Here is a 288,358-nt window from a genome sequence, read left to right as displayed (position 1 = left end):
AAAAAACAAAGCTAAGATTGAGGGACCATAGGCATTCATTTATTTTGGGAAGTGGTTCCTAGGGAACAGGGATGGAGGTCTGGGGGCTTGGGAAGAGAGAACCAGGCAGAAAAGAAAGCCACTACACAGTGCTTTACCAAGCTGGATAGTGTGGGGCCACTGGGGTGCACCCCCCTGGGACTCTGGAAGGCGCCTCAAGGACCCCATGCTGAGTGCCTGAAGGACAGAAGAGAAGACATCAGTCTACCAGCTCCCGCACCACCACCACCACCACCACCACCCCCACCCGCATCCCCCACCCCCACTCCCTGGCCCAGTCTCAAGAGTTACTCATTCTGTGTTCACTCCCGCCCTCCAGGGTTTGTGCCTATGTATATGCAAATACCTGGCACATTTCTGAAGGCATCTGGAGCCTCCAGGTCAGGCAAGGCCAGGGCAGAAAGTGAAATAGGCAGCAAGATACGCTTGGGAAGCGCCAATCTTGAACCTGCTCAAAGGGCGAATCTTGAACCTGCTCAAAGCTGGTGGCCCCAGCAACAGTTGGAATAAAATACGGGCAGACAGGCTGCAAGCTGGGCATAAGAGGGGTCCAGTGAAGGCACAGAATGTCACAGGAAGAGGGACACCTAGCACAGCACCAAGCCTTGGTGAAGGGGATTAGTGCTCTTATAGAAGAGACTTCAGAGAGCTCCCAGCCCCTCCCACCAGGGGGCGATACAATGAGAAGTCTGAAATTCAGAACTGGGCCCTCCCCTGGCCATGCTGGCTCCCTGATCTTAGACTAACAGCCTCTACAACTGTGAGCAATAAATTTCTGTTGTTTATAAGCCACCCAGGTTGTGGTATTTTATCATAGCAGCCCAAGCTGAGACAGGGATGGATGCTGACCTCTGATTTGCTACATTCAAGTCACCACAGGGACACCCAAGAGCAGAGGGCCAAGAGGTTCCTTGGAAGGGGAGTCTGGTTGGTGAAGCTTGATTGTTGGAGTACGGAGAGATAGAACAGGATGTCGAAAGGATATTATGTGTCAGAGTTTCTAGTGATGCCCACAGGCCAAGAACAGGATAGGTACCAAGTCCCCAGCAGAGTGTGAGATCATTTGTGCAGGGCCCATGAGGAAACTGAGAATTCATTACCAGGGTCCTTGAACACCCACCTCCAGCCTACAACAAAGGGATGTAAAGGGAGAGACAAGGTCTTAGGGGACCTTTGGAGAGCTATGGTATTTCTCCTTTCTTTCACTCACAGAGGCAAAGGCTCATGTTTTTCAGCAAGCCAGATGTGGGCCATGTGGGAAGGAGCCCATCTCAAACAATCTTGAAAGGTCCACTGCCCAAGAGAATGGCCTGGAAGAACAAAGTGACCAGCACAGAAGGAAAACCTGGAAACCTAGAGGCTCCACAGAAGGGGCAAAGGGTTATACCTGCTAGAGGAGAAGGCTATGTTCAGGGTTGCTGGTCAGAGGACCCCAGCAGGGATGCACCCAACAAAAGAAGCAGCATCTAAAACTCTGCCAATCCCAGACAGCACCTGTGGCTGAATAGATATCTGAGCCAGTCGAGTACAGCTTTCCTGTCCTGGACTCTTCCTGGAAGCAACTTCCCAGGTCCCTGGGAAGTGGATGTACCAGCCCAATCAAGCCTTCAGATGAACATAGCTCCAGGTGACATCTGACCGTAATCTTGTGGGAGACCCTAAGCCAGAGCCCCCAAATTAGCCACCCCCAAATTCCTGACCCACAGAGACTATGTAGGATAATAAGCACTGTTCTTTTAAGCCACTGAGTTGAGGGTGATTTGTTATAAAACAATAGACAATTAAGACATGACTCTATCCCACAACTACTGATGCAGAACTGGGGAGGGTTCTAGGAATACTTTTTTTTGAAAGATTTTATTTATTTATTCATGAGAGACACACAGAGAGAGACAGAGACACAGGCAGAGGAAGAAGCAGGCTCCATGCAGGGAGCCCGATGTGGGACTCGATCCCGGGTCTCCAAGACCACGCCCCAGACCAAAGGCAGGCACGAAACCACTGAGCCATCCAGGGATCCCTAGGAATACATTTTTAATAAGCTCCCCACATGATCCCTTTTTGGAAGAAAAAAGTTGGAAAAAGAAGACAACTGAGCAGCATCTCTGGGAGCATTGATATTCATCCATGAATTTTACAGTCCTGAAGGTGAAACAGGCGATAAGCACACCACACGCTGTCTTTCTTGTTTGGTTCTTGTTTTTATTGAGATATAATTGACATATAACATTGTTTTACTTCAAAGTGGACATGTTGACCGGATACATTTACAGATTGCAATATGACTACAATCTTTGATAACACCTCTAATACATCACAGAATTATCATTTTTTCATGTGTAGTGAGAACATTGAAGATCTACTCTTAGCAACTTTGAAGTATATAATATAGCATTGTTGACTATAATCATTATTGCTGGACATTAGATCCCAGAACTTATTCAGCCAGTTGCAAGTTGTGTAATTGTAACCGTGGGATCCGCCTTTGTGGATAGTTGTCTGGGGCATCAATTTGTAACAGTCACTGAAACGTTACCAGAGTAGTTTGTACCTAAATAAGCTGACAGCACCGCCAAGTGGACATTTTTAGAGCTCCGCTCATCTGAGTTTTTCTCTGCGCCTGCAGTCACAGGCAGCTAAAGCCCATCACCGTGGGCTGAAATGCTGATTCAGATTATGTTTGCCTCTCTGCTGTGTCGCAGCCTTTGACCACCTAAACCACAAGCCCTTTCAAGGCCCTCCCAAGAAATCTGATCTGGAAGATCAGGTAGGGAAACCAGAATAAATACTACCAACAAGAATGATGTTGCCAAAGTATTTTCAAAATGTTGGATCGGTTACTGCTCGCAGAAATAAATCAGTTTAAAAAAAAAGAAAGAAAGAGGGATTCCTGGGTGGCTCAGTGGTTGAGCATCTGCCTTTAGCTCAGGTCCTGATACTGGGGTCCTGGGATTGAGCCTGTTTCTCCCTCTGCCTGTGTCTCTGCCTCTTTCTCTGGGTCTCTCATGAATAAATAAATAAAATCTTAAAAAATAAAGAAAGAAAGAAAAAAGCATTTGCCATGAAATTTTTATTAACCAAAAATCTGTTTCTCCACAACAGATACTTTTTCATATCCATTCAAAGAAGTATCAAACTATCAACTGTTGGTAGCCCACACATCCCAGTGAGGCTTGTTCGAGCTTCCTGGAAGTAGAAAAGAATGGCTAGACCGTTATAGGAACAGGTGAAAGAAAGCATGTTAGGCTGGAGCATGAGTGAGGGATAAAAAGGATTCAGTATCTAGTTTACTGATTCTCATGTCCATACTGTTTCCTAAAAACCAGAGGCACAAGACCACCCCTAAGTCTTGCCTCACATGATATGAAAGAGACCATGACAGAGCTGAGAGCCTGCAGCCCAGTCATCCTCTCTTGGCCCAAAAGCACTTGCCTTCCTGTACCACTCTGGGTGCCATTTTGTCTCACTTTGGCACAAGACTAAGTTAGAGAATGGCAGGAAGAGCTTGGCAGGTAAGGATTCTGACACTAATTCCATGTGGGTGTTTTCCCCACACCGAGCAATTCTCCGACACCAGCTGGATGTCCTACAATTCAACTCATTCTGATATTATCTACCCAGAGATAGCACCACATCCCACAGGGTAAGGGCTCAGTCCCACAGCACTACCCATGACAACTGGTAATAACAAGCTCAAGTTGTCACCTATGCTTCTTGACCAACCAGCCCTAGACTGGAAGTTCCCAAGCCTCCCTCTTGAGGACTCAAGAGACAGAACTCAAAGACACATTTTACTTGCCAGATTACTGGTTTACTATAAAAGAATATAACTCAGGACCAGCAGAGGGCAAGATATAGGGGAAGGCGAGCTGAGCTTCCAGGTCCTCTTGGAGGGGAGGGCACCACCTTCCCCACATCTCCACCTGTTCTCCAACCCAGAAGCTCTCCAAACCCCATCCTTTTGGGTTTTGTGGAGGTTTCACCATATAGTTATGATTGATTAAATCATTGGTCACTTGCAGTTGATTCAACCTCCAGACCTTCTCCCTTCTCCAGAGCTTCAGCTGGAAGTGGCGTTGAAAGTTCCAACCCTCCAATCACTTGATTGGTTCTCTTGGCAACTGTGCTCAACCTCAGGTGTGGTCCAAAAGTCACTTCATTAATGTAACAAAACACACCTGTCTTGCTCTTATCACCTCAAAAATTCCAAGGGTTTAGGAGCTCTGTGCCAGAAACCAGGACTAAGACCAAATACGAATTTCTATTATAAATCACAATATCACAGCAGGGGATCAAAGCCACCAGGCCATTACAGCAGACACCCACAGGGGTTCACAGCAACCTGTACACTCTAAGGAGGGCTGTGATTTCCTCCTGTTTCAGAGCACTCTGCATATGCAACAAATATATGGCCCTTCCTAGGTACCAGGCACCATGCTGTGTGCTGAGGATATGAAGGTGAGTAAAAAACAAGTGAGGCACCAGGGTGGCCTAGTCAGTTAAGCATCCAACTTGATTTTTGGCTCAGGTCATGATCTCAGGGTTGTGGGATCGAGGGGAGAGGCTGCTTGAAATTTTGTCTCTCCCTCTGCCCCTCTCCCCTGCTCCCACGTGCTCTCTCTCCCTCTCATTCTTTCTAAAGTAAATAAATCTTAAAACAAAACAAAACCAAAAAACCAGGCATACACTGCTGTTCTTGTCTCATGGAGCTTAAAGGCTGATGGGGGACAGACTAATCACCATCACACAAACAAGAGTAAACTACAATTCTGGAAGGGACTATGAAAAGTCCTAATGTGGAATTTGAGCCAGTAGGGGTGCTAGGAATAGCTTTCCCCTGGAAGTGATTCTGTGGAATGAGCGTGAAATAACAGGGGAAGATTCTTGCAAAGACTCTGAAGAGCAGGAAGTCCGGGGACCTGGGCATCTGCCTTGGGCTCAGGTCATGATCCCAGGTCCTGGGATGGAGCCCCCCAACCAGGTCCCTGCTCAGAAGGGAGGCTACTTCTCCCTCTCCCTCTGCTTCTGCCTTCCCCTCATGCTGTCTCTCACTCTGCTCCCTCTCTCTCTCAAATAAATAAAATCTTTAAAAAAAGAACGGGCAAACTTCCTAAACCACGTTTTTTCTTTAGCTAAGAATTAGCTAGAATTCAATGAAGAGCTTAAGATGAGCTTTCCCTTTTATATACTTTTATATATATAGAATTTAGCTCTATACCTTTTTGTAGGGCAACGAATGCTGTATAAAATCTTATCACTGGGGCTCCTGGCTGGTTTAGTCAGTAGAGCCCATGACTCTTGATCTGGGGGGTCTTGAATTCAAGCCCCACATTAGGTGTAGAGCTTACTTTTTTTAAAATATTTTTATTTTTTTAATTTATTTATGATAGTCACAGAGAGAGAGAGAGAGAGGCAGAGACATAGGCAGAGGGAGAAGCAGGCTCCATGCACCGGGAGCCTGATGTGGGATTTGATCCTGGGTCTCCAGGATCGTGCCCTGGGCCAAAGGCAGGCGCCAAACCGCTGCGCCACCCAGGGATCCCTAGAGCTTACTTAAAAAAAAAAAATCTTATCACTTTCCAGGAAGCGAGGACCACAGAGACAAGGCAAAGAGAGAGAAGAAAATGGGACGGGGAGAAAGCCAGAGATCATAGAGGACGGGAGGGGAGCACGTCATGCCCCATCCACTCCCTGACTTTTTCCATCACCCAAGCTTTGGATGAGCTTCTTGTTTACCTGGATCAGCAATTCATGGTGATCCTTGAGGTCAGTCACTTAACCTCCTGGAGGGACCCCCAGTCCAACCAATACCACTGAGGGCAAAACTGAAAGACTGATGGAGAGCTCAGAGTGTAGAATCGTCCTCCCAAGCTCCAGTTCCATCACCCAGAGCTGTGGGCCAGACAAGCGGTTGTCCCTCTCTTTGCCTCAGTTTTCTAATCTGTAAAATGGAAAAACAATCATGACTAATAGGGTTATTCTGAGGCTGAAACAGATGAGGAATGGGCATGGTGCCTGGCATGTAGTAGGCACCATATATTGTCATCATCCCCGCAGATCCAGGAGCGAAGAGCCTGAGTCAGTCAAGGAACCAGCACGCACAGCCGTTATATGTACTTAGCTAGATCACTCCCTAACTGAATAGTGCGGGATACAGTGTTTTGTTTGTTATCATGCAGGAGGCAAGATAGAGAGTAAATAAATGAGGACAAATTATTAACCAACTGATAACAAGAAGAAACAACCATCCTTCTCTGGCAGAGGCAGAGTACAGTGATCAAGATTCAACTCATTTGTATAAACTTAAGTCATCACTCATGACCCAGAAACCCCTCATTATTGCTCCTTTTGGTGTATTTCCTCCCACTTTTCCCCACCTACTTGTATACAATATTTTACTGAATCTAAAACACTGTTGGTTTTAAGTGACACCATTACTTTATGGGCATTAAGAACACTACCAATTAAGCTATGACACATCATCAGTTGTAAGATGCTACTGGTTTCAGCAACAGTGAAATATACAAATACACAGAGTGTCTTCACATTGACAAAATATGTCACAATGTGTTTAGCTGGGGTCACGTGGTATTATATAATAACATATATCATGCATCCTGCCTTTTGCTTGGTATTATACCATGAAAAATTTCTCACATCGGGACGCCTGAGTGGCTCAGCGGTTGAGCATCTGTCTTCAACCCAGGGCATGATCCTGGAGTCCCAGGATCGAGTCCCATATCAGGCTCCCTGCATGGAGGCTGCTTCTCCCTCTGCCTGTGTCTCTGCCTCTCTCTCTCTGTGTCTCTCACGAATAAATAAAATCTTTTAAAAAAATTTCTCATATCACTAAGCATTATTTGAAAACATGATCTTTAATAAGAGCAATAATAATAAATTACATCTGTTATTAGCACAACTAAATGATGCTAAATCTCTGGCTTATTTGTGGGCTGGTATAGTAGGGTGGCTGAGAGCAGACTCTATAGACTGAATGCCTGTTCAAATCCTGGCTCTCACTGCCTCCTAAGTGACTTTGGGCAAGTAGTTCTCCTTCTGGCTCCCACCTCTCACTGTAAAAGGGACATCAGAGTAGGAGTTTCTCATTAGAGTTGTAAAGATCGGTTAATGCTTATTAAGCAGTACCTACACAGTATAGAAAGCGCTCAATAAATGTTAGCAGTAGTGATTAACAATACTCTGCTGTTGGTCTCTTGAGTTGTTTCGAGGATTTCAGCAATTAATGATGCAGGAATTAACATGTTTGATATCATTTTTATCCATGGATGAATGGATAGATAGATAGATATGTAAAAATCCCATAATAATGGGAGCTCCCTAAAGAATAAAAGTTTATGTGCTAGCACTTTCTTTTGGGGTAGATGCAATCTCAGGAAGCAGGAACAAAGAGGAAAGACAGTGAGGCAGGAAAAGAAAAAGAACAAATCCCAGGCAGCACATTCCTGGACTGATCACAGCTTGGTAACAAGTGCAGCTGGCTGCTTGGTCTTGAGAGATGTCTTCAGAGGGGCTGAATAAATTTTATTTTATTACATTTGTTTTTATTTAGGTTCTATTTACCAACATATAGTATAACACCCAGTGCTCATCGGGGCTGAATAAATTATTGCATCTCAGAGAAGTCCTGCTGAGGGAGCAAGAGGCTCCCTCCAGGCTCCTCCCCCACCCCACAACAGGATGGCAACTTGTCCCCTTTAGAGTGATCACCTGGCCCTTCCAGGTCACCACTGGGGAAGTCAAGCCCCTTTAGGTCCCACCAGCCAGTGTGCAAGATGGCATCTCTGGCAGGTGGTGCAAAGGGTAGCAGCAGCAACAGCAGCAGGGGCTAGGCCCAGAACTAGAGGAACCACAAGTTATATAGGGCTGCTCTAGGCATAAAGCTGTGCAAGTGTATCTGGGGAGCGCATAAACCGACACACACACCGAGGGTTATTTTGAAAATCAAATGAGAACATACTCCAAGTTCCTGGCACCCAATAAACAATAAATGATAACTCTTTGTGTTCCTACGTCTCTCTCCAAAAGACTTTAAGTGCTTCTTAAGGCAGATCTCTCTTATTCACCTTTGTAATATGCACAGCATTTTGCAAATCGGAGTGGGTCAGTATATATTTGCCAATTGAGTGCATGTTTTTAACCTGACCCTGAGAAGGTATTTAATAGCTGATTGAACTACTAAATGATGTAGCTCTTAAAAACTAACATGACTGTTTTCCATCATATTTCAACATAAATCAGAAACTAATTTATTTAACTAAAACTTTCTTTTTTTAAGATTTTATTTATTTGAGAGAGAGAGAAAGAGCACATGAGCAGGGGGAGGAGTGGAGGGAGAAGGAGAAGCAGGCTCCCCACTCAGCAGGGAGCCTAATGAAGGACTCAATCCTAGAACCCCAGGATCACAACCTGAGTCGAAGGCAGACGCCCAACCAACTGAGCTACCCAGGTGCCCCTTAACTAATATTTCCTGAGCACTTTGCTCAGTCCCTTTGCATGAATTAATCTGCTTACTCCTTGGAGATTGTTGCCATTATGCTCCCATTTCTCATTCAGTTGAGACACCCAGAGAGATTAAAGGATATGTTCAAGGTTTCTATAGCAAGTAAAAGGAAGCACCCTGTTCAAATGCAGGCATTCTGACTCCAGAGTCCTTATACTTAATCATTAACTCTCTACAGCTTCTGGGCATAGGTCACATTCTGGCTGTAAGTTCCCAAGAAAAGCCACATCTATGTAATGAACAGACTGCAAGGGGCTCCTTTCCAGGGCTCGGCAGCCCTGTGACATGCAGCTCTGACTACTACCAGAAGCTGTGTACACCTTGGGAATGTACTGGCTGACCTCCAAGCTGCTGAGAACCCATCTGGAGGGAGGAGAAGCTTCAGTCGGGAGCGTGGCAGGAAATGAGCACTGGGGACAAGCACTTTCCAGCAAACTCAGGTTAAGGAAAACTGAAAATTCAAGAAGCCAGGCTGCAAATTTTATATATCAGATCAGCCCCCTGGGAAAAGATGTCAGCAACAGAGTCTATGTCTGAGAACAAAGCAGACCTCAAAGCCTGCTAGATTTTTCTAGATTCTGATCAGGAACAAAGTTTAGAAGACTCCAACAAAGTATGTACATTGAGTCAAAGCTGTCTGCACCCCAACTCCTCTCCTCCCCTGCTCTCTTGCCCCCTCTGCTCTCCTGAAACTGGCCAGCAGCATTATGGGTGGCCAGCACAAAGTCCTTCATCTTACCTGCCTTCTCAACAGTGCTTGACAGCACTATCCTTCTCAATATGCTTTCTTCACTTTATTCCTAGGGACACCACATTCTTAGTTTTCCTCCTACCTTGTCGGTTGTTCCTTCTCAGTGTCCCTGGTTGAGTTCCTCTTCTTCTTCTCAACCTCTCAGTTTTAGAGCGATCGGTCCTTGGTCTTCACTACTCTGCACGCACTTAATGGATTGCTAGTGTCATAGTTTGGGCTGCTGTATCAAACCAGCACGGACTGACTGGCTTATAAACAACAGCAATGTATTTCTCACAGTTGTGGAGGTTGGAAGTCTGAGATTGGGGTGCCAGTATGCTCAGGTTTTGGTGAGAGCCCACTTTTGAGTGCAGAACCTTGACTTCTGCACTCAGAATGCTTTTATCCTCACATCTGCAGCAAGCAGAACAGAAAAGCAAGCTCTTTCATGACTCTAAGGGCACTAATTGTGCAGGCTCTACTCTCTGATGACCTCATCTCATCCTAATTATCTCCCAAAGGCCCTACTTCCTAACATCATCACATTGTGAGGGGGAAAGGGAGGAGAGGTAGGCAGGGGTAAGTCTCAAAATACGAATTTGGGGGGAGACACAAATATCTAGTCCATAGCAGCCAGTTACCGGTGTATTGCCTCTGTTCCAAAGTCACATTTCATTGCTTATTCTGCTCTAATGGAGATGAACCTTGGAAGCATTACTCCTGCACAGTTGACATGATGTGAAGTTTGCCAAGTTTGTGAGAGTGCTAGAGGGACCCTGCAAGAGGAAGCAGCTTCTCTTCCCGGTTTTGGCTCATTTCTGTATTGCTCCTGCCTCATGACTACCTTGCACATGCAAGGGACATCCAGCCACACTCTCATGGATGGCTTCCCGTTGAGTTTCAGCAACTCCCAAAGAGCAGAACCCCCAGTGAATTTCAAAGCTATCCCAGTGGGAGTGCTTCCCAACTTCAGTGTACCTGTACCTTGGCAGGACCTTTCCTGCTTCCCCAGTGACCATAGACCAGCACTGGCCAGGAAACCCAGCAAACTTCTGTGCCATCCAATGGGCCTCAACCAAACCTTCTCCAAAGAGGTCTAGATGTCAGCCTTGGGGAGGGGTCTGCCTTCCAAATTCGTCCTTCTTTGAGTACTCCTCCCCTAGTGTAAGGTTCGAAGTTCTCTTTAGCCCTTAATACTTAATCCTTTGCTATTCAATCATTCTTTACCTTAAACTTGCCCTCTTCACAACGTTGTGTGGTTCTTAGCTCCTAGATCATGACCCACATACTCCCTGGGGGATCTTATCCATCTAATCTCATAGCATCAAATGCCAACTCTATGTCCACAACCTCCAGATCTCTCTCTCTCTCTTAAACTCCAGACTCAAGATACATCTACCCACCAATACGTGCACCGGGATATTCATAGAGCAAGTCTGTTTGTCCAAACTACACTCCCAATACCCCCAGCACAGCTTGCCCTATCCGCAGCCTCCTCCCCCACATTTATAAACAACTCGATATCCTCTTCTGCTCACCGTCAAAGACCTTGGGAGTCATCACTGACTCTTCTCTCTTTCTCTCTCACCCTCACATTAAATCTTTAAAATACATGCACTTTGGCATGAAGATTATTTTGAGTTACAAGTAATCAAAACCCAGCAGATTCAGGAAAAGCTCTGCCTCCCCTACAACTGTCTAAATTGGAAATTTAGCCTATAACCGAGATTCCCCTCTACTTAAGGTACTTATCTGCATAATAGGGCAACCTTGTTTTTCCAAAGATCTCCCCCCACCTCTCTGCCAATGAGCTTCTGCCCTCTGTACCCTCAGGCCCCACCCCTCCCCTAAGCTCAGGTAAGTTTCCTGCTGTCTCATTGCCTTTGGAATGTGCTCAGATTCTCTGATTTACGCCCCTTAAATTTGATTTTCTCTTCTTAATCTGTCTCATGTCAATTTGATTGTGTCTTATGGCAAGTCTTCTTCCCAAATGCTTAACATGGCCTTTCTTCAAGAGAGAGAGCTCTCTAGTGTCTCTTCCCCTAAGGACACTGATCATATGGGATCTGGGCACATCCCCCCCCCCCTTTGTTATCTCGTTTAACCTGAATTACGTCTTTAGAGGCCATCTCCATTTACAGCCACTTTGAGGGGTTAGGGCTCCAACACAGGAATTTGGGGGGGGACATACATCCAGTCCATAACAACCACCCCACCTGAAACCGTAAGCCCCTCCCGCCCCAACATCCCTTTACCCTCTAACCTTGCTCTTTTTTTTTTTAGCAGGCTCTACCTTTTTCACATGCTCTAAACATATTCAAGTTCTAGTACACTGTTTAATGTATAGAATGAAACAATGTGGGCAGAGGTCTTTGTCTACTTAGTTCCTGTGTGTCACAGATCAGAGCCTACTATATAGTAGGCACTCAAAAATTACTTGTTTAGGGACACCTGGGTGGTTCAGTGGTTGAGCGTCTGCCTTTGGCTCAGGTCATGATGCTGGGGTTCTGGAATCGAGTCCCCTCCCCTATGTGTGCATGTGCATTTGTATGGGTCATATCTGGAAAGATATATCAAGTTATTTTGTTAATGTTTAAAAAGATTTATTTATTTTAGAGCTGCAGAAGGGCAGAGGTAGAGGGAGAGGGGAACCAGACTCCCCCATTGAGCATGGAGCCTTGACATGGGGCTTGATCCCACAACCCAAGCAGAAACCAAGAGTCAGGTGCCCAACTGACTGAGCCACCCAGGCGGCCCTATCAAATTGTTATAAAGGGCTTTTTCTGGAGAGTTAGGAGAATTAATTCTTGGTAGTTTAAACATTTCTGAACACTTTGTTTTCCTAACCATTAAGTATGTATAATAAAAAAAAAAATTTCCCTCCCCTACAGGGAGCCTGCTTCTTCCTGTCTGTCTCTGCCTCTCATGAATAAATAAGTAAGATCTTTAAAAAAAAAAAAAAATACTTGAGTGAGTAGCTAATGCATGAGAGAACACATCCCCTCTTCCTCACCCCCTTGCTCCTTTTATCCTCTTTGCACATCACTAAGGAAAGCAAAAGAAACATGCTAAATAATCAATCATAAGGTCTAGTTGCCAAGTGGAATGAAATCAGCTCTCCTAAAACTAACTATACCACTAGAAAGCCACTTAACTTACAGGACTGTTTCTTCACCTGAAGAACAGAAATCATCTGTCTTAGGTATCACCAGAACAGACATGCAATGCCGTATGATATGTGTGCTGTCAACAGCCACACTTGTGAGGCAGTTCCAGCTCTACTGCTCTCTGCCTGGGTGTTCTCATACAGGCACCACAACAAAACACCAGAGACTGGGTGACTTGTAAGCTGAAATTTATTGCTCACAGTTCTGGAGGCTGGAAGTCTGAGATCAGGGTGCCAACATGGTTAGGGGTAAGGGCCCTCTTCCAGGTCACAGACTTGGATCTCAGTGCTGGAGGGGCTAGGGAGCTCACAGGAGCCACTTTTATAAGGGCACTACGCTAATCTTATACATAAGGGTCACTGCACACACCCCACACCCACACCCCCCGCCAAAGGTCCACCTCCTAATACTATCACATTGGGCTTTGGGATTTCAACATATAAATTTGGAAGTCAGAGGGGAAGGACACATCCAGACCATAACACTGGGTGACTTTGAACAAATCAGTTCTACCTTCCTAAGCCCCCACTTTCCTGTAAAACTTGGATAATATCCCTTTGACAGTGTCAAGGAACCAGAGTCTCCTGCCCACCCCCCCACCCCACCCCCGCCTTCAAAGGTCCTTCAAGGTGGACTAAGAAGCAAATTGACATGAGACACATGAAAACTATCAAATGTAATAATATACGTGTGGGGAATCCACAAAGACATGGAAATTCCAAAGACAGGCAAAATGAGGTACATAGGTCATCCCGAACTATTTCCCTCCCGAAGGCAGGGGTCCGGGTCTTCGAAGGGAAGGTGCGTCATTCACAGGCAGTAGAAGAGCAGATGTTTGGTAATTAGCTGTTTGTCCTGTCCTATAGACGGGTCACTCAGATAAAGTTCATCTCTGCTAATCACCCTAATTCTGGGAAAGACCCCCCCAATGTAGATTTTCCTTTCCTACATAATTGAGGGAGGGGCATGTTTCTTTTGAGTTCCCGGGGTCTTCACTGCCTTCAGCTCACAGTATTCATCATGCTGAAGTGGCCCATCTCGGGATGGCCTGCCCTTGGCCCCTACAAAGTAGAACGCAAGGATCAGGAAAGTCTCCTCAGTGAAACGCAGAATTGCCAAATGACCGAGCAATCCCACTCTATCCGCAAGAACCGGAAACCAGTACCACCTGAATGCTCACAGCCGCACTATTCAAGGCAGAACCCATCTATAGATCTACCAACGCACCAGTGGATGAGCTACTTGTCATAGACGCAAACAATGGAATACTGTTTGGCCACAAGAGAGAACAAAGTCCCGATGATACTGGAGAGCTTGGTTCTTGTCTCGAAGACAAGAGTGAACAAAGCGATAGAAGTTTATTAAGCAGAGATACAGAGAAAGCTCTCAGAAGTGAGAGGGACCCCACAGGGTTGCCATGGAGGGCTTTTTGGCTGACCCTTTACTGAGAGTCTAGGGAGCCCATGGCCTTAAGATTCTTGCGCAGTCTTGGTTTGAGCAGAGACTATTGATAATACCTTAATGACTTACTTCTTTGTGCTCTGGTGAGTTTCTCTGATTACTTAGTATCAAAGGGAGATATTTTGGAGCTAGGGAGCCAGGTTTATTATTTTCCTGTTTTTCCTAATGTATTTTCTTGGGATGGGTAGGCCTGACTCTGGGCCTTTCCCTTGGGGCCTTTCGGTGTCCTTGGGGTTTATGGGAGCCCAGAGATTTCTGGGAGCCTGACTCTGGGATGTTGGACTTCAAGCCTTCTGAAAGTAAGCTGTTGTTTGGGCCACCTGGTCAGTGGTATTTTATTACAGCAGCCAGAGTTGAGTAAGGCAGAGAGTGAGCGAGGACCTCATGTTAGGAGGTGACATTTAAGCAAATCTTAAAGGAGGTGCAGAAGCTAGCCACTCTTTGGTGGCGGAGTGGAGTCGTGGGGAGAGTGAGGGGCAGCCATAGATGAGATCAGAGACATGACCATGTGGGGCCCAGGTTCCCAAATCTTCTCAGTTCATGGTGCCCTTTTTGTCTTAGTAATTTTTCATGATGCCTTACATCAAAGGAAATACTGAACAAGGTCTTATGAGTTGTTAGATTCTAACAATTCAATAGTCAAGTCTGACAGATGTTGCTGTGTTAAGCTCAGAAATGGAAGCCATCCTCTGTGCCCCTGTGAACATACGGTGCTGTCCTGGGGTGCCTCGGTGGACAGTTTGAAACTGGCAAATGTAGAGTGGTCCATTTTAAGGACTTTGGCTTGGACTTTTGGCAGCCACGGCTTTGACTTTGAGTGAAGAAGTGACAAGGTACATTTTAAAAGATTGCCTTGACTGTTGTGTTGATAATCTTGAAGCTAATTGCAACAATCCAGGCAAGAGATGATATAGCAGCTGGGGGGGAGTGATGGGCGTGGTGAGAAGACAGTTACATAATAGCATGTATTTTCCCTTATCTTTCCCTGCCTAGCCCCATCTGCCCCTAACTCATTCCTACATCACTGACATCGGCTACATGGCTGAGCCTGGAAAACACGCTGAGTGAGAGAAGTCATGCACTAAAATCTGCAGGTTGCCAGATTCCATTTACATGATATATTCAGAATAGGTCATTTCATGGAGATTGAAAGCGGATTCGCAGTTGCCAGGGCCTGGGGGCGTGGGGAATGGGGACTAACTGTTGAGTGGGTCTGGGGTTTAATTTTATATGATTGTATTTTACACTTGATCTTAGCCAAAAGGCCGAGAAGCAATGATGAGTGTGTTTTAGAACTAGACATGGGGATCCCTGGTGGCTCAGCGGTTTGATGCCTGCCTTCGGCCCAGGGCGTGACCCTGGAGTCCCGGGATCAAGTCCCGCATCGGGCTCCCGGCATGGAGCCTGCTTCTCCCTCTGCCTGTGTCTCTGCCTCTCTCAGTCTCTCATGAATAAAAAAAATCTTTAAAAAAAAAAAAAAAAAAAAACTAGACAGCGCTGTGGTGGTGAAAGAGCACTGTGAACACACCAAATGCTATTGAATTTTTCACTTATAAATGCTTCATTTTGTTATTTGAATTTTACCTCTATAAAAATTGTTTTAGGGGCACCTAGGTGGCTCAGTGATTGGAGTGTCTGCCTTCAGCTCAGGTCGTGATCCCAGGGTCCTGGGACCAGGTCCCGCATGGGGCTCCTTGCAGGGAGCCTGCTTCTCCCCCTCTGCCTATGTCTCTGCCTCTCTGTGTCTCTCATCAAAAATATAATCTTAAAAAAAAAAAAATTGTATCTCAGGCTTTGAGTCTGCCCCCTTCCCGTGACTGTGGTACATTAATCTATGACTATGTTTAAGCCACAGTTGATTAGAGAAGACAACACAATAAATTAAGTGTGTTTATTAGGAAGATAAACTCCAAATAATCACAAGTAGTTCTGTTGCACTTTTGGCAACTGCACAGGAAAAGATATCTTCACGGAGTCCACAGGATTTTGCTTATACCACAAAAGTTTTAAGGCAGTTCCATTCGAGGCTGCAAAAACTAGGTCCGTGACATAAACGTAACATTCAATAACTCAGACCCCCAGACATCCCCAATCATCAACAAATCTCTGAACTAGACAACAGGCACTGTCAGGAACAGAGAATCCCTGTCTCAAATGCAATTCGAGATGACAGATACAAGAGGGGCCCATTCAAGACCTCCCAAACTTACACAGCTAACACAGACCAATGGTGCTCTCCGCGGGCCTCCACCCTCACACATTTTTATTTACCATAAACATTTTACACTGTCCGAGGAGAACAAATGCACATGAGGAGAGAGGAAAAACAGGACTCACTATCTCGTACCACAAACAAGATTACAGAAAACACAGGACCGGACACAGTCACACTGAGATACACGACTCTTCTGGCAGGTCCCTAACAGGCACTGAGATGAAGCTTAAAAATATGCGGGGGTAAGCTCCGTCTTCCCCTCCGTGGTTACCACCTGGATTAGGCTTCCTGAACTCGGCCGGTTCTTCCCTGTGATCCAGTCATGGAACGTTCTAGAACAAAGAAGATAAGCTTTATACATTTTCTTTTTCGGTTTTTTTTTTTAAGGTTTTATTTATTTATTCATGAGACACACACACACACAGAGGCAGAGACATGGGCAGAGGGAGAAGCAGGCTCCACGTGGGGAGCCCAGTGTGGGACTTGATCCTAGGACTCCAGTATCACACCCTTAGCCAAAGGCAGACGCTCAACCACCCAGGTGTCCCCTGTGTGTTTTCAAATCTCACAAATGGGGTCATGATTTCTGGAACAAAGGATGGCTGCCCCAGCCACCCTCTGTGGACCTATGGCGTGGCACTAATTCAGACACCTGACCCCAAATGTTCCATCTAGCGTCTAGGTCAGAGATGTTGCTGGAAGTGCTGGCTTTAAAAAAAAACAAACAAACATGTTTTTAAATGCAAAACACAATTCAAACCGTGGCTGGCAGAAAGAACTGTGGGCCTCGTTGAGACCACAAGCTCTGCAGCCACACTGCCCAGCTCAGATCTGGGCTCTGCTATGTGATCTGAGGCACGATACTTACCTCCCCTGCCCCCACGCCTCCAAGTCCTCAAACTTCCCCCACTGACTTGCTGTGAACATTAAATAATAGTTTTAAGTGCTTAAAGTGGTACCTGGCATATAACAAGGCCTACATAAAACTAGTTCCAAACATCAAATAAAAGTCCCTGATATCCCTCAATTTAATTAAAATGGGATGTAACCTCAGGCCAGAAGCACATCTCAAACTTTGCAAACATCTTGCATAACAGCTATCGAACGGCTCACATGCTGGCACTGCAGGGTAAGGTTGTCCCCAGCTCGGTGAGGGCAGGGACTGCACCTTATTTACGTCCCCGCCCCAGGGCCCAGCACAGCACCTGGCCCACAGTGGGTGCTTGGAGAATACGTGCTTACTGGACAGAGGGCTTGGGGAATTGAGATCTAGGCACACACACACACACACACACGAAAGAAATGAGGAAGTTCACTCTTTCATGATCTTCAAATGCCACCCATCTTCACAAACATGGAAATGTGATTTCGGGAACAAAGATAATTTTTGTAGGTCTGTGGCTCTGCACTAATTCAGGCCCGAGAGCCCAGTTATGCGTCTAGATCAGCATCTTACTCCCACAGTGCTCGCTGCTCCTCAGTAGCAGAGACGATGCCATTAACAGGAGTGGAGGCTTACCGAGCACCCGCTGTGTGGGTCAGACACTACGCCAAGCGCTAACACATGTAGTCCCCTTAACAGTTACTACGGACCCATTATATGGACAGGAAAACTGGGGCCTGGAGCAGTTCGACAATGCACTCAGGCTGGTCAGCTCGAGATTCACATCAGCACTCTCACCCCAGCTCCCTGAGATCCACACTGATATGTGTGTGACACACCCTCAGGGGCCTGGTAACCTCCCAGAGCCACCTGGACTGGTTACAGGAGAGAACCTGGCATGGCCCCTGGTCTGTAAAAGGCAGGAACCCAGGCAGGAAGCTGCCCACATTATGGCATGATGTCAATACTCACTCAACCAGGAACTCCAAGGGGGTCCAGGAACTGAAGTCAGCCTCGGGCATGGATTTCCTGTTCATCGGGGTGTCCAGGGTAACCCTGCGGTGCACAGACACAGCCCTGTCATGTGTGCCTCCCCACTGCTGCCCCGACCTCCTCGGCCAGGAAAACACGCCGTGAGTTTCTGGCACCAAGGTGGCCGTGTTTACATGGGGAGACCACATGAGGACAATCGGAGAGGAGCCAGGAAGCCCCACATTACAGAGACCACGTCCAAGCATCATTCAGTGAGGGGCTTTGGGACTCACCCCTCAGGCAGACAGAACCAAACGAAAGAGCCTCTTTAAACACAGTCCTGCCTGTTCTTACCTACAGTCTTTATTAAGTAAACTGATTAGCTGTTTACATCTTTATTCATTCCCTAAAATGCAGCAGACTCTTCTCAGGGCTTTTTAAGGCTAATAAGAATAATATTCCTTTAAATAAGGGGGAAAAGACCGTTTCATCCTTCATTTTTGCGGCAAACATGTTTTCTACAAAATCTTATGAAAAGACAGGATTCAGGCACGTAGGACTCTTCCAAAGAACAGTGAGGCCTGAGGAATAATTCAAAGTAGCTGGCAGAGCAGGTCACAGAAGCTCACAAATGAAAGGGACCCAGAAAGCCCAGGGCCCTCGCAGTCCCAACATGTACTTTATAGAACTGCAGGCAAGGGATGCCGGGAGGCTCAGCAGCTGAGCGTCTGCCTTCGGCCCAGGGCTGATCCCGGGTCACAGGATCGAGTCCCGCATTGGGCTTCCCACAGGGAGCCTGCTTCTCCCTCTGCCTGTATCTCTGCCTCTCTTTCTGTGTCTCTCATGAATAAATAAATAAAATCTTGGGGGAAAAAAAAAAGAACTGCAGGTAAGAGGCAAGCCAGTTGGTGCTAGAATCATTCCAGCAGAAAGGAACCCTACATCCAAAGCAGCTGCCTTGCCTGGGACAGCGGACTAGCGAGGACCTTCCTCCTGGTCACAAGATCATCTCCCAGTGTCCCGTATTGTCCCTCAGACATGTCCCCCCACACACACACACAATAACACACACAAACACTAAATACAATCTCTCTTCCACTGGCCTTATAATGACTTGAAAGAACTACAAATATTAAAATAAAACGTGTAGATTACTTTTAATAAGGAGAGGCAGAGGGACAATGGAGGAAAGGAAAAAAAAAAACAAAACAGAAAGACAGAGTAAAGACAGACAGACAGACCCACCCATCAGCCAATCAGCTACTGTGGACAGCCCGGGATACTCCCAACACCCGAAGAAGTATCTTCAGGGCCTCTGGCAAATTTTAGAAGCCAAGTCCCTGGTGGAAAGCTGCTCCATGTGGACTCCTGGCAGTGGGCAGAGGTGGGTAGCGGACGGGGAGCCCCCACCACCACTTACGGGAGTACGGCGATGGCCGCAGAGCCGGAAGGCATGCCGCTGTTCTTCCCGGCGAGGCTCTGGCAGAGCTGATGAACAGCACCCTTGGCCATGCCGTAGCCGATCATCCCTGCAGAAGGGGGGGAAGACAGGTCAGTGACCAGTGGCCACCACGAGTGTGTCTGCAGAACACTACGCCAGTTGGGGAGGAAGAGAAGGATGGACACCTGCAGAGAGAAGTGAAAGGAACCTAATATTCAAGTGCACTTTTTTTTTTTTTAAGATTTTATTTATTTATTCATGAGGAACACAGAGAGAGAGAGAGGCAGAGACACAGGCAGAGGGAGAAGCAGGCTCCATGCAGGGAACCCGACATGGGATTCGATCCCGGGACTCCAGGATCATGCCCTGGACCAACAGCAGGCGCCAAACCGCTAAGCCACCCAGGGATCCCCTCAAGTGCACTTGTTATTCACCCAGCACTTAGCATTTATCATAAAAACCATAAAGTTGATGTTATTTGTACTGCTGAGGTGCAGACAGGGTGTGTCAGGTGCCCAGACTCATACACAGACTTGCACCAAGGTTAAAGGTCATGCAACTCTCTCAGATGGAAAAATGCTTGTGGGCACGATGGAGCAGTCATCTGGAGTGCAGGCTGCCCGAGTTCAAATCCCAGCTCTTCCACTCACCACTGAAGAGATCCGGGTAAGTTCTCAAAACCTTTCTAACCCCGTTACCCCTACCTGGTAAATGGGGATAATGTACTTACCTGTGGGCTCCTGTCAAGTGAACAGAAGTAACGTGCCCTGGAGTCCCACTCGCTGTTTACCCAATATAGAAGTGGAACAATTATCACCTAAGTACACATGCCACCTACTAACTTTCCTTTCCTGCCGCTGGTCAGTGAATGTTTGCAGACTGAAGCAAGGCAGGCCTTTTACTAGGACAGGTTTCCATTTGTCCCACGGATGGGTGGCATGAACCCAGTCTCTCTCCCCCATAGCACCCAACTGTGGATTCTCATCAACCAACAACAGAGAAGCAAGGTTTAGTCACTGTAAATGCCTCTCCTCCAGATCAGCAGCCTCCTTAGAAAACCCCAGCACTCACGCTGTTCAGAGTATAACAGTCCAGGAGGCACCCAATGTCCAGGGGAGGTGGGGATCATAGCCCCGCTGAGGAACTAATCACTAAGTGTTCCAACAGCAACCCTGGATTGCAAAAAAAGGGTCAAGGTCTCAAAGAGTTATTTAGAAGCACGAGAAGATTTCACCATCTCTGGCTTCTATGTCTAATCGGGGGAAGAAAGCCAACAGGGACACAAAGACCTCTGCATGATTAATTTTTTTTAAGATTTTATTTATTTATTCATAAGACAGAGAGAGAGAAAGAGAGAGAGAGAGAGAGAGAGGCAGAAACACAGGCAGAGGGAGAAGCAGACTCCCTGTGGGGAGCTCTATGCAGGACTCCATTCCAGGATCCCAGGATCACGACCTGAGCCAAAGGCAGACACTCAACCACTGAGCCACCCAGGCGCCCCGAACTCTGCACAATTAAAATAAACCAGTGCACGAATCTTATGCATGCAGCCCCAGGCCCCAACAGACATCCAGGGCCCCCTCCTCATTCCATTCAAATGACACAATGAAGAAAGAAACCAGCAACCACCAACAAGCTACCAGACCCTAACGGTTTAATTCCACAGGATTCTATACAATGTGGGTAAGGAGATCATTTGCAAGATGAAAAAAAAAAAAAAAAAATTCGTGCATTCGTGAAGAAGATAAATACCTTCCTCCCAATTATTAAAAGGATTGGTGTTGTCCCTAAAGACTGATTTCCAAACACAGCACAGATCCCTAAGTGGTAAAAGAGTGGTCACCCTCATTCTGATAGTTAATCCACCAGGAGATAGTCTGTAAATACAAGCTGGGACGTAGGAGAGTGGGGTTTTCTGAGTGCTTTTCTAAGAGAAAACTTTCCAGTTTTGAACAACCTTTCTTGTATCTAAAGGACCACTAAGGCTGTTTGTCATTTACTTTTAGATTATACACAGATTTCCCCGGGTTCCAAATCAAAGTTTAAAGACTCCATGACTCAAATAAATTTAACAACACCTAACTAAGAACTTAGAAATGAATAAGCTTATTGATATATGAAGCAGAAATCGTTGGGCTTTTAAAGTCAGTCTGGAATAAGTAATAAGAAATAATAATAATAAATAGTAATAAATAATTTTCACATTGACTACTGCCCCTATAATATCTTTCTGAGCCATTTATGTCCATTAAGACATTTATAAGTCACAATCACCATATAGAGGAGGTACTTTTTACCCCCCTTTTATAGATGATAAAACTGAGGCCCAGAGAGGTTAAGTAACTTGCCAAATGTCGCATAGTAAGTGGCCAAACCACAACCAAAGACCAACCGGTACGGTTCCAGAACCTGCAGTCTTAACCAGTATCTGAAACTATAAATAAATAAAAAAGATATTTAAAAACCAACATAAAGAGACTGTTCTGTCTTTTAGAAAAATCAGTCGTTTGGTCGTAGGGTTTTCTTTTTTAAATGTCAAGCTATTCACTCATATCTCGACTCACTTTCCAGTGCCCCTGCTGTATGTCACCTTTAAGAAAAATCCAATCTCCACCAAACTAACATCTAACATTTACACAGCTTTAATTACTGCAAGCGCTGTGGACTTGTAAGATCATATGCTCCAAGACATTGAATAAAAATGAGTGACAAGAAATCGTTAATTTGTAAGAGCCTCACACTTCAGTGACTTAGATTAAAATTGAAAAAGGCATTCAAGTTCTCTATCACTTACTAAAAAGGCTACCCCCTCCCAAAAAAAAACCCTCCTCTCCTTTTTTTAAGAGATGAGCTTGCCTAGATAGTAGAGGTAGACACTTTCTGCCCCCCTGTGCTGTAAGCCCCATACCACTCAAGTTTCAGTAGCCTTATCCCAAAGGGAGTGTTATGGGTTGAATTATATATCCAAAAATCATGTGTTGAAGTCCTAACCTGCAGCACCTCAGAAAGTGGTTGTATTTGGAGACAAGGTCTTTAAAAGTGTCATTAAGCTAAAATGAGGTCTTTTGTGGCGGCTCTAATGCAATCTGATGGGTCTCCTTACAAGAGGAGGTCAGGACACAGACACACACTGAGGGGACCCGGGGAGAAGACGCCGCCTGCAAGCCAAGGAGAGAGGCCTCAGAAGACACCAACCCTGCCAGCACCTTCATCTTAGACTTTCCAGCCTCCAGGAACTGTGAGGAAATAAATTTCTATTTAAAGCCCCACCAGGGGCATGGTCCATTGTCACACTGGGTGTAAAAATATAAAAGGAAAGCATCCATCCATGTGATACTGGAGAACAAGCACACCATTTAGAAATGATCAGGGTTTTGGTTCAAAGTAAATTTGCAGGTCACTTATTATATAACAATCAGTCACTTCACCTCTCTAAGTTCTAGTTAGCTCCCCTGTGAACAAAAAAGGTAATACCCAACCACCTTGGGATTAAATGAGAATATACACGAAAGGAAAAGAGTGGCTGTAAGAAGGCTTGGGGCATACTGGGCACTGCATACACATCCATGCCTCAAATGCCTCATAGCTACACTTTGGGGAGGCGTTACTCTCACTTAACAATTAAAGAAACTACAGCAGGATTTGGTCAAAGATATCAAATAATCTGTTCGAAGCCACCCAGCTCAAGTGAGGAATTCGCAGCTAGCTTCTCTTACTCTAACGGCCTCCACCGTTTTCAGAGGCTGGGCTGCTCCCCAGGGACCTACGGAAACAGTGTGATATGATGATGATAAAACTTGTTTATTAACTGATTAAAATCTAGCTCAGCACCACTCCCTGGGTGGATCCCAGATAAATGAAGTGGGTGGGCATGCCAGATCACAGGACCCTGTATCCACCACCAACAGGAAGACAATGCAAGCAGAAGGGTCAGGAGTCCTTCCCCTAAAGAGATCCAGGCCTGAAGGAAGCAAACTCCACCCATCTGTGAAGCATCTTGGAGGGTAAAAGGCTCCCAGGCCCCTCACCTCAGCAGAGTGCCCAGCAGCCCAGTGGGCAAGGGTAAGCGCTCCCATTTCACAATTTTAGTACATGTGCTGCCGAAGCGAGCACTCGCTCCCATTTCACAGACCGGGAAATGAAGGCTTACCAGGAGTCCCATCCAGGGCGGCCTTGGCACCAGCCAAGGTTAGGATGCCTCCTTCCTTGAGGTGCTTGGTGGCCAAGTGGCTGGAGATGGTTGATGTCCACATGCTCTGCTTCCACATCAGGTCACAGTTTTTAAAGAGAGCTGAGCAAAGAAAGAACAACACACGAGCTCAGCATTCGCAGTGAAGAAAGTGGAAGGTGAGCTCTACTCACGGCGTCCAACAAGGAAGCGCAGAGAGCCTCTCCTGCTCTCCTGGTCCCTGACTGCAAGGTCCAGTCCAAACAGAACAGGGCCTGTGGTCAGAGACTTGGGTTCAAATCCAGACCGTGTGATTACCCATGTCTCAGTTCCCTCACCTGTCCGCTGGTAAAATTTTAGCCAGTCAATGAGGACTGTTAACAAATATGCTGGACTGGCTTCACCTCAAAAATCATTCTACCCTATAGAACATCTTAAAGGAAGGGGACGATGAAAGGCATTAGATGTGTAATAAGAAGCTGTACGTCTAAGTCAGGTTTTACCTGTGATAAAAATCTGAGGGCTGAGTACTGCATGGGCATCAAGAGGATTTTTATAGAGCTACATTTTTTATGGCTGGAAGTTTAATACTGGCTTTAAAGGCTCTTTAAAAGAAAACTGATATAACAACCGTTTCACACTTATTTTAACCCTCTGGCCTTGCCTGAGACGTAGCAGGGATTAAGTGGTAACGTATATCACATCACCAGCCAGGCAAGACACCCATAATCTAGAAAGAAAGCCCTCCTGATACAGGAGGAGGGGTCTTCAGGAGGTGATAACCAAGATGCTGACTGCATTTCTTGGCTATAAAGGACTAGACAAAAAAGTATCAATTCTTGTTCCCAAAACACTCAAAAGGCCATCAAGCATGTTTCACCAACCTGATCACCCCACAAATTCCAATTTTACATTTAACTGATTTCACAGAAAATCGATTCCTTTTTTTTTTTTTTTTTTTAAGATTTTATTTATTTATTCATGAGAGACAGAGAGAGGCAAGCAGAGACACAGGCAGAGGGAGAAGCAGGCTCCTTGCAGGGAGCCTGATGTGGGACTCAGTCCTGGGACCCCGGGATCATGACCTGAGCCAAAGGCAGACACTCAACCTCTGAACAACCTAGGTGACCCCAAATCCATTCCTTTTTAAAACAGCTTTGACGGGGGCCTCTGGGACATTCTATGGCAAAAATGCCCCAAACTCACCAAGTTGATCACAGGAAAAAAAAAAAATCTAAATTAACAGACTAAAAATAACAACAGAATGCAATGCACAAACCCTGACTGGAATATTTAGATGGGGTAAAAACAAACAAACAAAAAAAATAATGATACAAGATTTGGAACACATTGAGGAATTTGAATCCAGACTGAATATTATTAGTCTTATAGAATTATTATTAACTTTCTTAGGTATAGAAATGGTATTATTAGAACATAGGAGAATGGGTTTGCTCCCTGAAGATACATGCCGAAGGATGGCCAAATGTCAACATGCTTTCAAATGCTTAATAAAAAATCACACATGCAGGATACACCCACACCAGGAGGCAAGAGAGTGCACGGACGGCAAATGGTAATTACTGAATCTAGATAGAGGGCACGTGGTATTCAAGGAACTGTTCTTCCAACTTCTCTGTGTATTTGGAAATTTTCATAAGAAGAAGTTGAGAAATGGACTCAGCTTTAATACATACTCAATGTTGAATTCTTGTAGGCCCTGAAAGATTAGGGTAGAAACAATGATAATTTCATTCTGCTTCTATGGTTTGTTTTTTTTTAAGATTTTAAAATTTATTTATTCATGAGAGACGGAGAGTCAGAGGGAGAGGGAAAAGCAGGCTCCCCAAAAAGCAGGAAGCCCGACACAAGATTCGATCCCAGGGCCCCTGGATCAGGACCTGAGCCGAAGGCAGATGCTCAACTGATTGAGCTACGCCCTCTGCTTCTATTTTAAACTTCAAACTCAACATCCCCCGTCCCCTAACCCCATTTATGGGGAGTTTTTCCTTCATCTGTCCCATGGGAGGTTAATCCCTACTTCACAGAGCTACTGCAAAGATTCTGGGAGAAATATAGAAAAACATCAGCCCTGGCAAATAGGATGGCCCCAATCTGTGCCAGCTGGACAAAGAGCAGACAAGAATGAATGGTGAATGCAAAAAAGGACTCACACTTGGATTTGGCGTTGCCCCCAGCCCAGCCTCCAGCCACACAAAGGATCGCATCCACCTTCTCTTCGCCCAAGAGCTTTCCGACCTCAGCAGTCACCTTAAACGAAAGAGGGGGAAAGGTGCATAAACCATCAGGTAAACCTAAACAGGTGAACAACACTTTGAAAATGTAGATGCAGGACCAATCTCTAATAAGCATGTCAGATGGTGAACCCCAACTACATTTCAATGTGATTTTAATAAAGCAGTCTAGTGTCTTCTTGTGAACATTCTAAAAGGGTGGGACATAAGCATGCCTGGAATAAAACAACTAATAAAGATGGAGCTGCCTGGATGGCTCAGTCAGTTAGATGTCTGCCTTTGGGTCAGGTCATGATCAATCATAGGGCCCTGGGATCAAGCCCCACATCCTACCTACTCCCTGCTCAGTGAGCCTGCTTCTCCCTCTCCCACTACCCCTTCCCCCACCTGTGTTGTCTCCTTCTCTGTCAAATAAATAAATAAAATCCTTAATAAAAAAAAATGAATAGGGGATCCCTGGGTGGCGCAGTGGTTTGGCGCCTGCCTTTGGCCCAGGGCGCGATCCTGGAGACCCGGGATCGAATCCCACATCGGGCTCCCGGTGCATGGAGCCTGCTTCTCCCTCTGCCTGTGTCTCTGCCTCTCTCTCTCTCTCTCTCTCTCTCTGTGACTATCATGAATAAATTAAAAAATTAAAAAAAAAATAACAGAACCATCCAGGCACCCCGTGGTGGTTCTTAAAAAAAAAAAATAATAAAAAAAAATAAAAAAATAAAAAAAAAAAATAAATAAAAAAAAATGAATAAAGAAAAGTAGGAGAAGGCTTTAAAAAATTCACAGAGCATCGATACCCACAGCTAACCTGCTGGTATATTTCTTTCCAGACTTTCTTCAGGCATCACAGAATCATAACGTGAGATAATCAATTCTCCTCTTGTCCCCTCAATACAAAAATCCCTTTCACTTGCAACCCCAAATCAAAATGCCAATGAGAAATATTTTTAAGACCAATAAAAAAAGTCAACTATACTTCAATTAAAAAAAACACAGTCCATGGTAAAATGTTAGTAAATACTAAGTGCCTGGGTGTTCATTTATCTCTTTACTTCTGTCTGAAATTTTTAAAGTATTGAAAATATATACATGTCCTTCTGTTATAATTTATTAAAACAAAAATCTGGCAAGACAGGCAATTCTGGCCATCGACCACGGCCCTTTCACATTTCTCCAGCATGGCTGAGGTGACTTAACCTGGGACCGTGTATCTTTGCCAGCGACAACATGTTCTGTCCTCTTGCCTTCTCAAGCAATTTCTGAGGCCCCCAATCACTCCCTCAAAGAGAATGCTCTGGCAATGGAAACCAATCTTTCCTTCCTCTCCCTACACCCTATACCTACATCTTTCCTTGTAAGAAATTCTGGAATTCCCCATGGCCTCTATTCATGATCATCGCATCTAATCCTGCCTTACATTTGTTGACCTTTCTCCTATTACCCTGGTTGCCAGGCTGCCCCCATCTCTTGTTCTTAAACCAAGTCCTGTTACCAAGAGGCCAGATCACAGCTGCTGGAAGTTGGATCTCTCCCAACATCCGTATGCACACACAACCCTGTGCATGTTCTACTTTTCAGGGAAGTACAGAGCTTGCAGAAACAAGGCACCTGTTTGACTTGTTTTTTTCACATTTATGCATTTTTAAATTCCTCCTCCTCCAATTTTGTTCTTCTGCCCAATAGTTTTCTAATAGTTTTTCATTAGACTTAATGAATGACTTTCAGGGTGGCCGGGGGGGTTTCAATCAAGACGTGATCTCAAGGTCCTGAGATCAAGCCCCATTAAGGGCTCCATGCTGGGCATGGAGCCTGCCTAAGATTCTCTCTCTCCCTCTTCCCTCCAAAAAAAGATTTAATGTCTTTCTCACATCTTATCTCCTCACTCTCTCTAGTGAATTTCCTGCCTTAGGGGTCAATTTTCCATGTGTTAGGATTGAATTTCCTTTTCTGAAGCCTTAAAAACAAAAAGATGTCATGGTTTGTCCAGAAACTCTTAGTTGGGTGAGTGGGGGGTTAGGGAGCGTTAAAGGTTTTAAAAATCTGAGCTTGTAATAACTAAGGCATCTCTCCATCTTTGTCTTTATAATGCACTATCAAGGGACGCCTGGGTGGCTCAGCAGTTGGGCATTTGTCTTTGGCTCAGGGCGTGATAGGAGTTTGGGATCGAGTCCCACATCAGGGTCCCTGCATGGAACCTGCTTCTCCCTCTGCCTATGTCTCTGTCTCTCATGAATAAATAAATAATCTTTTAAAATAAAATGCACTATCAAGTCAAGTCTCAGATGAGGACAATTTCAAAAATGCACGTGACATCAGAAACTTGCAATTAACAGGAATCGAAGAGACAGTAAACAAAGAAACACTACAGAGAACCACATCCAGAAGGGCTGCCAATACCCAAGCCTGGGTGCTTCCTTGCATTTAGTTTAGCTATTATTGCTTTGTTCACATGGAGCCATGTTGCCCGGAGGCAGCCCATGCTGCCAAGAGGGCAGATATCAAACCCCATTGCCTAGGTTCAAATCCCAGCTCTGACACCTCCCACCTGTTTGACCTTGAGCAAATACCAGAGCCTTTCCCTGCTTCAAATTCCCCATTTCTGAAAGAGAAATCAATCAGAAACTTTGGTCTGTGAATGTTACAGAGATTAAGCAAATCAATGTGAATAAAGCACTCAGAACAGGTGCCTGACACTTAACAACAGGTTGGGTTTTATCATTAAGGCCAACAGGTAATCAACAGGTATAGAAAACACCAGGATCATGTCAAAAAAAGAACAACAAAAATCTATATTCTAGAAGAAGTCAGCTGGCTTTATATATACTAACCTCTGTCAGACTGATGCTTTAGAAAGAGCAAATGAGCAGGACAGTATGCTCAGTTTGGGTTGTTTTTGTTTTTTTAATTTTTAGACTGAACACATGTATACGTTTGGAGAAATGGATTGGAAGGAAATATGAAACATTACTTACATAGTGGGACTAAAAATGATTCCCCCCCCCCTTCTTTTTGCTTTACTGAATTTTCTACATCATACATGCATCATTTTTAAAATCTGAAATATTTGTTAAAACTCCGCTAAGGACCATCAAACATCAGAGTCCCAACAGTGTTCAGATTACTAGAGAAAGCATAATTAAACAAAGAGCAGACCCTGAGCTTATGAAAGTTGTTAATAAATTTCTCTTGACTTTTTTTCTCTTAAAGATTCTTAAATTTATTTTAGAGAGGGAGAGAGAATACTCAAGCAGATTTCCTTGAGGATCCAAGCTGAGCATGGAGTCTAACGAAGGGCTCAATCCCAAGACCCTGAGATCATGACCTGAGCCAAAATCAAGAGTTGGAGGGATGGTCAACCAGCTAAGCTACCCAGGCACCGCAGTAAATCTCTTATTAGAAAATCCATGCTCCCTACTCCACCACCCGCTAGCCTGCTGGGCATGTCGCTTAAGTGTCTGAAACTCAGTCTCCCAAGCCATAAAATGGGACTATCACCACCTGCTCGCCTGCTTCATTGAGTGTTTACAAAAGTATGGCACATGGCACAAAGCATGATGTGGAGATTTCCTTGGAAATGCGGGCTGCAGTGCTGGCAAGAGAACCAGCGTACAGTCCCCCAACCAGCTTGTGGGAATGGCTCTTCCAGAAAGATCAGCCCACTTAAGAGCATCCCTGATATTTATACCAAGACGCCCATCAACAGTGACACTATCATGGGGAGAAAGGGGGTATTTCACAGTTTACTTAATATTTATTTGACTTCTCGTTTTACAATTAGCATATCATTCGATAATTAAAAATAACCTGTTTTGTTAGTATCCATGCTTTGAACCAGGAAGCTCCACCTTTTAGAATGCATCCTAAATAATCAGAGATGGAAACAAAGATGTTCACCACAGGATTCTTGATAATGGTAAAAAAGAAAAACTGCAAAACACGTGCAGGAAGTGGAAACTAAGGAAATTAAAAATCACACGCTGACACACAGGAGTTTTTTTAAGTGGTCTGCAGTATTTAAATTAAGTTTTTAAAAAGCTGACCATAAAATATAAAATACAAGATTATCTCAACTTATAAAACTAAAAACATATAGCATGCATAGAAAAGACAAGAAAATGGGCCAAAATGTGAACATTGAGCTATCTGGAAATGGATTACAAGTAATTTATCTTCTTTTTTGTTTTGTTTTTTCACTTTTTCCAAATTTCCCTCAATGAGCACAAATGGCTTTCACAGAAAATACTAGTTGGAAAAAAAAAAAAAAAGAACACACCACCAGTGGAAACCACTGCCCCTCCTAGGGTCTCCCTACTACAATGCTTGGGTGTGTGTGTGGGGGGGTCTCTTTCTGGAATTACCTGGTCAGCCTGCTCGGTAAATGAGTCTGTCATTTTAACCACCACGCTAGCACTGGCCTCTTCATTCTCCACCACATCAATGCTGGCAACCCACTGGCGTGAAAGAGAAAACAGCTTTGGTCAAGAGACAGTAAGTTGTCATTCCATTAAAGATCCACATCCAGAAATGGGGGCAGTGGAGACAGATAAGAAGCTTAAAAGAAAACCCACTAGAGAAAGGATCTTACTGCTGACCTCTTGGGATCCTTACAGGGACATATGGCTTCAGCCAGCCTACCCCTTACCCAGCCCCAGCCCAGCCCATCTCATCTGCCTCCAAACACCTCACCTTCCTCCTCCACTCTCACCTCTGAAGATAAACCCTGCACTTCTAGAGACCCTTAGACCAGGGGTCTGCAAAAATCTTTGGTGTAAAGGGCCAAATATTCTGCTAGCTTTAGGGTCTGTGTTGCAAAAACTCAGATCTGCTATTGGAACCCCAGAGCAACCACAAACAATACAGATACATGAATCGGTGTGGCTAATATTCCAATAAAACTCCAGAAATGTGAATTTCGTGTAATTTTCACATATCACAAAATAGTATTCTTCTTTTTTTTTTTTTTCTCCCATTTAAAAATGTGAAACCATTCTTAGTTCTTGAGCTATACTGGCAGGCCACGTTCAGCCTTTGGAGGACTAGTTTTCAGACCCCTGCCCTAGAGCACAGAGGGATGGCTTTGGGTCCTCATCCTGCAGTATTGTGGCTTTCTCATGGGGGTTAACAATTAACAAGGCTAGTGTGAAAATTAACTGAAAAAGCTCCTATCACAAGTGACCCCAATTCTTTCTCAGAAAGTTCCCAGGCCCCCAAGGTCCACAGGCCCTGGAGATAAGTATCTCTACCACAAGCTTTTTTTTTACCACACAGATTCCATTCAAGAACACTCACTACTTCCATGTCACCAGCCACAGGGGACACAGACACATACACCAGGTTGTAGCCCCTCCCAGAGCTCCTAGAAATGAAGGGGTAGGGAGGGGAGACAGTCAGAGGTAAGTCAGCTTGCCAGATTTTACCAAGTGCCCCCACCAGGGGAACTCACAGCCCTCATATCTGTAACACATGGATACCAGCAGGATCCGCTATATCCAAGTTTGGAGAAGAGTAAATGAAATTAAGAGTATGTAGGAACACGGTGCCTCGCCCCTGGCCAACACTCCTTACAAGTTCCCCACTGTCACCCCTCAGACCCTGGAAGGCGCCTGTTGAGAGCAGGAAGACGGTGGTGTGCTGAGAATCCCTTAGAAGTCCTATATCAGGTTCTTTTAAAAAAAAAAAATTTATTATTATTTATTTATGATAGTTACAGAGAGAGAGAGAGAGAGAGGCAGAGACTCAGGCAGAGGGAGAAGCAGGCTCCACGCACCGGGAGCCCGATGTGGGATTCGATCCCAGGCCTCCAGGATCGCGCCCTGGGCCAAAGGCAGGCGCCGAACCGCTGCACCACCCAGGGATCCCCCTATATCAGGTTCTGAGCTGGAAGGAAACCCTGGGACCCTGTCTCCCTGGTTCCTGCTGCTACTAACTAAACCCCCGAGACAAAGCTCCCCAGAGCTCCAGCACATTTTGTGCAAGTGACAGCTGCAGCGAGGAGAGACAGGGCGGAGTCTCCACCAGGATCGCAGGGAGGGTCTCGGGCCAGAGGTCAGCGCCACCCCTACTTGCACCCTACAGGGAGCAACACCTGAGGGTGCAAAGTAGTCGAAATAGTCTTCGCAAAACAAGAAGCCACCAGCATTTGCGGGGCTACGCCTTCAAAATACCAGGTCCAGAGTGGACTGAAGGAACCGGGTAATTATGGTAATACTCATGGCTGACATTTAAAGAGTTTTTACCACGAGTCAGGTGCTTTACAACCACACCAGTGATCTCATTCAAGGCGCACAATCCCCTAAGGGGTAAATACTAACGTTATCTCCAGTTTATGGATGAGGAAAGTGAGATTCGAGGGCGATACGCAATAGTGGCCCGCGCCTGGCAGTGAGATCCCAGAGCCGCCTCCTCGTTGTCTCTCCGCGTCTCTCAAGCCCGCTCCTCTCCATCGCGCTCTGGAATTCTCTCCGGGCCTGGCCGAGCCCGAGCGAGCAGCCCCATCCCCCACCGCCTTGCACAGCAAGGGCCCGGCACCTGGGGCGCAGCGTGGGCACACACGCGGAGCCAGGCACGGCAGACCCGTGCATGCAGGCGCGAGCACTCAGGCCGGTGCGCGCACGGCCCCAGCGTGGCCCAGTGCCCTCGCGGCTGCCCGGGCAGGCCCCGATGCTCCCCCGTCCCCAGCGTGCACACCTGCCACCCAACGCCAACGTGCCGCGCGCCCCAGCCGCCGGAGACCCGGCCGAATTACCCAGTTGCGGGCCCGGAACGCCTGCACGCATCGGGAGCCCAGCGCGCCCCTGCCGCCGTACACCAGCACCCGGCGCGCCTCGCCCGCCGCCGCCGCCATCCTGCTGCTCCCGCCCGGCTTGCCGAAAGCCCAACGCCCAGAGCCGGAGCGCGGCGCCCCGGGTCGCCCGGCCCCGCCCACCGGCCCCGCCCCGGCCCCGCCCCGGATCGCCCGGCCCCGCCCCGGCCCCGCCCCCGGCCCCGCCCACCGGCCAAGAGGGATCGCGCGGCCGCCAACCCTGCGCGGGGCCCGCGGCTGCCGCCTAGCGCGCGGTCCCGCCGGACGAGCCCCGCCGCCCTGCAGATGCACGAGCAGAGCCCCGCCCGCCCGCCCGCCCGTGGGTGCCCGGCACCTGGGGCTTGCAGGGAGCGAGCTAAGGGCCCCCGGGGAGGGTGGAGAGCAGGTGTGCGCTCACGATGCTGAGAGTCCGTCGGGCAGACGGCACAAACCACGCATATAGTTTACCTTTAAATAAGGGTGCAAGGGACGCCTGGGTGGCTCAGCGGTTGAGCGTCGGCCTTTAGCTCTGGGCATGATCCCGGGGCGGGGAGGCCTGGGATCAAATCCCCCGTCGGGGGATCCTCTCCCTGAGAGGAGCCTGCTTCTCCCCCTGCCTATGTCTATGCCTCTCTGTGTGTGTGTCTCTCATGAATAAATGAATAAAATCTTTTTCAAGAAAATACATTAAATAAATAAATAAGAGTGCAAGCTCTGAAGCTCGACTCCCTGTTTAATAGCTGTGTGTCCCTACGCAACTTGCTTGGCGGCTCTGTGCCTCAGTCTCCTCTCGGTAAAATGGGAATGCTAATGGTCTGTCCTCCTAGGATTTTGGAAAGGATTTTTCAAAATGATACTAAAAACAGTGTGTGGCTAGTAGTAGGAGTTCAATAGATGCCGATTGAGCATTATTAATGTTATTATTTTTGCCACTACTTCTGTTACATCACTGCACTTCTTAGAGATTGTGAGTTTGGGAGAAAGAAAATGCCAGGCTGTTTTAGTGGGGGCAGCTGGCACCATTTGGTGGGGCTTAACTGTGGGCCTTTAACATTCTTGTCAAATGGAGTCTTATATACAGTCACAGAGGTCCAAGGACACTATTATAAGACCTACATCTTAAACTGTCTCTACCAGACCAAAGGCCTGCTGTCCCACATGTAGTCAAATTTTTGAGAACTCTTGTAATAATTTTCATGGTCTTATTGTTGTTGTTTCAAAAGCACTGATTTGTGAAGTGTTAAACATTTAAAGTATAGTATCCTACAATTTTTGTATCACTGTTTTGGCAATATTATACATGTTTTGTGTCACCCTCCCACCATACAGTGTTGTACAAAGCAGACACACAGATGTTTGCTCAATACACTTGTGCCAGATAAGGCACACAAAAATATGTTCTTAGGGAACAGGATGCAGCCCACAACACAATCTATTATCAGAAGCTTCATTATCAGGAACAGAATTGCTAGAAGACCAGATGAGGAGATTAACACCATTTATTTGGTGCCCTCTGTATGCCATCAATCCCATGACAGATTAGGAAACTGAGCATGAGAGTCTCAAGCACTTGCCCAGAGAAATAGGAATTTTAACCCAGATCTTTAATAGAGCCCTATTTAACCGCACTTCCATTCAGCATTGCCAGAGCTTGTTGGGAATCATTTGTTTCCCATATTTTTCTAAAGTAATTATTCTAAAAATAGTTGCTCAATCTCTAAAATACCAAAAGTTGACATAGGCCCATCATCTGAGGCAGAAATACAATGCAAAGGTATTACACAGGTCCAAAGCAGACTTTCATTACTGTAAGAATAAATAACATTATTGGTCATGTATTAACATGCCAAACCTTTTCAGCCTTTTGTATGCATTCACCTCCAGAAAGACATTTGCTGTTTCAGGATACTGTGATGAAGATGAGCTGTTGTATTTCAAAGACCTGAACTCCGGCCCCGGCCCTGACATCCAGAGTTCTCATGAGAGAGGTCATTAGAATAGTATGTCTCTTGCCTACCAGAAAGGGTTTCTGCTGCATCAGCGGAGAGCAAACATATGGCAAAAGCTCTTTGTACTAAGGAAAGCTCTACACAAGCTTCAGAGACACTCTTGTTTATTTTCATTGTGGAGAGACCACAGAAGTGAACCCCACTATAGGGAAGGAAACTGACATGTTCCTCAGGCTCCTTGCTGCTCTCCAAGTGAGGTTTCTGGAACTCCTGCTGGCTAACAGTGGAAACTCCTGAACCCAGACCTACGTGACCTCCAGACCTCTGTGACCAAATAAAACTTTTACTGTGCCACTTCTGCCAAATTTGACTCCCCAAAACTATTGAGAGTTGCTGTTACCGGTCTCACATGACATTAACTTGACATAATAGATTAAACGTCAAAATCGAAAAGCCACAGTACAAGATAGAAAGTGGAGGGGGGGGGCAGAAAGTAGGGAATATTTCATTCCTAGTAGCTACAGATTAAAAGAAAAAGAAACAAATCTTCAGTATTAGAAGTAAAGCCCCCCCCCCCAAGGTAGGACTATCTGCTAACACAATAGAGAAACGCTTTTCTTTCCCACTTCAGATGACACAAAGTTGGTGATGGGGGAGGATACTGCTGGAGAAGAGGAGTGTTGAGTGTTGGGGTCCAGGCTGCCCTAGCAGCCACAAACTAATGCCTGCTGCAGTTTTACCCATGGCAGATTCACCCAGTGATAAATCCAAGCATCATATAGCCTTGTTTATACATTTCAATTAAAAGCCTTGAGAACAGAGGTCAGAGCATGGTATTAATAACAGTTCTGGTTCTGACAGCAGAACATTTTAGAGAAAGAAATGCCCAGGCACGCAGCCAGGAGCTAGACATTTGACACCATGCATTGTAGGCAGCATTCAAGTGCTAATCATCACATGCTCCTTTTCCTCCTATTGTATGAATTTTTTTGAGAGTAGTTAGTGTCTCTTTATAGTCAGATCTACCTAGTTTTGCCTGCTAATGACTTCCTGGCCATCAAGAGGTCCACGCCAGGGTTATTTAAATACCTGAAACGTGGAACAATTAAACCCTCTGCTGAAACTGTAGCCTAGTGGGAGCTATAGGATTACTTCCTTGGGTAACACACTCCTCTACACTTGAGTCAGGGGAAGGCCGTCTCGGTAGAGACTTCTGGATGTGCTTGTAGTAAACATGGGCTGTGGAGGCAGGCACTGAGGGGGGACCAGGAGGTGCACTCGAGATGCCGAAATGGTGTGTTTGGAAGAGCTGACCCTGGACCAGGCAATTGCAGAGTGTCCAGAGAATGTCAGCGACTCTCGCTGCTGCCTGGAAACCTGCGGGATGACCTGCACCCACTAGAATGCCTGGATGGTTCAAAAAGGCGTGGTATGGGCTGGCATCTTTACTCAGCTTCTCCTCCTTTATCCTGATCATCGTCGCCCTGACAGTGCCCCACTGGCTGAGTGGGAAAATCCTTTGTCAGACTGGAGTGGACCTGGTCAACGCCACCGATCCAGAGCTGGTCAAGTTCATTGGGGATATTTACTATGGGCTCTTCCGAGGATGTAAAGTGCGACAGTGCGGGCTTGGGGGCCGCCAGTCCCAGTTCACGAGTGAGTATACTCAGGGTATGCAAGCTGCTGTAGAACACTTTCCTTCCTTCCTTCCTTCCTTCCTTCTTTCCGTCCTTCCTTCCTTCCTTCCTTCCTTCCTTTTTTTCTTTCTTTCATTTTTTTAATTTACAAGGGTGCTTATGCCTAACTATGGGATTTGACTTCTGCCTCAATCTCAGGCATGATGACATTCCTATTCAGCATCAAGAACTTTTTTTTTTCTGCAGAAGTTTATAGAGACATAAAAAATAGGGATTTGTGTACTTCTGTAGTTTACCTCTCTTTGAAATAACTATTAAAATATTGAGCGCTTACATGTATCAGACATTCTGCTAAATGGTTTACCTGGCTTCTCTCTTTTAAGCCTTATAACAAATTTATGAAGAAGGAATTCTTAACATTCCCATTTTGCAGAGGACTACACTGAGACTTGGAGTGGTTATATTACTTGCCTGAGGTCCCCCAGCCAGGAAACAGCAGACTTCAGACCCATGCCACATGATGGGGCCATTCTCAGCCAGCCCAGCACGCTTCCACTTCTATTTATATAAAAGCTCCAGAGTCTGAGAACAAGCAAAGGGGCTGTTGTGTGCTGGGCTCTGGAGTCAGCCTACTTTCTTTGAAAGACCAAGTTGGAAAAAAAAAGAAAGAAAGAAAGAAAGGAAGGAAGGAAGGAAGGAAGGAAGAAAGAAAGAAAGAAAGAAAGAAAGAAAGAAAGAAAGAAAGAAAGAAAGAAAGAAAGCCCAAGTTGGGTGATCCCTAGAAAGAAAGAAAGAAAGAAAGAAAGAAAGAAAGAAAGAAAGAAAGAAAGAAAGAAAGCCCAAGTTGGGTGATCCCTGGAGGGAAGACCTAGGGCAAGGTACTGGAAGCTCTCCATGAACACGAGCAGGCACGGTCAGTGGCTGACATCCAGTCTTACGTCAGAGCTGCTCTGGGTGTAAACAGAGCAGAAATCCAAGCCCAGCTTATAAGGGATCTTCTGGGAATTAAAAACAAAGCAAAAAAGGCAATATTCTGCAAGTCTTTAGAATCAATTAAATTGCTCGTGAGAACAGTGTCCTCCACAACCATTATTAATCAACATAATGCGATGCAAGGGGACAAGGAATTTTACTCAATCGGTTTCTATATTTCAGAATCATAGTTTTTAGAATCTTCCTCGGGGTTAAGTATCTTATTAAATGCATAAAGACAAAGCTAAAGCCATTGATAAATATAATAATTGGAATTGGCATCCCTTATATATGTGAAGGAAATGTATATTTGTTATGGATAATCAGGGCCAAAAAGCTCTGGGAATATTTATATTTACCCAACAATGAAATTGGACCAGAGATATTGGAAAGATAGCTGTTAAAAACATTACTCACTCACACACACACACACACACACACACACAACAAAAAACACACATAAAGAAGTAAAAATAAAAGACATCAAAAGGAGACCATAGCAACTATACACAGTAGGTGGTTCTGAATTGGGTCTTTTTACTATAAAAGACATCACTTGGTGAGACAGTTGGTGGAACTTGAATAGGGTGTGGGACTAAGTGGCAGTCATGTACCAGCATTAACTCACTGATTTTGGTATTGTGGTTCTGTAAAAGAATCCATCTCTTTTTTTTTTTTAAGATTTTATTTATTTATTCATGAGAGACACAGAGAGAGAGGCAGAGACATAGGCAGAGGGAGAAGGAAGCACCATGCAGGGAGCCTGATGCAGGGGACTTGATCCCAGAATCCTGGGATCACAACCTGAGCCAAAGGCAGACCTTCAACCACTGAGCCACCCAGGTGCCCCAAGAGAATCTCTTTTTGAATGAAATAGACCCTAAAATACTCAGGGATGCAGGGGAAATTTACCTGCAAACAGTTCAGGAGGAAAAAACAAATTCCTTTGTACCATTCTTACAATTTTCTGAAGTTTGGGATTCTTTTAAAACTATACACACACAAATATAATTGGGGGAGAAAAGGCTCAATTTTTAAATATAGTTAATTGAGATTAAAGAACCTTAAGAAGGAAGTTCCAAAGCTTGAACAAGGGAGTGACAGTCAATAGCAGCATGATTCCAGAGACTTTAATAAGTAAGATAATACTTAGTGGATATAATAAAAATAGCCCTTGGTAATTATATATCATGATATATCATGTTACCATGACAACTGCCTTCTTACATTCTAGATTGTTTTTCTGGTATGTTTATTATTTATTATCTGTCTCCACTCCTTTAGTATGTAGTGCCACAAGGGCAAGGATCTTGTTTTATTCATTGATGATCTCAAGCCCCCAAAAGAGTGCATCAGAACACTGGCTCTCAAGAACATTGGTTGAATGAATAACAATAAAGTGCTTTTAAATTAATTTATACTGAATGTTCCCATGCAAGATACCAAACTTGTGACCTGTGCTACACTAATCCTCCTCAGTTCTGCCAATTAGAAAACTAAGGCTCAGAGAGGTTAAACAACTTGCTGAAGGTCACAGAGCCTTGAATGCTGGAGCCAGACCCCAACCCAGGTTAACCTGACCCCAAAGTTCTACTTTTCATCATGTTGCTCCTTCTGGAATTTGTGACTGGCAACTTTCCCAAAGCAAGGCATCATCCTAGTCATCCTTATTGTTTTTCCAGAATTCAGCAAAGGATAAGAGGGAGGTGGTGGATGAATGGGGATTCTCAGGGGTGGAAGGATCCAGGGTGGACAGATCCCATTAAAAATGACTAAGTGGGGATGCCCAGGTAGTTCAGTGGTTGAGTGTCTGCCTTCAACTCAGGGCATGATTGCAGGGTCCTGGGATTGAGTCCCACATAAGGCTCCCTATGGGGATCCTGTGTTTCCCTCTGCCTATGTCTCTGCCTCTCTGTGTGTCATGAATAAATAAATAAAATCTTAAAAAAAAAAAAAGAAAAGAAATGACTAAGTGGTCACTCCAACAAATGGAGGGTGTATTAGTTCCCTAGAGCTCCCATAACAAAGTACTACCATAAATTGGGTGACTTAAACAATAGAAATTTATTCCCACAGTTCTGTAGGCTAGAACTCAAGAAATCAGCAAGTCGACAGAGCCATGCACCTTCTGAAACCTATGGGGAAAGGAGCCTTCCTAGCTTCTTCCAGCTTCTGGTACCCCAGGGGCATTCCCTGGCTTGTGGCACTGTCTCCCAAGGCATCCTCCCTGTGTCTCTTCACATGGTCTTCCCTTTGCAGGTTTCTGTGTGCAAATTTCCCCTTTTATAAAGACACCAAACCACACTGGATTTGAGCCCATCTTAACAACCTCATCTTAACTTGACTTAGCTCTGTAAAGACCCTATTTCCAAATAAGGTCATATTCTGAAGTACTGGAGATTGGGACTTCAACCCGTCTTTTTTTGTGTGTGGGGAATGGTAGCCAGGGCACAATTCAACTGGTATTATAAACTGTGAGGTGGCAGCTAGTAGGTTTAGCATAATTCAGGAATCCCTAAGCATAAGCACTGTTTCTGGAGAAGGAGCTGAAGCAGACACCAGCTTTGCAGTAGAAGAGGGCTCAAGGAGAGGAGATAAAGACTGAGCCCTTCCTCGGCAGCAGCCAATTAAACCCCTGTCATCCCAGCTCACAGAAAGTAAACCACCTTCGTCAGAAGCCAGAGCAATTGAGCACTTTCTGTTTGCCCACTGGAGGAACTCCATAAATGTCCCATTCCCTCCTCTGCTTCCTTCCCAGAGGGATGTACAGAGACAGCACCCAGGGTTCATCTAACCCGATCTGCTCTCTGAAGCACCAGAACCGTGTGAGAATCATAAAGGATGTTTGAATATCAGCTCTGAGGAGGGCAATGTTCAAGACAGTTTTGTTCCCGGCTGCCTCTGGGTGTCCCAAGGGAGGTTATATAAACTTCCATTTGCAGCAACACCTTGGCTGTGATTTTCTTTGAAGACTTTCACTGGAGCTGGGCCAGGCTCCTCCTGTGTTGGCTGGTTTTGCACCACTGCAGGTCAGGGACAGACTTGCACCTATCACAACATTCTCTCGGACAGGGCTGAAAGTTTGAAAAGAAAAAAAAATAACAAAAAACGAGGGCACATCAGGAAAGGAGAGAAGCCTTGCAAATAAAAATCCCTAGGGAAGAAGCTCCAGGTAAAGTTTCTGACACTAACAAGATAACCACCTGAAGATTAATACACATGGAAATACAGAACTAGAAAGAAAGTTAGATTAGAACTAGGATGTAAATGTGGGGCATCTGGAAACTTCAGTGGAAAGGGTTTGTTTTTTTGTTGTTGTTTGTTTGTTTTGTTTGTTTTGTTTTTTTGTTTTTTTTGGAAAGGGTTTTAAAGGGAGAAGAACAAAAATTCTAAATCTCAAGCTTGGGAGACACCAATCTTCTGTGAATACAGGGAGGCAGTTGAGCCAGCAAAGAACCAGGGGAATAAGGGGAACCAGGAAAACTTTGAGTCCCAGCTCCCCAGTGGGGACCAGGAGGGGCTGGTCATCAAATGATGACACCAAATGATGAAGCAGGGAATTCAGACTCACAAGATGGACCCTGATTTGACCACGAGGTGCTCAGTAGAAACCCTGGATTAGCTGCAGAGGAGGGGATAATGCTTGGGTGTTCTTTAGCTTCTGTCAATTTAATTCATGTATAACTACTGAAAACAGTGATCTAAACTCCATATATCATGTGGCATCTGGGACTATAATCCTATATAGAATTCAGAGTCACCTTGCCCAAAGATAAGGGATGTAATGTCCAAGCCTAGGCAGAAATGGGTTTAATAAAATCTATCCAGGGGCACCTGGGTTGGTCAGTGGTTGAGTGTCTGCCTTTGGCTCAGGTTGTGATCCCGGGGTCCTGGGATCGAGTCCCCCATCAGGCTCCCCGCATGGAGCCTGCTTCTCCCTCTGCCTATGTCTCTGCCTCTCTCTGTGTGTCTCTCATGAATAAATAAATAAAACCTTTAAAAAAATAAAAAAATCTACCTTATATCCTTGTCACAAGCAATGAATGAAATAATGATGTAAAGCTTTTGGCTCTTTATGCGACTGTGCTCAGTAAATGTTGATTCCCTCGGTACATACACAGCTATTTCTACTCCATTATACTGATGAGAAAACTGAGACTCTGAGGAATCACTCACTTTTCCTAAGTTAGAGAGAAACAATAGAACAGCAACAGCCACAGCCGCCTTTTTGAGAGTTCAGTCTTTCCCAGGCAATATCTGCCATACTGTATCATTTACTGTTCATAGCTACTATGTGGTGGCCAATATAGAGAAAACAGATACAAATTAATAAGTCACTAAATTATCTGCCACATAAATATGGAAAATTGATATTCTAATAGACTACTGCATACGTGAGTGTCCTTCATACAAGAGGAAAAATGACTACCTTGCCAAGTCATTTTGAGGGATCCAAGATGATGCTCCTAGCTTCCTGTTAATATTCATTAAGTGTTATTATTATTTCTATGCACTTCACTTGATTCACTCAATAATCTGGAACGATGGATAGGGGAGGCAGGATTTAGAGGATCCAATTTTATACTTATGGCAAATGAGCAAAATGGATTTGAAGTCAGATCTTTAAATGCCAGGTCTAGGCTTCACTCTGCTCCACCCTTCTACGCTCTTCGCAGATGTACCTGAAACCTCTTCTACCTCTCTGATTTAATGAAGGCAACTCTGACCCAGATCAAAGCTTTTCAATCGGCCCTCCTTGGCTGACTCTCTTGCCAACCTCCTTTGCTAAAGAGACACTATCTGGGGCTGGCGTCTATTAGCTCACACCAGATCCTAGGGCTTTGAAGTCAATGCAACTTAAATTGCCAGCTGGGATACATTTAGATTTTGCATCCACTGCAAGAAAGAGAGGCTTGTTGGCCAGCTGACCAGTGGCAAATCTGGGGTGCATGAATTCATCTCAGTAAGTCTCCTCCTTTTTGAGAACCCAGCCCTTGCTGCCTTGCCCTCATTCCCCTCTATTAAAGCCTCTGTGTTAAGCAAGCCTGGACTGTAGGAACTTGAGTTCAGCTCTGACACTGAAATATTGGCTGTGTCTTCTCTCCTCCAGTCTTCCCCCACCTGGTGAAGGAACTCAATGCAGGCCTCCACGTGACAATTCTGCTGCTCCTCTTCTTGGCCTTGGCCCTGGCTCTGGTCAGCATGGGCTTTGCCATTCTCAACATGATCCAGGTTCCATATAGGGCAGTCAACGGCCCCGGGGGCATCTGCCTATGGAACGTCCTTGCAGGTAAGGAAGGCCCTCAGGGAGAGAAATCCACATCTACTGCCACCACTAGACTGAGTTCCAAGTAGGTAGGTGCCTACCGCAGCCTTCCCTAGTCTACAAACTTCCTCATGGATATGAGTGTCCTCTTTGCTGAAAGTTGCAGAATTTCTGTCACATTAAAGAGCCAAATTGGTGGTATGAGTGAGTGGCTGAGGACTTATAGCAAAGAGGAGAAGTGGGGTATGAGAAGAAAAGAGAAGGGGGGGGTGGAGGAAGGAAGAGAGGGCACTGTGGGAGGAGAGGAAGAGGTAGAGCACAGCTGTGAGGGTGGGAGGGAACCTTCCAAATAACAGGAGATGAGGCACCTGGCCTCTTTGATCGGCTTCTTTTCATTTAAACCTCACAACCTGGGATGCCTGGGTGGCTCACCAATTGAGCATCTGCCTTCAGCTCAGGTTGATCCCCAGGTCCTGGGATCGAGTCCCACATCAGACTCCCTGGGGAGCCTACTTCTCCCTCTGCCTATGTCTCTGCTTCTCTGTGTCTCTCATGAATAAATAAATAAAATCTTTAAAGGATAAAAAAAAATAAACCTCACAACCTTCAGGTTACCTGGGTGGCTCGGTCAGTTAGGCATCTGTCCTGGTATCAAGCCCCACATCAGGCTCCCAGCTCAATGGGGAGCCTACTTCTCCCTCTACCCCCTGCTTGTGCTCTCTCTCTCTTGCTCACTCTCTCAAATAAAATCTTTTAAAAAAAATTTTTTTTTTTAAATAAAAGCACATTAAAATGTGTGTCACCCCAGCACCTAGCTGGCTCAGTCAATAGAGTGTGTGTGTGTTACTCTTCACCTTGGAGTCTTGAGTTAGAGTCCCACCTTGGGGGTAGAGTTTACCTAAGAAAATAAAAAAACCATTGTGTCCCCCTAAAAATTTTTTCAACCCAAAGCAAGTGTGTTGCCTGTGCTACAGAAATGTCACCTCACATACGGCCAGTACAGTTGTACCAAGGAGCGCACCGAATGAGGGTGATGTTTGGGTTGCAGGTGGAGTCGTGGCCTTGGCCATCACCAGCTTCATGGCCGCCGTGAAATTTCACGACCTGACTGAGCACATCGCCAACTTCCAGGAGAAGCTGTTCCGCTTCGTGGTGGTGGAGGAACAATATGAAGAGTGCTTTTGGATCTGCGTGGCCAGTGCCTCTGCCCACGCTGCCAACTTGGTAGTGGTGGCAATCAGTCAAATTCCACTCCCGGAGATTAAGACCAAAATTGAAGAGGCCACGGTCACGGCTGAGGATATCCTATACTGATGGCCCTCTGCTGCTTACAGCTTTTCCTGAGTCAGTTCTGCAGTGTGAACGGGGACCTCCCTTTGCGTGCAGCCTTAGCAGTCCAGAACGCCCATGTTCTGGAAGGGAAGAAGAAAAAAGTGGAGCGAAGAAGGGCGGTGCCTAGATCAGAAAAGAAAGCTTTCCTGAATTCCTGGCATCCCTGCCCTTTCTTCACACTGACCCCGGAGTTAGAGACCGCTACTTGCCAGCTGTGTGGACACTGGACAATTCACTTAATGTCTGCTTCTCACTCCTCTCATCTTGAAAATGGGAGTAGTAAGACCTCACCAGGTTGTAATGAGGTTGAAATGGGCAATATTGTTGCCAACCTTTGAATGAATATATGTATCTATGATTAGAGAGCACTCAACAAATATAAGGTAATGAACACTCCAATAAATACCTATAGACCCCTGCTCTGTTCCACGTAATATTAGAGGGTTTGTAAAGTGGCATATGGTAACCTCCCTGTCCTCCAGAAACATTTCATCTTTCCACAAGACAGGCATCAGATAGCAAAAATACCACGAAGAATGAAAATACCTGCCTTCTCTTTTTTTCAAGTGGCTACTACATACCAGACACTTCTAAGAGTCCTACATATACTAGGTCCTCGCTATAAATTCTGACTGTTGGTACTACTTTATTTCCACTTTATAGATGAAGAAACTAAAGTATACAGAGATTGGGTAAACCAAAGTTTATACTTGTAACCACTTTGCTAATCTGTTGTTTGATGGTCAAGCAATTGGAATGCAATGTGCTAAATGCTGTAACAGCACATGCATAAATGACGAAAGAAGGAATTTCTTCTCCCAGATGGGATGTGGTATGAAAGACAGTATCCGAGAGTTGACATTTGATCTGAACTTTGAAAGATGAGTAGACTTTTTCCAGTGGTTTGGAGAAGGGCATGTCAGGATGAGTTAATAATGAGGGGGAGGCACAAGGTATGGAATTACAGAGAGCCTGGAAGCATGTGAATACCCAGAGGGATGAGAATGTTCTAATTCACCAGGGAGGTAAACCCAGTTTCTTTGTGTTGGGTTTCCCGTAAATGGTACTGTGATGGTTAATTACATGTGCCAACTTGGCCAGGCCACTGTACCCAGATATTTGGTTCAAATGCTATTCTAAATATTTTTGTGAAGGTATTTTTTGAATGGGATTAACACTTCAATCAGTAAAAGAGAGTAAAAGAGATTGCCCTCCATCTTGTGGGTGGGCCTCAACAATCAGTTGAAAGCCTTAGGAAAAAGAATGACCTCCCTCAAGGGATTGGGAATGCTGCCAGCAAGCTGCCACTGGACTCCGCGTGCAACTGCTAGATCTCCAGCCTGCTGGCCCACCCTGCAGATTTTGGACTTGCCAGTCCCCACAGTCATGTGAGCCAATTCTAAACATAAAAAATTCTTGGGTGGCTCAGATGGTTAAGCATCTGCCTTTGGCTTAGGTCATGATCCCAGGGTCCTGGGACAGAGCCCCATGTTGGGCTTCCCGGCTCAGCTGGGAGCCTGCTTCTCTCTCTCTGCTCCTATTCATGCTCACACTCTCTCTCAAATAAATAAATAAAATCTTTTTTAAGAAAATGGTCTTTCCCTCTGTCTGTCTCTCTTTCTTTGCCACACACAAATATACCCACATACACTTCCCTATTGATTCTATTTGTCTGGAGAACCCTTACTCATACAGGTACAAAATTCCATTACTTCATTTTCCTACAATGCCAGCTGGGGTGAATCCTTTCTCAGGTGTCCTATCTTCATGCCAAGTGAAAGTTGTCTAATCCTCTAAATTAGCTCCATCTAAAATGACACTCGATCTGGACTTACTCTATTTTGCTTAACGCTGAGCTTCCAGAGGTTTCCATGACATCTTTTCTGTTCTAATTGCTCGTGATTCCCTGCTGGGCCCATCTGTCCCTTCCAGCCCTCTCTCCCCATCCCACACATAGCTACAGTAATGTCGAGCAGACGAGCAGACGGATGTCACTCATCAAATATGCAGATGGCACAGGGCTGGAAGGGATAGTGAACATGATGGGAGATGGATCCAAAAGATAGTGACAGAGTGCAGGGCTGTCTTGAAAACAAGTGGAAATGTCAATGTCCTATCAAGTTTAACATAAAATCCTGCTGACCGTTGAAAAATAAATCACACAGAAGACTGGCAACAGTTTATTATATGATAAATATCTGAGAGTCTTGGTACATTTATTCATTCAATGAGTATTGAAATTGATCTAGGAGCTGGGATAGAGCAGAGAACACAGACAAAAAATCCCTGCCCTCCTGAGATTTCATTCCCTGAGTGCCTGTGGGTGATTCACACTGGGACAGCTTGTGATGTGCCTGCAAACGTTAGCCCGGCTACAGCCTTCAACCTGGTCATTGCCACACAGGGGCAGAGTAAATTCACTATTGCCTCTGACAGTGGAATATCATCAAGATGGTAACCTTGACCAAGATGGATGTGTCCCAAGGAGTCAAAGTGCAGGCTTTTGTGAATCTTCCTGGCAACTGAGTCTCCAGAGCTTTCAAGGATTTCAGAATCATCTATAACACCTCAAAAGTTCAAACTGCGACCCATCAGGTAGCAGCTATAATGTTAACAGAGATAATCAGGTTCAGTCTGAAAGGCATCTCTTAGGGCTATTGCTGAAGAAATTCCTATATGGAATTTCGAGAGTTTTGCTGGGGTAAAGAAGCGAAAAGATATCTGGGTCACAGTTCACTTGCATGATCTGATCGCTCAAAGATACAGAGAAAAACATAGCTCCTTTATTTTGACTATAGTTAATCTGGTCATTTTATAAGTAAGGAGAAAATAATAATAATAAACACCCAGTCCAGTTTAACCTAACCTGATCATTTATACCATCTCTCTAGGTCATGTGAGGCCTCTCTGGGATAAAATGGCTAGCTAGTTCCTCAGGTAACCTCACTCTTGAAGGTGGCACTAGGGTTATGGGAGAGAAGATGATTGGGGATTACGGAAAAGGAGGTCAGGTGCACACAGGCTCCCTGGAAGTACCCCCTGGCCTCCTGCTGGTGGGGGGTTGTGCACTGGCTGAGTTCCTTGTGGTCCTGTCCCCCAGGCTGCCGCTTACCCTGCTAGCCAGCCAGGGCTGTCTGAGGCTGGATTAATTTATGATATGTTCTGTCAACTGGCCAGATCCTGGTCCCTGGAAGATTTTTCCTCATCCTATAAGCTTCAGACCCTGAGTAACAACCAAGTCCTTCCCAGCTCACCTGTCTGCTGTCCAAGCTGTCAGCTGTATACAGCCAGGCTCTGCTGCAATCACCCACCTGCCACCTAGGAGCCCACCTGGTGTCAACACAGCATCCTGTCCCATGGGGTCCTGGGGACACCTCTCCATTCCCTGAACTAAGGTGATTAATAGGTTCCTATTTCCTTCCACCAAATTGCAGACTTGAGTGGTTCCCCCTTGCTAATGATGGTCCAAATATGAAATAAATTCCTTTTTTAAAAACTAAGTGAATGATTTTCAAAGTCACCAAAATGGGCTATAAGTATATAATTGGTGTGAAGGTGAAATCTCAGGCCCAGAGCCCATTGAAATGGTTACATTTTTCCCATACCTAGAAAAAAAAATCACCCAAATCACCTCTTGCCTAATGCTTCAAGTCACCCTCCATAGTGGCTGGGAGTCTCGGGGAGTTTGTTTTCCTGCTTTCCCAGCTTTTAGAAGCTACCTGCATTCTTTGGCCCGTGGCTCTTTCCAGCAATGACATCCCTCAAACCTCTGCTTCCATCATACAGGTGGTGCCTCTAATGACTCTGACCCTCATGCTTCCTTCTTAGAAGGATTCTTGTGATTCCATTGGGCCCACCCAACCAATCCAGGGCACCTTTGGGGGACATTTTTCTGCCTACCAGAGTAACGTTACTCCCATCCAGAATTTCTTGTTCTAACAATATTCCTGAAAAAAAGAATAAATAAGGTTTAGATATAAAACAAATGAGCAAAATACTGTGTTATTATTAGTCAACACCATTAGATTGGCATCCTAATTTAGGAAATCCTTGCTGAAAGTGAAGTGCTCACCTACTTCACCTACATGGAGTTCAGGTACGTATACAATATGCGGGGTACACCTTTGGATATCATAGGCAGAAGGAGACTAGGTAAGGCACAGAGAATCTCAAAAGTAAACCATGTTCTCAGGATATGATGCTGGAGAGGGACACAGCCACTCTGAGAAGTTCCTGTGGCGCGTTTTAGATGAATTTCTATATGTGAAAGATTTCTTCTCCCTCTCCCCCTCCTCCTCCTGTTCCCCTCTTCTACCTTCTTCTTTTAATTTTGATTGTTAAACTAGGAGTGGAGTTTCATAAGAAACTATGTAATTATGACACATATACAATTCTTGCCAAATACATTCGGTTTCATGCTCTCCTTTGCTCCTATAATCACATTTGCTTTTCTACTGCAATGTCAACAATTAGTCCCCACTTGACATGAATACCGTTTGATCCCTACTGAGCATTTGCCACATGCCAGGCTTTATGCTGAGTACTCCACATGCATTATCTCATTTTATCCTCACCAGAACCCTGAGAAGTACTTACTCTAATTACCAGTTTTGAAATTGTAGATTGAGTTTTTTCATTTGTAAAATAACCAGCTTGTGTAAGATAATCTCTAATTTTCCTTCCCACTCCAAAATGTTGTGATTTTTAATGCTTTATAATATGTTCATATTTATCACAAATAGAGCACCTACTACATTGCAGGCACTAAAGCTCAGCATTTTCATTTGGGCTATTTGGTAATGTGAGATGAAGATGACATATGTATACATAAAGAATTCAACATTTTGAGGATTCCAACCACCAGTTCAACTGCATATATAAGCATTTCTGTTACCTTCATAGGTCAAGTTCTCAGCTACATAAAACAAATTTATACATGGCATGTGATTATTTGTCTTACTGTTTTTTGTTTTGGAAAAAATAATAAGCAACAATGACAACTTTACAACAACAGTGATTTTTCTTTTGCCATTTGGAGAAGAATAAATAGGATGAAATACATTTTTTTCTTTTGTAATAATTCTCTCAACCCTAAAGATTTTGAAAGATAGGACAAAAAATGTCCATTCTAAGGAAAAGGAGATGCTTATGTGAGGCCAGTGGAACTCCTCGGTACTGCTCAAGAGAATGGTAACCAATCGGTAGGGAAACCCTGTTGTCCCTGCTCACGGTCACCCTGGGCATCTTCAGCTAGAGCAGCCCATGTGAGAAGCAGCTTGCTACATAACCACTATTCATTAATTATATTGTCAGAGTGATTTCTGTCTCCAGAGCAAGTTATTCAAAATTTTACTTTGGTTTTGAAAAGCAATGTTCCTTGTGGTGAGCGGTCAGCAGAGCCATTTTAAAAGCCCAACTTTAGGGGCTCCTGGCTGCTGCAGTCAGTAGAGCATGGGACTCTTGATCTCTGGTTGTGAGTTTGAGACCCATGTTGGGTTACAGTGATTACTAAAATAAATAAATAATTAAATCGCAACTTCAGGGCTTCTACTGTAGTAGATTCTTACAGTGGAAAAAAAATCCTAGGAAATTCATGAATTGATCCCTTTCTCATGCAGATTCTCTACATGCTAACATTTTGCCCCATTTGCTTTATCATATTCTCTCTCTCCTCTCTTCACCTCTTTCTTCTGTGTGGGTGTGTGTGCAAGTGTATGCACATGTGTAGGTGTGTGCATATGGTTGTGCACTATGTGTGTGCACATATGCATGTGTGTGTAGGTATATGTGTGCATAAACTTTGGCTGGTGTGTTTGAGAGTAAGTTGCAGACATCTTAACACCTCTAAATACTTTAGTGTGTATTTCGTTTAAAATTATTTTTTAGGGGTGCCTGGTGGCTCAGTCGGTTGAGCATTTGTCTTCAGCGCAGGTCATGATCCCAGGGTCCTGAGATCGAGCCTCACTCAGCAGGGGGCCTTCTTCTCCCTCTCCTGCTCCCCCTGCTTGTGCTCTCTCTGTCAAATAAATAAATAAAATCTTTTAAAATACATTTTTAAAGGCATTCGCTTATATAATCACAGTACTATGACCAAAATTAGAAAATTAACACTGACACAGTTCTGTTATCTCATCTACAGATCTTTTTTTTTTTTTTTTTTTTTTATGATAGTCACAGAGAGAAAGAGAGGCAGAGACATAGGCAGAGGGCGAAGCAGGCTCCATGCACCGGGAGCCTGATGTGGGATTCGATCCCAGGTCTCCAGGATCGCGCCCTGGGCCAAAGGCAGGCGCCAAACCGCTGCGCCACCCAGGGATCCCTCATCTACAGATCTTATTTCAATTTTGCAAACAGTCGCCCTCATGTCCTTTATAGTTTGTTTTTTGTTTCATTTTGTTTTTAAGATTTTTTTTTATTTTAGGGAGAGAGAGAGAGAGCTGCAGGGAGAGGGAGAGAGAGAATCCTCAAGCAGACTCCCCCCTGAGCACGGAGACCGACATGGGGCTTGATCCCAGGACTCTGAGATCACAACCTGACCTAAAATCAAGGGTCAGTTGCTTAGCTGACTGAGCCAATCAGGCACCTCTGTAGTTTGTTTTCTTTTTAACACCATGCAGAGCCCAGGTTGCATTTAGTATCACATCTCTTTAGTCTCCTTTATTTTTTTTTTTAATTTTTATTTATTTATGATAGTCACAGAGAGAGAGAGAGAGGCAGAGACACAGGCAGAGGGAGAGAAGCAGGCTCCATGCACCGGGAGCCCGACGTGGGACTCGATCCCAGGTCTCCAGGATCGCGCCCTGGGCCAAAGGCAGGCGCCCAACCGCTGCGCCACCCAGGGATCCCTTTAGTCTCCTTTAAACTAGAACAATCCCTCAGTCCTTTTTGTCTTTTATGATCTGGACATATTTTGAAGAGCACAGGACATTTATTTTATAGACTCTCCCTCAGTTTGGGTTTCCTTAGATTTAGCTAAGCATTCTCAGCAGGAATTACCTCTGATGTGATGTTGTGACCATCTCACTACATCCTAGAGAAGGTATTTGGTATCTTTTTGTCCTATTACTGGTGGTATTAACTTTGATCACTTGGAGAGTGATACTGTCAGATTTCTCCACTGTGGTTACTCTCTTTCCCATTCAAAATAATATCTTTTTTGAGACTATGTAAACAGCTTACTTCCCCTCAAATTCTCACCCACTAGTTTTAGCATCTGTTGATGTTACCTGCCTAAATCAGTTGTTATTACGATGGTTACCAAATGGTTCTTTTCCTAATTCCATTATTCCTTCTACATGGATTAGTTAGCATTTTACTGTAAAGTAGAATCTATTTATATATTTATTCACCTATTTTTATCGGTACGGATAGTTTATTATCCATTCCTATTTCATTATTTATTCTGATGCTCAAATTGTCCCAAATATGACCAGTGAGAGTGCCTTCTGGTAACTCCTTTTGATGTATCCACTGAGCATTTCTTTACCTGTGGCACAGCAAGAGTCTAGGGTTATCTTGTGCTTTCCGGGTTCCAGCCCTGAAATCAACATGGCTGTGTTTTGAGGTAGCTACTACCATGGTACCTATTTTATAGCTAAGAAACAAGTGCTCAACAAGTTGGATATGTGGTTACAGGAATCAGAAGTAAAAGAAGTCAATTCCATAACATTTTGCCACCTGACAACCTGCAAGGGAACTGCCATTAAAATAACAACTGTTTGGGGAGGCAGCTTTAAGTTCCACTTGAGATTAGGGACCACTGCTCACACCTACCCTGGAGGGCCAACTAGTATAAGAACTCTCCTTGCCAAGCTCATCCTTGACAAAGCAACAGAGGAAAGAGAGAAGATGGCATTGGCAGACCATATGGCATTGGCTAGAAAACCAAATAAGACGCCATTTTCCTTTGGTGCTTAATTGTCAATCACTCACCGAAAAACTGATTGAACTTAATTTTAAGAGTCTTCGATTTTGAAGTTTATCAGAAACATATTCTCTGGAGTTTTCTTTTAACAAAAATTCATTATCATTGGTGAATGGGATACATCCTTACTGGATTTTCACTATGACTGACCATACATTGTGCATTGTCTGTGGAAAAGATAATGTAATGAATTACATCATAATGTATTAAGACAATTAAGAAAAAAGAAACCTCTTATCCAAGAATCCCAACATTTTAACACCTTCATTAAGCATTAATTTATACACCAGGAATTACAGCCATATAAGTGTACAACTCAAAAAATTAATTAATTTTTATTAATGACTCAATGGTTTTCAGAGTGTTTACAGAGTTGTGCAGCTATGTTCACAATTTTAGAACATTTTCATGGCCCTAAAAGGAGACCAAGTACCCTAGCATTCCTCTCCCTTTCTTCCAGGCCAGTGTAGCCAACCACTAAATCTGTTTCTGTCTTATGGATTTGCTTATTCTAGACATTTCTTATAAACTGATTTACACAATATGCGGTTTTATGACTAGGCTCTTAGACTTATTCTGTTTTCCAGGTTTATCCATGATATAGCAAAATGTCCCAACACCATAACTTTTATATGCTATCATTGTGTCTCTCATCGCAAATAGTGTATAGTGTACTTATTTTCATTCTCCTTTCATCACATAAAAATATCAAGCCTATTTTTTTTATTTCCATGTCGTTTTCTTTTTTATAACTTTCAATGGCTAGCTCAGTATCAAATCTCATGACATCCCCCCTGCTGTGGAAATTTCCAGGTCTGACATTTCAGACAATCCCATCAGATTCTACAATCCCTTACTCATACTATCATTAAAGACAAATCTGTTTACCAAATCTGAGCCAAAGGCTAGCGTATAACAATGATCATTTTAATACTCAATTGTTCCCTCTGCAGCTAAATGAAGGTTTTATCCTAGGGAAACTTGTGACACCATCAAGGGCTGACTAGCCACAGCAGTGACATCCTCTTCCGGGCTTCTCCCCACCAGACATGGAAGTCACTGCCATTGTTCCTCAACTAAGGGCCATTGTGACAAAATGCAAAATATAAACTTTCCAGAACATCTTCATTATAACATTAACACTTTTTTCTCATGCCTGTTTATAAAATGGAATTTGGGGGGCTTTTTACTTTTTAAAAGGGAAATTTTCAAATCAGAGAGACTACTATAATGCAGTCTCCTTTCCTAGCTTCAATAATGATCAATCGCTAATCTTCTTTTATCTGTACCTTCACCTCCACTCTCCCACCTCCAGTGACAAAAACATCTCACTAAAAATACTTTGAGCTATTTACTTGGGTTGCCTTTGTCCTATCCACCCATACATAGGATTATTTTAACTTTATTTTCAATAGATATTTTGGGAAAATTACTAAGTGTCCAGCACTGGGTCCTGGGGGTACAAAGATGAATAGGGCATTGTTTGGGCAGTTTACAGACCAGGAAGGAAAAACACAAACATCCCATTTGATTATAACATGAGGTTGGGGGCTGGACAAAGTCGGTTCCTGACACAGCTTCACGCGGGCAGTGGTAGGATTTGTAAGCAAAATCAATAATAGTAATCACATGCTGGAGTGAGAGTAAAGTTTCCAATAACGTTGCTAGTATGGAAGATCTCACATGATATTATTTTAAAGATTCACCTTTATGATGAGGTTGGGGCTGGCTAAAATGTGAAAGCAGGGCCACTTCTCTGACTGAACCTGTGAGGAGATTTGTTGGCAAAATTCACAACCTAGAAAACCTAGAGCACTGAAAGTCAGTGTGATTCCCCTTCTCTCTCCGCATTGCTACAAATCTCCTGAGGCAAAAAGACATGGGTCCCACAATCATCTGGGCTGGGGATAGAGAAAGGGTAGGTAAAAGAAAACAGAAGTGAGCATCTCCACAAATTAACAGCCTCACAGTTACAAGCCAAAGCTAAAATGTATACAACACAAAAATGCCTGTACAGCCAGCCATAAATGGGAAGAAAGTCGTTTGTCTATAGAAGACTATGTCTATGGGAAGGTTCACACAGGCCACCCAGTCTAGGGCAGCTGACACCTCTCAAAGTACAGGGGACAGCTTGTTGGAGTAGTGAGTTTCTAATGTCAGAGCCAGATCACCATTTCTTTGACAAACTGTACCAATAGTAAGTGATCATGATCTTCCCATATCCATCCCTCATAACACCCCAAGATACACTCATACAAACAAGTTGTTCTGGAAGCCAGAGCCGTGATTGGCCCATAGGAACTAGAAACGTGTCCATTTGCTTGCTATGGGTTTTGAAGAATGGGGAAAAGGTAGGCAGGTGAAGAAAAAGGTCGTGGAATAAGGGTGTGGATATAAACAAAAGCACTGAGGCATGAAACAGCATGGCCCTGTCACCGTGCATCAGTGAGAGTCAAGTGCAGGACAAGAAGCATGAAGAGAAGGAGGCAGATGCAAAATGTAGGGCTGGATGCCAGAGCTCTTCCTTCACCCTGTGAGGGGACATGGACTTGATCAAAGGATTAGAAGCAGAGGAGTTTGCACGATCAGACTCATATTAAAAGATCCCTGTAGATAATAAACTGGAGCAGAAGATGCAGGTGGAAACATGTTGCAAAGTGAAGGGTAGGAGAAGGCAGCCCTCAACCAGTTCAGAAATCTAAAACAGTTGTTATGAATTAAATTGGGACATCCTCAAATTTCTTATATTGCAGTCTCGATCCCCAGGACCTCAAAATATAACTGTATATGGAGATAGATCTTTAAAGCAGTAATTAAGTTAAAATGAGATCATTAGGTTGGGCCCTAATCCAATATGCCTAGTATGCCTCCTTATAAGCAGAGGGGATTAGGACACACATTAGGATCTTGTGAAAGATACCCAGAGAAGACAGCCAAGCCAAGGGGAGAGGCCTCAGAGAGAAACCAACCCTGATGATACCTTGACCTCAGACTTCTAGACTCCAGAACTGTGAGAAATACATTTCTGATGTTTGAGCTCCCCAAAGGCTGTGGTACTTTGTAATGGCAGCTCTAGGGGAGTAATGTGGGGGAGTAACAGCATGTGGAGGAGGGTCAGGAAAACCAATAAGACTTGTCGGTTGCAAGTGGGGACAGAGGAAGGAGAAGGTTCCAGGAGGCCTCCCAGATGTTTCATTTGATGAGGCTACTGATGGTGATAGCATTAACCCTCATAGGAATCCAGGAGAAGGAGCAGTTTGGGATGAGTTACATCTTAGATCCTGTGGGTGGGACAACCGAGTAATGGACAGCCAAAAACTGGATATTGAATCTGAAGCATTTCACAAACACTGGGACAACTGATTCTTTTCCCATTTCTGGGACTGTTTTTGCTGTGTGCTCTTTCCTCGACCAGAAAAAAAGACAAGATATACTAATACTTTCCCTGTATACCTCACAGAGTTGCTAAAGAACCAGATAAAAGTAATCAGTATATACAAACACCCTTTGAAAATGGTATAAAAGCAGTTTCTTAAAGAAAAAGGTATAATTATATCTACCTTCTCCAGGATACTAAAGGATTATTTCAAAACGAGTCCAAGTTCATTGAGGTTCTTCAGAGCAATCTGCCTCAAAATGATGAACTGTTTTCTGGGCATGAACCATTTACCAAATCCTGGATCTGGTTGTAAACTGAGCCCTTTGGTTTGTTATGCTTTCTTTTGTCACTAAGGCTATAACCATAAGGTGGCAATTTGCCACCCTTTGGTTTGTTATGCTTTCTTTTGTCACTAAGGCTATAACCACAAGGTGGCAATTTGCCATTTCCAGAAACTTAACCATCCTGGTTTATAATGCTTAGCGTGGTAAGGGCTGACTTATAACAATTACCTGCATTTCTGTAAGATTTCTTAAGAATAGGAATATTATAAACAGAGATAAGTTGTTTCATTTGAAACAGTGAGTTAAAAAAAAATTAGAGATGTAATGAGCTTCACCTGCCTGTAGATAACTGTTGCTTTGTTAAAACCATGGGCTGGTTTAGCATTGATATTATGTGTTATTGTCATAAAAGCATAGGTTGTAATAATCATAGTCAAAGCAACTCATGGTGTGTAAAAATTTATAAACTGTGACCTGAAGTCAATTTTTTTTTTTTTCTAGATTTTATTTATTTATTTGACAGAGAGAGAGCACAGGCAGGGGGAGTGGCAGGCAGAGAGAGAGGGAGAAGCAGGCTCCCCTTGGAGCAGGGAGCCCAATGAGGGAGCCTGATGAGGGATTCAGTTCTAGTGAGTTAGGGACAAATGGGCTAGCCAGCACTAGGTAGGGGGCCACAGAAGCAGGCTCACAAAAATCCCAAAAATGCTGAGGTGTAAGGAAACCAGAGATAAGGGAACAAGCCAGACTACTCCACCCTAGGTATGGGCTGGGAGGGTATCTTATGACAGTCATCTGTGACCAACAAAGAATAACCAGACCCCAAGAAGCAGTAAGCCATTAAAGATGTTATCACTAGTCCTTACTCAATGGTGATATCAAAAGATAATGCTAAAAGGATTTAGGTTCCCTGGTTAGCTTTCAGTAAAAGGTGTGGGTTGAGAGGGTGTCCTGTAACAGCTACTCATGATCAACAGAGGATAATCAGACCCCAAGAAGAAGTAAGCCATTAAAGATGTTTTCAATAGTCCTTACGCAATGGTGATGTCAATAGGTAATGTTAAAAGGATTTAGGGGATCCCTGGGTGGCACAGCGGTTTGGCGCCTGCCTTTGGCCCAGGGCGCGATCCTGGAGACCCAGGATCGAATCCCACGTCAGGCTCCCGGTGCATGGAGCCTGCTTTTCCCTCTGCCTGTGTCTCTGCCTCTCTCTCTCTCTCTGTATGACTATCATAAATAAATTTAAAAAAATAAAAAATAAATAAAAGGATTTAGGCTCCCTGATTACGCTCTCAATAAAAGACCAATGTTATAAGCCCTCATTGGCAACCCCGTCGGGACCCCTCTCACTTCTGAAAACTTTCTCTATATCTTTGCTTAATAAACTTCTATCAGTTTACTCACTCTCCGTAGTTCGCGAGATTCATTCTTCGCCTCCATGAGACAAGAACCTAACTCTCCCACATCACCAGGATCCTGGGATCATGACCTGAGTGGAAGGCAGATGCTTAACTGCCTGCGCCACCCAGATGTTCTCAAATTACTTTTTTTTAAAATTTTTATTTATTTATACAGAGAGAGAGAGAGACAGAGAGAGAGAGAGAGAGAGAGAGAGAGGCAGAGACATAGGCAGAGGGAGAAGCAGGCTCCAGGCAGGGAGCCCGACGTGGGACTCGATCCCGGGTCTCCAGGATCACACCCCAGGCTGCAGGCGGCGCCAAACCGCTGCGCCACCGGGGCTGCCCTCAAATTACTTTTGAAAACTGAAATGGTATAACTATTTTCACCACCAGGGGGAAGCAATCCGCTGGCAGTAAGGACAAAGGGCATTTTGTGTGTGTGTGTGTGTGTGTGTGTGTGTGTGATGGGGGTGTGATTGTGAGGGGGACAAAGGTCTTCCAATTCAGATTCATTCTATGATTCTAATAGGCTACATTTCAATTTCAAGTTCCAATCAAGTTCCCTTTTTATATTTTACATATACCACTGCTAACTAAGTAGAATGGGAGTCATTCTTCTGGGGCAGGGAAGTTGTCAGGTCATAGAGGACAGAAACTGTTAGAACTTTAGAGGTCTTGCATCTTACCAGTACTCTGTAAAGTTGTAGCCATAAAAGTATGCCTCATTAGTCTTCTGAGGGAACAGATCCTAAAAATAAAGATATTTGGTTAACTGATAACTTATCAAGTATAAAAAAGTAGACAGGGCAACTGTGACAAGTCACTGGGTCAATTTTTTATCCATAAAAATGTACTCTTTAAACGTTATTATCATCGTCATTATACATGCCGAGGAAATTTGGAATACCCAAAATTATGGGAAAGAAGGTAAAAATTAAATCATTATCAATTTTTTGTTTTCTTAAATGGTTAGTTTCCTAAGATACTGTATTTTATTAAGTCGATATCTTAAATCTTTTCTGGAATAAAGAAAACTAGATAGATAGATAGATAGATAGATAGATAGATAGATAGACTCAAGGAACCATCTCACTAGTTTCTGAACCTGGATGATGGTCAAAATTACCTGGTGAACTTTTAAAAACTAAACCAGAATCTATTGTGGGGGAGGGAAGAGAAGAGGGAAGGTAGGTTCCTGAGTGAGTGTGAGTGTGTGTGTGTGTGTGTGTGTGTGTGTGTGTCCCTTGAGTTCCCCAGCTGATAGCTGAGAGCTGGCATTTGGGAATTGCTGATATACTTGAGTTTGTGGGTGGTTCCACAGAAAATATACAGTGCCTGAATGGCTAAGGACTTAAATTTAATTAATCCAAATTGTGGAGACTGAACTGGAATTAAACTTTAAAAAAAATCTTTGAAATATGAAAACTCTGGAAGACATACATCTGACATATTGACAACTCTAGTAAAACATTTTTAAAAAGTCATTGATATTTTATTTGAAAAAGAACTTTATTTGAAATTTCAACGACTGAGAACAGTTTGTCTCTGGAAAGTATATAGAGATGGTCCAAATGCTGAACAAGGGCATGGTGAAAAAACAAATCAAGCACCCCACATACAGCATTCCTCAGGAGTATCACTCATGTTACATGGGAAGATTATTCTCCAAGAAGAAAGAAGATCAAGTTCGGGGATTTTTTTTTTTTAAGATTTTTTTTTTTTTTTTAAGTTATCTCCATCTCCAACATGGGACTTGAACTTACAACCCTGAGATCAAGAGTAGCATGCTCTACCGACTGAGCCAGCCAGGCCCCTCAATTCAGGGAATTATTGGAGGAAAATCCTAGACCTAACCAAGATGATTATGAGATGACAATCAGCCTTTTCTACTCTTAGCTTACAGGTGTAAAAGGATGCAAGGACCTTCTTTAAAAGGCATGTGGCCGGGACACCTGGGTGGCTCAGTGGTTGAGTGTCACGCTCAGGGCGTGATCCTGGAGTCCTGGGATGAGTCCCACATCGGGCTCCCCACAGGGAGCCTGCTTCTCCCTCTGCTTATGTCTCTGCCTCTCTCTGTGGGTGTCTCTTATGAATAAATAAATATATTTTTAAAAAGGCATGTGGCACCAGTTTGAGCATAGATACCTTGAGACCTGGCTCTTATAAACTAGACCCCTTGCTAGGCAGGCTGGATGACTGGGGAGGTATAGAAAAGCCAGTGGCCTCGGGTGAGACTATAGCCAAAAAAGGGGTGATTAGAGCCAGGGATAAATGGGGAACAGAAAGCTCAATGGGCAAAACTAGAAAATAAAGATAAAAAAACCACCATCGGATCCAGACACCACAGAGCCATTGAGGTCTTGGGAGATGTTCAACAGCAGTCGTGATGATTGTCACCAGTTTAGGATATGGCTGGGAGCAGACAGGCTAGAACTCCAAATTTGTTTTCCCAGAGAAAGAATTAGCTGGCTTGAAAGACCTGAATCAGGTATGACAGGGAGAGGATTTTATGATTCCTTAGCAGCCAACACAGCATTCAGGCCAGGAGCTGCTGAGAGCAAAGTCCGATCCTGCATTGTTTGTGTTGGGTTTTGACCTGCCCCACCCGCTATCAGTTCATTGAGCTGGGACCACAGTCTCAGAAACAGCTCCCAGAAATAAGACAGTGTGTCTTAATCAAGCAAGGCTGCTCTTCAGTGGGGCCCATGGACCTGCATCATCAGCATCACCGGAGAGTTTGTTAGAAATGCAGAATCTCAGATCTCACCCCAGAACCACTGAATCAAAAAACGCATTTTTTTACAGGACCCCAAGGCAATTCTATGTACTTGAGGTTAGGTCTTCTGGTAGTGGTCAGTGAACAGACTCAAGAATGAGCAAAGAGGGATGCCTGGGTGGCTCAGTGGTTGAGCTTCTGCCTTCAGCTCAAGGTGTGATCCCAAGGTCCTGGGAACGAGTTCCACTTTGGGCCCCCTGCTTCTCCCTCTGCCTGTGTCTCTGTCTCTCTCTGTGTGTCTCTCACAAATAAATAAATAAAATCTTCAGCTCACGGTGTGATCCCAAGGTCCTGGGAACGAGTTCCACTTTGGGCCCCCTGCTTCTCCCTCTGCCTGTGTCTCTGTCTCTCTCTGTGTGTCTCTCACAAATAAATAAATAAAATCTTCAGCTCAAGGTGTGATCCCAAGGTCCTGGGAACGAGTTCCACTTTGGGCCCCCTGCTTCTCCCTCTGCCTGTGTCTCTGTCTCTCTCTGTGTGTCTCTCACAAATAAATAAATAAAATCTTAAAAAAAAAAAAAAAAAAAAAAGGAATGACCAAAGCAGAATTGTTAGAAGAACCTTCAACCTAAGGGTTCACATGCAAGTGAAGAATTACCTGAATCTATAGACTGATATGATCAGTATACTCCCTAGGTGTAAGAAGAGAATCCACCTCTTTTTTTCTTTTTTAAGGTTATTTATTTTCGAGAAAGAGAGACAGAGTAAAAGCAGGAGCAGAGGGAGAGGAAGAAGCAGACTCCCTGATGAGCAGGGAGCCCACCAGGGAACTCATGACCTGAGCCAAAGGCAAATGCTTAACCATCTGAGCCACCCAGGAGCCCAAGAGTATCTATCACGATCAGGGTCTGAATCCCAACTCTCTGATGGTTTGAAAACACATACTTTGATTTTGTTGCTCTGTAGAGCCTATTTTTTAATCATTTATCATTTATCAGTTCTTATCAAATGCGTAGGCAAAATCCAGTTGTCATAGATGGAATATTCAGAAGAGAAATGACTTGCACAAGGTCTGATAAATCATTGGGTCCCAGAATAGAAAGCCAGGGCTTTCAGAGTGAGGAGTGCCGTGGGAGCCACTTCTCTGAACATCCTCAGTGACTGGAACCATATCCTTGCCCACGCTGAAACAGAGTTGCATCTAGAGAGGCACGCCCGATGCCTGGAGCATAGGCTTAGGAGAGGGAATGATGTGCATTTAGACCTTAGGTGTGCCACTTCCTTGAGGCAGCCCTGATAGATTCCCACATTCTCTGCATTCTGGGACATAAGAAGGCCAACCATGCAAAGACACTAAGGGAATCTCTTGCCCTGCCTCTCAAAAGGGAATGACTCAAAAAATAGATTTATTTCATCCTATCAATTCTACCAATGAATAAATGTATAACTAAGTTTCTCTATCTGGAGATCTCAGTTTAAGAGAGCACACGGAGCTCTAGGAAATTCTTGACTGCATCAGTGGAGAGCACTCTTAGCTGCTCCACGTGTTCGTCCACCTACTTCACATATTCATCCTCCCTGAATGTAATCCGTAGATTCAGCTGGCCTCCGTTTTGCACAGACTGTATTCTACTGGGATTGTTGGGCATTGGTTTTCTAACTCTAGAAGCAGATTCTGTGGAACTCAGAAATATACATTTTCCATAGTTCTTAAATTTCAGACTCACCTAGATATTTTTTTCATGCAAACATTTAACTCACCATCCCAGATTCTGATTCAGAGACTCTAGGGTAAGATTTGGAAATCTGCATTTTTGGGGCGCCTGGGTGGCTTAGTCAGTTAAGCACCCACCCTCAGCTCAGGCCATGATCTCAAGGTCCTGGAATCGAGCCCTAAATTGGGCTCCCTGCTCAGCAGAGAGCCTGCTTCTCCTTCTCACTCACCCTTTGTACTCTCCCTTTCTCTCAAATATATAAATATAAAATCTTAAAAAAAAACAAAACTCTGCATTTTTAAAAAGCAGCTCAGGTGAGACTTACCCACAAGAGCCACAACCACACTTGACTAAACGTGGGTCTGCCTGTTAAGGATCACTTCCTGCTTACACAGGTCACCTCCCAGGGAGTGAAGAGAAATGAATTAGAACAGCCAGAGAGATGCTGGCTTTACAAGCGCTTCTGTTGCACGAGTGATGCCAATGAAATCCAGCTGACCTGGATGGCACAACTTGGAGAAAATTGCCTGGTGAACCTCAGCCAAGGAAAATGCTTCCCTGACACAGATGCCTTGAACTTAAGTCCCTGCCACCAGAAGAGAGAACAGTGACTCACAAGACCACCTCTATTGAATAGGGAAAGGATGGGACTCCAGTAGGGAAAGAATAGAGACCCCAACTAAGCTCTGAGGGTATTTCAGGTATGCAGGCACTGAAACAGAAGAAAACAAACAAACAAAAAGATTGGGAAGAAAAATCAGAGTGCTCTATCCCAATCGCTAGGGTTAAAATGTTTTTCTAATAATTACATTCTGACCACAGAAAATGACCAGACTTCAAAGGAGAAGTTAATCATTAAAGATGTTTCCATAAATCCTTCCTCAACAAAAGACATCCTGATAGTTGTAAGGCCACAAGTTTCCTGGTCGATTCCAAATGAAAGAGTGCCAGTGCCAGGGAAAAGCCTTCACTGGCAAATGTTGAGAGCTTTTTCTGTATCCTTGCTTAATAAAACTCTATTGTGAGACAAGAACCTCACTCTCCCACTTCGATAGGGAAATGGTAAATTTGAGAAAAGCACTTCCTTTAAGATAAATACCTATACAAGGGGATCCCTGGGTGGCGCAGCGGTTTGGCGCCTGCCTTTGGCCCAGGGCGCAATCCTGGAGACCCGGGATTGAATCCCACATCGGGCTCCCGGTGCATGGAGCCTGCTTCTCCCTCCGCCTGTGTCTCTGCCTCTCTCTCTCTCTCTGTGACTATCATAAATAAATAAATAAATAAAAATTTAATAAAAAAAAAAATACCTATACAAGCGCAAATTCCTAACAAGGTAAGGGCAAGCCTAAAATGTTCTCCAGGAATTCTGAATATATCTGTAAACTGTCAAATAAAACACTGGTAGAAGCAGTGAATTGCGTGATTATGCAATTGATACTGTGATCTGGTGTAAGGGTATCATAAAGGTGTCATAATTAAAGGGTGAAGGGGAATACAGGCAAGATCATGTGGTCCTTAGTGATTCAGCCGGAATGCCTCTCAGTTATTATGGAAGGGGTGGGTCACCCGCTGGCATCACACTCCCATAGCCATGTGTGTGCACACATGATTGCCGTGTAATAGGAAATGTGATCCCCAGCAAGTCCAGGGCATCAATGATGGGCACTCTGATGATGGGGGTACACTCAATACTCTGCAGCAAGCTTTCACCTCTTTGAAAACGTGGGGAGCACATAATAATTGTTAACTTTTGTCGTGCCCCTTTAATGTACAAAATTCTACTCCAAGAGTTGTGTCTGTGTCGATTAATTCTCTAAGCAAGGCCTGAAGGTCGGTATACTATTATCCACACCTTACGATAAGGAAAGGGAAACAGGGAAGCACACTGTGAGGAAGCTGCAGACAGTCTGGCCCCAGAGCCTAGTTTTATTGCACCATCTGTCCATAATTGATGGGTGATATTTATTTATTCCAGACACAAATCCTTTGTTGATTACATGTATCACAAATATCTTTTCCCAAGCCATGGTTTGCCTTTTCGCTGTCCTAATGTCTCTTTGTAATAGAAGTTCTTCATTTTAATATAATTGGATTTATCAACTTTCCTTTTTAAAAAAATTTTTTTAAGATTTTTATTTATTCGGAGAAGGACAAACATTATATGGTCTCATTCATTTGGGGAATATAAGTAATAGTGAAAAGGAATAAAGGGGAAGGGAGAAGAAATGGGTAGGAAATATCAGAAAGGGAGACAGAACATGGAAGACTCCTAACTCTGGGAAACGAACTAGGGGTGGTGGAAGGGGAGGAGGGCGGGGGTGACTGGGTGGCGGGCACTGAGGGGGGCACTTGACGGGATGAGCACTGGGTGTTATTCTGTATGGTGGCAAATTGAACACCGATAAAAATAAATTTATTATTAAAAAAGATTTTTATTTATTCATTCATGAGAGATACAGAGAGAGAGGCAGAGACATAGGCAGAGGGAGAGGCAGGCTCCCCATGGGAAGCCCAATTCAGGACTCAATACCAGGACCCCAGGATCATGATCTGAGCTGAAAGCAGAAGTTCAGCCACTGATCCACTCAGGCGTCCCTATCAACTTTCCTTTATTATTCTTGCTTTTTGTACCCTGAGTAAGAAATCTTTGCCCGCTCCAAGTTTATCTGAATAGTCTCCTAGGTTATCTTACACAGATTTTATTGTTTGACCTTTCACATTTACTTGGAAATTATTTTTGTGTTTGTTGTGCAGTAAGGGTCAAAACTCACTTTTTCTCCCAGACACATACCCACTTAGCCCCACTTCATTCATTGAGATCAAAGGGCTTCATTTATGTAAAAGACTGTTGTTTCTCCACTGCTCTGCAGTACCACTTTTATAATAAATCCAGAATTCATATAAGAATGCTAATTCATTTTTTGAATATCAGTTTGGCATAACTAGCGCATAAGACAAATTATATTGGGATAGTTTATTTTATTTTATTTTTTCCTTAAGTAGTCTCCATGCCCAACATGGACCCCAACCTCGGGCTTGAACTCATGACCCCAGTCAAGACCTGAGCTGAGATCAAGAATCAGATGCTTAACCAACTGAGCCATTCAGGCATCCCTATTGGGATACTTTTTAAATATTAGGAGATCTTACTAGAAGTCTGATCACAATACTCTGATCCCACACATAACTGGGCTTCTGTCTCTGGTGGCGAAGGTAAAAGCCCATGCATGTTCCATGGCAGCTATCATTTCTACTCCAGAGCCTCCCAAAGGAGTGTGCAAAGCTCACTGTCTTCTGGACAGCTGAGGGGAGGGCTTAGAAATATATGTGAAGAGCAAAAAAATTAACCCTTTGCTACATAAATCCACTTGTTCAAGCCATAGAGTATGGCCAGTTTTCTTTTTCACCCTAGGATTTTTTTCCTAAACCTTTAAGGAGGGATGCCTGGGTGGTTCAGCAGTTAAGCTCTGCCTTCAGCCCAGGATGTGATCCTGGAGTCCTGGGATTGAGTCCCACATGGGGCTCCCTGAATGGAGCCTGCTTCTCCCTCTGTCTGTCTGTCTGTCTCTCTCTCTCTCATGAATAAATAAATAAAATCTTTTTTAAAAACTTTTAAGAAGTTCATACCTGGGATGCAGCATTAAGGAGAAGCATCTCCCAACCTTGTTTGACCTCAAAGTCCTTTGATCTCAGAGCACTTGCCTTCATTCTCTATTTACTAGTGAGAAGAGAAGCCATTAAGTTCCTGTCACCAAACCTATAAAGCCACCTGTGTCTGACCTCATTCTTTCCTTCCTCATAGTGTGTGCCCATCAGTCAAGGGATGTCCCTTTCTTCCCCTCAAGGGCTTTTGCTTCCTTAGGACTCTGCTCCTCCTGTCCTCACCATGCATCTTGCCCCTTCCTGGTGACTGGCTTCTGGCCTACAACATATAAACCTGCTTTACATCATCCACCTTAAAACAAACAAACAAACAACCATGAGAAATGTAAAATGGTATAGCCCTCTGGAAAACAGTTTGATGGTTTTCCTAAAAACTAAATGTGCATCTATCATACAATTCAGGGGTCACACTCTTGGACATTTATTCCAGCGAAATGATAATTACATCCACACAAAAGCCTGTATACAATATTCATAGCGGCTTTATTTGGAATAGTCAAAAACTGGAAACAACCAACATGTCCTTCCACAGGTGGATGGCTAAAAATATTGTGGAGCATCCATACCATGGAGTACTACTCAGAGTGAAAAAGAAATGAATTACTGGTACCCATAACAGCTTGGGTAGATCTTGAGAGCATACACTGAGTAGGAAAAAACAATCTCAAAAGGTCACATACTCTATGATTCCACTTATATAACACTCTAGAAATGACAAAATAATGCAAAATTTGAGAACAAATTGGTGGTTGCCAAGAGTTAGGGGTTGGGGAGAGGGAACATGAGGGAGATCTTTGTTAATAGTTTGATGAAATAATGTAACATAGAACTATATACACATATACTAATGTCAGTTTTGTGGTTTGGATATTGTCCTGGAGTTATAGAGATGCAGATGTAGATCTGCTCATGTGATAAAATGACTTAAAACTGTATATACACACATACACATATTATACCAATGTCATCTTCCTGGGTTTGGTATTGTACTATAATTCTGTAGATATAGAAGTCACTACTAGGGAAAGGGAAAGGGTAAATGGAACCTCCTGGACTCCCTTTCTGTGAACTGATAATTTTTATCAAAATAAGACATTAGGAAAAAAGGGAAAATACCACAGTCTACCAAACAAAAACATGCCATCTTCCCTAGACCCCACATGCCCCTCTAAGTACAACAATATCTTTCTCTACTTCTTTGCAGCCAAACTTATTCTTCATATCTACTTTTTTTTCTGTACCATTATTTACTTCATTAATTTATTTATCAAATATTTCTTAAAGATTTATTTTATTTATTTATTTATTTATTTATTTATTTATTTATTTATGATAGAGAGAGAGAGAGGCAGAGACACAGGAGGAGGGAGAAGCAGGCTCCATACCAGGAGCCCGACGCGGGACTCGATCCTGGGACTCCATGATAGCGACCTGGGCCAAAGGCAGGCGCTAAACCGCTGAGCCACCCAGGGATACCTCACCAAATATTTTTTAAGTCACTATTATGTCATATGCATTGTTCTAGTTTCCTGGAATACATGAGTGAACAAAATTTCTGCTCTTGTGCAGATTACATCTGAGGGAAGGTAGAGATGACAGGCAATAAAGTAAATAACTAAAACATGCAGTATGTTCAGTGGCAATACATGCCATGAAGAAAAATAAAATAGGAAAAGGAATAGTGCTTGAATGGAAACAAGTGATTTAAATAGGGTGCCAGATAAGGCCTCACTGAAAATTAATATTTGAGCAAAGACCCCAAGGAAGCAAAGGGAGGAGTTTGGCAGAAATCTGGAAGCATCATTTCTGACAAATCAAATGACAATTGCCAAGGCCCTGTGGCAGGAGCCTCCCTGGGTTTTCTAAGACACAGGTAAGGAAGGAGGTAAGTTTTGATAGTAGAAGAGAGACTCTCCACTCCTTGGTGAGTTTTAAATTCAGGAGTGACATGAGCTAACCTACATTTCTACAGAATCTGCTGAGGATGTAATAGACCTTTGCAATTGCTATTGCCAAGATAAACTATAATCTTCACATTATATAATCTGTTGGACTCTTCCCAGTCCTTATTCTTGCTGATTCACCTTTCTGTAACATTTGAGCTTGTTGACCACTCTTGTCTGCTAATCACTTCCTTTATCTGTTACCTCTTGGGCCACTCCTTCTTTGTCTCTTCCTCCGTCTATTCCATAAATATTGGACTTCCTCAAGATTATGTATATGGCCCTCATGTTACCTAAGTACAAATACTCCAGTTGGGCATTCTTATCCTCTCCCCTGGTTTCAGCTGTATCCTGATACTTGCAAAATAGGTATCATTAGCCAGGATGACTCACCTGAGCTCCAGACCTATGCATCCTGCTGCCTATTGCATATTTCCACTTGGATGTCTCCAACTTCAAACTCAACTTGAGTAAAATGGAACTGTTTTTCCAACTACCTCTTTGCTTAACCCTGCCCACCAGGACTGCTTCTACTCCTGGGTCTTCGATCTCAGTTGAAAGCAGGACATCCGCCTTGCTGTTTAAGTTAAAAATCTAGGAGTCACCTTTACATCTTCACTGTCCCTTGCTTTTCAAATCCAGTCCATCACCACATCATCTTGAATCTCCCTTAAGTGCATGATAATTTCCATTTCTCTCCTTTGCTCCCACCACCACATAGTACAAGCCACCATCAGCTCTCCCCGAGCATACAAGTCTTCAACCGCTGGACCCAGCTTACCTGAACAGCTCTATTTTCCCCTCACTGTGTACGCTGCAGCCACATCAACTTCTCAATGCCTTGAGAGACCAGCCACACACTCTTGCCTATTCACAAACCCTTCACACACCTCATCTCTTTTCATTTCCATTTGTCCTACTCGTTGTATAGATCTCAGCTGTAATGTTAATTTCTGAAGGAGAACCTTCCTGCCTCACAAATCAGGTGAGAGCGTCCTCCTCTGTGCTCTTTTCCTTTTCCTATCATAGCCCTCACTCATCACATACCTTTGGCATCACCTCTTTTGGTGGTCTTTTTCCTTCCTGCATGATGTACTGAGTGAAGGCAGATTGGGTTTTTTCTTTATCTTGTATCCCCAGTGCCTACCCCATTACCTGCCATATTGTAAGCTCTGAAAATATGTATTAAATGAATGAATGAAGTAAATAGATAGATCCTGGGGGCTCTTGTAACTCAGGATACTCTTGTCCATCTTATTCACTGCTGTATTCCCTAGCACTTAGAACAGTGCCCCTCACAAGCAGGCATTTAATAAATATTTGCTGAATAAATGAATGAACACACTTAGCAAAGTTCCATGCCAGTGGTCGGAGGAGTAGTAAATTCTTCAGTCTGTTATATTGAGAACTATCTTCTTAATCCTTAATTGGCAGAGCCATCATGAGACAGATTACACAGCAATGAAGAAAATGCACTCAGAAACATGAAATGGTATCTCAATAAATCTTTATACATTATATTCACGCTCCCCCACATAAATGCATCTTCTCCAACTTAGTAGAAAACTAGATTATCTTTCCAAAGGGATTGAATCAGAGGTGTTCCAGAGTTAGGGGGCTCAGATCCAGCAGGGGGGGGGTGCATGTAACTGAAAACAGGGACATTAAATGAAAATCTACAGACTGAATTATATAAGTCAAGACATATTCCACCTGGCATACTCCAAAAAACCTAGCAATCAGGCTATTTAAGGACAGACAAGTTAATTGAAGGATCCTTTATGAGGAATAGGGCAATGGGATGTCCCAATGAAATGACTGGGTCCTCCCTCAGTGACAGCTACTAATTATCAAGGAGGCTCCATTTAGCCTTTTAGTGCTCCACTTGTATATATGATTAGATAGCCAAAGATTATCAGGCATTTGAGGAAATCCACCCACAGGCTCCTGGCTCAGTGGGGAGTCTGCTTCTCCTTCTCCCTCTCCCTCCCCCATGCTTTCTCTCTCTCAAATAAATAAATAAAATCTTTAAAAGGGTGTTTGGGTCGCTCAGGAGGTTAAGCCTCCAACTTTTGGTTTTGGCTCAGGTCATGATCTCATGGGTTGTGGGATCGAGCCTTGTGTCAAGATCCTTGCTCAACTGGGGAATCTGTGTAAAAGATTCTCTCCTTCTGCCCCTCCCCCACCTCTAAAAATAAATAAACTTTAAAAAAAAGATAAATTTGTCAGTAATCTTTGCACATGAGATTCCTTCCAACTGGAATGTGTCTTCTAGGGATATTTTATTAAAAGGTAAATTTCAAAAAAAAAAAAAAAAGGTAAATTTCAAAAAAAAAAAAAAAAGGTAAATTTCAATGTTTCACATACATTACTTTAGAATATTAATTTAGATGTGTACACAATAATCAATTTCCTCAGCACTTACAGTACACTTCGTAATTGCATTGATTTAAACAACACTAACAACCTAGTGTACAAGCTTGTAGCCCTAACTGCTTTTTTGGGTTTTTGCTTTTCTCATGAAGATTCCCATGTAAAAATTAATAAGTGAAATTTGTATGTCTTGCTCCTGTTAATGTGTCACATCAGTTTAATTTTCAGGTCCAGCCAGAAACCTTAAAAGGGTAAAGGAGAAATTTTACTTCTTCTACAGTGTTAAAGATCATGGACAAAGAGGACCTGATCTAACAAGAGCATCAAGAAAGAATTCCTTTGGGAAATGAAATTGGAACTGTGACCTGGGAGATGAGTAGCAATTACTGTGTGAGCAGACTGCTTGTTGCCTAAACAATATCCAGTCTTCCTCTCATTGTTATTAGAACCTAGATTTTCATCCTTGGTAGCAGCCCTTCTTATAGATAAAGATTGCCGATGGGACGGGATGAATTCGACAGAACTCCTTGAGCAGAGAGCTTCCAGAGCATTTTACAAAAAGGGAATGAGAAAGCTGAGGCGCAGGGTGGTGGGGTTGGGGGTGGGGCTTTGTCTTTACCCTTCCTCCAATTTGGAAGGCAGAGATGATGGCTGATGACCTTAAAGATGCAAACTCTTCATTAGCTAGTGGGAGAGGCACTCTCATGTCCTCTGTCTTCCAGCCCCCACTTGACCACAGAAGATATGGGCCTTGGACCTGAACACTTTCTTACCTAGAGATAAAGAATTCACATTGTCTGTACTGGCCTTAATCACCTTGTATGGGAATGTCTTTCCCTGTTTCAGGCTCAGTGTATTTTCCTTTGTTCTTCTGAGACATGTGGGTTAATCAATGGCCCATAAGCCTGCCCCAAGCTTTCAGTATTCCAGACTCCACTGGGGAAGGGGGGGGGATCTGCTACTGAGGCAAGGGAGGGGTGCTAGTAGGCCAGTCACCCTGCGCTGGCTCTCAGGGAAACCCATTGGGCATGGAGGACTAATGCCCACTGCTGAAGCTGACCTTGCTCTGTCTCTTCTCTATGTTAGTAGAGCACTGATCCATCCAGTGCTTGATTGCATTGCATTATTCTCTGACAACTCTGATATGGAGACACGGCAGGCAGAAGTGCTTAGAACCCTACTCTGGATGATAGGCAAACCTATTTGCTTAACACTAAATATGTTAGGGCAGAAAGACAGAAGAAATTTGAGTCGCTGATAACTTTAGGCAGCCACTCTATCAGCCTTTTCTCTCCCACAAGAAGATAAGTCTCTAATTTGTTTAAGCCTCTGTTTAAGAATTTCTTTAAAAATGCACACAAAGCTATGTAACAGTAAGGGCTATGGATGCTTGAAGCCACAGATAGTACTGAATTCTATACACACATTCCTATTAAAAAAGGTTACATCCCTATGATAAAGTTTAATATATAAAAAATTAGGCACGGCAAGAGTTTAGCAACAATAACTACCAATAAAATAGATAATTGTGACAATACACTGTAATGAATGTGTTCTCTCTCAAAATATCTGCTTGTACTGTACTCATCTTTCTTTTTCTTGTGATGATGTGAGATGATAAAATGCTTGCATCACAAGATGAAGTCAGGTGAATGACGTAGGCATCGTGACAGAGTATTGGGTCAGATGTTATGTTAGACGATCTGGTAAGGAGGATCACCTGCTTCCAGACTGCCTTTTGACAGAGGGTAACTGAAACCACAGAAAGCAGAACTGCAGGTAAGGGGGGGCTACAGTACAAGACCCCATGGGTCTCTCAGGTTTGCTGGCTTCCCAGCATTTCTTACACCCTCCCCTTCTGGTTAGGGAATGTCCCACCCTGGGAGTCACACTTCCTTTTAAAGCAGCCAGAAGCTTCACTACCCCAGCAAGTGGGGGAAGGCAGGTGGTCTGACTTTGCCAGTGGTGCCAACCTCAGCAGATTTCAATTCAGAGGAGAGCAACCCGAGGAGGGAGGCCCCTGTGGGATCAGCTCTGCTGGTAGGCTCAAAGCAAATGGAAGAGAGACAGAGCTGGTACCATCTCTTCCTGCTTCCTGCTACCTGGACTATGGAGAGGATGCCTATTCCTCTGTGCAACCATGAAGGAAAGGCCAAAGCATCACTAATCCGCTGAACCAACATTGGGAAAACCTATCACTGGACTTGTTATTATATGAGAAAAACAAACTGCTTTTGCTGAGGCCTCTGTTAGTCAAATGTTCTGCTGCTTGCAGCTAAAATTGTTTCTAGAACAGGGCAAAATTACAAACAAGCAGTGGTAGGTGTTGTCATGGAGATGTGAACGAAGGGCCTCTTTCTGGACAAATATGATGAAATATTCTCTGTCATTTGCTCCTTAATCTTGGGAGCATTTGAAATTCTTGAGCTCTCAATCAGTAGCTAATCTCTGTCTTTCTTTGGCTTTGGTGACATTACACCATTAATGTTATGAAGCTGAGCATGGTGTTCAAAGCCAGAGCTACATACAGGGGTTGTCCAGCCAGCAGGCTCTCAGCACACAAACCTATAATATAAGGGCTCAGGCCAAATTCATGGATGTGTGATCTGTGCGGTTGCATAGGTCCCCACCTTAGTAGGGCCCAACACTTGGCCTAATGATCTGCTATCACCATAGTGTAATTCTTATTTTGTTTGAAGAAGGGGCCCCACATATTCATTCTGTAATGTGTTCTGAAAATTATGTAGCTAGGTCTGGTAAAAGACTCTAACATACTAATTAACCGAATCAGAAATATGGTGCCAACATCCTCAAATTCCTCCCACCTTGATTCTCATACATCTAGTGAAATATAAACTAATTACTTCCTGCCAGAGTGCGTAATACCTTCAAATGAAAAACACTCCTCACAATGCTGTTCTTCACTGTGAATTTTTTTGTAATACAGATGTGTAAGGTTTTATTAAAAAAATTTTATTGACATATAATTAACATACAATGTTATATTAGTTTAAATGTGTATGTTTTGGGGTGCCTGGGTGGCTCAGTGGTTTAGTGTCTACCTTTGGCTCAGGTTGTGATCCCGGGGTCCTGTGATCAAGGCCTGTATCAGGCTCCCTGGAGGGAGCCTGCTTCTCCCTCTGCCTATGTCTCTGCTTCTTTCTCTGTGTCTCTCATGAATAAACAAATAAAATATTAAAAATACATAAATAAATAACTATGTTTGGTTTTTTTAATAGTTTATTTTTTAAAGTCAGCTCCACATCCAATGTGGGGGTAGAACCCACAACCCTGAGATTGAGAGTCACATTCTCTACAGCTGAGCCAGCCAGGCAGTCCCAAATGTGTATTTAAGCAGCAGCAGCAGACCACATCCCCCGCCTTCAGACCAGCCAATTTAACAGCTTCCCCTCTACAGTCACCATCGAAGGAAACCCAATAATGCGATGGCATAGTGATTTGTTTTATTATCCAAATTTTAAACTTTCAGTAAGCTCCCACAAGAATTTGTCCAGTTTAGAAAAGGAAAAAGAAAACCAAAGCAAGCACGAGAACCAGTAAGAAGTGGGAAACACTTCAGCTTGAAACCAGGGTGGGGAAATTGAAAACATATTTTGAGCAAAGGTGTGTCATATTTTCTGGGTGTAGTAGTGAACATTCGACCTCAGCTGTTACAAGAAAGTACAAAATAACAGGGATCTAAACAAAGTAACAGCGGGGATGTTAGCAGTTGAGAAATGATTCACTGGCCTCACAGGGCTGGTGAAACTTCCTGTGTCTTGTGATTTACAGTATTGCTCTCCCAGCTCCTCCACCAAGGCTGCATTCCAGGGCAGAGAAGGGGAGAGAAAGAGGAGGAGGAGGAAGTCTACCTTTTCCAGTTTATAGAAATCTTAAGGTTTTTTTCAAGGAACAACTCTATTGTCTTCCTCCTGCCCCATTGGTTGTTACATTTTATTCCATGTGTTGGTTCTTCTGTGTTCCAATATCTTTGTGTTAAAGGACCTTAGAGCTCAGTCATTGGTCCTTTGCTTTTTTTGTTGTTGTTGTTCCCCTCCCCTCCATCTACCCCCCTCCTTTCCAGGACTTATGGCTCTACATACCATCTTCATGTCAACGACTCTCAAATTTGTATCTCCAACCTGGAACTTTCTCCTGAACTCTTGAACTCAAGCTACTTCCTCCACATCTCCACTTGGATGTCTAATGGAGTCTCACGCTCCCAAATCACTGGCTCCACCCACCACCTTCCTAGTTGATGCTATCCTGCTTTCCATCCTCATTGATGGCAACTTCTTCCTTGTTGTTGCTCGGACTGGGATCATCTTTGACTCCTTTTTCTCACACTCAACTTCCAGTCCATGAAAAAGTTCTGATGGCCCCATTTTAAAAATACATTTGGGGGGCACCTGGGTGGCTCAGTGGTTGAGCGTCTCCTTTGCCTCAGGTCATGATCCCAGGGTCCTGGGATCCAGTCCCACATCAGGCTCACTGCAGGGAGCCTGCTTCTCCCTCTACCTATGTCTCCGCCCCTCTCTGTGTATCTTTCATGAATAAATAAATAAATTAAAAAATATATACTCAGAACCTGACAATTTCTGAACACCTCCACTCCAGCACAGTAGCTGGAGCCACCATCATCTTTGAGCTACATTTTTTTTTAAAGGTGGCTTGAAACTACAGTATTTATTATGCTCACAGATTCTTTGGGGTAATAATGTGGACAGGGTTGGAGGAGGATGGTTTGCCTCTGCTCCTTGACATCTGGGTCATAGCAAGAAGACTCAAAGGCTGTGGCTGGAGTCATGTGAACTCCGTTTTCACACATCTGAAGGTTAATTCTGGCTGTTGCCTCCATGCTTCAGCCCCTCTCCTCTTTTCTATTCCACATGGTCTATGGGCTGTGTTGGACTTCTTCTCAGCAGGGGAGCAGTGTTCAAGCAGCTAATGGTTAGTTCTTTCAACTTGCTAGACAAGTCAGATTATTCACTGGACATCTCTCTTCTCTGTGTTTCATCATTAATGTTTATAGTATTGAGTATTTGTGGTTTATGGAATACAGATTTCATCCTGCAAGGATTGTAGCTTTGGAGTATCCTTCACTCGAGGTTCAAATGTCTGGCTGATTCCATCTTGAGAAGGAGTGAGGAGAAGGAGCTCTCTGTTCTGAGAAGTGAATCAGCAGCATGTGTCATCTAGAAGCTAGCTTGCAGGTTTATTACAAGAGGCTATAACCCAGGAACAGCGAGATGAAAGAGATGCATGGGGCAAGATATGTGGGAAGGGGTGTGGAGCTTCCACGCTCTCTCTGAGTGCACCACTTTCCCTGAATCTCCACCAATCTGGGGGTTCCAACCCTGACTTACAGGACTGCGAAAGCCTAACTGGTCTCTCAGCTTCCACTCTTACTCCTACAGACTGTTCAAAACCCAGAGGTCAGAGTAATACTTTTCAAGTTAGATCATGCATTCCATTCTTGTCAAAATTCTCCAGTGGTTCCCACTGCACTCAGAATAAAAGCCAAAGTCCCCAAAGTGGCCTGTGGGTCCTACATGGTCAGTTCTCCCTGTGCCCATCCATCTGTGATCTCATCTCCTGCTCTCCCTTTCATTTGCTCCACTCCAGCCACACTGCTTCCTTGATACTCCTCAGATATGCCAGCATGCTCTGCCTCAGGGCCTTTGCAATGGCTCTTCTCTCAACCAGGAAAGCACTTTGCTCTGATATCCACACTGCTCATTCCTTCCCTCCTTCAAGGCTGTGCTCAAAGGTCATTTTCTCAATAAGGCCTACTTTGACCATCCCTGTTGAACACTGCATCATGCTCCCCTTCACCGATTGCTCTCAACCAACCTCCTTACTCTGCTCTATCTTTTCCATAACACTTAGCTTCTCACACACTGTATAATTTATATATATGATCACTTCTCACACTCCTTATGTTTATTGTTTCACTCCCCCAACTAGAATATAGATCCTTAAGCAAGGATCTTTCTCTCTTTTATTCATTGATGGATCCCAAGTGCCTAGAACAGTGCCTGGCACTGTTGATGTTTGAATAGATGTTCAAAAAATATTTTTAAATGAACGAATGGATGAAGAAGGGCCAGGCTTTGGAAGTCTCACATGCACACTTCACTTCCATACCCTCCCGTTGGCTGGAACCTAGTCACAGAGCCAGCCATCCTACCAGCAAAAAAGACAGAAAATATAGTTTTAGTTGGATGGTGATGCGCCAGGCTAAAGCTGCCAATATTAGTGAAAAGAGGGAGATCACTGTTATGGGACAATTTATAGACTCTATCTACCACTCTATCTACCACAGGGTGGAAGTTACTTTTATCCTCAGTGACTGCAAGTGGCTAACATTACCCAGTTATGATTTGGCTCGGTGGAGGAGGGGGTATACAAAGTAAAAGAAGATTTGAAGCAAGTTAAAATATCATGCTTTGGTTAATACATGTAGCATCTTCCTAAACTTGCACATAGCTAAAGGTATACCATTTTTATTACTAGAAAATGCTTCTCCCTTTCTCTCACTAAATAAATATTGGTATTTTAAACATGTCAGCTAGAAGTAGTGTTGAATTACTACCCGTTCAGGGTGCCCCAGAAGGTGCTAAATGATTGTTACTCATCGATATAGATACGATTAGGTGTCTTCTTGCTTCTGTGACCACTCCCTACTTTGCCTCCTTCTTGGGTTCTTTCATCTCTCTCCTGACAGAGGAGATGCCACAAGCTCTGTCTTTTTCCTTTGCTCATCTTGCTCCATGATAGCTTCCAAAGGGAAGCAATCGGATTCCTGGCTGTTGAACTCCCCCTGTGAAAGTCTGCGTTATCAGCTAAGTTCTGCTGGACTTATTTCCATCTGCTTTCCCCCTCAATGTCCCACTGTTACATCAGAGTTAAACTCCCCATCATCTTCATCCTCTCTCCCTAAGCAAGAAGAGTGTTTGGGCCCTAAACAGGGTAGTGGAGTATGTCCTCCCACATTCATAAGCGGAGTCTAGCTGATTCTGTCTTTAATTTCCCAAATGAATCATCTAGAAAGTTCCATCAAAAATTCATGCCTCTGGCCAGCTTATGTGCTATGCTATTAAAAGATTATATTCCCCAAAAAAGTTGAAATCATGGTTCTTATATGGACATAAAAATGAATACATATTAAGGATTTTATTTAACTCATGAGGGAAACTGACAGCTGTGATAACTGGCTCAAAAGAGTATTCTAAAAACCCATACATTTATAGATCAGGAATACTGAAATGAATATGTACATGGAGACAAGCTGCTATCAACGAAGATGAGAACTAGGACGCCATCAACTAGAGGACTATGGTTGGAGCAGGTTTGCAAGAAGCGGTCGGGGGTATGAGACTCCCTAGACATTTAAATGGACAAGTAGAGAAAGTGGTTGCACAGGACAGAGAGGGCTGTCAACTGACCTCTATTGGGCAGGACATAACTTGCATGTCTATAAACAAGATTTGCATTACACAACAATTTACAGAGTTGTGAAAGAAGTTCCCTGGAATCCAAATCAGATACCTCAGAAGAGCCTTCTCCAATCTCTCTGGACCATGCATAGGTTCCAGGTGAGCATAACTTTCTCCTACCTACACTGCTCAATCTTTTTGTATCCTTCATGTCAATCTCTATCAATCATACTAAAACATAGCTTTTACTTCTCCCAGTTTCTACAAAGCACTTAATGAGTCCATGTGAACTCCCACATCAATAATAAACTCTTCCAGCCTTTCAAGATCCTCTTTCATCCAGCATCACTTGCATTTATAATCACCTTTCATTCCAGGCGGACTTGATCCCCATATCCCAAGCCAAGCCAAGCCAACACCCTCCCACAAACTCTTCCATATTTTCACATCCTCCTCAATCATCTGTATCCCTCTCATTCTACTGGCTCTTTTCAAGCTTTTTTGTTTTTGCATTATTCTCTAAAGGCCACAAAGGAGACTTATCCCGTTCTTCAGTTATCAAAGCTATATCCACTAGACCTAGATCGTGCTTTCATTCAAACATTTTATAAACACCTTGTGTATATGGCCAGCCACTGTCTACAACTCCAGATGTAGGTCCTGGAAATCAAGAGATAAAAGCCTTGGCTCCCAAGATGCTTGGGGGAAACATACAATGAGCATACACGTAATTGGCTCTTTGACATAAGCTGCTTTGGGAGCAAAAAAAGTGCACATAACCCACATGTGGAATGTTATCAAAGGTTTCCTGGATGACACGCCATCAGACAAAGTCTTAGTCAAGCATAGAAGGAGGTAGAAGGAACTGAAGCATAGACACCTATCGCTCAATGAAATACTATTTTTATCTCTTAAATTCATGATATACTTTACTTCTATATAATTAAGTCCTTGAGGCCAGGGACACTTTTTTTTTTTTAAGATTTATTTGTTTATTTATTAGAGAGAGAGAGACACAGAGGCACAGGCAGAAAGAGAAGCAGGCTCCTCGCAGGGGAGGACCCCGGGTCATGCCCTGAGCCAAAGGCAGACGCTCAACTGCTGAGCCACCCAGGCGTCCAGAGGCCAGGGACACTTAAGTTCTGTTTTACTGCAGCTTCTTCTTTTTTTTTTTTTTTTTTATTTATGATAGAGAGAGAGAGAGAGAGGCAGAGACATAGGCAGAGGGAGAAGCAGGCTCCATGTACCGGGAGCCCGACGTGGGATTCGATCCCAGGTCTCCAGGATCGGGCCCTGGGCCAAAGGCAGGCGCTAAACCGCTGCGCCACCCAGGGATCCCCTTTACTGCAGCTTCTAACAAAGAACTTAGTGAACACTTTGTAAATTTAAGGCTTGATGGATGACTACATCTTACATTCCACAGCAGTCAATAAGGAGCGTTTGGTAAGGACAAAAGTTGTTTGGGGGCTATGAAATTTATTTCTCCTTACCCCATTAAGTATATGAAAACGTAAGTGCTGTGATTCTTGAAGTACACTGCAGTTGATGTATCACCACCACCACTCCCTGCCCTAAGCTAAAATCAAAGATCCAACTAAAATTAGGATCAGACACTGGTGTAACATTAAGGATGGCTTCCTTTGTGCCTTCCTCCCGTGCTTCCCAATGTTCTCAGGGTTGCATTAAACCACGATTTTTTTTTTTAAGATTTTATTTATTCACTGTTGAAAGAGCATGAGAAAGGGAAGGGCAGAGTGGGAGGGGGAGCCACGTATCTGAGCTCAATGCAGAGCAGAGAGGTAGGCCAACCCTTTGACCCAAGATCACGACCTGAGCCGCAATCAAGAGTAGGATCCTTAACCGACTGAGCCACCCACGTGCCCCTAACCATGTATTTTTAAAATAATAACAAATTTAAAATTCTTTTTTAAAAAAGGAAAATTATGTTAAAACATTGAGCACTGGGATCCCTGGGTGGCGCAGCGGTTTGGCGCCTGCCTTTGGCCCAGGGCGCGATCCTGGAGACCCGGGATCGAATCCCACATCGGGCTCCCGGTGCATGGAGCCTGCTTCTCCCTCTGCCTGTGTCTCTCCCTCTCTCTCTCTCTCTCTGTGTGACCATCATAAATAAATAAAAAAATTAAAAAACAAAACAAAAACATTGAGCACTATTCACAAAGCTCCTATTTTCAAAAACAGTATTTGGGCTGTCTTACGTTATTGCACCCCTGGACCAGATGAAAGTTCAAAATAGTTCTAAAAAAGGACGTGGATAAAAATAACTTGGGAGGAGCGTCAATCCTTTGGGGTTAGACCTCTACACTCACACCTCGCATCTCCTAGGTCCCGGGTGTTCCCCGGGGCCCCTCCTCCATCCCCGCCCCTCGTTGTATGACGTAACCGAGACTCCTCCCCTCCCCCGCGCGCCCGCCCTCGACCCCGCCTCCTCGCTCCGGCCTGCAGGGCGCACGCACGCTGGCACGCCCCCCGAGCCTCCATGGCGCACGCGCGTCCGTCCCAGCCCCGCCCAGTCCGGGGGCGCGTGCCTTCGCGCTCCGCCCCCTGGCACCGCCTCCTGCCCCGCACGCGCACGCACGCTCGGTCCCGCCCAAGCTCGTCCTCGTGCGAGTAGGTCCGCGCCAAAAAGCCACGCCCCCGGCGGCCACGCCCCTGACGTCCGCCCGGCACGCTCCCCGGCCCGGCCCCGCCCCCTGGGCGCGCGCGCTGGCCCCGGAAGCCCCGCCCCCAGGCGGCGCCCGTCCCCGCCGAGCGCCACGTGCTCGCAGGGAGGCGGCGCGGGGGCCGAGCCGGGAACATGTTCCTGCTGCCCCTTCCGGCTGCCGGGCGAGTCGTCGTCCGACGTCTGGGCGTGAAGCGGCTCTGGGTTCGGGGTCTCTCCGCAGCAGACATGACGAAGGTGAGAGGCCGTCGCGGAGTCCTGCCCTGGGCGACCGGAGCTTGGGGGCGGGTTGAGGTCACGATGTCCGGGCTCCTGCGCCAGGTTGCAACACCCGGCACAAAAGTCCCTGTCTTGGCGGCGCTGGGCTTCGGCAGGGCGGGTGGCCGGGGCTGCCCATCCCCCGAGCGGGGCGCCGAGGGTCGGCCTTCTTCCCTGCTTTGCTGGGGGGATGCTAGGATCCGAGCTCCCGCTCCGTCCTCATCCCTCGTTTTGTTTAGTTCGCGCTGTGCCCTGGAAAGGGCAGTGTCGGTGTCGTCGCCTCCGTAGCCGGGACGACCCCCGCGCTGGTGAGGTGCAGGTCCTCTAAGGCCCCAGAGGCCGCCGATGTCGGGCTCCGTTCCTCCTCCCGTTCCCCCCCGACGGGGAAACAGGTCCTCAGAGACCAGATTAATTGCCTGAGTTTGTAGAGGAAGAATATGGTTTCTCCAGTGCTTTGCGCAGGGACCCATATCTTCGTGAAATTAAAACGGGAGCGTCTTGCAGGAGGAAAGCCTTTTCCAAGTAGTTGAGCCCCAAAAAATTAAGAAGGTCACTCTTGGGAGGTGGAGAATCTGGAAAGCGGAGTTGTGCGGCGGAAGGAGCACCAGCTTGGGAGTCCTGCTAAGGAGCAGAAAGAAATGCCCCTGGCGAGGAATATTCTAGATAGGGCTTGAGCTCCAGCTTCCAGGTGTCCCGCAGGTGGCAGAGGGACCAGATGCCTTGTCCCCTGTTCTTTCCAGCCCTGTGCAACGTCCGTCACAGGTGACAGCTGGGTCCTATCTCTTCAGTTACCCCCTTTGTTCCACTGAATCCCGGGTACTGGGCACTCTTAGGAAAGTAAGAATCTGGAAAAGTTACTCACACCAAGCCAGCCTTTCTTTCTTTTTTTTTTTTTTTAATGGAGAAGAGAAAGGACACTGCTCCAAGTGCCAGTGTGGTTTTTTTGGGGGGGGGGGGAACAGATGCAGGACTGTCAAGAGAAGGTAATTAGGATTCTTACTCAGTTCGATTGCACATGGGCTAGTAGGTCACACCAGGTTTCTGGCTCTTGGTGGTCTGTGGGAAGAAGAGTATGTGTTCTTTCCACCTCATAGAGTTGCCATAAGGCAGAAAACATTTTAAAGTCAAAAACTGCCACACAAAGACTAATAGTGATTTCTGGGTTGACTTCCTTCTTTCAGTTGTTTGAGGTGTGACAGGGAAGCCAGTAGGTTAAGTGCTCTGCTCCTGCCCCTCCTGCCTCGCTGTGAGGATGCATCCTTCTTCTTGCAGCCCATGAGTTGGCCAGAGTGCTTATTCGTATTGGCAACTGCAGCCATTGGCTTGACTGTGGTAGCATCCCAGGAAACCTGATATTTCCATTTGAAGATTGAGAACTTCCCTCTGCTCTGCTGGGTTCTGTGGCTGGATGTGGGAATTAAGCAGATATAGGACAGATTAATAGGGAAAAGTGTACAAAGTGTATTTGATAATTTTTCATCTTTGAAAAGAAAATGAAGACCCAAAAGCCTTGAAAGTTTATGTACCATTTATTTATTTATTTATTTTAATGGACCTTTTTAAACAGAGAATGAGCAGTTGTGGGGATGTGACAAGACAAAGGGGGTTGGGCTGGGGCAGTAAATTGTGTGACAGTGACTAGGAGGTGTATGGGTGGAATTAATTGGGAGAAGATAAGGGTTACTTTGGTAGGTTTGTTTGTGTAGGTCCATTTTGCTGATGACTCCCAGTCTCTGGGGATAAGAATGTTCTTTTCTCCATACAGGGACAGCATTTTTCTTACAGGAAATTTTTTGCCCGCTTTTAGGTAGCAAGTGGGATGTCAGAGAGCTCTTCTTGCACCTGCTGTTTCTCATGTGCCTTTAGCTCAAAATAATCGATATACCCAAGTGGCATATTTTGGGGTGGCATAGTCTGAATCCCTTTGAGGTCTGATTTGGCTAAAAATGGATTTTTTAAAAAAGATTTTATTTAATCATGAGAGACACCCAGAGAGAGGCAGAGACACAGGCAGAGGGAGAAGCAGGCTCCTTGCAGGGAGCCCAATGCAAAACTTGATCCTGGGATTCCAGGACCACGGATCACGCCCGGGGCCAAAGGCAGCGCTAACCCGCTGAGCCACCAGGGCTGCCCTGGATTTGTTTTCTTAAAACACCGTTCCGCCCTTCTTTCTTTGGAAGTAAAGAAAACCCTTTATGTTGTGATAGCCCTTTCTTGGGGGTGAGGGGGACCATGAAGATGCAGGACAGGTAGTACTTGCAGTCTTGCTTTGGCAGGGATTTGAAACATTTAGACAGGATGTGAGTATAGCTGTTTCTTTTTCAGCTTTGTCCTTGAGGGGAACACAGTTTAGGTAGAATTATTTGCTTCTTCTGAAACATGGGGACTTCCGAGTTCCCCTAAGGGAACTATTCTAATGGTTCTCTTTTTTGTTTGTTTGTTTGTTTGTTTTTTCCCACTTGTTCTTTCTCAGGGTCTTGTTTTAGGAATCTATACCAAAGACAAAGAAGATGATGTGCCACAGTTTACAAACGCAGGAGAGAATTTCAATAAATTGGTGTCTGGAAAGTTGAGAGAAATTTTGAACATGTAAGTATTCACCTGTGGGTTCTAGTTTTTAAAATGCCCTGAAATCAAAAGAGAGGTTTTTTTTTTTTAATGCTTTATTGTTAGGGAGATAAAAATGAAAGGGAAGTTAAGTTGGCCAGTATGTTCCCAGTGGAAGTGAAAGTATTTGTCCCTGGAATGCATTTTGGTATTTTGCCTTTTGGTATGAGTGAGTCTGTAATTCTGGGAAGTCAGGCCACTTCAAATCAGAAACATATTGAGAAAGACTGACCCAAAAAGATCTGGAAAGTGTCAGATTTCCTCAGCCTGCCATCATCCACCCGCCTGCCTTTCCACCAGCCTGTCTGCCTCCTGTAATGTCCCTTCATTTAGGGAAACAGCCTGTCCCTGGACTAGTTCAAAACAGCTTATGGGTACAACTCCTTTCTTGGTGTGTCTTGAGTTTCAGCACCTCAAAGTGAATCACCTGAGGGTAAAGTGTAGTGAGACTATAGATTCTAATTCAGTAAATCTGAGTGGGGCCTGCGATTGGGAGCACTCAGATTAGCTACGATTTAGAGAAGGTACAGAAACATTGAAGTTTCCAACTCCTTCTGAGCTGTAGGACACATTTGGCAGAAGAGTGTCAATAATAGTCACTGCAGGTACATATTATTCAGATTATGGATGACCTATTGAAATGTAGTCTAATAATTCTAGTAATTTTTTTATCCCCGGGTAATAGAATTTGCATCCCTTCTCAATTACCAGTCCTTCACCAGCAGACCGCCTTCTCAAGTGCTGTGATTAATTCATTAATCCAAAAGCCAACCTGTCAGAGTACAGTACAGCCTGGCCTTCTTGACAGATAGCTATCAGCTGCAGCACCAGGGCATCCAGTCCTCTGGCTATAATTATTCTTCACCACCTGCTTTGTTTGGAATTTGCCCATATCCCATCTGTACAGAACCTCCTCCCACCCAACACTACCCCAACAGCATCCAAGCTGAATGCTATGGTTGGGTCAGGCATTATGAAAGATGTGAGATGTGAGATTCAGGGCTGTGCACCTTCATCTGGTACTGAGCCCTGCTCTGTAGCCACACATTACCCATCCATGGCATTGCTCTCTGTAGTTGTTTTCAAATAAGTTTGTACTAAATCTAATGTGGAAGTTTGCTAAATGATAATGGAGCTAGCATTAGAAGTGCCGCATCTGAAAAACCTAACCTGAGAGAATTCTGTATTTTGATAAAAACATAAATGCAGTAAATTCACAGAAGCAGTAGGGTATTTTAGTAACACTGAATGTATGTATATATCACTTCCCAAAGGAGCAGAGACAACTAGTTTTTAAAACAAATACTTCTTCTTATTTTAGATCTGGACCTCCTCTGAAGGCAGGCAAAACCCGAACCTTTTACGGTCTGCATGAGGTATGAGATGAAGATACGGTTTATTTGGCAAAGCCTCAGTGAGCACCTCTTGAGTGCCAAGGACTGTAGCTGCATAGCAGTGCAGAAAATTTTGTATCCGATTATATGTATGCTTTTATCCCTATGTAAAGCCATAAATAGCAACTTAAGGTTGTAAAGTGGCAGTTCACTGTCAAGAAGCACTGCCTCTCAATCTGTATAGGCTTTCTTTGTTCAATTTCTATAGTTGTGGCACTGGCTTACATAGAATTATTTGCAAGATTATCCTCATTCTACCTTTCAAACACAGAAGTGGTAAAATTTTGCCAAGGTACAGGTTAAAAAAAACAAAACAACCCAATTTCACGGTGAGCTTCCTGTGCAGAGGTGAAGGTAGCTGTGTGGGAGTTCATGTACCCTTCCCAGAGAAATGGATGTTTTTTTAAAGACGTGAAGTAGTTAATCTTGTGTGTGTGTGCTGAATAGGACTTCCCCAGTGTGGTGGTGGTTGGCCTTGGCAAAAAGGCAGCTGGAGTCGATGACCAGGAGAACTGGCATGAAGGCAAAGAGAACATCAGAGTCGCGGTTGCAGGTGATTTCCATTTTAAAGTTTAAGGTTAATGGAAAGTCTGTTTTGTTTTTTGTTTGCTTGGGTTTGTGTTTTTTATGGAGAGTCTAGATGATGTTCTCTTTAAGATATCTTTTTCCTTTTGCTTGGTCCTTTTAACTGTCACAACCACCATCACATTCACAGAAAACACCCGACCAAATGCTTAGTTGCACTTACACAGTATGCTTGACCTTACATGGATACAGGAGGTTAGCAGGTGGCATTTTAGTTTCTTTTTTTCTTTTTAAGATTTGTTTATTTATTCATGAGAGACACAGAGTCAGAGACACAGGCAGAGGGATAAGCAGTCTCGCTGCGGGGAGCCCCTATGCAGAACTTGGTCCTGGATCCGGGGATCTCTCTCTCTCACACACACACACACACACACACACACACACACACACACACACACACCAGCCCAAGGCAGACACTCAACCACTGAGCCACCCAGGCGTCACAGAATTTTAGTTTCAATAGTGTCCATAGCTTGTGTTTGGAGGCTTCACGACCATTTACTTCTTCACTCATGCAGTTTGACCTTAGGGCTCTATTTTACCAGAAAGTTATGGTGGGGTTTTTTGTTTTCTTTGTTTTTTTGTTTTGCTTTGTAATACACACTTTGTGTTGCCTGACTTCTAAGAGACGTGGAATCCTTTTATTTACAGTTAGAGGAAATGGATGCAAGGTACGGGGTGCTTGCTTATTACTAGGTATTGAAGGTACCTGCATGTCGCAGTTTGCCACATACACAGTTTACAAGTTGAGTAGATGCCACTGAGTCACTTCAGAGCTGAGCCGCAGGAGGAGACCTTTACCACAGAGACTGTGGTTAAAGATGCTTTGAAAGACATTGCTGAGGCGGTGCTAATTTTGATTGAGCTTTGGCCCCATGGATATCATCTCTGCTTATTAAATCTACTTTCAAAGTTCGTGTTGAGTGATTCGTTCATAACTATTATTTGGGACTTTTTGCTGACCTGATCGTCATAAAATGCTGTTTCTAATGGACTTTACTCAGTCCTTTGGATATCATTTCAGTGTCATCATTTCTCTGCCATTTTTAATCTGGCCAGCTCTTAGTGACTGGGAAGCTGTGTCAGGAAATTCTTGTGTTTCAGAAGTCATACAGTAATAGCAGCCCCTTCTGAAGGCCCACTCTACCAGGAGCTAGACCAGTCCTTTTATCTATGAATATCTCACCCACTACCTGTGAGGTGTGTACACATCTTCACTTTGCAGAAGGAGGCTCAGAAAAGTCAAGTGTCAGCTGGGATTTGAACCCCAGCCTGCAACCATGCCTCTGCCCTCCACTATTGGGTTGCCTCTGACTGACTTCATTTTTCTGGTTTTTCTCTGTCCTTTGAAGCGGGGTGCAGGCAGGTTCAAGATCTGGAACTCTCTTCCGTGGAGGTGGATCCCTGTGGAGATGCACAGGCGGCTGCGGAAGGAGCAGTGCTTGGACTCTATGAGTATGATGACCTGAAGCAGAAGAAGAAGCCAGTCGTGTTGGCGCAGCTCCATGGAAGGTAAAGGAACAAAAGCAAGATCAGGGTTGCATTTCCTGATGTTCAGATAGCAGGGCCTTTGGATATGTGCTGCCTGCTTTTCAGTATGGGCACTGCCGTGTGGTTTGTCTGAGACCTTCCCCATCACCTTAGCCATATTAAGAGTATGGTAACTGTCCCCATGTTCTATTCCTGGCTTCAGTCAGGTACATGTTTCAACCCATGGCTTCCTAGACCTCTCTCTGCTTGCTGGTTATGAGAAAGCCAAACTAAGTTAGCTCTCTGAAGAGGAAGGGAAAGAAGTAACAGTCATGTCCCAGCAAGTTTTGATGCAAATGATTTCCATTTAGCCAGCATCTGCTGGCACTATGTTAAATGCCAGGATGCACAGATGAAGAGCTAAGTGGTCTAGTCCTGTATGGTCTTGCCCTCATTGTAGGGAGACTCATTTTTCAGCAGACTTACTGAGTACCTACTACACTGCAGCCCTATCCTGGGTTCTAGGAGATGAAGTCTCTGCTGTCAGGAATAGGCAGAGTGACCTTTAGGAGATGGTGCTGTGAGGACAGTAGGGGTCTTTCAACCCAGTACTTCACAGCCGTGATGGAGGGGTTTGGAATGAGATCTCTGAGACCAGCTTGGCTTTGAATTCTGGCTCCCCCACTTGCTGGCTGGGTAATCTTGGTGAAATGACCAGAAGTCTCTGTTTTCACTTTCTTCATTCATTCGTTGGAGCTGTGTTTCCAATGTTACAGGGCTTTTTTATGATGATTGAAAGATGCTGTCAAGTACATGGCACATGTTAAATCCCCCATATTTGTGCCACTTCTATGAATTCCTGTTGTGCATAAGAAGAGTCGAGATCATCAAACACATGTTCATTTGTTTTCTTTTAAAGCCTTTCCTTGCCCTTTGGTATGATTATGTTCAGAGCCCTGACCCAGGCAAAAAGAAGGCAGAAGGGCCTTCACTTTCACATAAGGACTATTGCAATATGCTTGCTCTACAGTGAGCACCTGAGGCTGCATCATCCCTGTTGCAGTGAAGGAGGACACAATGGCCTTTGGAAAGATGGCAACCTCTTCCATCAATTTGCATGTTGAGTTAGGGCTTCAGAGACCCATCAGTCTAGCATGTAGAATGTGAAATGCCTACCTCCTCTAGCTCAGTTCAGGCCAGGGCCCTGTTTTCTAGCTCTTTGTACCTGCTGCCCTGAGTCAGAGCAGAGAATGACCAGGTGCCATGTGTCCATTTTCTACTTGGAATCTTCCCCTTTTGTTATTATAGGGTAACAATCCTTCTAGGTGCAACAGAATCTTGAGAAGTTGTCTGATAGTCACCTTGTGCTTTCTTCTACCAGTGGGGACCAGGAGGCCTGGCAGAAGGGCGTCCTCTTTGCTTCTGGGCAAAACTTGGCACGCCACTTGATGGAGACTCCAGCCAATGAGATGACGCCAACCAGATTTGCTAAAATTATCGAGAAGAATCTCAGAAGTGCTAATAGTAAAACAGAAGTCTACATCAGGTAATGCAGGGTGTCATAGACTCAGGATGTTATAGACAAGAGCCTTTGAGATTCTAAAAGTCCAGCTCCCTCAGGGTTCAGATGAATAACTCAAGACCAGGAAGATGAGATGATCTATTTGCAGTCACGGACAAGCTGGGATAAGCTCAATTTGAGGTTCTTTTTATGCCTTTGAGAGAGCACTTTGACTTCACGCTACATGTGTGTATATATATGTGTGTGTGTTCGTAACAGTTTTCTTGAAATATGGTTCACGTAGCATACAATATAAATACCTGCAAAGTGGACAGTTTATTGAATTTTACTATATTCACAGAGTTGTGGCACCATTACCTCAATCAATTTTTTTTTTAAGATTTTATTTATTTATTCTTGAGAGACAGAGAGACAGAGACACAGGCAGAGGGAGAAGCAGACTCCCTTTGGAGAGCCAGATGTGGGACTCGATCCTGGGATCCCAAGGTCATGCCCTGAGCCAAAGGCAGATGCTGAGCCACCCAGGCATCCCTACCTCAATTGATTTTAGAACATTTTCATTGCCCCAAAGAGAAACCTTGTACCCATTAGCAGGCACTTTTCATTTCCATCTCCTCTCTACCTCCAGCCGTCAATTGGTAGACATTTGGTTGTTTCTACCTTTTCGATACCGTGAGTAATGGGGCTTTGAGTGTTAGTGTACATGTTTTTGTGTGAAAATATGTTTTCATGTCTCTTGGGTGTGTAAGGATTAGTTGAACTGTTGGATCAATTGGTAACTCTGTTGAGGAATTTATACATTGTGTTTTGTTTTGGTGAATACTTTCTATCTTTCCTCTTTCTGACACAAGCAAAGAACTCAGCCTGCCTAGGTTGGCATGAAATGAGAATCTCTGCCTTGTAGATTGTCAAATTAGGTACCAGAGTTGGTGTTTCTGGGCAGCCCTAAGTGGTCATCGTTAGCAGTGGGCTGCAGGACATAAAAGCCTGCTGCTCTGGGTGCTGTTACTATCTTGTGATCTCCCCATAACTCTTTAAGCAAATCCCCTACACCAAGTCTGAACATTGGGGGATTTATGATTAAAATGAATCAACAGATATTTGCTTTATTTAAATAATTCTTTACTACCAGTGTTGTATCTCAAGGGAGCTTGCACTTAAAAGACTTCTTTGGTGCTTAATTGTGATTATAGTTCATATTTCTCAGGAAAATCTCTGATTTAGACAGAGTGAATAAAAATGTGTAATCTGTACAAAACACAGGATTTAGAGCTTGATAATATTTTTGGAATGGCTAGCATGTATGTTTAATTTTCAGTCTCTATAAAGGTATCTTGGCAAAAACTGTTCCTTGTTTTTATTTGAGAAGACACTAGAGCTACTTTGTGTCAGCCAACAGTGGCTGTGTGGTTACATGCCAGTGAGGGCACCTTCTGTGTGCCTGGGAATTTGGCATACAAGATGGCTAGTGGTGGTCTTGTCCTCAAAGAAGCGAGGAGCTTATAGAAAGGAATAGACAGGAAAAAGGGATATGCAGAAGATCTTGCAGGAACAGATAGTAGAGAGTTCTCAAAGTGGCAGAAATGCTTGCCAATGGAAATGGTGCCTAAGCAGAGTATGGAAGGTTGCTTAGAAGTTGGCAAATGGAGAGAGTGGGGCGAGGCATTTCAGATGTTGAAGCTTATATACAGAGGCCCATTGGGAAACTGCCAGCGCTTGTGGGCCAGCCAAGGGAAGGTTCAGCCAGAGTTGAGGTGGGTCAGGTGGGCAGGGTAGAGCCTATTAAACTGAGATAGCTGCACCAAACCTGCTCTAGTGTAGATGAATGTAAGTCACAGAAATACAGATTGGATTTCAAGAAGGCCAAGGCTTTCATAAAGGATCAAGTACTGAGTTTGTGATTAAAAATACCCACATTTTATAGCCTTGCTGCTTTAAATTGCTTTTTTCATTGTCATACCTTCTGTTTTTATGTTCTTGCCCCTCTGAGGTGTGGTGGCCATCTCTCCAGGATGAAACCCTAGTTTAATAGTTTTAACAAAGGGGTTGGCAAGTGTAGGAGGAGCACTCCTTGGATGTGGTTGTTTCTGCTCTGCCTTTGGGAGTGTAGGATTTCTCTCGTGGCCCAGTTACTGTGGCCAGAGATCAATACAGAGACCTTTGTGCCCCTAGCCTGCCAGGAATAGCAATATGGCATCTGTTTTCTGGTTGGTACTACAGACTGTTCCCATTAGATCACCCTTGGCAATCCTTTGTTTGTAATTACTAGTTTTCCTGTTTAAAGCAGACATTTCAAGCTGCAGTTGAAACCGTGAGAAATAGTGTGACAGCATTGAGAAGATCAAATTCCAGCAACTATAAAAAAGCAAAGAATTGTGATACTTTAGTGCAGTCATTGGAGTATATCTTTTTGGGTTTTTTTGTTTTTATTGGTTGATTTCTTTGGTCATTTAAAAAAATATAAAAAAATAAAAATAAAGCACTTCACCCCGTAACTGCTTTTAAGCACCCTTTATGGTCCCAGAGCCTTGCTAACTTCATCTTAACATTAAAACGTTAGATGTATATCAGCAGATTAGGGGGATCAAATCAAGCAGTAAGTACTTACTGACTCTCCTGTTACCTGATATTGTACCGTGCACTGTGGGTGAATTCTCTTGGTAATTCTGTAGCTCGTCTTTTGAAAGATGTATCATTGACCTGTTTTATAGATGAGGAAACAGGCTCAGAATCAGGTGGCCCAAGAATATACAGAAAGCAAGTAGTATGTAATAATGGAAGCATTAAACATGTGTATACATTTTAAGAGTTGTATACATGGACAAACTTTTTCTAAGTCACTTAGAAATAGAGATAACCATGCATATTGACTTTTCTCCTTTTCTGTCCTGTAGACCCAAATCCTGGATTGAGGAGCAGGAAATGGGATCATTCCTAAGTGTGGCCAAGGGCTCTGACGAGCCTCCAGTCTTCTTGGAAATTCACTACAGAGGCAGCCCCAATGCAAGCGAAGCACCCCTGGTGTTTGTTGGGAAGGGAATCACTTTTGACAGGTACCTCTTTATGTATCTGTGCTTTGTATTTTGGTGAATGCTTTGTATGTACTTGTTCATATAAAGTTTGCTTCAGAATCATGGTTTTGGTCCAATCTTATGCTACTTTAGATGTATTAAGTTGCCATTTATAAAATGCTTACAGGTGTGAGAGACTCTTTAGAAGGCATTTTACATGTGTTATCCTTGATCTTACTCCTAGGAGTGAGGCAGGTATTTTACAAGTAGAGAAAACATGACGTGGAGAGGTAAAATAATTGCCCAGAGTCCCATAACTCATACCTAGGGTCGGAAGTCAAACTTGGGTCTGTCTTTAAAATGACTTAAGATCTTTCCACAATATACTTTGATTTTCCTCTGTGAATAACAGCGATGCAGCTCTTTGGATCATGCCATCTCTTCTTTGCTTGCTTCCAGTTACTTTCTTTAGCGGATCCGCCTAGCTCTATTAATCTTATTAAATCATAGTATTCCTTAGGATTGGGAACTGTATGGTTATTTCAAGCAAGGAGAAGCTGAAGTGAAGGAGGTGGTATAGGTCCGTATTTCCCACAGGAAACATTGGCTGCTGAATGCTGGTTTCAGGGATGGATTCTAATTAACCATGAGGGTTAAAAAAGATTACTTGACCAAAAACTAGGGTAGATAAAACATGTGAGATTTTTGTTCTGGTTTGTTTTTTTGTTTTTGTTTTTGTTTTTGTTTTGTTTTTAACTACAGGACTTCTCAGGGCACAGAATGTAGCATTTTCTAGATTTTCTTTTGTAGGGAATTTATTTCTCATGGGACTCATGGTCCATGGAAACTACTTTGGAAAATGCTTCTATAGATCTGTAGAATCTGGATGTCTCCAGTACACATGCAAACCTATTCAGCAGCTTTTTGAAACTTGAATGAGTGAAGCCCTCATAGGAGTGCTTCCAGGAGCTATGAGACCCATCCTGGGCAGAGCTGGCTGCCAGAAGAATCTTCCTGTGTCTGCCACCCACAGGTCCACCTTTTCTCCTTCGAAGTATTGGTCTATAGTCCATTAGTAAAAGATTCCAGTTTATATTATTCAAAATATGCATATTGATTCTTAAGTTACATGCATATGCTATTGTACCTAAGTGTCCATTATATAACACTACAGCAAATAAAAATTAGAGAATGAAAAAAAAAAAATTAGAGAATGAAGGTTATGCTGTTTTTAATTACCCTGCTAATTGTGATGATTTTATACTGTCTTGGGCTATTATCTCGATGTAGCATTAATACTTCGTGTCTAGTATATTGTTATTGTAAATCCCTACTTGAATTTGTGCTATGAGAATATTTAGCAAGGAGTCCTGACCTCGTCTTTGGGTTTAAAGAAAGCTTCCTCAAAGGAGTGACAGGCTTAGCTAAAGATGGAAGTGGTAGGAGAAGTTAGTACGGTAGGGAGTTGGGCCTGGAGGCTGCCGGGTGGGAAGGATGAGGGAACTCCTGGTGTTGACAGGGGAGTGGCTGCAACTGAGCATGGTGAGGAAGGAAGGACATAGTCACGGGAGGGCTAAGCAGAGCTGGGTTGTTCTGGGCCCGGTTGCGTTTTGGACTTTGGTCTAAGAACAATTTGAAGTAACTGAAGGGTTTCTCGCCAAGGGAAAGAATGACATGAGTTTTATATATGTAGTGAAATTCATCCTTGAAGTATTCAGTTAGAGGAGTTTTAACAAAAATGCACAGTCCTGCAACAACCACCACTCCTGTGAAAATAGAACATTTCCATCATCCCCGAACAGCTCTTGTATGCACTTTGCCCATGTTCTTTCTCTATGCCTGCCTCAGGCTACCAGTCGTCTTTGGGTTGCTGTATATGAGTGTTTCTGTTCCAGAAAATCATTTTGATTTTTTTGATCTTTTATGTCTCCCTTCTTTATCTCTGCATAATGTCTCTGAAATTTATCTACCTTATTGGCCGCATCAGTAATTGGTTCCTTTTTGTTGTGGAGTTGTATTCCATGATAATGGCAACACCAGAATTTGTTCATCATAACTGCATGCTTTACTTGATAGAAAATGACCGAACTTCTCCAGAGTGGTTGTACCATTTTGTATTCCCCCCATCAGTGTACATGGATCTAGTTGTGGCATATCCTCCCCGGCATCTGATACTGTCATTCTCTGATTCTACCTGTTTCAGGGGACATATGGCAATAGCTTGGAGGTTTAATATTGAGATTTGATTAGTTCTCTAATGACTAATAGTGTTTAACATTTCTCACTGTGCTTATTGGTGTTGGTTTATCTTTAGTGAAGTGTCTGTTCAAATTCTTTGGCCTTTTTTATAGGAATGTTTGTCTTATTGAGTTAGAGTTTTTAAAAAGTATGTTCTAGATATAGATCCTTTGTCAGATGAATGTATTGAAAGCAATTTTTTCCCGTCTGAGGCTTGTTTTTCATTTATTTTATTTTTTTACAAGATTCTTATTTATTTATTCATGAGAGACACAGAGAGAGAGAGAGAGAGAGAGAGGCAGAGACACAGGCGGAGGGAGAAGCAGGCGCCATGCAGGGAGCCTGACGTGGGACTCGATCCCGAGTCTCCAGGGTCAGGCCCTGGGCTGAAGGCCCTGCTAAACCGCTGAGCCACCTGGGCTGCCCGCTCTTCATTTTTTTAAGTGACATCTTTTGAAGAGGAGATTTAACTCTGATGGTGTAATTTATCAATTTTTAATTTTATATTTCATGCTTTTGTTGCTCTGTTTAAAAAGTTACTACCAATGCCAAGGTCTGTGTTTTCTTCTCTAAGTGTTTTAGCATTTAAGGCTACGATCCATTTTGAATTTTTGTGCATGCTGTGGAAAGCATTGTGGTTCTTATTTTTTTCCATATGGATGTCTATTTGTTGCCAAACTGTTTGTTTAAAAGACTACCCTTTCTCCATTGAACTACCTTGCACCATTGCTAAATCAGTTGACCATATAATTGTGGGTCTAACTCTGGGCTCTTTGCCCTTCCCCCAGGACCTTGCAACCAAGTGTCTCATGAGTACAGCTTTGTCTTCAAATGTAGTAATAGGAGTCTCCCAGCTTTGCTCTTCTTTTTCAAAATTACTTTGGCTGCATCCTTTGCATTTACATATCAGTTTTAGAATCCAGTTACGATTTTTTACACATACACACAAAGCCTACCAGGATGCTTGTTGGCGTAGACATTTTTTATTTTGGTAAAAATGGTAGTTGTGTGAGTAATGAAATGAAGGGGGTAGGACTGGTACAGAGAGACCTGAATATAGAGGAGCCGTGGCAAACATCCCATGACATGGTGGTGGCCTCACCAGGTTGGATACGGGAGAAAAGAAATGGATGCATTTGAGAGAGATCTAAGAGGTGAGCAGTGATAACTGGCGCTCCTTGATTGGTGGCTACTCTGAACTGTAGTCCTATGCATGGAGAGTGAGAAAGATGTGAGTAGATGGAATGACCTCATGTACCAGTACACTCCTTTTGCTACCACCCCTGATGGGGTTCTTTCTGGACTTTTTGAATGAAAAGTGGTTCTTTTCTTATTCTGAGCCAGCGGATCATCTTCACTTCTAGATGTAATTGACAGCCGTCTAATTATCAAGTGCTTCCCAAGCGAGTGAGAATTAAGATTTCATCTCCTTAGGGGTGTCGGAAGGAATTGTCCGTCTGTCCCGTGGCTTGAGAGGGATCCCTCCAGTCTTCTGAGGTCATTGGCTTTCCATAATAGTGTGTGAGCCTCAGGTTCAATAAGTTGATCAATTCATAAAATTTCCAGAAAAGACAAATCTGTGTGGGTGTCAGGAGTTAATGAGCAAATACAGGGATGGGATTTGAGCAGCACGGATTCCATGATGTAGTAATGTTGCCACTGATACTGCTTACATTTCATTCAAAAAGAAACAAAATGAGGTAAGACACTCATCTGTATTTTCATAAAGACCGCAATGTCCCCTTTACAAATGTTGAGATTATTCAGATTCTCAGTCTAGAAATTTGAACTTTCTTTGCCAGTTAGATGGTGCCTGCACATATGTATCCTTTCTTAAGAAAGTGATTTGGACCTTCTTTGCACTGACATTGCACATTGTCCATTCTTCCCATAGTGGTGGCATCTCCATCAAGGCTGCTGCAAACATGGACCTCATGAGGGCTGACATGGGAGGAGCTGCCACGATCTGTTCCGCCATCGTGTCTGCAGCCAAGCTGAACCTGCCCATTAACATCGTAGGTGAGGGTGTGCAGGGGGTGTCCTGGAGACTTCTCGAATCCAGTCAGATGGCAGAAGAGACAGCAAACGTGGTTTCCACTAACCTGAAAAGATTAAGAGATGCTTTTCATCAAGCAAAAGCTGTTTAGCTAAGTGTGTGCTTGTCTGAATGAATTGAGTCAAATGTGTTTTGCACTGGTGGACTATAGCTAGAATTGATTTTTTGTACTTTTGCAAAAACTGGTTAGCAGTCAGGGGCACATAATGTTGAGTCTGTGATTTACTCCAGTGAAAAATGCTCAGTAGTCAGGGTGGAAGGACACCACCAGCACATTTAGTGATTGTCTCACAGGGATTGTGGCTAATTAAGTGGCTTGATATACAGAAAATGCCTGGGACAGAAAAAGCATTCAGTGCACAGCAGCTCTTTATGTAGTTTTGGATGCCAAGCACAGTGCTAGGAATCTCCCGTGTTTCAGGGAGCGTGGGGATGGAGGTACTTGGTTTAATGCTTTGCCCAGTGTCACATCCGTTCTGGTATACTAGCTAAAGGTGTACTTGGACTCCAGGTCTGTCTCAGATGTGCCACCCCCCCCCCCCCCCCGCCAGTATCCTTGTCCTGTTTTGCTGAACTTTTTGAAAGTAATAGGCATGACATGTCATCCTTGAATACTTCAGCTTGTGTCCGTCTTGTAAGAACAAGGACATCCTGGGTAATGACAATACCATGATCATTTCCAGGGATTGATTCAGTCACCTAATTCAGACTTTTCAGTTGTCTACAAAAATGTTCATGTTCGCATATACACACATTACTTGTTTTTATTTTTGAAATCTAAGAGCCAATTAAGGACCACACATCGCATGTGGTTGCCACGTCTCTTAATTTTTTTTAGTCTGGAAACTTTTTCTTGTCTTTTTTTTTTTTTCTTTTATGACATCAGTAGTTTTGAAGAGTTCAGGCTTGTTTTGGAATGGTCCACAATTTGGATTTAATTGGTTGTTTCTTCATAATAGAATCAGGTTAGACTCCTTGGTGAGACCACCACCCGAGTGAGGTAGACTTACTGTTGCTGGCGCACATGATGCCAGTGGGGTCATTGGTGCTGCTAAATTTGATCACTTGATTAAGGTGGTGTCTGTGGCATACTTCTGATGGCTACCAGTGGCCTTGGTCTTTTAGGGGGTGAGCTTGGGCCCAGCACATTCCATGTTCCTTTATCTACGCTTTTCTAATAGGTCTGGCCCCTCTCTGTGAAAATATGCCCAGTGGTAAGGCCAACAAGCCTGGGGATGTTGTCAAAGCCAAGAATGGGAAGACTATACAGGTGTGTGAATGCAAAACATAGCCCTCTCTATTCTGGTGATCCTAGAGGAATCCCTGGTAGCCACATAAGCACACTTTGAATGGAAGCAGAGCATGGGCTCCATTTTGGGGGGGGGAGGGCAGTGTCTTTACTACAAGTAGCTTTTCATATAAAGTCAAAGGTATTCTTTATGGGAATTTTATTTATATTTTATTTTTTACAAAGATATTTATTTATTTGAGAGAGGAAGAGAGAGTGTGGGCATGGGCACACAAGTAGGGGGGACTGGCAGGAGAGAGAAGCAGACTCCCCACTGATCAGGGAGCCTGACAACATGGGGCTCAATCCCAGGACCGTGGGACCATGACCTGAGCTGAAGGCAGATGCTCAACTGACTGAACCACCCAGGCACCTCCTTTATGGGAATTTAAAAAATATTTTCCCTATCTAACTGTTCCTCCTATTGCCATACACACACAAATCACCACAAATCTGCAGCAAGGCCTGTAAAGCATGGCAAAGCAGGAAAGGCATGAGCTGTTTTCTAGACATAGACCTGTGCCGTGATTAACTTTTTCCATTTTGGTGTTCAGGTGGAGCACACTATCATGAGTCACGGACTCCATGCTCCAGGAGATGTGGCAGCAGGTCCTCTGCTGGGGCAGCTGTGTGCATGTACCTAGCATCCATAATGCCTGGCTTCTGTTTAAAAGAAAGAACTTAAAAATATATATAGGGGATCCCTTGGTGGCTCAGCGGTTCAGCGCCTCCCCTTTGGCCTGGGGCATGGTCTTGGAGTCCTAGGATCGAGTCCCGTGTCAGCCTCCCAGCATGGAGCCTGCTTCTCCCTCTGCCTGTGTCTCTGCCTCTCTCTCTCTATCATGAATAAATAAATAAAATCTTAAAAAAAATAAGAATAAAAATATATATAGTGGTTCCTGGGTGGCTCAGTCAGTTAAGTGTCTGACTCTTGATCTCTGCTCAGGTCTTGATCTCAGGCTCGTGAATTTAAGCCTCCAATTGGGCTGTGCACTGGGTGTGGAGCCTGCTTTAAAAAACTATATATACCAAGTCACTGAAGTTGCAAGAGTTCTCCTGTCTGGAGAGCCAGGCTGCCACTTCACTGCAATTTTTCCTAAACTCTTTAGCCTCTTTGTTTTCAGAAATCTTGAAATTTCCTTTTTCCTGCTAGACATTTATTGGTACAATGGCCAGACTGTTTCTATTTATTTCTGCTTCCAAAGTCATTTGGTCATAGCTCTGGTACAAGGATTATTAAATTATATTTGCTCTTCAGATTAAACATTCCTGCTATAATTGAAATATAAGAATGTGTTTGGCAGTCTGACAAACATCACAGTAGCTTTTCTCACTTTTAAGTTGAACAGTGTTATATCAAGTTTTGATATTCTTTACTTGTATTATCTTACCCTAACATTTTGGCCCTTCTCTTTGCAGGTTGATAACACTGATGCTGAGGGGAGGCTTATACTGGCCGATGCACTTTGTTATGCGCACACCTTTAACCCCAAGATCATCATCAATGCCGCCACCCTAACAGGTCAGACAGCATGTTTTTCCTGCCTTTGTCTGAAGGAAGCCATATTGTTGGTGTGGAGTGCACATGTTAACTCGAGGCGTGATTTTCCTGAAAGTTGGCTCGCTCCACTTGCATTCAAATATCTTTCACCAAGGGAATTGTTCTGCAGCTGTAAACTGTTTTAAACATAAGGTTTGTTGTTTTAAAACATTCCAGGCTGTAATTCTAAAAAAAGAAGTAACAAGTTGGTTACATCAGCCCAACTAGAGTAACCTCTGAAAATGACATTAAGATATGTTTTGTGATTTGATTGCTATTGGTTTTTTGTTTTTTTTTTTAAGATTTTATTTATCTTTTCATGAGAGAAACAGAGAGAGAGGCAGAGACATAGGTAGAGGGAGAAGCAGGCTCCCTGCAGGGAGCCTGATGTGGGATTCAATCCCGGAACTCTGGGATCACAACTTGAGCCAAAGGCAGATGTTCAACCACTGAGCCACCCAAGTGCCCCTGATTGCTACTTGATACAGAGCTGAAAAGATTAGTGATAAATCCTCAAGTCAGGAGCTGTTTGTATTAATCATAATGTATCTGATGCTTGCTGAGTTTTCTGAACTTTTTGTACTTGATGTTATAAAGAAACAAAAACATTGTGGTGAGTGGGTAGGAAGGTTCTCATTTAACAGAGGCTGTGCAGTGTGAAACTTGAGTGGCAGGGCTGACCAGGTATCTCCTCCTGTTCAGTTATAGTCCTTCAGCCTTGGGCAAGTTACCTGACCCGCTGGAGCATCAGTGCATTTGCCCCACACAGGATTGTGGAGTTTGGGAGGTGTTTTTTAGGAAGCCTCTTTAATCTGGTGCCCGCACATGGCAGACATTGGCTGAAGGAAGGCTAGAGCACCACTGGTTCTGTAGAGTAACGAACTCCTTCCCTGCAGGGTTGACAACAGGCATTGCCTTGCTGTAGGAAGCAAATAGTAGTAGTCTCATCCAACAGTCCTCTTTCCAGGGATTCATTCTGTTTTGGTCTCCGGCTTTTTAAGATTAACAGATCGTTTTTTTATCCATTGGTTTTAATTTTTCCTCTGCCCATGTGAGCCTTTATTTTAGCAGAAATCAGTTTATGTTTTTTCCTTTTGTGTGGCTCTAACAATAGTGCATAGATTTGCTGGGAGTCCTTTTTTTAAGCTAGTATGACAGTACTTTGGTGGTCTTTTGTCTCCTTTTTCGAATTAGCAAACATGAGCTGGAGGGTGGAGGTGTTGAGGCCGGTGTTTGGGGGGCAGTGGTGAAGTGGGTAGTAGTGTATACCCTTTCTGTAAATGAGGAATCACAGCTCCCTCCACTTAACCCCTCACCCTTTTTTTTCTTAGTCTGAGGGTGGGAAGGTTGACCCCAGGTAAGCAAGAGGCAAACTAGGTGAGCCTTTCCACTCAGGGAGTGTAGGCCCGAGTGTTGGCCTAGCTGTGAGTCCCTCTGCATGTTGACTGAGCCCCTTCTGAGTTCCAGTAGTGGTGATCAAAGGGGAGAGTATGAAACATCTTCCAAGAGAGTGGGAGGATGGACAGAGTCTTCAGAGACAGAGGACCTGATTTTAAAACTTGTCCTGCATCTTCACATCATGTGACTTTGGACAAAGCCTCAGTTGTCTCATCTGTAAAAGGGGTAGAGTAGCACCTCGTTGGCAGGAGGTGTTCTTGTGCAGGTGAAGTGAGAGGATACAGGTTCATATCCCTGGCCTGGCAGGCACTAAAAATGTTACGATCCTCGAAAAGGCAGGCCTGTACCAGACAGTAGGGGCCATGGTGTGTTCAGGAGATGGCCATCCACTCATGCTACCTATTTTCATTTTCCTCATGCATGGTTGTGATTAGGACAGAATAGAATGGTGACATCACCTTCCTTGGAGCATTGAGGTTTCTGTGAGACTATGACAATTCTGGTAACTTGATCAGTTAGCATCAATATACAGATCCACATGGGCCTTGGAAAAGAAACAGGAAGTATGCCTCTGCTAATTGGTAATTCTGAAATTGGTGATGGTAGCAGTTGTGTCACTGTATGTAGAAAATAGAACATTTTCTAAAGTATGTAGTGAAATCAGGTTTAGAGCCTTGATCTCGAGTGGAATCATATTAAATATTTACATCTGTCATTTGCTACTGCTTTAGTAGAGCATATCACATTCTTCTTTGAGGAGCATCATGTCTGAGACCTGCTGCTTGAGCTGGGGGATCTGAAGGAGGAGGCATTCCTGGGCAGAGGAGGGAAGGAAGAGCATCCTGGCGGAGGGCACCCTTCACTTTGGGGCGTGTAGGGGCAGCGGTGAATGGGACTGGGAAGAACGTAGTGGGGCTGGAGTGGGCGCACAAGGCCAGCATCCTTAGAGGCACCAGACCCTGGCTTGGCCTTGACGTGTTACTGGGATTTGTCCTGACCCAAGTGTAGCAGGAAGCAATGTGGACAATAAGACATGTTTGTACTGTGACGGGGCCCGTGCTGGCAGGGTGCAGAATGCCCTGGAGAAGGGCCAGAGGTGACTGGCAAGCCAGGTAGGCCAATGAGCAGTATGCTTGGTAACTCTTGAAGATGCAGTGAGTGTGTGTTACGGATGACTGTTACAGTATCTGCAGATGGCTTCAACATAATCTGTGGGGCAGGGAGTGTAGATGAAACACCTGGTAATTGTTAATGCTGGTTAACAGGTATCTGTGCATTTATTATACTATTCTCTATGTGTGTTTGGAAATTTCCACCAGTTTGTGTTTTATGTTTTTTTTTTTCCTAAGGCAGTTATTACAGTAGTTTTGGATGATGGTGGTAGCAGTAGTGGCAGAGAGAAGTGGAAGGTTTGAGAGAGAATTGAGAGGTAGAGTAACAAAACCTGAAGGAACAAATGACCCAAACAGACCTGAGTTGTCATGCAGAATCTTAAGTTTTTACATACGGGTCACTACTTTTTGTTTTTAAATTGTCAACTGTTGGAAATTCCTTATGATTAACCAGCTATCAGTAAAATTTACTGGTGATGTTTTGGGAAGAATGTACAATCCCGTGTCCCGATGGCACAGAGGAATGGGATACTGAAGTGCTACTCCCTTCCCTGGAGAGTCGCCTGATCATGGTGTATGTGTGGCGAATGGGTTATAATCAAGATTAACAAAATGAAATGACAGCTCTAAGCTTTATTTCTTAAATCAGAGATGTGTGCAAATATTTATCTACAAGCATGCAAGCCTAGGGGATCACTCATTGGAGTGTCCTACAACCACCAATCCCAACTTCAAAGAAATGGAAGGATGTGGGAAATTTTGTTTATTGTCAAAATAAAGTTTATAAAACAGTGTATATAATTTTCATTTTTTTAAAAAAAATATTTTATTTATTTATTCATGAGAGAGACAGAGAGAGGCAAAGACACAGGCAGAGGGAGAAGCAGGCTCCATGCACAGAGCCCAATGTGGGATTCAATCCCCGGACTCCAGGATCATACCCTGAACGGAAGGCAGATGCTCAACTGCTGAGCTACCCAGGTGTCCCTATAATTATGTTTTCAAGTATCATTTTCCTTGGGGAAGATGCTAACAAGCAGTGCATGTAAAGCTAAAAGCTACCATGTAAAGCCACAGTTAAAGATTAAGGAGCAATCTGGACATGCCTTGTATTACACAGAACAAGCATGACCTTGTGAAAACTATGGAATTTCCTTCAGCTTCTGTGGTGTTTCCTTTAACGTTCCGTGAGTGACCTAGTACTACTGAATGATAGCGGGGTTTGCTTTTCTCTTTGCATAAATACTGAGCTCCTGTGTGCCAGGCAGTGCGCAAAGCCCTGAGCATATACTTAGGAATCAAACATGATCCCTGCCTCAGAGCTTGCAGCCAGGGCTAGGCGAGTAACAAATGAAACTGCTGGGAGCTGGTCCCAGAACCAGAGAAGGTGGCGCTGAGCCATAGGACCTAATTGCAATTGTTGATCAGTAATGTATGCCCACAAATAACCTGGAAATCTGGATTTTTACCTTGATTTTTAAAAATTTATTAATGAAGAGCATGCCTGGGTGGCTTAATGATTGAGCATCTGCCTTCGGCTCAGGGTGTGATTCCGGGATCCTGGGATTGAGTCCCGCATTGGGTTCCCCGCAGGTAGCCTGCTTCTTCCTCTGCCTCTACCTCTCTGTGTCTCTCAGGAATGAATGAATGAATGAGTAAATAAATAAAATCTTTTTAAAAAATCTATTACTGTAGAAAGAGAAGTCAGCCAATGAGTGCACCTTTGTTGGAGGAGGAAATGAAGATGAAACAAGTCTGATAAAATAATAATACTCTTTTCCAAAAACAAAAGGGCAGATACTTACTGAGATGTGATTAAAGATAATGAGGAACTAGAGATGCCTTAATGTCCCATAGAAAGAAAATTCTGATATCTCTACCCAGTAGACTTTTAGAATCCTTAAAACTACTTTCTACCATTTGTTTCTAAAAGAGGAAGGACACATTCAGATATGAACGGTATGGTCTTAATTATGTTTTTTTAAAAGTTCGTAAAAAATCTGAAAGGAAATGTTAAAAATATATAATGGCTATGCTGAGGATGAGATTATTGGTGATATTTGGTGTTGTTTCCTTTTTTACATTTTCTTAGTTGAAGTTGAATTCTAGTTGAGAAACTAGGAAGACATTAAATATATACAGTAAGGCTTTCCTCAGGTTCACTATTTTTGCAAATGAAGCAGATATTAAAAATCAAATTAAAGGCCAAAGTTTTGGTTTGAGCAGCAGACACACCCATCCTGCCTGTAGAGACTGAACAGTGACCAGAAGGCTTGTGTGTTGCAGGTGCCATGGACATAGCCCTGGGGTCCGGTGCCACTGGGGTCTTCACCAATTCATCCTGGCTGTGGAACAAATTATTTGAGGTACAAATAAGATGTAGAGGCTAATGATCAAATTATCCTAGCCTAGAACAATACTTTTTATGTTTTATTACCCCTGTGATTTTTCTGTCCTAGATTTGCCTTTGAATTGGAAATATGATAATACTCTCTATTCAGTGTGCTTTGGTGTTCTCTATAAATGTCCCCAAATGATAGGTATGATGCCACAGTTCCCCTCTCCTCCTGTGGCTCAGAGTGATGTGAAAGTGACTCAAACACTACAGCCATCATGTAGACTCCCTGAAGTAGAAAAAGATAGGAGGACAGCTTTGTCAAGGAAGGGATGACCTTTAGTCAATGCGTGTTGTGAGTATGTAGGGCTTGTCCTGATCCATTTGTGGGCGGTGATAAGGACACTTCTGGCTGCTGTGCTCTGTGCTTCCTATGCACCCTTTCCTAGCCAGCCTGCTTCCTCCCCCCAGGCCTTCACCCACTGCCTTTGGCTCTCCCTGGTCCACCCTCTCAGCCTTACCTAGCCTGGTTGGAGGCAGCATGCAACTGCAACCTCTCGGTTACATCCCACTCTTGGCTTCTGTGATCATCTCTCTGATTTCCTTCCTCACTGACTGTTTCAGCCTCCTTTCCCAGTTTTTTCCTTTGCCCCTTTGGTGGGTGTTCAGTCCTAAGCCATGTGCTCTCCTTGTCCCCGTCTTTATGGGGAAGCCCAATGGCTTAGGCTAGCACCTCTCTGCTGCTTGCTCCCATCTCTCTCTGGAGCTCCAGACCCTATGTGTCTGCTTGGTAGCTCCCCCGGCACCTCCCTCTTTCAACAAGTAAGGAATAGCTTACTATATGCGCCAGTGAGGGATAAATCCAGAATGTCCTTGAATACATTATTGATGTTGGTTTATGGTCCTAAATTTACTCTACTAGCCCAATCCTTGTGACATTTAGCTCAGTTGTCTCCTTGCAGGGCTGGTGGTCAGGGGCATTCCTCTGGCCTGTCATGTACCCAGTGTCCCTCTTTATCAAGCATCCACAATTCTGTAGTCTTGATTTTTTTTTTTTTTTAATTTAAGCTTCTCTTAAAAAAAAAAAAAAAAAAGTTCCGTGTGCATAAACATTTAAAGACCAGTCAGCAGTCAACAGCAGTCTGTGGTCTGTTTTCCCAGAGGCAGCTACTTTCAACCTGGGGCTGATTCAGCTACTATTTACTCACGTCTCCAAATAACTAGCTTCTGTTGCTGCTTCCTGACTTTTCACTTTTGGGGCTTATCTCTGAGCATAGTCTTTTTTTTTTTTTTTTTTTTTTAATTTTTATGATAGTCACACACAGAGAGAGAGAGAGAGGCAGAGACACAGGCAGAGGGAGAAGCAGGTTCCATGCACCGGGAGCCCGACATGGGACTCGATCCCGGGTCTCCAGGATCGCGCCCTGGGCCAAAGGCAGGCGCCAAACCACTGCGCCACCCAGGGATCCCTGAGCATAGTCTATTAAAATAGTCTGTGCATCTTGTTTCTTCTACTAGCCTCTCGGCCCTCTGATGGCTCAGATATTAAACTTTATATCCCCAACACTTGGTGGTGCTCTGTAAATGAATGTGAATGAGTGTGTATATGATTATGTGACTGAATGAGGTCACCTTGTCATGGGCTTTGGTCTTCAGTGGTACATTTTCAGACATGTGTTTCTTAGCACACTGAGGTGACAGGCATCACAAAGACTTTCCCCATAGTCAATCCCATAAAGTCGAAGTACTGCCAGCTACCAGCTTATTGTAAATTGAGATCCATAAGAACAGATGATTTTGGCAAATGCCGTACAACTCGTTTCTTTTATAATTCTTAAGTAAATCATCTCATTACCTGAAATGATTCTGTACAGAATAGTTCTTTCTGGCATTGAATACATCATTGTTGTGAATTTAACCATAATATAGTTCATGCAGTCTTCCAATTATTGTACCTATTTCTTCTTTAGGCCAGTATTGAAACAGGCGACCGTGTCTGGAGGATGCCTCTCTTTGAACATTATACAAGACAAGTTGTAGATTGCCAACTTGCTGATGTTAATAACATTGGAAAATATAGGTATGTAAAGGAGCTGTGAAAGTACATTTTTACAATCATTGGTTATCAAAATGACCACTTTAAGTCTTATGCCCTTTCACAGAAAGTATAGACCATTTCCTTTTGATAACAGTGCTCATAAGTACTAATTTCTCATGTCTTTAATTTTCAAGGTATTTTCTATCTGGTGTTCAAAATTTTGCATGTTTTCAAATCTAAAGTCAATTTAAACAAATCGTTAAGGAGAAGAGATGAAAAATAGGTCAATTTGTTACCATGAGGAAGAGGAATCTTATCCTTTATTGCCTAAAGCTATGTCTGAAAATAAATACTCTGAAAGTAGTTTTTGGGTTAAGTTCTTAATCTCATAAGCTTGACTTTTGCTCTCTGGTCATAGAAGGTACTTAATGAGAATAGAGGATCTTAATGAAATTTTCAGTGCACATTTACATGAGGTTAAAAAATGGTCTTTATCTTTCTCTTCAGGTCTGCAGGAGCATGTACAGCTGCAGCGTTCCTGAAAGAATTTGTGACTCATCCTAAGTGGGCACATTTAGATATAGCAGGTGTGATGACCAACAAAGATGAAGTTCCATATCTGCGGAAGGGCATGACTGGAAGGCCCACAAGGACCCTGATAGAATTCTTGCTTCAGTTCAGTGAAAACAATGCTTAGTTCAGATGCTCTAAAATTCTTTCATTCTGCCTTAAATGGGCAGTTAAACCTCAAAATATTTTTGAATGAATGGAAAAATATCTTTTAAAGGAAACAAAGAATTACATTTAAAAATGTAGAACAAAAGAGAATTTGATTGCCTTGATTTGTCTTATGTAGAGATTTATAAAGGTAAAGCTAATCTCTTGCTTGGCCAAGATTTTGAAGATATTCTATGAATGACTAAATGTTTAAAAACTACCTAATTAATTTTCAGAGTATATGTTTTTAATTGATGTGCGAAGTCATCTTTTAGCTGTGATGCTAGGAATAAAAGTAAAGGTTACTATGCAGTTGTCAGAAACAATAAATCAACTTTTTGTGCTTTCTGGTGTGGCCCTTGGTATTCTGTATTACTGTAAACCCAGTGACTATTACAGCATAACTTGTTTTTTGGCTGTGTTACGTGATGGTACAGTATTTTCTCAATGTTAATAACCACTTTAGGGCACTCAGTGATGAGTTTATTAGTTGATGAGGTAGGTGCTATTATCCCCATATAAGGAAAAGGACATGTCAACTGTGTCATCAAGCTAGTAATTGGGAGAGCATTAAACACTAGGGGGCCAGAGGTGGCGTTCCTAATTGTTACACTGTTATGCTTCCCATTGGTTCAGTGACTTGACTTGAATGGGTGTGGGATATGTTTTGTGTTAAAGAACAAGACCAATAAGAGGGACTGTTCATAAAGTATTTGCTTACCACCTGGAACTACAGCCACTCAAAATTCTCCTTATGCATATTTAGGACAAAGCTCTCCTTTCCTTTGTATCTAGGTGAATGAATTATCCATGAATAGGATCTATCTTTTTTTTTTTTTTTTAAGGACTGTTGTTGGAGTTTTTTGGAGTTATTTTTAATATTTTATTATTTTTTAAAAGATTTATTTGAGAGAGAGTGCAGGAGGAGGGATGCAGAGGGACAGAGAGAATCTCAATCTCAAGCAGACTTCCTAATGAACACGGAGCCTGACATGGGCTTGATCTCACCACCCTGAGATCATGACCTGAATCGAAATCCAGAATCACAAGCTTAACCAACTGAGCCATCCAGGCACCTCTATTTTTAATATTTTAAAAATTTGACATGTAAGAGGATATTATGAGTTTCAAATGATTTATAGAGAGGGAATGAGGGGATCCCTGGGTGGCGCAGCAGTTTAGTGCCTGCCTTTGGCCCAGGGCGCGATCCTGGAGACCCGGGATCGAATCCCATGTCCAGCTCCCAGTGCATGGAGCCTGCTTCTCCCTCTGCCTCTCTCTCTCTCTCTCCCTCTCTCCCTCTCTCTGACTATCATAAAAAAATAAATAAATAAATAAATAAATAAATAAATAAATAAATAAATAAATAAAAAAGAGAGGGAATGATATGGACATGCATATTTGTGTTGTTTCTCAGAATTAAAGGAAGTCAGGCAGGAATAGTGAGTAAAGAAGTTCCTCTGCGTATCCATGTCCAGAAGCTCCTTTGTCAAAGATGGAGAAGTGGAACCACTGGCTTGTGGAAGGAAACTAGAATTAGATTTCTTCTCAGTGACTCATAAGGTGAAGCAGGGATTTGATACAAAGCTTTCTATCTGGCTTTTTATAAACAGGAACAAGAGAACTCTTGTGTTTACCAGAGTGTGGGATCCAAAGGGCAGGACTTAACCCTGGATTCATGTGCTTATCTAATTTGGCTGAGATGAAATTTAGTTGTTACTGCAGGTGCATTTGGCTGCCAGGTATTACACAAACTCTTGACTCATCTCAGAACCACACTCTGAGGCAGGTGGTAATTCCCATGTCTGTCTATCAGCACTAGGCATGGCTATGGTGAGCACCAAATCCAAAACAGTAGTGGTTTAGAATATGGTAGTATTAAGAGGTAGCTGAAGTAGGTAATCGAAAACTGAAGCAGCCCCATGGTCATCGGAAATCCAGGCTGGGAAATGTGTATCACCACCTAGCTTCAAGGCTCTCTTGCAGTCCCAGTTGGCAATTGGAGTTGAAGACTACATGTGGATGAGAAGTGTCTTTTACTTTTGCAAAAATGTGAAGTGATTCCAACTCTTTTGTTTTTATAAGTTAACATATATTTAAGATATTAATAACATTAACTGGCTTACTTAAAATATATTTTTAGATTGTTTTTAATACCTAGATATTTTACCTATTTTAAGTTTTAATTGAATAAATACACAACCCATACGTGTTTGTAGTACAAAAATGTTTGTAGTACTCAATATTTTAGGAGTGTAAAGGGATCCTAAGACTTAAAAGTTTGAGAACTACTAGAGTCCCCTAGTTCCCTTATGGTGGTGTTTTTGTTCAGTCAACAAATATGCCAGGCAGTTTTGGGTGCTGAGAATACAGGTGAACAAGGCAGGCCCTAATTTCACAGAGCTTGTACTCCCACTCCTGTTGGTGTATTTGTGTCAGGTGACTTTGTCAACGAAGACAGATGAACACGCCATTTCAGATGAACAAGGTAATATGTAAGTGCTATAAAGAAAACTAAACAGGGTGAAGTGGCTGGGAGGGTGGGGCTAATTTAAATTGACACCAGGAAGATTACTTTTGGTTTCTGTTATTTTATTTATTCATCAGAGACACAGGCAGAGGGAGAAGCAGGCTCCCTGTGAGGAACCTGATGTGGGACTCGTTACCAGAACATCACGGCCTGAGCTGAAGGCAGATGCTCAACCACTGAGCCATCCAGGTGCTCCTAAGATCACTTTTGCTCTGAGACCTGATGAGCAAAGGGGAGCCTCTGCTTTTTCTGGCTACTTCTGCCTCCCTGGCTCCAGCCCTACTGGCCTTTCTGTGGTTCCTTAAAGTATGCCAGGCAGGTTCTTCAAGCCCCCCCCCCCCCCGGTCTAGAAAACCTTTCTGGTTAAATTTTCATTCTAGTCAGTCTAGCCCCGATCTCTTTAAGAAAGACTTCAACCGCCCATCTCAAATCCATCACTAGCCATCTCCTTATTGGGCTTCATTTTTCTTCTTAGCACTTACCTCTATGCGGTATTGCTATATATACATTTGTGTGTTTGTCGCTTTCCCACAAAAACAGTAGTAGACTCTACAACAGAGACTCGGGTGATCGTTAAAATCCCGGAATAAACAGAGCCTAGGACATGGAAGGCTCGGTAAATGCAGGTAACTGTAAAAAATATAACGGGGGGAAAAAAAACTTTGCTTCTGGAAAGATAAGTTAGTGCTAAAGGTAAGTTACTGAAAGACCGCATAGTGGCTTTAGTGTAAGCACAAATACCTAAGGCGGGAGGAGCTTTAACACCCTCAGGTGTTTTTCTGCCCCAACCCGCCCCTCCGCACAGAGGATGGAGGAGGACTCTGCCAGTTTGTTCCCGCTCCATCCACGGGGCCTAGATTAGTCACCGGAGCACGGTAAGCGCTCAGTAACTGCGCAGTGACTGGGTGCCTCCCTCCTTCCACCAGCCGCTTACCTGAGCCCAGAGGCCGAGAAGGCTTGGCCGAAGTGAAACCAGCACTCGCAGCTTCCGCGGAGCCCAAAGTCCGCCTGCGGCGCCCGCAGAGTCACGTGACGGGCGGCGTCACGTGAGCCGCGGGCGCCAGCTCCTGCGCAGGCGCAGCCCCCCCCCGCCCCCCCGCCCCCGCCAGCGCGTCGTTCCACAAATGGCGGCTCCGCTGGGAGGCATGTTCTCGGGGCAGCCACCTGGGCACCCGGGGGACTCCAGGGGCCAGGCTTCGCTTCTTCAGGCCGCGCCAGGCCCTCCGAGAGCTTCTAACAGCACCTTGGTGGACGAGTTGGAGTCCTCTTTTGAGGTAAGATGAGATCGGCACGTCTGTTTTCCCAGCCTCCCTTCCTCCCTGAAAGGTAAGCTGCGCCCTGGGCTCTTGTGTCTTTCGGCGATGCCCGCATCGGGCTAACAGATTGGGGGGGGGGGGGCACAGGCTTGGGAACCTGAGTCCCTTGTTTTAGTCTGCACGCTGAGTGCTGGCCGGAGTTGTGCCCGGGTCTGCGGGCGGAGACGTGAAGTTGAGGTTTCCCAAAGCACGTGGACCTGAAGTTTGCCCTTCCCCCAGCTCGGGACCCGTCTGGGTTCGCGGCCGGTTGTTCGGGTTCCCCACCCCGCCCCCGCCCCCTCCGCCCCCTCCGCCTCCCCTCTGGGGGCCCACTCCTGGTCGCTCCCTCTCGCCTTCCTGCGTGTTGAACACTGGCTCATCCCCCACGGGTAACGTCAGCCTGCTGCGCCCTGGGTCCTTTCCACCGGGCTCCAGACCCGGTCGGCCCACTGAAGGATTCCAAGACAAGTCCTTTCTTGCTCTGAAGTAAGGTTTTTGACATGTGAATGACGTTTTTCTTCCGTGTTTGGATCACACAGGCCTGCTTTGCCTCTCTTGTGAGTCAGGACTACGTCAATGGCACGGATCAGGAAGAAATTAGAACTGGTAAGAATTCGCTCTTTGTAGACTGTGTTCGTGCCTTCATTCAGCAAGGTTTCTTTTCTTTTTTTAAAAAATTTTTATGTTTTCATGAAACACGCAGCGAGAGGCAGAGACACAGGCAGAGGGAGAAGCAGGCTCCATGCAGGGAGCCCGATGTGGGACTGGATCCCCGGTCTCCAGGAGCATGACCTGGGCTGAAGGTAGATGCCCAACCGCTGAGCCAGCCGGGCTGCCCTCAGCAAGGTTTCCAGCTGCTGATTTCACACTGGATGCGTTTCAGTTCCATTTGTATCCTAAGAGAACTTTTCCAGGGAGTAAGATTTATGCAGCCTGTCTAGATGCTACTGTTCAGTTTACTAATTGACATGTCACTCATAATGATCCCCTTAAAATGAGTTTTCTCTTTTAGTATAGGACAGTGACAACCAACAGTGCATACTGCTCTTTTATTATTATTATTTTTTTCTTAAAAAAAAAAAAAAAAAAAAGTTCTGGGGATCCTTGGGTGGCTCAGCGGTTTGGCACCTGCCTTTGGCCCAGGGCACGATTCTGGAGTCCCGGGACCCAGCGTGGGGCTCCTGGTGTGGAGCCTGCTTCTCCGTCCTCCTGTGTCCCTGCCTCTCTCTTTTTCTCTCTACATCTATCATAAATAGATAAATAAATCTTTAAAAAAAAAGTTCTGATTATTTTTTGAAGGTGTCACAGAGAAAAGTCCCTTGTGCTTCCCCTACCTGAATTCTTTCCCCAGAGGCAACCAAGGTTTCTGACTTTTTTTTGTACCATATATTACATGTTACATTTTAACTGGAAGTCATGATGCTAATTGCTAAAATCTCTGGGTTTTCGCTCTTCAGAGGAACTCTTTTGTGTTGTTGTAAGGTATCATTCACCTCATAAAAGCACAAATTATGTGCTATTTAATGTTGGTTAATACATGGGGGTTGGGAGTCAATATCACTCCTGCGACCAAAATTAAAATTCCAGATTACATCTATGGAAAGGTGATGTTTTGATATTTTGACTGTTCGTTTATGAGGAAGATACATGTATCCAGTGTTTTTCTTAATATTTTTTTTTATAAGGTGTTGATCAGTGTATCCAGAAATTTCTGGATATTGCAAGACAGACGGAATGTTTTTTCCTACAAAAAAGATTGCAGTTATCTGTCCAGAAACCAGAACAAGTTATCAAAGAGGTAGGAACTCAATTTTCTCCTCATCTTTAAGGAAGAGCACATGTTATCAGGGTTCCCTCTGTGCTTTAAATGAGATACACACCCTTTTCCCATGGGTTACAGTAGGTCTTTATAAAATGAGTATAAACGTTGCTAGTTGTCAGTGTTGAGGACAAGCTGGGCAGGTAGTGGAGCCAGGGAATAGAGGTGGCAAGATGGGCTTCAAATGGAGCAGTTTCATTTGCTGGCTTTTATGGAAGACTTTTTTTACAGAAAAGGTTCTGCTGCTTGAAAAAGGTGGAGAAGCCATTAATGTAGATGACAAGCTCATTTGGGAAGGAAACATCCCTGGCTGCCTTACACACGAGATGGGTTCAAGTTTTGTTCAAGGAATCAAAGATTAAATGTTCTGTTTCAGGTTCCTTGAGACTCAGGATTTCATTTATCTCAGTTGTTTGAAACTGGGGCATTTGGAAATGTGTTGGGGTTGTCACAGTGACTGGGAAGCTTTATTGGCATCTCGTATTTGCGGCCAAAGCCTGCCTCGTGCATTGTGGAAGGGAGAAGAATCATCTTGCCTAAGAAGCCTGGATGCCCCTAATGAGAAGCTCTAAATCGAAATGATTTGTTTTGGTACTTTTTGGAGTAACTATTCCCAATTAACTGTAACCATTCTATTTATTCATTGACATCAGCTGCTGAGAATGTGAAGGGTAAGATGATATTTTTACAGTTTTGTCATGTCAGATCATTTTCTGACTTGAACTCTTGAGTAAGAACATAGGTGTGTTCAGGGCCAGGCCTTAAAAAAGAATTATAATGCCAGTGTTCATTTAAAAAGCCCTGGAAATATGAGATTCTAATATTTCATTCTGAATGCATAGGACAGTGGTCGTGGACTCTTTATAGACTGCTGTTAACGTTTGTTTCAGACTCTCGGTGTTTTGGATTCTGAGCAGTAGCCTTTGGATGGAGAGACTGGGAGCCTGGGGACCAGGATGGGAAAGAGCCTGGTTTTCTTTAGCTGCTTTTTGGTACTTTAGAATATTGGAACATCTGTATTACTTATTAAAAGAAAATGAGAAATAAAAGCCCTCAGTGTTAGGCAGGCATCTTCCATTGGAGGAGTTGCTCTGGGTTGTTTGGGTAGTGGAACCAACCAGGGTAATGGGCGTACAGTGGTTGAATCGATTCTCTTGTTTTGAATTTACTTCTTAGTGCTCTTACCAAATCAGAAACTATTTTCATTTTTCCTGAGTTTGCTCTTACTTCATTGTCTTCGTTTGTAGGATGTCTCAGAACTGAGGAATGAATTACAGCGGAAAGATGCTCTGGTCCAGAAACACTTGACAAAACTGAGGCATTGGCAGCAGGTACTGGAGGACATCAACGTGCAGCACAAAAAGCCAGCTGAAATCCCTCAGGGCTCCTTGGCCTACCTCGAGCAGGCGTCTGCTAATATCCCTGCACCAATGAAGCAAACCTGAGTCAAAGCCGGCCTGAAGGTGATCCAGTGTTGACAAACATCACTTCTTATGGACACATTTTGGAAGAACTCTTTACCAAAGAAAGATGATTTTTGTTTGATGAGCTCACCTAAAATTTTCCGTTTATTTTTATAAGCATTATTTCTTGAGTACTTTATAAAATGCCTCTATAGTTTGGGTTTGGGTAAATCCAGTAAATTTTCTTGTCTTTAGCAAAGTTTAGACTGTTAGTGTGATGCCACTTACAGATTTCCCTTTTGTGTTTCTTTTTTTCTGTTTTTTGTTTTTGTTTTTGTTTTTGTATGACTTAATTGTGTTTCCAATTTTAGATTAGTTTGTGTGATATGATCTGGGAATGAGAGGATGAGGGTTTTAGTTTTAGACCTTTTATGACAATTATCCCTTAGTGGTAGTACAGAGAAATAGGTAAATTTGCATGTTTCAAGACTTTAAATTACCTCAAGAATAGGAATCTAATACAGTGATGTTTGTAATGCATCCAGAGCTCTCAGAATGAGATTTTGTAAATAGATTGAAAGGATTATAATATCCTACGTTAGTGTAGTAATAGTACAGTAGGATCCTTATGTTGATGTTGACTTTTATTTGGGGAAGTTTATATTTTGTGTGGTATTTTTCCCTTTTTGGGGTGTAGGTGTGTAATAAGTAAGAGCAGTGATATGATAAATTTTTACATTCTGCAGGGATGAGTCAATTTAAGGGGACAGACCTTGTTTTTAGCACGACAGTTGAGGCAGGCATTCATGCAGTATGAGAAGTTAAAGTTTGCTATGATCATCTCTTTTTATTTTGAATTTTGTTTGTGTCATTTTTGTTTTTTGTAGCAGAATTTTCCACTAAAGGATGGTCCTTGCTAATAAGTGACATTGATTCCAAAGGACTGGGGCTTCCAGGTGGGGAATGGGCTGTAGGGGGTGACCCTCAGCAAACTCCCCATCCTCAAAAATCATGGGAGCTTCAGTGTTTGGGAAGACATTTTACCCTCTTGTTGGTTACACGGACCAATGAGATTTTCTATTGAGCTGCCCTTAAGAAAAACAGAAGGGCATAGCTCTTGGTGCTCCCTAGATGGGATTTTCCTTTTTCTGTTGTTTACAGTCTCTTATCAGATTACATTTCCTAATGTAAAACAAATGCTCTATTGTTTTCTAAACAGGCAGTACTTCTGCAGCCAGGCATCCTGATTTGTTTTGTTTCCTTCAGCCTTGAAGGCTCCTCCCTATCTAACATTGACATCCATCCATTCATGGTTGTTTGGCCTGGATGCCACCTGGTCCCTGAAGCCTCTGCGAGTCCTCTCTGCTGCACCCCAAGGACATAGGACTTCCTGTCTCTTTGCCAGCCTTGTTTGATTCTCCCGGGGGGGGGGGGGGGGGGGCGTTAGTGATTTGTATCTCTCTGTGCCACTCATGAGACGTAGGCATTGTTCCCCTCTGAATGTACAGTGACCACTTATTTATCTTTTATGCGTAATGCTTATTATTCATTTTTGTTTGTGTGCATGTGTGTAGAGTATAGAGTCTGGGGCCAACCCCCCAGTATAGATTAAACAAAGCTTTTAAAAGTTGTTCTTACTCACATTATATGACATCAAGGTTGTTAACCTGGCCACCTCACACCAATAATTAGAAGCCCTGATTGGCAGCTTTAGATTTCTTGATTAAAAAACCTAAATAAACGGGTTAAGTTTTAGGCAGTCATTCAGTAATAAAGAGGTTCTTACTGAAAAGATTGAGAACTATTCCATTTGGTGCTTAGTGAAAATATTTTGAATTCATGTAAGTACCAATTAATTGCCATTTCTTTATTCAAAAATTTTCTGTCAAATAAATAATAATTTTTCAATCTTACTTGTTTGTAAATATCTTTTTTCTTTTAAAGACCTCTTAATTGTTGATGAACATAGCAAACCCTCTGAGCTGCTGTCTCCTTCAGTGAGATGATAAACTATCAGCTGGGATTTCCCTTACTTTTCCACTCCCAGAGTGACAAACCTCCCCACCCCTTCAGGGCATCCTTTTGATCTTGCTATTTCATCTCCTGAAGTGCCTATCCCGTGTAAGACCAGCCTTTTCACTGGGGTCCTGGGTCCCAGGTAGTTGGGTGGTGGCCATCCCCTACATTGTAGTCTACTGGATCATTCCTGCCAGCTCACAGAGTTTGTCTCTCATCTTCAGCATTCCCCTGGGTGCCCATCTCCCTTCCCCTTGTTCACAGTCTCCAGCGTCTCTCCTTGTCCCTTCTTTCTCTAGGCTGCCCGCCCACCATACCATCACTGTGCTGTGATGGTTACTAGCCACTTTGCTCTTGCAAAATGGAATGGATACTTCATCTTCTTCACTTGGATTCATTCTCTGTTACATCTTTCCTTTTCTACTCAGCTTGTCAACATTGACATTTCTGAGTGGTCCTGGACTCCTGGAGGCTATGGAGGAGTGCTGCTCAGTTCTCCCTTCAAGAGAGTCACTGTGGAGAGGACAGTTACCAGAGCTCCGCCTTCAGGGGTCAGCTTCACACATCCCAGAAAGCCATGCTCTCCTGGCTGTGAACCAAGCACAGTTGGGGTACTTGCACCAGGTCATTTCTGCCCAACATGGGACTCTCCTCGTGAGAGTCTTTGCTCTGGAGCTTCCCTTGGCCTGGCCAAGACTCCTCAGTGTTGTCTTGTTGTCTGAGCCTCTTTCGCCCAAATCTTCCTTGGCCTCCCTTTCACAAGCGTCACCTTACACCCGTAGTCTGAAGGCTCTTCCTGTCTTCTTCTTCCTCTCCCCTTAATGGTACACATGATTTTTCCAGAAAAGGGGGAGAAAAACCTGTCCCTAGTATCCAGACACTGATCCAGCTTTACTAGGCTATGTTATTCTACTGTTGGACATAAACAGTCTCAGTATACCAACCTCAGACAAAGTTGCTCTGAGACCATGTAAATGCAAGACAAAAGCACCTTGTCATTTTGTCTAAGCTCAAAGAAAAAAATAAGGTTACAGCATAACCCATGAAACATCCTCTGGCTAAAATGATGTGTTGTTTTTTTTCTTTTAACCATTTTCAGCTTCATCTTCACTCTAGTCTGCTCCCTACAGTTAAGGTTTTTTTTTTAGGCACTCAGTCAGAATTGCCCGCACTTGTTTATAGCATCCAATCTAGAGTAAGCCCTTGCATCCTTAGACTGTGCTAAGGATGAAATCACCCAGCCAAAGCCAAAATTCTAAAATAGGTTCTAACACCCACTTTCTGAGAAGCCCTGCCATTCTCCATGATAAGCATTCTCCCCTTACTACAACGAGAAATAAACCCAACTTGTTCAACTATAGATGTAAATGGTGGTCTCTGAGCTGGGGGCATTGAAATCCCCAGGTAAATGTCTTAAAACTCTCATTGTGTTTGGGGATATAGCTCCTGGACAACCTGACATGGATATTAGTGGCTATGGTCTGAGAGAGTGGACAGTAGGATGAGATTTGGGGCTTGTCTCATGCACTGTCCAACTGGCAAGGAAGACCCATGATGGTAGTAACCAGTGCCCCAATGGCTGCAGATTCCACCAGTGGTGCCTCAGGGAAACGTTCCAGTGGAAGGAAACCTTGACAGTACAAGGATCAAACATGGGAAAGTAAGAGGGAATATTATACACAAGAACAGTGGAGTTGGCTGGTTATCACTTCACCGTCTTGACTCTCCTTGGAGGAATAATGACAAACTAACAGCACTTAACAAATAGAATAAATCTTTAAAGTAAAAAAAAAAAAATAAATTCCATCCTCAGGGTGACGGTGGAGATTAGTGCTACCAGGATATACGGAGAGCAGTCCATAGCACAGCTCCATTTAATTTCTCAACCTCGCCCTTGCAGAATCCAGATGGATCATGGAGAATGAGTAGAGACCAAATAGCCTCAAGTTCAACTATTGTGTTGGATGTTACATGGATGCTAGCACAGCTAATAAAGGCTCAGGTACATGATATACCACCATTGCTTGTGTGAGTTCATTCTTTTCTACCCTAGTTAAGAAACATTTTATAGCAATCTTCCTTTCCAGTTTTGCTCCAGCAATACGTTAGCCCTATTGCCTGTCACAATAGGGCCTACCAAGATTTATCACCAGATCTTGCTGTTTCTCCCTCCTGACTCAATCCTGAATCAGTTCATTCCTCTTCATCTCCACTTTTCTTCCCAAGCTATCACTGTCGTCTGGACCACTCGCTCTTGAGAGATTGATAGAATCAGATTATGCACACAAAAACTGGAACAATGTCTTATCTATCAAATTGAGTTTCTTCGTCAGTATTATCTAGGGTACAGAGAGGTAGGATTTTATTCCTGTTGGTGAAGGTGTAAACTTGATAGAAACTTCTGGATGGTAATTTTATTACATCAGAATGCTTAAACCTGTATGTTTTGATGCTTTACTCAAGGAGTATGTCCTGAAGAAATAAATGGTTAGAAGCATGCATAGATTTAGTTAACAAAGATGTAATTATTGCAGGGTAAAATCTAGAAATTTAGCCATCTTTCACTCACTTGCAACAACAAGAAAGAAATTAAATAGATGTAGAGTCTCAATACTCAGTCCCTGCAGCAGGTGTCCTGCTGAGTTAAAGGACAGTCATCAGGAGTTGCAGTGTTGGAAGGTTTCGATAAACAGAACTATCTACATGGTTTTAAAAACACAAAATACAAGCATTATCCTACAGTGCTTACCTTAAGCAGGAAACAAGATAACTAAAAAAAAAATGTGATACTAGGGCACCTGGGTGGCTCAGTTAAGCATCTGCCTTTGGCTCAGATCATGACCTCGGGGTCCTGGGATGGAGCCCTGCATCAGGCTCTCTGCTCAGCTGGGAGTATGCTTCTCCTTCTCCTGCTGCCCCTTCTCCCCACTTCTATGTGTGCTCACTCTCAAATCTTTTTAAAAATATGATATTGAAAAATAACATGGCATGTTACATGTCTGGTAACAAGTATTGGTATTTAAGAAATTAAAGGGCCACATGTTTTGTTCAGATAGTGATTTTACCTTTAAATTGTGAGTTGTAATTGCATTTCTCAAATGACATATGGAAGCAGCTACTTTTAAGATGATCTAATTGAGGTTGGTGTGAACTTCCTGTTTCCAAGCTCTGTCTTCATCTAATTTCACTTTTCTTGGGGAAAATACAAGTCACGGCTGTTTTTATTGCCCAGTTTAATTTTATTCAAAGAGCAAAGGTCTGACAGTGCATAGAATAAACAACTATTTATGGCCACCTGTGTGGCCAGCACCAAAGGACTGAGAACATATTTGGCCCAAATTGTATTGAGTCTTGTCCAGTTGCACTCCTCTGTCAGAAGGGCAGACAATTCGGTGTGGACTGACAGGTCAGCACCGTGAATGGCCAGTCCCCATTCCCTTTAATGTGCCAGGCATCCATGCAGTGGGGAAGCAATGCACCATGAGGCAAAGGGCCCAAGCTCAAAGACCATGGGTTCAGTAGATCTTTGACTTCATAGAATACTCTAGAAACCTTGACAAGTGACCAATTTGAAACTACAGTCATTGAAACTGAGGTATGATGGGGCGAGGCTCAGTTATTCACAGGAAAACTCTGGCAGTGGTTAATTCCAAGTCTTGATTGGTATCATTACCCATAATATTTTGCTTAATTCTCGCAAAGCCCCTTTTGAGGTAGGTGTTATCTCCTCTATAGTCTACTTCATGTCCTGGACCTCTGAAGTCAAAGCATTCAATCCACGTATGCCAAGGTCTGCTACAGTCCACTCCTAGTGTTGCCTCATTTGTTTTTTTTAAAATTGGCTTTCATGAGTGTTTCAAAGTTTGTTTTCTTCTTCCTACTGAGGTTGAATGTGCATTTTGGAATAATGTCATTTACATAGAAATACTTTAAATGGAGATGACACTAGCTTTCTAAGGAAAAATGAAACCACTTTTAAAGTAGACCATGGAAATCACAAAGCCTGATTGATATTCCATAAAGCAGAATGAAATCTTACGGACACTAGAAATACAATGTGAAGGTTGTCAGCAACATCAATAACATTTTCCTATGGGTGCCTCTTGATAACATGATTTTTGGGGGGGTTGTGGGGTTTCTTTTTATCTTAATGGCAAGAAATTTTTTAAGCACTGGTGTCACAATGAAATAGGAAATGTTAATGCCAAAATTTGCTTTGACTATTATATATAAATCATATCACAAGCAAGTTATTTGGTTGGTTGGTTGGTTTAGTTCATTCCTTCAATCAGATGCTTTAAAAGAAATGTTTTTCAAATGTCCTCTTTGTGATGGATCCCAAGAATCAGTTTAGAAAGAAAAATACTTGGTAAACCATTCCTGGTGGGCAGAGCCCTGTTTCTGCTGGACTTCTTTGGGTTGGGCTGTTTCACCATCTTGTGTCCTAAAAACAAGTGAACAAACAACTTTGTTAGGTAGTTTTGAAGATTACTCAGCAAATGACTTAATACATCTCTATCTTTTAGGAAAAAAAATCTGCTTCTTTACTCCTTGAAAAACAGTGCAACGTAACTGGCCAACAATTCACAGCTGGAAACAAGTTGTGAAAGATGGGGATGGGGAGGAAAACACCTAATTCCCATTTTGAAAATAAGTCTTCAGTTTTACTTAAGACTAATGAGGCATATCATGTAACCTTATGTCAGGCACAAACAATAAACCTCATAAGAAATAAGGAGTGAAATAGTTAATCATCACAGCCTTACAACGTCTGGCTTCTTTAAAAGCCATCTAATATGTTCTAGCATCTCAGTAAGACTGCGGAATTAGCCTAATAAATTGAAAAGAGGAAAAGTAAGCAATAAAGTACGTTGTATACCTGCCTGAATGGTCTCTATCTGCATTTGTGAAGCTTCATATAAAACTGGGAACCCAGCTTTACACATAGGTGTGTGCTCCTGAGATGAACCCTAGGCCAGAGTCAGGAGTTGGCTCTAGCACTTAAAGAGGGCTGTGCTCAGGGCTCCAGGCAAGCCTAGAAAGTAAAATTTTGCCTCTGAATGGAAGATTAGATAGGAGGGAGAACTAGTAAAGGGAAAACTCACATTCCCAAAAGAGAAACATGTTGCAGGGGTTTCTGGGAAAATAAGATGGTATCTGAGATCATCATGCTGCCTCAGCTACCAAATCCACAGATGAAGAGGTCTTAAAACTTCAAGATGATTCAATAAATCTTGAGAAATAACCTTAATAATAATAGTGGAAATAAACAATGCTTCTGTACCAGGTCCTGTGTTAAGCATGTCTCACAGATTCATTCCTTTAGTCCCAAATCAGTCTGATGAGATAGGTGCTATATTATCTTTGTTTTAGAGGCGAGAAAGTGGAGACCCAGTGAGGTCAAGTAACCTGCCCAACGCCACCTAGCTAAAAACAAGGTCTGAATTTGAATCCAGACCTCAGGGTCAGATGATGAGGGTCCATCTTCTGTGTTACCCACACCGACACGACCAACTAAGTTTAGTGTCCCTTGTCTAATCATCCGTGGGGGGAACAAAAGGCTTTCTGGAATTTGATACCAAGAATAGTACCTCCTCTAAAGAATGACATCCTTCCTCTTACACAGCCTTCCCATTTGGCTGGATTGTAATTTGTCCAAGGCAGGGCTTGTTTTGCCATTCTTTATGTCTGCCTGAATGCTGGGTATTGAAGAGGTGCCAGAAAGGAATCCAAACTCCCCTTCTATTGATGGAAACTGGAAATTCTAGTTTCCCCCTACCTCATGGCAGTTTTCACATCTAGAGACTGGGTGGGTTTGTAAGGCTGGCCACAGCTGGGGCTTGGGTCCAAGCTGGGTGATTTAGTTATCGGAGGGGCACTGATCCTGGAACTCAGATCGCCACTCAGAAAGTTCTTTGCGTAGGAGGCAAGGTTGGGCACACTGACCACTCGGCTGGGGACTTCCTCCATCTTCTTTTTCTGTTTTGTATGAAAAAAAAAGGCCTGTTAGTGCCACCCCAAAGAGGCATTATTGTAAAAGCAAAAAGGCCCACCCAACCAAAACTCTATGGGAGGGGAGGCGATAATTTTATTTATATATTTACATGTTAGTTTTTAAAGCATTTTTTTCTCCAGTCCACTTTATGTTTTAAGAAACGCATATGTTCACAATTTCTTATCTAAAACTGATGGGGATGGATGTGTTTTGTAATTCAAAAAAATTTTTTTAGACTTTAGAAGGCCATATAAAACCCCCAGCTGGAGCTAGGCCCATTGTCCTCAGAAGTGTTACTATTTCTAGAGTGAAACTTAGATATTGCTGCACTGAGAGGCATATATAAAAATTATAAGGGTGACTGGGTGGCTCAGCTGGTTAAGTGTCTGCCTTCAGCTCAGGTCATGATCCCGGGGTCCTGGGGTCAAGCCCCATGGGGGGCTCCCTGCTGAGTGGTGAGTCTGCTTCTCTCCTCTCCCCCTCTTGTGTTCATTCTTCCTCAAACAAATAAAACCCCTAAAAAAATTATAAATGAGCTCACATCAGTTCAGGTTAGGTTAGGTTTACTGTCCTTTGAACTATTAAAAAATATTTTTTAGCACTTTTAGGATTTTGTGATAGATGAGAAATATGGGTGTGAATATTCTCATCATGACCAATTCCAAAAACATATACAGGGAAAAAAAGTTAAGAAGTGAGAGATTCCTGCTCTTTACTCTCCTTCCTGTCCCCCAGATGTAACCATTATTAATAGTGACATGTTTATTCATAGGAAATTTGGAAGATAAAAAACCCATAAAAATTATAAGTACATATAATCTGCCTAGCCAGATATAAATACTGTTTGTTAGTAATTTGGAGTATTTCCTGTGAGTCTTATTTCCAATGGCTATCGCTCTGAATGTATGCCAGCCCACTGACAAATGAGCTCCAGTCACCTTCAGGAAAACGAAACCAGCAAATTGTATAATGCTTGAAACCAGAAAACCAAATTACCTTCATGGAAGGGGTCAGATACCCTGGGTGAGGATTGAAAGAGAAGGATCGATTACGATGCGACATGGCACTGGGGAAGGCTGCATAGTGAAATCTTCTCTCCTCCTGGAAGAACAATACAACTGAGTCCACATGAGCCCAACCATACAGCACTGGGTTTAACCCAAAGGAAGATGGCTGTGTGAGGGCAGGTTACAGAGTGAAGGAGAGTCGGGGAGGGAGGGGGGGTCAGTGGGGATCAAGCTGCCATCCTGAGGCTCTGAGGAAGCACCTTTACTCCTGTGGCCTTTGAGTCCCCAGCTTCTCTTGTATAGGAAAGGGCAAGCTTATGATCCAGGTACTCTTAGCATCTGAAAAGAGTCTACTGCAGAAAGTTAATAATTAAGACAAAGAAAACAAACCCCAGATAACAATCACTATATGGCCAACATTATTTATGTGTGTCATTGTTCACTTTTCTCTTTCCTGCTGTATTATTTTTAAAGCCAATTCCAGTCATTGCATAATTTCATCTATAAAAACATCAATATGTATCTCTAAGAGATAATGACTCTTTAAAAAAAACCCCACACAACCACAATACTTTTGTCATATTTAGCAAACAAGCTGTTCCTTAGTATCTAATTTTCAGCTAGTGGTGAAATGTCCCTGATTGTCCCATCAATGTACTGACAAGAAACAGTGGTTGGGGCAGGGATGGGAATGGGACTGAGATCTGAGAGACATGGCTGCGTGTGTGGAAGGCCGTGAGGCCATGCAGGCCACTCTAAGACTGTGGATTTTACTTGGAAAAGGATGGGAGGCCATGGGAGGTGCTGAACAGAGCCGTGCTGTCATCTGACTATTTTCCTAAGATTGCTGTGGTTGATGTGAAGTCAGCATGTGGGCAATAGTCAAGTGAGTGGGGAGACCAGTGTTTTTCCACTGTGCATCTGATGGGCTTGGACTAAAGTGGTGGAGGCAGAAAAGGGGTTGGGGAGGGGGGTCGGCTGCACTTCTGATGTGGCTGATTATCCCACTGTGGGCTACACCGACAGGAGTGAGTCGAGACCCACTGTCTCCAGGGCTGAATGTAAGCCAGGGGAAGCAGTCCCTGCCAGTTCAGCTGGGGTGATATGCTTCCAACCAGACCCATGAGCACCAAGAGGCTGAGTGATGCCCAAAGCGGTGGAGGAAGTATCAGGGCACAGAGATGTGAGGTGGACAGGCTGTGTGACCAGGCAGGGGTGGGCGGAGGGAGGGGGCATTCCCCCAGAAATGGCCTCAGGCTTTGGTGGCTGTTGGATGCAGAACCAGAAGGAGAAAACTCTTCTCCCTAAGGAGTCCAGGGGGTGGCTCGCTAACTGCAAAGCAGGTAGTCAATTTTGCAAAAGGAAGGTCAATAAACAATGACTGGCTTGACTGATTCTACTAAAATTCAAACAGAAGGCAAGCCGTTTTAGATTTTCCCAATTCCGTAGGTTTAAAAAAATAAACCCACTCAGCATCAGGTAGATGCTGGGGGACTTGAGTGATTTTTTTTTTTTTTTTTTTTTGCTTTATTTTCCTGTATTACTGTTTTGTTTGTTTGTTTGTTTGTTTGTTTTTTTAGATAATAGGCAAAAGGAATCAAGGATCTTTTGGAGGTGGTTTTAGGGTTGTCAGGATTAAAATTGCAGGTACCCAGAGCAGAGCCAGGTGCAGAGTAAATGGCCCTCCGGGAGGACTCTGCAGGGCCCTGAGGTGGCCCTGACAGCCTCACCATGAGCTGCTTGATGATCTCCTCTCTCTCCTTCAGGCGGGTCTGCAGGCGGCCTATGAGCTGAGCATCCTCGGGCCTGGACGCCCCCTTCCCTGGTTTCTCTCCGGAATCTTTGAGTCTGTCGGGAACAGGCATGCAGTTAGCCTCCTTACCACCAGGACCCGCGGTGGGGGCGCTGCTCTGAGCTTAGCCCCGCCAGCCAACCAACCTATTCACGAAGGGGGAAAGCAAGGCCCTGGTAGCTTGGCTGCAGAACTCAGGGTGGAGCCCAGGACCCCAACTCCCAGTCTGACCTTTGCTACTTCCCCAGAGGCTGCGGGGCCAAGGAGCCAAAGGGCTGTGTGTGCTACGCACGCTGCCCTCAGTGAAGCGTCAAGAATCAGGGAGGTGGGGCAGCCCCGGTGGCTCAGTGGTTTAGCGCTGCCTTCAGCCCAGGGCCTGACCCTGGAGACCCCGGATCGAGTCCCACGTCGGGCTCCCTGCATGGAGCCTGCTTCTCCCTCTGCCTGTGTCTCTGCCTCTCCCTCTCTCTCTTTCTCTCTCTCTCTGTTGTTTCTAATGAATAAATAAAAGTCTTAAAAAAATAGGAATCAGGGAGGTCTCCCGAGGGACACAGGCCTCCCCAGAATAATGCGCCCCTCCGCGAGGCATCGCCCTCCCCGGCCGCCGCTGCGCTAATGCTGACGTGCCTATGGCGACACCTGCTGGCCTACAGGGAGCATGGCACGCGCTGGTTCTCAGGCAGAGCAGCCCGGCAGCTGGTACCCCCGCCCTTCACCTTGAAGCCAAGGGCAAGAACTCAAGGCATGGTGGGGAGCCAGAGAGGGTTAGGGCTGCAGATGACCTATTGACTGGAGTTGGTAAGAGGGGACTTTGGCAGGAGATGACTTGGGATCTAATCCCTACCCTGCCTTTTTCTGGCTATGTAGCCTTTCCCTGGGACCGTCGGTTCCCTCTTCTATAAAATGGGCATGAATCAAGTTGTGAGCTTAAATTGAGCAAATACAATTAAAAGCACTTAGCATGGTGCCCCTCATTAAAAAAAATGGGCATGAAACTGGGTAGTTGTGAGGATTCAAGGAGATAATGGAGCCTGGCATGCGGCAAGTGTCCATTAGCCCATAAAACCTTCCCCTCTGGATTTTGGATCATTTGCTTTGTATTGGAGACAGCGGAGAACATTTTTTAAAGAGCACAATCTAAGGGTCAGACAGGCGACATTTAGATTCACTCAGTGCTGCCTGACATTTAGGTAAGTGGTTTCACCTTCCAACTGGTCTCCCTGCTGCTAACTCTGACCCTCCCCGCCCCCCAGTCTTTTCTCCTCTCAGTACCCAGAGACCCCATTAAAAGGTAAATCAGACCAGGTCACTCCTGCTCAAAGCCTTGCAGTGGCTTCCCAGGGTACTCTGAACATATCCAAATTCCTTCCTATTTAGAGCAGGGTCTCCTTCATCCCTCCCAGCTACCCCACCAATCTCAATTCCTACCACTCATCTTCTTACTTATTCCTAGCTGTTCAGTTATGTGAAGTAGGCCCCAGGGCCCTTGGACTTGCTGTTGTAGCTGCTGGGAATGCTCTTCCTCCAGATGGTTCTCTCATTTCCTCACCTGCTTGTGCTTAAGTGTCATCTCCTCAGGGAGGACTTCCTGGCCCACCCTTGCCACTCCCTAGACACCGATCCTGTTTTTCTTCTAGCATTTTCACTACCTGCCATGAAGTTAAATGTTTATTTTCTTCTTTCTTTTCTGCATCCCCATCTAGAATCTGCGAGCTCTATGAGAGCCTAGACTTTGTTTAGCTCCAGGCTGTTACTCCAGAGCCTCAAAGAGTGCAGGGACACAGCAGGCTCTTGATAAACATCTGTTGAATAAATAAATGAATGCATGCACACATATATGAGGGTCCTCGCTTCCTTTATGTGTCTGGGGGAGTAACAATTTCTATGTGAAGGGCAGCTGTGAGGCACATTAGAAGGGGGCAACTGTTCATTAAAAAGAGTAGCCTTGATCTTTCTGATTATTTCCCAGCATGTGGGTCAAACCAAGTCCATAAAGCAGTGATGATTCCTCACAGATTCCCAGTGCTCTGCACAATGAGAATGCAGACTCATAAAGTGATGGGTGACCAACCACCCACGTTTGTCCAGGACAGAAGTGCTTCTTAGAACTCAGGACTTATAGTTTTAAAACTGGGGGAGTCCCAGGCACACTGTGATGAGCTGGTTACCCTAATAAAATGTACATCAACTAGGGGCCTAAGCTGGGCCCTATCCTGGGGCCCAAGGCCTTACTTACTCAGCTTCCAGGGCAGCTAGCCGGGCCTGGAGCCGGGCTTGAGCACTGCTGAAATCTGCCACCATGGCCTGCATCTCCTTCCGATGTTCCTGGCGTAGCTTCTCCACCTCCCGGGCCCGCTGGGCTTGCTGATCCTCCTCCAGCAGCCTGCGGGTAGATGGAAGCAGAGCTAGGCTTGCCCAGGCTCTAGGGACTGAACCTCTTGGGCATTGGGGTTTCTCCACCCTCTGTTGAGTGGCTGGGTGGGGGAGAAAATGTGGGGGAGTGGTTCTGAATGTAAAGTCAGGACCCCGGGAAGAGGTCTCTGAGTTGTGCTGTCCAGGATGAACCCTGCTTGTGGGACCCCTTCTCAGCACCTCCTACCCCTGCATTCCATCTGTAGTTCTAAACTTTCCAGTGAGGGGGGTAAAGAGCTGTGAATTCAGGACTGATAATGAGCTATTCAACGTGGATCAGGCAGTAACAGTAACCACCACGGTTGACCAAGTTAGCCAGGGCCAGGGCTAAATCTTGCTTCCATTTCACTGCATTCCAGGACATTCCTGAGAGGTGGTGGTCTTACCTCCACTTGCAGATGAATGAGGGCATGGTCTTGGGGAAGTTAGCTGACTCCAGGAGCTCACCCAGCTGGTTAAAGAGCACACGGCACTGTTTGAACTACTCCATCGCACTGTCTCCCTAAGGCTGGTTTGGAAGATGCTTTTGGGGGACACCTGCGTGGCTCAGTGGATAGGCATCTGCCTTTGGCCCAGGGTGTGATCCTGGAGACCAGGGATCGTGTCCCACATTGGGCTCCCTGCATGGAGCCTGCTTCTCCCTCTGTCTCTGCCTCTCTCTGTGTGTGTCTCTTGTGAGTGAATAAACACAATTAAAAAAAAAAAAAAATGAAGATGCTTTTGGTATGGTTAGGTCTGATTTCATAAATTCCTGGACTTGTAGGGAAACCGGGTTCCCTCTTTATTCCAGGGCAAATTCTCTGCAGTTTTGAGCCCAGCACACTAGCGCTTTTCACGGGTCTGGAGTAGCACCAGGGAAGTGCTAGCATCAGGGCGTCTTGCCTTTGGGGAGATGGCGAGCGGGTGAGCCTTGGGTCCGAGGCTCCGAGGGTCCGAGGCTCCGAGGCTCCGGCGTGGGGAGGGAGGAGCGAGGCGGCCGCCGGGCCTGGACACCCACCTGCGCTGGTCGCGGAGCTGCAGCGCCTCCTGCTGGTGCTGTTCCACCTCGGCCCGCAGCCGCTGCACCACGTCCCGGAGCTGCGAGTTCTCCTCCCGGACGCCGCGCGCCTCGTCCGCCTCCGGATCCGCGGCGGCCTTCGGGGAGCCGGCCTGGCCCGGGCCGCCCCCCTCCTGGGGAGAGAGGACCCGGGAGGTGTTTTCAGGGCGCCCCAGGCGGCCGCAGCCCGCGCCGGCCTCCTGCTCCCGATGCAGGGCTCACGGCCCATCTCCAGGTCCTCGCGCTTTGGGGGCTGGCCCAGTCTGGCCCTCGGGAAGCTGAGCCAGGGCGTCGGGAGCCGAGGATGTGGCTTCAGTGCGAGCCCGCGAGCGCTCCACCCGCTTCCCGGGCTCCCTTGCTGGTTCTCTACCCAGAGCGCCCTCCCCGCCTGGACGGCACCGCCTGGGGAGAGGCCACCAGCTTCCTCTTCTCGCCCGGACTGGCAGCACCATCTCCCCTCCAGTTTTCCAGTCTGAGGGCACCTGGCACAGTGGCTGGTATCCAGGAGGTGCCAAATAAACGCTTGCTAGATGAAATGACGCTTGAACACCAGGGGTTCAGAGAGAAATTCGAAACTCTATGTCTAAATTAAATGGGGCCGGTGAACCCCCGGGTTAGTGAATGCTGCAGTTTGCAAGGCCCGTCAAACAGTCAAACAGGCCAAAGGTTTCTGCATTTGCTTATTCCACAGGAGGACGGAACAGCTTTGCACAGGGAGCAGCCGGGCGCATGCCTTGTACCTCTTGCTTCCTGGCCTGGGGCTTGCATGTGTGTGAAACCTATGGGCACATGAGCACCTGGAACTCACATACATACAACCTGGAAGAGCTCGGTTAAGGTCGTGTGGGGCCATCCTTGACTAATGGGAGAAAGAGCCTGATGAATCAATACCACCCGCCCTGTCCCTAGCTGGGACAGACAAGAGAATGAGGTCACAGGGCTCCTCGGAAGATCCCAGCAGGTGGGACACTTACCTGCACTGGTGGCCAACTTAAGGCTGCATCCCTCCCTCTATTGGGTGCCTTCCCTCCCCTTGATCACTCCTGCTGCCGGGGGCTCTTCCTCCTTGCTAATACTCCCACATTTCTTCTCTGGGTGGGTTTTCAGCTGAGGCCTTGCTGTTCCTCCCAGAGGGTTCAGGGCTTCCCTCCGATGAGATGAAGGTGAGGGCAGGCACCTGGTGGCCAGGTATCCCCTCATCTACCCAGTAATCCTGGAGTTCTATGCACAGCACTCAGGGAGTTTGTCATCACAGATGTCACAATCCTACATCCCCTCCTGCCCCCTTCCACAGGCATAGGTAGCTCCCACCAATCCAGAACACTTACTGGAATATATTCTGTCTTCCCTCACTAGACTTTACTGACCAGGCTGAGCTCCTTGTGATTCATCATTTAATATTTCTCATTAAACACAAATCGTCTTCAGGTGCTCAGTACCAGCAAAATCTCGAATGACCGTTCCCCATGTCCCCAGGATCTTCAGCAGGGCTGGGACCCCAACTAATCATCGGCATCCATGGACTGCTGTGCCGAGTGTGGAGAGTAGGGGTGGAAATGATATGAGGCAGACATGCCTGGTTCTCAAAAGACTCCTAGCCCACTTGGGAACACCCATGAAGAGCACCCATGATATGACAGCTGTCTCACTGGACCATGCAGTAGATGCCAGCGCCAGCTGAATTATATACTAAGAAGCGCTCTGGTTGCTCAGAGACCTGCCAGGTCACAGGTGAGGAAGGGGGCCCCCTAGAGCTCCCTTCAGCAGTACATACACTAAAATTGGAGGTGAGACGCCTGGCCCAGAGGGTGAGCTGGGAACTGGGGAGGGAGGAAGGCATCCCAAGCAGGGAGTGGACACATAGAAAGGCCCAGAAGCAGGACGGAGAGCCCACGTTTAGAGCAGAGGGGGACATGGCTGCAGATACCAAGTGTGGCCAGTGGGTGAAGGCTTTTCATTGCCGGCCGTTTGGAGGTCATTCTGATAGCAGGAGGGAGTGACTGCAGCCCTTATACAGATGAGTACCTGACACTGTGTGGCACACGGCGGGTGCCTGGGAGACAGGCCTGGGCTGGGAGGAGGTCACTGTGCTGCCTGCCAGGTGGGATATGGCTGCACGGCGGTCTGGGAGGTGTTCTGAGGCACTCTGCGCAGATTTGAAGGAGTAACGCTGACTGGCTGATTCTAGGGCCTATCTGGCAGTGGTACTCTGAAATGCTACTGTGTCTGAATTTAAAATAACATGCGGCGCTTAAAACTTGTGTTTTGCTTTTTGAAATGGGAGTCTGTAGGCCCATCAAGCATCTCCCAAGGGCCCTCCCCATTTCAGAAGGGAATGATGAGCACCCAGAGCCCCTCCTTTATGATTTTCTCCTGGCAGCCTTGACGCCGCTCCAAGAGGGGTTTGGTGTGGGCAGAATGGGGGCGCTGACCTCTGCAGTGACGGCGAGGTCCTCGCTGTCTCCTGGACACTGCGGGACGGCCTGCCGCCTGCCCAAGCCGCCCGCGGCCCTCCGCTCGGCCTGCAGCGCCTCCAGGTCCTTCTGGTGCTCAGAACAGGCAGCCCGCTGCTCCGACAGCTCCTGCCTGAGGGACTCTGGAGAAGGAAGAGCTATTAACTTTTTAAGAGAAGATAATTTTCAAATGCCAGTAAATTTGATACTTTCCTTTTCTGTTAAGGACTTTTGAGACTCTGTAGGTTAGTTATGGCAAATTATTTTTGAAACATTGTTCCAGTGATTCCATAAGCCATAAGATAGCCGGTAGAAGCCTTAGTATAGAGCAAGTGCTCAATATATATTTGTAAAATAAACAAGTGATATTTACAGTGGAAATTAATGATATTGTAAAAGTGTGTCAATTGCAAAAGATTTCCCATAAACTTACGAAGCTTCTTTGAAAGTTATAGTATATTCAGCGCAGTAGAGCTTAGTCATTCTGATGATATGTTGAAAAATTTACTAGGTTATCTTTCCTCCCCACCAGGGTTTTAATATAGTGTTCTCTACAGCCTATTTTCTTTAAAAAAAATCCAAACCCAATTCAATATTTTGAAATCCTTTATCACAAAAATATGTGCAACAAAATCCTTTTGCACTCTAGCATAACTAGAGTGAGTTCATTTATTACCCTTCCCTCTTCTGTCATATATTCTCTTCCCTCTTCCTCCTTTCCCCATTCTTCCTTCCCTCCCTCCCTCCATCCATCCATCCACCCATCCATCCAGCATCCTTTCCACCCATTTACACATCTACCTGCCCATATTTCCATCAGCCCATTTATCCATCCACACGTCCACCTGCCCTTCCACCCTTCTACCCATCCACCTATCCATCCAGCATGTCCAGATCCCCACCCCAGTGTATCAGGTAATCTGATGGACGCTCCCTGCCCCTCATACACTGACCTACACTGCAGGTCAGGTGTGTCTCACACAGACGGTGGAATAGCAGTAGTTGGGACCAGGGATGTCTAATTTAATCGCCCTGTCATGGTAGGTGCTCCCACTCACCCAATACCACCCACAACGCCAACGATTTGCTATCATCATTACAGAGTCCACAGAGCCCCTTCTTCCTGGGACTGTGTTGAGAATCCCAGCAGGTACCCGGGCTCTCTCCTGAATCTTTTGTCCAGGAAAGGACCAGGCTGCTGTGGAGTCAGAGGGCCCAGGCAAGTGGCAGTAGGGACAGCTGTTGCTGGGTGCTGGAATCACCAGGGGTTCCAACCTGATCTGAATCTTGTCTTGTCCCTGAGACACCTGGCACAGCCTGGGTTTTATTTTGTATAATCTGTCTTCTTGAGAGGATGCCAACTTTAGCATTTCCCACCTGGACATTAACTGGGGAATCTATGGGACACTCTCTCTCTCCTGCCTGCTCCCCATGTCACTTCCTCCAGAAATAAGCAGAGCTGACTGACGTGCTGATGTATAGTCAGCAGGACACGCTATCTAATGAAAGCACAACCGAGCAGCAAGTAGATGGTTTTCACTTATGAAGGTAAAGAAAATGCTCTTTCCTAAAATTCTCTTAAGGAGAACCCCAGCTGGGTTTGAAAAAAAAATTAATAAGGCCAATATGGTCTTTAATGCTAGGCATGAAATAAGAAGAGGCATTTGTCTTGCTCTTAAGAGTGAGATGGAAGGGGCGCCTGGGTGGCTCAGTGGTGGAGCGACTGCCTTCAGCTCAGGGCGTGATCCTTCTCTGTGTCTCTCATGAACAAATAAATAAAATATTTTTTTTAAAAAAGTGAGACTGAAGAGAAGAAGGTGAAAATGAGATAAAAAATGATCTGCAGAAACAGAAAGAGGCTTCTAGGGCCAGCCATGCAATGTGAGAATATTCAGTAATGATAACACTGAACATCTGCATAGGATTTACTGCATACCGGGTGGATGTTGTAATTATTCCCATTTTACAGATGAGCAAAGAGGTACAGAGGCACAGAGGTACAGAGCAGTTAAGTAACTTGCCCAAAGTCATGAAACTTATGAGTGTTGGGAGCTGGGCTTCATGCCCAACCAATCCGGCTTAGGAGATCTTTACTGCTGGTAACTTCCAAAATGCTCTGCACGACTTTTTTTCTTTTAATTTATTTATTTTATTTTTTTCTTTTAATTTATTTGAGAGAGAGAGAGAGAGAGATCATGAGCAGGGGGCAGGGGTAGAGGGAGAAGCAGACTCCCCGCTGAGCAGTAAGCCCCAGCGGGACTTGATCCCAGGACCCCAGATCACAGCCCAAGCAGAAGGCAGACACTCAACTGCCTGAGCCACCCAGGGCCTGTGTGACTGGTTTTGGATGTTTCAAGAAGAGGTGAGTTTGGTGCTGAGGATGATGTGGGAACAGGAAAAAGGAGCAGAGGAAAGTGCATGAGCCTGGAGGCCTTAGTCCCCCAAATTTGCAGAAATCTTCAGAATGAAAATGAGAGGTTGAGGCAATCCCAGGAAGTCTCACGGTGGCTCAGAGATCTGGCTTATATCGAATAATAATGATGATAATATAGATGCCTCTGCTTTTTGAAAGTTTGCCTTATACCACTTTGCTTTTCTCTACATTAGAACCTATTTTCATTACCCTAGGGAAATCTGAAGACTTTCATTTTTACATAAAAAAGAGAAAAGGGAAAATATCAGGGTTTTTTGTTTTTTGGTTTCTTGTTTTGTTTTGTTTTGTTTTGTTTTTGCTGGTTTTGCAGCCAGCGGTTCAGAAGCAGTGCCACCCTGGGCAGCAGGCAGCGGGCAGCGAGAGAGACACCCCCCAGGGCCTACCCTCTGGGAAACACATTCAGCATCTGAGGGTGGAGCGCCAGAGCTCTGCACTGTGCCTGGGAATATCTGGGCTTTATCTCCATCACTGTGTGCACCTGTTAGCAAGATATGTCCCATGGTATCAGGAAGGCCTAGGAGAGATGACTTTTGGGGTCTGGGAATGCTCAAAAGTGTTTCATTTAAATTAATGGTAATTGCTTCTTCCCTTTTTGCCATTTTGCCTTATGAAATATTTCATAGGCACGTCCTACTTTTGGATAGCAGAAAACCTGGACTACGGTCTACACTCATCTGGCCCCTGTCATAAGCTAGGCATATTATATTTAATATCCCATCAAATCCACATACCACCCCTATGAGGTAGAGACAATGGTGACTCTGTTTTATGGAAAAGGAAACTGAGATTGACAGTGACCCCACCCCCACCCCAACCCTGGGTTTCCTAGCTAGTTGGTGGCAGAGCCAGGATAGTCACCCTGGCCTGTGTGCCTCCAGACCCAGGGCCCCATCTTGCCCCTGGCCTCCACGTGTGGACCCGGCTGGGGAGCACCTCCCAGGGGTGGCTGCCTGTATACCTAACAGCAGAGCCTGCTGAGCCTCCATCCTCTCCAGCTCCCCCTGGAGCTCTTGCCGGGCCTTTTCTTCCAAGGCCTGGAGCTCTAGCCGGTGTGCCTGGTGCTGGATCTGGAGGCTGTGGCTGGATTCCTTCTTCAAGCGCTCCTCAGTGGCCTGTGGGTGAAAGTGGGTGAAAGTGAGCACAGATGGGAGACCTGTCCCCTCTGCCAAGTTCTTCCTCCAAGGGCCCACTGAGCACTCACCACTTCTTGGGCTACTGAGAATGATCCCTGGCCTGTCTGAGATGACCGTGATGGCTTGGCCACAGTAGCTATTTTGTACTGTGTGAACCAAACCCCAATCCACAGCTGATTAGACCAGAGTGGACACCTGTTCCAAGCTGAGCCAGTCATTGGGAATTTGGTGTTAGGAGGCCATGGAGAGAGAGAGAGAAAATAAAGAGACAGACACTGACGGGTTGGTTCCAGTTTTAACACACTCAGGAGGAATGAGGTGACCATCTTACACCGGCCCCAAGACCAGACAGGTAGAGAGAGCTGACTGTGAGGGCAGCCAAGGGCTGAAGTGCAGAGCAGATCAGAAACAAAAGGAGGAGGGGTTCCTACAGCTTTTTCAGTCTCTGGTCTAGTCTGGTCCTCAGAACTGGCTGCGTCTCTGCCCTTAGGTTCACTTATTCTTACTTCATTTATGACTATTTCATTTGGTCAGCCACTCTTTGACACATTCATTTATTCAAGGTCTCATATCAAACACACAAAGAGTGTGTGAAGCTTTGTGACACAAAGCTGTGTGACACAGCTTCTATGAGCAGCTGTGTCAACTTTAATAGAAATCTGGGCAGCCTGGGTGGCTCAGCGGTTTAAGTGCCTGCCTTTGGCCCAGGGTGTGATCCTGGGGTCCCGGGATCGAGTCCCATGTCAGGCTCCCTGCATGGAGCCTGCTTCTCCCTCTGCCTGTGTCTCTGCCTCTCTCTCTCTCTCTCTATCATGATAAATAAATAAAATCTTTAAAAAAAAAAAAAAAAGAAATCTCTTCACTGCCTAAGCTCGCTAGAGTTGGTTTCTGGGGGGTAGAAGCAATAACGGTCCCTAAGCAGTCCATGTGGGAATCCTTGGAACCTGTGACTCTGTCACTTTATACGGTGAAAGGAGTTTTGCAGGTGTGATTAAGTTAAGGAACCTGAAATGGGCGATTATCCCAAATTATCTGGGTGGGCCCAATGTAGTCACAGAGGTCCTTAGAAGATGGAAGCAGTGGTGGAGGGGAGGGGCACAGGAGTAGGGAAGGTGTTAGGGAAGAGGGAGATGAAGAGGGAGGGATATTTGAAGATGGTACATGCTACACTGTTGATTTAGTTGATGCAGGAAGGGGCCAGGAGCCCAGGAATGGAGGCAGCCTCCAGAAGCCAGAAAAGTCAGGAAAACAGATCCTCCCTTAGAGCTTTTAGAAGGAGCACAGTCCTGCCAACACTTTGATTTTAGGACTTCTGACCTCCAGGACTGTCAGATAATAAATCTGTGACGTCTTCAGCCACCAAGTGTCGGATATTTTGTTATAGCAGCAAGAAGAAACTAATATGGTTTCTGAGGGTTTTTTTGCAACAGAGAGTTCCAGTTAAGACACAGCCCACCTTGGGGCACCTGGGTGGCTCAGTCGGTTAAGCCTCTGACTCTTGATTTAGGCTCAGGTCATAATCTCAGGGTCGTGAGATTGAGCCCCAGGTTGGGCTCAGTGCTTACTATGGAGTGTCCTGCTTAGGATTCTCTCTCTCCTTCTCTGCTGTTGCACTCCCCACTTCCCCCCACAATGTGCACATCCATATTCTCTCAATAAAATAAAAAAATAATAAAAATAAATAAAAAATAAAAAAAGATACAGCCCACCTTTTAGAGGAGGAAATTGGGGCTGGGGGTGATGAACTAGCTTTCCTGAGGTCACACAGGAAAGATGTAGAAAGCAACATCTCCCTCCCCCTTTTATTTATTTTTTTTATTTTTTTAAATTTTTATTTATTTATGATAGTCACAGAGAGAGAGAGAGAGGCAGAGACACAGGCAGAGGGAGAAGCAGGCTCCATGCACCCGGAGCCCAATATGGGACTCAATCCCAGGTCTCCAGGATCACGCCCTGGGCCAAAGGCAGGCGCCAAACTGCTGCGCCACCCAGGGATCCCTCCCTCCCCCCTTTTAAACAGCCAGTTGCAGGGAACTGACCAGACTGAAGACAGGTAAAGGTGGGGGCAGGACTGAACCCCTGGGCAGCAGGGTCCTGGCCCTAAGCCCTCTCCACTCCCACATGAAGCCTCTGGGAACAATGAGAAATGGGGTTTCACCAAAGGCAGGAGGCTCCAGTTGGGGAGCACTGAGCCCCCTGGAGCCCCAGGGAGCCAACTGAATGCAGTGGTGCCTTTAGACGCTTATTTGTGTCTTTGGCTCTGCTACTCCCTAAAAAGGGCAATTGGTTTACTCCTCCCATGGGACACTCAGTCAAAGAGTGTTGGGTTTATTTCATAAGACAGAAGAATCTCCTACTTTTCAGACTCTCCAATATTTCCTCCTCTTGGACCTGCTGCAAGGCTCAGAGAATTCCAGTTGGTGACATTTGTATCTCAAGGAAATGGGAATGAAGAGGTCTGAGCTAAGGTTTACAAAAAATAGTGCGAAAGTCTCTCACTCTGTGATAGGACCCCTCTGTCCGTGGGGCCAGCAGAGGATTCAGAGCAGCACTGCCTGCTTTCTTGCTCAGCAGCCCTTAGGATGATGCCAAGCTTAACACCCGGGGTTTATATCAAACTGGACACTCATCCCTAGTGAATTGCTCCAGTAAACCTATGGGAGGTTTACTCTGCTTGTGTTGTGGTTGGTTTAGAGCCTCCTAAAAGGCCCATTTTTACCCTCTCTACAGAGGCTCTGACACCAATTACAAATTCCTTTTAGGGTATGTGTGTGGGGGGGTTTGGGGTGGGGGAGTTCCCAACACCAACAAGCAATTCTCAGACACCAACTGAGTGTCCTACGATTCAACTCAATTCTGACACTATCTACCTGGAGATAGCATCCCAAGGGTGAGGGCTCATCCCACAAGACTGAGCTCCATTTCAGATGCCAACTGCAAGACTAGGTTGTTGTTACCTGTGCTTCTGACCAACTGGCTATAAATCAGAGGTTCCCATGACCCCCCAATTAATTTGCTAGGGTGGCTCACAGAACTCAGGAAACCCATGTCCTTACTTGGTTATTGATTTATTACAAAGGCTATTAAAGGATACGAATCAATAGCCAGATGAAGAGGTCTGGGATGTCCAAGCATAGGAGCTTTTGTCCCCATGGAATTGGGGTGGGTCACCATTTATGGTGTGTGGATGTGTCCACCCACCTGCAAGCTCTCTGAGCCCTCTCCTTTGGGTTTCTAAGAGGCTTCATTACAAAGACATGATGAATTAAATCACTGACCATTGGTGATTGATTCCATCTCCATCCCCTCTCCACTTCCCAGACCAGAGGTTCGGTTCCCCTGGCAACCAGCCCCCTCCTCCTCAGGTGGGATCCAAGAGCCACCTCATTAACATAATAAAAGATACTTTTGCTGCTCTCAACAGTTAGGAAATTCCAAGACTTTTAGGAGCTCTGTGTCAGAAGTGAGACTAGGACCAAATAATATTTCTTTTTCCAAATCACAGTATCACACTCTCCACACCACATCCTGGGTAAAGCCTCCATGCCCCGTGTTCCCCAACAGTCTCCTGGCTCCGATCCCCTGAACTACAGCAGCCTGTTTGAGCAGTTGCCTTTCCCCACAGAGGTGCACCCCATAACGATAAGAGTGTGTTAATCATCTTGGTGTCTCTGGAGCTCAGCTCCATGGCAGCTGCTCTATAAATAGCTGTAGGATCAATGAATGAGCAGTAACATCAGATCTTCTAAAAATTGAGCTTTTCTATGGACTGGATGTTTATATGTCCCCCCTCTCCCCACACCTCCCCCAAAGTGATATGTTGAAACCTGATCCCCAATGTGATGGTATTTGGAGAGGGGCTTTTGGAGGGGGGTGATTAGGTCATGATGGTGAAGCCCTTGTGAATCAGTGCTCTTATAAAGGAGGTCCTGAAAAGCTCCCCTGCCCCTTCTCCCACATGAGGTTAGAGTGAGGTGGGTGTCTATGAACTAGGAAGTGAGCTCTCCACAGACATCAAAGGGCAGGTGCTTTGGTCTCACACTTCCAGCCTCTGGAACTGTGGGAAATAAATTCCTATGGTTTACAAGCTACGCTGTCCATGGTGTTCTGTTACAGCAGCCTGAATGGACAAAGACAAGCTCTTACTCAGCCACATATGATTCCAAGTACTTTACATGTACTTTTTTTTTTTTTTATGCTCTCAATGGTCCTATTAGCTCTTATTTTATAAATGAGGAATCTGATGCACAAAGCAGCTGAGTGACTGCCTGAGCCCACACCTCATAAGTGGCAGACCCAGGATTTGCCTGTAGGACCTGATGTCCTCACACACCACGTCACTGTTCAACTGCGCAACTGAGGCCAGAAACCAAGCAAACAGCCACCAGAACCGGGAGGAGAAGGCTCTTTCCTCCTAAGGTGAGCCTCCCGCGCCCTCTACCGACAAAACTGAACGTCGTGCTCTCTGCGAAGGAGAAATGCTTCAAGAATCTGGGTCATTATGCCAGGCTGGCACTGAAGAGCGAATTGGGAGCTGCGAGGCAGTAAATTAAGAAGAGCAGGCAAATTTCCTAATAATTCATGTGCTAGTCAATACTTGTATCCAATTCTGACACGTATGGATAGTTTTAACGGAATTTCTCAGAATTGCACCGTGGCTTCTAGCATCCCATATTGCTGCCTGGGAGATGTCAAGGGGACATTCTGATTCAGGTACTTTGTGCCTGGAATCACTTTTCCTCACTTTTCCTCAATCACATTCCTCATTGGCTGCTAGAATTTCTTCTGTTTTCCTGGTGTCCTGAAATTTTAAGATGAGCCTTGGTAGGGGGTCTTTCTCACATAGTTCTATGGATTTCATTATTTCTTTAAAAATACCTTCCCCTCCATTATCTCTTTCTGGAATTCCCAGTTAGGTGTGAGCCTTCCAGGTGTGTCTCTACACCTCTCGTTCCTTCTCCTCTTGCCACCCATTTCACGATCTTTCTATTTTTGCTTTCTGGAAGGTTTCTTCATTTTTTACATTTCAACTCATTATCTGATCTTTAGGATTTCTGCAATCATATATATATATATATATATATATATATATATATATATATATATATTTAACTAAGAGCCCTTCCTTACCTGATTGTCCCTCCTTTACAAGTAGCACATTGTTCTTCTTTCATGGATGCACGTATCACTTTTTAATTCTGAGTGGATCAGTCCTCAACAAAGCTTTTTTTCCTTTTCTGCTGACTCCATTAGCCATTTCTTCTGAGTCTGTTCTTTCTCCCACAACTATCTTGGATCCCAAAACTTCCATGTTAGAGGCTTCCCTAAAAAAAGTTTAGTAATCCTTTGCTGTCCTTTCATATTTCAGATGGAGCACTGAGGGTTACTTGAAGAGGCTCCGTTGGGTGGCAGGCTCCTCTGGAGGGTGACCAGATGGCCATCCAGCAATTTCACTGGAAGCCCACAAATGTGAGAATCCATGGGTCTTTTCTCTTGGTTGGTTTAATTTCCCCAGAGAAGGTTCTCTAGTCTCATACTTAGGGAGGGTCTAAGTTCTACCTGCTTGCCTTCTGGAGCCGAGCAGGAGAATGTGCTGTTGGGGACAGGATCGAGGTGGCAGTGGTTCATCTAATGGCTCAGTATACAGATTTTCACCTGAACCTGTTCTCAAACACAAGCCTCATCCCAGCCTCTGTTTCGGAGTCTCTCTGGTTCAGTTTATCCAGGGATTCCCCCCACCCCCATCTCTTGTCTTTAAATAAGGGAGAGATAATTACTTCCCTGTGCTGGCTGAGCTGGGAATCTGAGGTTCTAGGTGAGTCATATTCCTCATCTCACTCTTGTCTCAATGATAAATGCTACCTCTAGTTCCTGAGCCTTTCTGAGCTTCGCCATGGGAATCAGCTTAATTCTTGTCCTCTCTCTGTAGGCACTTGGGTTCGAGCTTCTCTGCTCTGCAAGGTCACATGCCATTTCCCCATTTCTTTCCTGTCCTCCTTGCTTTATCTGGAATAGGAGTAAGCTTCTGCTTTGCATTTTCATTATTGTTTTCTGGATGGTTTCCAATAGGAAAGAATTTTAAAAAGTGGGTATCAATGTCCTCAGTGTACAGAAGGGGAAATTAAACTTAAGGCTCTAATTCAGTGAGACCCTTTACTAAGCAGCTATCCTGAACTAGGAGGAGAGTCAGTGTCTGAACAAACACAGCGCGCTCCTGGCCCCAAGGAGCTTCCCTTGGTAGATCTGATCATATGAGGAAGTCATTGGTTAGAGCGTGAAGACTGCCATCACTGAGGAAGACAGTGTGTTGTCTGTGACAGTCGTAGTAGTAGCCCCAGCTCCCAAGAGAGCAGGAGCAAAGGCCTTCTGAGAAAGCAGAAGGTAGCAGGTAGATGAAACATGCTCCTGCTGGGTTACACATCATCCTGCACCTGACCACCTCATCCCAACTTTCCAAGCTGCCCTCTCTGTTTTCATCTCCTGGCCGAGTCTGACTCCCCAGCATGCATCATGCACGACATTGCCCAAGTTGTAAAGAAAGTTGTTCTAATGTTATCAAGGTCACGTGAAAATAGGGAGAAACAGGACCAGAAACGCAACAGACCTAACTGTGAATCCTTCCGTGGCCACTTTCTAGCTGTGTGACCCTGAGCAAGTTACTGAATCTCTCTGAGCCCTTTCCCTTATCTGGAAAAAGGGAATGTGGTAACAGTGAGCTAGTAAGATTAACGTGGGGATTGGAGATAATGTACAAAAGGCGCCCTATATAGCGCATAGAGGCGCTCCCATAGCAAGTGTTCAGCAAATAGCGGACTTCATAATGATCACCCTTACCTTGAGTTCTTGATTTTTGGCCTTCTCAAGCATGCGTAGGGCTCGCTGATGGGAGGCCTCGAGCTGGGCTTTCATGGCCTGGTTCTGCTGAATGGTCTCCTGGAGCTCTTGCTGCAGCTTCTCCCTTTCGTGGTCGGAGAGTTGCTTGAGTTCCTGCAGGTCTTCCCTGTAGCTGCTGGCGCACTGCTCCAGAGCCTGCTGCATCTGGGAGACCTGCCAGCCAGGGCAGCCTGCTCTCAGGCTAGGCTCTCTCCACTCCCTCTCCCCTTCCTGTTTTTTTTTTTTTTTTTTTAATAAGTGCTCTGAACATCTCCTCAACCCAGCTGATCCTCCTCTACCTGTGGAAACTCCTAGGGAGAGTGCTGTAACCTTGAAAAACCTGGGAATGGCCAGTCTCCTGGGGGCTTCTCAGCTAGGTGCACGAATGCCAGGTGAGAGGGGCAGGTGGGTTGAGATGCAAACCAGCCAAGAGATACTGAAGAGAGGCCACTAAAGCCTTGCCTGACAACCCCATTTAGTATTACACTCAATCCTCATCACCAGCCTCTCAATCCTTTTTTACCTTGTTCTGTTTTCTTTTTCCTGCAATCCAATCATCCTCTAATATACTATATGTTTTACTTATTTCTTATGTCTAGTATTTTATGGTCTGTTCCCACTTCCTCTGCCATAATATAATATAAGCACTATATCATATAATGCAGTATACTGCAGTATAATATAAAGCGCTATAATATAATGCAGGACTTTTGTTTGATTTGTTCATTAATGTATCCCAAGTATCTAGAAGGGTTCCTGTTGCATTGTAGGTGCTCATGAACCACAGGAGGGACTGAATAAACAAATGAAGAAATAAAAGAATCTCATTTTTCCCTGACCTGGAATGCCCTCCCCAGCATGGACATGCATCAGGCCCTGTATATATTTCCAACATTGTCTGTAAGGATGAGGAGGCATGGTCTCACTCAGCATGAGGGCACCTCCACACCATGGCTGTCCTACCTGGGCTTGCAATCTGGCCTTCTGGCTTTGCCATTCCTCCTGCAGACGCTGGATTTTGGGTGCCTTCTCCTTCAGCAAAGAGTTCAGTGGAGGTTGCAGGTCACCTCCCTCCTTGAGAGGCACTTCAATCCTTTGAAGATAGAGAGGCCAAAATCATAAAAGATTCTGGGCTGGGAATGATATGATCACCCTGGGCTGGGGGAAGGAAGCTCCCATGGCAGGGAGTGGGGTGAGAAATATCTTTCTTAGATTTAAAATAGTAACCTGACATACAGTTCTAAGTGTTATTGCGCTTGGGATACAATCAGGATTCGGCTGGAGCCCAGTGGTTTTAGCGGGTGCTTAATAAATGATGATTGGCTGATAGAATGACTGAGCTTGGAGTCACTTATTGGGGCCCTTGGGAGCTCTGAAAAAGAGGCCTCTATGGTCTAATTTCACAACTCTTCCTGCAGATGAAAAAAGATAATGAAATAAATAACACTTTACTTGAATACAGTTCTTGACACTTTTCAAAGCATGCTCATGCCTTTTACTGGCTGTTCCTGGTCTACACAGGAGGACTGCAAACAGGTCTTTACATATGAAAAATACCCACCATTTGCTTCAACGTGGATGGAACTGGAGGGTATTATGCTGAGTGAAGTAAGTCAATTGGAGAAGGACAAACAGTGTATGTTCTCATTCATTTGGGGAATATAAATAATAGTGAAAGGGAATATAAGGGAAGGGAGAAGAAATGTGTGGGAAATATCAGAAAGGGAGACAGAACATAAAGACTCCTAACTCTGGGAAACGAACTAGGGGTGGTGGAAGGGGAGGAGGGCGGGGGGTGGGGGGGAATGGGTGACGGGCACTGAGGGGGGCACTTGACGGGATGAGCACTGGGTGTTATTCTGTATGTTGGTAAATTGAACACCAATAAAAAATTAATTTATTAAAAAAAAAGAAAAAAGAAAAATAAGATGCTGGTATAAAGCCGCATCTGTATTCCAGGACAGATGCTCACGGATGTCTTTGGAGGAGTCCTTCCCTTACTTAATGCTGAACTTTTGAACCAGCTAAGAAATTCAAATATAACTGGCTGAGATGGGGGTTTTAAGTATTTATTCAATGTAGCATGTAAGAGTATGCCACAGAGTGGGCATCTCCGCAGAGACTGCTGGAATGTAAGTGATGTTTCCTTCCTCCACCAAGGATGCCAGGCCAGGGGACCAGAGGCTAGGGGGTGAGGGCCCAGATCTGTGGAGAAAAGCCATGAGAAGGGCACTCTGGCTTGGCATAGGTGGGGAGGCCCAGCAACTTGGGCACAGGCTAGGGGGTTAAGGAAGAGATAGTCAAAGGGAATCCCTGAAAGGGACGGCAGTGGTTCAGAGCCTGAGCTAGAGCCAGATTCCCCAAGGTCAAACCCAGCCCTACTGCTTACTAGTTATGTGACCTTGGGTGAGGGCTTTAAACTGTCTTGGCCTTAGTCTCCTCAACTATAACATGGGATTAATAATGGTAACTTTGATATGGATTGTTGTAAGGATTAATAAATATCTGATAAATGCTTAAAGCCGTGTCCAGCACATAGTAAGAATTATATAAAGAACTAACCAAAGACTTAGGAAAGAGAGAAGGTTTCTTTCTCTGCATTCCGGTTCTTTTAGGTAATTCTCAAGCTTTTAAGGATGTGTTAAACATACCCATCTTTAGGGAAAAACAGACCTCTCCTAGATCTAAGCAACAGGTCTGAAACAAACCAAGGATTAGGAGACTGCCTGGAGTGATGGACAGAGGAGCAGCCTCCAGCCAGAGTGAGAAGCCACACCGCCGGGTATGATGCGTGGACCAGGTGAGCTGACCCTGATGAACTCGGGAGGAGACTGTACTTCCTCCCAGGGCTCAGCCATTACATTCGAAACGATTTATTGAGAATAAATTTACATATAGTGAAATGCACAGGTCTTAAGTCTACAATCCAATGAGTTTTGATAAATATATACAACTATGAAACCAACACCTCATTTAAAATATAGAACATTTTCATTACCCCAGAACTCCCCCTGCACTTTCTTCTTGCCAATGTCCACCCACAGGCAGCCAATGTTTTGATTTCCATCACCATGGATTATTTTTGCTTGATCTTCAGCATCAATCATACAGAAATCATATGCTCTGTATTCCTCTATGTCTGGTTCTTTCACTCCACACAAGGTCTTCAGGATTTATCCCCATCACTGGGTATGTGAGCACGTCATACTTTTCATGGATGAGTAGTATTTCATTACCTGAATATACCATAATTTGTTTACATGTTGCTGGGCCTCCCTACCTCTGCCAATTTCCTACTGATAGACATGTTGACATTTTTGCATGTTAACATTTCTGGGCTAGTATGAATAAAGCTGCTAGGACTATTCCTGTACAAGTATTTTTGTGGATCTATGTTTCCATTTCTTTTGCTTAAATATCTAGGATGGAAACTGCTGGTAGGTATATGCTTAACTCTTTTTTTTTTTAAGGATTTTTTTTTTTTTCAGAGAGAGAGAGAGCAAGTTTGTGAGAGCAGGGTGGGAGAGGGGTAGGGGGAGAGGGGGAGAGAAACTCAAGCAGACTCCGTGCTGAGCATGGAGCCCAGTGCAGGGCTCGATCTCACGTCCATGAAATCACAACCTGAACTGAAACCAAGAGTCAGACACATAACCAACTGTGCCATCCAGGTGCTCCAGTATATGCTTAACTTTTTAGAAAACCATCAAATTGTTTTCTGAGGTGGTTGCCCCACATCATCTCCCACCAGCAGCGTATGAGAGTTTCAGTTGTTCCACATCATTGCCAACATTTTGTATCTTTAGTCCTTTTAGCTTAAGTCATTCTGGTGGGTGCAAAATTGTATCTCACTGTAATTTTAAGTTGCATTTCCCCGTTGACTCTGATGTGAGGTGCATATTCATGTGCTTATGGGACATTCATTCTTTTATGCAAGTGTCTGTTCAAGCATTTTGTTCATTTAAAAATATATTTGTCTTTTCTATTATTGGTTTATAGGAATTCTTTATATATTCCAGATACAAACTAAATAGCCTCTCCCAGCCTATGACTTACTATTCCACTCCTTTTTTTAAAATTTAGTTTTATTTTTTTTATTCATGAGAGAGGGAGAGAGAGGCAGAGACAGAAGCAGGCTCCATGCAGGAAGCCTGATGGGGGACTTGATCCTGAGACCCCAGGGCCACGCCCTAGGCCGAAGGCAGGCGCTAAACCGCTGAGCCACCCAGGGATCCCGAGTTTTCTTTTTAAAAGAGAAGTATTTAAAGCTATGTATTGTCCTCAGTAGCAATCTCCCCCAAATTCTGATGTATCCTATTATCATTGAATTTGAAATAGTTTCTCATTTCCACTGTGATTTTATATTTTGACGTATGGGTTATTTAGGAGTATTCTGTATACTTTCCAAATATCTGAGGATTTTCTCAATAGCATATTATTCTGGATATCTAAGTTAATTCTTTTGTAATCAGAGAATTCCTTCTGAAAGACAGTATATTTCAGAGTATATTCTAATCCTTAAAATTCATCAAGACTTATTTTGTGGCCCTTCATATTGTCTACATTGATGAATGTTCTATTGTGTCTCAAAAGATCTGTTCTGCATTATTCAGCACATTGTCTGCAAATGTCAGCTTGATTAAGTTAGCTGATTGTGTAACTCAAATCTTCTGTATCTTTGCCACTATTAGGCTAGTTGGCCAAATCCTCATAGAAAGGTGTCACAGGGAGATCCCTGGGTAGCTCAGTGGTTTAGCACCTGCCTTTGGCCCAGGGCACAACCCTGGAGACCCGGGATCGAGTCCCACATCAGGCTCCCTGCATGGAGCCTGCTTCTCCCTCTGCCTGTGTGTGTGTCTCTCTCTCTGTGTATATCATGAACAAATAAATAAAATATTTTAAAAAAAGGTGTCACAATTGCCAATTGTGACTGTGAATTTCTCCCTTCGGTTTTCTCACTCTTCGCTTCATTATTTTTAAAGCTCTGTTGTGAGGTCAAACACATTTAGGGTTGTTGTCTTCCAGATGAACTGACCCATTATAACATATTCCCTTTCATCCCTGGTAATATTCCTTGTTCTGAAGCCTACTTTGACATGAATACAGCCACATCAGCCTCCTTCTGCTTATCATTCGCATGGTAGAGTTCATCCCTTTATCTTCAGACCTATCTGTGCCTGTAACAGTTTACGAGGGCCTCCTGAACAAAATAGCTTAAAATGGGTGGCTTAAAAAACCGAAATGTATTTCCTCACAATTCTGGAGGCTAGTAGTCCAAGATCAAGGTGTCAGAATTGGTTTCTTCTGAAGCTTTTCTTCTTCTAAGGCTCACAGATGGCCACCTTCATGCTGGGTCCTTAAAACAACAATCTTTGTTGTCTGTGTGGGCCCTTCTTTCTTCTTCTTCTTCTTCAAGACTTTATTTATTTATTCATGAGAGACACACAGAGAGAGGCAGAGACATTGGCAGAGGGAGAAGCAGGTTCCCTGTGTGGGACTCGATCCCAGGATCCTGGAATCACCACCTGATCCAAAGGCAGATACTCAACCACTGAGCTACCCAGATGCCCATGGTTTCTTCTTATAAGGACATCAGTCATGTTGTATTAGGGCTGCCCTAATAATAAAACTCTAAAAAGGATTTTAACTTAATTAACTTTTTAAAGGCCCTACCTCTAAATAAGTCACATTCTGAGCCCCTGGGGGTTGGGGTGTGGGGAGGATACAATTGTGTTCACAAGAGTGTCTTTATATTTAAATGTCTCTCTTGTGGACAGCATAGAGCAATGTCTTGCATCTCTGATAATCTCTTTCTTTTAGATGGTATGTTTGATTCATGTACATTGTAATTATTGCACTGGTTGGGCTTAAATTCTTTTTAGTCCACAGAGTTCAGGTATAGCTCACTCTGCCCTCATCCTCAGATAGGCGACCCAGGGGAGGATGTGTCACAAATACTGGCTAGTCAGAGCACTCCATCTTTGTGGCAGAGTGATTGGCTCAGGGATTGACATGTGACCCGAGTTGGGTCCTTAGAGACCTCTTTGAAATGTGTCATATTTTTAGGAAAAAGACTCCCTTTCCTTCTGGAATTGTGAGTTATAAATAGGACAAGGTTTGTGGCTACCAGTGGTAAGCAGTAGTACCAGGATTTAACCTGGAGACTTGACTTCTTAACTGCTGTTCTTCTGGTACCTAATAGGCCCTGAGGCAAAATCTGAAGGATGGGGGAGGAGGCAGGAGCTAGGAGTTCATTCAGCTGTAGGCTGCTTGACACTGCCATTGGTCTAGTTTAGGGATATACACCCTGCTACCCCAAGGCTATGATCTGAATATTTATGCCCCCTCCCCTAATTCATATGTTGAAACCTATTGTTCAAGGTATTAGGAGATGGGGATTTTGGGAGGTGATTAGGTTATGAGGGCAGAGCCCTGGTGATAAGACTAGTGCCCTTATAGCAAGAGGCATAAAAGAGACCTCTCCCCTAACACCTTCTCTCTTCCTGACCTCCCCCAAACCCCCTCGCCACATAAAGACACAGAAAGAAGATGGCCATCTGCAAGCCAGGGCAGAGTTCTCACCAGGAACTGAGCAGATCAGCACCTTGACCTTGGACTTTCCAGCCTCCAGAACTAGGGGAAACAGATTTCTGTTGTTCAGGCCACACCATCTGTGGTATTTTGTTAAAGCAGCCAGAGGTGACTATAAGACATGTGGACACCATATTCTTCTCTGTCCAGTGATAATTTTGGTCATGTGACTTGCTTTGGCCAGTGGAATAAGACTAGAAATGAGAGGATGCAGTTCTGAGTATAGGCTTTAAGAGGTACTGCATATTTTTGGGATCCCTGGGTGGCACAGCGGTTTAGCGCCTGCCTTTGGCCCAGGGCGCGATCCTGGAGACCTGGGATCGAATCCCACGTCAGGCTCCCGGTGCATGGAGCCTGCTTCTCCCTCTGCCTGTGTCTCTGCCTCTCTCTGTGATGACTATCATAAATAAAAATTAAAAAAAAAAGAGGTACCGCATATTTTCATCAGCTCTTTTGAGATTCTTCCCTTTACCATGACAACAACATGCCCTAGATAAGGGCTAATATTTCAGTTTTAGTCCCAGAATGAGAAAGCATGTGGATGAGCCTTGAACTTTACCCATAGTTTGGGGCAGGCAATAACACCGACCCTCAGGCAGGAGCCAAGAATATAGGTAGCTGACCTAGGAGTTAAAAATCACTGAAACTTGGGGATTTTTGTTATAGCAGCAAAAGCTGACTAGTATGGGGGACAGATATGGGGAATTTCTCATCAGTGACAATGCCCCCACCATTCTACCTTAGTTCTAGAAAACTTGGAAGAATAAGGAGCAGAGATTTGGGGACAGGCTAGGTCTGTGTTTTGGGCAGGTTTACTAACCTCTTTTGAGTTTCAGGTTTTTAATCTATAAAATGGCCTCTCCAGGTGGGTGTAACAATGAAATAAGATAAATTGTGTTAAGCCCATAGCTGTACTGAGAACATACAAAACACATCTGTTCCCTTCCTAAATGTGATTCAAGGGGCAGTGGTAAACACTTGAGGACTGAATGAATGAATGAATAAATGAATGAGTCCTTCCAAATCTGAGTCCTCATTCACTGGAGCACTTGCAAGCCTGCATGTCCTCCTGTACCTTTCTTCTTCATCACTGCTGGTTCCTTCTTCAGCTGCTAACTTATCCTGGTACTCTTCTCCTCCGGGCAGGGTCTGAGGCTTATTCAGCTTCAGGCATGGATCCTAAGGCAAAAACAGTCGCAAGATGAGACTAAGTACACTTCCCTGATTCAAGTTGTGGCTCATCAAACCAGAGAGCAGAGGAGAAAGAGCCCCCAGCGATCCACAACTGATGCACAGTCTGCAGGCCCGGCAGGATGAGGCCTGGGATGATTCACTACCTAGTACAGTGCCTGGCTTAGGAGCAGCAACAACTGTTATCCCTGTATCCTGGCCTCCAGTTGGCCAAGCACTTCACACAGCTGATGAAAGTCAAGCACGGAGAGAGTAAGTAACCTGTCCAGGGTCCCACCATCAGTGAGTGGTGGAAATGGAACATGCAATCAGGTGGTCTAACCCTGGGGCTGCTGTGGGGATCAGAGAACATGGCCAGCAACAGCTTGCTAGTCAGTATGAACAACCGCTATTATTATGATGCCCATTTTAAGGTGGCAGCTTGTGACATCTCATTACATAGGATCAGAGAACATGGAACTTGCTGAATGACTCTACATGTTGAGAAACAGGGTGTGGTGGGAGGAGAATGTGGAAACCATGAGTGGACACTGAGGCCTGGGAATGAATCTTCTATGAATTGAATTCGTTCATGCTATCATTCTCCCCTTTCCACAGGGCTAAAAGGCAAAAAAGATGTTTTTCTTTTGATTTGTCTATATGTTACAATAACCACTGTCTATGGAACACATTACAATAAGACAAGCTAGGAATACATGTCCTCATTGGTAAATCTCATTAAATAATAATAAATTGCAGCCTGGGGCTTCCACTAACTAGTTGCATGGCCTTGAGCTAGTCTCTTCCCATTTCTGGCCCAGAACCTCATCAACTGTAAAACAAGGTGTTGGTTACATCTGTGGTTTTCAACTTGTGCTCCAGAGATCTTGGGACTCCCTGGCCCCGCAGCCTTCAGAAGGGGCAGAGCTGAGGCTAAGGGTTTCCCATTCCCTCTCAACCTGGCATGAAATTGCTTTGGTTGCCCTTCCAGGTACCAATGTCTAGTAAAGGTCACCAGTGTCAAGGCCAATCAATGATGACCTCCTTGCTGCCAATGGTCACTCCTTGGGCTTCAGCTAACTGAGCTGTAGGACTAGAAATATCTGGTCACTCCCTCCTGCATGCAGTCCTCTCTATGGGCTGCTTCTTCCTTTGCTAGCTGCTTTTTCTTAGTATCTGCTGCTCAAGCCACCTGCTCTTCTATTCCACACCTTAGTCCTTCAACTACTTTCTCTCACTCCCCAGTGTCTCATCTAGTTCCACGAATACTGACAATAAACAAATTTAATCTATTTCTAGGTTTTACCCTAAAGTATGGACTTGAATATCCAACTGTCCTCCAGATATCACTTGGATGCTTAATAAGCTTCTCAAACTGCAACATGTCCAGATCTGAACTCTTGGTCTCACCCTCCCCAAACAACAAGCATGCACCTGCCTGAGGGCCTTTGCACTGGCCGTTCCACTGCCTGCAAAGCTCTGTCCTGTAATATTTGCATGCCTTGCCCCTCACTTCATTCACCACAACCCAGAGACCTTTTCTGACTTAAATCCTGGGCTTTGTCTACCAGGAACCTATGTTTAAATTCCAGTTTTTCTTATTATTAACAATGTAACTTTGGGACAATTAGGTTGTCACGGGATTAAATACCCCAATAAATATAAAGGCTTTAAAATAGTATTAGCTACCCAGTGAATACTCAAATTAATATTATTAATTTAGATTATTGTTCTCTGATCACCTTCTCTAAACTACCACCCCTTCTCTCTTTCTCCTGCTTTGCTCTATGTCTTCCTCAAAATACAGATCATGGCTAATTACTTGTCTACCTTTTTACTGTTTCCCTCACTGGAAGGTAAGCTGCATGGGGGCAGGGATTCTGCTCTGTTCACCACTGTTGCTCTGGTTCCCAGAAACAGTGTATGGCATATGGAGAGCACTCAGTAAACACTATATGAATAAACCAAAATGAGTCTCTAGGATAGCAGGAGAGCATCTTGTCCCACACTCACTCCACACTCCATTATATACCATGGCCCAGAGACTGAGTGCTTCCCAGCTCTGCTCAGGAGCCCTTTCTGCCTTTATGATTCTTAAATTCCAAGTTCTGCTTGAATCATTTGTGTTGCCTCTAAATGTAGCAGATACCATGTGATGCTTAACTCCTTACTTCCAGAGAAAGGTGGAGGGTGGCACTCAGAAAGCCATTGGCCATCTCTGCCAGCGAGGGCCTATTGTAGGGTGCCCAGAAGTGATGGCCCTTTGGGAAGTAAGGGTTCCTCTGCCTCCTACACCCACCCTATCAAAGTCTTCATCTTCCCTTCTGGAGTGATATGCTCTGGGTCAACTTACTGAGCTAGAACTACCTTTCCCTGGCTGCCTTTCCCTGCCTAATTCTGAGCCATGTGACTTTGCATAAGATCTGGAAGATGGGTGTGAAGAGCTGCCTTTTTCTTTTCATGCTTGGATGCTTGATGCAGGGCACCAGGTGCTGTGGCAGTTCATGCACATCATCACAGATCTGCTGGCTCACCTGGTTGGCCTGGGCTGCATGGGGCTCTCAGCTCCTCAACCTCCATAGGCTTCTCCATTTCCTGACCCCAGGGCATGTTTAGCTCTACGATGAAGGATACTGGATTCTCTTACACGTCACTGAAATCAGCAGAGCTGGAGGCTCATCAGCTTCAGAAACCAATACCATTCAAATTCAGCCTCATTGGTCTTCCCCATTCTACATCTGTCCTTCTTTCCTTCGGACTGCCCACCCAGCTGTAGGCTTACTTTAGGCCTAACACGGGATACAGATGCAAGAGTTGCATATAGAGTGTTAACCTGGCTCCCACAATTATGCCATGTTGTCTCCAAAAATGAATCCCATATTCTTCATTATTTCTAGTAGTCTGTTTCTCTGATCAAACCCTATCTCAGGCACTCTTTCATTTCCAGGTCCTACTTATGTTTCAAAGCCCTACTCACCTGCTACTTTCTCCCTGAAGCCTTCACAATCTCTTCTGTTGCAATTATTACTCTCTGCTCTTGAAGGTCTAATAACAATTTTTTTTTGCTACTGTAATTCGCTCACGAATATTTTTGGTAATATGCCAAATGCCAGGCACTGTTACAGAGACTTACCAATAAATAAAACAAATGAAAGTTTTTCTGCTTTGTATCAGTTATAGGAGTATTCTCTTTCTCCCTTTCTGGGAGGTAAAAGTAATCTCAGATATAATTTTTAAAATGTTATAAATCCTACAGCCAGTAACTGAGAACATGCTGCACAGTCATTTTCCTTTGCCTGAATCCTTTTTCTTTACCGTGTGTAACTGGGTACTAAAATCCAGCTGGTTGACAGGGCCCAGTGAGTCTGGTTCATTGCTGTGCACTTTCAAAAATGATGTCATTGACTAGCTTTTACAGTCTCCATGTGGACCGTAAGCTAAAAGGCCCAACTTTGCCTACCACATTCAGGTATTTGTGGCATTAAAAATATCCTGGATGACTCCAATTCCTATAAAGCCCAGAAACAAATATCACAATCTAAGCAAAACAGCTTTGTGAGACACCTGCTATGAATACATGTTCAGTATAATCCAGAGAAAATTGCACAATGTGGAACAGCAGCCACAATCAAAATAGCATAATATGACAATATAAATACATAATTATTAAAATTAGTCCAAGTTTCAAGAGGGAAATGGAAGAAATATTGGTAAACAGAAAGCAAAAAATATGTTGACAAAAACAATCCTAATGGTATCAGTAATCATGACAAACATGAACTGGCTAAGTTCAACATGTTATCTATCCTGGAAAAAAGAATCATTCCCGAAAACTCTAATAATGAACCTGTAGGCATCTAATAATGAAGCCTGAAAACATGCAAAATGTTCAGAACAATTAAGGAGAAATGGGTAAATTTGTAACTGTATGCGAGAATTTAATAACTACCTATCAGAACTGATATATGAAGTAAACTAAATGAGCTAAGATATAGAAGATTTGAACAACAAGATTAGTGAGCTAAACCTAAGAGGTGAAAAAAAAATGCTAATCAGTGCTAACATTTGTATGGTGCTAAGTGTTGCCAGGCCCTCAGCTTTATGAGCTGAGCAGCATCATCCCATTTTAAAGGTGATGAAACTGAGGCAGGAGAGGATATACAAGCTCCCCAAGATCATACAATGAATATATCACAAAGCTAGAATTCAAATATAGTCAACCCCTGAACAACATAGATTTGAACTGTGAGGGTCCACTTACATATGGATTTTTTTCTCAGTAAATACAGCACAGTATTATAAATGTATTTTCCCTTCCTTATGATTTTCTTAATAACATTTGCTTTTCTCTAGCTTACTTTAAAATATGCATTGACTGGGATGCCTGGGTGGCTCAGCGGTTGAGCATCTGCCTTTGACTTAGGGCATGATCCCGGGGTCCGCGATGGAGTCACACACACATCAGGCTCCTTGCAGGGAGTCTGCTTCCCCCTCTGCCTGTGTCTCTGCCCCTCTCACTCTGTGTCTATCATGAATAAATAAATAAAATCTTAAAAAAAATAAAATATGCATTGACTGTTTATGTTATCGGTAAAGCTTCTTGGTCAACAGTAGGTCATTAGTAGTTAAGTTTTTGGGAAGTCAAAAGTTACATGTGGATTTCTAATTATGCAAGGGAGTTGTACCCCTAACACTAGCATTATCCAAGGGTCAGTCATATACTTAAATGACCAAACTGAGAATATAGGTTTCTTTTCTATCACATAGGGAACATTTAAAAGGACCTCATGGGGCACCTGGGTGGCTTAATCAGTTAAGCTCTGACTTCAGCTCAGGTCATGATCTCAGGGGCCTGGTATCACTCCCTGCCCAGTGGGGAGTCTGCTTGTCCCTCACCCTTTCCCTCTGCTCTCCACCGCTTGTGCTCTCTATCACATAAAGTTAAATTTTTTTAAAAAAAATGACCCCACAAAAGTCTACAAGCAAATCTCACCACAGTTCCAAATGTTGATGCTCTACAGACCAGGTAATCTGATGACAATGCAATAAAATCAGAAAGCAACAAGGAAGTAGATTTTAAAAAGTAAACTCTGAGATACAGCTAAAGACATACACTTAGAGGGAAATTTACAGCTTTCACTGTATTTATTAGAAAACATTCAAGAAGTTAGAAAAAGAATAACCAAAGAAACCCTAAGTAAGTAGAAGGAAAGAGATAAAAAAGACAAAATTAATGACATAGAAAAGAAGAGATCCAAGCAACACATCTGAAAGCTGGCTTTTTGAAAAGACACATGAAGCCTGATCAAGGAAAAAAGAAGAAGAAACTTGAAGCAATATGAATAATGGACAAATATCTCAAGAAAGTTATTATAGAGATGAAAAAGAATTTCAAATGTACTCTGAGACTGTGAAAGGAAATGTACAGGATGTAATTTCTGGGCCACCTTATCAACAGCTGATGTATTTAAAGGCATCCTGGGCAGGAGTCCAGAAACAGGAGAGGGTGGAAAATGCTATAAGAAGCTGATGATGTACCGGGATGACTACACCGGCTCCCAGCTGCCTCACATTTTTCTATTCCCCTATGTTAACTGATGGAGCCTAGAACTCTGTAAGGTGGGCAGGAAAGATATTGCCATCCTTGTGTTACAGGTGAGGATGTGAGATCAGAGAAGTAGTCCAGCTACTTGCCTCAGGTCACCTGATCCCTGGACCCCTGGATTGTCTCACTCCCTGCCATGTGATTCCATGTACCCACAATGGTACTCAGCACTGCCACGTTGGCAAGACCACCAGCTGCCAGCATCAAGCACGTCCTACAAATGTCCAGTGAGAAGTATCTGTGAAACAGGCACTTAAAATCAATCAGAGAGGGACTCCTGGGTGACTCAGCGGTTGAGCATCTGCCTTTGGCTCAGGGTGTGATCCTGATCCCGGGATCGAGTACATCAGGCTACCTGTGGGGAGCCTGCTTCTCCCTCTGCCTATGTCTCTGCCTCTCTATCTGTGTTTCTCATGAATAAATAAATAAAATCTTTTAAAAAATCAACCTGAGAGATAAGAGTTGTTTTCCTAATCATCAGGGACATGAACTCAGTAATCCTTTCTGTCCAATTGCTTTGTTCCATCTCCCAGGCCCAGAGACAGGGGCATCCTGTCCAAAGAAGAAGGTGAGTCCTCCTCTCTCTCTGTAAGTAATTGGAGAAGGACCCGAGTGTTCTAAATCATCCTCCAGTCATGGCTAATGTTTGAAGGGGTTTCTAATCCAATCTTTAACTACTGGGGCTCAAAATGGTACCCTTAACTCCATTCATTCAGTTGTCATGTCACGTATCATTCTGTGTACAAGATGGTGCTAAACATCTGCCACATGCAGTTCCATTAGATGCTGGAAAGGTAAAGATAAGAACACATAGTTCTTGATTTCAGCAAACTTGTGGTTCAGCAGGGGGGACGCACAGACCATAAAAATGTCAAAAATATTTCCCTCCTCTCTCCCCCTACGTAGGTACCTGGCGTTTGATGTCAAAGTCCGTCATTCAAAAGGCCCTAGGGTGCCATCAGAGTATTTCACAAATGGACAAGACCATGGAGATCAACAGTTGACTGAATGAGTGCTTTCAAGCCCACTGATACTCGTGTCCGTGGTGTACTCCTCTCTGACCTTCAAATGGAAAAGAATCTCCATCTGCCGTTTTCCTGGTTATCTGCTTGGGATCTCAATGTCTTCCTCCCAGGAACGACCCTGAGCCACTCCTGGTGTATCCAGGGTTATTGGTCCCCAGTTCACACTCCTGGTTTCCCCCACGAGGCATTTTGCTCCAATTCCACCCAGTGCTCTCTGTCCAGGACCAAAGTGGCCTGGGCATAAGGTGTGCACAGGAAAATAAACAGTCCTGCTTCTCCTCCAACTCTCCATCACAAAAGTCTCCTCCCAACTCCTCCCAAGCAAAAAGCTGTTTATTTTAAACCTGTGTTCACATTAGGTCTTCATCTTTCATCTTCCAGGCAGTTAACCTCTTCTGGATTGTTTCTATTTTAAAGAAACACCCACGCCCAGGAAATCTCCTGGAAGGGAATATTCAAAGTCATCCTGAAGTTCAGTTGACAATCTTTCAAAGTTAGCATTCTGTACATCTTAAAATAGAACACTTAATGCAATGGGGTTTTGCTGAAATGATTACAGGGGACTGTAATAGATACTATAAAGTCGCCTTACATTTACAGGATCTTAAACAGTTTTGAAAAGTGCCTTCATATGCATTCTTCTGTTCATTACCACACGTCTCTGGGTGTGGAGCCAAGTAGGGATTATGGCTGCCACTTTACTAAAGAGAAGCAGTATAGTGTCAAGGTTTGGAGAATGGGCCTCAGTTTCCCTATCTGTAAAATGAGAACAATAATGACACTTGTCTATCAGGGTTGCTGTGGGGCTGTGTAAAGTACTATGATTCTTGGCACACTGTCAGGGCCTTGTCTGTGTTTGCTACTCAGAGTAATAAGGAAACTGATCTCAGTATTTAGACATGGCTGAGGTCCCCAAACGAGTCTGGGGGAAAGCCGGGATAGAACCCGTGTCTTAACCCTCAGACCGGAGCTGTTGTCCACCTTATCCTGTCTTCCCAACTTCAGCAAATCTCAGCCTGATTCTCAGCCAAGAATCTCTCCGCAGAGTAAATCTTTAGGGCAGCCTACCTTGTTCCATGTCAGATAGGATCAGACCCCTCTACTCACACCACACAGAGGGTACACTGCAATTGTTTGAGGGCTTAGGGATTATTTGCCCACTCCCAGGACAGCTGACACCTTTGGCTTCATATGATCCACCAGGTCTGCTACATGGTAACAGCTGCCCAGCACACTGCACAGGACCTCCTGGGAGCCAAGGACACTTCTCAGGCCTGGGAGAGCTTCAGAGTACCCCTCGTTTCTCTTCCTACAGGCCTTGGGGATTTCACCTTGGGGCCTTTCCCTGTGCTCCTTCCCCCTGCCCAGTCCCTTCCTGGCGAAGTCCTCAACTTTCAGTGTCCAGGCAGATGGTAGCAGATGTCACTCCTCTGTGGACCTTCCTGACTCCCCTGAGCAGAAGCCTGCCTCTCCCATATTGGCTGCAAAGAATCTCTCTGCCATTATTACAGTATTTATTGTACCAGCTTATTATTTAAGTAAATACTTTTCCCCCCACTAGAAATGGAATTCTCCAAGGACCCAGCCTGGGGTTTATTTACCCCAGCATCCAGCCCCCATGCCCTGCATAGACACCACATGTAAATATTTGTTGAGGTTAAAAGACTTGAAACATAACGACTGCAAATGACTCTCCTTTTTCTTCTGGAGGGATACAAGCATGAGAGTCTGTGCAAACTTTCCTCCTTTTCTGCCCTAGTTCACTGTGACCCAGGCACCAGAGGAGCCTACCAGAAAAAAGTTTTCCTTCAGAATTACTAAGACTGAAATGGCTTTCTGAAAACCAATGAATAAAACTATGTATCTAAGAGAACCAAAGAGATTTGAAATGAGAGATCAGGACAAAAGGTTCAGCAAAGTCCCCAGCTAACCCTGCCAGGGGACAGAGCCACACCCACACTTGGCAACTGTACAATCTGGGAGTGGAGTGAAAACAGCTCGGCTCTCAACTGATGTTATTATTTATATCTCTCTTGACTCACCACAGTGCTTTGGCAGAAGAGCAAAGGGCCTAAATCAATACTCCTGAGTCATGAACAAACTTAAATTTTATAGCCCCTTGTCAGTCCCTGTGTAGTGCCAGCTATGACTGCACTACAGGGGACCACTCACACATCCTCTACACCAGCCCGAAAAATTCTCTAGGACTTCATATCTCTAGGGCCTAAGCCAAGCTTCAACTCACTTGGCTGGCATATAGTTGGCTTGCCAAAAATATTTGAACTAAATTCCAAATTTTCTCTGATTGGTCATGTTGAGAAAGTTTTATATTGCACTGTGTTGGCCACGTTGTGGGGAAACAGGCACTCACATGTGCTGCCATTGGGTGTGTGCACTGGGACGTCATTGATGGAAGGCAATGTCATGTAACTATCAAAGTTAAAAACGCATGTGCCCCTGGACCCAGAAAATTCTACAATAATGAGTTAGCACCCACCAAGCATTTACACATGCTGGGTACTTTCTGACACTGTACATATATGAATTCATATAATCCTCACAAAAGCCCTCTGACGTAGATGGTATCATTGCCCCAATATTACAGATGAGGAAGATCTAGTAAAGAGCTTTTAAAGGCCCAGGCATCTGGTTTAGGGTGAGCTTGCCTAACCGCTATACTACACTATATCCCTCTACAGAGCTAGCCACTGAAGTACTATCCATAACGGAGAAAACCTACTTAAATATCTATCACAAGGGAAAAGTTAAATACATTACAGTTTTTCTGGACAAGGGGATACTAGGCAGTTTTTCTTTAAAAAAAAAAATGAGGTTGATACGGAATTGTACTGATCTCCAAGCTATGAAAATTTAAGGTAGAAAAAGTAGAGCACAGGAGGGTATGCTACCATTTGTAGAAAAAAATAATATATTCATAATTATGCTTGCCTATGCATGGTATATAGCTCTGAGCAGATACACAAGAGGAGATTAAACAAAACAGACAGGAAACTAGAGAGAGGAGGACTGCTTTCCACTGGGTGCCTTTATATACACTCATGGATTAATGATTTGAAAAGAAAACAATTTAAAAGAACAAACCATACCTGCAAAGCACATAATAGTTGCCTAGGAGAAAGCACAGCACCCGATGTTTAATTCTATTACTAAATGTCCACCCAGTTTTAAAGCTGTTGGTTTATGAATGCTTCTCTCTTCCAGAACCTAGCTCAAAGGCTGGCACCTCCTAGTTATTCCACAAATCACTGTAATCACTGTGGAATGAATAAATGACACACATGCAGAGTTGAATCAAATGGAACTGATGTTCACTGAGGTTCCAAGTGCAGTTCTATGTATGAGGGGTGTGTACAGCTCTTTAGAAACCAGGTTCATGAGAGATGATGTTCTAGACCGAGAAGGGCAGGAGGAGAGCCAAATTTCATGGTGAACCAACCCATGGTTGTCAACATGCACTAGTATTTTGAACTACTTCAGGACTCTTAGCTACAGCAGTGGTTCTCAACTGGAGGCAATTTTGTTCCCAGGAGACATTGGACAACATCTGAGAGACATTGGGGAAATGCTACTGGCATTTGGTGGGTAGTGGCTGGGGACGAGGCAGAGAAATCCTGAGTTGTCATAACAGCTCTGGCGCTTATTCTTCTGCCCTGGAATATACCTAGAACTTCTACATGTGTGTATTCTCCCCTGAAAATACAGCCAATGCACAATCTTCCTGAGCTTATCAACCTTATTTTCACTGGAATCTCATTGCTCAGGAGCCCAGCCAACTCCGTACCATCTTCCTGCCACAGTCACCTTGAGGAGCTGAGAAATACTGGAATATTTGGGGACAATCTTTCCGAGAAATCTCACAGGGTGCTGGTGGAAAGTTCAGCTGTCCCTGGGGCCAGTACTTCCAGAAGAATGCCAGCTCATGAGGCTGGGTCTTGAGAAACTGAGGGAGAATGAAAACACCTGCATATTTCTCAGGCAGACCCCATCAGAAAGGATGCAGTGCCCCAGATCAGGAAGGACCAGCCCCATCGAGGAAGGTGTGTCTGCTCCGCTGGCCTTCACCTGCAGGCATATGTGGGAGTCACGAGGGCTGCCCCAGCGTTCTCCCCCAGGCTGCGTGTCAGAGGGGGAAACACAGGGTGTCCTGGATGCCCGTCCCAACCCCAACACAGAGTTGAGGTCTGTTTTATCTGGGAGGCATCCTGGACATGTGTCGATACTCTCACAAGGAGAGTGGGGGATCAGAGCCACGGAGCCAATGGTTCTGTCCTGTCTTGGCTGCTCATATGCCTGTGACCATGGGGCAAGCCACCCAAATTCTCTGGCCTTCAGTTTCTTCCTCTGTAAAATCAGTGCCTTACAGAGTCATTGCAAAACTACAAAGTAGTTATAGATGGGGGCTGTGGCTAGAACCAACCAAGCCTCATACAAACGCTGTCATTTAAATCCATATCCACCATTTTTGGCTCATTTTTACCCCGGTGAATACGTCGTTAAGTATGGGCTATGCCATGGGGCTGCTGGCAGGACCAGGGCTCAAGCTCTGGAAGTCTGGGGTCAAGGGAGAGAAACTGCGATTCCTATAGACACTCAGGCACATGGATATTGTGAATAAGAGATGGGTGAGGATGAAGCAATGAGATACAGACTCGCTTACGTGTGTCTTCCCGACCGGAGTATGTACTGGGCTGAAAATTCGGGACAGTTATAAAATCAAATTTTACAGGTGGTGGGCTTTTGATGGCTCCTGGTGCAAAGGTTAATAGGGAATGCTGAACCAAGAGAGTCATTCAAGCCAGGACACTCAAATACCAACGTCACGGGAGTTATTTACGTGTTTGACATCATGCAACAAATGTTAAACAAGTGCTTACGTTCTGCACTAAATTGTGGCCCCGGAAAGATATACTCAAGTCCTAGCCCCCAATTCCTATTAATGGGACCTTATTTGTATATAAGCTTTGGTGGATATAATTAGTTGAGATGAAGTCATAGTGGATTCGAGTGGACCCCACGCAAGGGTCCCGGTGTCCGCAGAAGAATGCCATATGAAGACCCAGAGGCACAGACACAGGGCAGAAGGCCACGGGGGGACAGAGGCAGGGCTTGAAGCATCTGCAAACCATAGAACACCCCAGACTGCCAGCAGCCATCAGGAGCTGGTAGACAGGCATGCAGGAGACTCTCCCTCAGAGCCTCCAGAAGGAACCAAGCTTGCTGACACCTTGACTTGGGCCGTCTAGCCTCCAAAACTGTGAGACAACCCATTTCTGTGGTTTAAGCCACCAAGTGTGTGGTAATTCATTATGGGGGCCCCAGGAAAGTAAAACAGCTTATCAGGAGCCGACAAAAGACTGCCAGGAACCAGCTTCCGCCCTGCAGTGGTGTCGCTACAAGGGCAGCCTCATGGGAAGGGCTAGTGTGACAGTAACTGATACCTCAGAAGTGGGGCGAGGCGGCCAGGGGGCATTATTACCAAGCTTCCTGCTGGGCGGAACCCAAGGCCGCCTCTGGGCGAGCACCCTTCTATCTGCCAGGCAAGCTGCTCTCAGACAGGGAGAGAAGATTGCATCTGACAAGCCTTGTTCTTTTTCAAACCACATGGATAATTACTCAGAACTCTATTTTCTTCATGGTTTTTGCAAATGGATTTTGTGGTTTGGTGTTTTGTTTTTTTTCAGGCATTTTGGCAGCCCCAGGGTGGGGGGGCGGGGAATGAAAGAACCCATTAATGCCAGCACGTGTCACTGGGATGATGAAGTGCTGAGAGAAGAGAAATATCCTAATTAAAGCAGAAAAAAAAAAAAAAAAAAGAGGTTACCTGGGTCTCTAAAATGCTGCAATGCTGGCAGTCCAATTCCTGGGGCCTTTCTTTGCCTCTTCCGGGTCGTACCTTATTCTGTTGGATAAATTCTTCCAATCTTAAAACCTAAAATAGAAGAAAAGAAACACTTAGTAATGAGACAAAGTCCCATCTCCTGATAGGGTCATTAATCTGGGAAACCATTCTCCTGGGTGAGTTGGTTCTGGGGACACTGCCCCATTAGACAACTTGTAAAGATGTTTCTGGAAAGGCCATTTCTTTCTTTTTTTTTTTTTTTTAATTTTTATTCATGATAGTCACAGAGAGAGAGAGAGGCAGAGACACAGGCAGAGGGAGAAGCAGGCTCCATGCACCGGGAGCCCGATGTGGGATTCGATCCCGAGTCTCCAGGATCGCGCCCTGGGCCAAAGGCAGGCGCCAAACCACTGCGCCACCCAGGGGTCCCGGAAAGGCCATTTCTAATTGGCTGGTTGCTTCTTCCTAAAAAAGATGAACATGGCAGGTTTATAGTACTCTATACTTCCCTTTAAATTATGTATATAAATACATTCATACAGGAGCTGTAGGGAGGTTTTCATATCATTTCTGGAAGGTCACTCTATTTCTTTTTTTAAAAAGTTAGTTGGTAAGGAATAGCAATAATTTTTAAGAATTACACCAAAGAAAGAGTGGCTAAAAGATGCTATTAAATCATATAGCCCTAATTATGATGATTATTGTTAGCCAATTAATTATATAGAGTATTTGATTAAACAAACTGGCTTCCAGAGTAAAGAAGAATGAGGTGTTCTAACTTAGATGCTGCTAACAAATCTTTGTGGGAGGCACCTGGGTGGCTCAGTGGTTGAATGACTGCCTTTGGCTCAGATTGTGATCCCGAGGTCCTGGGATCCAGTCCTGCATCAGGGTCCCCCATGGGGAGCCTGCTTCTCCCTCTGCCTCAGCCTCTGCCTTCTCTGTGTCTCTCATGAATAAATAAATAAAATCTTTAAAAAAAAATCTTTGTAGGAAACCTAATATTTCTCAGGCCCCATGCCAGGTATGAGAAGGTAAGAGAGTGGGACAGAGCAAGAAGGTAAGAGAAAAAAATAGAGCCCATGCCTCCCAGGAGCTGTCATTTTATGGGGAAGGCAGACACATGGTTATAATCATGGAAACATTCAGAAGACAAAATAATAATAGTATCATTAATGATGTGTTTGCTCTGCCAGGCACAGACCTAAGTATTTTACAGTATAAACTCTTTTAATCCTCACAACTACTACTATGAGACACAAATTACTACAGAGAATTTACAGCAAAATACTCTGCCCAGGGGAGTCTAGGGCAGCTTTTGGGGCAGTGAAGGATGAATAGAAGTCCATCAGTGGAGAGGGTGAGAATGAACATTCCAGGCAGTAGGAACAGCAGGTGCAATGGCAGAGGAAGGTAGGATGTGTGCAAGGACTGAGGAAAGTTCCATGCAGGAGTGGGTGGGAGGAAACAGAGTCCTGGGGGGTAGTGGTGGGAATTAGGGTAGGCCCCAATTATGAAAAACATGGAAATTAAAGATCTGGGGGAAGGAGTAGTGGGGCCTTGAGCAGATTTGGGTTTTAGAAGGCTAGTTCTGGAATTAGCTGGTGCAGGGAGAATGTGGAGGCAGGGAGATACAGGCCAAGGCTCTTGCAAGACCCTAGGGAACATCAGAGAAGAATCAGATTATGAAAATATTTATACTGCATCTTGCTAAGGCTTATGAAATAGTCAAAGGAGTCCTATGCAATTGTTTATGTAACATCTATAAGAGGTAAAGAAAAAGAGCCATCCTGGGGGTCTGATAAAGAGAGGGGGGTACCGAGGCCCTCAGTGGTAGGACCCACAGAACTTAACAACTGACTGGATGAGACAATGGGAAAGGGTGGGGGCTCCAGATGAAGAAGGAGGAGCAGGAGAGGAGGAGGAGTTCAGGGCTGACTCTTCCATTTCTAGCTTTGTTTAGCGGGAGCACAGATGATGTCACCACTAGCATGGTGGGAGAAGTGAAGGATGAAGAGCAGGCCTGAGGTGCTCTGTCAAGGTCAGCCTCTGGGTTGTGCCAGCCACCTGTAGATACTCAGGTCCTAAATGATCTTCGGTCATCAAAGATGCTGCATACTGTGCTTGAGGGAGTATTTGCATAATGATTAAGAGTGGGGACTTCAGAGCCGCGTTATCCCGGTTAGTATCCTGGATAGTAGTATCCCGCTACTCATTACCTGTGTGGCTTTGAGGAAGTTATTTAGCTTCTCTGTGCCTCAGTTTACTCATCTGTAAACCAGGGATAAGAAGAGCACCCACCTTGTACAATGGTAGTGAGGATTAAATGTTAATATATATAAGCAGCTTTAGATAGTACCTTAATAGCAGGCAACAAAATTCACCACTGAAAGGGGTTGTCAGGGGCATTCAGAGAAATAGTCAAGGGCAGGGGACCCCTGTGTCCCATGTCTGAAGCATGACTGGGCTGGTCCCACACACCTATGTGAAGCCTCCCTAAGCTCTGCAGAGCAGCGTAGCCCAGATCTAATGTGAAAATCAGCAGTGCAACTCAACAGGGAGGGAGCAGGAGGGGGAGAGAAATGGGCATCTTTCCTGGGCCACCACCTTGGGCTGAGGTGGAGCAGAAGCCTCTGGAGCACAGACTTTCCACCAGGACCTCTCCTCCAGAGCCCCTGATATACCAAGTCCAAGGCATGGCATGCCCACCTTTTAGAAAAATGATCACTTGTGACATAGAAGAAAAGGTTGGAGGAAAGCATAATGTGTACACGTGTCATTCAGCTGAAGAGATAACATATCATAAATACAGCTGCCACCTCCAAGCTTCGCCCTGATTCACCACCACCCTCTCTCCCTTCTAGAAACAACCACTGGTTCAGAATTTTCTGTCATTCTCCGGCATGTCTCCAGACTGAACTCCATTATGTATTCCTAAGCAATCCATACTGTTTTGCACACGGCTTCTAGATTCTTTATGGTCTTATTTATCTATTCATGGGAGACACACACAGAGAGAGAGGCAGAGACATAGACAGAAGGAGAACCAGGCTCCCACAAGGAGCCCGCTGTGGGACTCCATCCCAGGACCCCAGGATCACACCCTGAGCCAAAGGCAGACGCTCAATGGCTGAGCCACCCAGGCATCCCGGCTTTTAGATTCTTAAAAGCTCCCCCAGGAAGTTGTGATGCTCGGTCAGGGCTGAGGAACCAATTTCATGGGCTCCTGAAGGGATGGTGGACTCAGGACTCATCTGGAAGGTGCGAAGGAGGGCAGGGGAAGCAAGGAAAATGCTTTACAGTTTGGTGTGTGTGGCGGGGGTCTAATTAGGCTCAAGAATGAAACCTGTTTCCAATCCTTCCCATGAGTTCCCTCCATATAATGGTCAATAGGTCTTTTAAACTTTGACCTTGGGTGGTAGGTGGTCTGGACAGGTGAACCCACATGGCAAACTGTGATGTTCAGCTGGCCTACGGGCATTCCTCCCTTGCCTGCCTCCACTGTGCCTCCCCAGACTGGCCTCATGACACAGATGTTACCAATGGGAGGAGGAGTCCGTGGGAGCCCTCTGGGAGGGCTTGTGGTTTCCTGATGAAGTGTGCAGGCCTGGACATCACCGCCCCTCCCTGCTTTCTGGTGTAAATTTGGACCTGACAACAGAGTGATGACAGTCATTTTCCAAGCCTGGGGGAATCTGAGCTGACTTCTCCATTAGATGCAGTGGCACAGGGCCTAGGGCCCACAGTACTTTTAGAAGCTATGACAATATCTGAATTTCTTTTAAAGTCAGAAGGTAAAAATGCAGCTTGGCTATATTAATTTTTATACCAATAAAATATAATTTTAATATTTTTTTCAATAGAGGAAGGAGCCCCATGAAGTCAAAAGCAGCAAATACCCAGGAAAGTGAGGACATAGCCCAGGGGAGAAGAGACTATGGGAATCTCAAATATACTAGGCCTGATATCATCATTTAGCCACAGAATCAGCCCCAGCAGCCTGCTGCCTCCTTCTTTTATGTGAGACCTTAAATGCCTCTTTGTTAAACCTCCATAAATCAGGCTCTCTGATACTCAAAGCTAAATTTATGCCCCTTGAGACAGATTTCTTGTCAGGCTGAAATCCTTTCCTTTCTTCCATGGACGCGGAATGTTTGGAAGTCAGGCCAGTTTTCTGAGATTCCTGGCAACTCAGTTAACCAAGACTCGTAATTCAGAATTTACCTCGAGCAGAGAATTCTGGAGCTTCACATTTAGGGCTGCTTTCTCTTCTTCCAGCTGCTTGATTTCATTTTCTGACTTCTTTTTCACTTCCTCCAACTGTGCTTCTACTTCCTAAATGATGATTAGAAGAGTTATTCATACAAGGTATGAATGCATAGACAGAACATGTACATATTCATACCCTGCCTCATCCCCAAGGGATTCAAAGAAGCTTACAACAAAGATCACAGGATACAAAATTAATATACAGAAATCCATTGCATCTCTACACAGTAATAATAAGGCCTTGGAAAGAGAAATTAAGAAAACAATCCCATTTACAATTGCACCAAAAAGAATAAAATACCTAGGAATAAAGTTTACCAAGGAAGTGAAAGACTTCTACTCTGAAAACTATAAAACATTGAAGAAATTGAAGACAACACAACAAGTGGAAAGATAGTCCACGTTCACAGATCGGAAGAACAAATATTGTTAACATGTTCATACTACCCAAAGTAATCTACACATTTAATGTAATCCCTATCAAAATATCAGTAGCACTTTTCACAAAACTAGAACAAATAATCCTAAAGTTTGTAATTTGTATAGAACCACAAAAGACCCCAAATAGCCAACGTTATTTTGAAAAAGAATAGAACTAGAGGTATCACAATTCCATATTTCAAGATAAACTACAAAGCTGTAGTAATCAAGACAGTATGGTACTGGCACAAAAAGACACATAGATCAGTGAACAGAATAGAAAGCCCAGAAATAAGCCCACAATTATATGCCCAATTAATCCTTGACAAAGGAATCAAGAATATACAACAGGAAAAAGACCGTTTCTTCAACCAGTGGTGTTGGGAAAACTGGACAGCTACATGCAAAAGAATAAAACTAGACCGCTTTTTTATGCCATACAAAAAATAAATTAAAAATGGATTAAATACCTAAATGTAAGACCTGAAGCCATAAACATCCTAGAAGAGAATAAAGGCAGTAATTTCTCTGACATTGACCATAACAAAATTTTTCTAGATTTGCCTCCTAAGGCAAGAGAAAAAAGAAAAGCAAAAATAAACTACTGGGACTACATCAAAATAAAAAGCTTCTGCAAAGGAAATAATCAACAAAACTAAAAGACAATCTACTGAATAGGAGAAGATACTTGCAAATGACATATCCAATGAAGGGTTGGAATCCAAAATAAATAAAGAACAGACAACTCAGAGGGCCAGGCTGGTTCAGTCTGTAGAGTGTGTGACTCTTGATCTTGGGGTTGTAAGTTCGAGTGTCTCAATGAGTGTAGAGATTACTTACAAATAAAATCTTTAAAAAAATAAACATACAACACCAAAAAAGCAAATAATCCATTTAAAAATGGGCAGAAGACATGAACAGATATTTCTCCAAAGAAGACATCCAGATGACCAACAGACACATGAAAAGATGCTCCACACCGCTTATCATCGGGGAAATGCAAATCAAAACCACAATGAGGTATCACCTCATACCTGTCAGAACCTGTCAACAACACAAGAAACAGCAAGTGTTGGCAAGGATATGGAGAAAAATGAACCTCTGTGTACCATTGGTGGGAATGTGGAGTGAAGTCACGATGCAAAACAGCAAGGAGATCCTCAAAACATTAAAAATAGAATTACTATACGATCCAGTAATTAGACTATTGGCTATATACCCAAAGAATACAAAAAACGCTGGTTCAAAGGGATACACGCATCCCTGTGTTTATAGTAACATTATTTAAAATAGCCAAGTTATGGAAACACCCCATGTGTCCATTGACAGATGAATGGATAAAGAAGATATCACACACACACACACACACACACACGCACGCACGCACGCACACAGGAATACTACTCAGCCATAAAAAGAATGAAATCTTGCTATTTGCAGCAATATAGATGGATCTAGAGAGTATAATGTTAAGTGAAATAAGTCCGACTTAGAAAGACAAATACCATATGATTTTACTCACATGTGGAATTTAAGAAACAAAACAAACATACAGAGAAAAAAAGAGACAAATCAAAAAACAGACTCTTAACAACAGGGAACAAACAGATGGTTAGTGAAGGGGAGGTGAGTGGGAAAGAGTGTACTTATCATGATGAGCATTGAGTAATGTAAAGAATTGTTGAATCAGTATATTGTACACCTGAAACTAATATAACACTGTATGTTAACTATATTGAAATTAAATTTTTAAAAAATGATTGATTAATAACTTAAAAAGTCACTGGAATGAGTAAGTCTAGAGTAAGTAGCATTTTATATAAACCATTACTTCATTCTTGGCACTGACTTCTGTATCTCAGCTTTTATATTATTTAAAGGAAATAACTGTACAGTTATTAAATTCGACTTCAAGTTAAAAAAAGAAGTCTGCAATAGTCATAAAATATAAGAAAACATAAATTAGAAATATATAATAGGGTCAAAAGAAAACAAATGTTAAGATTATACCCCAAATCTGATATATATTAGGGTGGGACATGGTAGACATCTGGGTTTAGGTTTTATAGTGTCAAGTAAGAAAAGAATGCTCATTACTGACACAGTTCTCAGTGTTCCATAAGTCAAGAAGCCAACTATGTTCTCAGATGCAGGGAAATACTAAAATCAGAGCAAAATTTTCTTGTGGTCTTCTCAACAGTTTCCATACTTTAGTCAAAATGATGGGACTCACGGGGTTGCTTCCTCCATGGTTCCTCACCACAGACTGACAGCTTTACACAGAAGATCCAGATAGAGGAATGTTCTGGGGACCATGTAAATGGCACAGCCTTTTAGCTGTGTGATCTTGAGCACATTTCCTACCCTCTCTATGACTCATTGTGTTCCTTCCATGCCCAGTACAGTTCTGGCTGGGTAAGGGATGGATAAATAATAAGTACTACTATTACTCTGATAGATGCCTACCATTTCCAATCTAGCTTATTTGGGGAGAAATCTTGTAAGTATCTAGAAGAGTGGATGAAATATTCTGTTCCTCTTAGTTGGCCTTTACAAGTAGATAACAGGTCATTGATTCAACAGATATTTATTGAAACTCCAGATACTTATTGAGACCTACCATGTGTCAAGCAATGTTCTCAGAGCTGGAGATAAGAAAAAACAAAACATCTACTTGCCAGGAGCTCATGTCGGCATAAAAGATGCAGCCAAGTCAATGGGTGCAATGTAGTACACACCATTTTGGATGGTAACAAGCGCTCAGGAGAAATAACAAGGCAGGAAAAGGAGCTATGGAGGGTTGAGGGGATTGGGTTCAGTTCACATAGGTTGGCCAGACAAATCCTTGGGAGAAAGCGACTCTGGAGTAAAGGCCTGTGTTAAGGAAGAAGGCTAGCCAACGAGATGTCTTGGTGTGAGTACACCTGGACCTGCACAGGCCCTGGAATGTTCTAAGGACACAGAGGAGGGCTCTGTGACTGGAGTGGAGTGACAGAGGAGGAAGAGGATGTGAGGATAAGAGGACACGGGGAAGACCACAGGAAGCCTCACACATTATGGTAAAGATAGATCGGTAAGATGAAAGCCAACATTTGGAAGTGGAGTGATATGACTCAGCTCTAGCAAAGTCACTTGGCTTCTGTCTTGAGGACAGACTGAAGGGGGGGAGGGGGCAGGCAGGGCAGCAGGCAAGCCAGTGAGGGCGCTCAGGCAGGAACCCAGGTGGGAGCTGAAGGGGGCTGGACCTGGCGACAGGCATAGAACCACAGATGTTTTCTCAGTAGACTGCTAGCATCTTGAAAAGGGAAGCGTTCAGGACAACACCAAGGTTTCTAACTCAAGCAGGGGGACGATGGTGCTGCCATGAACACAGATGAGGAAGACAGAAGAAGAAGCAGGTTGGTGGACAGCAGGAGGAGCTCGTTGGGGACATGCTGAGTTTGAGACCTCTGTTAGGTGTCCTGTGTGCAGGTGGACACATGGGTCTGGAAATCAGGAGAGAGTTCTGGATTACAGATATGCTTCTGGGAGTCATCAGCATATAGAACATATTAAGCTACATGTTTGGATGAAAAGAGCTAGAGAAAATAAAGGAATACAGGAGAGATTCAAAAACAGAGAGCCCTGGGACACTCCAGTATTTTTGTGAAGCTGAGGTTATGTGCAGCTCTGGTCTTCTGTGCTGTCAATTGATTACAGACCTTTCGGCTCCCACGGCAAGCAAATGGAATAATAATAGCAGCTGACACTTACTGAGTGCCTACCGTTTGCCAGGTCCTTTATACAAATACTCACTTTGATCCCTCTGAAAATCCTATTAACTGTGTACTATTGTTGAAATTCCTTACATAACAAAGAAATGAAGCTTAAAGAGGTTAAATGACTTGCTCAAGGTTATGCAGCCAGTAAGTGAAGTCAAGATTTGAACTCAGCAAGGCTGACTGCTTGGCTGCACGACTTCTCTGCCGTCCTAAGGGAAATGGGGCATCCAGTTCAAACACCTGACTGAAAAGTCTTCTCACCTTTGTGACAGCAAAGTTAAGGGAGGCCCCATGGACAGGCCCCAGATGCAAAGCAGGGTGAAGAAGTTGGAAGCCCAGCCTTCAGGAACTAAAGCCTTGTTCTGTTTCCAAGGAGTGACAAGCACTTGAGCTGACATGGGAATGTGGGGGGCAAAGGCTTGTGTGACGGGTGATGATCCGAGATTAAATGGAACCCTGTCATTCACTCATTCAACCAATCAATATTAATTGAGTATTTATTATATTCTGAGTATTGAAGGAGCTAGGGATACAGTGACTGTGTGCTGGTCAATGTTAAGCAACTGGCTTCCTATCGATCAATAAATCAATCAAATTGATTTGTAGCATTTGTTGATTTCCATGGTCTAAGTGCTCCTACTGTGGCTGATTTCAAACTACTACCATGATCTCTCTGAACAGAGAGTTGGGAAAAGATGTGACAACAGCCTCTCAGGAGTCAGTACAAGTTGGCTCTAACACATCACTGGATGTAGTAGTGAACAGGGTATCCCAGTGGGGAAAACAAGTAGTAAATAGGTTTTCATTATAATGAAATACAGTGACAGCTATGCTAAGGTAGGTACAGGGGGTACCAGACACTAGGCCAGGCAGGGGCAGCTTCTAGAAAGACCAATATTTAAACCAAGACCAATAGGATCAGTAGAAACTAGACAAAATGAGACAGGACAATTTGGGAGTTGGTGGGGGGAGGGTTCCCTGTCAAAGGGGAGCTAGGCATTAAGGCCAAGAAGGGAAAGAATATCAAATGAATGATGAAAGGCTGGAGGACAGAATTGAACAGAGGAGTGGTGTGGGATGAAACCAGAGAGGCAGACAGGAGTCCAACCATGTAGAGTCTTAAAAACCACATGAAGGAATTTGAACTACACTGTGAAGATGATAGGGGACCTTTGGAGAGTTTGAAACCCAGGCTGAGTTCTCAGAATTCAAGGATTCAAGGAAGTATGGAGAGGGGACACAGGGAGACCAGTAAGGAGATCATTGCACAATCCAGCTAGAAATGGTGGGTGACCAACGTGCTACCACCAAAGACAGAGGGAACTGGATATATTCCAGGGCCATCAAAGAAGTGGACAAATGGTTTGATAACTAATTGAATGTGACACATGAAGAAGAAGTCATGTCTGACTTGAGCATCTAAAGAGATGCTGCTACTGATCACCTGGAGGACACCCTTACACTTTATGTGGGGGCAAGTCCAGGTCAGGCCTGTGGCCCTGGGCTCAGTCACTTAGAAAAAAAGAGGGGTGCAATTAGACTGTAAGGTCACATGAGATGGACACTGAGCATGGGTATAGTCTCTTCAGTAAATCTATGATCCCTTTTGCAGGGCTTGTTGTTTGGGATATTTCACCCATTTGCTAAAAATGATATCTACATTATCCTTTTGTCTCCCAAACCCTCAGAAATGAACCCATCCTCTCAGCAAAATTCTGATGTTTTTATTTCATTGATTAGCTTCTTAGTCACCAGTCACTGAAACTTTTGTTGAACAAAAGTTTCATTAAACATACCTCCTGGTAGAGACACTCACTAACTCTGCCAAAGCATGCTCACTGTCATGACAGTATAGACCCCTGTTAGAAAGATTCTTAGCAGAAAGCAGTGGCTATTTCTAATTTTACACAGCCTAACATCCCAGGGTTTTGTAATCAACTACAGCTTCAGCTGTTGCCTTGACAAATGGACCTAAAGTGAAAAAAATGTCCCCACAGATGGAAAAGGCTGACAGGCACACTGAGAAGAGGGAGTTCAGGAGGACACTTTGGGCATAAGCAAGTGGGAGAATGAGGCCACTTGCTGATGGGGAGTCAGGGTGACCATCTCTGTGGATTTGCACACCATTGGCATTTCCTTCATTTTTCACAGTGAAAACATGTCTACAAGGGTTTCTTTCTTTCTTTTTTTTTTTTATTTATGATAGTCACACAGGGAGAGAGAGAGAGGCAGAGACATAGGAAGAGGGAGAAGCAGGCTCCATGTACCGGGAGCCTGACGTGAGATTCGATCCCGGGTCTCCAGGATCACGCCCTGGGCCAAAGGCAGGTGCCAAACCGCTGCGCCACCCAGGGATCCCTCTACAAGGGTTTCTACAAGTGCTGTGCAACCATGCTCCCTTCAGGCTGGCTGTCCTGTGACAGAACGCTGTTTCCAGTGAGTCAGCCCAGGGCACCTCTGCAGCTGCAACCAGGCCACCCACCCCAGCCCACCACCCTGCAGTCCAGTCCTCCTGCCTCTGTCGCAGTGAGGAGCATGGCATGAACAGCGTGAGTTCATCTTCAGTTTTCTGTTGTGGAACTGAAATGCCTGACTTTGAGAGTGTGGTTCAGGCCACCACTTACATTTTAAAAAAACTGACTTCTGTGTAGCATAACTTCAGGGTTATTTTGGCAAAAGAATTTCTCGAAGATAGATTTTCATTAGCCCTGAGTGGATGGACTCCTCTGCCTGTGGGGCCAGACATGATGGCATGTAAGGTAGGCATTCTGGGTGTAGACAGATTCAGATTGAAATGCCCGATCCATGTTTTGGAAAGCATGAGGATATTCCCTTCCTTCTAATTGGGAGTGACGTGAAAAATTAAGTTACTGCAGCAGTTCTGTGTCACCTGGGTTCTTCAGTGTAAGTGGAGAAGCTGGCCTTGGCTAACCTGAGCAGGAGGGAATCTTCAAGAGGCAGGTACTTGGGACTCACAGCTGGGCCAGGCCTCAGAATGGTCCTGAGTGGCTGCCAGGAGGGAGAGCCCTCCACCAGATCCTTGGTCCTGGAGTCACTGGCTGGGGGTCCACTTCCCTGAGGGATGTGGGGGACCCCAAGCCTGCCCCAGAGTGATGTAGAGGAAGGAGAGACTGACCTTTGGGGCTTCCAGGTGGGCTGACCACCAGGCTTTTCTTCCCCTATAACTATGCTTTGGTGATGGGAATGAGGGCAGAGGTCATTCCCAAGTTGGAAATTGGGGGTGGGTGGGTAGGGATGGGAATGTGTGCCCCATCTCATGTCAGTGCAGTGCCCTACATTGGCAGAGCCAGTCCATCCATCTTCAGGGCTTGAATCCTGGCCCAGGCTCCCTCTAGGGCGTTGGGGGTGGCATTGGGTGGATGAGGCCTGGGATGAGGACACTAGTAAGACAGGGCCACTTTGATTTAAGTTTTGAGCAAATCCAACATCAATGCCAACCATCCCAGTAAGCCCATCTCTCCTGATTTCCACCAGCATACTCTTATTTTTCTCAATTGTGCTTAACACACAGAAGCAGACACTTCTGAGGACTCCCCACTCCCAAACAGCGTTTTGGTCACTATAAAGTTCTCATCCATCCTTAGAAATAAATTCAGCAAACAACATGTTTTTAGTTGTCATGTGCCCTCATTGCTGCCTGCAGGGAATAATGCCATGATGATGTGACTTTCCACATGGTTTGTCCTCTAATTTCCCAGTTGCATCTGGTCAGGCCGAGCAGCTGTTGTTCTGACCAGGCTCTGATTTGCTCCTTCTAGTTTGAGCACCTAACTGGGACGGCACTTGCAGCCACACTTCTGGAGACCAATCACCTGCTGATACACCAGATTTAAGAAGATCCAGTCTCTTAACATAACATCCCAAATATCCAGGATATAATTAAGAACATTCATCATACAAAGGACAAGAAAAATGTCATCTTAAACAAGTTAGACTATCCAAAGACCCCAAAAGCCGAGATCCTGATGGATCTTAAAGTAGCCATCATAAAAATGCTTCAACAAGCAATCAAATATCCTTGAAACAAAAGAAGAATAGTAAACCTCAGCAAAGAAACAGAAGATACAAAGAAGAACTAAATCGAAATGTAGAACTGGAAAAATACAATAACTGAACATTTTAAAAACACAGTAAATAGGCTCAATATAGCAGGATGGAGAGGAATCTAGAGGAGAGTCATAAAGTGGAAGACAGAACTATAGAAATTATCTCATCAGAACAACAGAGATAAAATGACTGAAAAAAAAAAAGAAAAGGAAAGGAAGAAAGAACTGAACCTGTGAAAATGTAGCAAAAACTATAGTATTTGTTAGAAAAGTAATTTCTGTTGTTTAAGCCAATAGGGCTTGGTGAGTACTTAGAAACGGTATCAAAAGCATGATCCATAAAAGAAAGCACTTGATAAGCTGGATTTTATCAAAGGTAAAAACTTTTGGGGGGCCTGGGTGGTGCAGTCAGGTAGGTGTCCAACTCTTGGTTTCAGCTCAGGTCATGATCTCAGGGTCGTGGGATTGGGCTCTGCACTCAGCATGGAGTCTGCTTGAGATTCTCTCCTTCGCCCTTTGCCCCTCCTCCTCACTTATGTCCCCCCCCCCCGATAATAAATATATAAATCTTTTTAAACAAAGTGAAAATGTTTGCCCTATTAAAGATCCTGCTAGGATCTTTCTCCTCTAGAGAAGAGGAGAACATATTTGCAAACTGCATATCTGACAAAAATGTGTATCTAGAATATATCAGGATCTCTCAAAACTCAACAGGAAAAAACCCCATGAAATACCAAGTAGAAAATGGTCAAAAGACATGAACAGACATTTCACCAAAAGGACTATACAGATGGCAAATAAGTACATGAGAAGATATTCAACATCACTAGCCATTAGGGAAATGCAAACAAAAACCTTTGTATCACTACCCACCTGTGAGGACAGCTGGTTAAAATAAAAACTGGTAAAAACATCAAATGCTGGAAAGAATGTGGATCTCTCATACATTACTGGTGGGATGTAAATGGTATAGTCACTCTAGTAAGATAGTTTGATAGGTTCTTCAAAAGCTAAATATAAACCCTACAACCCAAAAAACATGCTCCTGCACATTTATCCCAGAGAATGAAAAATTAAGTTCACACAAAATACTGTGCACAAATGTTCACTATGTGTTCACCCATAAGGCTGGAAACAACCGAAATGTCCCCCAAAGGTGAATGGATGATCAAACGGTAATATGTCCAGAATATGGAACCCAACTCAGCATTAAAGAAGAAAGAATTATTGGTATACACAACTTGGATGGATCTCAGGGGCATTATGCTGAGTGAAAATGAAAAAAACCAACCACCCTCAAAAGGTCACAGCTGTAGGATTTCACTCATGTAACATTCTCAAAAGAGCAAAACTCTCAAGGTGTAGAACAGATTGGTAGTGGCCACAGGCAGGAGGGGTGGGGGCAAAGGTGGGTTCATGAGGGAGATCTTCATGCTGACAGAGCAGTTCTGCACCTGGATTGTGCTGTTGCTTATGTGAATGTACGTGATAAAATTATAGAACCAGACACACACGTGATGCCAATGTCAGTTTCCTGGTGCTAACACTACTCTGCAGTGATGTAAGATGTCACCACTGGGGTAAAATGGGTGATAGGTGTCTTTCTGAAGGGACCTTTCTGTATTACCTGCAGCTTCCTGTGGATCTATAAATCTATCTATCTATCGATCGATCGATCGATCGATCGATCGATCTATCCTGATGCTGTACCTGTCAACACATTCCAGATTAGCTCCCTAAAGCTAGCCTTCCCACCCTGGCTCTTTGGAACCCAAGGCTTCCTTGTGGGCCCAGTGGGCCCACCATGTGGGTGCCAAGCAGTGGTGGAAGAGGCAGGAGGGATCTAGCATTGGGTTGTGGCTAGGAAGGTGCTGGGCTGGGGCACTCTGTGACCAATGGGGCAAAGAAGGACAGGTGTGGGGCCAAGGCAGCGCCCAGTGTGCCCTCCTCCCAGAGCTGATGCTCTGCCTTCAAGAAGGAAAGGGCCAGGACAGGAAGTAGCTTAAGTGAACCCTCCTGCCCTCCTTCCGCCCCATCCACCTAAGGACTCCATCTATCCTTTGACCCTGCAAATCCCCTCTCCAACCTGCCATCTCCTGCCTCTTTGCACTCACCCTCTGACCTCCACTCCCACCAGAGTTGTCTGCATTTGACAGATAAAGGATGGGGACTCAGAAGGGGTGAGCAGCTCCAGAATACACCCCCAAAGTGGTGTACTGGTCCCTTTGTCTCCAGAAAGCTGCTATGTCTGGGGACCTGGGGAGCGTGAGCTGAGTCTGAGCAGCTAAGCAGAGGACATTCTCAATGCTGGGTCGCAGAAGTGATCCACCTGCCCCTCAAGTCCCAGTTACCTGAACTCTACCATCCTCCCCACTGGCTCCCACAACCAGCAACTCTCAAAATGACTTAGGTACCACCATCTTAGAAGCACAGCCTGCCTCTCACCCAAATCTCTATCAAGTTCATCTTCCCCCCCTGCCCCCATACCTAGCTTCTTCACCACTCTCCTTAGTGTACCCCCAGATGCTAGGAATGCATTGACCTGAATGCCACCCGGGTGCCACAATTTGAGTCTGTTCACCTCCACCTTGGCTGGAGCTGCAGGTGGGCCCCAGCTCACTGGGATCCACACTTCACTTGAGCTCCCACCCCACTGCCCCTGGAGCTGGAGCTGGAAAGACCCGGTTTCCTCCTCCTTCCCCACCTCCCAAGCATCCAATTCATCATCAGTTCCAGCTCTGCCTCTTAGAAGGGACCACCACCCTCTGGGTCCACAGACACCCTCCAGCTTCCCAGATGCACCTGTTCCCACCTGTCTCCTGCTCTGCCTCGTTACCTCCATCCAGTCCTACACCTAGAGCAGCAGAGCAAATTCCACATCTCTCCCTGCAACCCTGCAGTGCTTCCTTGGCTCAGAGCATGCAGCCCACCATCCCACCTTCTCCAGGCTCTACCTACTGTCCTCACTGCACACCACTTTCCTCAGAGAGAGGGAATGGCCTCCCCCTCTGGCCTTCTCCACCCTGGTCTTCATCTTACATGTGCTCTTTGAAGACCCGCATCAGGCGGAAGCCTGCAGTTGAGAAGCACCTGCTGTTGTGACTGGAGTTAGCAGCCATAACATCAGAGTCCAAACCCAAGTTTAATATAAACTGGTTTAACATAAACTGGTTCTGGGCCAGAAATGGTCTCTGCAGAATTACCTGTGTGAGGATATTCTGCTTCTCTTTTCTATCAGAATGGCACCCACCTCAGTGGTTGGCTTTGAGATCTAGAGGAGTCAGCATGTGTGAAAGTGGTGACAAGGACGGGCAGGTTGTGCTCAGTGTCAGCTCTCTATGGAGAGCCATGGAGACCCCTGCCCACCCTCTGGAGAACACAGTGACTTGTGATGCCTGGTGGTGCCTATAATTTCAGGGTGTGCATTGCAATCACCCAGGGATTGTTTATTTTAAATAAATTATGTTTATGTGATTAAAGTGTTTATTTAAAGTTCATATAAATCTTGAAATTCATGTGACTTCCCACTCCAGGAGGTGAACCCCTCCTTGGAGGCCTCCACTCCCCCTCCAGGCAGGAGCACCTGTCCTGAGCCTGGAGAAGCTCAACCTATGCCTCCTCTATGCTCACGGCCTGAGTCTCATCTGGAACTTGCTCCCAGCCTCCTCATGCTGTGGCCAGGGGAGCCGAACTCTAGGGCAAGGCATTCAATTATGTTCTTGTGATACCCAGTGACAAAGCAGATTTCTCAGTCTTTGGTTTCCTTCTTCACACACTAAGAGCAAATCTTTTAGCTCAGACACTTTCTGAAAGAGAGATTTATTCCTTTCCCTCTTTTATTAAAAGCTTCTTTCACAAGTTCAAACTTTCTGTCGAATGTGTCAGATTTCTCGATGCATTTCATTTCCACAGGCAGGCCTCCCAGGTTTTGGCCTCTCTCATTTAAGGCATGGTGTCTTTTGCTCCCTCCAAAGAGAACTCCCCAGAAGATGAAGGCTTCCCAAATGACATGCCACCAGGATACCAGGCTGAAGTTGGTCCCAGGCCAGAGGTCTGAGGGCCAGGCCCACCAGTATGTCCACACAGTGACCTAATATGGGGATGGCAATCTGAGTGGTTCCAAGCGCTGGTCAGGCCTCGGCATTCAGCCACAACTGAGTGACATTTGGAGGGGCCAGCCACAGAGGGAGGAACCTCTACCTTCACAGTCTCTGTCCTGGCTCCTCCACTGGAGGAGATGTCCAGGGGACTCATTTTTCCCTGCACTAAACTCTTGGACAGCCAGGCATCCAAGGGAATCTCTGGCCCTATGCTAAGTTGGGTGGAATTCCTGGACTGTCAAGTGTCTGGTAGCCTCATTCACCCTTTGTTGAGCTGGGGTGGTAGAGCTTCTAGTTGGTGAGGTGTCCAGGGGACTCTTTTGCCCTGTGGTGAGCTGGGTCAGAGGGCTCTGGCTTGAAGGGTTTGCATTCAGCTCATTGTCCAGGGGATTTGTTTATCCTGTGCTGAGCAGGGTTGGAAAATCCCTGGTCCATTGGGTGTCCATGGGCCTCATCTGCCCTGTGTTGAGTCACGTCCAAGGTCTCCCAGTCACTTGGCTATACAGGGGCTCATTGCCCTGAACTGAGCCAGGTTATAGGGCTCACAAGAGGCTCCCAAACAGCGGAGTCTGTGACACTCACTTTGACCTATAAAATGGGCGAGTGGGCTTGTGGTTGTCTGGGTGGCCAGGGGACTCATTTGTCCTTTGCTGATTGGTAGGAGAGCTTCTGGTCTGCAGCATGTCCAGGGAACTCATTTGCCTCACCCTGAGCAGGGTGGGGTGGCTCCTAGTTGGAGGGCTCCTACTAGGTCAGATATTTGGGGAATTCATTTGGTCCATTCTACGGGGGTCAAAGTAGTCCTGGTCCCAGAGTGCCCCTTCAGCCTGTTGTCCTGGGGACCCCTTTGCCCTGTGCAAGTAGGTTCAGAGAATTCTCCATCAGCAAGGTATCCAGGGAATTATTTTGCTCTGTGCTGAACTGGGTTGGTGGGCTCCTGATGGGCCCAGTGTCTGGAGGACTCCATAGCCCTGTGCTAAATTGATCCAGAGAATTCCCCACTGGCCAGGGGTGGAAGGGACTCAATTGCCTTGTGCTGATTTGGGTCAGAAGGCTAGTGGTTGGCTGAATATCTGGGGGATTTGTTCACCCTGTGCTGATCTGGGTCAGTGGGCTCCTGGTCAGTGGGCTCCTGATTGGCCCAGCTAGAAGACATGATGCCTGTGCTCTGCTGAGCTGGAAGGTTCCCAGATGGCTCAGTGTCCAGGCAACTTGTTTTCATCATGCCAAGCTGGGACAGAGAGCCTGTGGTACAAGGGTGCCCAGTGGGCCCACTGTTCTGGAGACATTAGCTCTATGCTGAGTTAGTTCGGAGAATTCCATTGGCCAGGGGTCCAAGGGTCTTGCTTGCCTTGTGCTGACCTGGGTCAACGGGCTTGTCATCAGCCAGGTGTCCAGGGAATTAGTTTACCCTGTGCTGAACCTGTTGCCCTGTGCTCTGCTGAGTTGGAGGGCTCCTGGTTGGCCTAGTGTTCAGGCAACTTGTTGACTCCATGCTGACCTGGGTCAAGGCTTTGGAACAAGGACACCCAGTGGGCCCACTGTCCTTGGAACTGGTTAGGCTTTTGCTAAGTTGGTTCAGAAAATTTCTCATCAGCCAGGGCTCCAGAGGACTGGCTTGCCTTGAAATGATGTGGGTCAAAGGGCTGGTCATTAGCCAGGTTTCCAGGGAATTAGCTGGCTCTGTGCTGAACTGGGTCAGTGGGCTCCTGGGTGGGCCCACTGTCTGGTGGTGTCCATTGTCCTGTACTGAGTTGGTTCAGAGAATTCCTCATTGGTGGAGAGTGCAGGGGACTTGATTGCCTTGTGGCTGATCAGGGTCAGTTAGTTCCTGGTTGAGGGGCTCCTGGTTGGCCCCTCAGCTGATTGATTGCCCTGTGCTCTGCTGAGTTGGAGAACTCCTTGTACGTCCAGGTAACTTTTTTGTGCCACACTGAGCTGGGTCAGAGGCTGTTACTATGAGGGTGCCCACTGCCCTGGGGACTGGTTAGCCCTATGCTGAGTTTGGAGCATTCTCCATCAGTCGGGGGACTTGGTAGCCTTGTGCTCATCTTCATCAAAAAGCCTGCCATCAGCCCGGTGTCCAGGGGATTAGTTTGCCCTGTGCTGAACCGAGCTGGTGAGCTTCTGGTAGGCCCAGGGTCTGGGGGACTCCACAGCACTGTGCTAAGTTGGTCAGAGAACTCCCCAACGGCCAAGGGTCTGGGAGACGGTTCATCTTCTACTGATGGGCTGGAAAGCTTGGCATCACCTGGGTGTCCAGGAGATTCATCCTGTTCATCCTGTGAAGAGCTAGGTCACTGGGCTCCTGGTTGGCTTAGTGTCTGGTGGACTTAAGTGCCCTGTGTTCTGCTGCGTTGAGGGCTCCCAGTTGGAAGGCTCTTGGTAGGCCCAGTGTCTAGGCAACTTGTTTACCCCACGGTGGGCTGGGGCAGAGGGCTTTGGCAGAAGGGGGCCTAGTGGGCTCACTGTTCTGGGGACTTGTTAGCCCTGTACTGAGTTGATTTAGAGAATTACCCATTGTCTGGAGGTCCAGGGGATTTGGTTGCCTAGTGATGATCTAGGTCAATGGCTCGTGGTCAAAGGGCTCTTGGTTGGTCCAGCTGGAAGACTCAATTGTCTTGTGCTCTGTTGATTTGGAGGGCTCCCAGTTGGAGGGCTCCTGGCAAGCCTAGTATCCTGGAGACTTGTTGGCCCACGCTGAGTTGGGTCAGAGACCTCCACATCAGCTATATTTCTGGGAGATTCTTTCAGAGAATCTGTGCTGTGGGGTTGGTGTGCTCCCACTTGTACTGTGGGGTTGGTGTGCTCCCACTTCTACATGTGTCTAGAGGATTAGCTTCTCCTGTGTTGACCCTGGAAACGAAGCTCCAGCTCAGCAGAATGTCCAGGGGATCCTCAGGACATGCCACTGGCTTCCCTGTGCTGAGCCAGGTTATGACCCCAGAGGATTAGAGGGGCTCTGCCCAACTGGATGAGGATACGTTAAACTGTGCTTCTCAGAGCCCCCCACCTTTTTGCCAAATAGGACTGATTAAGGGGGTGGTCTGGCCAGCCCTGCTGCGGGGCTTGGGTCCAGGTGATGCCCAGTGCTGGTATAAAGACTTACAGGATCACAGAGGGGCAGAAAGGTAGAAGTGCACATGAAGTGGAGTGAATAGTGTGGGTGAGAGGCTGGGGTAGGACCAGTCAGGGAGAAGTTGCCGGTGGCAGGAATGCAGAACCTGGAAGAGAACCCGAGTTGAAGCTGCTGCAACAGAGGGGCCCTCTCTGCCTCCAGCGATGCCTTTGGCAGGTGCTGGACTTTTCTCTCTTTTCTTTTAAGATTTTATTTATTTATTTATGAGAGAGAGAGAGAGAGAGAGAGAGAGAGAGAGAATGATAGAAAGGGAGAGACATAGGCAGAGGGAGAAGCAGGCTCCCTGCAGGGATCTGATGCAGGACTTGATCCCAGGATCCCAGGATCATGACCTGAGCCAAAGGCAGACACTCAACCACTGAGCCACCCAGGCTCAGTGCTGGTGCTGGGCTTTTCTAACAGCCAGGGTTCATCCCAATGCCTCCTGTGGGAACCACTGCGCCCCAGCCAATCACCAGGAGGCTCTCAGCTTGGTCTTGTTCATGCGGTCAATCACCAGGAAACTCTCAGCTGGTCAATCATCAGGTGGCTCTCACCATGGCCCACATGACATCATCACCTGGACTTCATATTTTTAAAGGAAAATATGTTAACTTGTTTTTAGAAGAAACATTACTGTTTGGAATGTATTTATAATAAAGTTCATGGGGCAGCAGCAAGAGTCAATGAGTACAAATTCAAAGACGTCACTCGGAATCACCATCAGTAATCGTAATAACACCAATCTTAATCAATACATGGGGCATTACACCCCACAAAGGGTCACACTTCAGTAGTAAAGCTAAAATGGCACCAGAGCAAATGTTACTCTAAACTTATCCTAAAAAAATTTTTAAAAGCCTATAAAATGGTACCTTTTAACAATAAAAAGAATAAGTCTGGCAAGGATGAAGCTGGTTCACAAGTAATTTAACTGCTCGCTGAAACAAAATTCAGCCCTCATAATATGGTGATAACAAAATGAAGTGTTTCAACACGTTAACACTCTAAATGTTTAATGTCCAGTGTCCAATGAAACATTACTAAATATCCAAAGAAGCTTGAAAATGGGACTTGAATCATACCCAGGAGAAAATTCAACCAGAGGAAAAAAAACAAACCCCAAATGACAGATAAGAATGCTAAAAGAGCCAATTATAAACATGCCCAAGAATTTAAAGGAAAATAAATATAATGAGGAGAGAAAGGGAGACGGTAAAGGAGGATCAAATAGAATTTTGGAAATGAAAAAATAAACCAAATAGGCTTTTAAAAAATTATATGATGCACAAAAAGAAAAAAGATGAATGAGCCTGAAGCTATAGCAACAAAAACTTTCCAAACTGAAGCACAGAGAGACAAGGAGACCAAAAATAAATGGAACAGAGCTTCAGTGACTCGTAGGACAATATAAGAAGGAGGGGAGGTCGAAGGAGGTAATGGCCTTAAAATTTCCAAACTAGAAAAAACTATAAACCCACAGATCCAGGACATTCAATGAACCCCAAGCAGAAAAACATACATGCAGAAACTCATACATGGCATACCATAATGAAGGTGGGGAAGCCAGTGGCAAAGATAAACTCTCAAAAGCAGTCAGAGAACAAAAAGACTTATTATACACAGGGGGAATAAGAGGGCTGCCAAGGTTTCATTAGAAGAAAATGCAAACCAAAAAATGTTGAATGACATCTTTAAAGTTTAGAAAGAAAAAAAACACACACACATAAATTTAGTATTCTAAATCTAGCAAAAATAAGCAAAATAAAGACATTTTCAGACATATAAAAACAGAGAATTTGCTGTGAGTGGACTTACACCACAAGAAATGTTAAAGGGAGTTCTTCATGCCAAAGCAACAAAGACTGCAGAAATGGGAAATGGGAAATGGGAAATTATAAATATAATATTACAATTTAAAAATATAAAATGTATAACAAATATTTTTTTCTCATTTAAAACTTACCTCTACAGGATAATTGACTTTTTAAGGAAATATAAAAGCAATGCACTGTTGAGCTTGTAATATGTATAAAGTGAAATGTATGACAACAATTACACAAAGGTCAGGAAGAGATATATGGAAATGTATTGTGAGGTTTGTACAGTGAATATATGTGTGTGTATGTGTGTGTGACGTAAAATGATATTTGGTGGCAGACAATGATAAATTAGAGAAACGTGTTTTAAATCCTAGAATAATCACTAGAGCACCCCACCCCCGCAAGAAAAAAGGAAAAATAGAGGGGCGGCTGGGTGGCTCAGTTAGTTAAGTGTCTGCCTTTGGCTTGGGATGATCTGGGGTCCTGGGATGGAACCCCACATCACATCATTGGGCTCCCTGCTCAGGGGGGAGTCTGCTTTTCCCTCTCCCCTCCCCTCCCCCCACTCTATTCTCTCTTGCTCACTCTGCTTTCTCGCTCCCTCAAATAAATAAAAAAATCTTTAAAAAAGAGGAAAAATAGCTAATAAGTCATCAGTGAAGACAAAAATGGGAATATAAGAAATAAATTCAATAAATCAAAAATAAACAGAAAAAGAAGTAAAAGAAAAGAGAACAGATAGGACAAAGAGAAAAACAGCAACATGGTAGACTTAGCGATAATTATGTTCAACATAAATGGTCTAAGGGATCCTCAAAAAAAGGAGAGGAGCATAACCCCCACCCCAAATTAGGAGGGAAACACGATTTATTTCTATGTGATTCATTTCCCAAATGGACTCATGTCCCTTGATTAAAGCTGAAATGGGATTTCTACATTCAGAGTCAGGCTTGGCTGACAGGTTACCAGGGCAACCTGTAGCTCTGGGAGAGCTACTGTTCCTCCCACTGACTGTGGCTCTGGATAGAAAGTGCTCAGCTATTTGTGTGAGGATTGGATTTGTGTGACCATTTGCAGCTCATGAGAGGAAAATGCTTTCCATACAGTTGCTTTCTGCCCAGGTCAGAGGTGGGAACCATGGGCTCCGGACTCAGGCTATCAGGTTTTAATACTGGCTCCAGCACTCACTGTGTGAATTGATACATGACATCTTTGAGCCTGTTTTCTTCTCTCCAAAATATGAACACCTCTTGGGCCGCCTGTGTGGCTCAATTGGTTGAGTGTCTGCCTTTGGCACAGGCTGGGATCCCAAGGTCCTGGGATTCAGCCCCTAATTGGGCTCCCTGTTCAGCAGGGAGTTTGTTTCTTCCTCTGCCTCTACCCCTTCCCCCAGCTCATGCGCTCTCTCCCTCTCTCATGCTTTCTCTCTCTCTCTCTCTCTATCTATCTATCTCTCAAATAAAATCTTTAAAAATTTAATTAACTAATTAATTAATTAGTTATGAGCATCCATTTTGTAATCCTGTTGGGAAGATGAAACGTGTTCCTAAGAATAAAATGCTTTACAAACTATAGTGAGCCCACACAAAAATTAAAAAAAAAAAGTATAGTAGGCAACTAACTGATATTAACACACATGATGTTACCCAGTGGACATGGTAACTAATCACAGCCACTGTTTCCCGAACTTTTTTTTTTAAAGATTTTTATTTATGAGAGAATTTATACACAGAGAGAGAAAGGCAGAGACACAGGCAGAAGGAGAAGCAGGCTCCATGCAGGGAGCCCGATGTGGGACTCCATCCCAGGTCTCCAGGATCACGCCCTGGGCTGAAGGTGGCACTAAACCGCTGAGCCACCCGGGCTGCCATTTCCTGAACTTTTACTACATGCTGTGCACTGAACTAAGTAAAAGTTTTTATACACTACCATAAGGAATCCACATAACAAGCCCTCGAAGTATTTATCCTTATTTTAGAAATCATGTTTCAGAGAAGTTAAGTGACCTGTCCATGGTCACACAGCTAGTGGAAGTGTCAGAACTTCTTAGACCAGGACTAGTTTGGGTCTTCTGTGAGTTTATTTACCCCCCCACACACACACATTTATTGAGGACCTACTACTCTTAACCACCACGTAACACTGCATCCCTCAACGTTCTATGATTGTCTTTGAGCAAAGAGTCAAAGCTGATAATGCAGGCTTTTGCATCGTAAAGAGACTATGTTCCCAATACTATTGATTTATACTTCATTCTTTTCCTAAAAGTCACCGGTGTTATTTGCTTTCCCCAGCAAACAAGAAGAGATGAGGCTTTGCATTCCTCCTCAAGCAGAAAGCTGCCTCCTTTGATGGGAAGTTGGAGCAGTACCCAGAGGCCAAGAATCTTCTCTCACATTGGCAAGCCACTGATTGATTAATCACCTGCATCTACCTATTATGCCCCAGGCACATACTATGCTTTGCTTTCCCACGCAGATTACCTCATTTAATCCTCGCAGCTAGTCTAGGAGGTGCTATTATCATCATCTGCTTTATAAATGAGGAACCTAAGGCATGCAAGATTTCCCTCTGAGGGGCCCACGTTCAATAATTCACTGTGCTCACAGAGCTGTAGGGTGGCAGAGCTGGGCTTTGAATCCAGGCAACTGCTAGGGCCTGGGTGCTTGCTTCATGTTATTTCATGTGCTGAGGAGAGTTGAATTTCCTCAGTTAAATGCTCAGAGGATACAATTCTACCTCCTGTCAATGATGCTAGGCCCTACCTACTGGCTACAGCTTGAGGGGTGTCTCCAAAAGATCCTCACCTCCCTCGGTCAGACAAAGAGCTTAGATGTGGACACAGTAGGAGCTCAGTAAATGTCTGAGGAAGGAAGGGAGAAATACAGGAGAGAAGGAGGGAGGGAGACAAAAGAAGAGAGAATCTGAACAGGGTCTCTGAAGGGGGTCCCACCTTCTGCAGCTTTCTCCTCTCTGCCTCCACCGAAGAGCGAACAGACTTGATTTCTAGGGTATGTTTCTTCACTAAGTCTTCCAGCCGCTTCACTAACTGGTCTTTGAGATGTTTCTTCTCCTCTTCTGTCTGATGTTTGATTTTACGAAGGTCTTCTTCATATTGTTGCTTCATATATTCCATCTCCATATTCGCCTCTTTCTTGGTCTGTAAAAAAAGAAAAAGGCCCTTGTAAACCTGCCAGCATGAGGCGGGGAGCAAGGAATTGCCATTTCTCTTTGGTACAACATTTACACGCTGATTTTACAGCATGTAGTACAAGATGCCATAAAGTTCGTAGGACTGTATTTCTCATCTTCGTAAGAGACTTCACTCTATCCACCATCAGCAAAGGGCTCCTTGGAATTGTGTACCTCTGGTCACAGGAGCAGACATTCCAGCCCACTAGGGCAGTGTCTCAAGAATGCTTTACTTGTTTCGATTTGGAACTAATAGTGGGAGTCCTGTGCAAGTTTCCAGTTTCCCAGGAGCCAATGATAGAAGTTGGGAGAATTTTGCTATATTCCTTAGTAGCCTAATTCCAAGTGGCAGGAAGTTAGCTGGAACTTCACACCCACACATCTACCCCTAAAACTATGGGACCTGCTGCTGCCAAGTGGCTGTCGTAGTTGGAGACTGGCCTCTACCCGAAGCTCAATCTGGCAAAGCCTCCTGTGACTTCTCCATTCCCAGGACTGGGTCAGACATTACCTGTACGTCTGGGCCTCCTTTGGTGCACAGACACTCCTTGGGAAGGCTTGGGTCCTGCTGAGGATGAAGACTGCGGCTTTCAAGGTCATTCGCCTTCCCTAGGGCTTCCTTCTCTGAAACCAGTTCCGTCTTCATGTCATCTGCAAGTGTAAGTTTTAACATCATTTAAAATGCCCCTGGCCTTGACCTTGTACTCAAGGTCTTCTGCAGCCAGGTACCCATTCTGCTATTTGACTATTTTGCCTGTCACTGCCTAGTGGACTTCCTGCTCTGTGGCCTTCTGGCCCTCAAGCGCTGTCAAAGTGGTGATTGTCGTCTTGTTCCTGCAGCATCTTGAGTTCAAACGGTTGCCCTGTTCTGGCTTCTTAAACTAATTATTGTCAAAGCTTTTTGATGCTGCTTTCCATACGTTGAAAAAAACATTGAGCACATTCCTGGATATATATACTTTCGAAAGATTTAAATGCAAAGCATGAGACAAAAAATAAATATAACTAGAAATGCTCATTGTTTTCTTCCCATATTCTCAGGAGGTATCCATGCCCTACTTTTGAAAACACTGCACTAAATCCTCCACATACTCCTGGTTCCAACTCAAACCTCTCCTCCTCCACTCTTTTCCAGCCCATGGTGACTTCTTTCCAGGACACTTCATTCCCTTGTTGCCTGGGCCACCATATGATACCATATTGCTCTGGGCTGTGAAGTCACTGTCCCATATGCTCCCTAGGGGCAGAGCCCATGTTTTGTGCCTTTGTTACATCTCCTAGTATCAAGCTGATCACACTGTGGGTATTCAAGAACTTTCTGATAAAAGACTCTACTGGAAGGCACTCTGCAGTGGCCTCGAGCTAGTGGCCTTGAGGTAGCCACTTAGCCTTCCTCAGCCTCGTTTCTTTATCTTGACCATGGGGGACACTGACAACACCCGCTCACAGACCTATTGGGAAGACCCAGTAATGAGACTGTGTGAAATCATGGGAAAAATACGAAGTGTTGCTTAAGCATGGATGAAAAGCCAGGGCGGAGAAGTTCGGGCATGTGGTAGGCCCAGGGAAGAAGTATTTGGGGGCAAAAGGTCCCTCTGTATCATGCCTTTTAGCTCTCTGTATTGTGGCAGCTCTGGGAGGCATGCCGCTCACCTGTCCCCTCCTGGACGGAGCTCACCTACCAGGAGTCAGATCACACAGCCCTGCCCCTCGCTCTGCTCCCTCCACGTCTCAAGGCTGCAAGAAGCACCAGCCAACCTGACAGCTGCTCTTCTCTGTGTAAAAAAACCCGTGGCAGTGCATCTCACCAGTTTTCTGGCTCACGGGACGCTCCTGCAGCATCAGTCTGTCTTTGGCAATAGCCAGCTTCTCCCCCAGTTTTTTTGCAGTGCTTTTCAACTCTGAGTTCTCCTGCCGAGCCTCCTTGAGCTGCACATCCAGGTCCTAAAAAGACAGAAAGGGTCTCATTTCTCTGGGGCAGTTCTCTGTGGAGACACGCAATGTGCACAGAACCGGCATCGGATCTGAAAGGTGGGTCAGTGCACAGCGTCAGCTCCTGTCTCTGGAACTCCGTGCCTCCCGTTCATCAGATCCCTACTCATCCTGATGGGCTGTGTGACCTTGGGCATGTTATTTCACTCTTCTGTAGTGAGGATTAAATGTGAGAAAGCGTCTGGGACAGGAAAAATGCTCAAGAATTATTAAGAATATTAGCTGCTGCAACTTTCAGAGATGGGGCTCTGTGAGTGTGTGGGGTGTGTCAGTGGTCTGGCTCCCCATGAAAGCCAAGCCCCAAGGATTTGGGGACAGGGAAGTCGCTCTGGGATGAGCAGGGCTTTAGAATGAGTTAAGAAACATTAGCTGTAGGCCCAGCGAGATTAGCCTCTAAGCCTCTCAATTTATAGACAAAAACTGTCTTCTTCTCTGGAAACTCTAAGTGTCTAAGCTCTCTGGGATCAGGGACCTTGTCCGGCTCGCCATGGTCTCCCACCCATAGCCCGGGCCTGGCACGTAGGAAGCACTCCATAAATACATCCTCACAGAATGTACTTGGATGCAAGGGAAATAATAGGAATCACCTGGATAGCTGTCAAGTGCCCTGCACAGTGGCTGACACATAGTAGGTGTTAAAATCAGGGACTGACCCAAAAAATAAAAAAATAAAATAAAATCAGGGACTGTGTTTCTGATCCCATGGGAAAGCCATCAAGAGACCATGCCTTACCTGAGTCCTTTCTTTCAGCTTCTGGGCATACTTCTTCAAGTCACTTATCTTACGGCCTCGGTGCTCCAGATCCCCCTCCAGCTTCCTGACCTGGGCCTGCAGGGCCGACTCCTGGACCTGGAAGTTCTTGCGGAGGTCCGTCTCCTTCTCCTGCCACTGCCACAGGGCCTCGCTCACCGACTGCTGCATGGCCTGCCGGATGGTCTCGGTGTCCCGCTCATAGGTGGCCTGCAGCTCCTCTGCCTTGCGGGCGTAGTCCTTGCTCAGCTGCTGGTTTTCTGCTCGCAGCCGCTCCACCTCCAGCAGCATCTCCCGCATCTCGTGGCTGTGGCCTGGCTCTCCCTTGGGCTCGGGGCCCTCCTGGGAAAGCCGGCCCCACTGGGGTGCCTCGTGGCTCGTCAGGTGTCGGAGCCTCTTCTCATAGTCAGCCTTGAGCTCCAGCATCTCCTTGGACAGGGTGAGGACCCGCTCAGCGTGCTCGGCCTCCACCCTCAGCTCCCTCTCTTTGGTCTCCAGCCTGCAGGAGGCCGACTGCGCCAGGGCCTCCTGTGTCAGCCTCTTCTGCAGCTCCAGGGCGCTCTCCAGGGCCTCGATGCGCTGGAGCAGGGCCTCCTCCTCCACATGGCCCTGTTCCTGCTGGAGCCTGGCCTTGGTCTCTGCCACGGCATTCTGGAGTTCCTCCTGGTGGGCTTCCCGCAGAGCCTCCATGCTGGCCTCCGCTTCATCCTGGCGGGTATTGAGGGCGTAAATCACCTGCAGGAAAATCCACAGAGCCGGGTGAGTGTGAGCAGAGTGAATGTCTGTGAGGGGCAGCGTGACCAGAGATGCTTCTCCTCCATGCCAGCGACTGAGGCTGATCCCCGGCAGCACCTGAGAAGAGGACTTGTGTGGAAGTGATTTATTGGAAATTGTCCCCAGGAGAAACCTACAAGGAGGCAGGGAGTGGCGGGAGAAAAGTCTAGGCAGTGATAACTCTTAAAAGCCACAGAGGGGAGAAATCTGTGGCAGAGATCCAAAGGGGACCTCTGGAGTGTCAAGGGAATCCAGAAAAGGGTTTAAAGGTTCAATTTGAGGGCGCCTGGGTGGCTCAGTTGGTTAAGCGTCTGCCTGCAGCTCAGGGCATGACCCTGGGGTCCTGGGATGGAGTCCCATGTCGGGCTCCCTGCTCAGCAAGGAGTCTGCTTCTCCCTCTCCCTCTGTCCTTCCCTGTTTGTGTTCTCTATCTCCCTATCTCTTTCTCAAATAAATAAAAATGAGATCTTTAAAAATAAATAAATAAAAATAAATAAATAAATAAATAAATAAATCTAGCTCCAGTTTGTGGGAGAAAAGAAGAATACTTTGGGACACAAAAACAAACAACCCCCTTAAAAAAAAAACCTAACAAAACATCAGAAAATAGACCTCAACAACATATAAAAAGGATTATATACAATGACCAAGTGGGATCTATCCAAGGAATGCAAAGTTGACTTAACATCTAAAAATCAGTTAATGGAATATACCATATGAACAGACTAAGAGACAAAGCAGCACACGATTGTGTCAACAAACAGAGGAAGAGCCTTTGATCAAGTACACACTCCTTGGTGATAACAACACTCACCCTAGAAATGTATCCACGGTGTAAGACTGCTTCTCCATAACTTTAGGAACAAGATATGGACCTTTGTTACTACTAGAGAAGAGAATGAGGGAGGTGGGAGTGTGGTGGGGCACAGGGATCCGCCTGAGCAACAAACAGATAGATGTTTAGCCACAGAGAAAAACTACACGTAGGACAGGCATGGGGAAGAAAATCAAGAATTCTGTACTGGACAAATTAAACGTGATCGCCTCCTGGAGATGGCATCAAAGCAAACAGACATTTCTGGAGCTCAGAGGAGGAAGCCTGAGCTAGAGATGAAGGGGATGGGGAATCAGGATGGCTCCATTGTGGCTGCTGTTTGCTTGATGTGAGTTCAGAGTGTATCTGCCTGATGACGGGAATGACTCCAAAGAGAACCCAGAAGGGCCACCCCCAAGAATGAGAATAGATAGTTAAAGTCAAAAGGCCTGAAGAGGGGAGCACAGAGAGATGGGTTTTGAGCAGGGAAGACACTGCTCCCTGCTCAGTGGGGAGTCTGCTTCTCCCTCTGTCCCTCTCCCAGCTCCTTCTCTGTCTCTCTCTCTCAAATAAATAATAATATCTTTTATTTATTTATTTTTAAAGATTTCATTTATTTATTCATGAGAGACACACAGAGAGAAAGGCCGAGACACAGGCAGAGGGAGAAGCAGGCTCCATGCAGGGAGCCTGATGCAGGACTCGTTCCTGGAACCCCAGGATCACACCCTGAGCCGAAGGCAGATGCTCAACCGCTGAGCCACCCAGGCATCCCTAATAAATAAAATCTTTTAAAACAAACAAAATATTCTTCTGAAAAGTCTCTACCACACAGTTGCAAATCCTTAACCTTTAAGGGTTTGCTATTTTTCCCTTGTTCCTGAGTGTTGTGTACTGAACTGGGCTTGAATTTCATTATCAGTTTCCCACTACTTAGTAAGAAGAAGACTTCACTCATGGCTTTCAAACTGTGTTCCTTGTAGCCCCGAGTTCCTTGATGAGAGACTGAGGGCCATTGTAGGGAACTTGGTGGTGGAAAAGCAAGTGGAAACCCCTCTTGAGTCAGAGAAGAACTGCTTTTACACTGGGGTTATCCTGACATGGAGTTTAGAAAGAATCTAAAAGGTTTCTATTGCTTTAAAACAGTAAAAAATAAAACAAACAAAAACCCTGAAAACAACCACAGGAGCTTAGATGATTATGAGATAAAGTAGACCCATCAGAAACATAATATGAAAGGAAATTTTGGGTAATTGTGTATGTATGTGTATGCATAATTAAGAAGCAGTCGTTGAAGAAGGCCAAATGACATCACTAGAACTATCACCTGTGATACATTTCCTAACAGTTTATCTTGAGACTGCAGAACTCAAGAAAGAGGAACCATATACCCACAATGCTGCCAAAAATCTTATTTTTCACTGTCTACATGTGACATAACTATTAGTGGTTTGTCTGTATTCCTCCCTGAAATGTAGGCTCCATGAGAGAGGATCTTGGTCTTCTTTGTTCATTACTATTCATTCCCAGTGTCTGGATCAAGGTGGATACTCTTAAAATATTTCTTAAATGGATGAGTGAATGAAGAAGAGATCAGAGCTCTGTCTTAAACGATGTATTTGTAAAGGTGTGAGACAGGCTTAACATTTTGTGAATCCTTGGGAGAATAGGCACTGCCTTGAGAATTGTCAATCTAACACTCTGTGATGGCAAGGACAAGGGAGGGAGTCCCCTTCCCCTCCTAGGAAGACCCTCTCCCCAATGAAATGAAGCTTCTGTCCCCACACTCTTCCCTCTCATCACCCTTGCACACGATTTGGCCATCTTTGGTTTCTATGGCTTCTCATGGCTTGCATCTAGGAGTGTATCTGGAATAAGTGAATGTTGAAACTGGTATCCCACTGGCTGTCATTTGTATTAATAATAAATACTATTTTTCCAGGGTTTATTATGTGCCTAGCCCAAGGCTAGGTGCTGTATACATACTCATAATCTCAGAAAATCCTCAGAGCAACGTTGCAAAGTTGGTATTTTTCTCCTCATACTAAGAATGAACATTTGAGGTTCAGAGAAGCTTAGTAACTTTCACAAGGTCATAAGAGACAAGAAATTTTGACTAACTCTGAAGTACATGCTCACAACACGGTACTACACTGCACCTCACTGTCCCATTCAACCATTTATTCCTTTATGCATTTACTGTTCTCAGAAGTGCCAGTTTCCATGCAGGGCACAGAATATGCTGGTCAATAAAACAACTAAATTTGTGGCCTCAAAAATATTATAATTTAATGGGAGAGTCAAACAAGAATCTGTAAAGTTCCAATATCTTGTAAGTGCTATGAGAGGGATCAGCACCAGTTACTATGGAAACACAGAAGGGGTCTAATAGGAAAGACTTCCAGGAAAAATTAGCCTTGCCTATGCAACTTTGGGGTGACCTATTCCCTTTTACATGCCAACCTTCATATGGGCAAGAACAATATAACTTCTGTGTGTTGTCTCATAGGCACTTGGGAGGAAGTTGAGTGCATCATAAGGTTCATAAGGATTTATGCTTTCTTTCCACGGAGTAGCTGCAGGGTAACAGCTACTGAGCAGAGAGCACATTTCCTAGCCCCCTTGTATCTATAGGGAACCATATGACTAGTAATTGCCAACGGAATGTAGCCAGAAGTCCTGATGTCATCTTGGGGCCAACACTGGGGTTAAGGTGACGAGGAGGGCTAAGAAGTGGGCATGTATTTTCCACAGTCTCATTTTTCCATCTGCAAACTTAATGGGCAGGCTGCAAAGACTTTAGAAGAAGGTAAAATACAAGATGGAAGGCACCTGGGTCTGCGATGACTGAACATATCTACCCACCAGGAGCACTGGCATTGATCTTTATATAAGCAAGAAATAAGCTATTGCGTTGGGCCTCTGAAGTCTTGGCATTTATTTTTTTCCAACAGCTGCTATTACCCTAGGAAAACTCACAGGACTCAGCATATAATCATAATCCTATAATTATAGTGAAAAGATATAAAGTAAACTCAACAAAGGGAAAAGATGAATGGGGAGAATAGGTCTGAAGGAAACAAGGCTCAAGCTTCCAAGAGTCCTCCCCCTGTGGGGTTCTTTCCCTGTACAATCTCACAGGACTTGCTTAATTTCCCCTTCAAGGAGTCGTAACAACATTTGTGAAATATTGTTTACCAAAGGAGCTCTTTAAAGACTTAGCAAAGTTTTTAATTGGGGACTAGTCAGGTTGGCAACTTCTACTGGCAAACCAAAATTGCAGACTCCAAGGAGGAAAGCAAGTGCTCAGCATAAATCACATCGTTTGCATAAACAGTTTAGGCATAGTGAGTCACTCTTAACAGTTAGGGTGGTGGGAACCCTCTGGAGATCCAAGTTCCCAGATGCTGAGGACCACTTTGCAAGATGACCACTTGAAGCATAAGCTGTCTCAGGCCTGCTATGTTAATTCTTTCTGCATACCTAATACCCAACTGATAAAGATTCTCTTCAGTAGAGATGGCTTATGTCATGAGTAAATCTGAACTTAAATGAAGTTTTGATGGTGAAGAATTAAACACCCTTGAAAAGGTTATTCCGCGAAATTTGGCATAGGTGATTCCATGAAGGATAAAATCAACTACTGGTGTTGGTGGTGATCTGGGAGAAAGGAGTTCCAACATGCACCTTTATCTATAGAACAGAAAACTCAGTTGAAGATCCTGTATATCATGATGCCACAAAATCACTCAATGAAGAAAGAACCCAAATGTTGCACCCATTTGAATAAGAGCCACTGTCCTCTGGGTTTTGAGGACTATAACAATTTCCAGCATTTGCTCATGTGAGTCTGCTCTGTCTTGTGGAAACTCTCCCCACATGCACACCCTTGAATTAACACAACATTAGAGGTAGCAGAGAAGGTATCACACTGTGGGTGAGTATACAGTGTCTGAGGGTACACTGGCTATGCATATTTACTCATGTTGTCTTGCAATTAAAAGTCCCCAAATAAACCCCAGAAGCGGTCTGCTCCAATTGTTGTTTGGCCAAGATCCAGTTACAGGGCTCCTACTGTTCAAGGAGTGCCAGAACCACTTCACTTTCCCCTGATGCCCTTACCCAGAAGGTTACTCCAAAGATCTTGTGTACACAACCAAGAAAGTATACTATGTTATATCTCAACTCATATTATATTCCTCACCGGCTTATATGTACATACATGATTTTTTTACTTAACAATAGATCTTGGACGTTATATAATTCTGTACATAAAGAGATGCCTCGTTTTTAGTTTTGGCTGCTTCATACGCCATTGTATGGATGTGCTATAATTTATTTTTCTGCTCCTTGCTGATAGACATTGAGTTGTGACTCCATGGAAGATTATTCATATGTTTTTTATTTCACTGTTATGAAGCAAACATCTTTTCCTTTTTCCATTCCTGCCAGTAAACTTGAGATCTGTTTTTTACTTAGGAAATTCCAGAGCTTGGTCTTAAAAAAAACTCAGGTCTTCATAGTTAATACAGAATCCTAGTGAAGAGATGGAAGAAGAGTCTCCTCTCCGGGTGGGAGGAGAAAGAGATGCCATTTTGTGTCATAAAACTAAGTCAGAGAATTTGGGGAACATTCAAAAGCATCAGACTTGTCTTCCCGTGTGGCATGGAGACGTGTATGAATGTTCATGGCTGTGAACTCCTGAGGCGACTCCACTGGGACATCCCACCCACTTTCAAGACATCCTCTTCTTTTTCTACCCTTTCCACTTCCTCACGCTTGCAAGTTTGCTCTCTGAGCTTGACTTCTCTTTCTTCTCCTGGTCCAATAGTCCATTTTCATTTTAACTCTACCTCTCCTGCCTTTTTTACCCTGGACCCCATGGCCAATCATCTCAGCTACCTTCTTTCTAACATCCTCAAACCCTCTGTCCATCTTATCTTTAGCCTCACATCCTTGGTATTCAAAACAGCATATCAACCCAACCACTGCAGCTCTTGTAAAATGCAACTAAGAGTGTCAACCTCTGAATCACTATATTGTACACCTGAAACTACTATAACACTGTATGTTAACTAATTGGAATTTAAATTAAAAACTTAAGAAAGAGAAAAAGAAACTTGATCAGTATGGATTTGAGGCTGTCTGGAACATAAAATTTGACCTTGTTAGACTGAAAAAAAAAGAAAAAAAGAAAAAAAGAAAGATGCCTAACTTCATCTGTGCTCTTCATGCTGATACCTTTAATCGATACGTCTCACAGTGGTCCTCCAACCCTTTTCCCAACGGGGGCTATTTCAATTCTCTACCATGTTTCATAGGCCACATCTGCAATTCTTGGTCCATTCCTACTCTCCTCCCCTACAGTGTTGTCTCTTGCTTTTTGGAGGAGGGATAATTAAGAGCTTGGGCACCACGGCTAGTCAACCTTGGTTGGAGTTCCAGCTTCACCATCTCCTACCTGGTGATCTTGGGCAGGTAATCAACCTCTCCAGAGCTCAATTTCTTAACAGCAAAATGACGTTAACAAAAGCATCAACCTCCTAGGGCTATTCTGAGAGCTACATAAGATAATGCACAGAAATACCAGATACACAATAACTGTGTGATTAATGTACCTGCCATCCAGAGAAAAAAAAAAGACTTGGATTATTAATCATGAGCTGGGAAAAAGCCAGAGTATTTGGCAGTATTTAGTGCAGTGTTGGGGCGGAAGCAGAGTGGTGCAGTTAAAGAGAGAATGGAAGGCCCAGAAGGGGAGGTGATGGACAGGAGCCATTCTTCCCCAAAGCCACTTGTGAAGGCAAGTAAGATAGATGGACAAAGAGGATCAAAGTAAGTGGGAGTGGGAGGCACTAGAGAAAGGCATATGAGAAGAATTTAAAAGAAAAGAAAGGATACAAGACAAATGTTTTATTTGAAACTGTTGGAAAAAAGCATAAGGAATTTCTCCTTCTGTATAAAGTGTCCTCTAGCTCCCTATAGACAGTAGAGACATCTCATTCACCTTTCTCCCAGGGCGCTGTGCACCACTTGATTGTTATGGCCCTTTCATGTCACATCATGGACACTTAGGTGCTCAGTGTTCAAGTCACATGTGAGCTTCATCAGAGTAGGGACGTCAGGGACCATCAGCAGGACCCTTTATATATTACAGAGTCCCAAGCACCTAGTACAATGCCTGGCCTGATGTGGATTTTCAGAGTGTTTACTGGTAAATAGAAGGAGGATGTTGTAAGGGGCAGTGAGAGATTGAAAGAATAGGGTTCGGGAAAGGAGACCCGCAGGAGCAGAGGTCCTGGAAGTGGCAACACACAGGAAGCAGAGATAACAATGAAAAGGCTAGGCTTGGAGTCTTTCTTGCAGTGCAGATCCTGTTTGTCATTTGATGTATGGAACCAGATGATATTTGCTAGCGGTCTGACCTTGAACGTGCTATCTTGCTGGGTCTGTTTCCTCCTTTGTAAAAGGGGGCGGGGTGGAATAAAGCTCCTGCTTTATAGGTTATTGAAGGATTAAATACGATACTGCCATACGGTATGTTGCATGGTGCCTGGCTCACAGTAACTGATGCAGGAAAGATGTTGGGGTTTGGGGCTGATGGCCAAGAAAATTCTTGAGACGTGTTTGGTGCAAAAAGGTGGTTTTATTTAAACATGGGGATAGGACTCCTGGCCAGAAAGAGCTGCACTGGGGTCATGAGGAGTGGCCCATTATATACTTTCAAGTTGGGGGAGGTTAGGAATAGCATAAGTCTCTAAGAAATTTTGGAGGGATACCTGAGCTGCTAAGTGGTTGAGCATCTGCCTTTGGCTCAGGGTGTGATCCCGGATTCTCGGGTTGGAGTCCCAATCAGGCTCCTTGCATGGAGCCTGCTTCTCCCTCTGCCTGTGTCTCTGCCTCTCTCTCTCTCTCTCATGAATAAATAAAACCTTAAAAAAAAAAAAAAAAGAAATTTTGGAAGCAAGGTTTCCAGGGGGAAACCTAAGGGATTTCCCTTGAGGGGGGCCAGTTATTGTTAGGAAAAGGTCATTTATTACTGTCTAATGAAACCCTAGTCATGAGACCCCTCAGATATATATCAGGGTCTTCTGCTTGGGAAATGACTGCCAACAAGTATCTTGGGAGGTAGAAATAAAGGAAGTTTCCAAAGGAATTTTTATATGTTAAAGTAGATTTACAGGATCCCGAGATTGCCTTTTGCCCTTAGCAAAGTATTAACATCAAGGCAGCTGATTTCCTAGAGGAATGTCACTCTGCCTGTTTCTAGGACTTGTCAGAGGGCTGTAGGTAGTAAGGAAATTTCATTTTTCTTTTGCCTTTGCTTCCTATACCAGTAAGCACTCGATGAGACCCAGCTGTTCCTATTATGGTTGTCCATAGGGCACTTTAGGCCAGAAAGAAGTCTCTGTGGCAATGGCATTTCTCTTAAGGAAGGTGATACGGTAGGAGCAATGGGTTCGCTGGAGTGATAGGGACCTAGATTTACCTTCCTTGCAACAGAGATTGCTGGTGTGCCCAGTATCTGTTTCTCTCCTTCATCCTTAAAAATAGAAGCCCTAATTTTTTCATGGGCAGTACGCCCCATCTCTCAGCTTCCCTTCCAGCTCTGAGCAGCCATGTGACCAAGTTTTGCCCAGCTGGATATAAGTAGACGTGTCATTCCTTTCTTCCAGGATGAATCCCCTCTATTCCTGAGCAGTTCTCTTGGACCACGTAGTGGATGCCAGGGACAAAGGCTGGTACGACAATGAGGTTAGAGGAGCCGGGGTCTCTGATGCCAAGGAAGGCCTTGCCAGCCCTGGATTGATTCCAATTGGACTGCATTTGGGTTTTCTGTCACTCTCAGACAAACTTAATTCCGTTTAATATATATACTTTCTGATTCTTATCTTTTTAAAATTGCTCAAGTTACTTAACTTTTCAGATCCTCAGTTTCTTTGTTTTGTTTTGTTTCTTTTTTTTTGTTTTGTTTTGTTTTTATGATAGGCACACAGTGAGAGAGAGAGAGAGAGAGGCAGAGACACAGGCAGAGGGAGAAGCAGGCTCCATGCACCGGGAGCCCGACATGGGACTCGATCCTGGGTCTCCAGGATCGCGCCCTGGGCCAAAGGCAGGTGCCAAACTGCTGCGCCACCCAGGGATCCCCAGATCCTCAGTTTCTTGCCTTTAAAATAGACCTGTTTTGTTGTTGTTGTTGTTTTTTTTTTTTTTTTTTAAGGATCTAATAGGATTACATCTCTGAGGTGTCTGGCACATAGTAGGTACTCATTAAATGTTTCTTCTTCCTCTCTTCTCACACTCTGCCCTCAGAAAGAAGCATCCTTTTTTTTTTTTTTTTTTTTTTTGACACACAATCTGCTCCTCCCGCCCTCTATGACTACAATTGTGGAGCACAACTGGCATAGACACACCCTTTCTCTGGGCTTGGTGCTTTGCTTTCTTTCACTTACCACCTACTCAACTGAAACATCAAAGGACTGGCCCGAGCTTCACTTATAAATCCACCTCCTCAGTAGGAGGCCGACTTCAGAATCCATCAGGGGATGTGAATAATTCAACAGCCAAGAGGAATACTGAGCCAGTTTGAAAGTCTTCGCAAGGGCTTTAGAAATCCACTGCTAATGGTCTGATTTCAGAGAAAATTTCAGCAGATGGCCTGTGGGGGTCTTAGAGGTTGAGAATTGTAGGTTTAACAAAGTTATAATTGATGTATTATGTGCATGAGATCTTGAAGAAAAGTTATCCATCAAGTCTGGCAGCGGGAGTCAGAAGTGAAATAAAAAAGGAAGAAAAGAAAGAATATTTATTGAGTGCCCAGAGTGTAAGCTTCACTGGGCCGGGTAATTGACATAGGGCTTTTCAATTAATCTTCTAATGATTCTACAAAGTGAACATTCTCATGCTTATCCCTATTCTAAGATGAGGAAATTGACCCTGGGTGGCCTAACTCAACATGTAGAGGTGACATAGCATGGTGCTCGCAAGGAGGCTATACAGCCTACTAGGCTGGGTTCTAGCTCCACCTCTTTCTAGCTGTGTGACCTCAAGGATGTGATTGAACCTCTCTGATTCTCAGTTACCTCACCTATGACATGGAGAAAACAATACCTCATAGATTTGCCTGAACATTAAAATGACATAATAAACCAAAACCCTTGCAGCATTCTTAGCACATGGTAAACACTCAAGAAATGCTGTTATTAATTTTTATTATTTATATTGCTGCCAAAAGTCATTGAGCTAAAAAGCGAGGATGCTAGGATGTAAACCCAAATCCTTCTGGATCCCATATTAAAAGAAATAGAATCATAACCGTAGTTAGAAAAGAGCTGGTAATATTCGCCTTTCAAGATTTTTTGCATTTACTTCATTTTGGAGAATTTACCAGACATGGTGCTGAGCACTGGAGAAACAGAAGAAACAAAATTGTTCTGTTTCGGAACTTATATCAGATATGGTAGATTGTATTATTTGTCCATTTTTTCCCCTTCCCTCCCCTTCCTGGTCATGGACCTCATTTACTTTTCTTCCCTGCTGGGACTGGCTTATAGCTTGCTTTGATGGAATTTGAGTGGACTTGTTGCAAACAGAGTCTTTAAAGGTGTTTGTGTTTCCGCTTCCCCTCTTGTGCTTCTACACTCTGCCACTAGAAGAATACGTGCAGGGCAGCCACAGTTCCCAGAATGAGAGACACGTGGAATAGTCCAGACCCCAACTCAAAGCCTGGCCCTCTCCTGGCTCAGTCAAGCCCGGCAGAGAGTTGCTGAACAGCAGCCAATCTGAAATGAAATAAATCAGTTGTTGTAGGCCACAGAGATTTTAGGGTTGTTTATAACACAGCATTATTGCTGAAAAATACAAAGAGAGGGAGAGAAGTGAGCTAACTAGTACATTTAGAAGTATCTGAGGTGCTTTGCTAGCAGGCTGCAGGGGCTCAGGGAAAGGCACTGGAAGCAAGGATCACACTGCTCCAGTAACTCTCCTCCTTCTTTCTGGCACCATCATTAATGAGTCACTCCTATCAATGTATAGTATAAATGTGCTGATTTTTATCATTAACAAAAATCCTTCTTAATCTCATTTTTCTGCACCCCTTTATAAAGATTTCTCAAGTGCTTTCTTTATATGTGTTGTCACTAATTCCCCACATCCTCTTCTCTCTTGAACCCTCTCCAATCAGGCTTTCAACCTGACCAGCCCACAAAAACAACACCCACAAAAACAATGATTTCCACGTTGCTAAACAACAGACGATTCTTAGTCTCTTATGTTCAACTTTTCAGTAGCTTTTGATATAAGAAATCACTCCCTCCTCCTCAGAACAGTCTTCAGTTGGCTTCCAGAATACATCACCCTCTTCCTGACCACTGGCCGCTCCTCATCTGGCTAGTTTCTCTTTATATCTCATCCTTCAAATAGAGTTCTCAGATTCTCTCTTCTCTACAAACATTCCCTTGGAATCTTATCCAACCTCATTACTCTTTGCATGCTCATTTGCTAATGATTCCCAAATTTGTATGTCTAGGCTGGGCCCATTAGCTGAATGTTAGACTCAGGTGTCCCATCGCTTACCAATATCTCCACTTGGATATCTAACATAAATCTCAAATTGAATTCTGGATTTTCCCCCTCAAAACCTGCTCTTCCCTCAATTTTCTTTCTTTCTTTTTTTTTTTCTTCCCTCAATTTTCTCCAACCCCCTTCTTCCAGTTGCTTAGGTCAAATTTTGGAGCTGACCAACAAGTGCATGAAAAGACATTCAACACAACTTCACTGATCATTAGGGAAATGCAAATCAAAACTACAAAGAGAGGGATGCCTGGGTGGCTCAGCAGTTGAGCATCTGCCTTTGGCTCAGGGCATGATCCTGGAGTCCCAGGATCAAGTCCCACATCAGGCTCCCTGCATGGAGCCTGCTTTTCTCTCTGCCTATGTCCCTGCCTCTCTTTCTGTGTCTCTCATGAAAAAATAAATAAAATCTTTTAAAAATAAATAAAAGGTATAAAGTTTCAGTTTAGGAAGATAAAAAAGTTCTAGAGATAGTGGTAATGGTTGCACAATGTGAATCTACTTATTTTTTTTTTTTAATTTTATTTATTCATTTGACAGAGAGAGCAAGAGTACAAGCAGGGGAGCAACAGACCTCCCATGCGGTGCTCAATCCCAGGACCCTGGGATCATGATCTGAGCCAAAGGCAGACGCCCAACCAACTGAGCCACCCAGACACCCCAATGTGAATGTACTTAAATGCCACTGAACTGTACATTTAAAAATGATAAAAATTTTATGTTATTTATATTTTACAACAATAAAAAATAGTTTAAAAATTGTGGAGTCATCCTTGGTTCAAATATGTGTCTCACATCCCATATTCTCAGCTAATCCTAAATCTGTTCACTTCTCACCATCTCATCCTCCCCTTAACCTGAGTCATGAGCACCTCCCATCTAAACCACTACAATGGCCTCCCAACCGTTGCTTCCACCTTTCCCCTACAGTCGGCTAAACGTCAGCCAAATCATGTCCCTCAAAACCCTCCCCTAACTCTCCAGCAAACACTCAGGAAAAGTCAGGGCCTTACAATAGGCAAAAGGGGGTTACAAGACCTGGCTCCCCATGATCTTCCAGAGCTTACTTCATCCTCTTTCTAGATCAGCCCACTTCCACTGCACTGAAATCCTTGCCATGACTCATTCATGCCAAATACATTTGCTCTGTATCTCTGCATACATCGTAGCCTTTTGAGGATTAGCCTTCTCCCATCAGACATCTATGGCTTTGGGCTCCTGCTCATCCACCACCTTATCAGCGACACCTGTCCTGATTACTCCAAATCCATGCCCGTATCTTTTCCTGCTTTATTTTTCTCCATGTCAGCTTCATCTGATATAATATATATTTAACACGTTAATTTTTTTTTATTTGCTTATTTGTCTCCCTCTCTAGAAAATGAATTGAATACAGGGATTTCTGTCTGTCAAGTCCACTACTACATCCCAGAACAGTGCCTGATATGTGCAAAGGACTCTGTAAATATTTGTTGAATGAAGGACATCTCTCTTTATCCTAGCAGAAAGGCATGAGCACAGAGGATACTTGTGTTAAGTTTAAAAAGTTGAAGGGTTGTCAGTCAAGTGGTCAGAAAGGGCTAAGGAAAATACAGGTGGGGGGGTTCTGGGAACAGGAGGAGCACAAAGGGTGACACAGAGTGGACTGGGAGGGGACAGGCAAGGGGAGCCCTCATGGGGAGGGGCGTTAGCAGAAAGGGGAGGACAGAGTGACACGATGCTGGACAGGCAGGCAGGACTTGGACCATCAAGGGTCCAGCATCCACGTCAAGGAGTCGACACTGTCTTGTTTGCACAACACATGGTGATCACCCAGATTCCCATAGGGCCTTGCCCCAGAAAGCTTGGTGTGTAGGTCATGGGGTGCCATGGGGGAATAGGGTGAGGTGGGGGGGTGCAGGGCTTTGCACATTGAGTTGCTGAGTCCTCAGACCCTGAAAGCAGATGTGTGCTTGCTTCGGGGAACTACAGTTTATGTGTCTTGTGGGAAGCTTTTCTCAGAAGATTCTCCCTTTGGAATATGAGGAATAAAACACAAAACAACACACAAAGGGGGTGGAGAGAAAGAATCTACTAAGACTGCTTGAGATGGAATCAGACTTCTGCCCTTGGACCAGGTTGCACACCACTGGTTCTCCGGCTTCTCAGGCCTGCGAATTTTGTACTGAAACCTACAGCCCCAGCTCTCATGGGTCTCCCGCTTGCAGATGGGAGATCAGGGCACTTCTCAGCTTCCATAATCATGTAAGCCAATTCCTTACAGGAAATTACCCATATATATGTTTGTTCATATATATGTTTCTCTGGAGAACCCTGACTAATACACTACATTTCATAAGTTTGGGGACCACTGCCCTGGCTTCAAGAGTAGAGTCCTGATGGGAGCAGAGAGAGGACTGCAGGAGTCAAAAGGACAAGCTGGGGAGGAGGACAGGGGGTCGCAAAAGCTGGAACTAGAACTGGGGAGGGGAAGAAGTACCAGGAATAGTGGTAGGCCCAGTGACTCTCTGCGCATAGAGTGGGGAGGAGGGATAAGAGTTCAGAGCATTCTCCAGCTTGCATGACTGATGGGGGGTCCACGCCACCCCACCTCAGAAGCATAGCATCCTGGAATGCCAGAACATGGAAAGTCTATGGCTACTGTTCCTGACTCAAATGTCTGCACACTCAGGGGAGCCCCAGATTCCTGGCACCAAGTCAGAATAGAGGACTAGCCAGATCTTAAGAAGGAAGACCTGAATTTAGGTGCTGACATGCCCAGGAAGAACAGAGGTCATGTGGTTGCTGCCTTGGAAACAGAATGGAATAGGTCCCAAGCAAGGCTGGGCTCCTGCAGGCAAATGGGTTTGGGGTGGGTTTCTAGTTGAAGTCCTTGATGCTAGTTAAAAATCTCACCATTACCCATCAAGGAGCCATTGCCAGGCACCTAGCTGCACATGGCTGGGCTGTGAGGCTTTGGCTTCTGAATCACTGAGGCCCAGTGTCTTCCAAATCAATTTAGACTGAGACTTAGCTGAAAAGTGAGGGCTGTCCCTCTGAAGGTTTTTATTTAGAGCCCCTCCTCTTCCTGGCTCAGGCTAGTGCTCCCACAGATGTAGGCCTGCCTGCCTTCCTGGGAGCTACACTGGTTGCAAAAGACTTGGGATCTGGAAAGGGACCGCCTTGTCTTGCAAATGACTTGCTTCAGCTTTTTGGAAAGCAAAGACTCCGGACAGCTCCCTTGGTTAGCCAATCTGCTCGATGGATACACATTTGTGTTAGTGATACTTTTTTCAGGATAAAACTAATACAAAGAAATCTTAATATCGCCCATAGGAAATACTATAACAGAATGAGAGCCAAATTGGGGCATCAAAATCTATAACAATGCATGCAAATAAAATTGCGTGAGCTCAAAAGCAGAAACAGCAGCTCTTCAAGTTTACGTGTTTTGATTACGATTTTATAAATTTAAATTCTGAAAGCAGGCTTTGTGCATATGTCTATATAGACACACATATCCATTCGCTCCACACAAATGATCTAACAATGAATGCTAATGTTATTTTTACATAGCACTTTCCAGTTCACAAAGCAACTTTTAAAAGTAAACCCCACAGCATGGAAGATAAATATATTGAATGCCCATTCTAAATGACTTTTTATTTTCTCCACTGTTCTCCAGGGGGAAAATATCTCTAAGCATTTTCCAATCCATTTATTGTACCTTCTGCATAATCTTCAGCAAATGATATGTTTCTAGCTAAATATTCTTGTCCATATAACACCTTAACAAAACCCAAAGATCCATTTATGATACTCGGGTCACCTTTGCAAATTGTCTTCCCAGCCACAGCTGACTTTCTGTGCTTTGATCACATGAGCCTTGAGCACCGAAGCAAAGAGTTGTGCCAGATGCTCTGTTCGACTCTCACTTGGGATGATGGGTAGACACTGCTCACTTGACCCAGACATAAGAAATGGAGGAGCCATACTGGGTCAAGCCCACAGGCCAGACCATCTTTTGTTTCTGTTTCTGGCTTGTGTTATCAGAGAAAACAGAGTCTGTGACCACTCACCACAGCAGGGGCCTCAACAAGTTAGAGTAGATTAAATTAAAATTAAAGATATAAAATTGAAGATGCAAGATGGTGTTTTATCTTTCTTTTTTTAAATATTTATTTATTTTAGAGAGAAAGAGAGAGAAAGTGAGCAGGGCGAGAGGGAGAGAGAGAATCCTCAAGCAGACTCCACACTGAGCATGGAGCCCGATGTGGGGCTCAATCCCAGGACCCTGAGACCAAGACCTGAGTTGAAACCTGAGTCAGGCACTCAACCCACTGAGCTACTCAGGTGCCCTGCAAGATGGTGTTTTAAAATCACACACACACACACTCACACACACATACACACACACACACACACACACCAACAAAGAAAAGAGTCAATAATATACCAAAATATGACCAGGGTTATCTCTGGATGATAAAAAATGAAGGGCAATAAATTTTTCTTCTTTTTTCTCTTTTATTTGTTTTTGTGCATTCTCTATTTTTTTCTATGATGAGTGTGTACTTCAATTATAATCAGAAAAAAAATCTAGTTGTTTTTCTTTTATTTGAGGGCAGGGATAGACCACCGAACTGCTCTGCATTGGTGTCTGAGCCTGAGACACAAGCCCAAGAAAGAGAAATAGATTCTGACAAGGAAGAAATCAAGTTCTGAGGCCTCCCCGCAAGGGATCTGATTTCGACTTTGCTGCCTCCACCCGGCTGGTCTATTTTGGTCTGATCAGCCCGATAATAAATGTGTTGTCTTTTCCATTTCGGTCCCTAGTTCCACAGAGGAGAAGAATTTAAGAGACCCTTGTTGCTGCTGTGGGTGTAATGAGGTGTGAAAACCTTTTCCATCCAGGAGACAGGGAACCACAGGTCACAGACAAATAATGGCTACCATGTTGGGTGTAGCTCCTCTCTGCTTTCAGAGATGAACTCTTGAGGTCAACTTTGCATAAACCTCTTCTGGAAACAAATGCAACAACAATAGCAAGAGCATTTGGCTTTTGTAAACTTGAGGGCAAACTTGTTTTCTGTAGTGTTTCTACATTTCCAGAATAATTTCCCCCAAGCCACTCTCCCCTTTATCCCTTGCTCACCAGAGTGTTCTTTCTAAATCTAAAAGCTGACTACATGACAATTCGACTTAAATCTTCGGGGGCCCTTTATTACCCACAGTAGTGGCTCTCAACCTTTTTCTGTCCCAGTGTCCCTGAGGATTGGGCATAGTCTATGGGGGACACTCACAACTTATTCACCTTTGCGTCTGGGTGCCAAACCATGGTCCAGGCAACTAGCAGGCACACAGTAGGTCCTCAGTGAGATGCTGCTGAAGTAAACTAGCAGGGACTGTTACCAAGTACTGTATCCTTACCATCTAGCAGAATTCCTCGTCCAGAATTCGACAGAAGGTAAAGGAATGAATGAGTGAGTGAGAGAAAAGTGAATGAAGAACTCCATGTGACAAAGAGGGGACACCTTCAGATGTGATATATGCTAAGTGAAATTATGCAAAGCTGCCTTGGAAGAGAGGCACACAATTATTATCTCCAAGTCACTGGTGAAAAAATGCAATTTTACTCACTCAGATAATAAAGCTGAAAAATAACAGAGGGGCTCCTGGGTGGCTCAGTCAGTTAAGCATCAGCCTCTTGGTTTTGGCTCAGGCCATGATCTCAAGGTCTTGAAATCGAATCCCATCATGGGTTCTACACTCAGTGGGGAGTCTGCTTGCAATTCTTTCCCCCTCTCTCTCTTTCCCTCTCTGCTCCTCCCCCCACTCTCTCTCTTTCTCTAGAATAAATATGTTTTTTTAAAAAGAAAAGAGTAGAAATTATTCTTTAGTAAACATTTAGTGAGAGCCTAATAGGAGTCAGACCCTGAATCCAGCACTCTTTTCACTCAGTTCAAATCTGACAGCTGTCTGTGAGGTTACAAAAGAAAAACTACTAGTAGAACATTCTGTGGGTGAACATCTGGGAGGTTGCCAAGGTGGGTTCTGAGAATAAAGTTAAGTATAAAATCATCTCTACTTTCACTGATGGTGACAGTCTTCCTTCTCTTGGTTGAGTTCCCTGAGCCAATCTTAAAGTCTGTCAGCATTAGAGGGCAGAAAATGTATTTATTACATACTCCTGAAAGTCCTTTCTTTGCTTTTAAAAGAGAAAGAAAGGCCCAGGGGTTATGGAATAATGCTTTCCTAGGATGTTTTGTTCTGATTCTTCTTGTCCAGTAAAAATATGTGAAACTCCCCTTTAAAATCTTTATGTTTTATAGGGTGCCTGGGTGGCTCAGTCAGTTGAGTGTCCAACTCTTGATTTCTGTTCAGGTCATGATCTCAGCATTGTGAGATCAAGCCCCATGTTGGGGTCCCTGCTGAGCATGTACCCTGCTTGAGATTCTCTCTCCTTTCCCTCTGCCCCTCCCCCTCTAAAACAAATTTTAAATAAATCTTATAAATAAATAAATAAACAGAAAAAGGGGAGACAAGCTGTTTGCCAGTGCCTCAGGAAGTTAAAAGTGAGCTCTTGCCCTTCACTGAATCTATACCAGCTGTCTTCTGTACAGATTAGGAAGCAAGGCTCAGAGAGTTTAAGCAATGTTGCTTGCTATCTTCATCTCATTAGGGCAGAGATGAATCTAGAGCTTGTCCCTCGTCAGTCCAATATTCCTTTTTTCTAAATTGAGTCTTCAGATAAAATTGAAAAAGTTCCCATCAAATTTCTAAGTTGTGCCACATAGACACAATGACCTTTAAAAAATGATACCTGGTTGTGACATCACTCCCATGTAGAACAGAGGTTCAAAAGGACTCCATAAATGTCAAAAAGAAAGGTGAATATATTCACAGAATTTTAAGATTGTAAGCAAGATATCACCCAGACCATCTTCCTCATTTCATAAATAAGGCAAGCACAGCCCCCAGAGTCTACTGATTTCTACACAGTCACACAGTTAATGTGGAAGAGTCACAACTGGATTTATCTCTTGATGTTCAGTGTTCCTTCCACCAAAACTTAAAGTCCCTCATGAGAAGGATCAAGGGTCTCAGAACACCTTAAAGGTGGAGCCCGTGGGACTGACTCTGGAAACTCCACCTCTAGCTCTCGGGCATTACCTACAAGGCCTGTTACTCTCTGATCTAGCCAACTCCAGATCAATAATCTGCATTTATAGAACTCTTTCTTCATCAAGAGCTGTGCTAGGGGTGAAGGGATGCAAAGATACAGAAGCCATGGTCCCTGCCATGGCAACCTACCATTTAGCAACAAATATGTAAACAATTAGTCATGAAGTCGTACAAAATGACAGTGGTTGGATATAGCGTGGTGGCCACTTTATCTATTTTCCCAGAAAACATAATGCCCCACACACTATCTGTGGTAGGCTCTCTGCCAGAGGGGTGAGTAGGTATTCTCAGCTGGGTTGATGTTAGAACTCCATCCCTCTGACCAAAGTGATTGGCACAGGATGGGCATGTGATCCAAACAATGGCAAGCAAGGCCCTTCCTGGGATTTTATCCATTGTGGTGGGAGAGAATCTCTCCCTCCTCTGTTGGGTCTCAGGGTTGGAAGGATGTGAATTCAGAATGACCTGAGGCCTTGTTCTCCATCACATGGAAAAGGCCAATTAGTAAAAAAAGAATGACTGCCACCAGACTTGTGCAGAGATATGAGTGGGAGAAAAGTTAAGGACATCTGTCTAACAACAGCTAATACCTAGGTCCTTGGATGTCCATCTTCCTCCTCTTCATCATCACCAGAATTGACATTTTCAGTGCTTAATTTTACATCAGGAATGGTGCCAACATAAATATCAGTACTTGACATCACCTCATTTAATAATGGTAATGATAGTAGTATTAACAAAATTATGAAGGTAATACTATGCTCCTTTTACAGAAGAGTACTAAGGAACAACGAGGACAAATAACTTGCCATGGGTCTACACAGTTAGGGAGGTCACACATTTTTTTTTTTTCTGCGGGGGCCTCTGCTCCTGCGAGCCTGGACCGTGCCGAGAGGGGAAGTGACTCAGGGCTGGGTGACCCGGAGGGCTTCTCTTGCAGCAGGTGACCGAATGCTGTGCTCTACTCTTAAGAATTTACTTTTTTTTTTTGTTTTTTCTTTTAAATGCCCCTTTATCCTTTGGCGTCTGCTGTTGCCAGGCTGGGCGGGAGAGGGTGAGAGGGTGGGTGTTTGGGAAAAGGGACTTGCCTTCCCTTGTTCCCCCCCTCCCCCGGGGATGTTGGACTGCAGTCACCCCCCCCGTCTGCTAAGACACCTGCCGCTGGGGACCAGCCCGCTTGGAGTGCATGTCCCTGCGATGCCACCACCGTTGTTGATCTTTTTTTAAACGTTTTTTTTGCCTTTGCCTTCATACACTGCATTTTGAAACTGTAAAATGGGGAAAATAAATTTGCTTTTGGGAGGAAGAGATATGCTGCTAGGCCTTGTTCCCTTCCGACTGGACTAATAGGCCAGTGTTTCTCTGGGTCTTCCTTTGTCCCTACACACGCAAATAGCAGTAGTAGCAGGGAGGGATGGTGGCCTTGCTCTGGACGTTGGGATTTGTGTTGGAGATTGGGAACTCAAACTTGTCTGACTCTAAAATCTTAGTTCTTTCTACTGTTACAGAAAGCCCTGAGGCCAAAGGCACTATACCCTAAATTAAGGCAGGCAGTCTGAATTTCTTGTGTAGTATTAGGATTCAAGTATCCACACCATTTGACACCCCCTCCCCGCCCCCAGGCTGGACTGACTCTAAGGTTGCTTCCTTTCTGTGTTGATTTCTGGTGAATCTCTTCCCTAATTTGATTTCTCTGCCTCCCCCTGCCAGGATGGGTGGAAGTCCTCTCTCCAAACAGAGAAATCTCAAGTCCTGTGCCCCAGGACAGCTGCCTCACATTCTCCCTCTTTACTTTCCACTTCTATCCAAAGTAGAAGATCACCATTTCTGACACCCACACATCTCCACGGATATTCAATAGGTTGTCTTTATTGAGCATTTATTATGTGCCAGGCACTGTTCTAGGTTCTTGGGATACATCAGTGGACACAATATACAGAGATTACTACTCTCATGGAGTTGAATTCTAGTGGCTGGATGGTGAGACAATTAGGAGAAGATAGTCTAGCAGAGAGTAATGCAGGCCTCACCACACATGCCCCTCAGTGAAATCACCCTTTTCTCCTAGATAATCCCCACCTGCTACTTTTTTTTTTTTTTTTGTACTGTATGGTCTTTAATTAAGTAGAAAGACTTCCAATCACATCACTCAGCGACCATTTTACCCACTGCTATTTGGCCACCAGTGTCTTGTCTCTTTCTTCAGCAATGGTGAAGAAGATATCCTTTCCACAGGGATGGAAAATCCATGGTTTGTTGCCTTTGCCAATGGCAAAAATGTTGGAGATTTGAGTGGCAAAGCTGTTGCCATTGGCTTCTTTCACATGAACTACATCAAAAGAACCAGGATGTCTCTCACTCTGTTTGTGATCACATCAATGCTTCGCAGGTCAGCACCTCCAGTCACTATACACAGATTACCAGTGTCAAATTTGATGAAATCAGTAATCTTCCGGTCTCCAATCCATCTGAATGGTGTCATTCACCTTGATGAGGGGACCAAGATAGCAGATGGTGCGAGCATCATGAGTCACCAGATGAAGGATTCCTCTTATCCCCATAAGGATCTTTCTCACTTTGCACAACTTATACTTGGCCTCCTCAGGTGCAATCCAATGAACAGCAAAGTGACCCTCGGTGTCACAGATCAGACGGAAATTCTCCCCAGTCATTAAAGCTGATGACATCCATAAAACCAGCTGGGTAGGTTATATCAGTTCAGACTCTGCCATCAATCTTAATAAAACGCTGCATACAGATCTTCTTTACTTCATCTCCTGTTAGGACATACTTAAGTCTGTTCCTCAGGAAAACGATGAGAGGGAGACATCCTCTCAGCTTGTGGGGACCAGTAAATGAGCAAAAGGCAAATACACCTGTCAGTTTATCCAGCATCCAATGCTTTGGAGCTGCTACACACTTCAGATGCTTCTTGGGACCATGAGTGATGGCTGCAGTAGGCACTAGCAGTAAAGAGTTGCTTTTTTTTTTTTTAAGATATTATTTATTTGAGAGAGAAAGAGCAAGCACAAGTGTGGGGGAGAGGCAGAGGAAGAGGGAGAAGCAGACTCCTCGCTGACCAGGAAGCCTGACTTGGGGCTCTATCTCAGGACTCTGAGATCATGACCTGAGCTGAAGGCAGACACTTAAGCCACTGAGGCACCCAGGCGCCTGCCCCTCAAACTCGCTTCTTGATGCCCTGATGCAGTCACGTAGGTAGGAATTCAGAAGTCTCTTTGGTCCTTTGCTCCTCTGCTCAGGACACATCCACTGAATTATTGAAGACTGAAGAGGCTACCCACAGGGACGCCCTCACGTCCATCCCTCCTCCTTTGGTTCCTCCTCCTAGTCCTGCCCTCAGGCCCCCATCATGCCAGCTGAGCGTCCCCACACTCAGCTCCATCTCTCCCTTCCAGCTTCCCTCCCACACCACATACTGAATCACTGCCCCGGCACTGCCCCTGGGGCTCCCCACTGCCCACTGGATCAAATGATTCTCATCATGGCAGTCGAGGCTCCATACACCCAGCATCAAATCCTGCCATCTCCCCCTCAGACCCCAAACTACAGTGACACTGGGTTACACACCATATTCTAACATTCCACATACCTTCAAACCTCCTACTTTCAGTCACACCTCTTCCTCTGCCTGGAACGCCTTGCCTGCCATTCTCTCCCTCATGAAATCCCCCTCAACAAGAAGTTCAAGATGTGATATCACCTGCCTTCCGAAAGCTTCTCCAGTGCCACCATGAGGAATTCATTCATTCACCCAAGAAATATCTACAGAGTCCCTAGGCCATCACCTGGCCACTGTAAGTTACTCTCTCATAACCCAAGGACAGTTCTCTTCTGGTATGAAGACAGGGAAAAAGATGTGTCCTCTTATTTCATCGCTTTCTTTTCTTACAGAAGTTAGAATGTGTCACTTCCTTCTATATGCCCCCACAAGATCTGTCCATGTCCCTTTGCAGCCCCTATCACAGTGCATCATGTTCTGTGGCTGAGGCTATTTTTATTGGAAGACGCAGTCCTGTGCACGTAGTCTTTCCACCCTGCTCGACTACATACCAGGGGGCCTTGGCCTGGAACACTTCCTTACCTAGAGATGAAGAGCTCACGCAGCCTGTGCCAGGCTTATTGGTTTGCGTGGAAATGTCTTTTTCCTTTTCAGGCTCAGTGTGTGCTCCTTTGCTCTGCTTAAGTGTGTGCACCAACGGCCTGTAGGCACACTCGCAGATTTCAGTATTTCAGACACCACAAGGGAGGAGGGGTCCTTCTATAGTTGTGCAATTGCCCTGTGTCAGCTGCCGGGCATTCATGAGCCACAAGGGAGGCATGCACATGACTGCAGTAGACCTTTCTCTCTCTCCATGTGAGGGAAGCATCATTCCACCCAGTGTGTTTTCCGGCAACTCTGATACCAAGATGCAGTGGACATAATGTTTGGACTTCTATGCCTGGTGGTTAGCATCATGATGACCCTTGCTACCCTCATGTAGTTGAAGTCTTCCTGTGGCACTGGTAACCAGGGCACAGTGCTCTGCTTGACAATTTTCCTATCCCAAGAATCTTCATTTTTAGCTGGTATCCTGCTAATAACTCCATTTTCCAGATTTTTCTGTAGATAGTTATGGCCACATGGCTATGTTTTACTTAGCTCAATAAATGAAATATTACCAAGAGTATTATGAGGGCTTCCAGAAATCCTCCTTAAATGGAAGGGGATGCACCTATGGTCACCTCTCTCCAACAGTGTGGAAGGTGGTTGCCACTGCTGGAGTACCAACAATCGTCTTGAGCCATGAGGTGATGTTGAGGATGAAGCCTTGCAGCTGGCATGGCAGAGCAAAAAGATATAAAAGCATGGCTCCCTATAGCATGAAGCTTCCTTCCCAACCTGTGACTATATCTCTGGTCCTCTTTCATGTAAGAGAGGAATAAACTTCTCATTTGTTTGGGTTTTTCTATTATATGTAGCCAGGCCTAATGCAAATAAAAAGTCCATCTGTCTTGCTCACATTCCTCCACCTTGCACAGTGTCTGGCACAAAAGAGATGTTCATGAGAAATACCTGACAAATCATAAATAAATGGGCATGTTTTAAATGGCCCACACCACAAAGATAATATAAACTGAATATTGTACATACATATGTAAAACATAAAGATTTTTATCATTCAGGGAATACTTTGGGGATAGCCAGGGATTTTTCACGGTAGCTGTTAAGATCCAGTTGAGTGCTGTTTACACTCTGCACTTCTTGAAATAACACATAATCTTGCTTTTGGAAGAGTCTGCTGTCAGGATGGCCTCATTGTTTTGGTCACAATAGGAAGACAAGGAAGAGTGGCAGCTGCCCAGCTGGAAGATGGCTGGGAGAGATGAGTGTTTTCATGATTATACTTATTTAATATTTATAAAAGATAACTATCATCAGGATCCAACCTCCAGGCTACCAAGTAACTTGTTTCATAAAGCTTCACGGCGGGTTATGTTTGTATCACATATTTCTTTTTCCATCATAGTAGTCTTCACTGTTGGCCCCATATGTAAAGCAAATTACAAAACCATATGGTCCCTTGTTCTGGATTTTTGTAGCTGGAGGGAATAAAGAGTCAACTCACTATTTTTCTTTAAAAATATACCTACTACCAATTTCTTTGAAGGAAAAAGAACATATTATTAGTAAATGAAGTATATTTCTCCTTATGCACACATTCCCCTTTCATTCCATTGTTTAGCAAACATTTTATAGAGGACCCCCTATACGCCAGGCACAGTTCTCAGTAATGGGGGTACAAAACATTTGAAACACACCCAAACACTTGTGTGCACAAAGCTAACATTTTAGTGTGAGAATAAGATAATAAATGTCAAATAAGTAAAATAAAAAATTGTTAGTGATAACTGCTAAAGAAAAGCATAAAGCAAGGAAGGGATTTTAGGGGACTGTAGTTAAAATTTTACACAGCATGGTGAAATAAGGCTTCCCCGAGAAAGGAACATTTGAGAGAAGGTGTGATGAAAGGAAAAGCAAACAGTGCAGTGTCTAAGGGAAGAGCACTCCTGGCAGAGGTGCAAGGTTGTGTGCGGGCAAATAATCATCAGGAAGCTGGTATGGCTGGGGCAGAGTGAGCTATGGAGAATGTACAGCAGGGGAGAGGTGCTGGGGCCAGGTCATGGAGGCCACACAGGTCATCAAAGAAGCTGGGATTTTATCCCCTAGGCAACGGAAGCCCTGAAGAGTTTTGAGGATGGTGACACGATCTGATGTACATTTTTATAATGATTACCTTGGCTCCTGTGTTGAGAACAGTGGAAGCAGGATTAGTGAGGGTTTGTTTCTCTTTGGGGGCTCCAGACACTGCCTTTCACCAGCCATTCTACCTTCTTCATTCCTTCAGTGATCTTTTTCCCCAGGCCATTTCAGAATCATAAGCTATTCTGGGCTCCCACTGTCCCCATCAAAATGTATTTTTGGCTTCTTTAATCCCACTAGATAGTCAGCAACATCTGCCATTGTGGCAAATTCAAACCCAAGAAGAGCAGAGTGAAGAACAGAAGCTTGTAGAGTCTTCATAGAGTAGTTAAAGTGGGCCTATAGTCTCCCCACTGTTTAGTCAGGACTTCTTCAGGTGAAAGTAAAACTAATCCAACTGTACTCCTTTTCTATTTTTGATAAATTACCACAGATTTAGCCACTTTATATAAGGACTATATGTCAGAAGTCCAGGTATGGAGTGGCTGAATTCTTGCTTAGGGTCTCTAGGGCTGAATCAAGGTGCTGGCCAGCTGAGTTCCTGTCTGGAGGCACTGGGGAGAAATTTGTTTCCAAGCTAATTCAGGTTGTTGACATCACTCAGCTCCTTAAGGTTGTAGGACTGTCATCAGGGACTGCTCTCAGCTCCCAGAAGCCACCGCAGGCCTGAATACATGGCCCTTCTATCTCCCTCACTGAATTATTCTCACATTTCAGATCTCTCTGATTTCTCTCTAATCTCTAGACTTGGCTCTAAGGGCTCATGTGATTAGGTCAGGCTCACCCAGATAATCTCCCTACTTTAAGGTCGGTTTATTTGGGAAGTTAATTACCATTGCAAAATGCCTTCACAGCAAAACCTGGATTAAATATTGACTAAATAACTGGGAGAAGGTGGGTGTATATCAGCAGCTGGGAACTTGGGGCCATCTTACAATTCTGCCTACTACACCAAGTAAAAGGGAACAACACACTGACCCATGTGTCTGGAAAAGACCTTTTGAGAGAGGGAGGCACTGCTGTGGGAGCCAGGCAGGGCCTTGGGGACTGACACTAGGACCCAATGCACCCTGATTCATGCATACTCTCTCTCCATTCACCCCTTAACTATGTTGGCTCCTGCTCATCTTCCTTCTGAAGAGCTGCTTTCCCCATATAACAGGAAAGACAGCCATCAACTGCTCTAGTTCCTGCTTTCACAGTTCTGCTATTCCAGCAGAAAGAGAATTTCTTTCTCCTAATGCTTGAATTGTTCAAATGTTCAGAGAAGGATCCCCCGTGGTCCCCCACCTAGGTCATATGCTATGGCTGGAATGGGAAATGCAGGATCAAGACTGAGACGCTTTCAGAGCCATTTGGAAAAGGAGAGGAGTTTTCCAAAGGAGGGAAATGGAAGGTACACTGGACAGATAGACAAACAGATCCACTATGACTCTAGTCAGCTATCAGCCTCACTCTTTCCTGCAAAGACCTTAATTCTCCTCTGCATCTCTCCCATTCCTTTTCTTACCTGACTAGTCTTGTCTTCTCCATCTCTCAGGGGACTGAGATCTAGTTCTAGTAGCCACAAGATCAAGTTCAAACCTCCACCAGTTGGGGGTGTGGGACAGGGTAAGACAGTGAAGGAATAATGCCTTGTAGAATAATCTAGAAAGAATTCTAGACCAGAGAGTAGCCCTTGTCCTGTCACTGTGACATTGAACATGCCGTGTAGCCATGTGGGTCTGCCTCTCAGAACTCCCTTCCAGAGAACCTGATGTCACTTGGCAGCTTCCACCTTTCACATTTTTGGATTCACTCTGATATTCACATCAAGACAATGATCCCCCCAAGCTGTTTTGAGCCAACAATCAAGCCCAATGGGATGCCAAGTCTGGGCTATTTCTGCCCAACACAAATTCCTGTAATGTTTTGTCTTTTCAGGAGCTCTGTATTGGCCTGGCAAAGACCCTTTTAAAGCTATCCTGCAATCTGCTGGTTCTCCCACCCAATCCTGCCCCTCTCCCTCTCCTCTCACAGGTGTCAGGCCTGCAACACGTAGGGGTTCCCTATCTACTCCTTTTCCCTCTCTTTTTACTCCAGACATTTCTCCCAATAAATCTCTTGCACATCTAAATTGGTCTTGGTGTTCACTTTTTAGAGAATCCAAACTGATACTCATGTCCAGGCTCTATTTCTCATCTGTAACACGAAGGGAATTAGAATGGATTTCTGGGATCCCTGATAGCTTTAAAGATTCTAGAAAGTTGAGATTCTAGAGAGTTACCTCTGTTTGATGAAAGAAGAGAAAGAGGGCTGGGCAACTAGATCTCTAATCCACAACTATTTGGGCCTCTGATCCTTGCTATGTTTAATTTTTATCACTATAAAGAACCTTCTTGTTGATAATATCTTATCAGGAAAGGTAAATAATTCTGGGCAATGTTTCAAACGGCTACAAAGAGTTTAGGGACTGGCTGAAAACTCTACACATGGCTTGAACCATCACTTTGCCTGAGCTAATGGTTCTTATACTTCAATGCATGGAAGAAGCAACTTATAAATGGCAGATTTTTAAACCCAACCCATAGAGAGCTTCACTCATGAGGAAGGTGGTGGCTCCTAGGAATGTGCTCCCTTTTTAAATTTATTTATTTATTTATTTATTTATTTATTTATTTATTTATTTTTAAAGATTTTATTTATTTATTTGAGGAGAGAAAGAGACCATGAGCGGAGGGAGGAGCAAAGGGAGAGGGACAAACATACTCCATGCTGAGCAGAGAGCTTGATGCAGAAATTGATCCCACGACCCTGAGATCATAACCTGAGCTGAAATCAAGAGCCAGACATTCGACCAACTGAGTCCCCCAGGCACCCCAGCTCCCTTTTTTAAAAATCAAGCTCCCTAGTGACTCTGTTATTGGTAGTTTATAGAATAAATTCTCAGAAATGCAAACCTAAGATAAGTAAATTTACATTTTTTCCTTAAGTTTTATAGTAATTATTTACTGAGATCCTACAGTGAGTTGTGGGAAGCCACATGGTATCATTAACTCTGCATGGTGAGGGGTGGGATGGACCAAGGTGATTTCTTATACATGGTGACATTTCAGCAGGTTATAAAAAGTGAGCAAGAATTTGTTCCCCAGGTGGTAATATGGTGAAACCACTTCCAGTATATTTAGATTAACAGCTGGGATGCTGAGGAATTCTGGAATTGGTTAGCAATGGAGGAATAGACCACAGGAAAGAGTGTGGATCCTCAGTTGTTGTTGTTGTTTTTTAAGATTTTATTTATTTATTCATGAGAGGCACAGAGAGAATCAAAGATATAGGCAGAGGGAGAAGCAGGCTTCCTGCCGGGAACCCAATGCGGTACTCAATCCCATGACCCCAGGATCCTGTCCTGAGCCAAAGACAGATGCTCAACCACTGAGCCACTCAGGTGTCTCTGGTTCTATCTCAGTTACTGGTTTGGACCTTATTATAGAGATCTGTGATACAGACAGAGAATGTCACTTCAGGAGTTTAGGGAGCAGCTCTCTCATCTAGATAAAATACAAAGCCAGCAATGAGTTGAGAAAGAGTCAGAAGTAGTAAAGGCTATTTTTCTTTCCTGGCATCACATGTGCTAGAACTTAGAATGGTGCTCATACAAAACTCTCTGTGAAGTTGCAGGATCTCTGCTCTCATTCCCTTAGTGGGCATTCTGGGGCATCTCACAGTGCCAGGAGGGAGTATCTAATTGGTTTTGGTCACCCTATCTGTCCCCCAAGGTTAACCTGGCTCAAAAGAGTCAACTCTCAGTGAGGATACCCTCAAAAGGGTTGTCCCTGGCAGAAAAAGAGATCAAGAACCTCTGGTCCACTGACAGTCCTCAGAGTTGACCCATAGTTGCTCTTGCGTTTGACAAAGCTTAGTCTCTTACATTTGAATCATTTGTATAAAAAATGTATTTAAAAAGCATTTTGTTTCAGATGCCTGGGTGGCTCAGTGGTTGAATGTCTGCCTTTGGCTCAGGTCATGATCCCTGGGTCATGGGATCGAGTGCTGCATCATGCTCCCCACAGGGAGCTTGCTTCTCCCTCTGCCTATGTCTCTGCCTCTCTCTCTGTGTCTCTCATGAATAAATAAATAAATAATATCATTTAAAAAATCATTTTGATTTTCATTATAAAAGTAGTACATGGTCAAGGTAAATCCAAAGAACCACAATTTTTTTTAAATGAGTAGTTCTTTTTTTTTAAAGATTTTATTTATTTATGAGAAATACAGAGAGGGAGAGAGAGAGAGAGGCAGAGACACAGGCAGAGGGAGAAGCAGGCTCCATGCAGGGAGCCCGACGTGGGACTTGATCCTGGGTCTCCGGGATCACGCCCTGAGCTGAAGGCGGCACTAAACCGCTGAGCCACCTGGGCTGCCCAGAACCACAATTTTTAAAAGCTACTCCCAATTAAAATATTTTTAAAGATTTATTTATTTATTTAAGAAAGAGAGACAGCATGAGTGGGGAGAGGAGCAGAGGGAAAGAGAGAGAAACAGAATCTGAAGCAGATTCCCCACTGAGCTTGAAGCCTGATGCAGGGCTTGATCTCACAACTCTGAGATCATTACCTGAGCCAAAATCAAGAGTTGGATGCTTAACCAAATGAGCTACCCAGGTACCCCAAAATATTCTTTTAAAAAAAGAGAACATATATCCTATAATCTGAGGGGGTTAAGGACCCTCTGAAGTGCATCTGTAAGCCTCTTGCTACTTATGGACCCTTATTCAGGAACCTCTGGGGTAAGGAAAAAGGAAGCCAGAAAAGAGAGATCAAAAATCTAAAATGCTGGACACAGATCTAAAAATTAAATTCTTAGCATAACCTATATATTCTTCATTTGTTCCTCTGAACAGAATAAGCTTAAATAAACATGGCTGCATTACCTTAAAACAAATCAAAAGAAGAATAAAAGTCCCTTCTATCCCCACTTGAACAAAGAAATAGTCACACTCACATTCTGGTGTGTTTTCTGCCAGGTTACTTTTGTACTTAACTTTTTAAGGTATTTCATAATTATTATCATGTTATGTATTCAATTTCAGTTCCTCACGTTTTAATCTAACATTATAAGTGTTTTTTTCTTCATAAAAATAAGTGTATTTTTCCTTTATAGACATCATGCTTACTGTAGGCATGAAATTCCATCATAAATACCTCAATCCTATTTTATTGCTATATAGACCTATAATTGGAAGTTTAAGTTATTTCCAACATTTGTTTATAAATAAGGGTGCTTAAAATAAAGGCTTACAAGAAGGCTTTTTTTCATAGTTTGGATTTTTCCCTTCAAAGAATTTTTAGAAGTAGAATCTGAGGATGAGAGTAAGAGTAATCATATATATATATATATATATATATATATATATATCATCAAATTGCTTGTGAAAGAGTGGTACCATTTCACACAGCCATTGGTCTGCTTCACCACACCCCCACAATCATCAAGTGTTCCCTCTTCTTTAATTTTTGCAAGTTTGTTCGCAAAGTATTATTGATATGCTTCCCATGGTCCTGTTTTAATCCCATGACTCTTGATTCCCAGCGATGCCCATCAGACATTTTTACAAACCAGTATCAGAGATGTGTAAAAAAACAAATGAGCTAGGACATTTTACAAATGTTCACTAAGGCAATTTTATTCTTTCAATTCATCATGTTTCACATTTTACTAGAGATGGGTTTCTCAATCTCAGCACTACTGACATTTTGGGCTTTGTTGTGTGGATTGCCCTGTGCATTGCAGGAGGTTAAGCAGCATCCCTGGCCTTGACCCACTAAGATGCCAGTGGTTCTCTCCTCCCCCAACTCCATCATGACAACCAAAAATGGCCCCAGACATTACCAAATGTCCCCTGGGGGAGAAATAGCCCCTAACTGAGCTCCTTTCTCAGCTCGCGCTTAGAAAGGTGGTTTATCCCCCACCCGCCCCATTTTGAAATGAAAAGGAATCCAAGAACAAAATACCAACTTTAAGAAGCCTGCGCTCGCTTTTCAGGGCCCATACAGTTAGTAATTGATCAAATGAAGCATGAATGAAGCAAGTATAAGTCAACCGGAGAGATCCAGGTTGTCGCTGGTCGGCTAATGCTGTTGAAACCTCCCTTCCCAGCCCTTTTGGTTTCCATGAGCATCATCTCTAGAGTAGAGAAAAATATGCATATATTTTGGAAGATATAGATGAAGATAAACAAGGATCTGGGGGAAGCATGAAGATATAAAGAGGGAGAAGCATAACCCACATTTTGGAGATGGAATTCAGTACAATTCCTGCCATTGGTTGGCCCTTTGTATTTTCATAGCTATTGCTTCCCTGAAAGTCCCTATGATGACTGGTAGGAAAGGGTACCATGGAGACCATGCAGGAGCTGAGAGAGGAAAAGGAAGAGGGAGCAAGAGTAGATCTGGGATGGAAAAACACCTGCAGGCCTGGAGGGCAGTGGGTGGAGTGCTGTAAGGCAAGTGAAAGTACCCGAATCTTACCACGTGTGATGCCTAAGGAGCTAGCAAAAGTGGCTGTGGACACAGGTGATAATGTTACACACTGGCATACAAACTGAACAACTGATTTATAGAAATCTGTTTTAATGACTAAAAGTATGTTATTCCACTGTGAAAAAAAAATAGCCCCTAACTGAGAATCAAATGTCTCCTAGGAAGAAAATGGCCCCTAATGGAAAAATATATAGCTTTGTTAGTTCAGGTTTCCATTTCCAATATTAAACCTTGATTTTTTAGTATCTTAGACATGATAGTGTCTGCCTAACATCCTTTCTTGGTCTGTCCCTTGTCAAGAGAACTCTAATTTGATTGAGCTGTTCCCCTCCCGTGGACTCAGGGGGTGAATTATGAGTGATGATGCCTCGCCTAAGCCAGGTCTCACAGTCCTGATTCCCTTATCAGTGATTGGTTTTGGTTTGGGGGTGGAAATCTGTCCTGGCCAATGGGACCCAAGCAGACATCTGCTGAAAGATTTCCTCACTAATAAAAGCAGCACATAGAAGGAAATGCCCTCCTCTTTCAGCAGACAGTGTCGTGTCTCTGTGTGCTGCCCAGAATTGCTGCAGCCACCTTGGAACTCAGAGAGGAGAAGGTATTGATATGCACAGGACTGAGAAGATGGCTTATGATGAACTCCTTGAGACACTGAAGCACCCAGCCACGGGTCTTCATAGAGCCTCTACCTCCTGGCTTCCTGTTACATGACACAACACACCTTTAAACCTTTAAACTACTTGTTGTTATTGTTGTGTCTTCCACTATTTGCATGTGTCTTCCACTGACTTCCTGGGACCCCAAACACAGTGCCTAAGAGACACTGGCAAAATCAGGTCCTTTCTGGGCCAGTTCCAACTTCCAATTTAAAGCAATAGGTAGGGATGCCTGGGTGGCTCAGCGGTTAAGTGTCTGCCTTCAGCCCAGGGCATGATCCTGGAGACCCAGGATCGAGTCCTGCATCAGTCTCCCTGCATGGAGCCTGCTTCTCCCTCTGCCTGTGTTCCTGTGTCTCTGCCTCTCTCTGTGTGTCTCTCATGAATAAATAAAAATCTTTAAAAAAAAAACTTAAGAAAAAAATAAATAAAGCAATAGGCGGCCCATGGCCATAGTGGCCATCTCCAAACAGAGCAGTGGCCTCAGGAAGGCCCAGCCAGTTGAAGAAAGAGCTCAACCAAGGGGCAGGGAATCTTGACAGCTAATTCTAGTCCTAAAGAACCAGGAAAGCAGACCAGAAAGGCAGAGATGTGGCAGGACGGAAGCTGTTGTCTAGATCCAGGAGCTCAGGTAACCAGATGAATTCCACGCCCATGATGGAAGATAACAGAAGCTCTTATACAACAATGGCTGTTTTCACTGGCTCAGAGTAGGCAGGCCTGGCGCCTGGCAGTCGTCAGTACTAGTCGCAGTAGTTGAGGGGAGCTAGAACAGGTTATTCTTGATCAAGTGTCTAGCATAAAAAGGATCTCAAAAAGGTTTTAGGGGTAAATAAATCAGCTGGAACTTATGAGACCAAGTTTTATTAAAACCGTTTAAAAATCTGCTTTGTGTGTAAGTTTTACTCAAATAAAAACTTTTAAAATGTAGTTAAGTGGAATGTAGCATTATTTTCAAGGTAGTTATAAGGCAATTTTTCCACTCACTTAAATCAGCTCTCCTGTTGTCAATAAGTTTCCCAATCAAGGAATTCAGACAGAAAGGTTATTAAATACTGGGATGATTGTCACTCTCTGGAGGCCTTTAAAAATTGCCTCAGATTAAAATATACGATTCAGTGGCTTTGCCAATTATAAATATAACCAGCTGAAAAGGATTAAATGTTGGAAGTGGTCATCGAGAGGACGTTCCAGCTGCTCGACCTATGAGCTATATCGGAGGAATCAGAGCCCCTGCCCCCCACCCTGACCTGGGAACGTATGTTCTGCCCACTGTTCCCACACCTGGAGCCATGCTCAAGGCTGCAGACTTGAGAGAGTACTGTGTTGTGACCGTCTGAATATGTGACTGAACCCAGTTAGGGATTCTACATAAACTTTTAAGATTCTGGTGGTGGGTACAAAGGTCTCCTCGTTTGGCAGCCACCCACGACTTGCTTATTACACCCAATACCTATACCAACCTTGGGTGGTCCACATCTTTCTTATCTCTACCTGCCCTCCATATACAGGCCAGCTTTGACTGTTACCTCAGGAACTCCTAAGGCTGCAAACTCACATCAAGGAAGGAGGTGTTCTATATATAATAGCAAGTACACACACATACTACACAACACAAAGAACTATGTAGAATTTAGATCTAGAAAATTTTAAAGCTGCAAGACATAAAAGAATAAATGAGAAGACCTTCTGTGGTTTTGAATAGGAACACTTAATACCATAATACTTAAATTCTCTCTAAACTAGCGTCTAAGTGCAATGCAATCCCTATACCAACATCAACAGGAATTTTTTCTATTCACATAGAAAAATAAATAGGTGAGTTCTCCAGGGACTATTCTATGAATCAAGGGTAAGATATCAAAACTTATTATAAAGTTATAATAATTAACTCTCATGGTTCTAGACTTGAAGTAGATAGATGATTAGGACAGAAGAGGGAGTCCTGATTGCTAAATTCATGGTAAAGAGGGCATTTCAAGTCCCTGGGGAATGGCTGAATTATTCAACAGATGGTACAGGGTAATTGGCTTAGCATTTTAAAAATTTTCAAGTTGGATCTCCATTTCACCCTTTATACCAAAATTAATTCCAGACAGAGTAACAACTCACATGTGAAAAATAAAACCATATGAGTATTAAAAGAAACTGTGGATTAAATTATACTTATTTTTTTAATAAATTAATTTTTATTGGTGTTCAATTTACCAACATACAGAAAAACACCTAGTGCTCATCCCGTCAAGTGCCCCCCTCAGTGCCCGTCACCCATTCCCCCCCACCCCCCGCCCTCCTCCCCTTCCACCACCCCTAGTTCGTTTCCCAGAGTTAGGAGTCTTTATGTTCTGTCTCCCTTCCTGATATTTCCCACACATTTCTTATCCCTTCCCTTATATTCCCTTTCACTATTTTATATAGTATGTAATATTAATTTATAATGCTGGAGAAGGGGAAATGCCTTTCTAAGCTGTTACTTACCTGCTGTTTTTTCCTTTTGCTGTTGTAACAAATCACCACAAACTTAGTGGCACACAATGACACAAATTCATTATCTAACAATTTTGGCAGTCAGAAGACCTGAAATCAAGATGTCAGCATGGCTACACTCCTCCTGGAGGCTCTAGGGGTAACTGTTTCTTTGCCTTTTGAGTTTCTAGAGGCCACCTGCATTCCTAGGCTCATGGCGCCTTCTTCCTGCATCATTTCCATCTCCGCTTCTATCAGCACAGCTCCTTCTCTGCCTTTGACTCTTCTGCCTCCCTCATAGAAGGACCCCTGTGAATACAATGGGCCCATCTGGATAACCCAGGAAAAAACCCATCTTTTTTTTTTTTTTTTTTTTGGAAAAAACCCATCTTAATCACATCTGCAAAGTCCGTTTTGCCACATAAAGGAATAGATTTTCAGGTCTTGCAGATTAGGACATTGACATGTTGGTCAGTGGGGGGAATTATTCTATCTACTCCAACTACCCAATAGCTATTCTTTCGTTCTTAACAGGGTCCCAATTATATTCACACAGCCACTCCTCCCAACTGTAGTCTGGGTGATTCAGGACAAACTGATCACATGCCCAGTTCCACTGTAGCAATGTGTCTTAACTAATCCTCAGTGGATCCAGAATGGTCATGGGATCTAATCCATTGGTCCAATCAAGAAAGCAGAAAACTAATATTCAATGTTAGGGAAAGAGGTCTCACTCTATCCTTGAATAAGAACAAGGTGGTGTGTCTCTCCAGTTGCTGCTAACATCTGTCTTATGATAAGAAGGGAGGCCAACCTCCGGATGGTGTCCACCCTACAGATGTCAGACCAGGGACAGAAAGGATCTCAGGTCCTGATGATATTATTGAGCAATTTGATCAACCTACCCCCAACGTCTTCCCCCTACTTTTGGATTTTCTGTTGGAGAAGGTAACAAATTTTCTAATTCTTTAAACCATATTTGGGTAGGTTTTCTGTTAATTGCCCTAATAGCATTCTGACTGATATACAACCAGAACACAAAAACCCAGAGGCCATTAAGAAGAATATGGATAGGGGTGCCTGGGTGGCTGAGTCCATTAAGTGCCTGCCTTCGGCTCAGGTCATGATCTCAGGGTCCTGGGATGGAGCACCACATCCGGCTCCCTGGTCAGTGGGGAGTCTGCTTCTCCCTCTCTCTCTGCCCCTCCTCCAAACTCGTGCTCTCTCTCTCTCAAATAAATAAAACCTTTAAATAAATAATAAATAAATAAATAAATAAATAAATAAATAAATAAATATTCTAGTACATTTTAAAACCAGTAAACTTTAAACTTCTATGTGGGAAACTTATAAAAATGTCAAAAGACAATAATAAACTGAAAAACGCTTTCAACAAATATGACCAAAATCCAGTTATCTGAGTTAACAAAAGCTTGTATAAATCTTAAGAATGTAGAACCCAACAGAAGCATGGACAAGGGACTCACATAGTTCAAAGAAAAATAAAAGCAAATCAATGAATGCTCAAACTCACTCAAAATTTTTAAAAGGATAATCTAAATAAATAGATTATTATCATTTTTTTAATATCATCTGAACAGGGGAAAGAGTTCCACAAGGTTGTTGGTATAGGTCAGGGGAAAGAGGCCTCTCCCAAAAGTGGATGAGAGTAAACATATCAATACAACCTTTCTGGGGGGGGGGGCACCCTGGCAACATTTCCTGTAATTTTCAGTGAATCTGCCCTTTGATCCATCATTTCCACTGCCAAGAATTTATGTTATAGATACCACGATGTAGGTCAAGAATGTTTACTATAATATCATCTGGAATGAAAGAAAAAACAACAGCAAAGGAAACAAGTAGTATGCCCAGGGAGAACTAGATAATGAATTATAGATGTTCTGCAGCCATCAAATAGGCTGAGCTAGAATTATATGTGCAGAATGGAAGAGTCTCCAAAATGTGTTAGTATAATTAGTATAAGGTAATAATATTAATATGATTTTTAAACAGTAACAGCAGTCTATATAATATGAGCCTTTGTGTAAGATTTTAAAAACTAGATACGCATAAAAATAGATATGTATAGACTTATATGTAAATATATAGCTAAACAACACAGCAATATAGGCATAAATTTTGTTTTCACAGAAGAAAACACAAGAAACTCCTAATAGATTCATGAGAACTTATTTTTTCATTTTCTAACTCTCTGCATTGTATAAATTATCTTCCCTTGCATATTTTTTTAAATGGCTCACATTAGTTATCTGAACTGTGGAATAATTTGACATTTTAATTTTTTTATATATCTGCCCATTAAAGAAAACAAATAGAAGTTATTTTGACAGTTAATTGGCTAGAGAGCCATTTCGACGGCTGGCTTGAAAGCAGACTATTCAGCAGAGTATTCACGGCCCATTACAATCAGGCCACAGCTTCTCTTTGAGTTTATTCATTTATTCATTAATTCAGCAAATATTTGCGGAAGACTCACTGTATTTCTAGTTCTACAAGAGAGGCTCTACAGATACAAAGATCACAAGCCATGGACATTTGTACCAATAAGTCGCTACAGTGGGGTGTATTGCCTGTGACGCTGTCATGGAAGAGAGGACCATGTGTAGTAGTTCCCAGGTGAGAGGGGGCTGCTCCCTTTGGGTGATTCACAAAGGCTTCAAAAAGCCACTTAAACATGACCTTGGGAAGTTGCAAGGTAGAAAGGACATCCCAAGCTGAGGGGAAAACATACACAAACATGAGCAGAGGTAGAAGAAAATAGTGTGTTTGCAACTCTTTAGGTCATCTGGCACATCCTGAGGATGGAGCAAGGCCAGGAGGTATTCAGAAGATGAGATTGGAAAGGCATTAAAAAAAAAAGGCAGCTCACAGATGACCTTGTTTATTCTAATGGCATTGGGTAGCCGATGCAGGATGTGACACAGCAGTATGTATGATCCTGTGTGTTTCAGAGAGGTCGGGAATGAGGATAGATTCGAGTCCTGCGGTGATGACAGAGTTTGTAGAGCACAGTAATTAAATAGCATGGAATCACTTTGAACTCTGGTTCTACCACTTCCTAGCTGTGTACTTTGGGGAAAATTATTTAGCATCTCCATGCCTCAGTTTCCTCAGAGCTAACGTCCAATAATCCCCAAAGGTCTAGGTGTCAAATTTTCTCTAGGACACAGCCACCCCAGTACACTTACATCACAGCTTATCTTGGGGAAAATTGGAAGACTCAGTACTAGTGTGTCAGTATCATGAGTTCTTTCTTAAGGAGACCTGATCTCCCCTACATTCTAGAGGCTCTGGGCCCATGAATTGACTCCAGTCTGTAACAGCACAAGGAGCCATGACTCTCAAATAGCTTGATGTAACTTAGGCTTCTGCCCATAAGACCTACAGGTATAGAATCATCAAAGTTGGATTAAAAATCCTTTACACCTCAATTTGAATTAAAAGTATCAATATGAACTCATGATATAATTTATGTTTAGAAAAATACATATTTTATATATCTGCATAGAAAGTCCTAGTTTTGGTGAATGACCTAGTAGCAATGAGTGCCTTCAGACTGCAGTCTCTAAATACCATTTCCTACTAAGAAGAAACAAGGGTTGAGATATGTGTGAGTCAGGTGTTCAACAATGTCCATCCTCAAATCTGTAACTCAAACCTTGACCTCTCTCATCAAGGACCAGTATAATATCCAGCTGCCTCCCTGACATCTGGACTTGGATGTTTCACGGACCTCCAAACTCAACATGCCAAAAACAAAACTAATGACCACCGACCCCAACTAAATCTGCCCTGCTACTAATTAGCTGTGTGACCTCAGAGAAGCCTCTTCTCCAGTTGTGAACTGGGCCAGTAACTAAATTATCTCTAAGTCTCCTACAGCTGCAGGAATATGAGGGACCAACTTTTGCCTCCAGGGGCACCTGGGGGGCTCAGTCAGTTAAGCATCTGCCTTGGGCTCAAGTCAGGATCCCAGGGTCTCAAAAGGTTTTAGGGTAAATAAATCAGCTGGAACTTATGAGACCAAGTTTTATTAAAACCGTTTAAAAATCTGCTTTGTGTGTAAGTTTTACTCAAATAAAAAACTTTTAAAATGTAGTTAAGTGGAATGTAGCATTATTTTCAAGGTAGTTATAAGGCAATTTTTCCACTCACTTAAATCAGCTCTCCTGTTGTCAATAAGTTTCCCAATCAAGGAATTCAGACAGAAAGGTTATTAAATACTGGGATGATTGTCACTCTCTGGAGGCCTTTAAAAATTGCCTCAGATTAAAATATACGATTCAGTGGCTTTGCCAATTATAAATATAACCAGCTGAAAAGGATTAAATGTTGGAAGTGGTCATCGAGAGGACGTTCCAGCTGCTCGACCTATGAGCTATATCGGAGGAATCAGAGCCCCTGCCCCCCACCCTGACCTGGGAACGTATGTTCTGCCCACTGTTCCCACACCTGGAGCCATGCTCAAGGCTGCAGACTTGAGAGAGTACTGTGTTGTGACCGTCTGAATATGTGACTGAACCCAGTTAGGGATTCTACATAAACTTTTAAGATTCTGGTGGTGGGTACAAAGGTCTCCTCGTTTGGCAGCCACCCACGACTTGCTTATTACACCCAATACCTATACCAACCTTGGGTGGTCCACATCTTTCTTATCTCTACCTGCCCTCCATATACAGGCCAGCTTTGACTGTTACCTCAGGAACTCCCAAGGCTGCAAACTCACATCAAGGAAGGAGGTGTTCTATATATAATAGCAAGTACACACACATACTACACAACACAAAGAACTATGTAGAATTTAGATCTAGAAAATTTTAAAGCTGCAAGACATAAAAGAATAAATGAGAAGACCTTCTGTGGTTTTGAATAGGAACACTTAATACCATAATACTTAAATTCTCTCTAAACTAGCGTCTAAGTGCAATGCAATCCCTATACCAACATCAACAGGAATTTTTTCTATTCACATAGAAAAATAAATAGGTGAGTTCTCCAGGGACTATTCTATGAATCAAGGGTAAGATATCAAAACTTATTATAAAGTTATAATAATTAACTCTCATGGTTCTAGACTTGAAGTAGATAGATGATTAGGACAGAAGAGGGAGTCCTGATTGCTAAATTCATGGTAAAGAGGGCATTTCAAGTCCCTGGGGAATGGCTGAATTATTCAACAGATGGTACAGGGTAATTGGCTTAGCATTTTAAAAATTTTCAAGTTGGATCTCCATTTCACCCTTTATACCAAAATTAATTCCAGACAGAGTAACAACTCACATGTGAAAAATAAAACCATATGAGTATTAAAAGAAACTGTGGATTAAATTATACTTATTTTTTTAATAAATTAATTTTTATTGGTGTTCAATTTACCAACATACAGAAAAACACCTAGTGCTCATCCCGTCAAGTGCCCCCCTCAGTGCCCGTCACCCATTCCCCCCCACCCCCCGCCCTCCTCCCCTTCCACCACCCCTAGTTCGTTTCCCAGAGTTAGGAGTCTTTATGTTCTGTCTCCCTTCCTGATATTTCCCACACATTTCTTATCCCTTCCCTTATATTCCCTTTCACTATTTTATATAGTATGTAATATTAATTTATAATGCTGGAGAAGGGGAAATGCCTTTCTAAGCTGTTACTTACCTGCTGTTTTTTCCTTTTGCTGTTGTAACAAATCACCACAAACTTAGTGGCACACAATGACACAAATTCATTATCTAACAATTTTGGCAGTCAGAAGACCTGAAATCAAGATGTCAGCATGGCTACACTCCTCCTGGAGGCTCTAGGGGTAACTGTTTCTTTGCCTTTTGAGTTTCTAGAGGCCACCTGCATTCCTAGGCTCATGGCGCCTTCTTCCTGCATCATTTCCATCTCCGCTTCTATCAGCACAGCTCCTTCTCTGCCTTTGACTCTTCTGCCTCCCTCATAGAAGGACCCCTGTGAATACAATGGGCCCATCTGGATAACCCAGGAAAAAAACCCATCTTAAATCACATCTGCAAAGTCCGTTTTGCCACATAAAGGAATAGATTTTCAGGTCTTGCAGATTAGGACATTGACATGTTGGTCAGTGGGGGGAATTATTCTATCTACTCCAACTACCCAATAGCTATTCTTTCGTTCTTAACAGGGTCCCAATTATATTCACACAGCCACTCCTCCCAACTGTAGTCTGGGTGATTCAGGACAAACTGATCACATGCCCAGTTCCACTGTAGCAATGTGTCTTAACTAATCCTCAGTGGATCCAGAATGGTCATGGGATCTAATCCATTGGTCCAATCAAGAAAGCAGAAAACTAATATTCAATGTTAGGGAAAGAGGTCTCACTCTATCCTTGAATAAGAACAAGGTGGTGTGTCTCTCCAGTTGCTGCTAACATCTGTCTTATGATAAGAAGGGAGGCCAACCTCCGGATGGTGTCCACCCTACAGATGTCAGACCAGGGACAGAAAGGATCTCAGGTCCTGATGATATTATTGAGCAATTTGATCAACCTACCCCCAACGTCTTCCCCCTACTTTTGGATTTTCTGTTGGAAAAGGTAACAAATTTTCTAATTCTTTAAACCATATTTGGGTAGGTTTTCTGTTAATTGCCCTAATAGCATTCTGACTGATATACAACCAGAACACAAAAACCCAGAGGCCATTAAGAAGAATATGGATAGGGGTGCCTGGGTGGCTGAGTCCATTAAGTGCCTGCCTTCGGCTCAGGTCATGATCTCAGGGTCCTGGGATGGAGCACCACATCCGGCTCCCTGGTCAGTGGGGAGTCTGCTTCTCCCTCTCTCTCTGCCCCTCCTCCAAACTCGTGCTCTCTCTCTCTCAAATAAATAAAACCTTTAAATAAATAAATAAATAAATATTCTAGTACATTTTAAAACCAGTAAACTTTAAACTTCTATGTGGGAAACTTATAAAAATGTCAAAAGACAATAATAAACTGAAAAACGCTTTCAACAAATATGACCAAAATCCAGTTATCTGAGTTAACAAAAGCTTGTATAAATCTTAAGAATGTAGAACCCAACAGAAGCATGGACAAGGGACTCACATAGTTCAAAGAAAAATAAAAGCAAATCAATGAATGCTCAAACTCACTCAAAATTTTTAAAAGGATAATCTAAATAAATAGATTATTATCATTTTTTTAATATCATCTGAACAGGGGAAAGAGTTCCACAAGGTTGTTGGTATAGGTCAGGGGAAAGAGGCCTCTCCCACAAGTGGATGAGAGTAAACATATCAATACAACCTTTCTGGGGGGGGGGGGGCACCCTGGCAACATTTCCTGTAATTTTCAGTGAATCTGCCCTTTGATCCATCATTTCCACTGCCAAGAATTTATGTTATAGATACCACGATGTAGGTCAAGAATGTTTACTATAATATCATCTGGAATGAAAGAAAAAACAACAGCAAAGGAAACAAGTAGTATGCCCAGGGAGAACTAGATAATGAATTATAGATGTTCTGCAGCCATCAAATAGGCTGAGCTAGAATTATATGTGCAGAATGGAAGAGTCTCCAAAATGTGTTAGTATAATTAGTATAAGGTAATAATATTAATATGATTTTTAAACAGTAACAGCAGTCTATATAATATGAGCCTTTGTGTAAGATTTTAAAAACTAGATACGCATAAAAATAGATATGTATAGACTTATATGTAAATATATAGCTAAACAACACAGCAATATAGGCATAAATTTTGTTTTCACAGAAGAAAACACAAGAAACTCCTAATAGATTCATGAGAACTTATTTTTTCATTTTCTAACTCTCTGCATTGTATAAATTATCTTCCCTTGCATATTTTTTTAAATGGCTCACATTAGTTATCTGAACTGTGGAATAATTTGACATTTTAATTTTTTTATATATCTGCCCATTAAAGAAAACAAATAGAAGTTATTTTGACAGTTAATTGGCTAGAGAGCCATTTCGACGGCTGGCTTGAAAGCAGACTATTCAGCAGAGTATTCACGGCCCATTACAATCAGGCCACAGCTTCTCTTTGAGTTTATTCATTTATTCATTAATTCAGCAAATATTTGCGGAAGACTCACTGTATTTCTAGTTCTACAAGAGAGGCTCTACAGATACAAAGATCACAAGCCATGGACATTTGTACCAATAAGTCGCTACAGTGGGGTGTATTGCCTGTGACGCTGTCATGGAAGAGAGGACCATGTGTAGTAGTTCCCAGGTGAGAGGGGGCTGCTCCCTTTGGGTGATTCACAAAGGCTTCAAAAAGCCACTTAAACATGACCTTGGGAAGTTGCAAGGTAGAAAGGACATCCCAAGCTGAGGGGAAAACATACACAAACATGAGCAGAGGTAGAAGAAAATAGTGTGTTTGCAACTCTTTAGGTCATCTGGCACATCCTGAGGATGGAGCAAGGCCAGGAGGTATTCAGAAGATGAGATTGGAAAGGCATAAAAAAAAAAGGCAGCTCACAGATGACCTTGTTTATTCTAATGGCATTGGGTAGCCGATGCAGGATGTGACACAGCAGTATGTATGATCCTGTGTGTTTCAGAGAGGTCGGGAATGAGGATAGATTCGAGTCCTGCGGTGATGACAGAGTTTGTAGAGCACAGTAATTAAATAGCATGGAATCACTTTGAACTCTGGTTCTACCACTTCCTAGCTGTGTACTTTGGGGAAAATTATTTAGCATCTCCATGCCTCAGTTTCCTCAGAGCTAACGTCCAATAATCCCCAAAGGTCTAGGTGTCAAATTTTCTCTAGGACACAGCCACCCCAGTACACTTACATCACAGCTTATCTTGGGGAAAATTGGAAGACTCAGTACTAGTGTGTCAGTATCATGAGTTCTTTCTTAAGGAGACCTGATCTCCCCTACATTCTAGAGGCTCTGGGCCCATGAATTGACTCCAGTCTGTAACAGCACAAGGAGCCATGACTCTCAAATAGCTTGATGTAACTTAGGCTTCTGCCCATAAGACCTACAGGTATAGAATCATCAAAGTTGGATTAAAAATCCTTTACACCTCAATTTGAATTAAAAGTATCAATATGAACTCATGAAATAATTTATGCTTAGAAAAATACATATTTTATATATCTGCATAGAAAGTCCTAGTTTTGGTGAATGACCTAGTAGCAATGAGTGCCTTCAGACTGCAGTCTCTAAATACCATTTCCTACTAAGAAGAAACAAGGGTTGAGATATGTGTGAGTCAGGTGTTCAACAATGTCCATCCTCAAATCTGTAACTCAAACCTTGACCTCTCTCATCAAGGACCAGTATAATATCCAGCTGCCTCCCTGACATCTGGACTTGGATGTTTCACGGACCTCCAAACTCAACATGCCAAAAACAAAACTAATGACCACCGACCCCAACTAAATCTGCCCTGCTACTAATTAGCTGTGTGACCTCAGAGAAGCCTCTTCTCCAGTTGTGAACTGGGCCAGTAACTAAATTATCTCTAAGTCTCCTACAGCTGCAGGAATATGAGGGACCAACTTTTGCCTCCAGGGGCACCTGGGGGGCTCAGTCAGCTAAGCATCTGCCTTGGGCTCAAGTCAGGATCCCAGGGTCCTGGGATTAAGCCCCACATTGGGCTCCCTCCTCAGTAGGGAATCTCTTTCTCCCTCTTCTTCTGCCTCACCACCACCCCCACTTTTGCACTCTCTCTCTCTCACATAAATAACATCTTTATAAATAAATAAATAAATAAATAAATAAATAAATAAATAAATAAAGCTTGCCTCCATTTGTAAGTACTAATTTAATTGTGCATTGTTCCTAAAAACAAGCCACTTTCTTTTTTTTCCAAAGATTTTATTTATTTATTTTAAGGGAGAGAGAGAGGGATCCCTGGGTGGCGCAGCGGTTTGGCGCCTGCCTTTGGCCCAGGGCGCGATCCTGGAGACCCGGGATCGAATCCCACATCAGGCTCCCGGTGCATGGAGCCTGCTTCTCCCTCCGCCTGTGTCTCTGCCTCTCTCTCTCTCTCTGTGACTATCATAAATAAATAAAAAATTAAAAAAAAAATAAGGGAGAGAGAGAGAGAGAGAGTTGTGAGGAGGGGGAGGGGCAGAGGGAGGGAGGGAGGGAGAGAAAGAGGGAATCTCAAGCAGACTCCCCACTGAGCACAGAGCCAGACTGGTGAGGAGAGGGTGGTTCAATCCTACAATCATGACACCATAACCCAAGCCAAAATCAAGAGTCAGATACTTAACTGACTGAGCCATCTAGGTGCTACAAAATAAGCCACTTTAAAAGGAACTTAGCCTATGTATCAGCCTATGTGGCCTGCAGTATATTTGGCTGAAATTTCAAATAGCCCATAATGGCTTTCTCTATGGGCTCATACATCCTGGACCCAACCAGCCAAGTAGCTGTCAGCCTCCCTGTAGCAACAGCTGAGGACCTGTCTGTTGTTGTGAGGATAATTTAAATGGCTGGGGTTTTTTTTTTCAGGCCCAACCTTTTGTATCTGTTTCAGAAATGTGACAGGTGCAATTTTTTCCAAGGTAAGAGGAAGAGATGGTTTTGACCTCTAGTGAAGCATCTGTGGAAGAGTGACTTGTCATTTTTATTGCATAAGTGAGGGTGCTTCCATAGTAAAGTGAAAGGGGTGATAAATAAGATTCTTGGAGGCTGCTAAATGGCACTTAGCTGTAGGGAGGCCTTAGTGACAACTGCACAAGAGTGATCCTGTTCAGGGATCCCCTTTCTATGGCACTTTTCACCGGCATGTTGATCGTGGTGTTTGACTTCACTGTCTCTTCTGTTCAGATGGTTTACCTGATTTAAGGGGTTAAAAAGCTGAGTAAGCTTAAAATCAATGGTAATAAAAGATAATTGGGAAAGGTGGAGAAAAGGTGTATCAGCCTCTTTTGACCAATTCAGAACTTACCCCACATATAAAAAATAACACATCTGAAACTCAGTTTATCTTTTCTCAGAGACCATTATAGGACTGACATCAGCTGGAGCCTCCTATCGTATCCTCGAGAGTCAAAGGCAATATGACTTGAACCTCCATTAAATGTACAGTGGAATCTCAGCACCATCCATCTTCTGGGTTTTCAGGAAACTGGTTCTGTTTCTCCTGGTCCCCGCTAGCTCCACATCCCTTCCACTGGACTCATTCCTTTTAGGGATTAGCTAATGGCCCTGATATGCTGTCCTGCTTCTGCAGACATTGCCAAGTGGTGTACACTGCCTGGACACTTTTACTATCCCAGAACCACCTCTACAGGGGTTGGGGGTGGCAGACTTGCCTGAAACTTTGGGAGACACATTATATTGCATAGCATCAGAGCTCAGCAAGCAGCTCAAAGTTGGATATCAGGCATCTAGTTTCTTAAAGTTAACTCAAGAAAATCTTTAGCCATTTGCTGTGGTGTTTTTAACCTGCTTGCTATGTCATTTAGTTGCCATCTGTACATAGCACAGTAGGTACTGCTTCCAATATTTGGCAGGTGAGGAATCTAAGGAACCTGTTAGGTAACTTGCTAAGATTCTGGATGGTCTGTGGCACACTAGTGATGTGAATTCTGGTCTACCTGACTAAGGCTCTTTGCCTACATCACAGTGCATCCCCTAAACAGCTCAGGATTTCATAACATACTTAGTTCATAAAGAATTCATGTACACATTCTCACCCAAGCCTAGCAAGTCCAATGGAGGAAGTGGGGATTAAAATGCCCATTTTGTAGACGAGGAACTGAAGCTCTAAAGAGGTGAAAACTCAAGGTTAACCAGATATTCCAATCAACAAAACCATTCCAGGCTGCCCCTTGTTTGTATGTCTGTCTCTTGACAAACAAATAAACAGACAAGATGCACCTCTTGAACACAGGCAATGTGTTTCACACTGTTAGGTATTACTAGTTACGTGTGAATTGTCCTTTTAATGTTCAGAGCATTTAAAGTCTTAAAAGACCTCTGGGGAAATGGGGAGCCTAATCCCTAGGTCCTCCTTGGACACTCTGGTTTACCAGCAAGAACTGCCACCACACCGTTGCATATTTGCGTAAGACCCTACTGGACTTCCTGGAACAAATGTCTTTTCCCCAGGGCACTCTGTGACTTCCTATTGAGTCCTAAGATAGTGAACTGAAGGCTCTTCAATGTCCAAGGTTTGCTGGAGCCTTGAGTGAACAAAGGCCTCCCCCTAAGTCACTGTTTCCAACAGAAGTTGATTGGAACCACCCTCCTACCACTCCCAGAGGATATTGGGCAGTTTCTGGAGACATCTTTAGTTGTCCAGGGGAGGCCAGTAATGCTGCTAAATATTTTACAATGCACACGACAGTCTCTCACAACAAAAAATTATTTGGCCTCGATTAATTCAGGGGGGCCCAGGTTGAGACACCTTGCACTAAGCCTAAGGTAACGCATGGGCTCCATCCCAGGCCCTGGTTGACTGACAGCCCAAAGCAAGCTCAAGGTGGCAGCCCTCATGTGTTCTCTGAGCTAAAAAGCTCAGAAACAAGTAGCTTTCTCTCACACAGAAGGAACTGTAAGGAAACTGAAAGCATGAAATAGCCTTCAGGGCCCTGTCTAGGGTGGCTGAACGCCAGAGGGGAAGGATGTCTCTCCTTCAGGAGAGGGAGCTAGGTGAGTGGCAGGAACATTGGCAGGGGGTAGGCGGAGGCGGCTGAGTTGCTTCTCTTCCCACAGAAAACAGAAAAGGCAACCAGAAGAAGAGCAAAGAGGCACGAGGTTTTCCTTGCAGCAACCCTAAGGTAGGCAGGTGCAGTGGGTGCTGTGCCTATTAGAGCCAGACATGGAGTCCTTGGGGGAATTTCACAGGGGTGATCCAGGCAGTGGCAAGCTGGAACCAGACCCACATCTTCTGATGCTATTAGGGACTGAATTGTGTCCCCTCCCAGATCCATACATTGAAGTCCTAACTCTTACAGTCTGACTGTATTTGGAAAGACGGCCTGTAAAGAGGTAATTAAAGTTAAATGAGGTCATAAGGGTGGGGCACTAATCCATTATGACTAGTGTCTTTAAAAGAAAAGGAAGAGACACCACAGATCTCTTTCTACATATGCACAGAGGAAAGTAGTGTGTAGATACAGTGAAAAGAGGGTGTCTACAAGCCAGGAAGAGACCTCTCACCAGAAACCAACACTGCTGACACCTTGATCTTGAACTTCCAGCCTCCAGAACTGTGAGGCACCTAGGTGGCACTTGGGTGGCTCAGTGGTGGAGTGTCTGCCTTTGGCTCAGGTTGTGATCCTGGGGTCCTGGGATGGAGTTTCAAATCGGGCTCCCTGTGGAGAGTCTTCATCTCCCTCTGCCTATGTCTCTGCCTCTCTCTCTCTATCTGTGTCTCTCATGAATAAATAAATAAAATCTTTTTAAAAATTAAAAAAAAATTCTGTTTAAGCCACATGGTCTGTGTTATTTTGCTATGGCAGCCTAAGCTCATGAATACAGATGCCAACATCTGGCTCCCTGCACCAGGCTCTCCCAATCATGGCCCATCATTCTAATGACAGCCAGGTCACCAATGGCCATTTACAATGGCTTCTTTTTCAGGACTCAACCCATCTTCCATCTTTGTACCACCTGCCACCAGGACTCAACCCATCTTCCATCTTTGTACCACCTGCCACCAGTCAACACTCCCTCTTGAAAGCGTCTCCTCCCAGGTGAAACACCAGCTTCACCTGTGTCTCCCAATACCTCTCCCAAGGATCTCCCAGGCTCTCTTTCACAGGGTAGCAATCTTAAAGGTTCTGTTTTTGACAGCCCTTTGTTCTAACTCTACAAATTTTCCCTGGGAAAACTGCCAAAAGACCTGTTTCTACAAGGATTTTGAACAATCTCCATACCAATGAATGGAAGTACCCAGCACAGAATCAGCTTATGCAAAATATTTACTGAGTAAAGGGGTAAATAAACAAATAAACTATCCCCTCTAAGTGGATAATTCCTAGTCTAGCTACTTTTTCTGAGCTCCAGAGCTGCTGAACAAACTACCCCCAATTCAATGTCTTACAACAAGAAGCATTTTTTTTTTCCATATAGGCTAACCACAGTTGAGCTGATCTAGGCTGGGCTTGGCTAGAATGGATCTGCTGTTTCAGATTTTGAGTCACCTGGGTTTGGCTCCAGGCTATGAGAGTTAGATTCAGATCTGCTCATTTGGGGCTATGCTATAGGGACAGTGGCCACTCAGCACATGATTTTCCCATGGCAATTTCCAAATTGTACAAGCACAAAAAGGTCTCTGCCCATGTTCACATCCTCTGCCATTACTTGGACCAAAGCAAGTCTCAAGGAGGAGCACATCATTAATGGGATGAGGAGGTAATCTCTGTTCATGGGATGGGGGTAGGGAGTAAGAGTAAGTGAATATTTGCTGAACAATGATACAAACATCCAAACTGGTGCAACCATATATCAAATTTCCTGCAAGATACCTCCCCCTCCAATATCTTACAAATCCATTAAATTCTCCATGTTGTTGGCTAAGAACCTGGCCCAGCCTAATTCCTCCTATAGAGTTGGGTCTCCTTGTCTATGTCCTATTAGCAGGGGATCCTGCTGAATTTGGGCAGAATTCCAAACACCTACTTCTAACAGCCAGCTTCTCTGAATTCTGAATCACCCACCTTCTAGAACCTCCCCTCCCCCCACTGCCCTGCGCCAGAGCTGAAGAGCTCTCCCACTGCAGACATGTGCCTGACTCATTCCTGTGTTGTCTATGGTTTTCAGACACTGCATCCCTGGAGTCTCAATGGGATATTCACTCCCATTGTTCAGGGCTAGTTCTTGACCTGTCAGTTTCAGCTATCAAGGTCCCACCAGGCCCTGTGTCTCAGCTTAAGTCACAATGAGGAGCCTGCACACCACACAGCTCTTTTGAGCACTCACCTGTTATAATGGAACAAGCTTCTCTATATCAGTTTTTCTCTGGGGAGAGCATCTGATGTACATGGCTATTAACCACTTTTCATGGAACTGACATTAGGACCCACCAAAGGGGAGAGAGCTGCTGATTAGCTTTTGCTTTCCTGACGCCTGGTTTAGATTACATTTGCTCATACACACACACACACACACACACACACACACACACACAACCCTATACTCAGTTCGAATCTCCCCACTCATATTTATTTAGGCTGTCACCAGATAATTTGATAGGCTTCCTTAGGACGAATGGGCCCTGCTCCAGGAGGCTGAGGACAGGAATAGCAAGTCTGGACAGGCATACTTTGGCAGCAGGAAGAGGAAAAGCTTTGCAAGATGAATGTCGACAGTATTGCTGGCTCTTGCCTGCTGTATTAATTTCTCCTTTAAAAGAAAGCTGACCCATTTTTTCCAGCCCACAGCCCTAATGGACTCTTATTCAGAGGCCATCCTTCTCCCACATAAAGAGTTGTATTGTGTTTAATGATAAGCCTTTTAATGGAATTTGCTATTTCTGGGTCTCTGGGAAAATGCCATTAATGAGCTTGCAAGTGCAAGGAAAAGCAGATGCTTCGGGGGCACACTTCTCAAGGGCAGGTTACCCTGGAAAGATGACGAACAAAAACCCAGAAAACAGGGGCACCTGGGTGGTGCAGTGGATGAGCAGCTGCCTTTGGTTCCGGTCGTGATCCCAGGGTCCTGGGATCAAGTCCCACATCAGGCTCCCCTCAGGAAGCCTGCTTCTCCCTCTGCCTGTGTCTCTGCCTTTCTGTGTCTCTCATAAATAAATAAAATATTTAAAAAAAAAAAAACAGAAAACAAGTTCTTTCTCACTGGTTTCGCCTAACTAAAGCTATGATCTAGACAAACTTTGTCTTCAAAATGTCAAGGTATCACCCTTACCCACCCCCATATTACTGACCCCTCAACATCCTATCTGTAGTCCCCTAATTCTGATGTCACCCCAAATGCTTGTCATCCTCATCATAAAATCAGCAGAGTACAAAATGAGACTGAGACATGGGTAAGCTAGGCGGATTAATATCTGTCACTCCTTAAAAACCTTCAAAATAGGTCAATGCCCGTTTAAGAGCCTGAGCACACCCAGAGGAGGACAGAGGAAAGAGGCAGGCCACTCCAGCCTGGTAAGTGGCAGTTTTAATAATAGCAAAGGGAACCTTCCTATGAGGCTTGTCTTGGGTGGCAGAAATACAAATGGATCCCCACACTTGCCCTCCAAATCTTAAAGGTTTACAAAGGCCCTAAATTATATCATGGCAGTGTTTTCAGTATGACATCACCATCTCAAGACTATGTCCTTGGAGCAGCTCTGGGAGCAGGAAAGGCAAGTGGAGCTCACATTCCGAGGACAGGAGAGGAGGTAAGGAGTCCTCAAGTGCCTGGGTCCAGCTCACAGGTCAGTTGGTGGTCATGTTTTTTTGATGATGGTCCCCCACAATGGGACCATCCTCTCTTAGTGGGGAGGGGTGCTCTGCCATTTTGGCACCCCTTGGCACTTACTGTGATGTGCTGGCACCTCTTACACATGGGAAGATTTATTGGCACACACACCCTTTAATACGTCTCCTGCTGGCACTCTCTGTGTTTAGCACCTCCACAAGGTGCTAAACACATATAAAAAAAGGTATAAGATGAGGTCCTGGTCCTCAAGGGTTTAATGGTTCAAAGTAATCCAACTCATTACTGAATTTTATGGAGAGCTGGGCACTATTCTAGAAGCTGCTGGAAGTTCCAAAATGAGGAAGACAAAATAGGGAAGTCTCAGTTATCTTGAACACTTGCTCAGCTTAAGCATCACCTGAACTGATTTAAAATGAGATACCACCTCACAACTATCAGAATGGCTAAAATGAATAACTCAGGAAACAACAGATGTTGGTGAGGATGTGGAGAAAGGGGAACCCTCTTACATTGTTGGTGGGAATGCAAACTGGCAACCATTCTGGAAAACAGTATGGAGGTTCCTCAAAAAGTTGAAAATAGAGCTACACTATGACCCAGTAATTGCACTGGTAGGCATTTATCCAAAGGATACAAATGTAGTGATCTGAAAGGGCACATGTACCCCAATGTTTATAGCAGCAATATCCACGATAGCCAAACTATGGAAAGAGCCCAGATGTGTCCATCGGCAGAATAATGGCTAAAGAAGATGTGGTATATATACATGTATATATATACATATACAATATAACATTATTCAGACATCAAAAAAGAATAAAATCTTGCCATTTGCAACAACCTGGATAGAACTAGAAGGTATTATGCTAAGTGAAATAAGTTAGAGAAAGACAAATACCATGAGTTCATTCATATGTGGAATTTAAGAAATAAAACAGATGAACATAGGGGAAGGGGGAAAATAAAATAAGACAAAAACATAGAGGGAGGCAAATGATAAGAGACTCTTAACTTTGGGAAACAAACTGAGGGCTGCTGGAGGGGAGGTAGATGGGGGGATGGGGTAACTGGGTGATGGATATTAAGGAGGGCACTTGAAGTGATGAGCCCTGGGTGTTGTATGCAACTGATGAATCACTGAATTCTACCCCTGAAACTAATAATACACCGTACGTTAACTGAATTGAATTTAACTTAAAATTTTTTTAATTAACATAAAAATAAAATGCATATTATCAGGCCTCACTGTGGACTGACTGACTACAATGCCACAGGTAGGCCTAGCCACTTGTATGTACGTATGTATTTTTAAGATTTTATTTATTTATTCATGAGAGACACAGAGAGAGAGGCAGAGACAATAGGCAGAGGGAGAGGCAGGCTCCCAAGAGGAGCCTGACGCAGGACTTGACCCCGGGACCCCAGCATCACACCTGAGCCAAAGGCAGACACTCGACCACTGAGCCACCCAGGCATCCGTAGCCACTTGTATTTAATACTAACATATGAGGAGCACAGGCCTAAAGAGTGCAGGAAATAAGACAGGCACTCAATCCCTCTGCTGCCAGACAGGGCAAGCCCAGGCCTGCCAATGGACCACGACCTATTACCTAGGCCAGAAGCCATGGTTTCAGGGTCAGGCTGAAGTCACAGCCACCAGTGGAATTTTAAAAATGTGTAGTTGCCTGACCTCCACTCAACAGCTTTCATTTGCTGGTGCGAAGTTTTGTTAAAACACACTGACAGTTACCAGAGGAGAGAAGCCCAGCAGGTGTGGAAGCAGCCTTCTGTAATGGTGAAGAGGTCTGTAAAAAGCCAGTGTATTTGTTTCCTGTGGCTGCCATAACAAGTCACCAGAGACTTGTTTAACACAACAGAACTTTATGGGGCACTTGGGTGGCTCAGCCAGTTAAACCTCCAACTCTTGGTTTCCGCTCAGGTTGTGATCTCACAGGTTGTGGGATCAAACCCAGTTTCTGGGCTCCTTGATCAAGGACGGAGTCTGCTTGAGATTCTCTCCCACTATCCTTCCCCCTTCTCTCTCTCTCTCTCTCTCTCTCTCTCTCAAATAAATACATCTTTAAACAACAACAGCAACAACAGAACTTTATTCTTTCACAGTCCTGGAGGTCAGAAGTTCAAAGTCAAGATCCCTGCAGGCCTCACTCCCTCCTGAAGCTCAAGGAGAGAATCATCCATCCTTGGCCCCTTCCAGCTCCAGATTTTCCTCAGCTGTGGCAGTACTGCTCCAATCTCTGTCTTCATATGGCCTTTACCTCTTCTATGTCTTCTCTTCTGTCTCAAATCTCCCTCCACTGTTCTCTTCTACGGACACTTGTCATTGGATTTAGGGCCCATGCAGATAATGGAAGTCTATCTAATCTCAAAATGCTTAACCTAACCTGAAAAGACCCTTTTTCTTAATGAGGTAGGATTCACAGTTTCCAGGGATTTGATATCTACTGGGGGACCATTTTTTTGTGTCTACCACAACTACCAACAAGAGAAGACAGCATCTGCCAGTTACACAATTAGCACAAAGCAGTAAAAGACTCAACAGTCCCTTGGGCCTGCTTTTTAGTCAGATGAGAGCCTGAAGTTCAAGGGCCAAAGTTATTATGGTAGCTGTTCAGGGTTGAGCAGGCAGGGGCATTGCTTTTCAGGAAGATTTTACCACCATTTTGCTTCAAAAGACTGAGAAGAATACTATTTCTGATGATGACATCAATGATTCACAAGTAGCTCCCTGCTTCCTGGTCTGATGGTTCCATAGTTAAGAGAAAAGGTCTCTCAGGAGACTAGGGACAAGAAAGGGAGAGACACTGGTGTGCCACTGGTTCTACTGGACCCCTGAGCTCTGAGAAACCTGCTTGTTTCTCTGATGCCTTGAGCAATCTAGGAGCATTTTCCAGCTGTGTCCTCTTACTCTGGAGGATTAGAATATAGTGAGTAACTTCATTATTCAGGTATATTAAGCAGTCAGAATGTGAACTGATAATCTACACTTCTGATTATGTCAGTGTAGTTTGAAAGTAATCACAGTAGTGCTCCTCCCCACCCTTACCTGCAGGGGATATATTCCAAGACCCCCAGAAAGTACCAGCCCCACATATACGTAGTCCATATTTTTTCCCCTGCATATATACCTATGATAAGGTTTAATTTATAAATTAGTCATAGTAAGAGATTAACAACAAGAATGACTAATGAAATAGAACAATTTTAATGCTATACAGTAATGAAAGTTACATGAATGTGGTCTCTCTCTCAAAATATATTTCTCACCCTTCTTCTTGTGTTGATGTGAGCTGATAAAATGCCTTCACTGTGACAAATATATCACAATACATGAGGAAGATCATCTGCGTCTGGACCATAGTTGACTCCAGGTAGCTGAAACCATGGAGAAGGGGGAACTACTGTACACCATTGTCTCTGCAACTACGAGTGTTGTTCCCATGGAACTGTTCCAGTATTTGGATTACAGAGGAAGAGCACTGTAATAATTGCCTTTAAAATCGGCAAGCTTTGGGGGCTCCTAGGTGGCTCAGTCAGTGAAGTGTCTGACTCTTGACTTCGGCTCAAGTCATGATCTCAGGGTCATGAGATCAAACCCCATATCAAGCTCTGCACTTAGGGGAGCCTGCTTGAGATTCTCTCTCTTCTTCTCCTTCTGCCCCTCCCCCTCCATGATGCATGTACTCGCTCTCTCTCAAAATAAATAAATGTTTTTTAAAAAGGCAAGCCTTGCAACTAACAAGTAAGGTGAACACCTTGTCTATAATACTGTTTTCAACTAATTACTAAATACTCCTCTCTCCAGCTCTCCCTTCCAATCTTCCTGATATTTCTTCATAGAGTCTACCTGTAGCAAAGGTTAGTTTTGCTCATAGAAATTTAACTGAGGAAAATAATTAAGCAACTGTGCAGTGATCAGGTCTCAAGAATGTCCATGATAGGCACACTTGGGTGGCTCAGTTGGTCAAGTGTCCAACTCTTGATTTTGGCTCAGATGGTATCTCAGGGTTGTAATATTGAGCACCACAACAGGCTCCACATTGGGAGTGGAGCCTTCTTAAGATTCTCTCTCTCTAGGGTACCTGGGTGGCTCAGTCCATTGAGTGTGGGACTCTTGATTTCAGCTCAGGTCCTGATCTCAGGGTCATGAGATTGAGCCCCGCATTGGGATCCCCACTCAGCTTGGAATCTGCTTGTCCTTCTCCTTCTGCTCGTTCTGTCTCTTTAAATTTTTTTTTTTTTTTTGCAAACACACGAGGGTTCTGTCTCTCTAAAATTAAAAAAAAAAAGAAAAAGATTCTCTCCTGTCCCTCTGCCCCTCCCCTGCCCCCTCTCCCTCTCTTAAAAAAAAATGACCATCACAATACTAATTACAATAATGAAAAACTGGAATCAACTAAAATGTCTACCAATAATAGTCCCTGCCTATCTCAGGGAAACTTCCTTGAGCCCTCAGGCTGTTTGATGTTTCCATACTTCTTCCTTGGTAGCATAGCAATATTGTAATTCAGTTCCTATATAAAAACAGTAGAAGCTGACTTAACCAGTCTCCATTCAACAAACTTGTGGATAAGTTAAAACTCTTCATCCTTTCTCTGGAAAACCACAATTCTACTCACATTGTCACTTGTTTATGCCAGTTGTATTTGCTGCTGTATTTTGCTGCTGATATAATCTAACATCATACTACATCAGTTATATCTGAATGGAAAAAGGAAGCTGTTCCTATGAAAACTAGGTTGAATGCTTTGGACAGATTCAGTAAAGAAAAGCTGCTAAGGGAAAAAAAAAAAAAGTATTATCAAATTAGGTATGACAGAGACAGAGAAGCGAAAAGTTTTAGATTATCTTCACATTAAGACACCCAAATAAGAAAAAGTACAGATGTGCTGTGGGAAACAGAACAGATGCATTGTGGGAAATAGAACAGGTATATCGTGGGAAACAGGACAGGTGCATTATGGATAGGGTGACTTCATATACAGGGCCGTCCGGGGCAGTTCCTGTTGTTTCATTGGCTACCTGGTCTGGTGCCCCCTTTCATTCTCAGAAGTGTCCAATTTGGGTGATAAATTAGAAGGTCACTCTAACTATGGGGATAGTTTGTGTAACACAAAGGTGTAATGCCAATCAGCAGGCCATCCCAAAGAATTAAAACTGAGCCTCACAGGAAAAGATTAGTGAAGGATTACATATGTTTTAAATTGGGGTCCTCAAACTTTTTCTGGACAGGTCCACATAGTAATTATTTTAGGCTTTAGTCAGGCTCTGTCCCAACTATTCAAATCTGCCATCGTTTGTGCCAAATAGAAGCTACCCTAGATAATCCATAAATGAATGTGCATAGCTGTGTTTCGATAAAACTTTATTTTAGACACTGCATTTGAATTTCATATAATTTTCACAAGTCACAAAATTTTGTTCTTATTTTTAATTTTTTTCTTACATTTAAAAATGTAAGAACCCTTCTTGATTCACAAACCATACTAAAATGGGCAGTGGGCTTATTTGGCCTATGGGCATAGCTTGTTGATCCCTGTTTAAAGTTTTTTTTTTTTTTACATAATATTACAGATGTGTTAGATTTTTTTCCCTCATGGTTTTCGTTTTTCAATTATTCAAAATGCTCAAATGATATTGAACAAAAGTTCTATTGACTTTGTTCACATTCTATTTATCTTGCCTGTAAGTGCCATGAGATAAGGGATTTTACCCGGCACATAACAGGTGCTCAGTAAACGTTTCCCAGATAAAAGAAGTTATACAATATTTATGCAATGGAATACTAACACAACCATGAAATGTTGGAGAGCTCAAGGGTAAAAAATCCCAGGTAACACAATAGTTATGTATGATGTAACTCTAGTTTTAGAAATTATATGTCCATATTTGCATGGGGAATTGTATAGTAGGACATACAAGAATATTATGTTATTATATCACTGTAGTTATTACAGGTTTGAAGATGCTTTAAAATCTTTTGTTTTTGCTTGTCACTTTGACCTCTCTAAAATGGGTGTGTCTTCTAAAACGGTATATGATTGGTCATTGCTGTTTTATTTCACTTATAATTCTGGTGTTCTGAGGGAATTTAAGTCTGGCCAATGGAGGCACCAAGATTGATCAGATCCTGTGTCTGTGGTCAGGGGCTCAGAGGGACTGAATCAGATGCAGGCCTGGGAGGGAGTTGAGGAGGTCCGCTTATTTGTCAGATGTGACCAGTTCTCTACACCACTCAGAAAATTCGAGATTAGCACCTCTTGAATTCTCTCCTTGGGAAAAGCTTCCCCGCTTTCCCATAAGACATATGTAGGTGGTGGTTAAAATTGGATATTTGATCCTAGGAGCAAAGAGGGGTCCAGGAAGAGTTTTGTGCCTTTAGCCCATCAACGGACACCTGTGGGCACCGGTCACTAACCAGGCACTGTTCCAGGCAGGAGACAGAAATTCCTGCCCTCAAGGAACTTCCTCTGGGGAGAACAGAAAGCAATAAACAGTGAGTGGGTAAAGTGATGATGGCAGATGGAGCTGAGAGGACTTCAGAGATGGGTCGGGAAGCCACTGGTGGGTTTTATTTTATTTTATTTTTTTAAGATTTTATTTATTCATAGAGACACAAAGAGAGAGAGGCAGAGACACAGGCAGAGGGAGAAGCAGGCTCCATGCAGGGAACTCGATGAGTCTCCAGGATCACACCCTGGGCTGCAGGCGGCGCTAAACCGCTGGGCAACCAGGGCTGCCCCACTGGTGGGTTTTAAACAGAAGAACAGGGCAGCCCGGGTGGCCCAGCGGTTTAGCGCTGCCTGCAGCCCAGGGCGTGATCCTGGGAACCCGGGATCGAGTCCCATGTTGGGCTCCCTGCATGGAGCCTGCTTCTCCCTCTGCCTGTGTCTCTGCCTCTCTCTCTCTCTCTCTGTCTCTCATGAATAAATAAATAAAATCTTAAAAAAAAATAAACAGAATAACGTTCTGGTTTATATTTTAAAATCTCATTCTTGCCACTGTGTGAGGGGGCAAGGGTGAACAACAGGCCTCTCAGGAGGCCACGCAGCAAGGGTTGGGGCAGAAGGGGAAATGGAGATGGGGAACAGAGCGGAGCTGCTTCCTTATTTGTTTATAGGACTTGCTTCAGAACTGGATCTAAACAGGAGGAAGATGGGATTGAGTTTGTTTGGTTTTATTTTGTCTATTTGTTTTAATTTAACGGCTTTATTGAGACGACTCATACATCATAGGATCCGCCCAGTTAAAGTACAAGTCAGTGGGTTTAAGAACATTCACAGAGTCATGTAACGATCACTACAACTGACTTTAGGATATTTCTTTACCTCCAAAAAGAAACCCCACATCCCTTAGCCAGTACCTGCCCTCCCACCCTGACTTTGTACTTTGTACCACATTTTTTTTTATCCGTTCTTCAGTTGATGGACATTTGGCTTATTTCCATTTTGTGGCTACTCTGCGTTACGCTGCTCTGAAAATGTATACGAGTTTTTGTGTGGGTGTATGTTTTAATTTCTCTTGGGTACTCTGGAATTGCTGGTTCATATGATAGCTCTGTTTAACGGAGGAACTGCCAGACTGTTTTGCAAGGCAGCAGCGATGTTGTACATTCCCACCAACAGTGTGTTGAGGGTGTGATTCAGTTTTAAGGCCGCTCTGGCTGCCATGTGGAGAAAGGATTGATGCAGACATCAAATTGGTCATGCAAAAGTGGAGGCATCTTCATGAGTTCAAAGACACCCAACTCAAGGTGTCTCTCATAGTGTTTTATGGCAAAAAAAGATTTTTGTGAGATAGCCATCTTTACACCATGAATCGAGTCACTAAATGGAAAGATTCCAACAGGAAGAACTTGTTAAAACAGAGCTGCGGTTTTCCAATCTAGAATCCTAAAGCAAACTGGTATGGAACTGTTTAAACATCTGTTCCCAAACAAGCTCCCACAAGCAGGAGAGTATTTTCAGAGAAGCTACAGGAGTCAGTGGGTGCAAGAAAACATCCACACCTTTAAGCCATGAAAACACAGGGCTCAGGTGGCAGCCTGTTGCTGAGGACTTCTGTGCTAACAGGAATCACTCCCACTGCTTTAGGACACTGCCTCCCCGTCCCAGAGAAGGGCTGGCTTTGTTTCCATTGCTGGTTTTGACGACTGAGCAAGAGTCCTATCCTTCTGCAGGTCTTCGAGTTCAGAAAGGGAAGGGAAACCAGTATCTATCATGTTCATAACACAACCAACCCTGGGTGAGATGCTCCATGTTATGTAAGTGAAACCTCCGCTGTCAAATCACCAAGGAAGAAAGACTTATTTTTTTCCAATTAAAGATGAGGAAAGTTGGCCCCTTTGGAAGATCAGAAAGGGCCTCTCTCTAAAGAGATGGTATTTTAGGGATCCCTGGGTGGCGCAGTGGTTTGGCGCCTGCCTTTGGCCCAGGGCGCGATCCTGGAGACCCGGGATTGAATCCCACATCGGGCTCCCGGTGCATGGAGCCTGCTTCTCCCTCTGCCTATGTCTCTGCCTCTCTCTCTCTCTCTCTCTGACTATCATAAATAAATAAAAACTAAAATAAATAAAATAAAGAGATGGTATTTTAGCTGATACCAGCCATATAAGTAGGATCAGAAGGAAGACCAATCCAAGGTAAACCTCAAAATTATTCATTAGCTCTCCAGATGTCTTCATGTTTATTTTCATTTAAATTTATTAGTATAAATAAGAGTAAGAAGTATCCCTCTAGAAATAAATCAAGTTTAAATCAAATTAAATTAAATCAAATCAAATAAAAAAGATAGCTTTGAGTCAAAATTATAATTGTTCGGAGCACCTGGGGGGCTCAGTTAAGCATCTGCCTTCAGCTCAGGTCATGATCCCAGGGTCCTAGAATTGAACCCCATGTTGGCCTCCCTGATTGGCAGGGAGTCTTGCTTCTTCTTCTCCCTGTGGCCCTCACTGCTTCTCCTGCTCTCACTTGCTCACGCTTGAATGAATAAATTAAAAATCTGAAAAATAAATTATAACCGTTTTTCCTTAATCTTTCTGATTTTATACTCATGACCTATTCTTCATAACAATATCATCCAATCCATCCCTACAGACATCCACGATCTCCCCCACACATCAATATCATTGTCTCTGCTAATGTGTCCTAGTAGATGTTGGACCAGGGGGAGATGATGTAAAATTGTGGCATGGAAGATAGAGTAGAATGTGTGCTTCTACGAGCAGATCACTCCATGAGGGAAAAGGGAGGATGAGGAAAGAGCTCTGCTCTATTCCTGCTCTTAGCCTCACTAATTGGATACACATTGCCCCTTCCATGAAAAAAAGTAGTAAAAATGATTTAGAGAGGTTATGGAAACATAAGGATGACCAGGAAAGAAGTTTCATCCTCCTCCTTCCCCTCTACACACCCAACACTAGGTTCTGGATGTCCTGGGTTCTGTCAATACATACTAATGTGACATCAGGCAAGAATGCTAGCCCTCTTCTGGGTCTCAGATTTTTCCTCTCCCTATTAGGGATGGTGCTTCCCTCCTTGCCATGCAGGACTGCTGTGCACACAGAGGATGAATAAGTATGTCAAAGGCTTTGCAAAAACATGAATACTATAAAAAAGAATGAAATCTTGCCACTTGCTACAACCCAGATGGATCTAGAGGGTACCATGTTAAGTGAAATAAGACAGAAGAAGACAAATATCATATGATTTCACCCATATGTAGAACTTAAAAAACAAAACAAGTGAACAAACAATACAGAAAGACTCATAAATACAGAGAACAAATTGGTAGTTGCTAGAGGAGAAGAGAATTGGGGAAATGGAGATTAAGAGGTACAAATTTCCGGGATCCCTGGGTGGCGCAGCGGTTTGGCGCCTGCCTTTGGCCCAGGGCGCGATCCTGGAGACCCGGGATCGAATCCCACATCGGGCTCCCGGTGCATGGAGCCTGCTTCTCCCTCTGCCTGTGTCTCTGCCTCTCTCTCTCTCTCTCTGTGACTATCATAAATAAATAAAGATTAAAAAAAATGTTTAAAAAAAAAGAGGTACAAATTTCCAGTTATAAAGTAGATAAGTCAAGGGGTGCCTTTTGGTACAGTAGGTTAAGTGTCCGACTCTTGGTTTCTGCTCTGGTTGTAATCTCAGAGTCCTGAGATTGAGTCTCACAATAGGCTCAGCAGGGAGTCTCTTCCTCTGTTCCGCTCCCTCTCCCCCACCCACATGCACCCTCTCTCTCATTCTCTCTCTAAAATAAATACATCTTAAAATAAAATAGAGGGATCCCTGGGTGGCGCAGCGGTTTGGCGCCTGCCTTTGGCCCAGGGCGCGATCCTGGAGACCCGGGATCGAATCCCACATCAGGCTCCCGGTGCATGGAGCCTGCTTCTCCCTCTGCCTATGTCTCTGCCTCTCTCTCTCTCTCTGTGACTATCATAAATAAAAAAAAATAAAATAAAATAGATAAGGCAAGGGTATGAAAAGTATAGCCTAGGGAATGTAGTCTTGGAATAATGTATCATGCAGTGATTACTGTTTTGAGCATTTGTGCAAGGCATAGAACTGCTGAATCACTATGTTGTACAAATGATACTAATTTAACATTGTGTGTCACTAAAATAAATAAATAAATAAATGGAACTAATATAAACCTTTGAAGCTCAAAAAGAAAATATTACAAACACTAAAAAATCATAAGGTATTACTAACGTGTGGCAACTGCAGGCCTTTGATTGCAGGGTCTGCAATCCAGGAGATTGGCACACATCCTTTTAGAAGGGTGATCAAGAGGGCTCTGTAGGGTTACTCTACTATTTACACTTCTAGCTTGGTAGCTTCTGGCATGTAACAGGACTGCTCATTGCCTCCTGGGCACTCTTCTGTGATTGGGAGATGAGAGGCAGTGCTATGAGTACATGGTAATGGTCAGTACAAGGTTGTGGTCTCATTTCCTGAGAGTCAATCTTTATCCGAGAGATGGCTCACGGAGAGGGAACACACACTTTCCTATACATTTTCTTCTTCTAGTATAAAGCTTATATTTGCAGCAAGGTACTCCATCCCTCCTTCGAAGTTGGAACTAAGGAATCTCTGGATATGAAGGATGCCAAGCCTTTCGGGTATGAGGATGTGGAAAGCCCTGCCAAAAAAAGAATCAGTTGGAGATCGCTAGAACAGGGCAAAAGCAGGGTTGGTCTGATGATCCCAGGGTCTGGGCTGGGCAAACCTGCCTGATGCTTTCAAGACCAAAAGCTTCCCAAAGGCTGGGGTGGGGAACGGATTAGGAACCTCCTATTGCCCAAATAATTCCTCTGTGCCCACTGTACTGTTTAAACTTTCAATTGCTCTGAAACAGTGGTTCTTGACCTTGGGTAAACATCAAGAGCTCTTGAGGGGCTCTGAGAAAACAGCAATGACTGTCACCTCTCTCTCTTCTCCTTCACAGATGGGGCATGGGGTCTTGTATGCTTTGTGTTTGTTTTTAATTTTTTATTTGGAAATGATTTCAAGCTTAGGAAAAAATTGCCAGAAAAAGAATAGTACAAAGAACATCCCCATATACCCTTTACCGAGATTCACAGGTGCTTAGCATTTGTCCCATTTGTTTTATCATTTGCTCTTTCTATATTTAATTTACAAAATAAAATGCTTTGTGAGTAAGACATCATTTTTATGTTCTTAAAAGAAGACCAGTTTGGGGGTGCCTGAGTGTTGCAGTCAGTTAAGTGTCTAACTCTTGATACTGGCTCAGGTTATGATCTCAGGTCATAAGATGGAGCCTCATGTGTTCGGCTCCATGCTCAGGGAGGAGTCCGCTTGAGATTTTCTCTCCCTCTCCTTCTGCCCAACCCCCATCCCTGCACATGCATGTTTTTTCTTCTCTCTCACTCTCTCTGCCAAATAAATAAATCTTTTTAAAAAAGTAAGACCTATTTCAAAGTGCATTACCTCAAAATAAGAATATACTGGTGCATAGTTACATAGCATATTTTCAACTCTAGAAAATTCAACATTGACATAAATGCTTTTAATTTCTCTATCATCACATTCCAGTTTATCAGTAAACTTGACTGTCTCGCTGCAGCATTTTCCCCCTCCAGTAGAGACTCCAGTCTAGTATCAGGCATTGCATTCTAGCTGTCATCTCACTGGTGTATTTTTAAAAGCTTCCCAGGTGATTTTAATGTGCACCCTGGACTCTGAATCACTATGTAAATGAATATTTACTACCCTAACACATATTGTCCACCAAGTGCAAAGTATTGTGAATAAAGTAGAGTTTATGATTTTAAGGGACGTACTATATACAAATAAACTATGATATCAGATGGACAAATATCATGAAAGAAATGTTAACCAAATCTGTAGGAGGAAATTTTAATTAAATTTAACAAGCTTACTGAGAGTCTACCATGTGCCAGGCATTGTATAAACTTCTGGGAAAAAACAGATGTAAGAAAAAATAATGAATGCAAAAAAATAATAATAATATAATGAATGCAAAAAAATAATAATAATAATAATGAATGCACAATGTATAATTAATGAATACATGGTTAATTTCAAAAGCAAGGTTTTTCAAAGGCTTTTCTTGCGGGGAAGTGAGACTTAATAGATAAGTAGGACTCAACTTTTAGAGATGAAGACATCTCAGGAGAGGAAGCATCAAGAGGAAAATGAAGGGAAGTGAGTGAATCAAGTAAGCAAAGAAGTGTACTTCACTGTCACTCAAGAACTGGGCACATGGGGTTGGATTGGGTTTTCCCAGAAAAGTAGGCTGAACAATATAAGATGATATTGTCACTTTAGAAAATAGTTCGGCAGTTTCCTCAGGAGTTAAATATAAATAGACAATTCAGGGACACTTGGGTGGCTCAGTTGGGTAAGTGTCTGATTTTGGCTTAGGTGTGATCTCAGAGTCTAGGGATCCAGCCCCATATAAGCTCCCTGCTTAGTGGGGAGTCTGCTTCTCCCTCTCTCTCTGTCCCTCTCCCTGGCTCATGCTCTTTCTCTCTCAAATAAAGAAATAAAATCTTTAAAAAAATAAGATGTAATCCAAAATTCTATTCCTAGTTATCTACCCAAATGCAATGAAAATGTGTGTCCATGCAAAGACTTGCATAGGAATGTCATGTTCATAGCAGCATTATTTATAATAGCCCCAAAGTGGAAACGACCCAAAAGTCTGCCACAGAAGGTGCACATCCATGCAATGGGATACTACTGAGCAATCAAAAGGAATGAATGCCTGACATATGCTACAACCTGGATGAGATTTCGCAACTAAGTGAAAAGCACCAGATGGAAATATCCATATATTGTATCATTTCATTGAGATGAAATGTCTGGGAAAGACAGATTTATAGAGAAAGAAAGTAGATCAATGGTTGCCTGGTGTTGGTGTAGGAATGGGGACTGACTATGAATCGACAGGTTTCTTTGGGATAGTAAAAATGTCCTAAAACTGGATTGTAGTTATAGTGTAACAACTCTGTACATTTACTGAAAAATGTTGAATCATACACTTAAATAAATGAATTTTATAAGGTGTAAATTATACTTCAATAAAACTGTAAAAATTAAGTTATTAAAATCAGAAAGGAAATAAGAATAGTAATCTTAGGAATGAAATATATAATTATTGAAGTTCTAAAACTTAAAACTCTAGGCTGGACAAATTATTTAGGGGACTGGCAAACAGAAGGACTGGATCAAGGAATTCACCAGGATGCAACAAAGAGGCAAAAAAATAAAAGATTTTTATCACATTTCAGGATATAGATGAAGAGGCTTCTTCACTAACCTAATGCAATTCCAGAAAAGAGAATGTAGGCAATGACAAAGAAACAATATTTGAAGAGAAAAGCATTGATAATTTTCCAGAATTAAAGAGAGCACACCAGTCATCAACAGGAAGCACACTAACTAACATCTAGAAAGTTCTGGTGAAACTGCTGAACACCAAAATAAAACAAACACAAATTCTAAATTCTATCAAGAGAAAGGCAGACTGACTATGAAGGAATGAGACTGGCAGTAGAATTTTTACCCGCAACAACCAGTGCCAGAAAACCATGGAGTATCTTCATCACTGTACTCTGGGCAAATGACTGTTAACTAGAATTTTATACCCAAATAAATTATCACCCAACACTGAGGGCAAAATAAAGACAGTTTCAAATATACAGAAGTCCTTCCCCTATCCAGACCTCAAGAGAAAGATTATTAATAAATGAACTTCAGCTAGAAGAAAAGTGAACCCAAATGGAAGGCTTTGGATTCAAGAAAAAAATAGTAAGAAGTGATGAAATTTCAGTGGATTTAATTAATGCTTGATTATAAAAATGATTTTTAAAAATATTATTTATTTATTAGAGAGAAAGAGTGAGCATGAGCAGGGGGGGAAGAACAGAGGGAGAGGGAGAAGCAGATTATCTGCTGATCTTGGGACCCTGTGATCATGACCAGAGCTGAAGGCAGAAGCTTTACTAGCTGGACCACCCAGGCACCCCTGTAAAAATTATTTTTAAATTTAAAAAATTCAAATACCCTACCCTAGACAACAATGGCAAGATGGGAAAAGATAGGGCTGTTAAATGGGTAAAGTGCACAAAAAATCTGTTGCAGGAATGGAATACCTGGGTGGCTGAAAGGGTTGAGCGTCCAATTCTTGATTTCAGATCAGGTCATGATCCCAGGGTCGTGACACTGAGTCCCGCATGGAGCCCTAGGCTCCATAGGGAGTCTGCTTAAGATATTCTCTCTCCCTCTTCCCCTTCACCCTCCCCTGCTCCCTCTCTCTCTCCCTCTAAAATAAGTAAACAAATCTTTTAAAAAATATTTTGCAGGAAGACAGAATTACATAATAACTTTGTTAGAAAAAATTATAGTTAAGTATGTATGTTGAAAAATAAGAGACAATTCTGAGAAGAACAGAAATAAAACCTAACACCCTCAGACGAGCAGTGGAAAATGGGGGACTATGGATCATTTTATTAATCCAATAGAAGGCAGGGATGGAGAAAAAGGAAGAATGAAAAAGGATGGCAAATGAAAAACATAAAACATGATAAAAGAATGAGCCCCAATATATTAGTAATCACCATCAGTGTACAGGGATTAAATTCACCTGTCAGAAATACAACTGAAATAGAACTTACAGGAAGATTCAATATAAAAAGATGCAAAATATGTGACATACAAACATTAGCCAAAAGAAAAGTAGAATATTGATATCAATATTAAAATGTCAAATATAAGCAATTAACATAAAAACCATGAAGAGAAGCACTACATAATAAGAGTCAATTATGATTTCTAATGCAAAAAATATCCTTTGAGAAACACAGCCTACTATGTGCTAGGGATCGTGCTGCTTTCTTCACTGCTGTATCTTCAGTGCTCGTCACGTAAAAGGTGTGCCATAAATACTACTGAGTGGAATGCTTAACTCCTTGTATTGCAATGATCTGTTCATGTGTTATATACACAGGGGTAGGGACTGTCTTAATAAGCTTTATGCCATCAGTATTCAGCACAGCACCTGGCACACAGTAGGCACTCCATCAATTCAAATTGAATTCAACATTCATCTCTTCCATAAAATCTCCCCTAACTGTTCCTGACCATCACGACTTACCCTTTGTTTCTACTTCTGTAGAACTCATAGTTTGAAATACTCAATTTAGCAATTGATTCTACAGTAATATTTTTTAGTTTTCTTTCCATATTTCAAACCTTGCGTCTCCAGAAACATTTTAGATTCCCTTAAAGACCAAGATGTCTCATACTGCACCTAGCACCTGAAGTCAATACTTTGTAGGGATTGATGTCACATTTAGATAAATGTAGATTAGATTTGTGGCCAGCCACACATGCCAAGATCTCAGGGGGTATCTCCATTCCCTTTTTTCTATCCTTGACTAAAGATATCACTGTTTGGAGATAGGCTCACATGCAAAGAATGTGAAGAAGTTGATGGGAGGGGCGGGAGAAGGCAGCTAGTGCCCAATTCCAAGTCTCTATCCGATCTTCCTCTGGCCAAATAGAGAGAAAAATGCCTGTGAATCTACAAAAAAAATGGATGTGGGGAGGTGGGAGGAAGATAGGAAAGAGAGTATGTCTCATAAACTACTGGACAGAATCTGGACCTGACCCTTCCACTAGCAGTATTGTATCAGGAGTTTATTATGAGATTAAAAGGAAACCCCAAGGCAAACAGCTATACACACTGGGACCTTGTAAGAGAGGGATGTTGCTTCCATCTATACAAGGCACAGGAGGGACATCTACAACAAGGAGCTCTAGCTCCTAATAGGGAAGCTGCAGAGGGCTAGCAAAGGGCAGGGTGGTATTTTCTTGCTGGTCTTCATCAGGTCCCAGAGAGATTCAATCCCGTCCCTGGGAAGACTAGGGAGATGGGCCGGCTGACCTCCCAAGGTCTTTTGTATACCGATCGATAATTAATGGGTGAATCGTGCACTTCTCCATTTATGCTCTTACACACATCTGCACCCAGTTTGATAGTAAGTCCCCTGGGCTGCCTTCCAGGTCTAGTACAGTGCCAGGCAAGCTGCTGGCACTCAACAAATGGCTCAAATATTTGTTGAATGAAGGAATAAATTAATCAAGTGTTTAAATAGAGCCCACATGACCTCTCCAGCTGTGAAGTACAGCGATGAATAAAATCACAACATTCCAGACACAATCATTGGAGCAGAGCTGGTAAAGGAAAACACACGCGTGCATACACACACACACACACACACACACACACACACACACACGCCAGTACTGCTTCAACTAGGTTTCCCACCTTGGGAGCACAGACCACCTGCTCAGCGCACAGTCTGTAGGAGTTTCCTTGGCAAGGATCCTCTCTCAGCCGCTTTAGGATGGTGCTTCCAGAAGGTCAAGTTACCAAGATGTAGGACCCCTCTCCTGACCGGTTGGCCTCCTGGACAAAGTTTCTGCCCGGATTCGGCCTGAGCCTCCCCAGGGCGCGCCCGCCCTCCCCCAACCTGGGCCCCCAGGGCGCGCAGCTCGCCGGCCCGCAGCGCCTCACCTTACCTTGGTGAGCTGGGCGATCTTTTTGCACATTTTCACGTGCATCTCGGGATCCCAGTCCATTCTCCAGTCGGCGGCGCCGCGGACATCAGCTTTGGAGCCCTGGCAGGTCCCGGACGCGTGAATCTTGCCGTTGAGGACAGAAGCCATGGCTAAAACGCGTCCAACACTCAAGGGCTCTCGCTCGTGTTCTCGCTGCCCGCGATGTGCACGTGCGTGTGCGCGCGCGGGCGTGTGAGCGTGTGGGTTCTCTCCGGAGCGGGGGGCACTGCAGTCGGGCCTCCCGCACCGCCGCCCCGAGGTGCCGGCCTTCCCGCGGTCCGCGCGCCCCCCTCCCCGCCCCCGCGCTCGCTGCCTAGCTCGCCGGCTCGGCGGGCACCCGCACCCTGCGGCGAGACGCAGAGGATCCGCACGTGCCGCTCGCGACCCGCGCGCCGCTCTCCGGCCGGTGCGGGTTTCGCCTGCAACAGTAGAGCTTCCGCGGCCAGGAGCCGCTGGCCTTGGAGAGGTTCGCGCTGGCCCCGCGCCGCGCTCCTGGACACGTGGGTGGCTCCAGGCTCCGGACTCAGCGGCGGCCGCCCCCGCCCGCGGTGGGCATCCCAAGCCAAGGGAAAATTAGAGCCGGCCTCAGCCTCGGGCAGCCGGGGCGCACGGTCTGGGAAGGGGCGAACGGGTAGCGAGGGACAGGGCACCTTGACCAGCACACTCCGCCAGGGGCTCCAGAGCCCCGGAGCACGGCGCTGCAGGCGGAGATGGGGCGGGGGGGGGGGGGGGGGGGGGGATGTCATGAGTGCCAGGAGAGGGGCAGCGAGGTAAGAGCAAGTCGCGGGGACGCGACGAGGTACCGGGACCTGGGCGCACAACGTGCACCCCGGTCAGGGCTGCGGGTAGCACCCCCCATCCCCCCATCTTGGGGAGGAGCCCGGACGTTGCGGGAGGATTGCCAGAGATCAGCGAACAAAGAGAAAAAGCCAAAGGGGCGGCCGAGGAGCTGGTGACAAATCTGGGACGAGAAAGCGCGGAACCCTTAGTACAAGAAGCGGTAGGAGCACAGAGGAAAAGTCATCAGAGAGGCAGAAAGGATGGTAGCAGGTGTGGGAAAGGAGAAAGCAAAAAAGAGTGGAGTAGTTGAGTAACAGATGGAGCTGAAAGTCTAAGTAAGCCGAGCTCAGTGAAAGGGAAGTGACTCATCCGTATCCACACTCTTGGCCACTGGCCAAATGGGGCCAGAATCTTGTCGTCAGGATTAAGAGCTTGTGCCTTTTTGTTTGTTGAGTGGAGGAGTTAGGGACCAAATTTCTTTGTGGCTTGCTTTCTCTGGTTTCAAACAGTGGGCTTTTGGGAAGGTGACAGCACCTGGATCAGATTTTCCCAACTTTTTTACAAACTACCTTATATCAAGAGTTTTAGTAATCTTGGTAAAGCTGGCAAACTCTGAAGGGTTCCACAGACTGAAATCCCATCCCCGGACACTGCAGGTAGCAATATCCATTTTTAAAAATAGGGAAATCCTTATCCAGAACTTTTGTACCAAGCCAGGCAATTACAAGTAGCCCAGTGGTGTCTGAAATCAAGATATTCCTATTCTAGATTTCTTAATCCAGCCCCATTATACTATACCCGGTAGGAATGGCCAACCTGATTTTTTGGTTCCTAGTCATCATCTTAGGTTCCCTCTCCTAAACAACATCTGAGTTTTCCAATTCATTTAGAAAAAAGAATGCCTGAATCAAAATCCCTGCCAAGAGGTTGATATAGATTCTTGACTGACCCTAGACTAGACACCCTGAGTCAAAATACTTGGGAGTTGAGGGCACAGAAATCCACATTTTAAACAAGCTCCCTTTAAAGTAGTTTTTGCAGGGTCTTAGTACACATTAAATTTTATAGGAATTCAAACAGTGTAAACTAGAGGGAAATTAGCCTTTCTGGTCCAAAACTTTACCAAAAGTTGTTCACCATTTTGGAAAATCACATCATCAATGGCCACAGGGCACATGCTATTTGGTTGCCAATACAACACACTTGTATTTAACACATTCATGGTGAGTCTACTTATACGTACAAGCATGTGAATACTACACTATGTCATAAAGTTAGTCATATCAGATCATTTATATATTGAAATACATATTTAATTATAATTTACCTTCCTTTTATTTATCTTATTGTCAAGAAATTATGCTGATTTTTAAAAATGTATGTGCTCATTTTTAAAAGTATCTCTTAATTTCAGTATAGTAACATGAACATTAAAAAAAAGTGACATTGAGTCTGGATAGGATTGAGAATCACTTCTATAGATGATCAGATACACACTAAAGTTTGGTAATACTGCTATCTAACCCCAAGTTTTACTTATTTAAATATGGTCATATCAGGTTTAGGGGCCAAAATATTTCCCAGTGCAATATTTTATGCTTTCAACCTTTTTTAATAAAGATTTTATTTATTTGAGAAAGAGATAGATAGAGAGAGCACATGCATGTGCCAGCTTGCATGAGTGGGAGAGGGGCAGAGGGAAAAGCAGACTCCCTGTTGAGCAGACAGCCTGATACGGGCTTGCTTCAAGGACCCTGGGATCATAACCTGAGCCAAAGGCCAATGCTTCACAGACTGAGCCACCCAGGCGCCCCTACTTTCAACTTTTTAATGGAAGGCTGAGAAAGCCTCAGATTCCCTTATCAGGCTTTGTGGGACCACAGCTACAGTAAGGAAGATACTATAAGCTGATCTGTCTCGGAAAGAGTCCTCTGCAGCTGCTGGATTTTCCTACAACTATGATTAGTAGGTCCTTTCACACTATCAGGAATGAAATAGAAGGCAGAAGAGTATTAAGCACTGTATCAAATATGGGGTGTGTGTGGAGGGAGCATTTATTAGACAGACCACTAATATGATCTTGGCTTTGTGCTAATGCTCTTTGCACACAGTCTTACTTCCTCTAAGGTACTTACTGTCATTCTACAGACTAGGAGATTGGAGCTAAAGGAAGGCTAAGCACCCAATTTTAGACAGCTAGTAATAGATCTGGGTCTGTCTGACTTTGAAGGCTATTCTTCCCAGAGCACAATGCTGGCGATCTGAAATACTTAAAAGCCATAATTGATTTGTTCTTTCTGTAGATTATAAAAATATAAGCTTCTTATTTTACTCCTCTCCCCAAAAAATTCTTATTTTGATAAGACAAAATATAAGTAGCAAGGGAACGCCTGGGTGGCTCAGTGGTTAAGCATCTGCCTTTGGCTCAGCGCATGATCCTGGAATCCCGGGATCAAGTCCGACATAAGGATCCCTGTGTGGAGCCTGCTTCTCTCTCTCTCTCTCTCTCTCTCTCTCTCTCTTTGTGTCTCTCATGAATGAATAAATAAATAAAATCTCAAAAAAAGAAGCAAGTGAAAAAATGACCCCCAATCCTACACTTACTGTTAATATTTTAGAGAAGACTCTTTTAGACATACTCTCTGTACACATCTGAAAGATGGTATGTACATCTATGCATTTTTAAAACATAAATAGGATATTGTACATCATGTTTTTGAGCCCTATTCACTCCATATAAAATAGACATCTTTTTCCTCTTTTTTTTTTTCTTTTTCCTCTTTTTTTTTTTCTTTTTCCTCTTTTGTTAGTAAAGATCTACATTCCCACTTTAAGCAACCAGTATTCCACTAAATACAAAGTAATATATTTATTCTATCCTTTTTGAATTTTTTTATCTTTTAAGCAAAATGCTTCATATCTGTTTGCTATGTATATTTTGTTTCTTTTGGGGGGAGGGAGAGGCAAGGAGACAGAGAGAGAATCTTAAGCAAGCTCCATGCCCAGCATGAAGCCCAACATAGGGCTTGATCTAATAACCTTAAGATCAGAGCCTGAGCCAAAACCAAGAGTCAGATGTTCAACCTATGGAGCCGCCCAGGCACCTGAGAATATTCATTTGTTTTGGGGGGTTTGCTTTTTGTTTTTTTGTTTTAGATTTTGTGTATTTACTCATGAGAGACATAGAGAGAGGCAGAGACACAGGCAGAGGGAGAAGCAGGCTCCCTGTGGGGAACCAGATGCGGAACTCAATCCCAAGATCCTGGGATCATGAACTGAATCGCAGACAGATGCCCAACCACTGAGCCACCCAGGTGCCCCTTCCCTATCCTAAAGGACAGGAAAAACCAAAAGGACGTATGAAACTCATGTGTTTAAGTATAAAGGGAAAACAAATAGCTTATGAGACAGAATTGTTAAGATGAATACAGTATACTACTTATAGTATGCTTAAAATATACTATAAGACATGATAAAGATATAATGGAATACATGGAGAAAGGATGGAGCAAACAAGAGTGTTACTAACTGAAAATGATGGAAAGACCAAGTTGTGAGTCAAGATGATACCACCTTCAGGCCAAGAGCTGCATTATCCCCCCACATGCAGTTCGTGGTTGACGCCCATCCTAGCCCCATTTATGTTCTGCCCCAGAAAAACATAAGCAGACTTCTCACCAGGCACACTTGTCCCTGCACATTTTTGATAGAAATATGATTCTGGGGATCCCTGGGTGGCGCAGCGGTTTAGCGCCTGCCTTTGGCCCAGGGTGCGATCCTGGAGACCCAGGATCAAATCCCATGTCGGGTTCCCGGTGCATGGAGCCTGCTTCTCCCTCTGCCTATGTCTCTGCCTCTCTCTCTCTCTGTGTGTGACTATCATAAATTTAAAAAAATTTTAAAAATAATAAAAAATAATTAAAAATTTTTTAAAAAAAGAAATATGAATCTGCCCTCTGAGCCCTCTATCTGCAGAGCCCCCTTGCCAATTTCAGCTGTGGTCCTCATGATAGCGCTATCAGAAGTAAAATTTGATGCAGCGGACAGGATGTAAGCACTATATAACACAGGATTCACGTAACAGGGTCCCCCCAGTTCCCTGCAACCTTATCCTCAGTATTTAACTGTCACTATAACACTGTCTTCTATTGAAATATGATTCACTAAACTATGATTTGGGTTCCTGAGTTCCCTGTCCATGACATATGGGACAGCCTGTCTGAGAGTGTATTTGGAGGTTACCACTGCATCAAGGTAACCTCCTACACGACATTGTACATGGATCCTTGCACACATGTGCGAGCACTTCCATAGGAATAAGTCCTAATATGCCAGTTTTAATAAGTCAACAAATTTTAGATGTTGATATGTTTTGGTATACCATTGTCTTGAAGTTATTCCAATTTACACTCTCATTAATAGGGCATAAAAATGCATGTTTTCCCATACTCTTGCCAAAACTAGCAGCAACTGCTCTTCAAATAGTTTCCATTTTAATAGGTGAAGAGTGTCTCCCCCCCATGTAACATTTGTGTGAATATTAGTAGGGCTGTTGGAATACCTTTCCACATATTGATCAGTTGTTGGAATTAAACCTTTTTTTTTTTTCATTGTTTTCACCAGGCTTTCTTCCTTGTGTTGAAATAACTTTCTAGGTTCAAGACAGAGTACTCAGAGTGCCATGTCAGGAAACTAAAACTTGAGATAACTTTTGGGTCCTTTGCCTAACCAGAAACACAGTATATACAGTCAGCCAATCCTCTAATGCCAAGCCAACTCTTAGCTCTGTACTTATTTCCTCTTCCTCTTTCCTCCAAACAAGCCTCACTATGTGGCCTCAGCCACTCAGATATTTTCTATTTTTCTTTTCCCTGTTCTTTATTCTGTTTTTTTTTTTTAAAGATTTATTTATTTATTTGAGAGAGAGAGAGGAAGAGAGCAAGCACTCAGGGGAGCAGCAGAGAGAGAGATAGAATCTTAAGCAGATTCCATGCTGAGCACAGAGCTCCCCATGGGGCTCAACCCCACCACCCTGAGATCACAACCTAAGCCAAAACCAAGTCGGTTGCTAACTGACTGAGCCACCCAGGCACCACCCCCCTTGTTCTTTATTGTCTATCCTTATAAAAGCTTCTTGCCTTCTACCCCTTTAGCAGTCTCTGAACAGAGAAAGTCCACTTCGTGAAGTTTTGTATTACCTAAATTGTCTTTAATAATTTTTAACACTTATTACAAGATCTTTTATCATAGGGGCTTTTAGCACTGGGCTTATCACATGTATTGCAAACATTTCCCCCAGTTAGTGATTTATTTTAGGTTTCTTATGCTTGTAAAAGGATATTTCCAAGATAAAACAAGCAAGCTTAGCTAAGAGAGTCTCTTTTTAAAATAGGGTTGGGAGGGGGCACCCAGGTGGCTCAGTCGGTTAAGCAGTCCATTCTTGATTTCGGCTCAGATCATGATCTCAAGGTTGTGATACTGAGCCCCGAGTTGGGCTCCACGATGAGCATGGAGCCTGCTTAAGATTCTCTCTCTCTCTCTCACTTTCCCTCTGCCCCTCCCCACTGCTAAAGCATGCACTTTCTCTCTCTCAAAAACAAACAAACAAAACATAAAAATAGGGTTGCAAAGCCATAGGGTAGGAGAAATTTATGCATGTCCTCAACTTAGAAACTAAACTTTTTAGCTGGCTACAAGTCCTCACCCTGGACTTAATTTCCTACTAGTCATAAGACTCAAATCATCTGCATTCCAAAGGAGTCAATGTGTTCAGCAAATTTCAATCCCTCATTTTCATGTTAACCCAACCAATCCTAGTTACCCTAATTCCAGTCCATCTTTTGCATACAGGACCTGGATGAGAACTATACTCATAGCCTTTTGCCTGTATAACTCTGCTATCTCCTTGTCTTCCTTGGAACACAATTCAGATTTCTATCTGAATCTGTATCTCCCAAACTGCAATGCTAATTGCCCAGATAACTGTCTGTTTGCTTAAATTCTCAGTGAACTCTTTCCTTGGTTGACATACTCTATAAATATTTTCAATTTTTATGTAGGCAAATTTATCCATCTTTTCTATTATAATTTCTGGCTTTTGCATCACGCTTAGTAAGGCTTTCCCCATCTATTAGTTTCTCCTAGCAATTCTGTGGTTTCTCGCTTTCTTTCTTTTATGTTTACAAATTTGATCTAGCTGGGATTTATGTTGATATATGGAGTGAGGTTGGAATACAGACCTGTTTTTCCAGATGGTGAGGCAGTTGTCTCAACAGGTATTGAATAATTCATCTTAACCACACTGATAATCTAAGTGCTGCCTTAGGTGATCACTTTAGTAGAAATTTATTAATCTTTCAGCCTTTGTTTAGTAATTTTCTTTCCTAATCAGTTAAGTAGCATGGGTAACTTGATGGTCATTGCTACTAATATGCTTCTACTACTCATCTAAAACCAAGATCACGTTCTTGAGTGTTTATTTCACTTTACCTCTTTACATAGAAGGCCATTTCCATTTCCCCTACTCTGCCACCTTAGTCCTGCTGTTAAAAAGAAAACCACAGATCCAAAATGGCTCCACTTAGGTCAAGTTACCAAACCCAGGCTTAATGCCTAATGTAATCGCGGTTTCAACCTCTCCCACAAATGTTGTCTTAACTGGTCAGTCAGTAATTTTCTGGTGAGAACCAATAAAGTAATCTGGCACAGAGGAAGATAAGGTAATTTGCATGAAGACACCCCCTGCTGTTCCCCCAAAGGGAAAAATGACCTTGCCTGAAAGAATACATTCTCTCTTTTGCTAATAACGCCCTTGCCTCACCCTCCTTCCTATAAAAACCTTCCATTTTCTATTACAACTCCTTGGAGTTCCCCTCTACTTACTTGGCAGGATGCTGTCCAGATTCATGAATCACTTAATAAAGCCAATCAGACTTTCAAATTACTCAGCTGAATTTTTTTTTAACACTACACATTTTTCAGACTAGTTTGCAAGTCCCTAAAATATGTGCTCAAGGCTCTGCATTTCAGGGTAGCGCCTATATCATATTTTTAAAAGCTAAAGTTCTCTGTCAAAGATTCCCCCCTCTTTTCAGGGAGGAATGCAAGAAATCAACACAGAGATTAAACTGGTACTATGCCTTTATTGTAATCCTCATACACATTAACTAGTGTCAGAGTTTCATTAAAGGTAGTTTAGGGGCTGCTTTCAGGGAACAAGCTTGAGCAATGGACCACCAAGCTGAATGCAAAGAAGCTCATTAAGTGACCCAACTTGAAACAGCCATAGGCCCTAACTGACCAATTACAACCAGGTATAGTTAATAAAAAAGGAAAAAATCCATAGGTTCCCATATCTCCTCACTCTGCCCTACAACTCTAGCCCCTCACCCCCTGCGTCATGGCAAACAGCCTATCCCTTGCTGTCCTGCCCACCGACCCTTTGCAAAGCATTCAATAAGCATTTATCTCTTTTGTACTGCCTTGAGTGAATTATTTCACCGCCCACCCCCAATCCATGAAAGACCTAAGATCAGGATTTTCAACTCATCTCCACAGGAGGAAAATAAAGACAAAACCTCTTGACGACATTTGCACTGAGATTACAGTATATCAACATAACACCACAGACACAATTTAGAAGAAAATGGTTTGTGGCAGTATTATTGCCAGATTATATTGTTGTAGGGTCTGGAGTGCAAGGGTGAAGGAAGAATTCTGGAGGCATTGTATGTTGCAATTTACTAAGTTTATTTCAGTGACACAGGGACAGGACCCTTGGGCAGAAAAAGCTGCACTTTTTGCTACACGAAGCTGGTGGTTATATGCTTAGTGTTCAAGGGCGAGGGGATACATAGGGAGTATTAGGCCATAAATGTCTTCTTCAAATTTCTACTGTAAAAGTACTTTTGGAAGGTTCCACTGGTGTTTACCATTCAGTTCAATAGTAACTATTGGTGAGATATACAGGCAGTCATGAGACCCTTTAAGAATGTAGCAACCAGCAAGTATTTGATCCTTACCAGAATTATACAGGCTATAGGTCAGCCTTCTGGGCTAAAGGTGAACATTTTTCTGCTTCTATTCTTCATCAATATTAATATTAGTATGAGCACCATGAGCACCACATGGTTCTGGAAACAGCATGTGGGAAATAAGCCTAGGAACTCTAATATTAGTAGGTCATTTTTTTTTCATCTTGCTACCTTAAAATTGTGTTACTGGAAACAAAAGCGTGAAACACAGGGATAAAAGAGTTGAGTCCAGGAGCTAAGAGCAGTTCACAGCGGAAGTAGTCTTTTTAACACCTGAAATGGTTAACCAATTTGCAAAGTACATTTAACTTTGCCTTAAGGAAAAGAGGTAGGAAGTGAATCTGGCAATGCAATACTGCTGCCTTTCTGGTCTTTATCCTCTAGAGTTCAAAGATAATTAAACAATAGAACCCTCCAACACTTAAAAAAAGAAATGGAACTGATGCTTTTTAATTCTCTTGATTGCATAGGGGTAGAGTACTCAATGAATGTGCAAACATTTTTAACTGAGTTAAGTATTGGTAATATGGCTGACCTATCTATGTTTGAATATTTTGATGTAGCCATATGATCACTTTGTCTCTGCAATACAAACCTACATATTGCCCAGAGTATATACATGGATTTACAACTTTTTTTAAGAAAGTAAGCTCTAGGGGCAGCCTGGGTGGCTCAGCGGTTAAGTTTCTGCCTTCAGTCCAGGGCCTGATCCTGGAGTCCTGGGATTGAGTCCCACGTCAGGCTCCCTGCATGGGGCCTGCTTCTCTCTCTCTCTCTCTCTCTCTCTCTCTCTCTGTCTCTCATGAATAAATAAATAAAATCTTTTAAAAAAGAAAAAAAAGTAAGCTCTACACCCAATGTGGAGCTTGAACTCAGGACTTTGAGATCAAGAGTTGCATGCCCTATGGACTGAGCCAGCCAGGCATCCCTGGAGTTAGGCCTTCTTAAACTCTGGTTAACATAGGAATTATCACAAGCTTCATAAAAAACAAGCATTTCAGACTCCCCATACCAGAAATTTTGATCTAGGGGCAGCCCAGATGGCTCAGCGGTTTAGCTCCACCTTCAGCCCAGGGCCTGATCCTGGAGACCCAGAATTGAGTCCCATGTCAGGCTCCCTGCATGGAGCCTGCTTATCCCTCTGCCTGTGTCTCTGCCTCTCTCTCTCTCTCTCTGTGTCTCTCATGAACAAACAAATAAAATCTTTTAAAAAAGAAAAAGAAAAAAAAAGAAAGAAAGAAAAAGAAATTTTGATCTAGGAGGTAGGAATAAGGCATTTAAACAACCACTTCAGTGATGCTGCTGTGGATGGTACCAGGCGCCATTTTGAAAATTGTTTTAATGTCTCTATCAAACCTTGTCAATTCCCTCTAGGTCTTGCTTTATAATGTCCTTCTTGTCTTTCTATTTCAATCCTGTCAGCTGTCAAGTTTCAGCTCAGATCACACTTCTGAGGCAGTGTTGACCTGACTATTCCAATCAGAGATGCTCTCCTGGAGCTGCCATGGCAATCAGTGTCCAAGGGACATCTCCAAACTTTGACCAAGTAATCCATCAGCAAGAGCTTTTGTTTTTATTTTATTTTAAAGTTTTTAATTGTTTGACAGAGAGAGAGAGAGAGAGAGAGCAAGCGTGCACAAGCAGAGGTAGAGGGAGAAGCAGACTCCCAATGAGGAGGGAGCCTGATGCAGGGGCTCTATCCCAGGATCCTGAGATCATGACCTGAGCGGAAGGCAGACACTTAACCGATTGAGCCACCCAGGTGCCCCCAGCAGGAACTTTTAGAGCACGCATTCCCAATAATGTACTTACAATACATACCCTGTCTGTTATTGTGAAGATAATTTAAATGACTGGATTTTTTTCAGGCCCAACCTTTTGCATCTGTTTCAGAAATGTGAAAGGTGCAATTTTTTCCAAGGTAAGAGAAAGAGATGGTTTTGACTTCTAGTAAAGCATCTGTGGAAGGACGACCTCATGGCTCCTTCATCACTGAGAACAGCACCCTAGCGCAGATGGACCTGGGTCTGCGCCTCTGGTCGCCTTTCGAGTTTCCAGTCTTGGCTATCACTGATAAATCTGCAGTGAAGATTTGTGCACAGTGCTTTGTGTGACCTTAAGTGTCCGTTCTCTAGGGTGAAGGCCCATGAGCGATGACTGGGTCATAGGGCTTCTGTTTAGCTTTCAAAGAACCTGTCCTGCTGTCTCAGCAGAGTGGCTGTGCCATTTACATTACCACCAGGAGTGGATGACGGAGCTTCATCTTTCCAACATTTAGTGTTTTTCACTTATTTTCCCCGCCAGCAGGTGGTCGGTGACATCTCATTCAGGTTTTTGTTGGCATTTTCCTAACAGCTAGTGACATTGAACAAAAATTTTTGTGCGCTTATTTCCTATCTGTATATTGTCTTTTGGTGAAATATTTGTGTCTTTTGCCTATTTTCTACTTGGTTAGTTTGGGGTTTTTTCCTGTTGACTTTTGAGAGTTCTGTATACATTGTAGATATGAGTCCTTTGTCAGATGCGTTGTTTGCAAATAATTTTCTCCTAGTTTGTAGCTTGTCTTTTTTTTTTTCTTTTTTTCTTTTTTTAAGATCTTATTTATTTATTCATGAGAGACACAGAGAGAGGCAGAGACATAGGCAGAGGGAGAAGCACACTCCCTGCTGGGATCCTGATGTGGGACTCGATCACAGCCTGAGCCAAAGGCTCAACCACTGATCCACCCAGGTGCCCCTTTAGCTTGTCTTTTCATCCTTCCCAACCAGATCTTTACCAGAGCAAAAGTTTTTAATTTTGGTAAAGTCCAGTTTATCAAGTGTTTTCTTTTTTTTTTTTTTTTTAAGTTTTATTTATTTGAGAGAGCACGAGCAGGAGGAGCTACAGGCAGAGGGAGAAGGAGAAGCAGGCTCCCTGCTGAGCAGGCACCCCAATGCAGGACTCCATCCCAGGACCCTGGGATCACGACCTGAGCTGAGGGTAGATGCTTCACCAGGTGGACCAGGAGCCCCTCAAGTGTTTTCTTTCATGGATCATGCTTTTAGTGCTAATCCCTAGGTCCTGGAGAGTTTCTTTTGTGTTTCCTTCTGAAAGTGTTATAGTTTCACATTTTATTTTGAATATGTGCTGTGATCAATTTAAGTTCACATTTGCATAAGGAATGAAGCTTAGGTTGAGGTATTTTTATCTGTTTTGTTTTTGTTTCTTTTCCAATGGGTGTCTAATGGCTCTGGCACCATTTGTTGAAAAGCCCATCGTTCTCATGAAGTGGATTCTTCACCTTGGTCAAAAATCAATGAGTCGGGTGCCTGGGTGGCCTATTCGGTAAAGCGTTCGACTTTCAGGGCTATGAGATCACGTCCCTGCCGGGCTCCACACTCAGGAGAAGAGGGGGAGTCTGCTGAGATCATCCCTACCCTCCACCTCTAGCATGCACGCGTGCTCTCTCTTTAATAAAAAATCAGTGAATCCTCCTCGCGCAGGTCTACTTCTAGGTCTTCTCTTCCACTGAACCCGTCTTTCCCTCCACCAGCACCATATGGCCAAGGTCTTGAGATGGAACATACTGATTACCCTATTTTATTCTTTTTAAAACTGTTTCAGTGCTCCCAGTTCCTTTTTATTTCCATGTAGACGTTAGAATAATCTTGTCTCAGGATGCCTGGGTGGCTCGGTGGTTGAGCATCTGCCTTCACCACAGATCATGATCCCGGGGTCCTGGGATGGGATTCCGCATCAGGCTCCCTGCCAGGAACCTGCTTCTCCCTCTGCTCATGTCTCTCCCTCTTTCTGTGTCTCTCTGAATAAATAAATAAAACCTTTAAAAAAAGAATAATCTTGTCTCCATCTACAAAATAAATATTGCTGGAATTTCTTTAGGAAATGTGTGAAGCCAATCTGTGGCTCTGGAGAGACCTGACGTCATTACTATGTTGCATCTTCCAATTCATGACCATGTGTCTCTTATTCGTTTTGATGTTTGATTTCTTTCATCAGTGCTGCATAAATTCCAGCAAGCAGGTCTTGTTCATGTTTTTAGATTTGTACCTAGGTGTTTTAATGATTATAAAATTTTAACAATTGTGATTATGTATTTTTTAAATTTTGATTTCCATGAGTTCATTGCTAGTGTATAGAAATAAAGTTGATGTTTGTATGTTTATCATGTTTCCTGAAACCTTGCTGAACTCACATGTTAGGTCTAATGCAGTTTTGGGGTTTGGAGTTTTTTGTTTGTTGGTTTGTTTTTTAGACTCATTAGAATTTTCTGCATAGACGGTCCTGCTTCCCACAAATAGTTTTATTTTTCCCTTTTTTCACTCCATATGCCTCCCTGAGCCCTTTCCTTGCCTTACCACTGGTGCATGGCGTGGAGTAAGAGGCGAGAGAAGACTTCCTTGCCTTGTTCCTGATCCATCTTCACTATCTGTATAATGGTAGCTGGAGGATTTTTATAGAGGCTCTTCATCAAAATAGGGAATTCTCTCTATTTTGATGTTTTCTGAGTTTTTATCATAAATGGGTGTTGAATTTTGAATTGAAAGAAATGCTCTTTCCACATTAACTGATGTGCTTGTGTGATTTTTCTTTCTTAGCCAGTTGATAGAATGGATTAATATTTACTGATTTTCAAGTATCAAAACTGTCTCAAATCTCTGCAGATTCTCCCCATGTGGTCATGGTGTATGGTTGTTTTTACACACTGATGAGTTCTAATTGATAATGTTCTGATATGGCTTTTGGCATCTCTATTAATGTGGGAATGACAGATATTAGTCTGAAGTTTTCTTTTTCTATTCTTTGTCAAGTTGAGTATCAGGGTAATATGGCTTCATCAAATAAATTAGGAAGGCTCCCTTGTTTTATGTTTCCTGGAAAATATTATGTAAATTTGATGTTGATTCTTCTTCAAATGTTTGGAAGAATTCTCCAGTGAAACAACCTAGGCCTGGAGATATCTTTTTTTAGAACTTAAAAATTATATAATGAATTTCATTGGTATTTATACAGGAGTACTCAAAATATTTATTTCAAATGGAGGACCTATGGTAGTTTGTGTTTTGTTTGTTTGTTTGTTTGTTTTTGAGAACTGGGTCCAATTCACCTAAGGTGCCAGATTTGTGTAGAGAGAGTATTTCCTCCTCATTCTTTTCTGTCTACAGAATCTGAGTGGATGCCCCTGGTTCACCCCTGATATTGATTATTTGTGTTTTCTCTTTTTCTTTATCAATTTTGCTAGAGGTTTGTCAATTTTATGGCCTGCTGTTTAATTGATTTTCTCTGTTTCTTTTTTCAATTTTATCGATTTCTACTTATTTTTATTGTTTCCTTCTGCTTGTCTTGGGTTTATTTTGCTCCTCTTTGTCCTAGTTTCTTAAAATGCAAGTTGAGATGATTGGTTTAAGACTTTCTCTCATTTTTAATGTAAGCATCTAATGCTGTAAACTTCGCTCACAGCACTGCTTTAACTGTGTCCCACAAATTTTAATATCTTGTATTTTATTATAATTTAATTCACTTATTTCAATTTCCCTGGAGACTTGCTTTCTGACCCACGGATTATTTAGAAGTGTGTTGTTTGGTTTCCAAGTACTTGGAGGTTTTCTTGTAATCTTTCTCTTGTTTCTCACTATGGTTCCACTGTACTTGGAGAACATACTCTGTATGATTTCAGTTATTCTAAATTTGTTGAGATTTGTATTGTGACCCAAGATATGGCCCATCTTGTTCTATGTTCTGTGGGCACTTGAACACAATGTGAACTTTGCTGTTGTTGGATGGTATGTTCTAGAAATGTCTGTCACTAACCTAAATCTGTGTTTTCCAGTAATCTACTTTGTGTCTCTATGGATTTGCCTATTCTGGACATTTCATATAAATGGAACCATACATATGTCTGGCCTCTTCCACCCCATGTGTTTTCAAGGCTCATCTGTGCTGTGTGTGTAGCAGGTGTAAGTACTTCATTCCTCTCTGTGGCTGGATGATTTTCTATTGTGGGGGGGGACCACACTTTGTTTTCCTTTCAGTTGATGACATTTGGATTGTTTCTGCTTTTTTGGCTGTTGTCAGTAGTGCTGTTTTGAACATGTGGGTAAATGTTTTTGCCGAACATCTCTTTTTTAATTCTCTTGGGTTTCTACCTAAGCATGGTACTGCTGGGTCATATGGTGATTCTATGTGTGAGATTTTGAGGGGCCTCTAGACCGTTTTACACAACAGGTGCACTATTTCTCATTCCTACAAGCAAAGGAGGAGAGTCCACTCCCTCAATAATACTTGTTTTCTGGTTTTGAGTTATTTTGCTATTTGGCATTTGGGGGTTATGGCTATGAGTTGGTGTGAAGTTGTGTCTTTGTGTGGATTTGGTTTGCATTTTCCCAGTGACTGCACAATGGGAGGTGACACTTATCTCTGACCCTCCTGGGTTTTCTTCCTAGGACTCACATGAGCCAGAGTAGCAGGAAAAAAGCATATAAGTTCTATTTAATTTAATTGTACCTGGATGTGAGAGTCCTCAAAGGAAAGAAAAGACTCAAAAGTGTGATGAGGCCTCAGTGTTCATAAAGCGGGTGAACAAAGACAAGCAACCAGGAAATGTGACTGGCGCGTGTGGCGGGGGTGAAGTCAGAGGAAAGCTAATGTAACAAGGTCCATCTGCACCGAATCCCCTTGGCCTGAATTCTTGTCTCCAGCGACAGGAGTGTTTCTTTCCTTGTGGTTCAGGGGGACTGTCTTCCACATTGGACTACCAGTTTTTTCAGGAAGAAAAGTTCGGGGTGGGGCAGGGGTCAGAACCTGCTCTTTTTCACACAAATAACCAATATGCCAACATGACATATTTTGGAGCAGCACGTCTTTGCTAATATGGTTGAGCATCTTTTCATGTACTTACCAGCCATTTGTACATCTTCTTTGGACAAATGTCTGCAAGGGCTTTGTTTCCTTCTCAGTGGAGTTGTTTGTCCTTTTGTCACCGAGTTAGTTGTGAGAGTTTTTCTATAACTCTATCACGTATGTGGTTTGCAAATATCTTCTCCCCTTCTGTAAGCCATTTTCACTTTCTCAATAATGTTCTTTGATGCAAAAAATGTTTAATTTTGATGAAGCACAATACTTATATATATTTTTTATTTTGTTACTAGTGCTTTTGGTGTCATACCTAGGAATCCGTTACCAAACCAAGGCCTAGATCCCCTGAGTACAGTTTTGCCCTGGCCTCTCTGTCCTCACTGGTCAGTGATCTGATGCTGCTCCTCAGTTACCACATACCCTGCCCAGTTGGCGGTGTCCACACTGATGTCCTAGACCTGTGCATCCTTTCCCTCAGTCCTGCTTACTTTGGCCACCCCTGCACTCCTGCAGTTCCTGGCCCTTAGCACCCCCAGTATTAATTAGTGTGCACACTCATTGCACTGCCCACCCAGCTGAGTGGGTCGAGGTCAGCTCTCAGGCACCCTGGGAATAGACTGCAGATGGTTAGTGGGACTCTGAGGCTGCAAGCATATGGAGCAAGTTCAGAAAGGGAGAGGGTGCATGGTTGGGCATGGCCCCTTGGCCCTAAAGATTCTTTGTCCCTTGGGATGAGCATCACTTGAGATGGACACCCAGGGAGGGCCTGTCCCTGGTGCACCTCCTTTTGGTGCTGCAGATGAATACCACATAGGAAGGCAGCGCCGCACAGCTTTAATCCGCATAAGGCAAAGGGCTCGATACACAGCAATGATGACCATAAACACAGGAGTGTCCACAGGGGAGAGGATCCGGGGAGGCTGACTTTCTTGCCAACCTGACTCTTTCTTTGTTTCAATATATTTTCTACAAAGGAATTTAAAATTACTATCAGTGCTCTAAAAGGGTTATTTAATGAAAATTCTGCCTATGAGTTTAAGTGAGTAAAATAAACCTATCAAGGTGCATCAGTGATTTAGCATGAAAATAAAATCAGAATTCAAAGAGCTGGGGTGCCTGGGTAGCTCAGTCAGTTGAGCATCTGACTCTTGATTTTGGCTCAGGTCATGATCTCAGGGTCATGGGATTGAGCTCCGCTTCAGGTTCTGTGCTGGGCGTGGAGCCTGTTTTAGATTTTCTCTCTCCCTCTGCCCCTACCTCTCCTCCTTCTCTTAAAAAAAAAAAAAAAAGAATTCAGAGAGTGACCATGTAAAATCTGGAAAATCTAGAATAAGTCATTACCCTTAGAAAGCAAAAGGGGCTCTCAGCTGGTGATGACAAGTCTACTTTTATTGTAGTAAAAAGTCAGTAAATCCCAATGAGCTGAAAGAATCAACAGAATGGTATTCTTACTAAATGTGTTGGACGGGGATGAGATATAACATCACAGTACCCAGCAGATGAGATCACAGTTTTTACCACATTACCCTGTCTCTCCTTGGGTGTTGACACCAACCTTTGGGGAGGACTTCTACCTCCACCTAAGGTGTACATGATCCCAAGGACCATCACTCCAGCCCTGCCATGGACACTTTGCTGGATTGGCACCGCAGCAACTGTTTGTTCTGTACTTCACAAAAAGAGCTAAGAATGTAAGGATAAGATAGATTCCAGAATAACAGGACTGTTCTGGGAGGGGAGAGAGCCACAGCTGCTTTCCCTCCTGCAGAGTGGTGGGTGGAGGAGAACGCTGTGTGTGGTCAGGGGCTGAAGACACTGGCAGCACCTCGAGTGGACAGGTAAGGATGGCATGTGGCTGGCATGGTGATTAGCATGTAGGGAACCTGCCCACCCACATGGGGGCTGGCCCCTCCCGACTCTCCCACAAGGGCTTGCTGAGCAGGTGGGTAGAGCAGGGGCCCTAAGGGGATGCCCTCCCAGACAAGGGCCTTTGCTGTGTGCAGGCAGCAACTTGTAAAGTTGGGGACAGCACAAAGGGCAGAGAGGGACGTCCTAACATGGAGAGCAGGGGCGCGACAGGAGTGCTGCCCCAATGGTGCAGGAGATTCCACAGGTCAGACAACTGGTAGTCAGGCTGTAAAGCCCAAAGACCTGCAAAGTCTCAGGAGAGCTCAGATCCCAGGTCCTGCAGTCAGAGCCTGTCCTTTTTAGCTCTCATTTACGTAAAGTGTAAGTACAGTTGACACACAATGTCACATTAGTTTCAGGTGTACAGCGTAGTGATTGCACAGCTCTGTGTCACACTCTGCTCACAAGTGTAGCTACTGCCCGTCACCTGACAGCACTGTTCTAATCTGTGTTGTACCTTTCATTCCCTTGACTTATTCATTCCCTAACTGGAAGCCTGGACTTCACACACCCCTTCACCCAATGCCTAGCTCTTCTCTTCCCCTGATTCTTAAATTTTAATATTTAATACGAATCACATGAAACTTATCATCTTAACCATTTTTTAAAAAACATCTTATTAATTTGACAGAGAAAGAGAGTGAGAGCATGAGCAGAGGGGGAGGAACAGAGGGAGAAGCAGGCTCCCTGCTGAGCAGGGAGTCCAACACAGGACTCAATCCCAAGACCCCCAGATCATGACCTGAGCTGAAGGCAGACACTTCACTAACTGAGCCCCTGCGCCTCCCATCTTGACCATTTTTAAGTTTATAGTTCAGTGGTATTTAATAGTCATAACGTTCTGAAACCATCCCCACTCTCCGTCTCCAGAATTCTTTCCATATTGTAAAACTGACACTCCATCCCCATCACACACCAACTCCATCCCCGCCCTGTCCCTCAGCCCCTGACACCCCCACTCTGCCTTCTGTTCTATACTCAGATTCCTCTAGTGGCCTCACACAAGTGGAATCATACATGGTTTGTTGCTTTTGTGCTTGGCTTGTTTCACTTCGCATCCTCCATGTTCATCTGTGCTGTAGTGGTTGTCAGGACTTTCTTCATTTTGTGCCGTCATATAGATGGACCATATTTTGGTAATCCATTCATCTGTCCATGGTTGCTTGGGTTGCTTCAACTTTTTCTATATTGTGAAGAGTGCTGCAGTGAACATGGGCGTCCAAATATCTCTTCAAGATCCTGCTCGACAATTCTGGAAATATACCTAGAAGTGGAATTGCTGGATCATATGATAATTCTATTTTAATTCTTTGAGTAACCTCCATCCTGTTTTCCCCACCAACAGCATGTAACGCTCCAGATTCTCCACAACCCTGTCAACAATTGTTATTTTCTGTTGTTGTGTAGCAGCCATCCCACTGGGCCACTGGGTGTGAGGTGGGATCTCATTGTGGTTTTGACGTGCATTTTCCTGATGCTTAATGATGTTAAGCATCTTTTCATGGCTTGTTGGCCATGTGCATAAGTTCTGTGGAGGAATGTCCAAGTTCCTTGCCCATTTTTGAGTTGTATTTTTTGGCTTTTTTCTTTGTTCTGGAGTTTTAGGGGTTCTCTACATATTCTGCATATTAATCCCTTGTGAGATATGTGATTTGTAAATATTTTCTCCCATTCTGTGGGCTGCCTTTTTACTCTGTAGACAGTGTTTTTTGATGCACAAAATTTAAAAACTTTCATGAAGTATAATTTGTCTATTTTTTCTTTTGTTTCCTGTGCCTTTGCTGTCCTATTCAAGAAATCATGTCAAATGTCGTGAAGCTTTTGTCCTGTGTTTTCCCCTAAGAGTCTTAGTTTTAGGTCTTACATTTCAGTCTTTGATATATTTTGAGTTAATTTTTCATATGAGGAAGGCTCTAAAGCCATTCTTTTGCATGAGGACATCCAGTTTTCCTAGCACCATTTGTTGAAAAGACTGTCTTCTCCCTATTGAGTGGTCTTGGCAGCCTTGCTGAAAATCACTTGACCACATATGTGAGGGTGTGTTTCTGGGCTCTCTATTCCCTTTTATTGGTTTATGTACTGTCTTTTTGCCAACACCACACTGTTTTAATTATTGTCACTTGGTAGTACATTTTGAAATCAGAAACTGTGATTCCTTCAGTTTTGGTCTTCTTTTTCAAGATAATTTTGGTAATTTGGGGTCCCTTGAGATTCTATACAAAATTTATAATGGTTTCCCAATTTCTGCCAAAAAATGACATTGGGATTTTTGTAGGGATTGTATTGAACCTATAGATTGCTTTGGGTACTATAGATATTTTCACAATATGAAGACTTCAAATCCACAAACATGGAATGTGTTTCCATTTATTTATGACTACTTAGATTTTTTTCAGGACCATTTTGTAATTTTCATTGTACACGTCTTTCACTTCCTTGGTTAAGCTAATCTCTAAGTAGTTCTTTTTGATGCTATTGTAACTGGAATTGTTTTTGCAGTTTCCTTTTCATATTGTACATTGTTCAAGTACAGAAATGCAACTGACGTTTTGTGTGTTGACTTTGTATTCTATCACTTTGCTGAAATCATATATTAGTTTTAACAGGTATTTTGCATATCCTTTAGGGTTTTCTAATATAAGATTGTATTATCTGCAAACAGAGACTATTTTAGTTCTTCCCAAATTTGATGCCATTTATTATTATTCTTGCTGAATTCTTTTTTTTATTATTATTATTTTTAAGAAGGCTCAGAGGGGCTTGAACTCAAGACCCTGAGATCAGAGTCATAAGCTCTACTGACTGAGCCAGCCAGGTCCCCCTATCTTACCTAACTGTTGGAGCTAGAATTTCCAGTACTATGTTTAATAGAAGTGTAAATGTGGGTATTCTTACCTAATTATTGATTGTAGAAGAAAAGCTTTAAGTCTTTGACCATTGAGTTTGATGGACACAATGGGTTTTTTCATATATGTATTTTATTATGCTGAGGTATTTTACTATTTTTGTTTTTTTTAATCATGAAAAAATGTTAAATTCTTTCAAATATTTTTTCTGTATCAGTTGAATTGACCATGTAGGTTTTTTCCCCCTTCATGCTGTTAATGTGGTATATTACATTGATTTTCATATGTTGAACCATCCTTGCATGCCAGAGAAAAATCCTGCTTGGTCATGGTGTATAACCCTTTTGATACGCTACTGAATTCTCTTTGCTTGTATTTTGTTGAGGATTTTTGCATCAATGTTCATAAATGATATTGCTCTGTAGTTTCTTTCCTTGTAGTCTTTCCCTGGCTTTGGCTCAGGGTAATGCTGATCTCATAGAATGAGTCAAGAAGTGTTCCTTCATTTTCAATTTTTTTAGACAGTTTGAAAATAATTAGTATTCTTTAAATATTTGTTAAAACATACATATAGTTTCCTACAGTACTAGGTGAAGCCATCAGTTTTAGGATTTTTTTTTGTCAAGAAATGTTTTATTATTCAATTTACTTACTAGTTATAAGTTTATTCAGATTTTCTATATACTCATGATTTAGTCTTGGTGGGTTTTGTGTATCTAAGAATCCATCCATTTCATTTAGGTTATCCAATTTTTTTGGTGTACAATTATTCATTAACACTATCTTATAATCCTTTTTATTTATGTCACATTTGTTTGAACATTTCTACTTTCATTTTTATTTTGGTAACTTTTATCTTAGTCCATCCAGCTAAAGTTTTGTCAGTCATGTTGATCTTTCCAAAAAGCCAACTTTTGGTTTCATTGATTTTCTCTATTGTTTTTCTATCCTCTATTTTGTTTTTCTCTACTCTCATCTATATTATTTTCTTCCTTCTGCTAGCTTTTGGTTTACTCTGTTCTTCTTTCTCTAATTTCTTAAAAAGTATAGCTAGATCATTGACTTGTGATCACCCTTGTTTTTTAATGTGTTTATAACTATAAATTTCTTCTAAGCACCATTATCAATGAATTAATTAGTTTTGGTAAGCTGTGTTTTCTTTTTCATTTATCCCTAATTATTTTTTAAATTTTCTTCATAATTTATTATTTGACTCATTGGTGGTATTGGACAAAAGATTGAGCCTCTGATGTTCAAAGTAGATCCAAAGGCGACTATATTTATAGTGTCTACAGACTTAGAGCTTGTAAACATAAAATAAATATTGAAAGAATATAAACAGAAGAGTTCTTTTATAAGCATTCCTTTTATTCCAGAAACACCTGTAAGAAGCAGAATAGCTTCAAGACTTAAACCAGTCGGGATCCCTGGGTGGCACAGCGGTTTGGCGCCTGCCTTTGGCCCAGGGCGTGATCCTGGAGACCCGGGATCGAATCCCACATCAGGCTCCCGGTGCATGGAGCCTGCTTCTCCCTCCGCCTGTGTCTCTGCCTCTCTCTCTCTCTCTGTGACTATCATAAAAAAAAAAAAAAAGACTTAAACCAGTTGATTTTTGAAAGGAAAGTACATGGAAGAAATCACAACCACCCCTGTAAGCTGCTCAGATGGTAATGGGCACCCTTGGTCCTCTGCAGTAAATGTAAATATTTTAAGCCAGTACAGTAAAAGGAAATATTAAATATTAAAGCTGCATGAATATGTGAAGTGTTTTTTGCTTTCTATGTATAATTTCTAAAATCTATGTTTGTATTACAATGAAATATATATAATAATAAAAGTGCATTGTTTAATTTCCAAAATTTTGTGAATTTTCTACTTTTCCTTCCATTATTGATTTCTAGCCTCATCCCATTGTAGTCAGAGAAGATACTTTGTATAATATCTACCAGTGTGGAGCCCAACCTGGGGCCTGAACTCATGACCCTGAGACCAAAACCTGGACCAAAATCAAGAGTTGGACACCCAATCAACTGAGTCATCCTGGTGCCTCAATATCTATCTTTTAAAATCCACTGAGACTTAACTAGTAACCTCACATATGGTCCATCCTGGAAAATACCAGTGTGCCCTTGAGAAGCATGTGTGCATGGTTGTTGGTGGAAAGTGTTTTGTATGTGTATTGGATCTGGTTGGTTTATTATGTTACGTCCTCTGTTTCCTTATTTATCTTTTGTCTGGTCCTTCTACCTATTGTTGTGAATGGGGTAATCAAATCTCCAACTATTCATAACTGGCTATTTCTCCCTTCAATTTTATCAGTTTTTGCCTCATATATTTTGGTGGTCTAATGTTAGGTATGTACATGTTTATGTTTCTTATAAGTTCTTGCTGTATTGAACTTGTTATTAATATATAATGTTCTGATTTAAGTCTGTTTTGTCTGATATTAGTTTAGCCACCCCTACTCTCCTTTGATCACTATTTGCATGGAATATGTTTTTCTATCCTTTCACTTTCAATCTATTTGTGTCTGGATCTCAAGTGAGTCTTTTATAGACAACCTATGGTTGGATTATGCATTTTTCCCATTTTGCTAATCTCTGTTTTTTATTGGAGAGTTTGGTTCATTTACGTTTATGATTTTGCTAATAAGGAGGGACTTACTTCTGTCATTATACTGTTTTCTATGTGTTATAATTTTTTGTCCCTCATTTCCTGCATCTTTTGTGCATGGTTGATTTTTATAGTGAAATATTTAAATTCCTTTCTCGTTTCCTTTTATGTATAGCTGTTTTATTTGTAGTTACCATGGGGATTATATTTAATTTATACCAATTATATAATCAACAAATGTCAATATAATTATATAATAATATAAACAATTATAATTATATTTGAATTTATATCAAATTAACTTGAAGAACAATAAAACTTCCCCTTTACAGCTCTATTCCCTTCCCTTTCAATTGTGGATGTCACAAAATTATACCTCTGTACACTGCATGCGCAAAACATAAATTAGGGATGCCTGGGTGGCTCAGTGGTTGAGCATCTGCCTTTGCCTCAGGGCATGACCCTGGAGTCCTGGGATTGAGTCCCACAGCAGGCTTCTTGCGTGGAGCCTGCTTCTCCCTCTGCCTGTGTCTCTGCCTCTCTCTGTTTGTCATGAATAAATAAACAAAATCTTTTAAAAAAACATAAACTATTCTTTTAAATGCATAATTCTCTTAAATTATGCAGAAAACAAAACCTGGAATTATAAACCAAAGTTACAATTCTAGCTTTTAAACTAATAGTTTCCTTAAATGAATTAGACTCTTAAATCATGTAGGAAACAAAAAGTGCAGTTACAAACCAATGTTATAATACTTTTATAATTGTTCATGTATTTGCTTTTATTGAGATTTTTGTTTCTCCATATGGCCTCAAGTTATTGCCTAGTGTCCTTTCATTTCACCCTGCATGCTCAAGCATTTCTTTCAGGGCAGGTCTAGTTGGTCATGAAAACCCTCAGCTTTTGTTTATGTGGGAATGTTTTGTTGGGTATAGGATTCTTGTTTGACAGGCTTTTTTCTCTTAGCACTTTGAATATGTTGACCCACTGTCTTCCGGCCTCCAAAATTTCTAATGAAAAACCTGCTAGTAATCTTTTTCAAGAGCCATTGTATGTGATGAGTTGCTTCCCTCTTGCTGCTCTTGAGATTCTCTTTGTCATTGTCTTTTGAAAGTTAAATTATGATGTGTCTTGATATGGGTTCGAGTAAATCTTACTTGGAGTTTTTTTAACTTCTTGGATGTTTATATTTGTGCATTTCACGAAATGTGGGGAGTTTTCAGCCATTATTTCTTCAAATATTCCCTCTATCCCTTTCTCTTTCTCTCCTCCTTCTGAGACGCCCACAATGTGTATGCTGGTCTGTTTGATGGTGTCCCACAGGTCCCCTGAACTCTGTTCACTGTTCTTCAATACTTTTTTCTTTCTGTTCCACAGACTCAATAATTTCTATTGTCCTATCTTTAAGTTCACAAATTCTTTCTTCTGCTTGCTCAAATCTGTCTTTGAATCCCATAGTGATTTTTATATGTTAGTTATTGCATTTTCCAGCTTTAGAATTTCTTTTTTAAGAGTTTCTCTTTACCTATATTTCTATTTTGTTCACACATTGTTTTCTTGACTTTCTTCACATCTTCTTTTAGTTCTTTGAGTGTCTTTAAGATAATTGTTTTCAATTCTTTTTCTAGAACATCTTCCCTTTGGTCTTTTTTGTAAAGTTTCTGTTGATATATTCTTTCCTTTGAATGGGCCATACTTTGCAATTTCTTTGTACACCTTGTGATTTTTTCATTGAACACTGAACCATGAATATTTGGATTTATTAATGTGGTTTCTCTGGAAATCAAATTCTCCCCCTACCCTAGGGTTTGCTGGTTTTATTATTGTTTTTATTTTACTTTGATTGCTGTGCTGAGGATCAGCCTGAGGTGTAACTTTGGGTCTTGTCAGGTCTTTTTTGAGCCCCTCCCTGGACATGCATGGTCACTTTCTAATTTCCCCCCTCATATACAGTTGTTTTTAATACCTGGCTATCAAACAATGAAAAAGAAAAAGTGAAGTGGTGGGAAGGGAGCTGGCATTGAATTCTCCTGGAAGTCTGTTTAGCTTGAACGAGGTATCTTGCAACATTATGGGGAGAGGCAACAATAATGGCTGCCTGCTTATTTATCTGCATCTCTGTTATTAGAAAGATTAGTCAGCAATCAGAGCACAGATCCCTGATATTTGGGGGACAGGGTCTTTGGCTCACTCTGGCTCCTGCATGCTGCTCCAGAAACAGATGATTGCCTGCTGCGTGTCTGAGGGTGGAAGATGGGGATGAGTGGCTGCAATTGTGCTAAGAGCTGAAATTGATCAAAAATAGCTGCAATTTACCATCCAAGCCCGGAAAGGCCAAGCCTTCAATAGACTCCTAAGTCCAAAATAATTGTTGCATCAGAGGGTTTCTGCCTCTGCAACTGTGTCCAAGTAGGGAGACAGTTTCTCATTTATAGGTGCTTCCTATTCTGCCATCTTCCCATAATTCTCTTTAAACAGTATTCCTTTTAAAGATCCTATAAATAAACCAATCACCCACTAAAATGTGGGATATGTCACCCCTTTCAGTGTGGTAGTTCTGTTTTGTTTTTTTTTTTTTAAAGCAGTATCTCTCAGTGGCTGAGTGGGGTGGCTCAGTGGGGTGAGCATCTGACTCTTAATTTCAGCTCAGGTCATGATCTTAGGGTTATGGGATTGGTCCTATGTTGGGCTCCAAGCTCAGCAGTGAGTCTGCTTGGGGGTCTCCCTCTCCCTCTCCCTCTGCCTCTGCCCCCTCCCCATGCATGCATACTATCTCCCTAAATAAATAAGTAAATACACAAAATCTTTTTTTAAATAAAAGCAGTATTTTTATAGGAACATATGAATCACACAATAGTTACAAGACTGTCATATATAATAACATACAAAATCTGAACAAGACAGACTAATTAAGAATTCACATAGTGTAAAAATATACATATTAAAAGTTAACCATGTAGGGGTTTCTGGGCGGCTCAGTGGGCTACTTGTCTGCCTTCACTCAGGTCATGATCTCAGGGTCCTGGGATTGAGTCTCACATCAGGCTCCCTCTGCCCCTCACCCTGCTCATGCTTTCTGTTTCTGTCTCTCCAATAAACAAATCTTTTTAAAAAATAAAAGTAAACTTCATGGACAGATGCATATGCAGCAAGAGGAGTAGATAATAGGAAGCTGGGAGTCGAGAGACCATGTGCAGTAATACTGCTTTTTCCCCCAATACAGAAAATAACTTCCCCTCACACATAGATACTCCAAACACATGAAAATATGCAAGGGTAAATTATGTTCTGCTACACATACAGTCTAAAGTGGTCTCACTGTGATTTTTCTGTGGCACCCCCACAAAAATAGCAGATAGTGAAACCCATGAAGTACTAGGAAGCATACGTTGTCTATCCTAGGTTGGACTTGGAACATATTTAACTTGACATTAATATTTATAAATAACCAATGTCTCCTTTTGCTATGTTCTATTCACAATTGACATGCACTTAGAGTGGACAATTTTGATAGTTATGTTAACATTAGTAATAAAACATCCAGTTATTTTACCAGCAAAATGGATTTATTTGGGAATAACAGATTGTAATCAGAGACAAGTGTGCTACAACAAAACAATAGGCAAGTCCAAGACACAAAGGAGAAGAAATTATTTCTTGGAGAAGAAGGAGGTTGGGAGGGGCTGTTTGAAGGAAGGTGCCCTGGAGACCAGTAGGGGTTCAGGGTGATGAGGGTTCTCACCAGATGAACTGCAGGGGTGCTGGGCTTCTTACATGAGGGTCTGTAGCTGGTGAGTCTTTCCTGGTGAGGGTTCTTCTGTGGGGCCTGTAACTGATGGTTTTCCTATGATTGAGGTGGAGAGGCAGGCATGAGAGTTGTCACCTCTGGCGTCTTGAGTCCAGTTGTAGTTGTTTCCTTTTATTAATGTACACAGTTGTTTGATATAAAAGTGATTGCTAAAGCACTCTTAAGAATACAAGAACTTTAATCGTGCCTTGGTGGCGCTGGTTAAATATCTGACTCTTGGTTTTGGCTCAGGTCATGGGATGGAGCTGCATTTGGCTCTATGCTCAGCATGGAGTCAGCTTCTACCTCTACCCTACCTGCTAGTCCTCTCTCTCAAATAAACAAAAAACACAACAATTTAATAACATTTTAGTCACATAGTTCACATGAAACATAATCATAGTTTTAAGACAAAAGGTAGACAGAGTGCATCTGAATTTTAATGCTTTGACTTTCAGTATTTTGTAGCTCCTACCACTGCAAGAGATGAAATTGATATAAGTACTTGTTTCTTTACTAGAGCAGACACTAGTTTGAATTCTTAGATCAGAGAAAATCCAAAACAGAAGAAATATCACTCATTTTTTTCTCTGGGCCTTTTAGGAAAACAGACCAAAAATATAAATTATTTAAATTTCCTATTGGGCAGTGGTGTTTTTCTGTGTGTAACTGTCTAGGAAATGAACCAAAGAAGAATTTCCTATTACTACAAGAGCATTCAGTTGGTACATTTCTATTAGAAATTAGGGACCTTGAATAGAAGTTTAGAATTTTCTTATACACACCCCTTTACTCTGTTTTCTGCCAGCTATTATGGCGAATGCATTTTGGGGAGCCATGCTTCACAACTGAGGCTTAAAGATCCTTTTATAGAGAGTTTTCTAGTTGAGTAGAAATCCTTCTATAAAAAACCGGCTGTGGGATCCCTGGGTGGCGCCGCGGTATGGCGCCTGCCTTTGGCCCAGGGCGCGATCCTGGAGACCCGGGATCGAGTCCCACGTCGGGCTCCCGGTGCATGGAGCCTGCTTCTCCCTCTGCCTGTGTCTCTGCCTCTCTCTCTCTCTCTCTCTCTCTCTCTCTATCATAAATAAAAAATAAAATAAAAAGCCGGCTGTGATTTGAAACTATAATACAAAGCTATTGTAATTAAAACAGTGTAGTACTGACCTAAAAATAGACATATAAACCAAAGGAATAGAATAGAGAAACCAGAAAGAAACCTCACATATACAGTCAACAGATATTTGATAAAGGAGACAAGAACATCCAGTAAGGAAAGGGTAATCTCTTCAACAAGTGATTCTGAGAATACAGGATAACCACATGCAGAAGAATGAAACTGGACCCCTTTCTCATACCACTCACAAAAATTAACTCAAAATGCCTTGGTCTTTAACATAAGACCTGCAACCCTAAAATTCCTAAAAGGAAACTGGGGAAAAAAACTGCTCAATATTGGTCTTGGTAATGATTTATTTTATGACACCAAAAACACAAACAACAGAAGAAAATAAACTGACAGGCGGGACTATCACCAAACTTAAAAGCTTCTGCACAGCAAAATAAGGCATCAATAAAATGAAAAGGCAATCTACAAAATGGAAGAAAATTTTTGTAAACCACATATTTGAGGTTAATATCCAAAATCTACAAAGAACTCAACAATAACAAAGACTCCCAAACAATCCAGCTTAAAAATGAGCAGAGAAAGTAAATAGACCAAAACTGAATTTTTCCAGAGAAGATATCCAAATAACCAACAGGTCCATGAGCAGGTGCTCAATATCACCAATCACCAAGGAAATACAAATCAAAAGCATGATGAGATATTGCCTCACACCTGTAAGAATGGCTAGTATCAAAAAGACGAGATAACAAGTGTTGGTGAGGATGTGAAAAAAAGGGAGCCCTTATGCACTGTTGGTGGGACTGTAAAGTAGCTCAGCCACCATTAAGAACAGTATGGAGGCTCTTCAAAAAGTTAAAAATAGAGCGACTATATGATTCAGCAATCCCACTCATGGGTATACATCCAAAGGAAATGAAAACAGGATATCAAAGAGACATATTCACTCCCATGTTTAGGAAAGCATTATTCACAATAGTCAAGATATGGAATAACCTATGTCCATCAATGGATGAATGAATAAAGTACATATGTTGAGCCATGAGAAGAGAGGAAATGAAATTCTGCCATTTGCAACAATGGGTGGACCTTAGGATATTATGCTGAGTGAAATAGACAGATACTTCATGATTCATATCTCTCATACGTGGAACTAAGAGCTGAAATCATAGAAGCAGAGGGTAAAGTGATGGTTCCTAGGAGTGACAGGGTGAGGGAATGGGAGAGATCCCTTTTAAGTGTACATGCTTGGGACTAGTGAGTCAGTCCCAGAGACCTAATACACATTACAATCACTACAAACAACAAGAGTGTATTATGATTGAATCTGAATTGCTCCCAACGCTAGAAGAAATGAAAATGACAGTTAGGTGACCCGTGGCGGTATTCCCAACTCAGTGATGGCAGTTATGCTGCAATGTAAAGGTTTTAAATCAATACACCGTATGCCTTACACTTACCCACAATGTTGTTTGTCCAACATATCTCAATTTTTTAAAGAAAGTTGGCAGATTCTGTTACTCCAGAGAAGACTTAACGTCTCTCAGAATGCTCAAATGGCGTTTCCTGTTGGGAAAGAGCATAAAGATGAGGATTTATTTCATTGACAATTTAGAATGCAATGTATTAACCTTAAAAATAGAACTATTTTTCCTAGCTATTTTCCCAGCAAAACTGGGTTAACCCGTGAATAGCAGAGGACTGCAGGGCAGGGCAAAATTCCAGATGAGTCAGGAGAACTAGGCAGAGGAGGCCTATTTATAGAGGAAAGGGGGCGGGGTGGCTGCTGTAAACAAAGTCCATTGAGTACCTTGAGAGTTCAAAGTGTAATGGCTTTTCATTGGCTGGGCTGTGGCAGTCTGTGACTATCTCTCATTGGCTGACCTGTGGCAGTGTCTCATTGGCTGGACTGTTGCTGGTGGAGGAAGAAACTTTCCTTCCTCCTGCTGGGACAGTAAAGTGGTTGCTAAGGTAACATCCAGGTGCAGGTGCATCTCCTCCTGTTGCATCTGCAGGTGACCGGGAATGGTAGGGCCTGGAGCTCCCCTGCCTGCCTGCAGACTCCATTCTAAACCACCTTTGGTTACATAGTATTTTATTTTTAAATTCCTGAAATTTGAAAACAAGACCACCTAAGTTAAATAATATAGTTTTCCAAAGCTGTACAATTTCAAGCTCAGTGTTTCTCCTTGAAATGCAAAAACAACTTCTTAAAACTAGTCAAGAGCACCACTACCCACCACTACCCTGATGATCTGTGATTAGATCTGTGATCAATCACGATTTGTAGTTTCCCTTTTTATCCTCGCTAAGAGTTTAAAAAATTCTAGAATGGTGGGATCTCTAGGTGGCTCAGCGGTTTAGCGCGTGCCTTTGGCCCAGGGCGCGATCCTGGAGTCCCGGGATCGAGTCCCGCGTCGGGCTCCCGGCATGGAGCCTGCTTCTCCCTCCTCCTGTGTCTCTGCCTCTCTCTCTCTCTTTCTCTCTCTATCATAAATAAATAAATAAATCTTTTTAAAAAAAATTCTAGAATGGTGCATTTCTTCTTCTTCTTCTTCTTCTTCTTCTTATTATTATTATTATTATTACTGTCTTTTTATTTCTAGGTAAGCTATCTACTGTTTAGTGTTCTCTGAGATATTTCATTTAAATTCAATTATTTAACATATAGTGTATTATTAGTTTCAGAGATGGAGTTCAGTGATTCATCAGTCTTCTATAACACCCAGTGCTCGTGACATCATGTGCCCTCTTTCATGTCCATCACCCAGTACCCTGTCCCCCCACTCCCCTCTCCTCCAGTGACCCTCAGTTTGTTTCTTGTGGTTAAGAGTCTCTTATAGTGGACACCTGGGTAGCTCAGTCCATGAAGCATCTGCCTTCGACTCAGATCATGATCCCAGGGTCCTGGGATTGAGCCCCACGTGGGGCTCCCTGCTCAGAGGGGCATCTGCTTCTCCCTCTCCCTGTCACTCCTCTGCTTGTGCGCACACACACACTCAAATAAATAAATAAAATCTTTAAAAAAAAAAAAAAAGAGTCTCTTGTGGTTGGTCTCCCTCTCTGATTTCCTCATGTTTTATTTTTCCTTCCCTTCCCCTGTACTCTGTTTCTCGGATGCCACATGAGTGAGATCATATAATTGTCTTTTCCTGATTGATTTATTTCACTTAGCATAATATCCTCTTGTTCCACCCATGTCTTGAAAATGGTAAGATTTCATTGCTTTTGATGGCCGAGTAAGAGTCCCTTGTCTATATATACCACATCTTCTTTATCCATTCATGTGTTGATGGACATCTGGCTCTTTTCATAGTTTGGCTATTGTGAATATTGCTGGTATAAACTTTGGGGTGCAGGTGCCCCTTCGGATCACTACATTTGTAACTTTGTGGTAAATACCCAGTAGTGCAATTGCTGGGTCATAGGGTAGCTCTACTTTTAACTTCGTGAGAAACCTGTTTTCCAGAGCAGCTGGATCAGCTTGCATTCTCACCAGCAGGGCAAGAGGGTTCCCTTTTCTCTGTATCCTTGCCAACATCTATCCTTTCCTGACTTGCTCATTTTAGCCATTCTGACTGGTGTGAGGTGGTATCTATCTTATTGTGGTTTTGGTTTGCATTTCCCTGATGCCGAGTGATGTTGAGCATTTTTTTTTTCATGTGTCTGTTGACCACTTGTATGTCTTCTTTGGAGAAATGTCTGTTCAGGTCTTCTGCCCATTTCTTATCTGGATTATTTGTCCTTTGGGTGTTGAGTTTGATAAATTCTTTATAGATTTTGGATACTAGTCCTTTATCTGATAAGACATTTGCAAATATATTCTCTCATAGAATGGTGCATTTTTCTAATCTTACACCAATTTGTTTTTTAAAAAAAATATTTATTGGGACGCCTGGGTGGCTCAGTGATTGAGCATCTGCCTTCAGCCCAGGACGTGATCCTGGGGTCCTGGGATCGTGTCCCACATAGGACTCCCTGCATGGAGCCTGCTTCTCCCTCTGCCTGTGTCTCTGCCTCTTTCTCTCTGTCTCTCATGAATAAATAAAATCTTTAAAAAAATAAAAATTTAAAAATATTCGAGAGGGAGTGTGTGTTCACTTGCGTACAAGTGGGGGGAGGGGCAGAGGGAGGAAGAGAATCCCAAGCAGATTCCCTGCTGAGTACAGAGCCCCAAGCCCCAAGAAGGGCTCAATCTCACAATCCTGAGATCATGACCTGAGTCAAAAATCAAGAGTCCCACATTTAATGGATTGAGCCACCCAGGCACCCCTAGTCTTATACCAATTTCATTCCTGATGTCTCCTGAGATGCATATACCATACACAGGAACCTATCTTCCTCCTTCTCACTTTCACACACTTCAGAAATCTGCATTGACGTGTTGCATCTATTCGCCAATGGGGAGAAGGCTTGAGTAGTATGGAGCCATAAGCACTTTCTGATTATCCTGATGAATTCACTCACGTTGATGCAACTAGGTACCAGGAACTTGATTGATCTGAGACAGGAAGCTGCTTCTCACCCCAGTATGACATGGGGGGCAGTTGGACAGACCAGAGGGTCATGGTGGCTCCTGCTCCAATAACAGCCTCCTTTGTGTGGTGTTAGGTTTGGTTGTTGTTGTTTTTTTTTTTTTTTTCCCAACACTAAGCTTAAGTTTGAAGAATTGAAGTTTGAAGAAAATTGTTTCAAGAATGAGTGTGAAATACGAGAAATGGTTTAATTTGAAAACCTGATTAATGAAACCTAATTCCATTTCTATTTAAAAGGGGGAATAAAAGTATCAGTCATTTTGAAAGGATAAAATGTGAAATGACTGAAAAGGAACTAGAGTTCCGTGCTGGATGCCAGGGCCATGAGCCACTGGTGCGGAGAGCACAT

At 43.7% G+C, this 288,358-nt stretch overlaps 5 protein-coding genes, 1 long non-coding RNA gene and 1 pseudogene across 9 annotated transcripts in view; 3 read left to right on the top strand and 4 right to left on the bottom strand.

The window, feature by feature from the left end:
• LOC121489618 overlaps positions 1-8,697 on the bottom strand; it is an 11,126-nt gene extending 2,429 nt beyond the window's left edge. Inside the window, exons 1-3 of the long non-coding RNA XR_005987371.1 lie at positions 8,572-8,697; positions 5,776-5,980; positions 1-216 (exon numbers count right to left, since the gene is read on the bottom strand). The exon at positions 1-216 is cut by the window's left edge and continues 2,429 nt beyond it. This is a non-coding gene — a long non-coding RNA (uncharacterized LOC121489618). The remainder of the gene's footprint in view (positions 217-5,775; positions 5,981-8,571) is intronic.
• A 7,098-nt stretch (positions 8,698-15,795) lies between these two features.
• QDPR (quinoid dihydropteridine reductase) lies at positions 15,796-32,754 on the bottom strand. 2 transcript variants are annotated; one of them, XM_041753304.1, is made up of 7 exons: positions 32,592-32,750; positions 30,205-30,297; positions 25,772-25,868; positions 23,580-23,720; positions 19,409-19,517; positions 17,989-18,072; positions 15,796-16,465 (listed from the first exon to the last, which is right to left on the bottom strand). In XM_041753304.1, exons 1-7 carry the CDS (start codon positions 32,688-32,690, stop codon positions 16,360-16,362), a joined length of 729 nt encoding a protein of 242 aa, XP_041609238.1. In that variant the 5' UTR covers positions 32,691-32,750; the 3' UTR covers positions 15,796-16,359. The 2 variants fall into 2 exon arrangements, with proteins under 2 accessions (XP_041609238.1, XP_041609239.1); XM_041753305.1 differs by lacking the exon at positions 30,205-30,297 and having other exon boundaries at positions 32,592-32,754.
• A 2,911-nt stretch (positions 32,755-35,665) lies between these two features.
• Positions 35,666-45,184, top strand: CLRN2 (clarin 2). The gene is made up of 3 exons (XM_041752957.1): positions 35,666-36,232; positions 42,296-42,475; positions 43,500-45,184. The coding sequence occupies exons 1-3, from the start codon at positions 35,980-35,982 to the stop codon at positions 43,763-43,765; spliced, it is 699 nt and encodes a 232-aa protein (XP_041608891.1). The 5' UTR covers positions 35,666-35,979; the 3' UTR covers positions 43,766-45,184.
• Positions 45,185-79,376: 34,192 nt separating this feature from the next.
• Positions 79,377-105,209, top strand: LAP3 (leucine aminopeptidase 3). Its single transcript, XM_041752389.1, has 13 exons — positions 79,377-79,533; positions 82,028-82,143; positions 83,483-83,537; positions 84,003-84,108; positions 85,493-85,652; positions 86,992-87,156; positions 90,027-90,185; positions 94,276-94,400; positions 95,619-95,707; positions 97,145-97,247; positions 102,062-102,141; positions 104,081-104,190; positions 104,656-105,209. Exons 1-13 carry the CDS (start codon positions 79,432-79,434, stop codon positions 104,843-104,845), a joined length of 1,560 nt encoding a protein of 519 aa, XP_041608323.1. The 5' UTR covers positions 79,377-79,431; the 3' UTR covers positions 104,846-105,209.
• A 3,271-nt stretch (positions 105,210-108,480) lies between these two features.
• On the top strand, positions 108,481-113,824 carry MED28 (mediator complex subunit 28). 2 transcript variants are annotated; one of them, XM_041752392.1, is made up of 5 exons: positions 108,481-108,669; positions 109,230-109,296; positions 110,376-110,488; positions 111,757-111,972; positions 113,132-113,824. In XM_041752392.1, exons 1-4 carry the CDS (start codon positions 108,520-108,522, stop codon positions 111,952-111,954), a joined length of 528 nt encoding a protein of 175 aa, XP_041608326.1. In that variant the 5' UTR covers positions 108,481-108,519; the 3' UTR covers positions 111,955-111,972; positions 113,132-113,824. The 2 variants fall into 2 exon arrangements, with proteins under 2 accessions (XP_041608326.1, XP_041608325.1); XM_041752391.1 differs by having other exon boundaries at positions 111,757-113,824.
• Positions 113,825-117,161: 3,337 nt separating this feature from the next.
• FAM184B (family with sequence similarity 184 member B) lies at positions 117,162-255,957 on the bottom strand. 2 transcript variants are annotated; one of them, XM_041750966.1, is made up of 18 exons: positions 255,490-255,957; positions 186,787-187,539; positions 185,870-186,005; positions 184,573-184,712; positions 183,823-184,029; positions 163,536-163,646; positions 159,294-159,401; positions 146,727-146,830; positions 140,027-140,156; positions 139,025-139,237; positions 132,016-132,169; positions 128,603-128,766; positions 126,132-126,304; positions 124,959-125,105; positions 122,661-122,778; positions 120,920-121,024; positions 119,708-119,907; positions 117,162-118,372 (listed from the first exon to the last, which is right to left on the bottom strand). In XM_041750966.1, the coding sequence occupies exons 1-18, from the start codon at positions 255,634-255,636 to the stop codon at positions 118,279-118,281; spliced, it is 3,204 nt and encodes a 1,067-aa protein (XP_041606900.1). In that variant the 5' UTR covers positions 255,637-255,957; the 3' UTR covers positions 117,162-118,278. The 2 variants fall into 2 exon arrangements, 1 of the variants encoding a protein (XP_041606900.1); XR_005987192.1 differs by lacking the exons at positions 117,162-118,372; positions 119,708-119,907 and adding an exon at positions 121,191-121,280 and having other exon boundaries at positions 120,923-121,024.
• Positions 208,300-209,071, bottom strand: LOC121488635 (annotated as a pseudogene).
• Positions 255,958-288,358: the final 32,401 nt, after the last annotated feature.

Source organism: Vulpes lagopus, chromosome 4 (assembly GCF_018345385.1).
Source record: "Vulpes lagopus strain Blue_001 chromosome 4, ASM1834538v1, whole genome shotgun sequence".
Taxonomy (NCBI): domain Eukaryota; kingdom Metazoa; phylum Chordata; class Mammalia; order Carnivora; family Canidae; genus Vulpes; species Vulpes lagopus.
Note: the sequence above shows the minus strand (reverse complement) of the source record. Positions and strands in the feature narration are given on the sequence as shown.

Coding starts and splice junctions, on each gene's coding strand:
- QDPR (XM_041753304.1), bottom strand. CDS start 32,690: ATGGCGGCGGCGGCGGGCGAGGCGCGCCGGGTGCTGGTGTACGGCGGC. Junction 18,073..19,408: donor GCGGCCATCGCCGTACTCCC/GTAAGTGGTGGT, acceptor TGTGCACCGCAG/GGTTACCCTGGACACCCCGA. Junction 16,466..17,988: donor CCCTTGGAGTTCCTGGTTGA/GTGAGTATTGAC, acceptor TCTTTGTTCTAG/AACGTTCCATGACTGGATCA.
- CLRN2 (XM_041752957.1), top strand. CDS start 35,980: ATGCCTGGATGGTTCAAAAAGGCGTGGTATGGGCTGGCATCTTTACTC. Junction 36,233..42,295: donor CCGCCAGTCCCAGTTCACGA/GTGAGTATACTC, acceptor TCTCTCCTCCAG/TCTTCCCCCACCTGGTGAAG. Junction 42,476..43,499: donor CCTATGGAACGTCCTTGCAG/GTAAGGAAGGCC, acceptor TTTGGGTTGCAG/GTGGAGTCGTGGCCTTGGCC.
- LAP3 (XM_041752389.1), top strand. CDS start 79,432: ATGTTCCTGCTGCCCCTTCCGGCTGCCGGGCGAGTCGTCGTCCGACGT. Junction 94,401..95,618: donor CCTGCCCATTAACATCGTAG/GTGAGGGTGTGC, acceptor CTTTTCTAATAG/GTCTGGCCCCTCTCTGTGAA. Junction 102,142..104,080: donor TGTGGAACAAATTATTTGAG/GTACAAATAAGA, acceptor TTTCTTCTTTAG/GCCAGTATTGAAACAGGCGA.
- MED28 (XM_041752392.1), top strand. CDS start 108,520: ATGGCGGCTCCGCTGGGAGGCATGTTCTCGGGGCAGCCACCTGGGCAC. Junction 108,670..109,229: donor AGTTGGAGTCCTCTTTTGAG/GTAAGATGAGAT, acceptor TGGATCACACAG/GCCTGCTTTGCCTCTCTTGT. Junction 110,489..111,756: donor CAGAACAAGTTATCAAAGAG/GTAGGAACTCAA, acceptor CTTCGTTTGTAG/GATGTCTCAGAACTGAGGAA.
- FAM184B (XM_041750966.1), bottom strand. CDS start 255,636: ATGGCTTCTGTCCTCAACGGCAAGATTCACGCGTCCGGGACCTGCCAG. Junction 159,402..163,535: donor TCCAGAATTCTCTGCTCGAG/GTAAATTCTGAA, acceptor CTTCTATTTTAG/GTTTTAAGATTGGAAGAATT. Junction 139,238..140,026: donor AGGCCAGATTGCAAGCCCAG/GTAGGACAGCCA, acceptor CCTGGCTGGCAG/GTCTCCCAGATGCAGCAGGC.